The sequence below is a fragment of the Haematobia irritans genome, chromosome 3 (genome assembly GCF_050003625.1).
Source record: "Haematobia irritans isolate KBUSLIRL chromosome 3, ASM5000362v1, whole genome shotgun sequence".
Classification (NCBI taxonomy): Eukaryota; Metazoa; Arthropoda; class Insecta; order Diptera; family Muscidae; genus Haematobia; species Haematobia irritans.
Window position 1 is genome coordinate 49,301,993 of NC_134399.1, and position 243,054 is coordinate 49,545,046.

At 33.2% G+C, this 243,054-nt stretch overlaps 1 protein-coding gene across 1 annotated transcript; it reads left to right on the forward strand.

Moving 5' to 3' along the window:
• The first annotated feature begins 46,234 nt into the window (after positions 1–46,234).
• LOC142228996 (uncharacterized) lies at positions 46,235–241,091 on the forward strand. The gene is made up of 2 exons (XM_075299525.1): positions 46,235–46,765; positions 239,532–241,091. Exon 2 carries the CDS (start codon positions 239,571–239,573, stop codon positions 240,981–240,983), a length of 1,413 nt encoding a protein of 470 aa, XP_075155640.1. The 5' UTR covers positions 46,235–46,765; positions 239,532–239,570; the 3' UTR covers positions 240,984–241,091.
• The last annotated feature ends 1,963 nt before the right edge of the window (positions 241,092–243,054 follow it).

Consider the following 243,054-nt stretch of genomic DNA (forward strand, 5'->3'; position numbering starts at 1 on the left):
ATCAAAATATTTCACAGTCATAGCGTTTTGGCGCCAAAACGTGAATTGGCATGCAAATTGAAAAAGAAGGGAACAACAGAATTCATTCAGGAATATGATTTATGGAGAAGGCAATCGTCGTGAACAAATTGGATGTGTTGGAGGTAGTATGGAAATTATTATCTGCACTCCTGATCGTTTAAATTGTACAAGCGAATGTTATTGACGCAACCACTAAATATTTAACTTAAACTTAAATATTTGTTCGGTATAGAACAAATATTACGAAAAAATTGCGTATAAATTGGTTCAAGAATATCTGTAAAATTTTTAATCTACCAATTTTTGAGTCACCAATTGTTCACTTTTCACTTGCAAATACGTTACTTTTTCACAGTAAATGATGTGCATTAAAACTGGACAGTAAATAATTACAAACGTTCTTGCGAACTTGTAAAATAATTTAGAGTTTACGTTTTTTTTTTAAAGAACTGCGAAAAAACGCATTTTTATGAAAATCTTCGGCGACTTTGTGAATATTCGTTCCGGAGCCGTTTCAAGCCGTCAAAATCTCGGCGGCTCGCCGAAACCGGCTTGAAATCGGCTGGTGCAAGACTCTGCTTCTGGCTGATACAATGATGTTTCCATTGTATTTGAGGCCCGTCAGAAATCCTGAAAGAAAAAAGAGAGAAATAGATTAGTAGGAAATTATAAAATAAACAGCCGGCAGGTATTCCGGGCAGCAATATCCTTTGACGTCACCCAATAAACACAGGATGAGCGTTTTTCAAATGCAACAACTTTTCAGTTTGAGGGTAAATATAATTTTCAACATAAATTCAACTTGACTTGAAATAGCTCATCTTCAATACATCTTCAAATTGTTTGCGAATTACTTCCAATTTGCCAAACTGTTGACGAAATCTTTGAAAAGGTGTTGAAGATAATATGAGAAAACTTTGACAAAACACTACCCTAAAATGCAACGAAAAAAACATGTGGTTTTCAATACTTATTTGTGCAACAAAGTTCGTGGTCAATTGCAACAAATAAAAAATGGAAAATTTAAGCAAATAACCAAATAGTTTATAAAAATAGGTAAGTGAAAATAAAAAATGAAATAAAACTTTAAGGAAGTCACTAAATGTATATCTCTTTGCAGAAAACTAAAATTATGGATTCTACGTTCTTGAAAACATTAAAAAGCTGACCAATGAAAAAATGGTGGGCAATTAACTGGAACTGCTTCAAATAGTTTATAATAATTGGTACGTCAATATGAAAAATTAAATCAACACTTTAAAGAAGTCACTAAATTTAAATCTCTTTCCAGAAAACTAAAATCTTTGGATGCTACATTCTTGCAAACAATAAGAAGCTGACCAATGAAAAATGGGTGGCTTATCGACAAGAAAAAGTTTCCAGAAACGTTACAAGTGCAACCAATTAAAATTGTTAAAAACAACAAATTGTTGAAATCAACAACTTCTGGATGAAAATGTGCATCACATCGTCAGTTTAATTCATATGCTATTATCAGTTTAAAATGGATATTTTGTGAATTCCTTCTGCTGGAAATCAATTCTAACAAGCGGTCCAGTACGTTCCTAATTTAAAATGGCCCCTAATGTTAATAAAAGGAAGGAACCAATAGGAAGGAAATCGAATTATCAATGCAAAAGTGTTTACTAATAATGTTTAAGATATTTAAAGTTTTGTTGTTTGTTTTTTTTTTTTTGTTCTTATTTGTTGATATGTTTAATAAGATTATTATATATCAATTGGTATTGTAGTGTATTATGTAGTGTAGTGTATTATTATATATTTTATTTTGATGAAAATTAATAAATTATACAAAATGCATAGACTTTTGGCTTTGACTTTCAATTTGAAGTGGGGATATCATTCATACAAATTCAGGTTGAAAAGTATTTGCAACGATGTTAATTTTGAATTTGACTCGCATCGAAAATTGTTTGACAAATTATTGAGTAGCAATTAGGGCTGTCACTCGGGATAAATCCCGTCCCGAAATCCCGGGATTTTCGGGACGGGATTTATCCCGAATCCCGGGATTTTTTATTTTGAATCCCGGGATTTTTCGGGATCCCGAAAAAATAATACCAATGTGATAAAAATGTGGTTTTTTAAGATTGTTTATTAATAAATTGGAGTCTTCACTCAGTGTAAACGGCCCTTAGATTTCATAACCGACAAATTGAGTTAATAAACATCTTGAGTAAGAATTTATTATACATGAGGTATACTAAAGAGCACAATTTCATCAAAAATCGAAATAAACGAGAAGGACCTTTGAATAATGAGTTCATGTGAAATGGAATTCGTGCCACATAAAATAAAAAGCAATGATAAAAGGTCCGTCGAAAATATGACAAGATCGCGATTATCTGACAAAAATTTGGATGCTGCGATATTTTTACTTAAATCGAAGTACAAAAGGATTATCACAAGTATACGAAAATACGCCTAATCTAACCTAATCCTTAAAATGTTTGCTGAGTAAGATTGCGATAAGAAATGGCTTTTTTCATTTATTTTTTTTTCGCTAAGTATGATAGCAATTTAAAATTGCTTTTAAATTTACTCTTATGTTCTTTTGTTGTTAATAAAATTGAATTAATTAAATAAATTGGTTTAATGTACAACAATTTTTTAGCGCTGTAAATTGTAATTAATTAAAATATTTAAAGAATCCCGGAAAAAATCTCGAAAAATCCCGGGATCCCGGGATTCAATATTTTGAAATCCCGAATCCCGGGATTTTTAAAAATCGATCCCGAACGACAGCCCTAGTAGCGATGCATTTCAATTTGAGGATAACACTTGAGATATTATTGCTAATGTGTTGAATTTCACTGTTGAGGGTAATGTCAGTTGATGTCGTTCCTTCAAGGAATAAAGATTGAAAATACAAAAAAAGTACAAAGGAATAAACAGTACAATGGTGAGATTTTATTTTATTTTTTATGTATGCATTACATTTTTATTAAATCCTTTTTTTTGTTTGGAAACCAATAAGAATACCTTTAGAAATAAACATAAAAATAAGTTACAACAAAAATAGAAATAATAGTCGAAGAAATAATAGTGAACAAAGAAGCCAAGCGGTAGGAGGCGACAAGAACAAAATGGATGATTAAGTAGAAGGCAGCTTGAGAAGCGTTTACAAGAGATGACCGAAGAGTTAAGGTTGCTAAAGCTGCAACAACACCAGCCAAGACCACATTCAAATAGTTATACTACACAATTTGTGCATTACCCATATATAAATCCAAAAAATCAATATAATCTACGCCCACCAATAGCAATTTCAAGCACCAATAACCCAGTGCCCGTTAATCCATCCATAAATCCGTCCAATAGTGCGCCTTCGGATCCACAAATGGTACCACCGCCTCCAGGAGAAATGGATAATTAATTTTTTTACTATATATTTTGTTTTTTATTTATTTTTTTATATTTTTTGGTTTTATATATTTTTTTATGTTTAGATTATTAATGAATTGTGCCTTAAATTAGTTTGAAAATAATAAATGAATTGAATTTCTAAGTACAAATAATATTGTTTTTTTATTTAAGGACTTTGAATTGATTTATTAGGAAATTTTGGCGAGTAATTTGCCTGTTTCGTACATCAAGGTAATGACTTCCACTTTGATGTTCCATAAGCAGAATTTTGAACGAAGTCTGTTCCTGGCTTCCATGGTAGAATCTATCTACTGACCCCCAGTGGAAAAAATGGAATCAGGGATATCTTCGTCCAAAAATTGTTGGAACTCATGGTATACATGCGAATGTAGGTAATGACTTCCACTTTGATGTCCCATTAGCGGAATTTTGAACGAAGTCCGTTCCTGGCTTCCATGGTAGAATCTATCTACTGACCCCCGTTGGCAAAAATGGAATCCGGGATATCTTCGTCCAAAACACTGTTGGAACACCTGGCATACATCAAAATGTAGGTAATGACTTCAACTTTGATGTTCCATTAGCGGAATTTTGAACGAAGTCCGTTCCTGGCTTCTATGGTAGAATCTATCTACTGGCCCCCAGTGGCAAAAATGGAATCCGGGATATCTTCGTCCAAAAACACTATTGGAACTCATGGCATACATCAAAATGTAGGTAATGACTTCTTTCTTTCATGTTCCTTTGTCCAAATTTTCTAGGTTTTTAATATGTTGGTTGGTTAGTATCCTGACCACCACTTTCAACATTGAAATCTAGAATTTGACTAGGAACCGAGCTGAATTTAGTGTCCTGGTCACCTAATTCCGATGGAAACCTTCAAAGGGTGAACCGCGGAACAAGTTTTTTGAAAAAATTTTTAATGAAAATTATGCCCAACATCATTTCCTAACATTTGGAGAGGTTTGTCTTTCAAAAAATGTACAGCAAGTCAGCCGTCGCTGGGGTTTTTTGTCCTGCCCTCCAGTTGATGGAATTGAAATCTGGAATTTGACAAGGAACCGAGCCGATTCTGAACATGTGTGATACCTCAAAATGTTCGCATTGATGTCAGCTTTCATGTTCCTATATTCAAATTTTCTAGGTTTTTAATATGTGGACACTAAGCTGGATTTAGTGTCCTGGTCATCTAATTCTGATGGAAACCTTCAATGGGTGAATCCCGGAACAATTTTTTTGAAAAATTTATAACTGAAAATTATGCCCAATATCATTTCCTAACATTTGGAGAGGTTTTCCTTTCAAAAAATGTACAGGAAGTCAGCCGTCGCTGGGGTTTTTTGCCCTGCCCTCCAGTAGATGGAATTAAAATCTCGAATTTGACAAGGAACCGACCTGATTTAGAACATAAGTTATACCCCAAAATGTTCGTATTGATGTTAGCTTTCATGTTCCTTTGTCCAAATTTTCTAGCTTTTAATGTGTGGACACTAGGCTGGATTTAGTGTCCTGGTCACCTGATTCCGATGGAAACCTTCAATGGGTGAATCCCGGAACAAGTTTTTTGAAAAATTTATAACTGAAAATTATGCCCAATATCATTTCCTAACATTTGGAGAGGTTTTCCTTTCAAAAAATGTCAGTAAGTCAGCCGTCGCTGGAGTTTTTGTCCTGCCCTCCAGTTGATGGAATTTAAATCTGGAATTTGACAAGGAACCGAGCTGATTCTGAACATGTGTGAGACCTCAAAATGTTCGGATTGATGTCAGTTTTCATGTGCCTTTGTCCAAATTTTCTAGGTTTTTAATGTGTGGACACCATGCGTTGGTTAGTGTACTGACCACCACTTTCAAAATTGAAATCTAGAATTTGACTACGAACCGAGCTGATTTGGAACATAAGTTATACCTGAAAATGTTCGTATTGATGTCAGCTTTCATGTTCCTTTATCCAAATGTTCTAGATGTTTAATGTGTGGACACCATGCGTTGGTTAGTGTCCTGACCACCACTTTCAACAATGAAATCTAGAATTTGACTAGGAACCGAGCTGATTTGAAACATAAGTTATACCTCAAAATGTTCGTATTGATGTCAGCTATCATATTCCTTTGTCCAATTTTTCTAGGTTTTTAATATGTGGACACTAAGCTGGATTTAGTGTTCTGGTCACCTGATTCCGATGGAAACCTTCAATGTGTGAATCCCGGAACAAGTTTTTTGAAAAATGTATTACTGAAAATTATGTCCAATATCATTTCCTAACACTTGGAGAGGTTTGCCTTTCAAAAAATGTACAGTAAGTCAGCCGTCGCTGGTGTTTTTTGTCCTGCCCTCCAGTTGATGGAATTTGAATCTGGAATTTGACAAGGAACCGAGCTGATTTTGAACATGTGTTATATCTCAAAATGTTCGTATTGATGTCAGCTTTCATGTTCCTTTATCCAAATTTTCTAGGTTTTTAATATGTGGACACTAGACTGGATTTAGTGTCCTGGTCATCTAATTCCGATGGAAACCTTCAATGGGTGAACCCCGGAACAGGTGTTTTGAATTTTTTTTTATGAAAATTATGCCCAACATGATTTTCTAACATTTGGAGAGGTTTTCTTTTCAAAAAATGTACAGCAAGTCAGCCGTCGCTGGGGTTTTTTGTCCTACACTCCACACCCAGAAAAAAGTGCCTTCGAAACTAAAGGAAAAAATTTTCATCAATATAGTTTATCCATTTTATTTCCATTAAGGTAAATTTTTGTGAAAAATAATAAAATTTACTCGTTTCAGTAAAAAATCCTAAACTGTAAGCAGTTAGGAATAGTTCATTAACTAGAATAAGGCATGGAATTTTACTCATACTATTTTCTTCGCTGGGTATAAGAATTTACTACTGAAAAAGAAAATTTTATTCATCGATAACAAAACATTCGTAAAAATAAACAAAAACCGAACTAAAACCAAGTTTCCTCAAAATTAGTAAAATTTCTTATAAAATGATAATTGCGACTTCCTTTATAATAGAAAGTTTTTCATACATACGAACAACACTTGGCATAGAAAAATATTTTAGTTCATTCGTACTAAGAAGTATGCAATCCTTTCAAAACTTAAGGAAACACACTTGTTAGAATATAGGAAATTTTCCTAAATTTCTATTGTCTACCTGTAATCGATACCTGTCATCGTAATCGATGTGTTTGCGAGTGGGTGTAATCGATATATTTGCGCGTCGGTTGTTTTTTTTAGTTGGAATCGCGTTGTTTCGGAGAGATTGTTAAAAAATAATATGGTAAAATAATATAATAAATAACAAATAATATATATAAAATATTTGTTATTTTAAATTAGTGAGAAAAATTTTCGTTTTTTAAATAAATCTATCAATGTTCGTGATAGTGTATAAAGAAAGAAAACACCAGCAGAATAACAACCCTTTCATTTGTCTTCATTTTGGAATCTTCAATTATCAGGTAATATTCAGTGACGCTAACCTTTTGCAACAAAAATGTTTTATGATTTTTTATATTTGTAGGTATTGAAATTGTAAAAGGAGGACAAAATCGTTAGTCAGCAACTTGTTAAAAGTGAAAAGTACAAGAAGAAGAAAAAGTGCGTTTTACAGTTGATAATATCACACGGAAATTGGAAATAGTGGTATAATAAACTAATATTTCAAAGAGATTCGATGCTGTTGATTCTTAATAAATATATTCAATATATTAATAAAACATGTCTTTTATTGAAGATAAAATGCTTATAGAAATAAATAAAATTGTATTTAAAAACGAAGGTAAGCAGTTCTAATTATGAAGTAAAAGTTTTACCACAAATGTGTAAGATTTGTCGAAATGAATGAAAAAATTTCAAAAAAATCATTCCATATATGAATTCAAATTAGTTAAATTTTTTCATGCTGTAGTATAGTGGTATATAAATATAGGAAAATGTTAACTAATATATGGAATGCATTATTCCTAATTTCTACGAAAATCACATCGTTCAAACAAATAAAAATGTCTTTGGCGCTATACGAAGTTCAACTTTCTTCACAATGAGTTCATTTTAACTTAAAGAAGGGGTCACTTTTTTCTGGGTGCAGTTGATGGAATTTAAATCTGGAATTTGACAAGGAACCGAGCTGATTCTGAACATGTGTGATACCTCAAATTGTTCGTATTGATGTCAGCTTTCATGTTCCTTTGTCCAAATTTTCTAGGTTTTTAATATGTGGACACCAGGCGTTGGTTAGTGTCCTGACCACCAGTTTCAACACTGAAATCTGGAATTTGACTGGGAACCGAGCTGATTCTGAACATCTGTGATACCTCAAAATGTTCGTATTGATGTAAGCTATCATGTTCCTTCGTCCAAATTTTCTAGGTTTTTAGTATGTGACCTCCTGGCTGGATTTAGTGTCCTAAACTTCGAGTTGCACATAGAAATCATTGATTTCTGAAGCAAACTAAGTGATTTGAACAATGAGTATACCTTAAATTGTAGCTAAAGAATCAGTCTACATGTTTAGAACTTCCTAAGAATTAGTAATTGGACAGTTTTCCTATATTTTTGTCCAGGAATCTCGTTCTCCATTGAAATTCTAGCCCGAACAGTTGATAAAAAAAGGTACTTTTTCAGGTTTTGCCGTCTCTGTGTCACCCTGTGAACAGACAAATTTTTTTGTTATCGAAAATTAGCGACGTTTATAATTAGAAATTCTGCCTGCAATTTTTGATCTTATTATTTCTTTTTCTGTTTCATCCTTTATTGTTTGTATCCACTGTTCAATGTCAGCTATCAGTGGTATTGGAGCGAAATTATTCTTATTTACCGGTAACGCAAATTTCTTCCCCATCGAAAGTATCCATTTGTTTTCTCTCGTAAATTTTACGTCTGTGTTATATATAAACCAATCATTCTTGTACTTAAATCCTACACCCAGAAAAAAGGGGCTCTAATGCCAACTGAACTTTATTTTAGTTCATGAAGATTAGTTGATTTTAGTTAAATTTTGCACAATATGAGTAAATGTTCCTTATTTGAATAATTTTTTGCTAACTTTAATGACGTGAACTAAAAATAAGGAAAAAACTTGTATACAAATATAGTGCACAATTTTACTACAAAATAAAATAGTTCATATTTTGCTAAAATATGAACTATTTAATTTAAGTTTGCTTAAATTGAGTTCATAAGTCTCTTAAATGAGTAAATTTTACTAAAATTGTACCTGTCTTGAACTACGTACAGCGCTAAAGACATTTTAACAATTTTTATATCCAATTTTTTCTTTCAACATATGAAATTTTCTTAAACAACAGAAAAAAAAATTAATTATTTTTAAAAAAATTTCTTCAGTTTGACAAAAAGTATTAACTTATTTATAACATGTTGCAATTAGAAAACTATTTTAGTTAACATTTTCTAAAATAAACCTACATTTTCTTCCACGGTGGATTCGCTTTTTTTTGGTGCAATTTATTGAACTAGTTGCTCCTTCCTAAATTCTTCCAAATTGCCTGAAATTGGAAATCTAAAGGTGTTGTAGGACCTCAAATACGTGTGGCGAAAATGGCGCGTCTTGGCCCATGTTTTGGTATATTTGGTATATAGAATTCGGATAGCAGAAATAGGCTGTAAGTATGCATGTCAAATTTGGTTGAAATCGGTTCAGATTTCTATATAGTTTCCATATATATGCTTTTCCGATTTGGGCAAAAATGACCAAAATACCCACATTTTCCTTACAAAATCGCCACTGCTAAGTCGAAAACTTGTAAAAGTAACTCAAATTTTCCTTTATTTCTAATACATGTCTATCGACCGAGAAATCATAAATACACTTTTGCGAAGTTGCCTCAAAATTGGTTCAGATTAAAACGTTTCCCATATTTTTTTACTAACATAGTGTACCATTCCAGGGCATTAGGCGACTTAAAATTTAAGTCTATACTTGTTTATTATTATAGTTGTTCAAACTGGGCTTTTTTGTCAGTTGGTTTTTGTATGAATTAAATAAAACTAATTTATTTCATATTTTACTCAACGTTTCGTTGGTTCTTCCCAACTTCATCAGGAGTGTTTTATTGAAAATCCTAGAGACAAAATTGCACATTTTTTTACATTCTTCTATAATGTGTATAATAAACTCTACTTACAATTAGTTTTACGTTTTCTTATTAATTAATGTAAAACTGGATATCACGACAAATATTTTAATAATACTTAATAATAATAAGCAAAATTATTGCAGCGAAACCCCTTATACTAATATCACAGAACTGTACACTTTAAAATATTGCAACTGAATAATGTAGCTTTGTGTTGTCTTTATCTTCCTTTGTGTTAATGGATGTTTTTATTCTCTCTTGTATACGTAGGCTCTCTAGTGTGTATCTCTTATTTTCGATCTTCTCTTTGTCCAATATTTTTACATTCTTCAAATCTGCAATGTGCTTAGTTTGCCTTTGTTTATGTCTGCTTCATGTTCACTCAATCTAACGGCAAGCATTCTGCGAGTGGTACCAACATAAACTTTGTTGCACTTCTCCCCTTCTTTGCCTATACATGTCACTTCATATACCACATTGTTTTGTTGTAGATTTTCTGTCTTTTTCTTTTCTCTTGAAAATATTGCACGAAGTGTTTCATTGGACTTGTAAGCTATTGTTGTTGTATTGTTTATTATGTTTTTTAGTATATTAGAATCTGTCAGTTGCGGTATGTATGGTACACTGTAAAAAGTTTTTTCTCGTTCTTGAAGACATCTTGGATTTTCTTTTTTCGTACAGGTTTTAATTATTGATTTTATTGTGACGATTGGGAAATTATTCTTCAGTAAAATATTTGTAACTTTTTGTATATTGCTTCCCATAAATGACTTGTCACTTTGTTTATTAGGTTTTTCGCCGTGTTTATTTTCATTGATTTTGGTTGAGTAGATAAATAATTTATCAATCGTCCTGATGCCGTTTTTTCGTATACCAGTCGGTTATAATTTTACTATTGTCTCTGATGATCTTTATATCTAAATAGGGCAATCTGTTATCTTCTTCTATTTCAACTGTGAATTTAACTTTGTTGTGGTATAAATTCAATAGCTTCAGTATTGTTTGTAGGTGCGGTTTTTTAATAATTACGAAAATATCATCCACATATTTTACTAGAATTTTGAAATCAATATTGCTATGTTTTAGTTCATTAATAACGTCATCTAATAATTTGTCCAGTACGATATCCGCCCATTGGCATACCATATGTTTGATGGTAAATTGTTTCATTAAATGTAAAATAGTTGTTGTCTATTAGACAAAATTGGAGTAGTTCCAGAAATTTCCTTTTTGGAATCGTCGTATGGTTCTGCAAGGTTTCCCATTTGCCAAGTATATTCTTTATTGCTAAGTGTGTAGGTATATTAGTAAATAATGATACCACGTCAAAAGAAACTAAAATATCGTCTTTATCCAACTTTATATATTCTAATTTTTCTTTTAATTGTCCGGAGTTCTTTATGTTATATATATTTCTAAAAACGCGAAATTGCGTTTTTAAGAATTTTTCCAATATGTTGCGCTAAATTGTAGCAAGAAACTTTCAGCGACGATGATATTGGCCTTAGTGGAACACCTTCTTTGTGGATCTTTGGAAGGCCATACAATTCCGGAGCTTCGGCGGCGTTTGTTGTTTATTTTATTTTCCCACTTTGATATCCAATTGTTCTTTTGTATGTCTTTTATTAAGTTGTCGTTTTTCTTTTGTAGTTTTTCAGTAGGATTTTCCTTAATTCTTCTGTAAGTAGATTTATCCTGTAGAAGTAACATAGTGTCATTTTTCTGGTGTATTCTTCCTTGTACGTGATAACCGTTTTGTTGCCTTTATCCGCTGTAGTAATCATTATGTCGTCCTTATATTTTCTGATATACTTTCGTGTTTCTTCATATATTGCTGTAATGAATTTATCTCGTTCATTATTATTTAGCCTTCGTTTATAATTAGAAATTCTGCCTGCAATTTTTGATCTTATTATTTCTTTTTCTGTTTCATCCTTTATTGTTTGTATCCACTGTTCAATGTCAGCTATCAGTGGTATTGGAGCGAAATTATTCTTATTTACCGGTAACGCAAATTTCTTCCCCATCGAAAGTATCCATTTGATTTCTCTCGTAAATTTTACGTCTGTGTTATATAAAGGGTGATTTGTTAAGAGCTTGATAACTTTAAAAAAAAAAAAAACGCATAAAATTTGCAAAATCTCATCAGTTCTTTATTTGAAACGTTAGATTGGTCCATGACATTTACTTTTTGAAGATAATTTCATTTAAATGTTGACCGCGGCTGCGTCTTAGGTGGTCCATTCGGAAAGTCCAATTTTGGGCAACTTTTTCGAGCATTTCGGCCGGAATAGCCCGAATTTCTTCGGAAATGTTGTCTTCCAAAGCTGGAATAGTTGCTGGCTTATTTCTGTAGACTTTAGACTTGACGTAGCCCCACAAAAAATAGTCTAAAGGCGTCAAATCGCATGATCTTGGTGGCCAACTTACCGGTCCATTTCTTGAGATGAATTGTTCTCCGAAGTTTTCCCTCAAAATGGCCATAGAATCGCGAGCTGTGTGGCATGTAGCGCCATCTTGTTGAAACCACATGTCAACCAAGTTCAGTTCTTCCATTTTTGGCAACAAAAAGTTTGTTAGCATCGAACGATAGCGATCGCCATTCACCGTAACGTTGCGTCCAACAGCATCTTTGAAAAAATACGGTCCAATGATTCCACCAGCGTACAAACCACACCAAACAGTGCATTTTTCGGGATGCATGGGCAGTTCTTGAACGGCTTCTGGTTGCTCTTCACTCCAAATGCGGCAATTTTGCTTATTTACGTAGCCATTCAACCAGAAATGAGCCTCATCGCTGAACAAAATTTGTCGATAAAAAAGCGGATTTTCTGCCAACTTTTCTAGGGCCCATTCACTGAAAATTCGACGTTGTGGCAGATCGTTCGGCTTCAGTTCTTGCACGAGCTGTATTTTATACGGTTTTACACCAAGATCTTTGCGTAAAATCTTCCATGTGGTCGAATAACACAAACCCAATTGCTGCGAACGGCGACGAATCGACATTTCACGGTCTTCAGCAACACTCTCAGAAACAGACGCAATATTCTCTTCTGTACGCACTGTACGCATTCGTGTGGTTGGTTTAATGTCCAATAAAGTAAACTGAGTGCGAAACTTGGTCACAATCGCATTAATTGTTTGCTCACTTGGTCGATTATGTAGACCATAAATCGGACGTAAAGCGCGAAACACATTTCGAACCGAACACTGATTTTGGTAATAAAATTCAATGATTTGCAAGCGTTGCTCGTTAGTAAGTCTATTCATGATGAAATGTCAAAGCATACTGAGCATCTTTCTCTTTGACACCATGTCTGAAATCCCACGTGATCTGTCAAATACTAATGCGTGAAAATCCTAACCTCAAAAGAATCACCCTTTATAAACCAATCATTCTTGTACTTAAATCCTACACCCAGAAAAAAGGGTTCTAATGCCAACTGAACTTTATTTTAGTTCATGAAGATTAGTTGATTTTAGTTAAATTTTGCACAATATGAGTAAATGTTCCTTATTTGAATAATTTTTTGCTAACTTTAATGACGTGAACTAAAAATAAGGAAAACAACTTGTATACAAATATAGTGCACAATTTTACTACAAAATAAAATAGTTCATATTTTGCTAAAATGGAAGAAGTTTGCTTAAGTTGAGTTCATAAGTCTCTTAAATGAGTAAATTTTACTAAAATTGTACCTGTCTTGAACTTCGTACAGCGCTAAAGACATTTTAACAATTTTTATATCCAATTTTTTCTTTCAACATATGAAATTTTCTTAAACAACAGAAAAAACAATTTTAAAAAAATTTCTTCAGTTTGACAAAAAGTATTAACTTATTTATAACATGTTGCAATTAGAAAATTGTTTTAGTTAAAATTTTCTAAAATAAACCTACATTTTCTTCCACGGTGGGTTCGCTTTTTTTTGGTGCAATTTATTGAACTGGTTGCTCCTTCCTAAATTCTTCCAATTGGCCTGAAATTGGAAATCTAAAGGTGTTGTAGGACCTCAAATACGTGTGGCGAAAATGGCGCGTCTTGGTCCATGTTTTGGTATATTCCCTATATAGACCGATCTCCCGATTTTACTTTCTAGAAACCGTAGTTTTTTATCAAATTTTATTGAAATTGGAAATCTAGAGGTTTTTTAGGACCATAAATAAGTGTGCCGGATATATTGTGTATCGGTATAGCTTTTGATATAGCCCCCTTATAAACCGGTTTCAAGAACTACAATTAGATGCCCGAAATTGTAAATATACTGGTATTTTAGACCCACAAAAACGTGTATAGGATTTAGTTTTCATCGGTCCATTTGGTAAGGCCTCCATAAAGACCGATTTCACTTCTACAGAAGGTGCACTGATCATAAAAATTGCTTGAAACTGAATGTAAAATTTTCAGATTTTAACTGACTGCTAGAGCCACATGATCTACGTATGCCACCACTCTGGGAAACGAGAAGGTTGTTTATAGCAACAGAAGAAGAGGGATTCACATCCCACGATGAAAACAGAACACTACACTGGTAGAAAAAAGACAGTACATGGCCTTTTCGAAGTTATTCTCAAGACTCGGGTATTTCCGGGCCAACATTTTTCCTTTTTTAGAATCAGCACACCAAATAACGTAACATACTTTAAATTTAAGCAGTTGCTCAAAAGATTTAATACCAATTTAATTCTAAGACTCCAATATAAGACAAAATAGAGAGGGTTGTTATTCCGATTGTTTCCTTAATACTAATACATTCCAACAATAGATGTATTCAAAAACAGTTCCACACCCCAAACATGTATTTAAACTCCGTTGTTATACGCTCTAACGAATATGCACTTCCATCAAACATGTTAGAGATGTAAACAGGGAGGTCTTCATGAGAGTTTTAGCATCTGTCATTTATACATTGCTTCCCTTTGAAACTCAAGTGGATTGTTAATTGTTTAGAGCAGCGCTTCTCAAATGGTGGCGCGATGAGTTTCCAGGGGGCGAAGCGTAAGTTTTGGTTGAGCATTTGTAAGTTCAAAGAAATATCAATAATATACTACAAAAGAACGCACCAAACATTTCGAAATGTTCGAAAGTGAGATTAAATGATATAATTTGTTGTAGGTTTTCCATTATTCGTTGTTCACTACCTTTATTTGCAATGGCTAAATTTATTGCTAAAATATTGGAACTTGTATCCACTTTTGTCTTCACTTTAAATACAGAAATAGGAAGGTTATGTAGATAAAAATCGGACCGGCTTAACAAACGCCAGGTAGGGGGTGTTCCCTTTCAACATTTTTTTTAAATGTTCTGTAATCAAATCGTTGGACAATCTTTTACATTTCCTTAGAATTTCAAGTGTGGTTTACCAAGGGGAGGTTTATTTTTCAACATACCGTCCAATAAAATTGACCATATTAACATTTGTTAAAGTGTTGGACACGGAGAACATGTCTTTCCCAAACATATACCGGAAAATGAAGCACCCTCTATGTTGCCGGTCAACTTCATGTAAATTTAAGTTTTTTATTTAAAAAAGTCGGGCAGAAGCCTGTGGAAAAACATAAAATTATGTTCGGGGTCCCCATTTAGCGACAATCCTCTACTTTCTATTTTCAAAAAATCAGGTAAAAGGGAAGTCCCTCCTTCGCTCCTATATATATATATATATATATATATATATATATATATATATATATATATATATATATATATATATATATATATATATATATATATATATATATATATATATATATATATATATATATATATATATATATATATATAATATATATATATATATATATATATATATATATATATATATATATATATATATATATATATATATATATATATATATATATCTATATATATAGATATATATATGTATATATATATATATATATATAGTTTTAAGGAATTCGCTATGTTCTTTCAATAACTTGCGACTAGCTCCCACAAAATTGCGACGATATATATATATATATATATATATATATATATATATATATATATATTATATATATATATATATATATTATATATATATATATATATATATATATATATATATATATATATATATATATATATATATATATATATATATATATATATATATATATATATATATATATATATATATATATATATATATATATATATATATATATATATATATATATATATATATATATATATATATATATATATATACAGAGTCTTACACAAGTTTACATACGGTTTAAGAAATTGTATTTTCTTTAATTATTAAAATATAATAAAATATGCATATATATGCTTTAGATTTTGTAAATTAATTTGAAAAACGAAGTATTTGTCCATTTTCAAGAAGATGTTTTTAGTCTGGATTATAAACAACAACAAGAAACATGTTTAGTTATAAGGTAAAAACCTCAAGGGTATGTAAACTTATGTGAGACTGTGTATATATATATGTATATATATATATATATATATATATATATATATATATATATATATATATATATAGGAAGGACAAATTCTTACTAAACTTTTTCATATGAGACTTCATGCTCTTGACCGAGTTTGACTCAGACCATTCTTCCGAGTCAAACTCTTTTCGGCAGTTTTAAGGAATTCGCTATGTTCTTTCAATAATTTGCGACTAGCTCCCACAAAATTGCGACTGTTGTCTGAAAACATAGTCCTTGGAAGTCCGCGACGTCCTGCGAAACGCGTGAAAGCAGCCAGGAATCCCTCGGCGGATAAGTCCGAGCACACTTCAAGGTGCACCGGTTTAGTTGAAAAACAGACAAATACTACGGCGTAGTTTTTTAACGAGTTTTGCGTTTCCCAACCTAGAAGTTTTAACATTGAAAGGCCCAGCAAACTCCACGTCAGCATATGTAAAGGGTAGTGAAAATTTCACACGTTCCGGTGGAAGCGCAGCCATGATTTGGGTCTGAAACTTTCTTCATAGCTAAGACTTGCATTCTTTAGGCTGAAATTTGGTACATGGTGTTAGTATGTTATATGGTCTCTAACAAACAAGCAAAAATTGGTCTACATCGGTCCATAATTATATATAGTCCCCATATAAACCGATCCCCAGAGAAGCAAATTTTATCCGATCGGGCTGAAATTTGGTACATGGTGTCAGCACATGATCTCTAACAACCATGCAAAAATTGGTCCACATCGGTCCATAATTATATATAGCCCCCATATAAACCGATCCCCCGATTTGGCTTGCGGAGCCTCTAAGAGAAGCAAATTTCATTCGATACGGCTGAAATTTGGTGAGTGATGTAAGTATATGGTCTCTAACAACTATGCAAAAATTGGTCCACATCGGTCAATAATTATATATAGTCCACTTTTACGTATAGGCCCCATATAAACGGACCCCCAAATTTGGCTTGCAGATCTTCTAAGAGAAGCAAATTTCATCCGATTCGGCTGAAATTTGGTATATAGTGTTAGTATATGGTCTCCAACAACCATGCCTAACTAGGTCCATATCGGTGTATAGTTATATATAGCCCTCAGATAAATCGATCCCCAATCACACAAAAATTGGTACATATTAAGTTCATAATTGTATGTAGCCCCCATATAAGCGACCCCCATATTTCAATTCTGGTTCTCTACGTACCGTGCAAAAGTCCATATAGATTCGTAATTATTTGTAGATTTACCTATACATACTTTTTTTGTCTAATATATAGACCACGTATGGACTAACTCACAATTTAGAAAACGATGTTAAGAAGTTTTAAGATACCACAACCCAATTAATTCGATTGTGGATGACAGTCTTTCGTAGAAGTTTCTACGCAATCCATGGTGGAGGCTACATAAGATTCGGCCTGGCCGAACTTACGGCCGAATATACGTGTTCATTTCTAAATTGGTTGGAGCAAACTTTCGTGGTTCTGGCCATTTGAAGTTGAAGCCAGGAAGGTCCATTCCACCAAAGATTATTCTGGACCAAATCATCCGGACTACTCCCACGTGTGCCCAAATCGGCTGGGTTGTCTTCTGTTTTTATATGTCTACAACAGGTGGATTGAAAAAGTCATAAAATTTCAGAAATACGAACGTTTTAAGGGTCTGGGGTTCCAGCTTAGGACAATGGAGGAATCTGTCCATAGATATACCTCATGTTTACAGTTGATAGTGTCGACTACAATTTTTACAAGATGAGCTAGCAGAGCAAGCAAAGAGATTTCCACTTGACCAGCAAATGTGGAGGAACTCCCTCATCCCAATTTACATGTTCAGCCCATAATTGTTGCATTAAAATTTTCGCTAAAATGACAATGGGACCCAGCCATCCTAGAGGGTCAAAAAGTGCATCCCACCGTATTCCTAATGTTTTAGTTTTGCTGGAGCCATCAAAGTTCAAGAATTTATTTTATTTATTTATTTATTTACACGGCTAATAGCAGCCGGGACAGTACAAAATATAACAATTCAATTAAATATAATTCTATATTACAATTGGGCCAGAAGGGACCCTATAGGTCAGTAAGGACCACAGCGAGTCAGAAGGGACTCCAAGTTAGTTAGTCGAGATGGGTCAGGAGGGACCCCGTTGAGCCAGTAAGGGCTCCGCGGAACTTAATAGGGTTCAACATATATCAACAAATGGGTCAGAATGGACTCCATATACTCCGTTGAGCCAAAAAGGCTAAAGTTCCAGAAGTCAGAGTATGGGACTCCAAGTTAGTTAGTCGAGATGGGTCAGGAGGGACCCCGTTGAGCCAGTAAGGGCTCCGCGGAACTCGATAGGGTTCAACATATATCAACAAAATGGGTCAGAATGGACTCCATATACTCCGTTGAGCCAAAAAGGCTTAAAGTTCCAGAAGTCAGAGTATGGGCGCATCGTGTGTTTTAGAAATGGGCCAGAAAGGACCCTCCGAGCCTTTAGGCCAGTAAGTGCCACCGTATTATAGGGACTCCCGCCGTTAGATGAATAAAGCAGGCTACAATGTATACCTGAAAATTAGAAGGCGACAACCCTTGGCTCAGCAACATTATTGTCCAACTTAAGTATAATTTCCTTTATGGCAGGAATCGACTCAGATAACGAGAACAATGTATACACCGAGTTATAGTTTCTGGACAAAACGTTAAGCGGATTAAATAATTCATAGTTGTGTCTACAAAAGTCAGTCTTTAAGAGTACAAAGTTCCTAGTTAAACGATTAGGAACATTATAGCAAATTTTCGAGGTATCTCCTTTAATTAGTTTAGTGAGAAATACAATACCATGCATGAACCTTCTACGCTCAAGAGATGGAAGATCAATTAATAAAAGACGGCTAGAATAAGGAGGCAAGTCGTATAAATTATTCCAGCCAAGCCCTCTCAAAGCAAAAATAAGAAACTGCTTCTGGACAGATTCAACACGATCAATATAATAGCGATAACTTGGCGACCAGACAACACATGCGTACTCCAATATCGGCCTAACCAGAGTCGTAAAGAGCCTTTTCGTCAAATAAGGATCAAAAAATTCCTTAGACCATCTCTTAATGAAACCCAAAACACCCATTGCCTTATTCACACATTCCTCAATATGAGGACCGAAATCAAGTCGGGAATCCAACAAAACGCCTAAATCATTAAATCTCAGCACATTCTCAAGCTTATAGTTCCCAATGCAGTACTCAGTCTGTTCACAAGCTCCGCGGGAAAAAGCCATCTTCTTACACTTTAAAAGATTAAGTACCATACAATTAGAAGCGCACCATTCGACTAGTCTGTCAATGTCATCCTGAAGAAGGGAAGTATCCCTAGCAGAATCAAGTGAAAGAAACAATTTAACGTCATCTGCGTACATCAAGATCTTCGATGATACGATAACCGACGGAAGATCGTTCAAATATAGATTAAACAGTACTGGTCCTAAGTGGCTACCTTGAGGCACGCCAGATGTCACATGAATAAGCGTAGATAAACAATCTTTAAATGCAACTCTCTGAGTTCTACCATGCAAGTAGGAATCGATCCAGCGCAGAAGGATAGGTGGGAATCCCAAAACATCCAATTTGTATAGTAATAACCTATGATTCACCATGTCAAACGCCTTGCTGAAATCCGTATAGATCACATCCAGTTGACGTCTCTGAGTGAATGATTCGAAGACATGACCAACAAATTCCAATAAATTAGTTACAGTAGACCTACCTCTCATAAAACCATGTTGGGATTCCGAAATAATATTAAGAAGGGAGTACGAAATTCTCCTAGTTACCAAAAGCTCAAACAGTTTAGGTATCACACTCAACTTAGCGATACATCTATAATTCTCAATGTTCGTTCTATTACCTTTCTTGAACAAGGGAATAACATGACTAACCTTCCACATGTCTGGGAAATTGCCAGCTCGCAAAGACAAGTTAAACAGATGTGTCAGTGGAATATATAAAAGATCCGCACATTCCTTCAGAATGGAAGAAGGTATACCATCAGGTCCAGGGCAATCATTTATAGATAAGGATCTCAATCCGTCGAGAACTTCAGATTCCGTCAATGTAATATGAGAAAATATAGGAACAGAAGGAATGAAATAGGGATACTCTGATCCAACATTCGAATTGTCAACATAGGACTCTTTAAAATAATCATATAAAAGATCCTCCCGTATATTTTCTATGTTTATTATTAGCAGTGATGTTTTCACAGGAGAAGCTGCTGTGGAAAGTGTCGATTCACTTTGCTTTGACTTTGCCTCGACCAACGTGTGTTCTCCCAGTAGCCAATTTCATATCTTCCTAGAGTTTATTGTCTTTGATTTTCATGGCCTATTGTTATTGTTGTGCGAAATCTGCCAGCTACTTGTAAGGCCGGTATGCACCTCTAGCGAAATTTTCGGTAGCAAAAATGTATTTAAGTCTACAACAAAAAAGCAGGCCTGTGTACACAAATTTTAAACCAGCTAATCGCTTTTGAAAATTGTTAATATATGTTCCAAATATTCCTCAAATAAATTGTTTATTATTTACAGACCTTTTAAAACTTTTACGCACACAATGATTGTAATAAATTAAATGTTTGCTGCCAAAATATGCTTTTGACAACCCTGTTATTTTCATTAGAGGTGCGTACCAGCTTACGAAATTGAACGCTACCGAAAATTTCGTTAGCATAAATAGCAATGCATTTATTATGGGAATGAAATTTTTCGCTAGAGGTGCATACCGGCCTGTAGATTGTTGAAGGTGGTTGTAGGCAAGACTATGAGCATAAACCGATAAATATGTGCGTATCGCCAGATAAATATGTGCGATATCTGCTTGTCAATTACTCTAGATGGTTGTAGGCCAGACTAGCCAGAATGTTCGAAATCGTCATATCTCGGTTTATAAACCCCTGGCGGAGGGAGCTGTCAAGTCAGTCGTAAACTAAAAGTCAAACAGAACACATAGTACAGCAAATAAGTGAAACCTATCAGTCAAAGGTGGGTATTGAGTTCGAGTTTAGTCGCTAAAATTTTTTCACTAAAGTGAAAACTAAATCAGTAAAAAAGGCATTAAATTATACAAATTTGTTGCAGATTTCATGATAACTTGATGGGAAATAGCCCAAAGCAAATTTTCACAAAGTTTGTAACAGGTTGGCTGATAAGTCCCCGGTCTGACACATAGATGGCGTCGCTAGTATTAAATGCATATTATTTTTATATAGTACCAATCTTCAAATGATTCGTGTCAAAATTTGACGTCTGTAAGTCAATTAGTTTGTGAGATAGAGCGTCTTTTGTGAAGCAACTTTTGTTATTGTGAAAAAATGGAAAAAATGGAATTTCGTGTTTTGATAAAATACTGTATTCTGAAGGGAAAAAATACGGTGGAAGCAAAAACTTGGCTTGATATTGAGTTTCCGGACTCTGCCCCAGGGAAATCAACAATAATTGATTGGTATGCAAAATTCAAGCGTGGTGAAATGAGCACGGAGGACGGTGAACGCAGTGGACGCCCGAAAGAGGTGGTTACCGACGAAAACATCAAAAAAATCCACAAAATGATTTTGAATGACCGTAAAGTAAAACAGGACACATAGTAGAGCAAATAAGTGAAACCTATCAGTTAAAGGTGGGTATTAAGTTCGAGTTTAGCCGCTAAAATCGTCATTTTTTCACTAAAGTGAAAACTAAATCAGTAAAAAAAGTCATTAAATTATACATATTTGTTGTAGATTTCATTATAACTTGATGGGGAATAGCCCAAAGCAAATTTTCACAAAGTTTGTATTCCTTAAAATGGATTACTAAAGAAAAGTAATCGTGTAAAAATGACGATTTTAGCGGAGAACATAAGAAAGACATCTTCAGAATGAAATTAAGAGGAAGAGTCCAGAAGTCAAATGAAAAGCACCAATCGCTCTACTTCTGTTGCAAAGTTTTGTAGAGTCTCATTTGACTTCTGGACTCTTCCTCTTAATTCCATTCTGAAGATGTCTTGCTTATGTTCTTCACCGTACTTACGTTGAAGTGCCGCTATTACTTTATTATAATTATTTCTAGAGGAAGTAGGAATGCTTTGTATTGCATCAGCGGCATTATCCTCTTGTGGACCGAATAAAGATTGAGACCTTTGAGAATGACATTCGCGACCCAGATATGAAATGTGCAACATAAGCGTCGCAAAAGGCTACATTCGCAGAAACAGTAACATTTGCACTTGCACAAGAAACTGCGAGTTTGCTGGCACGACCTCAAAGTCACAAGGTACGCAAAGTCGAGACTGAGTTTGACGAACCAAAATCCGTTATAGAGTCAATGAAAGAGGCTGTTAAGCAGGCTATGCAGGAAATAAAACAGGATGCAAATAAATCCAGGATGAAATGATATAACTGTGACAAGCCTGGACATCTAGCTCGGGAATGTAAAGCGCGACGCAAACGTTCAAGATTAACATCGCCATCCCCATCAAACAATAACCATAAGATGGTGATTCCACAGTTAAAGGCCGGTATGCACCTCTAGCGAAATTTTCGGTAGCAAAAATTCATTTAAGTCTATAACAAAAAAACAGGGCTGTGTACACAAATTTTAAACCAGCTAATCGCTTTTAAAAATTGTTAATATATGTTCCAAATATTCCTCAAATAAATTGTTTATTATTTACAGACCTTTTAAAACTTTTACGCACACAATGATTGTAATAAATTAAATGTTTGCTGCCAAAATATGCTTTTGACAACCCTGTTATTTTCATTAGAGGTGCGTACCAGCTTACGAAATTGAACGCTACCGAAAATTTCGTTAGCATAAATAGCAATGCATTTCTTATGGGAATGAAATTTTTCGCTAGAGGTGCATACCGGCCTTAAGTGAGTCACCTTTAAACTAAATCGAGCTATTTCAGCAGGGCAAGAGCTGGCTCTCACAGACGATGGCCCCACCATCTCCATAGCAACAGTTCAACAGAAAAATAACAATTTAACTATTGCGGGTGTTATTAATGTCGACAAGCGTACTTTGACATTGGATACTGGTGCATCAAAGCCTATCATCAGATCTCATTTAGTAAAAGGAAAAGTTACACCACTGATTGGAGTCGGGCTACGCACGGCTACAGGTGAACCCGCAACTGTGTATGGAAAGGTCGCCGTAAAGTTAACTATTGCTAACAAATACGTTAATTATGAGTTCATCGTGGCCGATATAGTAGACCAAGTTATAAGTGGAGCGGATTTCATGATTGCTTTTGGTCTCAATCTGGATATGAGGCGTCGTTTAATGACATGGTGCGGTATCGAAATAGCGGTAAACGTAGGATACGGCGAGGATACGCCTATCAGACGTTTGACAACGAGCCAGCCAGAGTCAATACCACCGAATACCGAAGGAATTATATGGGTTTCCATGAATGTAGATTGTGAAGTCGGCCAATGGTGGCTTGTTGAACCAGCAGAAGACAAAAACAGCAACAACTTGGAACAAAAACAACAACATCGTGTCTTGAACTTGTCTGACGATCATGAGCATATTGGAAAATTTTCTGACATTGATGAAGCGAAGAAACATCTGGAAGGTTATTTCGAAGCTTGGACACGTCATCTATCACACTCCGAGAAGAATAAAGTCAAGCAATTGTTATGGAAAACTGCCTAAGCCTTTGCCATTGATAAGAAACATCAAGGAAGAACATCTGTGGTGAAGCATGAAATAAATACCACAAAAGAAAGACCCATAAAATAGGCACCACGAAGTGTTCCTCTAGCAAAACGAGGTGAGGTTCAAAGCTCGTTAAAGAAATGACGGAAAGTTGTGTGATCGAGCCATCATTAAACCTCTAATGCCCCAAATTTTTTGCCACCTGATTAAATTTTTAATGGTAACGACACGAAAGCAAGAAAAGTAAACAAGAAAAATTTATACGGTAAAATTCAGTATATGCTGCAAAGCCTCTTGAACAGTTTCAACTAAGTTTTCTTTTTATTTTATCCATTTTTGTTATCTTGTGCTGGTCAAAAAGAAAGTTGGAAGTACTCGATTTTGCGTAGACTACAGAAAATTGAATGATGTCACCAAAAAGGACAGTTATGTTATCCGCTTCCACGCATTGAGACACGTTTGGCACACTAGCCGGAACAACATGGTTTTCCACGCTTGATTTGCAGAATGGCTATTGGCAAGTAGAGATTGCCGAGAAAGACCAAGAAAAGACGGCTTTTGGCGCTAATGGCGGTCTTTGGCAGTTCAATGCAATGCCATTCGGGCTCTGCAATGCTCCGGCGACCTTCGAGCGATTGTTGGAGCGGGTACTAAAGGTTGCATTGGAAGTCCTGCTTGATATACCTCGACGATATCATAGTTATGGGCAGGGCTGTGGAGTCGGAGTCTGAAGATTTTGCTGGAGTCGAAATAAATTTAAATCAAAAGTTAATTTTGGTTAACTTCAACTCATTGACGAAACTAGATCGTCAATGTGACGAACTACACCCAGAAAAAAGTCACCCCTTCTTTAAGTTAAAATGAACTCATTGTGAAGAAAGTTGAACTTCGTATAGCGCCAAAGACATTTTTATTTGTTTGAACCATGTGATTTTCGTATAAATTACGTAGAATGCATTCCATATATTAGTTTACATTTTCATATATTCATGTACCACTATACTACAGAATGAAAAAATTTAACTGAGTTGAATTCATATATGGAATGAATTTATTGAACTTTTTTTCATTCATTTGGACAAATCTTACATATTTGTGGTAATCCATTTACTTCAACATTAGAACTGCTTACCTTCGTTTTTAAATACAATTTTATTTATTTATGTAGTGATTTTTTCTTCAATAAAAGACATGTTATATTAATATATTAAATATATTTATTAAGTATCAACAGCATCGACTGGTCTTGAAATATTAGTTTATTATTCCACTATTTCCAATATCCACTTTTAATAAGTTGCTGCCTAACGAGTTTGTCCTTCTTTCAATACCTACAAATATAAAAAAATCATAAACCAATTTTTTCACAAAAGGATAGCGTCACTGAATATTACCTGATAATTGAACATTCCAAAATAAAAACGAATGAAGGGGTTGTTATTCTGCTGGTGTTTTTTCCTTTATACACCATCACGAAAATTGTCTTATTGTTTGTTATTTAATAATTTTCAAAAAACGAAAAATGTTCTCAATAATTTAAAATAACAAATATTTTATATATTTTATTTGTTATTAAATTATTTTACTACATTATTTTTAACAATCTCTCCGTATACCATAACAAAGCGATTCCAACTAAAAAACAACCCACGCGCAAACATATCGATACATCGATGACAGGTATCGATTACAGGTAGACAAAAGAAATATAGGAAAATTTCCTATATTCTAACAAGTGTTTTTCCTTAAGTTTTGAAAGGATTGAATACTTATTAGTACGAATGAACTAAAATATTTTTCTATGCCAAGTGTTATTCGTATGTATGATAAGCTTTCTATAATAAAGAAAGTCAGAATTGTCATTTTATAAGAAATTTTACTAAATTTGAGGAAACTAGAGTTTAGTTCGGTTTTGTTTTTACGAATGCTTTGTTATGAGTGAAAAAAAATTTTCTTGTTCAGTAGTAAATTCTTATACCCAGCGAACAAAACAGTATTAGTAAAATTCCATGCCTTATTCTAGTTAATTAACTTTTCCTAACTGCTTTCAGTTTAGGATTTTTTTACTGAAACAAGTAAATTTTATTATTTCACACAAATATTTAACTTAATGGAAATAAAATGGCTAAACTAAATTGATGAACATTTTGTCGAAGACACTTTTTTTCTGGGTGTACTATGTACTGTTTTGGATCTTTTTCCAAAGATTACGTTTCAATTTTTAAATATGAAATTAAGCGTAATCAATGTTATATATCATTTCAATGCAAGCTATGCTAAAAATATCCTCATTACCATACATATTTTTGCATGGTTATTTACGAGTTTTGGTGAAAAATCGAACATACGCAAAAAAATTTTCTGGTTATATCAGGAAATTAATTGATCCAATTAATTTTTTAATTGAAATGTCTTTAATCAAGAAAATATTAAATTCATTGTTTTAAATAAATTTTGAATTAAAAATTTAAAAAAAAATGTTCCATTACTTTTTCTTGCCAGTTTATTTTAATTTAATTGTATAAATTACCTTTTAAATTAAAAAATTAAAAATTTTCAAACAGTGGCATAATTTACTTGATGTTTCTATCTTGATTGAAAAGTTAATTGTTTCAATTAATTTATTAATTGAAATTTTAAACTTCTACTAAATTTTTATTGGACAAATTTTTGTGATATTTTTTCCTGTGTACACTCATTGGAGTCTTCACTCAGTGTAAACGGCCCTTAGATTTCACAAACGGCAAATTGAGTTAATAAACATTTATGGTACATCTTGAGTAAGAATTTATTATACATGAGGTATACTAAAGAGCACAATTTCATCAAAAATCGAAATAAACGAGAAGGGCCTTTGAATAATGAGTTCATGTGAAATGGAATTCGTGCCACATAAAATAAAAAGCAATGATAAAAGGTCCGTCGAAAATATGACAAGATCGCGATTATCTGACAAAAATTTGGATGCTGTGATATTTTTACTTAAATCGAAGTACAAAAGGATTATCACAAGTATACGAAAATACGCCTAATCTAACTTAATCCTTAAAATGTTTGCTGAGTAAGATAGCGATATAAAATGGCTTTTTTTATTTATTTTTGTCATAAAATTTTTGTTTTTCTTTTCCTCACAATGTTGAGTGGGACTATGTGTTCGTTAAGTATGACAGCAATTTAAAATTGCTTTTTAATTTACTCTTATGTTCTTTTGTTGTAAAAAAAATTGAATTAATCTAAATTGGTTTAATGTACAACAATTTTTTGGCGCTGTAGATTGTTATTACTTAAAATATTTAAAGATCCCGAAAAAAATCTCGAAAAATCCCGGGATTCAATATTTTGAAATCCCGAATCCCGGGATTTTTAAAAATCGATCCCGAATGAAAGCCCTAGTCGGTACTAAGATCGTGTTTCCAAACCTAAATTACAGGTGCAAAACAACAATAAATATTTTCTAATCGAAACATAACATCGAAGAAATTGTCCAAATTATCAAGTCCAAAACATAACATACACTAAGCGAAAAATAGTCGAGCTATTAACTATTTTTCAATTCAATTTCTATTTATTTCGTAATACAAAACCAATGAACCGATGTACAAATTCGTTAATACAACCTTTACTCTTTGAACACCAATTGTAAACATTACGACTTTTTAGCACAGTAAAGAAAAGTAACAACAAATTTTTTGATTTTCACCTGCGAAACACCAGCGTAGAAAAGTTTATTTCAATAGTCGGATTGTTTGTTCTCTTTCTGCAGTTAATTTTGGTTTTTAAAATAATTAATTCTAAACTAAATTTTACTCAATTGATGCGTGCGTTTGTGTCCAAATTTAACAAGAATACGTAAATTCTCGATAATACTATAGTATATATACAGTTTACCTGTATAATACAGAGTATACACAGAAAAAAGGTAAACTGTACTATAGGTAGAATTTAATACCCTGGAGTACTTTTTAACTACACTTCACGAAATTACATCCTCTCATAGAAGAAAAATGAACTAAAATTAACGAACAAAAATCATGACCTTTTAACCATAAAGTAATTCGTTCTTACTATTTTTGCGGGAATCATATGAAAATTTTCTTCTGAATTAGTTCATATTGAACTTATATGTACGGTCAATGAACTATATACCTAAGTTTAGTTCATAAAACTTGAGACAAAAACGGAAAATTTCATTGGGCTGTAGAAAATTTTGAAAAAAAAATAAACAATTTATTTACAAACAAATATTTTTGTGCAACAAAAATAAGTTAAATTTAGCGTTAGTTTAACTACGTAATTTAATTCTTTAATATATGTCCATACTAAACTTTTAATGTGCATTATTTCGAAGACCACCTTTTTAATATAAATTAATTAAACATGAATCACCCTGTAGTTAGATGAATTTAATTCTACTTCTTGGAAATATGTGTTAGCTTTTGTTTTTGAAACTATTCTATAAATAGAACACATGCTTGTATGGATTTGTATACAAATACACATAATTATGTATGAATGGTGAACAAAGCCATATTTGGTTAGTAATACGGATGTTGGCTATGTGGCTCAGTGCATAATACTCGCGTTTTCAAAACTGATGGTACGTGGTTCGATCCTCCGTCCGGGAGGTGCGGCGTAAATTTTTTTTGAAATTATGAATTCTAATAAATATTTCTAAATTGTTTGTATATTGAGAAGATAAAGTGCAAAATAGGTCATGCAGATACAAAATGTCTCAAATCTTCTTCCCCTCCATACGCGGTGGAAATTACTTTTCTTTTGTTACAAAACTGGTATTGGTTCATTTTTATTTTGGATCATACCAACAGCCAACGATCACATATAATAACTAATTTTCATATAGTGAGACATATTTCATCCAAAAGTACAGTTAAAATTGTATGGCTAACGAAGCCATACAATAATCTATAAGAAGCATTTTTCTAGGGAAATCATAAAATTCTCATCAAACGTACGCTCAAGAAACTCGCTTTTGTAACATATGCCCCAAACACAAAATGTGCTTCAAGCATATATATTTTCAGAATTGGTCGAAACAAAATATTGTTTGTATTGTTAAAACATATTACGTTTCACTTCAGGCATACACTGGTAAAAAATTAATGAAGTGGTCTTTGTGGATATATATTTTCAAGGCGCCAATTGGTTTCTTCCATTATTTTACTTGCTGCATACTCTCTGGGTCTCTCTTTCTAAAAACATATATGTTTATAGGTTATTTCTGAATTAATATTAATATAATTGGATGCAAATCCAAGCGTATTATATTTACAAACATTTTATGTCCCAAACATAATATGTTCCAACATATTAACATATATTTCCCAAACATGTTAAGCAAGTTTGCTTTCACTTAAAAATATTGTGTTAACAAATTAGAGTTCGAAACATATAATTTTTACACTCAGACAGTCTTTTTCGTCCATGTATAGACTGATATATCGACTGCTTCATTCAAAGTACGCTAAGTCTAAAAAGTGAATTTTACAGGAAACAAGTTCAAAGTTTTGTTTTTGAAATTTCTCAAACCCCGTATAAGATAGAAATACCCTTGTTTTCGGTCTTAAAATCATATTTATTATAGTTTTTTTAGTATTTACGATCTCAAAATAATGATAATAGAACATGGCTAAAAATTACTTAGACCACTTTAACCGAACAAAGCCTTTTGACCGTTTTACATTGAATATTTTTTAAAACTTTAGTCATAGGCTAAGTACAATATTAATCATAACTTTTGGTAGAAGTGTAGTGCATATGTTTGTAACAACTAAATGTTGGCGAGATAGACACATGGGGTATCGGTCCCTGAGTCGATGTCCCTCTGTCCGTGCGTCTGTCTGTGAACACATTTTTGTAATAAAAGTCCAGGCCGCAATTTTATTCTAATCGACTGACACAAGTTTCTGTTTTGGTTAAGAATAGGACACTATTGATCGGTTCAGATTTAAATATAGCTCCCATATATATCTTTCACCCGATATGGACTTAACATATTTATATATAAGCTAGAGTTTTACTTGAAATTTTGCACAAGGAGTACAATTAGCATTATACTCTAGGGTGCTACATTTGATTGAAATCGTTTGAGATTTAGATATAGCTCCCATATTATTGTTTTTTCCGAATTGGGTTAATATAGCCAAATACCCCCATTTCCTTATAAAATCGGCACTGCAAATGTAAAAATTAGTAAAAATCAACTTTTCCTATACCTCTAATACATATCTTTCGATTAATAAATCGTAAATTAAGTTTTTCGAAATTGCATAAAAATGTCTGTAGATTTAAAAAATTTCCAATTGGGAGCATATACCATTGGGTATATAACGCAACTAAGGATTTGAGATGGTATCGAAAATATGGATCCACAAAGTGGTGTGTATAATATAGACTTTACTTGCTTGTTATGGACTAACAAAATGCTTTTAGGTTTCTAAATTGAGGCAAATCGCATAAAAGTTGCGACGTTTATATCATCAAATCGGGAAATTTGGCTATATAAACAAAAACATATACCAATGTAAACCTATACATATATACATCAAATTTGCTGCAATTCGGATAAATATTGCTAGATTTTCTTTAGAAGTCAAATCGAGAGATCGGTTTAGTTGGGTCCTACATCGGAATATGGGCCCATACATACCATATTTGGCATATCTATTTGAAACTCTACATCTCAAGTTTCAGGCAAATGGAATAGATTTTGCGGCTTCTATGTCAAGAAGCCAAATCTGGCTAAAAGGAACCTACAGTGAAAAAATATTCATCTAATATGGAAGAGTATGCAACTTAAATTTTAGGACTCGAAATTTACGCAATGTTAAGGACATTATTTTTTAAAACAATGATATTTTAATTAAAAGAATGTTTATAATCCTTGTTTCAAAGAATTTTTCATTAAATTTAGGACGAAAATCTTGATTATTTGAGTCTGTCTGCTGAGGTTGTACATCTTTGAAGTAAGGCAAGTATTCCTTAAAATAAAGAAAAACATTTTTAATTTAAAGAAATCGTCTTTAACTCAACTGACATATTGAATTTTTAAATTTAAGATGAAAACTCTTCAAATATAGTTTTCATCTTAAATTTATTTTAAGGATGTGCATCTTTGGTTTCAAGTTTTTTTCAGCATTAACAAATCGGGAGATCGATCTATATGGAAGACTTGCCAAAGCATGGAACGCTACCAAAATTGTATTTCTCGTTTTTGATATCTTAACAAAGCTATTCATATTGAAGGAGACGAGATAGAGATATGATGGCTGTGGCAATAATGTTCGGCCCCTGAGTCGATGGCTAGATCGTTTGCCTATAAACACATTTTTGTGATCAAAGTTTTTTCCAATCGACTTAATCGACTTTTATTCCAATATACTAAAAATTTCAGCAGCATAGAACCCTATTGATTTTGAAAGAAATCGCCTCAATGTATCTCCCACACTCAAAAAAAGCATGCCCGTTTCTAAAGATTTTGTCTTTACTTTAACAATTTTGGTATTGATTCCGAACCAAAGAACCGGAGCATACAAGTAAAGATACTTTTAAGACACAATTGTCTTTTAAATTTGGGTTTTGTGTACTTGCTTCTAGGAAGCAAATTTTAATTTTTTTTTTGTTTTTTCCTTCATATGCTATCGAAGTCCTTTAAAATCGAGTTAACGACAACTTTATTTTCCACATTCAGACTCGACTTCCAGTAGAAATTAGGCTATGTTTCAAGTAAAAAACGTCTTTAAAATAAAGTGTTGAAAATCATGTCCTATTTTTGAACGATTTTTTGCTTTGTAGTGAAGATGCAAAAAGACAACAAATTTTAAGACAATTTCATTAATTTTAAAGAATTTTTATGAATTATTAAAGTCAAGTTGACGTTAGCCCTAAAATTTTTTCTTTCATGTTATGATACCCGTTTTGAAGTGAAATCACTTAATTATAAGGACAATACGACTTCAAAGAAAAGTTTATCGACTTTTGGACAAGGAAAAAAAATTTATATTAGAGAAATGCGTCTTCTAAACTAAGCAAAATTTGCATTCGTATTTTAAGGACATGAAATCTTTGACTTCACGACAATATTTTTTCAGTGCATATATCGCCCGATATGCACTTATATGGCCCTAGAATGTAGGTTTTTGTCGTGATTTTCTTTAAATTTTGCACAAGGAGTACAATTGATAGTATGTATCAAATTTGATTGAAATCAGTCCTGATTTAGACATAGCTCCAACATATAATTGAAGTGGCCGCATTCAAAGACATATGACTTAGCGGGCGTATGCGAATTCAAAAATTTCCTGTCCTAAATTTAAAGAAAAATGTTTTAAAGCAAAGATTATTTTCTGTTAGTTAAAATTTGGAGCCGAACATGTTTTTCTCGGTGTAAGATTCATATATTCTTGATTTTTGTCTACTTGGAGATCAAGGCCAAAGATGGGGTATGTCGGTTCATGTTTTGATATAGCCCCCATATAAACCTAAATTGCATGCAATTGGAAATATAGGGGTATTTATGTCCATAAATAGATGGACGAAATATGGTTTATATCGGTCCATGGTTTAGTATAGACCACATATGGATCGATCCCCCGATTTGACTTCCTTGGCTTCCAGACACCTCAATTTGTATCCGATTTGTATGAAATCTGGAGGTATGTTGGACCCTCCAATGGTCAGAATGGTGATGTGCATCGATCCATGTCGTGGTATAGCCCCCATAAAGGACCACCTCCGGATTTAACATATGGGTCTTCCAGAAAACGTAATTTTTAGGACTGTTAGAGCTGAAATATAATAATAGGATATCTCAAAGTTGATTTATATCGAAAAGGGTTTGATATAATCCTGATATTCGGCGGTCTCCCGAATTAACTACTTTAAGGGGGTAGAAGGCGCACGGATCCATAATGTCCTTTGAATAATAAGTTCATGTGAAATGGAATTAGTGCCACATAATATAAAAAGCAATATAAAAACCAATTTATTAAAACAAATCTATTTTGATCATTAAACCCAGTTTTTTTTAATCCTTAATAAATATTTTTTTTAACTTTAATGTAATTATAAACTTATTGTATTCATGAATTTATCTTCAATCTGGCTTACCATAGCTGAATAAATACGTAAATAAAAGGTCAGTCGAAAATATGGAAAGTTCGCTTTTATCTGATAAAAATTTGGAAGCCTTGATATTATTACTTAAATCAAAGAATAAAAGGATTACCACAGGTGTACGAAAATTCACCTAATCCAACCTAATCCCTAAAATGTTTTGCTGAGTAAGATAGTGATATAAAATGGCTTTTCTATTTATTGTTGTCATAATATTTTCTTCACAATGTTGAGATGAACTATAATTGAATTAAAGTAAATTGGTTAAATGGCGCTGTAGATTGTTATTACTTAAAATATTTAAAGAATCCCGAAAATTTCAGGATCCCGGGATTCAATATTTTCAAATTCCGAATCCTGGGATTTTCAAAAATCGATCCCGAATGACAGCATAATAGAAATAAAAATTTTGAATAGAAATAAAAATTTAACAAAATTTTCTATCGAAGTAATTTTTTTTCCAAATTTTTAACTATTACACTCAAAAAAAGGTTACTTGGATTTTGACCAAAGATTTTGACCTTCCCTTAAGGATTTTGGTATTGATTCCGAGCCAAAGATGCGGCTTCTTTAAAAGAAAGAAATTTTTTAGCGACCTATCTGGCTTTAAATCTAGGACCAATAAAATTTAAATTAGAATACAGATCTCACGTACAAACAAACGTCAGTTTAAAAATCCAAATCATAACGGATACTTCAAAGTAAACAATGTTTTCTTAATGCCAAAAAAAAACTTTAAATCAAAGATGTTAACCGCCAAAAAAGTCTTAGCCTATATTTGAATCGTTTTTATCATAAATCTAAAGTTTCAGTTAATTTAAGGACAATTTCTTTAAATCAAAAATGTGTTTCTTTACTTTCAGGAAAATAAACCTTAGTTCGAAGACATGTGACTTTAACGGAGGGACGCAAATTTACAAAATTTGTGTCCTAAATTCAATGGAAAAAAATTGATAATTAACATTTCATCATTTTAAAGAAATTTAAGAAATTTAATATCACGTTAAATTTTTTTCAGTGTACATAATTTAATTTGGAAAAAAGGGTCCGCTGGTACGAATTTTGGTCCAATTGTGATAAAATGTTGGTCCAAACTAAAACTTCCTTGTGGCAACGCTGTTGAGGGGTCTATAAATAATGTTGAACAGATATGAACCAATTTTTGAGCGGAATTAGAGAGCCAAATGTGAAATATGGGTGTCGGTTTATCTTGGGGATGTTTATAAATATGCACTGACATGGACCAATATTTGCTTGGTTGTTAGAGACCATATACTTACACAATGTGCACAATTTCAACCGAGATGAAATTTTGCTCCATATACGCCATATAGTAACACCACACTCAAAAACAAAGCATGTCCTGTTCCAAAGATTTTGTCTTTATTTTAAAAATTTTGGTATTGATTCCGAGCCAAAGAAGCAGAGAATACAAGTAAGGATACTTTTAAGACACAAATTTAAATTTTTCGTTTTTTTTCAACATTTTTCTTCATATGCTATCAAAGTCCTTTAAAAATGACTTAACGACAATTTTATTTTCCAAATTCAGACTCGACTTCCAGTAGAAATTATGCTGTATTTCAAGTAAAAACGTCTTTAAAATAAAGTGTTGAAAAACATGTCCTATTTTTAAACGAATTTTTGCTTTGTTGTCAAGTTGACCTTAGCCCAAAAATGTTTTCTTGCATGTTATGATAACAATTTTTAATCAAATCACTTAATTATAAGGACAATACGACTTCATTGAAAAGTTTATCGACTTTTGGACAAGAAAAAATGCTTTATATTAGAGAAATGCGTCTTCCATGCAAAGCAAAATTTGCATTCGTCTTTTAAGGACATGAAATCTTTGTCCTCACGACAATATTGTTTTCAGTGCACATGTACAACTTCAACCGGATCGGAAGAAATTTGAACCTCCAGAAAGCTCCGGAAACCAACTATTCGGAACAGAAATGTAGTCGAAAAACGAAAAAATCGGTGATTTCGGTCATTTTTTCAATATTTCTGCGAATTTGAGAATGAAGATGAAAATTTTCCGAACTAATGTATTCAGCATATTTGTTGGCCGTGTCAAGAGCTACAACTTTGCTAAACACATCAAAAACGAATTCACAGCATTTTTGGAGATATGGCCATCCAAAAATTGCAAAAAAGTGCCCAAAGAATTTGGCGACTTAATTTTAGAGGCTCATAAACGACGAACGGCAACCAATCTAGAAAAATCCAGAAATTACTTTTCTGCTCTCATCGAGTACTTTCGGCTGGTATAAGTGAATTTTTGAAAGTAGAATTTTGCGTCACAGTGTTATACAGAATCACACGAGTACTCATCTAGACAGACTTTTCTCCCATTTTGATCAAAGGGCTTTCTTATTGTCTTACACGGTTTTACTCGATTATTGTTACTGAAAACTAGACCCAAAAAAATCCAACATCAAAGAAATCGTACACTGCAAAAAATATTGTCGTGAGGTCAAAGATTTCATGTCTTTAAAATACGAATGCAAATTTAGCTTAGCATAGAAGAAGCATTTCTCGAATATAAAGTTTTTTTTCCTTGTCTAAAAGTTGATAAACTTTTCAATGAAGTCGTATTGTCCTTACAATTGACTTGACTTAAAAATGGCTATCATAACATGAAAGAAAACATTTTAGGGCTAATGTCAACTTGACTTAAATAATTCATAAAAATTCTTTAAAATTAATGAAATTGTCTTCAAATTTGTTGTCTTATTGCATCTTCACTACAAAGCAATAAATCGTTCAAAAATAGGACATGATTTTCAACACTTTATTTTAAAGACTTTTTTACTTGAAACATAGCCTAATTTCTACTGGAAGTCGAGTCTGAATGTGGAAAATAAAGTTGTCGTTAACTCGATTTTAAAGGACTTCGATAGCATATGAAGGAAAAAACAAAAAAAAAAAATTAAATTTGCAAGTGCACACAACCCAAATTTAAACGACAATTGTGTCTTAAAAGTATCCTTATTTGTATTCTCCGCTTCTTTGGCACGGAATCAATGCCAACGTTTTTAAAGTAAAGACAAAATCTTTGGAACCGGGCATGCTTTTTTCAGTGTAGGTCTATATTAGAAAAGTTTAACTAGAATATTTTAGAAACTGCACTATTATACAACTTTTGCCAAATTGAAGATAATTTAATATAAATAAAACATTTTTTCTGTTGTTCAATAAAGTTTCATTTTGGAAAACAATTGGAATTAAAGATTTGAAATACATATGTCTTTAGCGCTATATGATGTTCTAGAGAAGCCAACTTAAGTAAAATTTAATCATTTTTTAAACTTATGAAAATTATTATGAAAATATGAACTATTTTCATATTTAGTAAAATTGTGTACATCATTTGTATAAAACTTTTTTGTTCTCATTTTTAGTTCACGTCTAAAAGTAAGCAAAAAATAATTAAAACATTCTCTCACATTTGGCAATAAATATTGAACTAAAATCAACTGATTTTCCTGAACTAAAATTTAATTAAACCGGCTATAAGAAATTCCGTTGTATTTTTTCTGGGCGTACGCAAACATAACTACCCAGCAATAAGGCTTCTAAAATTTTACATGAGCTTGTCATAGAATGGAAGTACTATTTTGCGCTGCTGTTGAAGTTGTACTCTGGTAGTTCATTTGAATGAAGAAATAAAAAAATTGTCTAATTTTTACAATTTGAAAAAAGTTTTCCAACCCCACCGAGGGTCGAACCTGGATCTGGTGCACCTTAACAGAAAGCCTTAACATACTAACCCCCATTTTCAGGAAGCTCCGTTAGTGCTACGTTAGCTAACGAACTTTTAAACCGTTTTATGGACATGTCTGTCATCATGTCTATATATTTCATATGCCAGTTAGCAACTTAACTGCTAAAAATTTTTCAGTTAAAGTTAACCGGAGAGAAGATATTTCGATTTTACTTCCTGTTAACTGGGAGTTAAAGTCTAACGGAGATACATGAAAATGGCCGTAAGCCACAAAAAACATCGAATACTTCTAACCGGAACGTCAACTCAAATGCTTGTAGTACGAACATACTACAAGCATTTGAGTTGACGTTTCGTTTACGGCATCAAAGCATAATATTATAACTACTTCTCCAGTAGTTCTTTATTATTATGAACAAATATACGGTTCTTAGGACTAAATTCTGCAAAATCGGCAGAAACATTTGTTTGGGAACTACATCTAAGTATAAATCAACGATATTTTGAAGGTTTGCTGTTTACCAAATTTGCGATCAGTTAATAAAAAAGGGAGCTATATGTAAATCTGAACCGATTTCAATGAAATTTTGACCACTTGAAAAGTATTTTTGAGGTAAAATTCGCGACGATCGGTTAGAAAATAAGCGTTTGTTGAAATCGGGCAATACATATATATGTAAAAAATAAATAGCAATCAATAGAGCAAAGAAAACACCATGTACCGAATTTAATCAAAATCGATTAAAAATTGCAGTCGGAATCCTACAACATGACGGACGGATATCAACTACTAGATCGACTCAGGAGGTGATTCTGAGTCGATCGGATATATTTTCAATATCTCTGGCAGGACAGATCAAAATTATTAAACCCTGACCACTATGTGGGCTAAGGCATAAAAATTAAAGAAAGCAAAAATAACGGTATATCTGAAAAACTGTTCCATAAAAATTTTGTAAACCTTTTTTTTCGAATTCACCAGCTCAAAATACATAAGTTGATGAAAAAATGATTCTTAATTCCAAAAATCCTATATCCTCAAAAACAAGTCTTAGCCTATATTTGAAGCTTTTTTATCTTAAATCTAAAGATTCAACATTTCAGTTAATTTAAGGACGATTTCTTTAACCCTGGACAGTTATCCTTTTTTTGTACATTAACGTCATTCTTCGTCATTTTGACTGCGGCTCATTTCAAGACGCTATAATTTTCATCATGATCGAAAAAGTGAATCAAACTTGAATTTATTTTCTTATTCAATTCGGTTTTAATTAGTATAAAACAAAAATTCATAAACCGTCGAATTAGTATAACTTAAATTTACCATTTCCCAATAGACTAAAATGCTTTTTAAATCGAAAATTAAATTACGCGTCGTCATTTTGACGAAGGATGACTGTCTGGGTTAAATCAAAAATGTGTTTCTTTACTTTAAGGAAAAATTTGCCTTAGTTTAAAGACATGTAACTTTAACGAAGGGACGCAAATTTTCAAAATGTGTGTCCTACATTTAATAAAAAAAAAATTTTGAAGCAAAGATTATAAACTTTCTCTTAATAAAAATTTCATTATTTAAAAAAAAAATTACCCTTAATGTTATATAAATTGCGTGGGTTCATTGTATATCCATACCACACTTTTAATGTGCTTTATTTCGAAGCCCACTTTTAATATAAATTAAATAAGCATGAATCACCCTGTAGTTGATGAATTTAAACTTCTTGGAAATATGTTAGTTTTTGCCTTTGAAATTATTCTATAAATAGAACACATGATTGTATGTATGTATTGTATGCTTTTCTCCCATTTTGAGCAAAGGGCTTCCTTATTGTCTTACACGATCTTACTCGATGATTGTTACTGAAAACTACACCCAGAAAAAAGTAAACCCACCATGAAAGAAAATTTAGATTTATATTAAACGACTCAGGAGGATATTCTGAGTCGGTATATATTTTCAAAATCTCTGGTAGGACAGATCAAAGTAATTATACCACAATTTGCTTCAAGGTATAAAAATTACAGAACGCAGTTTCAATTCTTGGCGAAATTTATATTAGATAGATTATCGAAAGATTGTTTTTGGATTTGCATCTACCAAAAATATTGATTTTAGACCCCATAAAATATATACCGATCGACTCAGAATCACCTCCTGAATCGATCTAGCCCTTGGTGTCCGTCCGTCTGTCCATGTATTTGTTTTTCGCAGGATTCCGGTCGCAATTATTAACCGATTTTAACGAATGGATTTGATGATGATTTGGAAGAAATCGGATCAAGTTTAGATATAGCCCCCATATGTATATGTCTAAGGCTGTCGTTTGGGATCGATTTTTATAAATCCCGGGATTCGGGATTTCAAAATACAGAATCCCGGGATCCCGGGATTTTCCGAGATTTTTTTCGAGATCCCGAAATTTTCGGAATTTTTTAAATATTTTAAGTAATAACCATATACAGCGCCTAAAATAGTTGTACATTAAATCAATTTAGTTTAATTCAATTTTATAAACAAAAGAACGTAAGAGAAAATTAGTCCAACTCAACAATTGAACAAAAGAAAAACAAAACATCACAAAAATAGATTAAAATCCGATTTCATATCAATATCTTACTCAGCAAAAAATTTTAAGGATTTTGATTACACTGAAAAAAAAGCATGCCCGGTTCCAAAGATTTTGTCTTTACTTTAAAGATTTTGGTATTGATTCCGAGCCAAAGAAGCGGAGAATACAAGTAAGGATACTTTTAAGACACAATTCTCTTTTAAATTTGGGTTTTGAGTACTTGCTTCTAGGAAGCAAATTTTAAGTTTTCGCTTGTTTAGCTTTTTTTCTTCATATGCTATGAAAGTCCTTTAAAAACGAGTTAACGACAACTTTATTTTCCAAATTCAGACTTGACTTCCAGTAGAAATTATGCTATTTTTCAAGTAAAAACGTCTTTAAAATAAAGTATTGAAAAACATGTCCTATTTTTGAACGATTTTTTGCTTTGCAATTAAGATGCAAAAAGACAACAAATTTAAAGACAATTTCATTAAATTTAAAGATTTTTTCTGAATTATTAAAGTCAAGTTGACCTTAGCCCAAACATTTTTTCTTTCATATTACGATACCCATTTTTAAGTGAAATCACTTAATTATAAGGACAATACAACTTCGACTTTTGGACAAGGAAAAAAATTTGCATTCGTATTTTAAAGACATGAAATCTTTGACTTCACGACAATATTTTTTTCAGTGTAGATTAGGTATATTTTCGTACACTTGTGTTAATCCTTTTGTAGTTCATCGGTTTTAGTAACTTCTTAAAAATATCAAGGTATCCAAATTTTTGTTAGATAAACGCGATCTTGTTATATTGTCGACGGACCTTTTATAATTGCTTTTTATTTTATTTGGCAGGAATTTCATTTCACATAAGCTCATTGTTCAAAGGAGGACCGTATCGTTTACTTCGATTTTCGATGAAATTGCGTTTTTTATAGTAAACCTCAAGTAAAATAAATTCTTGCTCAAGGTGTACCATAAATGTTTATTAACTCAATATATCGGTTATGAAATCTAGGGGCCGTTTGCACTGAATGAAGATTCCAATTTATTAATAAATAATGCTAAAAAGTCACAAATTTAACAAATTGCAATTACTTTTTCGGGATCCCGAAAAATCCCGGGATTGAAAATAAAAAATCCCGGGATTCGGGATTAATCCCGTCCCGAAAATCCCGGGATTTCGGGACGGGATTTATCCCGGGTGACAGCCCTAATATGTACCGCCGATTACGACAAACGGGATCACGTTGCGCTTAATTACTTACCGATCGTTGTCAAATTTAGCACAAATTAATATTTTATAACTTTTCAAGTCTGTAAAATTTTATCGAAATCGGTTCAGATTAAGATATAGCTCTCATATGTATGTATCGCCCGATTTTCCGAAATTTGGCCATAAAGCCCTGATTTATAAACCGATTTTACTCAAACTTGGCGTACTATAATCTTTTATAACACTAGTAATATGTGCACAAAATCATCGAGATCGTTTCAGATTAACTATAGCTCCCATATATATGTATCGCCCGAATTCCCTAAATTTGAAAAACTCTTATTTATCAACCGATTGTACTAAAATTTAGCACAAGGTAACCTTTTGTGGTATCAACCAAACCTGAATAATATTATCCAAATCGGTTCAGATTTAGGTATAGCTCCAGCGTTGACAGAATTGTTTCATCAAAAACCGCTAGATTTGCCCGAAAAAATAGCTAAAAAAAAAGATTTTGTTGTATCAAAAGTAACATTTTTTATTGAAATTTAACAAACTTAAAGGCTTTATTTCACTTTAAATTATTTTAATTGTACACTCAAAAAAAATTTACTTGGATCCAAAGATTTTGACTTTTCCTTAAGGAAAATAAAGACCATTTTGACGGACCACCCTGACTTTAAATCTAGGATCAATAAAATTAAAATTGGATACAGATCTCATTCATCGAATTGTTATCCTCTTTTTGCGATATATTTTTTTGCGGTATTTTTTTCTTTATTTTAAGGAAAATTTGCCTTACTTCAAAGACCTACAACTTCAGCAGAGAGACGCAAATTTTCAAGATTTGTGTCCTAAATTTAATTAAACAAATTTTTAAAGCAAGGATTGAAAACTTTCATTAATTTAAATGTCATTATTTCAAAAAATTTTGTCCTTATGTTAACATTGGGTAAATTTCGATTCCTTAAATTTTAGTTGCATAATCTTCCATATTAGGTCAATATTTTTTCAGTGTATTCATTTTAATTCTATTGTATTCATTTAGTTCTACTTCTGTGAGACTGTAACAATATCTAAGCCATATGAGCTCTGTTTGCGTACTCGATACATTTTGATTACTATGCATCACAAATTTTTACTGGAAGTCCGCCGTTTACATTTCCCAGTAAAAACTTGCTATTATCAGCTGGTTAGTCATCAAAAATCCAATGTGCGATTTATTGCACAATTTCACATAGAAGTGCATTAGAAAATATCAATATATTTCGTTTAAATTGGTTTAAAACCGCTGAATTAATGATAAATTCGTGAACGTATCCACTTCTTCTAATTGTACCCAAGAGAATAAAACCCATTCTTACTATCTTGTAAGTTTATACTGAATAACTTTTATTGGAAGTACCTATTGTTGTCCAATTTTCGTAAATGTAAATCCACTTCATTAATAAATAACAGATTTGTTTATCGCGCGTTTAAAAATGTTTTGATCCTATGAATACGATTTTATTTATTGTAGTTTTTGATGTTATAAAAATAATACCAGATTCAAAACTTTATTTCCTTAATAACTTCTTATATACACTGAAAAAAAGCATGTCCGGTTCCAAAGATTTTGCACACTAATGATTTTGATATTGATTCCGAGTCAAATTTGAATTTATTCCTTTTTTCATTTTTTTCTTCATCAATGAAATTAAATAATGTGAACGTATGGTGTCATTTATACGTTGTTAGATTGACCCCATCTGTTCTCAGTTTGACAACACATGTATGTTGATTCACTTTCATGAACGGATCGTTTCGAAATGACCACGCCGTTTATGACTTTTTCTATGGGTGTAAGTGGTTTCACTGCAATGTGGAACGCCATTCGGACTCGGCTTTTGTCACTGAGCTTAACATAGAATCTGGCAGCACTCAGTGATAAGAGGGAAGTTCTAAGTTAGTCTAATGAGCTGATATATCGATATGTATCGACCTAACCTAACTCTGTAGGTGTAAAACCAAGTATAGCTCCTAATACTATACACCCAGAGAAGGAATATGATCACCTCAAACATGTTTTAAGAGCAAAATGTTATTTTTGAGTGGTGACCATGTAACATGGTTTTCGCAACCATGTTATTTTCTCGAAAATCATGTATCTGATTTCGGCAAGCAGGTTATATTTGACCAGAAAATAACATTTTAGTGACAAACATGTTACATGGTCACCATACAAAAATAACATTTTGCTCTTGAAACATGTTTGAGGTGATCATATTCCTTCTCTGCGTGTACTTGGTTCAGATTGTGATGAAATTACAATAAACAAGTACTCCTTAATTTTCATAATGTTTATTGATTTCCTATTATTTTGTGAGATTTAATTAAATCGAAGACCTACGATGTTAGTCGAAATATTGGAAAAAAAATTTTATAATTAATCAAAACTATATTATTTTTTAAAGAACCTTAAGCCGAAATTAGAAGTAAATAAACAAAACTATATAATTTTATTCTGCTTTTACTTATTCAGTTATGATTTTAGCTAAGCTAAGCTCGAACTTAGGAACTCAGAAAATCCCGCAGTTGGGTTTCTTATATGCGTTTTTTTTCTTATAGCCAATTATTGCATATAAGAAAAAAAGTTTCTTATATTAATATTAGTGCAGTCACCCGGGGAATTTTATTTTGAATCCAAATTGACAAATTGAGTTAAAAAACATTTATGGTACACCTTGAGTAAGAATTTATTATACGAGAGGTATATTAAATAGCGATAGGATAGCGATATAAAATGCATTTTATTTTATTAATTTTGTCATAATATTGTTGTGTTTCTTTTCTTCACAATATTGAGTTGGACAAAGTTTTTCTTAAGTATGATAGCAATTTAAAAAGCAATTTAATTTACTGTTATCTTATTTTGTTTTTGTTAATAAAATTTAATTAAACAAAATTGGTTTAATGTACAGCAATTTTTGTATAATTCATATACATTTATAAAAGAAATACAATTTTGACAAAACTTTCTATAGTAATAAAATTTTGATAAAACTTTCTATAGAAATAAAATATTGACAGAATTTCTTATAGAAATAAAACATGGACAAAATTTCATTTAGAAATAAAACTTGGAACAAAAATTTTATAGAAATAAAATTTTGACAAAATTTTCTATATAAATAACATTTTGACAAAATTTTCTATAGAACTAAAATTTTGACAAAACTTTTTGTCGAAATAAAATTTTGACAAAACTTTCCATAGTAATAAAATTTTGACAACATTTTCTATAGAAATAAAATTTTGACAACATTTTTTATAGAAATAAAATTTTGAAAACATTTTCTATAGAAATACAATTTTCACAAAATTTTCTATAGAAATACAATTTTGACAAAACTTTCTATAGTAATAACATTTTTACAAATTTTTCTATAGTAATAAAATTTTGACAAAATTTTCTATAGAAATAAAGTTTTGGTAGATTATTTTTATCGATATGGACCAATTTTTGTGTTATTGGTCCTATATGGCCATTTTCAATACCATGCGACCTACATCAATAGTAACTAATTGTGCCAAGTTTCAAGACGATAGCTTGTTTCGTTCGGAAGTTAGCGTGATTTCAACAGACGGACATGCTAAGATCGACTCAGAATTTCATCACGACCCAGAATATATATACTTTATGGGGTCTTAGAGCAATATTTCGATGTGTTAATATACCCGCATCCTATGGTGGAGGGTATAAAAATGGGGAAATAAATTTCTTTTTTTCGTAAATTTCTTCAAAGTAATCATATTATGCACACTATTTTACATGTTTTAATTTTTACAATAAATTTAAATTACAAAATAATCTTTTATTTATCTAAAATTATATTCTACGCCATGACTTGAACCCGAGTATTCTATTTTACACGTATTAACATTCGCCTTAACACACTGCACCATCTACACAGTTAGCGCAATAGCGTCTAACGATTGAAATAATCGTAATATTATGATACATCCAGTATTAAATTTTACCGCCATCTGAAAATACAAATAATTTATTATGAAGCTCCCTGTATTCAATATTTTATTGATACAATGCCACATGTACGCAACAGTAGTTTAGTATTACCAGTGCAGTGAACTCAGGCAAACTACAAAATTGTCAATGTGGTAACGCTGTCATGCACATTCAAATGGAAATGTGGAATTTTTGTCTGTTTTATTTCGTAATTTTCTCAATAATCCTTGTTTGAAATGCAAAAATGTTAACATACAAGTGAAGAGCTTGTAAAAATGTACCTAAAAACAACAATTGGTATTAAAAACTCAAAATGGCCCAAAATGCTAAATGTCGCCAAAGTATGCGGTACATATACGAAAATTATGGAACCTGGTGCCAAAGTATGCAAATGTCGCCGAAGTATACATTAAATGTAAAAAATGGCGTCAAAGTATGCGCACCACATACATATATATATATATATATATATATATATATATATATATATATATATATATATATATATATATATATATATATATATATATATATATATATATATATATATATATATATATATATATATATATATATATATATATATATATATATATATATATATATATATATATAGTAATGAAAAAAAGTAATGAAATTGTTCTTTTTGGATCCGGAAGTGGTGCAAAAACGACGCAGAAGCGATGATTTTATCATGGGCTTGTCATAGGACGGAAGTCCCTTTCAACAGCCGTTGCACTAATAGAAAAAGTTTCGTTATATTAACGAAATGTGTCGTTAAAAGTCATCCAATGAAAAAAATTCGTTAATACAACGAATTTTTCGTTAATATAACGAATTTTCTGCCAATCAACGTAACGTTTCGTACTATTAACGAATATTTTCATTGTATTAATGAAAATGTTTCGTTATATCAATGAACATTTTTCGTTGGCGGACTTTTAATGAAATTTTCTTTGTGTGTGCACTGAATTTGCATCACTTCTTTAGGTGTGATCCGAATTCAATGTTTTAAATGTAAATAAAAAAATTCTGTGATATTTTGTCGAATAAATAATTTTTATAATTTTTTTATAATTTTTAATGTATTCTAACGCTTGTCGGAAACGTTTGACCTCAAATATTTTCAAAAATTCACAATTTTTTCAGATTGGATTTAGCATTTTTTTCGACAAAACTTAAATGATTTCTACCATTTTATAAATTCTTACTCTGGTTTTACCTATTTGAAACACAAAAAGTTTAAAGAACTTCCAAATTATATATATATATATATATATATATATATATATATATATATATATATATATATATATATATATATATATATATATATATATATATATATATATATATATATATATATATATATATATATATATATATATATATATATATATATATATATATATATATATATATATATATATATATATTTACACCGAAAAATTCTATTTTTCGCCCTTCATATCTAACTGGACCACAAATAGCCGTTGGATAATACAAAGGGGCAGCATACTTTCGTTTACAGCATCATCCCTTGCATGTAATTCACGTGGCATTCAAAACTTGCTTTATTATTATTGTGAAGCACATGTTGGTTTTGTTTATTTTTGGCTTTCGTCATGTACCGTTCAACTCATTTTTGTATTGGTAGTTGGTCTTCGGCTTGTGGTTATTTGGCTACGAATCATTCGCTCAATGGAAATCCGAACAGAATGTTGCGCGCCAAAATGTTCGTAGTTACTCATCTCATCATCGTCGTGCTGCCAACGAACGGATCTTTGCTGTTTGGGGGTGGTTTCAAAGTTTGGTTTTGGTCCTTTTACCATGTGCTTCATGTGGTTCCTTTTGTTAGTTGTTGCTGTCTTCTTTGTGCCTGTGGCTGCATCTACAATTATACACGTGTGTGAGTGGGGGAGTCCATCTAGTGGTTACCAATTCGGTTTCATATTAACACTTTGCATTGGTTTTCATCGTCTCAGCCCTGTGCCTTGTTTGTTGGGTGTTTTCTTGCTCGTTGTGCCTTCTTCCTGGTAGTGTTTGTCTCGCGCAATTCTTCCTCCTGTTAAAATGAACATTTTTAATAGCTGTAGGTTGTTGCAAACGATTCATTTGATTTTCAACTGCCATCAGCATCGGTGTTCGACGCGTAACGTAATCTTTATTGTCGGATTACTAAAGTTAAATTTCGATCAACAAATTATTTTAAGATATATGGCGTTAGTGAATTTATGAAAACGATAAGAAATTATTAAATAAGTTTTTAAGAATAAAAGCAATGTATTATAACGGTTTTTCTAATTATCAGATAAGAGCACATAGATGGAAATTTATATTCAATATTTTTCCCATTAATAATAAAGTGATTGCTTGAATAAAACAAAGTTCTCATTTGAATATTTTAAAGCCGTCGGTGTTTTACAATTCAATGCAAAACGGCTACTTTTGAACAGTAGTGTCCTCTGTTGTAAAACTAAAATTCGTATCAAACTCAGGTAAGCAAAAAAGACAGAGAAGGTTTATCGCAAAAGTATTGTGCATATGTTAGATTTACCTACGTATTGTATAATTTGACCTGCATTTAAATGCATCGAACGAAGAGCTCACATTATATAACAACATATTAGTGTGTAAGCCCAACAAGGCACTGCCAAAATATCAACGAAAATAAAACAAACTATCATAAGTAAAAAGCCACTATAGCTTAAAGTTCGGCACTGCCGAATCTCTCAATTTCTTGAGGGCCATCAGGTTGCAGATATAGAAAACATATTGGTTGTACCAACCAAATTTACTGCAAAACTCCTTTTGGTAGTTTCGTCACCCGACTAAGTCGGTCGATTCAACTAATAACACATAAAGTGCTGATTGTGAATACAATTTCAGTTTATTACTTGAACTTATTTCTAACCAATTTGTTTTCTGTGCATATTAAATTTGAGCCTTTTATCGGTGATGAACTCTTCACTCTCGAGTGGAAGTTCATGAAGCTCGAAGCTGATTGGAACAAATCGAAAATGTCAAATATTTCGCTTTTAACAAGATACGGCTTCAATCGACTTTATTAACATATGTCTTCATGAAAAACGAAAAATTTAAAATTTAAAGAGACACCAGGCCATAATATGGATTCAATCCTATTTTAGGAAAATGGACAGAGATATTATCAAAAAGATTATAGTGAAATTAAATTAAGTTTATGGATAGTTCAAAGGGTATCAAAATTCAGGAACCAGGATTTCAATAGAAAGATATTTGTATCCCACAAGACAAGAAGCTGGCTAAGAAAGATAATGTTGGTTATTATTATATTAATAAAACTCGGGGTGAATAATACATGCATTAACCTCATTCCAATTTATTTGAGACCATGGAGTTGGGGCACTAATTTTAATGAGCTGTTGAATGGTTTTCTAAACAATAATATTGAAAGCCCTATAGTTTTTGGGGATTTCAGTGCGAGAATTGGCGAATTTCAACAAGATATAGATACCATCTACAACACATGTTTCAATACTGGAAGGAGGCTTAGAAAATATATGGATAAGATATATAATCGAAATGGGAAGAAATTGATTGAATTCTTTATTATTTTATTTATTTATTGTTTATTTTAATCATACAGTAAATGTATGATAAAAAGGAGAATGAAACATTGGTTGCTAAGGCCATCAGCTATGAAGTCATGCACCGTGGTGCAATGGTTAGCATGCCCGCCTTGCATACACAAGATTGTGGGTTCGATTCCTGCTACGACCGAACACCAAAAAGTTTTTCAGCGGTGGATTAGCACACCTCAGTAATGCTGGCGACATTTCTGAGGGTTTCAAAGCTTTTCTAAGTGGTTTCACTGGAATGTGGAACGCCGTTCGGACTCGGCTATAAAAAGGAGGTCCCTTGTCATTGAGCTTAACATGGAATCGGGCAGCACTCAGTGATAAGAGAGAAGTTCACCACTGTGGTATCACAATGGACTGAATAGTCTAAGTGAGCCTGATACATCAGTATGCCACATCACCTAACCTAACCTAACCATAATAATATAGTAGTTCTAAATGGTAGAATAAACGGAGATGAAGATGGAAGTCTAACATACATGAGCACTTTAGGAGAATCAGTCATGAAAAATTTACAACAGATGTCGTAACTGTTGTTACAACCATAGGCGTAGGAATGCCTCTGGGGAGGGGTCTAGACCCCCAGAAAAATTTTAGCCCCCCAGAATTTGAAAATAAAACCGTACAAAGTTCCGCTAAAAACTTTCAAGCACAATTGATTTACTTGGGTTGTGGTAGCAGTTGACGAGGCAAATATATTGTTTTATTTCTAACATTGTAAATAGTAATTGTTAGTTTTTTTTATTATAAGTGAATGATTGAACTCTGATATTTATGAAATAAAATTGTTGTTGAACTTATGATATAAGTTCCTAAATTCCCCCAGTTTCATGAAGCTCCGTTGGTCCTTCGTTAGCTAATGAACTTTTAAACCGTACTATGAACATATCTGTCATCTTGTTTATTTTATATGCCAGTTAAGAACTTAACTGTTTCAGTTAAAGTAAACCGGAGAGAAGATATATGCAATTTAATTCCTGTTAACTGGCAGTTAAAGCCTAACGGAGCTACATGAAAATGGCCGTTACGGCCTTTATTATTTTGTTGATTCTGATTTTTAGACGATTTTTTTAAAAAAATAGTAATTGATACTAAAACTATTCTTTCATAAATCAATATCTTTATAACACTGCAAAAAACAAACCTTGCCGAAAAAGTAGAGAAAATGTTCTTTTTGGTGTTTTGAATGTGAATTAAAAAATTTTATGATATTTTCCCAAATAAATAGTTTTTATCATTTTCTATGATTCTTAATGCTTGTCTGAAACGTTTTACCTCGAACATTTACAAAAATTATCGATTTTTTTAGAATGGATAGTACCATTTTATTAATTCTTACTCTTAAAAAAAAATACCCACTAAAGAAATGAAAAAACGAGTTATAAAAATTTAATTAAAAAAACAAAACTTTCAGCGTAGTCAAAATAACTAACTTCTTTGTGAGGACATTTTAGGAGTACTTTTAAAGTTGTGCATTTACTCACAAACTCCCAAATATTTTTGCTGGGAAAAAAGCGGGGAACTTTGTTTTATTATAAAATAATTATCTAGTTATGTTGAAGTCTGATTTTTTATTCATTTTTATAGATTTCAGTCTATTAATTTTAAGCTAAGGAGGCTATAGCCCCTCCACTGGGATAAGTGTCTAGCTACGCTAATGGATACAATACATTGAATATATTCCTTTAAATGAGCTGTCGTTTAAACAATCCAATAACATAATAAAACGATCAAAAAATACATTCAAGCAGAAGAATATATGGTATAAATGCAAGAGGGCAAGAAATAAAACTTTCAAACTTCAAATTTCTTAATGTATATAAAAAAAACGGGAAAACTACAAGATAGCACCAGTACATTAATAAACTTATTTCGAAAATAAATATAATAGAAAGATTGGTGGAGTTGAGGCCTTATTCAACAAAAGTAATCGACATTTATAAACGTTTATAAACGACTGATAGACTATTTCATGAAAAATAGCAGTTATAAACGAATAGTAGCTTACCAATCCAAACCCAGTTTCGACCAAACACCAAAAAGCTTTTCAGTAATGCTGGTGACATTTGTGTTTCAATGTCAAAGAGGTCCCATGTCATTGAGCACAACATAGAATCGTGCTGTCCGATTCTATGTTAAGTGATAAGAGAGAAGTTCACTACTGTGGTATCACATTCGACTGAATAGTCTAATTTTCACCAAAAAAATCATTAAAATATTGACACTTTTTTATTAAGATTCACCGGTTATAACTCATTCTTCATCACTATGATGAAAATGACAAGATATAACGACATGTGTTGCCACCTGATAACTAGCGATATTAATGATTACTGAATGCCTATTTTTATAAACAAAAGAGTGTGATAGCTATTACTGGTTTAAACTGCACTTTAATTATTTTGATGAATAATGTTGGCACTAGGCAACAGCTACAGAATTTGCGAAATTCTTCGAAATTTTATTAAAATAACCTTCCTCAAAATCGGTAGTGAACTATGCATCCCCATTTAAATATGTACCGTGCCTTGACAATCCAATATCAATATCTGAATTGAATAGCATTTTTAGAACATTCAAACTGAACAAAGCCCCCACTGTAATCAAATTAAATAAGGGGTTTGTTGAATGCCGATGATGATTCAAACACAATGCAACATATGATTCTAGATCTTGAAAAATACTGTAATAAATGGAATCTGGATGTGACTAAATCTGAAAAAATTATTTTTAGAAAAAGTGGCCGACTGGTTTTACAATGGTGAAGAAATAAGAATAACTAAGGAGTACAACTACTTAAGTGTGGTTTTCATACTGAAACTCATAGAGATTTCGATTGGTAAAAAATATGTTGCATACCCCCATAAACCGAAAAATTTTTTCTAAATAATAGCGTTGTTTAAAATACAAAAGAAAGTGTATGACGAGTGTATTATGGTTGGTTTTCAATACCTTCACCAAGTTAATTAATTTACCAAGAAGAAGCAATTCAATTATTTAGTACAGCGACAACAAATTCTACATTAAATATTTTTTAAATGAAATGTGTTTGCTTAACCCACTAACGCAATTGGACAACGTCCAGTAAGAAGACGCTGGAGGTACTATTGGACACACATTTTCCTGGAAATCAGAAATCATCAGGTTGAACCATGTTCTGGCGGTGCCACAGCGGTCATTTCCTATCGAGGAAATTGTATCGGAATCTAGAATAAAAAGGGCGTTAAATAGCTTCGGACCATTGAAATCCACCGGACCTGACGGAATTACTCCGGCGGAGTTACAGTGATTGAAAGAATTATCCCCAGGTTGTCGGCGATATATACAGGATGTATATGCTAATTCTAGGAAAGTGGAGGGAAACAAAAGTCGTTTTCATACCTAAAGCGGGAAAAGTCTCTCACTCGAGTGCGAAGGATTTCCGACCGATCATCTTAAGACTCTGGAGAAGATTATAGATACTTATCTTAGAATTAGCGTCGATTCAAGTTTGCTCTCGAAACGACAGCATGCATACTCGAAGGGCATGTCTACTGAGACCACATTGCATGAACTAGTCAGCTTTATTGAAAGCTCACTATCTGTCAATGAATACCCAATCGTGGTGTTTATAGACATCGAAGGAGCGTTCAATAACGTCCATCCGAGCTCGATATTGAATGGACTGACAACTCTGAATGTTGATCCAGGTATACTTAGGCTGTTAGACGAACTTCTAATGAAGATAAGTATTTCAGCCACACTAGGACAAGCAAACATACCAAGGTATGTGAACAGAGGCACTCCTCAAAGAGGAGTTCTATCACCTCTTCTTTGGAATGTTGCTATAAACAACCTTCTGGTTTCCCTAAAAAAAGAAAGGATAAAAGTGGTGGCATACGCAGATGGTGTGGCGCTAGCAGTCAGGGGAAAATTCCCATCCACAATCAGATATATTATGCAGAGAGCCCTCCGGATGACTGAGAAACGGGCCAAAGAGTATGGTCTTGGGGTAAATCCTGCAAATACAGAACTATTCATGTACTGCAAAGATCGCAAAACTTCCACGGTTAGGCCCATATCCTTAGGGGGTATTGAAATTCCCTTTGGTGAGTGTGCAAAATACCTTGACGTTATTTTGGACAGGAAGTTGAACTTTTAGCTTAATATTGAAGAAAGGGCGAGATTAAGCCACGGTAGCTTTGTACTCGTCCAAAAAGGCAATAGGAAAAAAGTGGGGACTAAAACCAAAAATTGTGCTATAATGCTATATGGTCTGTAATCTGGCACTTCAGCAGCCAACAAGTTTAGACAAAGTTCAGCGTAAGACGTGCTTGTGTATCTCAGGCGCATTCAGTAAGACAGGAACAAATTCCCTTAGGTTAGGTGGCAGCCCGATGTATCAGGCTGACTTAGACTATTCAGTCCATTGTGATACCACATTGGTGAACTTCTCTCTTATCACTGAGTGCTTCCCGATTCCATGTTAAGCTCAATGACAAGGGACCTCCTTTTTATAGCCGAGTCCGAACGGCGTTCCACATTACAGTGAAACCACTTAGAGAAGCTTTGAAACCCTCAGAAATGTCACCAGCATTACTGAGGTGGAATAATCCACTGCCGAAAAACTTTTTTGGTGTTCGGTCGAAGCAGGAATCGAACCCACGACCTTGTGTATGCAAGGCCGGCATGCTAACCATTGCACCACGGTGGCTCCCTTCCCTTAATGTCATGCTGCATCTATTGCCTTTAGACATTTTGGCCAAACAGTCACCTGCAACAACGGCTGCGTGGTTGCGCGAGCTATCGCTGTGGTCGAAAAAAGTTGCGGTCACAGTTTGGTCCTCAAAATAATGCCAGAATAAACGATATATAGATTTCTACACTGACGGCTCCAAATTATATGGACAAGTGGGTTTCTAAAGATCTGGAACTTCGAAAAGCGGAAAGATGACTTAATCACTGTAGTGGTTTTCAGGCTGAAATATTAGCAATAAGAGAGATGGCGAATTGGCTGAGAAGTAATGTTCCAAAAAATGCTGGCATTAATATATACTCAGACAGTTAACCTGCAAGAAAATCCTTGGTCTCTGTGTTCCTTAACTCGAAAACGGCCATCGACTGCCGCAAATCTCTCAATGAGATGGCTGAGCAGCACAATATTCACGTAATATTGATGCCTGGCCGTAGGAACATACCGGGTAACTGCGAAGCGGATGAGTTAAGCTAGGGACTACCTTACATATTCCAGGGAACTAGAATCTGGTGGTATGCCCCTGGCTACCTGCAAGAGCTGATATTGCGTGAGAAGGCTGTTATGATGGCAAATGTTCGATGGGAGAACTGCAAGGGTTGAAACGACACCAAGCAAATATGGCCACATTTAAACTTAAACCGCACACTAGATATGCTAGTGTTCTCGAGACGTTACATGTCACTCCTGATATCTGCTATAACGGGTTGCAGCCTTATAGGCGATTTTGCAAAATCTATTGGCGCGAAGTATAAGCTGTCATGATGCGAAGGAGAAGGAATCAAATAAACACCTCTTGTGTGAGTGTTCTGCCTTTTTGTGTAATTTAGGGGCATATAGCTTTAGATTTCTGGAGGACCTGGAAAACGTTAACTTAAGCAGTCTGCTAATGTTTTTGGAACAATCTGGTTGGTTCAAAGGAAGAAAATAATCGAGAAGGTTCAGCGGTTAAAACTAGAAGTGCCCATATGTAATAGGCACTTTTAGTTAATGTGGTATCACAAAGGACTGAATAGTCTAAGTGAGCCTGAGACTTAATCAGGCTGCCACTTTAACCTAACCTAACCCACTAACGCCCAAAATGAATCTTCCGGACAAACATTAATTTTATGGGTTTTTAAATAAAATAAAAAGATTTAAATAATAAACTGACTTTGTAGAAAAAAATGGTGTCCCCATATGGGGATATTGCGAAGATTAAATATGAAATTCTCCAAAAATATCGGCTACCTGGTATGTAATACAATTTTAAACTTTTTATTGCAATAAACTTTGCGGTTTTATCTACACAAAATGGAGATATTAAATGCGAAGAAGTACAGATTTTAGATCACTTGTTACACATAAAACTCTTGAATAATAACAAGAATATAACGCACTAATATGACCCTTGTTTATCTTATCAAATGCCACCAAGTGTCTTTGTTTATAGATCATATGCAGTATAAAGCTGTCATAAATGTATTTAAAATTACAAAAATTACGAGTAGCTCATAGTTGTTTGGGGACAGAGGGCGGTAATGGGTTAATAATAGTTGTTAATAACAAACGAAATATTTAAGCGAATTTTTCATTTGTTTACAAACCACTTATGTTTTGTTGTTTGGATTTTGTATCAGTGTTGCACATTTTTGTTCGTTTTCGAACGCATACGGTGTGGTCTTTGCAGAGGGTTTCGGCAACATTGTGGTAACACCATAAAATGTTGTATTATTTGTATGTAACACTTTTTCCCAAACGAAATCACCATTAGTTTCATGAAGCATTTAGAGAAAATAAATATGCAAGCCAAAAATGCCCTGAATACATCAGGGGAATCCATTATGAATAATGCAATGTATATTTAAATATGAAATGGAAAGTTTGTTTGTGCTATATAGATCGATACAAAATTATTCGGCGCAGGATTGGGGCTAGCATATTCTCTGATGCTAGAGACAGCAGCAGGGAAGAGTTACTTATACACGCTTAGACTGTATGTTAAATATATTCAAAGAATAATTGTGCGGAGGAAGAGGAATCAATTAAACACCTATTGTGTGAGTGTTCTGCATTTTGTGTAAGGCGTAAGCGAATTTTAGAGGCGTATAGCTATAGATTACTGACGGACCTGGAAAACATTAACATAAGCAGTATGCTAATGTTTTTGGAACAATCAGGTTAGTTCAACAGAAGAAAATAATCGGAAAATAAGTGTTTAAAACTAGAAGTGCCATTATGTAATAGGTACTTTTAGTTAATGTGGTATCACAATGGACTGATTAGTCTAAGTGAGCCTGAAACTGTAATGTATTTGACATACATTTACGACGTATTTTACCATACGTTTAAAACGTCGTAAACCTTCGTAAAATACTTAGTTTTTGACAATATAAGAATTTGTACAATATACTTTTTTAGAACTGTTTATTTCGTCCTTTTTTCAATTTTTGTATTTTCGAATGCCTCTTCATTATAAAAAAGTCTTTTCATTAAAAGAAAAAGCTAACATTCGTACAATACTCCGTTTTTTGAAATATACGTATTTTATACAGTATACGTTTTTTAGAACCATTTGTGTTTTAAGGCCGGTTCTATGTTAGGTTTCCGCAGCGAAATCCGATACAAACCACAAAATGCGAAAAACTAGCAAAATTTTTTCCATTTATGGTTCTTTGTTTTTTTTCGAGTTGAAAAACTGACGTAAATCGCGTAGTCGTTATTTTCATAACATGGCGCCATTTGCAATGTGAATTAAGAAATAATTTATTTATTAAACTGATTTGTGTGAATTTATAATACAAACGTGGATCGCATTATTATTTAAAAATGTAATCAGATCGATTGATAAAACAAAATATAACATAGAGTGGTATTTCCGTAATAAACTAGCAACCACTGTTATTTGAAAAAAGAAACGTAGCAAGCGCATTCGTATGTGTGGCTTCTACAAACTTTGTTCCACAAAGAAGTATTGAAACACTTCATTGCATTTCAGGGTAGTTTTTTCTCGAATTATTTGCAACTCATTTTCAAGGAATTCGTCAACATTTTGGCGAGTTGGATTGAGCTGCTTCAAGTCAAATTGAATTTATGTTGAAAATCATATTTACCCACAAACTGAAAAGATGTTGCATTTTAAAAACGTTCATCCTCTGTTTATTGGATTAAAATAAAAGTTGTAAAAATCGACATTTGAAGATGTAGATGTAGATGTTTCAAACAGAAGCCGTTTGATGCTGTGGGCTTCTAGAGTTCCCCTTGGAAAAGTCTTTAAAAATTCAGTTTTCGCCAATCGATGGAGCTTGACATTCTGTGTTCTGCGACGTTATATTAAATATGCAAAGTTCATGGACCTCGAGAGATTTGCGACAGTCAGACCAATGTTTGGATTGCAGTTTGTCTGTCAGCCAATATTTGTTGGAACATTATGTCTTATCCAATTTTCCCTGAAATTTTGCAATGAACGACGAACACACCCTCTTTATGAACTAGCATGTGGAGTTCGTGGGGTTCCAGCTGCACAAGTTATGGTCGTGTAGAGCGCAATTTGTCTACTATTAAATATATTTTTTACTACTATTTAATATATAGGATGAATACTTTTTTTATACCCTTCACTTGTACACCAAAATTTGATTCTCCTTCAAGTTTGTTATTCCTCCATGCAAATATTTAAATGTGAACCGATGTGGACAAATTTTTAAAGAGCATGCCGGAATAAGTTTTGGATAATAAAATTTCGCAAAAAAGAATAGATAATCAATAAAAAAAAGTAAAAGTTAATTAAAATACAATTAAAAATTTCGTCCCCGCTGGGATTTGAACCTGTGCCCTTTGATTTTTTCACTTCCATGGAAGTTCTTTTGAGAAGGTTTTGCAAATTATGAGAAGTTTGGAATGGAAAAAATATATTTATACAAAAATATATGCCGATAATAACAAAATAAAAACGACGTATAAAATAAAAAAAAAAATATTTTTTTAGATAAAACATTTGAAAAAAATTCACCGCTGGTGAAATTCCTTATTTTTTCAATCATACTAATAAAGAACATCTCTACACACAATTTTTTTTTTTTTTGATTTCAATCACGAAAATCATGGATTCAATCATTTTTTTAATTGAAATGTCTTCAATCACGAAAGTGATAGTATCAATCACCCATTTTGATGGAAAACCAACACGATAATCAATTAAAAATTTAATTGACTTTTATCATGAAATCAATTAATTGTGTAATTGAATCAATTAAAAACGTGATTGATTTTTAACATAAAATTCTATCAAAGTTTTAATTGAATCAATTAAAATTTTAATTAATTTCGCGACAAAAATCAATCAACTATTTGATTCATTCAATTAAATAATTAATTGAAATTGGCTATAAATTTCAATCAAAAAATTTATATATTGCGCCCCCAAAGTCGTATTTAGTTTTATTTGGAATAAAAGAAAATATGTGTTTCTTATAAAACAATTTTAATATTTTATTATTTTTTTAATTATGCAATAGACAAATAAATTTGGTTCTTGTCATTTGTGTTTTTTGTTCTAACATAACTTACACATACAATTACTATCAATAACAACTATAGGGTGAAACAAGTAAGGAAAGTCTAAAGTCGGGCGGGGCCTAGTATATTATACCCTGCACCACTTTGTAGATCTAAATTTTCGATATCATATCACATCCGTCAAATTTGTTGGGTGCTATATATAAAGGTTTGTCCCTTTTTTTAGGTTTTTAAAACTAGAAGTGCCCATACACACAAAAAAAAATTTTTGATTTCAATCACGAAAATCGCGGATTCAATCATTTTTTTTAATTGAAATGTCTTCAATCACGAAAATTATAGTATCAATCACCCATTTTGATTGAAAACCAACACGATTTTTAATTAAAAATTTAATTGACTTTTGTCACGGAATCAATTAATTGTGTGATTGAATCAATTAAAAACGTGATTGATTTTTAACATAAAATTCAATCACAGTTTTAATTGAATCAATTAAAATTTTAATTAATTTCGCGACAAAAATCAATCAACTATTTGATTCATTCAATTAAATAATTAATTGAAATTGGCTATAAATTCAAAAAATCAAAAAATTTATATATTGCGAACCCAAAATCGTATTTAGTTTTTTCTTTTGAAATAAAATAAAATATGTGTTTCTTATAAAACATATTTAATATTTTATTATTTTTTGAATTATGCAATAGACAAATAAATTTGGTTCTTGTCATTTGTGTTTTGTTCTAACATAACTTACAAATACAACTACTATCAATAACAACTATAGGGTGAAAAAAATAAATTATATAAATCATTATCTTCCTTATAATAATAACCATGTTAGCATGTTCCTTCTAATATGTAGATGCGCCTAGATTTCCAAGAATTCAGCAGCCTGTAAGCTAAATTAGTTTTTCTGAAAGTAAACAGAATAATTCGAATTTAATTTTGTTCAATTAAAAGTTAATTTTGTTAAACATTACCTGCATAGAATATCAAGTTCAATTCTTAGTTGCAGATTTATAATCTTCTTTTGCAGTTGTAGTCTTTTAGCATAAAAAGGTGTATTAAGGAGCTCGGTAATTTAATTTTAGTAACAATTCCTTTCCAAAATTTCCACACATTAATATCGTCTATTAAAATTTGAACCAATCAAAGACAAAAATAACGGGAAAGCAATGTAATATTTGGTATTATATTGATGATACTTTGCAAATTCTGGAAATAGAAAAAAATATAAATGGAAAATACATATTTTTATTATTATCGGATATTTTTCATATTTTTAAATCCAAAAGAAAGAACTTTTTTACCATTACATAATTCAGCTCATTAGTTTATATACCAGATATACCGCTCTCTACTTGGGTTCAAACTGAAAAAGACAGGTAAAACAAAAATGCAATTTAATGCCAACGCTACTTCGCAACTTCAAGGTGAATCTTCCAACAAACCCATACCACTCTTGGTTTTAATAAAACTAGGAGGGAAAAAAATTTATAATTTTAAAAGATCAATACGGTACCCACTTTTTTATTGCAAACATATTATTATATATTTGATAAAATGATGGAGTTGATGGGATTGATTGGTCAATTTCACGAAATAAAATTGGTCACTAAAAGAAATGAATAAAAAATATATGATTTTAGTCCGTTTAATGTAAACAGGCTTCAATGGAAAACGGTATTCACATTTCACCATTTTTTACCTTCAATAAACGTAGATTGTTTTCCATTTTTACAATACCACAAAACACAAACACAGGTAATTTCAAATGCGTTCTGTCATATATTTTTTTCAAACCTTTACCACGTGTCTGTTTGTTGTTGCACACTTTATTTATTTCAACCCTTTGCTATGATTTGTTGTTGCGTTCAAAATATTTATGCACACATTTTGAATGCAGCAGACAGAATGTCGCCAATCATGTTTTTCAATTTACGCGAAAAACAAAAACCCAACCGCTCGTTACGAGTTACTTCCACAGACTGATCTCTCCATCATATATTGTTGAATAAATACCCATTCTCTTGTTCTCTTTTCGCTCTTTCCATTGCTCAAAATTATTCAGTTTCAATCACAAAGGTGATTGGATCAATCACATGTGTAATTGGAAACGGAAAAAATTTCAATCACGTTTGTAATTGAAAATTATTTCCTAATTGATTGAATCAATTAATATTTTAATTGGAAACGTCACAAATATCAATCATTTTTTTATTGGTTTCTATTCGGATTTGATTAAAAAATTAATTGAATCAATTAACATATTAATTGAATCCGTTTCCAAATTCAATTTAGTGTTTAATTGAAAACAATTTGGTGATAATTTTTTGTGTGTAGGAGCAGTTAGAATATTATGCTTTGGTGTCATATTACGATAATATCACAAATATTTGAATTTACGTTTCGAAGCTTTGTGTTTAATGGAGTTTGTGGCTGAGTTTGCTAAGGGTTATGGTCATGATAAAACTACTAAAGGTACTACATCACAGTCAGCTGTTCACAGCTGAGTACATCCAACTGTCAAAAACATGTTTTGTTACTATTGGATTCATTTTACATTCAACAGGTTACTATTGGTTACATAGGTTACTATTAGTTACGTACGTTCTATTGATTACATTTGACATGCCACAGGTTATTATTGTCAAAAACTTGTCTGGTTACTATTGGTTACGTAGGTAACTATTGGTAACTAACATTAAAATGTAAACAAAAATTTAAAATATTAATTATCTTTTGTTTACTAACATTAAATTTGTAAACAAAACTGACATCTGGCTGTACATGAATTTTGTTGTTTTTAATTTTTTTTTGTAATACTGCAACTACCCGGGAATTATTTTACCATTGTTATGGTGCCAGCAAACCCAGGTTAAATTTTCTTTAAAGTAAAGAAAAACATTTTTAATGTAAAGAAATGATTTTTAAATCAACTGATATAATGAATCTTTATATGTAAAATAAAAACGCATCAAATAAAGGTTAAGACTTATTTTAAGGATTTGGATCTTTAGTTTAAAGTTTTTTAGGAATTAAGAAATCCCTTTTTACTTTGAATTGTCTGCTATAATTTGGATTTCTAAACTGGCATTTTTTTATACATGAATAGCTTTATGAATATATCATGAATATATTAATTTTATTGACCCTAGATTTAAGGCCAGAAAGGTCCTCAAAAATGTTTTCATTTTAAAGAAGCCGAATCTTTGACTCGGAATCAACAACAAAAACCTTAATTGAAGGCTACAATTTTTGGAATCAAGGAAGCCTGTTTTAGTATACACACCTCTGTAATAATAAAGAATATCGTATCCATATCTTTGTTTAACCCTTTCGACCCTAAAGTTGCCTGTGGGCAACTTTGAGACTCACTATCAGTGTTGTTTTTGTTCATAAAACTGTAACAATATCGAAAGCTGCACACTGAAAAAAATTTTCATGTCTTTAAAATACGAATGCAAATTTTGCTTAGCATAGAAGACGCATTTCTCTAATATAAAGTTTTTTTCCTTGTCCAAAAGTCGACAAACTTTTCAATGAAGTCGTATTATCCTTATAATTAAGTGATTTCACTTAAAAATGGGTATCATAACATGAAAGAAAAAACGTTAGGGCTAAGGTCAACTTGACTTTAATAATTCAGAAAAATTCTTTAAATTTAATGAAATTGTCTTTAAATTTGTTGTCTTTTTGCATCTTGACTACAAAGCATAAAATCGTTCAAATATAGGACATGTTTTTCAACACTTCATTTTAAAGACGCTTTTTACTTGAAACATAGCATAATTACTACTGGAAGTCGAGTCTTAATTTTGAAAATAAAGTTGTCGTTAACTAGTTTTTAAAGGACTTTGATAGCATATGAAGAAAAAAAGCTGAAAAAGCCAAAAATTAAAATTTGCTTCCTAGAAGCAAATACACAAAACCCAAATTTAAAAGAGAATTGTGTCTTAAAAGTATCCTTACTTGTATTCTCCGCTTCTTTGGCTCGGAATCAATACCAAAATTTTTAAAGTAAAGACAAAATCTTTGGAACCGGGCATGCTTTTTTTCAGTGCAAGTGTTGTCTTTGAGTTGAATGAAAAATCAGCTAATTTGGTAGTCAATTAGCAAAAAAATTTCATTAATACGCACGCGTCTCAAGAAAAAAATATTTGCGAATTTAAAAAGAGGTTTTTATACATGTGCCTTTTTTCAAAAATTACAACTAAAATGTTGAAAGTTTTTATTAAATCTGTTGTAGTACATGTCAAACAAAATATTTCTGGAAGTAAAATCTTAGAAGTGCAATAAAACAACAGATGAGAAATTTTTAAAATTGAAAAGTTGCTTGTGGGCAATTGAGGTTGTTTAAGTTCAAATGCCGTTTTATTAGCTTTGTTCAATCATATAGTCATTTTCAAGTGTAATCCCGCCGTTAGGATTTGTCAATACCTTTTCTGCCTTTTGGTACGAAAATGAGGACATTTTCTAACGTCAAATGTCATCAACCCCCGCCTTTCGGCATCCAAGCTTTTTGACATTTTTACTTTTGAGACTCTCTCGCTTCTACGAAGGTAAATATTGTTTGACGAACAATAATTAATTCAATAAAGCCCAATATTTTGGTTCAAATTCTAAACCAGTGCCTTTTTATTTCTTCTACTTTTATGCCACGCATTCAGAGGTAGTAAAATTACATATTTTTGGACATAAGACCTAGAGAAAAAAGGTTTGCAAAAGAATGATTTTGAAAAAATTTTGAACTTCGATTGGGATGTCCCAGTAACGAGAAATGCGGCGATGATGTGGAAAACATATCTGCAGTGCAGGGCGGAATTTGGAAGCAATCGTAAAAAGGGAGAAATCCATAGATATCGACCTTCTTGGCAACATATTAGTGGATTAGTACGAATATTGGCGCATTAGAATACTTTGGTTTTTTACACCGCCAGTTAAATTGACATGGGTTAAAAACAAAAAAAAAAAAAAAAACATTTTCGTGAGTCACGCGTGATTCATGCGAAACCGTGAATGAAATTTAAACGAAATCTCGTGAATGTGCGTGAACGGGACTAAACAAAAATGTGTGGCGCGTGAGCGTTAGTACATATCAAATTGTGTTCGTGATTGTGAGTGAGTAAAATTTCTCCGAAATCAAGCTCCCGATAAAAATTCACTTTCACAACCCAACTCACGCTCAAGATAAAATTCGCGTTCGCGATAAAATTCATGTTCACGATAAAATGCACACTCACGGTAAAACAGAGACACAAAAAGTCACAATCACGAGTAAATTCACGTTCGCGATTAAATTCAAGCTCACCGATTTCAATCATCTTTACTTATTTAATCACGCTTAGGTTTTCAATAGCGAGAGTCACAAGAAATTTCGTGAATTACGAGAATTTTATTGAGCCACGAAAATTGTCGTTTTCCGAAAATATTCGTGAATCACGAGATTTGTCGTGAATTACGAAAATTGTCGTGAATCGTGCGAGAGCGTGAGGCATAAACGTTGTTCATGTGTGAGCGTGCGCGAGTATGACTTTTCATTTTGTGAATTGGCGTGAGCGTGAATTCCTACCCAGTACAAATATTTCTTCGTGAATGTGTTTGAGTGTGAGTGAAATTCCACTCACGCGCATCTAAGTATATATTTACAAAACAAAATCAAATAAAACGTAATACGTTTATCATTAGAAAACAAACTATTTTGTGGTCACAATTGCCGAATGTTGCCCACAGGCAACATTCTCTACCGCTTTAACGAATGGGCGTGGCGACCCGAAATTTTGACTAGACGCTTCTTAAATGACTTCAACGTGATTAAAAGTAAAAAAAAATTCTAGCGATACCTAAAGAAATTCGGGGTCGAAAGGGTTAAAATTTCAACTGAGTACTTATTATTGCGGAGAAATATGTTAAATAAAATGTTAAAAAAAATTGTTTTTAACATCAGAAAAAGTGCTAAGTCATAAAACAACTGTAACGAAGACAATAATGTTCTTTTTGATATGTTTTAGAGTGTTGATATTGACAAAATTATGATAACTACTTATTTTAATAAATATTGCAAAGCAGACATGACATCTATAATAATTATCGAATATTCACTCTAGCTGACTTCGTTTTTCAAGCGCGTATCAGTAATAAACATCTTTTATTTTAATACATTTTTTTTTCTGTAAAAAAAGCAAAGATCAATGTAAAATTTGTATTTTTTTTTCAATTGCCTAAAATTTATAGCACATCAAAGGAATTTTTTTTGAACAGCATCCCGGGAAATTAAAAAAAAACATCTCGTTTCCCGGTAATGAGAAAGTACGAGAAAAAAAACTGTAATTCCATTTCACTTAGCCCTGTAATGCCCTATCTCGCCTTTGGATGCCCTTTTATAAAAGAAAGCATACTAACAATTATACAAGAGACTATCCAGCATGTACTGTATAGATTTTTCTTGTTTTTATTTAATACAGCTTTAGATTACTGGCGTACCTGGAAAATGTTAACTTAAGCAGTCTGCTAATGTTTTTGGAACAATCTGGTTGGTTCAGCAGAAGAAAATAATGGAGTAGGTTCGGCGGTTAAAACTAGAAGTGTCCATACACACAAAAAAAAATTTCTGGTTCAATCACGAAATTAATTGATCCAATTAATGTTTTAATTGAAATGTCTTCAATCACAGAAATGATAGTATCAATTAAAAAATTAATTGAAGGTCAATTAAAAAATTAATTGATCCAATTAAAAAATTAATTGATACTATTAATTTTTGTGATTGATTTTTGTTCAATTATAAAATTTGTTGAATCAATTAAATTTTTAATTGAATATTTTTTAAAACTCAATTAAAATTTTAATTGGAAAATTTTTCGTGAAATTTTTTTCTGTGTGTGTAATACACCAAAAGAAAACTAGATTTCTAAAATTAAATTTCAAATTCTCATTTTTAGCCTGAATTCGTACTTAAAATTTTAAGTACGCAATTACTAAGTTATTCTCATATTAACATAAGTACAGAGTGTACTTATTTGTGCAATTCAAGTACTTAAAGTTTGATTTAAGCTTGTTTTGAGTTAAAACAAGAAAATTCTTACTTAATTCGTCTGTGAGAGTTAGGTACTGAGAGCCCAATATAGAGTTTTTCTCCTCGATGCTCCCATCGATTTTTAACCCCCGAAAACTTTTGTTTTGATTGCTATCATAAGCTGACTATGACTTAAAATAAAAATAAAGAAAACTTTAGATTAATATTCCTTTAAGAGTCATAGCAAATGAGAAAGCAAAATAAAGATTTGTTCTCATAGATACTCTCACAGAAAACTGAGATTTGGTATTTGTATAGTTACCAGGGTTGATAAAGTTGACACTTTTGTGCTTTTCTTGATACATTTCGATTGTCAAAAGCACCGTGGCACGACCGCGAGTCCTTTGGTACTTTTTCATCACAATTAATCTATATAAAGTTATTCTGCCCTAAATGTGAACGTTTCTCACATATCAACTCAACTCTAAAAATTATAAAAAGCCGACATTGATGAAATATACATATTCTCAAATTAGGATATTTTAATTTTTATTACAGGATTTCAACATTTTTGAGAGGAAATTTCTATAGCAATAATATGTTATTTTAACAAAATTTTCCATAGAAATTAAATTTTTAAAAAATTTTCTATAGAAATAAAATTTTGACATAATTTTCTATAGAAATAAAATTTTGACAAAATTTTCTATAGAAATAACATTTTCACAAAATTTTCGCTGAAATAAAATATTTTGCAGAAATAAATTTTTGACAAAATTGTCTACAGAAATAAAATTTTGTAAAATAAGATTTTTTTTTAGAAAAACTAAAAAAAAATGTCCAAATCGGACTAGATTTTAATATACGTATACCTTTACAATAGTCTTTAAATTTGATATTATGTAATTTTAGCACCTTTTGGCTTCGAAAAGTACATTTTTAATACATTTTTAGTACTTTTTCGTCAACATAATTTATCATTCCTGATAGTTACACGTACAGAGCATCGTGTGTGTATGAGCTTAATGTTTGGCTTTGTTGATTGGCTGGCATTTGATTTGCTATCTTAAGCCGACTTTGGCTTAAAATAAGAAAACTATTACTTAATATTAATTTATGAGTAAATTGGAATCCAAAATAAAGTTTTGCTCTCCTTGTTACTCTCACAGACGTTTAACTACCAAAAACTGTTTTTTCGCATGACTTCGCTCGCATTTTGTTTGTCAATTTTTTTTAGTATTATTGTGTTCTTAGACCCTAAGGGACAGTGAAGTAGCTTTGTCTCCTCTCATAAAAGTGAGGAGAACGATAAATTATGAATATAAAAAAAGTGGATGCAGCATACAAATATTTAAAAGGTGAGTAAAAATTAAGTTTATTATTTTAAAATGAGTATTTGCCAATAAATATACATTTCATCCAATTTAAAGTGATAGTCCATATATAAGCAAAAGTAGTCCATCTATAAGCAAAAGTAACGCCTACATACATAACAGGAAAATATTTGTCGTTGATGTAACAAGAATAGTGTCGGCTATATTTAAGTCATGCTGTGGATTCAAAAGTTCAATCAAACGAATCATCGGAAGTCATCAAATTAAAAATTCCGTTCGCTCAGCTTTAAAGGAGTGCTTGAACAGGGCGTCATTGGATTTGGCCACCATATGTGATAAGTGGAACAAAATTTACTATTTAAGGAGACAAGGCCTACAAAAGTTGAATTCCGCTGAGTTTCTTGCTTCCTGGTCCACATTTTCTCCATTCAAGAACTTCCGATTTGGTAAATAAAAATAAATATATATCTACATATTTTATATATATTTTTTAATTTTATTAATAAAATGTATATTGTACACAGATAAAAATAATTTTGAAAACCAATAACTTTTGTTGGAAAACCAATAACAAAATTTGTTAATTTTCCTGCGACAAACTAATTTGTGCTTTTAATAACCATTATTACAAAAAAGTTGTTAGCATTCGTTACCATCAGAAGGCAACAAATAATTTGTGTTCTCAATAACATCATTTGTAAGTAATTTGTTGAACATCCAACAGTACAAAATATTTGTTGTTGAACGTTACGTTTAATCCTCAAAAAATATTTTTGAATTTGAACGAAAAAATTTGTATGTGGTTTGTTCAATGACCTGTAACATTTATTGGTGTATTGACAAAAAATTAAATTGAAATTAAAATTGACAGAATTATGCTATGAATTGCACAAAAAGTGCAAAATTGCCGGAACAATTTTGGAGATATTTTGTTAAGTACACACAGAGAAGGAATATGACCAAAATGTTATTTTTGGACGGGGAACATGTAACATTTTTGGATCGAAAATCCTAGTTTTGTAAATGTATGACGATTTTAAATTTGAGCAGCCCAGGGTCTAGCAAGCATTTTGACAACTTTTTGCCCAGTGTTATATATTCTAGTTAATTAGAATTTAATAACTCTAATCCCGATATTAATATGGTTTTATTAATTATCTCATACAACAAACACATTTAAGAAACTTCCAAATGAAAAATATAAATTTTTCACAGACATTTATAAATGCTTTTCTGTATTCTCTGATGAGTGAGCTCTTTGCTTGCTATCATATACATGCATGTGCTCATCCTCATTTTGTTCTAACGGTGTTCTTCGCATACTTCTTTTAGCATTCGTACATATTCTCAGCGATGTGCGCGTAACCAGTCTTGTATTGTTTTCATAGCAGTCAAATAATTTCGCAACAAAACAATTTGTTGAAAATTCAGGATATTTCTATTATTTCCTCTGTCAAGCATCTACAAACACATTTCAACAACAAATGTCTCATATTCAATAGACAAATTCGTTGAGCATCAGCAGATTTTACATACAAATAAAGTTGTTAATATTTATTTGCAGTTATTTTTTTGTGTATACTTGAATCAATTACAAATATTATAAATAAATGTAACTACTTCTTTATCTAGGTGTATAATGCATTTTCTTATTTTACGTCTATTTCTTTTCATTACAAATTTATGTATCGAAATAAATAAAGTATATTAAAAAATTTTTTTTAAATATATAAACCAATTTTTATTTTATGGGAATTAAGCGCACATTTAGATTAGAACAAATACAAATTACGGTTCGGGATTAAATCATGTACAGATCGTTCTTGAAACAAGCATGGTAGGATTATAATCAAGATTAAAAAAGATTGCTCCAAGCCTTAATTCCGCTTAAAACAAGTTTATTTTGGCTCTAGTTAAGCGCTAATTGGGTTTAATATAAGCTTAAATGCGGATTGAATCAAGTACAGATTAGGATTAAATAGAGTTTCACTACACACAAAAAAAAAAATTTTCTGATTCAATCACGAAATTAATTGATCCAATTAATTTTTAATTGAAATGTCTTCAATCACAGAAATTATAGTATCAATTAAAAAATTAATTGAAGGTCAATTAAAAAATTAATTGATCCAATAAAAAAATTAATTGATACTATTAATTTTCGTGATTGATTTTTGTTTCAATTAAAAAATTTGTTGATTCAATTAAATTTTTAATTGAATATTTTTTAAAACTCAATTAAAATTTTAATTGGAAAATTTTTCGTGAAATTTTTTTCTGTGTAGGCTTGAATCAAGCACTTTACGTACTTAAAGGAAGCACAAACACGATTGAAAATTTGTAAAATTAAGAAATCTTTACTTAATATTTTCGGGATTAAATTAAGAATTTTCTTCTTGGATTTAGAAAATCCGTACTTACCGTACTTTTGACACCGCTATGGCTTGAATCAAGTAAACTTCTCTCTATTAATTTTTTGGGTGTATGAACTTTTTGTTAATGTGGTATTACAATAGACTGAATAGTGTAATGGTGTTTTCTTTTCTGAAAAAAGTGCTTTGCCTTCATCTTGTCTTGCCCGCAATTTGCCTCTATTATTATCACAATAGTATTCGAATATTTTCGCACTTTTGCCTGTTTTTTTTTTTAGAAAATAACCCAAAAAGGTCACATTCAGGACAAAATGCAAAACAAGTGCGCATTTTTTACAAGAAAAGAAAACACCATAAGTGAGCCTGAAAATAAATCGGGCTGCCACTTTAACCTAACCTAACTTAGGAAACTAATCGGTTTTAAACGGGCCCTCTACAACATGTCTCTCTTCTAGACCTTTGGGATGCTGATGCATCAATCATTTTGAATGTGCTCTATGCTATAACCATTTAGGGTGGATATCAAACAGTAACTCTCATACGTGAATCACATCGCCACAAGGCCAAAGGTTTAAATACGAAATGATTAACTAGCACCATGCTCAATGGTGTGTGTTACCCAAACTCAGAATATATTTTGCTGTGTCATCAGAACGAACTCACTTAGATGTTAATCAACATATTTGCACATGTTCAAATGAAAGGGGTTCACATAATCTCAAATTTGATTTAAGGGTAAATGAAAAATTTCTGTTACTTCACAGAATATGTTACTATTGCACAGTATTAAAATCTGTCAGCTTTTTATTTTATGATTTACATTGAAATATGATACATTGAGAATCAATACACAATTTATATAGTTTTTTTTTTATGCAAATTAACCGATATCTGAACTTTATTTATACTGATTGACTCAGATTGATCTGTTGGATGAATCTATCCATTGCTCTCTGTCTTGCCATTTATTCATAAATTCATTCAATCCATAACGACAAAATTCTTTCATCTTTAGTACAATAAATAAAATGTTACAATTTTACAGCAAAAAACTTTAATATACTAATAATAATAGTTAAAATTGTAATAATTTACGTGCGTAAAATTTTATTTCATTCAAATATTCTCCTTTCGCCAAATATTTTAAGATATCTATGAAACTCAGTTTCCATAAATAACGCCAGATTGTTTATTTCTGAAATGAAATTTAAGTAAACAAAACAGTAGAATCAGTTTTTTGTGGCAAATTTACGAAAATTAATTTTTTGATTTGTATTTAAAAAAAATTAATTTAAATTTAAATCATAGTGGTGTTGAGTTGTATATTTGTTATTTTATTAAAATTAGTATAAATTTTGTAGAATAGTAATTATTCGCCTATTAATTACTTTTTTAATACAAGCAATCAAAAAAGCAAAATATTTGTGACTTAATTTGACCGATTTTGATATTTTAAACTTAAACCTTACTATTCTTTGGTCCATTTTGATTTATATTATAAAGAAAATCTACAAACACCCAAAACAGACAAATATTGTAGCACCCAAAACAAATATCTACTTCTTTCCTAATACTGTTGATTTTGATCAACTTACCATCTCGATACACAAAACATTCTGTTATTGGTTCAGCCTGCGGAGGAAACAATTTATAGATGTTAGCAAATGTTACTTTTCCTTTTTAATTTTTTGTTCATTCAATTCGTCGCTTTTCGAAAAATATTGCGGCAGTTATCTGTAAATTTAGAAATACTTCAATAAACATATAACATATTTACTTGTTTCGTAAAGCAATAAATTGTCTGAAATTAATTTAAAATTACTCCATTGTGTTGTGTAAAATAGTAACGAATTAATTTTTTATTTGCTCTAGTATCATAGGCGCTTTTTATTATTAGATAAATGTTTTGTTCGAACATACCTCTTAAAAGAAGAAGTATCTTCGTATAATGACACACAAAACCGTCAAATGTCTATGCTCGCAAAAAACAGTAAACCCCCTATTGCACTAAAGCCAATTTAACATTATTTTAGTTCATGAATTATTATGTTTGGAGAAAGCTTCCTTTACTCCGGTAATTCTTTGCGTACGTTAGTTAAATGAATTAAAAAAGGGGAAAATATACACAAATGAAGCATAATGATGTAATAAATTCGTACTCACAAAATAGTTCATTATTTCTTTAAATTTGTAAATTTTACTACAAATGCGAACTTCATATGACACTAAAGACATTCTTGCAATTTTGAACTCCAATTTTTTTCTTCAAACTAACAACCAACTAACAAAAAAACATTTTAAAAAATAAATAACCGGCATAACCGGTCCAATCGTTTTTTCCCAAAAGTAGCAAAAACACTTAATTATAATTATAAATATACATATACAGTGGCGTGCAGGAATGAGTACATAATTAATTTTTTTCAATTCTACACGAATAATAAACGAATAAAAAAAACAGCAATAAAGAAGTAATTTTATTTTTCCTCAAAACGAAAAGTAAAGAATTCAGGGAGATAAATAAACATAAAAAAACTCGCATGTACTCTGGTCAGATGAATCAAAATTTAACCGTTTCCAATCGGATGGTAATACCATGGTTGAATGGTGATACCATTCAACGCCACCATGTTAAACCAACTTTGAGGCATGGTGGTGGAAGCATCATGGTTTGGGGCTGCTTCGCTTGGTGGCACATTGGGCCATTGCAGAAAATTGATGGTATAATGAAGAAGGAAGACTACCTCGCCATTTTGCAGACTTCTCTTCACGAGTTTGTTGACAAGAGTGCCTATCCTGAAGATGAAGCCGTATTTCAACAAGATGGTGATCCGAAGTATAGTGAAAAAATTGCTTAGTGAGCAAAAATTTCAAGTGATGAATTGGCCAGCGCAAAGCCCCGACCTCAACCCGGTTGAGCATTTATGGTCAATCGTGGGAAGACGGCTGGAATTTTACAAATCAGCTCCATCAAAACTAGAAGACCTGTGGGAACGAGTACAGCTTGATTGGAAGAATATACCAGATGAAATTATACAAGAATTGGTTGAAAGTATGCCAAAACGTATAAATATGGTATTAAAAAGTAAAGGGTTATGGACCAAGTACTAGAAAATATTCCAACTGGTACCGGTATAGAAAAGTTCAAAATTGAGTACATACGAGTATGTTTTGTAATATTTATTTATTTCCTTGAATTCTTTACGTTTTGTTTTGATTTTTTTTTGTTTTATTTAGAATTGAAGAAGGAATAAAGGAAAAGTAAAATTATTTTGAGTTTCTTTATTACTTCTTATTTTATTCGTTTAGAAATGAAAAAAAAATATAGTTATGTACTCATGTACTCATTTCTGCACGCCACTGCAAATGAAGGAAAAAATAATTCAATGTTTTAATGTAAAAATTAAATTCCTTGGCTGTAATTGCGGTAACAATACCGTAGATAAACATTAAAATGTTGGATTTTTTTTATTTCGTGCACCCTCAAAAAAAATCGCTTCTTTAACATATGTTCCAAACATATTTTGCAGGAAGCACATATATTATTGGATACTGCCGAAACATTAATATGTTTGTTTTATGTGAACATATTATATGTTTGGAAGCATTTTGAGCCCAAAAATATTATATGCTTGGAAGAATTTTTCCCAAAGACGATTGTGCTCATTCCCTAACATATCCGTTATTTTCACTTCCACGAAATATATTTGATCTTGGCACCTTTTTCTGTAATACAAATTATGTTGAAGAAATTATTCACTTTTATAAATTTTTTAAATTTTACCTTTCGCCTACACGGAGAATCGAACCGAGGACCATACAGTTTGTAAGCCAACACGCTATCCACTGGGCTACGTAGCTGTTATGGTCACCAGCAGATAATTATCGTTATAAGTTACATTTATATAGCATAGTTTGCAGCGCCCACGAGCCCATGCAAACATAACATTATTTAAAAGAAACATACATTTGTTTGCCACGTGGAGCAGTGGTTAGCATGTCTGCCTTGCATGCAAAGGGTCAAGGGTTCAATCCCTGCTCCGACCGAACACTTTTTTTTTTAATTTACATTAAATTTTTAATTTATATTAAATTTAATTTATATTAAATTTTTATAATGTATCTTCGAAATGTGGGTTATTAAAGATTTATAGTCAGTAACAGTGCTTGATATAAACGAAATTGACTGATTTTTGGATAAAATATTATTTTTTTATTACAAAAATAACAATTTTGTAACAAAAAACTGTTTTTGGTACAAAACTTTAAAATTTGGAAAACTTAGATTTACAAAACTTTTTCTTTAATAATTCATTTTAAAGAAAATAAACTTTTTAAATTGTTTTAGCTGCAAAACTCGAACTTATTGCCCGCTTTTATATTTGAAGGTGTCCGTCAACTCCTCGTGGACTACTTATTAATAAAGAGGAACTAAACTTTGTTTTTATACATTTTACTGTGTAATTTTTCACTATTTCCTCCTTATTTCATTTTACTGTCCCAACTCTAAAAAGAGTATAGTGTCCTTTCGTTATTTTTATGAAGACCCCTGATTTCTTTTAACGATCCAAGAAAAAAATTGTGCCCATAATGCCAAAATGATAAACAAAACACATGTCCACACATACATAAAATGCTGCTCTCAAGGCGAAAACATATGCTGTTTGTTTTTCAAATGTCTATTCTTTTGGTTCCGAATGTCCATTCTCTTTATTCAAATTAAATAATATTTAGACTTAAGCATATCAAATGTTTGGCCTTATCATAAAACAGTTTTCCGAAACAACATACAAGCGGTTTGACAGAAATTGTTCTCTTTTGATTCTTTCGCTGTGTTATGTTGATATCTTTTGTCAACTCCCCCGATTTCCATTTCTATTTCTTTCATACTCTCTCTATTTCTCTCTGTCGCTTTGAATAAAATATCACAACATATGTATGTTTAGTCGAAATTTGTAAATTTATATATGTTTGCATTCACACATATGATTTTTATGAAACATTCATGCCCCAAACATAATATATTCTAACATATTAACATAGATGTCCCAAACATTTAGTATTAGTATAGGAACATTACATGTTTGCACTTAAATATATTGTGTTTTAAAATTGTGCCCGAAACACATTTTGTTTATACAGGAACATATGAAAAACATATTTTTCTAAGAGTGTGGTTCCATTTGCTTTTTGCGAATATTTCGGAAATGTTATATTATAGACGGTGTTGAAGATTCTCGATAACTAAAAATTTTCTTGCACATACTGCATTTGTCTTTCGAAGAATCATTTTGTTGTTTTTCAAAACATCCACAAACAGAGCTCATTTTCTACAGAAAGGTACACCAAATTAAGTCGAATAATAATAATGTAAGAAATATCATAGATTTTGTTGACAAAATATACGCTCCTAATTGAACAGGCACGATTTGTTTATATTCCATTGAAATGTCTCTTGACAAGTGATGACGTAATCTAATCGTTACAATTTGACATTTTAAATTAACGGAAACCAATTTAAATAAACTTAAATGTAGAAATATCAAATTTGTAACACTACCCCCCGGTTAAGCCTGTTCGTCCCGAATAGGCACAGAATCCGTTCCGTAAGGATCCAAACTTTCCTCTTTGACCTTGGGCTGTCATCCATCTGAATGCTATATACCACATCATTTATCTTATTGATGGCTTTATATGGGCCTTCCCACTGTGTTTGTAGTTTAGCACACAATCCTTTCTTTCGTTGCGGGCAGAACCAGTTGTCCTTCTTTGAAGCTCTCAGTGTTCGCTGCACGATCATATCTCGCCTTCATCCTGTTGCTGACCATTTTTATTTTGTTGCGCACTGATTCGTGAACTTCACCAAAGGTGTTTGGTATGTCGTTACTGTTTTCTCCCATGGCGAGCTCATTAGGTGTAGCGCCGAAGATCAAATCTCCAGGCAACTTCAATTCAGTTCCGAATAGAACCTTGGCTGGGGTTCGAGAGGTGGAGTCATGAACGGCAGATCTATAGGATAGCAAAAACTTTGTGTATGCTGGTCCCATTACCTTTGGCCGTTGTCCACCACTTTTCGAAGATGTTCTTCCAGAGTGCGATTAAACCTTTCTACCATACCATCAGACTGTGGATGCAATGGCGTAGTCATTGTTTTCTTGATACCAAGGGAGTCACACATCTCTTTGAATATGGCCGATTCAAAATTTCTTCCTTGGTCTGAGTGTATCTCAGATGGCAAACCGTAGCGACATATCCAGTTCTTGTCGACTACATGCACAATCGTCCTCGCCTCTTGGTTTGGAATGGCATAAACTTCTGGCCACTTTCTGAAGTCCATGACCACACGGACATATCGGTTTCCAGAATCACTTACTGGGAAAGGGCTTGCAACGTCCATTGCTATTCTTTCAAATGGAGATCCTGGCCTATACTCTTGCATATGACCTCTACTTTTTCGTATTAGACCATTCTCCATCATGCACTTCTCGCAGTTTGCCACCCATTCATAAATTGATTTCTGCCATCCAACCCAGTAAAATCGTTGCTTCACTTTCTCGCCAGTTTTATTTATTCCCAGATGACTTCCACTGGGACCATTGTGGAATTCCGTCAAAACATCATTTACCTTGGAATCTGACATGTTTATCAAGATTCGGCTATTCTTGCCATCTTCTCTTTCCCACTTAAGTTGCAGGTTTCCATTGAATAGACATAGACTGTCCCATTGAGCCCAGTATGATTTCATAAGTGGACTTTCGGCTGCGATGTCTTTCTTGCTGGGTTTCTTATCTTCTTCCTTTGCCGAAATAATTTTCTTCAAGATTGGATCTTTGCGTTGTTCTGTTGGCCAGTCCACTCCAGATTCTATGTGTAACAGCCGGACATCAACGATTTCTTCCTTATGTTCAGCTATCGAGCAGTGTGTGCACTCGACATTACAAGGTTGACGTGGCAAGGCGTCAGCGTTACCATGTTTGCCACCTTTTCTATGCTCGATACTGAAATCGTAGCTTTGGAGTCTTTCTATCCAACGTGCCAGTTGAGCTTCCGGATTCTTGAATTGGAAGAACCATCGTAGGGTTGAGTGATCAGTTCTGAGCAAGAAATGCTGTCCGTACAAGTATTTATGGTAATGTTTTACGTTCTCTACGACGCAATAGTTCTTTTCGGGTATGGACAACGTTCGGCTGATGTATCCAATTACCTTCTCTTCACCATCTATCTGTTGGGACAACACACCTCCAATTCCGAACGCGCTAGCATCTGTATTCAAAATAAATGTTTCGCCCTGAATTGGATACGCCAGAATAGGAGCTGAACATAAAAGTTCTTTCAGGTGATGGAATGACTCCTCCTGTTCCTGGTTTCACTGGAACTTCGTACCTTTTTGCGTTAATTTACGGAGGCTTGCGGCGATGCTGGCGAAGTTTGGTACGAAACGCCTCTAGTATGTGCCGGAGCATTGCAGAGCCCGAATGGCATTACATTGAATTACCAAATATCACCATTAACGCCAAAAGATCGCCATTAACGCCAAAAGCTCCAGAATAGTCTTCAACACCCTTAAAGCTAATAGAATCAATTAAAATTTTGTAAAAACTATGCCCCAGCAATGATTTTTAGCTGTTAGAAAATACATTAATGTCCCCCCTTTTATCTCGTTAACTAGATGACCTACGCCTCTGGCGTTTGGGGGAGAGGATTCTCCTAGCTCGGGGCTAATATGCTATACCCACTTTTGCCTTTTAACTCTTCCTAGAAATGCCCGAAAATCGACCCACAAAATTGGCCTAAATATAATTGACCCCCCTCAGACTTTAAGCCCAGCTACGCTCATGGAATCTCCAGAATGGTCTTCTACGCCCTTAAAGCGAATAGATTCAATTGAATTTTTTTTAAAAACTGCGACCCATCAATGTTTTTAGCTCTTAGAAAATACATTAATGTCCCCCCTTTTATCTCGTTAACTAAATGACATACGCCTCTGGCGTTTGGGGGAGAGGATTCTCCTAGCTCGGGGCTAATATGCTATACCCACTTTTGCCTTTTAACTCTTCCTAGAAATGCCCGAAAATTGACCCACAAAATTGGCCTAAATATAATTTACCCCCCTCAGACTTAAAGCCCAGCTACGCTCATGGAATCTCCAGAATAGTCTTCTACACCCTTAAAGCTAATAGAATCAATTAAAATTTTGTAAAAACTGTGCCCCATCAATGTTTTTAGCTCTTAGAAAATACATTAATGTCCCCCCTTCTATCTCGTTAACTAGATGACCTACGCCTCTGGTGTTTAGGAGAGAGGTTTCTCCTAGCTTGGGGCTAATATGCTATACCCTCTTTTGCCTTTTAACTCTTCCTAGAAATGCCCGAAAATCGACCCAGAAAATTGGCCTAAATATAATTGACCCCCCCCCTCAGACTTAAAGCCCAGCTACGCTCATGGAATCTCCAGAATAGTCTTCTACGCCCTTAAAGCTAATAGATTCAATTGAATTTTTTTTTTTTAAACTGCGACCCATCAATGTTTTTAACTCTTAGAAAATACATTAATGTCCCCCTTTTTATCTCGTTAACTAGAGGACCTACGCCCCTGGCGTTTGGGGGAGAGGTTTCTCCTAGCTTGGGGCTAATATGCTATACCCACTTTTGCCTTTTAACTCTTCCTAGAAATGCCCGAAAATCGACCCAGAAAATTTGCCTAAATATAATTGACCCCCCCCCCCCCTCAGACCTAAAGCCCAGCTATGCTCATGGAATCTCCAGAATAGTCTTCTACGCCCTTAAAGCTAATAGATTCAATTGATTTTTTTTTAAAAACTGCGACCCATCAATGTTTTTAGCTCTTAGAAAATACATTAATGTCCCCCCTTTTATCTCGTTAACTAGATGATCTACGCATCTGGCGTTTGAGGGAGAGGTTTCTCCTAGCTTGGGGCTAATATGCTATACCCACTTTTACCTTTTAACTCTTCCTAGAAATGCCCGAAAATCGACCTACAAAATTGGCCTCAATATAATTGACCCCCCTCTGACTTAAAGCCCAGCTACGCACATGGAATCTCCAGAATAGTCTTCTACGCCCTTAAAGCTAATAGAATCAGTTAAATTTGTTTAAAAACTATGTCCCAGAAAGGTTTTATAGTTATTAGAACTTACATGAATTTGCCCCCCTTTATCTCATTAACTAGATGACCTACGCCTCTGCCCTCTTTGCGGGGGAGTTCTCCTATCTCCGAGCTAATGCCCTATACCCACTTTTGCTTTTTAACTCTTCCTAGAAATGCCCGAAAAAGTGCAATGAGTGTAAAATACATCTTTCCATATTTTTTTGAATTGCATTTATATTACTCTAAATAACTTTTTGCTCAAAATTATGTTAAGTATACTCGCGTTTTCGTTCAGAAAATGTGTCATGAAGCAAACTATATTTAATTTGTTGCAAAAAAGTCTTAAATTCGCAACTAAAAAGAAAATTAAAAAAAAATTAAAGTGGTTTGTGTCTTCGCTAAAACAACTTTAGAAAACAACTTTAACTTCACACCCTTGTAATCTTTTAGCTATTCGAAGTTCCAGATCTTTAGAATATACTCCGAAACCCACTTGTCCATCCAATTTGGAGCCATCGGTGTAGAAATCTATAATCTTTTGTCGAAAAGTGGTCTCGCCAAACTGTAACCCACTACGTTAGGCACATCTGGCATTATTTTGAGGACCGAACTGTGACCGTAACTTTTTTCCGACCACATCGATAGCTCGCGCAACCGCACAGCCCTTGTTGCAGCTGACTGTTTGGCCAAAATGTCTAAAGGCAATAGATGCAGTATGACATTAATTTATAGCCAATGCACAATCTTTGGTTTTAGGCCCCACTTTTTCCCTATTGCCTTTTTGCACGAGTATAAAGCTACCGTGGCTTTCCTCGCTCTTTCTTCAATATTAAGCTTAAAGTTCAGCTTCCTGTCCAAAATAACGCCAAGGTATTTTGCACACTCGCCAAAGGGAATTTCAATACCCCCTAAGGAAATGAGCCTAACCGTGGGAGTTTTGCGATCCTTGCAGTACATGACTAGCATTAGCGTAGCTAGACAATTTTCCTAGGGGGGGCTATAGCCCCCCTAGCTAAAACTTTATAGACTGAACTTATAGGTTCAACTAATGTTTTATTTCATAAAATTTAATAAAAAATAGACATCAAAATAACTCGAGAATCAATTTATAATAAAGCAACTAAAAGTACCCTACGGGAAATTGGTGCAAATTGTGAAATAAAATTTAGTGAAATAAAATTATCAGAATAACCTTTTGTTCGATATATTTCAAATTTTTTTTTTCATTTCGGGTTCGATTAGGAGCCCAAATTGAAAGAGATTTCTAAGAGTTTGTCCGAGACTGGTTCCTGAGGACCTGTTTATGGGTTGCTCCTGCTAAATTGTCCCAGGACTTGTCCTTTGGGGTGAGTCCAAGACGCTTCCTAAAATGTAAGTTTACTCCGTCAATGACAAACCCATGTAAAGGTGGACGGTCCCTTCCATACGTTTTGATCAGAACTGGGACTGGTCCATACACACCAGGGACTAGTCCTGTACCAGTTCTGTGGTTGATCCATTTCCCGTAGGGTAGTTCCACACTTTTCCCAGCAAAAAATTGGGAGTTGTTCTAAAGACACAACTTTAAAAGCACTTCCAAAAATGTCCTCACAAAGAAGTTAACTATTTTAACTACACCCTCAAAAAAAAAATCGCTTCTTTAACATATGTTCCAAACATATTTTGCAGGAAGCACATATATTATTGGATACTGCCGAAACATTAATATGTTTGTTTTATGTGAACATATTATATATTTGGAAGCATTTTGAGCCCAAAAATATTATATGCTTGGAAGAATTTTTCCCAAAGACGATTGTGCTCATTCTCTAACATACTCGTAATTTTCACTTCCACGAAATATTTTAGTTCTTGGCACCTTTTTCTGTAATACAAATAATGTTGAAGAAATTATTCACTATTATAAATTTTTTAAATTTTACCTTTCGAACCGAGGACCATACAGTTTGTAAGCCAACACACTATCCACTGGGCTACGTAGCTGTTAGATAATTATCGTTATAAGTTACATTTATATAGCATAGTTTGCAGCGCCCACGAGCCCATGCAAACATAACATTATTTAACAGAAACATACATTTGTTTGCCACGTGGAGCAGTGGTTAGCATGTCTGCCTTGCATGCAAAGGGTCGTGGGTTCAATCCCTGCTCGGACCGAACACTTTTTTTTTTAATTTACACATTTATATTTATTAAATATAAATGTGTAAATTTTTATAATGAAACTTCGAAATGTTGGTTATTAAAGATTTATAGTCAGTGCTTGATATAAACGAAATTGACTGATTTTTGGATAAAATATTATTTTTTTTTTATTGCAGAAATAACAATTTTGTAACAAAAAACTGTTTTTGGTACAAAACTTTAAAATTTGGAAGGAATGCAAAAACTCTAACAAAAGAAGAACGTGGAGTCGAGTATAAACATACATAAATAATTTTATAATATAAACATAAATTTATTTAGGCGTGAACAATTTTTTACTAGCATTTAACACCATCGCTCTAAAATGCCTTTTATTTTTCTTTAAAAATTCATTTTAAAGAAAATAAACTTTTTAAATTGTTTTAATTGCAAAACTCGAACTTAATGCCTGCTTTTATATTTGAAGGTGTCCGTCAACTCCTCGTGGACTACTTATTAATAAAGAGGAACTAAACTTTGTTTTTATACATTATACTGTGTAATTTTTCACTATTTCCTCCCTATTTCATTTTACTGTCCCAAATATAAAAAGAGTATAGTGCCCTTTCGTTATTTTTATGAAGACCCCTGATTTCTTTTAACGAACCAAGAAAAAAATTGTGCCCATAATGCCAAAATGATAAACAAAACACATGTCCACACATACATAAAATGCTGCTCTCAAGGCGAAAACATATGCTGTTTGGTTTTCAAATGTCTATTCTCTTGGTTCCGAATGTCTATTCTCTTTATTCAAATTAAATAATATTTAGACTTAAGCATATCAAATTTTTGGCCTTATCATAAAACAGTTTTCCGAAACAACATACAAGCGGTTTCACAGAAATTGTTCTCTTTTGATTCTTTCGCTGTGTTATGTTGATATCTTTTGTCAACTCTCCCGGTTTCCATCTCTATTTCTTTCTCTATATGTTACTCTCTCTGTCGCAACATATGTATGTTTAGTCGAAATTTGTAAATTTATATATGTTTGCATTCACACATATGATTTTTATGAAATATTCATGCACCAAACATAATATATTCTAACATATTAACATAGATGTCCCAAACATTTAGTGTTAGTTTAGGAACATTACATGTTTACACTTAAATATATTGTGTTTTAAAATTGTGCCCGAAACACATTTTGTTTACATCAGAACATATGAAAAACATATTTTTCTAACAGTGTACACAGGAAGTTTTTTTACTTCATTTTTTTTTTATTTTAATGCGTAATTTTTTGTTTTCTTTTTTCAAATAGTTTAAAAAAAGAGTAAGTAAGAGTGTACCACTTCCAGACCCAAAAAGAACATTTTCATTTCTTTTTGGCGACGCTTTTTTGCAGCATTATTAAGATATTAATTTATGAAAGAATAGTTCTAATATCAATTACTATTTTTTATTCAACTAAATCATAAGTTCAATCACAGCTTTATTTCATAAATATCAGACTTCTACCACAACCCAAGTAATTCGATTGTGCATGAAAGTCTTTAGTGGAACTTTGTGCGTTGTACGAGTATATACTTGTTTAATTTTTATAAAAATTTAAAATCGTAAATAGGTTTTCAAATTCTGGGGGGCGCTAAAATTTTTCTGGGGGGTCTAAGCCCCCTCCCCAGAGGCCTTCCTACGCTTATGATGACTAGTTCTGTCTTTGCAGGATTTACCCCAAGACCATTATCTTTTCCCATTTCTCAGTCATCCGGAGGGCTCTCTGTATAATATATCTAACTGTTGATGGGAATTTTCCCCTGACTGCTAGCGCCACATCATCTGCGTATGCCACCACTTTTATCCTTTCTTTTTCTAGGGAAACCAGCAGATTGTTTATAGCAACATTCCAAAGAAGATGTGATTGAACTCCTCCTTGAGGATTGTCTCTGTTCATATACCTTTGTATGTTTGCTTGTCCTAGTGTGGCTGAAATGCGTCTCTTCCTTAGAAGTTCGTCTAACAGCCTTAGTATACCTGGATCAACATTCAGAGTTGTCAGTTCATTTAATATCGAGCTCGGATGGATATTATTGAACGCCCCTTCGATTTCTAGAAACGCCACGATTGTGTATTCATTGACAGATAGTGAACTTTCAATAAAGCTGACTAGTTCATGTAATGCGGTCTCAGTAGACCTGCCCTTCGTGTATGCATGCTGTCGTTTCGAGAGCAAACTTGAATCGACGCTAGTTCTAAGATAAATGTCTATCATCCTCTCCAGAGTCTTAAGTAGGAATGATGATAAGCTGATTGGTTGGAAATCCTTGGCATTCGAGTGAGAGGCTTTTCCCGCTTTAGGTACGAAAACGACTTTTGTTTCCCTCCACTTTCCTGGAATATATGCTAAGTTGATACATCCTACATATATCGCCGACAATCAGGGGATAATTCTGTCAGCCACCGCTTGTAACTCTGCCGGAGTAATTCCATCAGGTCCGGGGGATTTGAATGGTCCAAAGCTATTTAACGCCCATTTTATTTTAGATTCCGATACAATTTCCACGATAGGAAACGACCGCTGAGCCACTGTGCCACCTCCAGTACATGGTTCAACCGTCTGATTTCCAGGAAAATGTGTGTCCAATAGTACCTCCATCGTCGTTATCCAATTGCCCTCCGATGTTTTAATGAAACCTGGAGCAGAGTTCGTGGATGCTAGCACGTTCCGTAGACCGGAAGCCTCGGACGTATTCTCAATGCTGCTGCAGTAATCATTCCAAGAGTTATGCTGAGCCTTTCTCAGTTCTCGCTTGTATCCTCTGAGATTCTTCTTGTAAGCGTCCCAATCCACAGGAGCTCTGGTGGACTTTGCTTTGTTAAAGAGCTTCCTGCACGATATCCTCATATTACCTAACTCCGTAGACTACCATGGTGGTCGATTTTTCCTCCTTATCTTCCCTATAGGGCATGCAGCTTTCAGTGAAATGTTGAAGGCCTTAGTAATCCTCTCCACTGCGTTTTCGATATCTTGCACAGTGCTCATATTTTTCTCTGGTATTTCCGGTATCATCATATTGAACGATATATACCCTATACCTATTCCAATCAGCTTTCCTAACATTTGGCGGAAATATGGTCTTGGTGGTATGAACATCAAATTTGAAACTGATGTAGCGATGATCTGAGATGATGTTCACTTAAAACCTGCCAATCAAATATCATTTCATTCAGTTCTTGCGAGGCCAAGGTGACTTCTAAAACCTCTTGCCTGTTTTTAGAGACAAAGATTGGGGCATCTCCCTTATTGCAAACTACCAAATTAGTACGCAAAATAAACTCTAGGAGTGACTCTCTCTTGTATTAATGTCACCACTTCCCCATATACTATGATGGGCATTTGCATCGCATCCCATAATGAGTTTTGTCTTTGTTTTCAATGACTCCTCAACTAAGGTGTTAACGGCACATGGAGGCATCTCCCTATCATGTCCCATGTAGACCGAAGATACCCAATATTTGCATTTGGCTATTTCTAAACTGGCAACGACAGTGTCTGTATTGCACATTGAAGGAAGCAGAAACAAGTTGAGCTCCTTTTTTAGCAATTATACAGGCTGGATTTACATCATTACCAGTATACTGCAATACTTTGAACCCCGGAGTACTTAATTCACATATTTTGTTTCTATAAACATATGGTTCTTGAATAAGAACTATATCTATGTCCCCTTTCATCAGGAGAGCTTTTAAGGCAGCACCCTTACAATGGTGAAGATTTATCTGGAGGATCCGTAGGACCATCGAGATTTTCAACAAACGTCGCATCAGCCGTTTCAATCGAGTCATCAAGAATGTCTTCTTCAGAGATCTTGGTGACTCTCGCAATAAGCATAGGTTCAACTTTGGTGAGTTTTGAGGCTGTAGAAACCTCCTCTCGCATACGGTGTCTATCCATGTCTGCATCTTTGGTATCTCCCTCAACTTCGCAAGAGGATCCGCTTACTTCTGATTCAGACAGAGGTTTGTCCATATACCTTTATTTGGATATAATGAAAGCCATAACATACGCGGCCCTGAGACTTTGCTAGATGTGGCAAAGACTGAGTGTTCAATATAAACACTGCATGCCGTCTTGGTCCATCCACTTCATCCTAACGGCCAACCTTCCAATCAGCTGTTGGAAGATCTGGATTGCATCAGTCTATTTAAAATAGATTCAGGATCAGGAGGGTTTGCAGGTATCCACGCATGTGCTCTAGGTCTAGCCGGTATGTCGACTAAGTCTAGAGCAGCTCCTTCCCAAGCTCTTAAAACATGTTTGAGGTGATCATATTCCTTCTCTGGGTGCATGGAACGTTGATGGAAAAGATATAGAACTTTGGCCCTCAGGAAAGATCGATCGAGTAGGAAACAAGCAAATGGCATGATAAGGAAAGCAAAGATAAAATACCACCGACATTGTTTTGGTAAACGGACCAACACAATGTCTAAACTGACATGAAAAACTATACGTGTTATTGGCATTGGAAAGAAGGCAGATAATAGATTTATTGATGTTGATGATCTAAACTCTCAATTCTCAAACGCTCCAGTGGTTCCTATTGACACAAATTGTTATGTTTTTAATGTAGATAGAGCCGACCTTCAGGAAAGTAAATTTGAGTATTCATGCGTTGACCAAAGGGATGTTCTCGAGAAAAATTGTATTTTTATTTGTTTGGATACAAAAACAAGATGTTTCAAAAAAATTTAACTCAATATGTGTGGGTACAAGAATATAATATGTTTACGTGAATAAAATTTTTAATACAAAAATGTTTGCACCAGGGATCCGGAGCGGAGCGGAGCGTGGAGCGGAGCAAGCCCTTTTTTTGCCGGAGCGGGAGCGGCATTTCTAAAATCCGGAGCGGAGCGGAGCGGTTTCCAAATGAAAAACCGCTCCGCTCCGAATAAAAAAATACTTGAATGAAATGTGTAACTTTGAAATTACACTGTGTAGGTAATTTCAAATATAGCTAGTACTTAGAGTAGTGTGAGTAAATGTTTAAAACGTACGATATGTATTTTTGTACGTACGTACATTGGGGAAAACACAACGTGTTTTTTTAGTATTTGTTTTCAAAAACGGCAAATGTCAAAATATATCTGTAGTATGTGTTGTAAAAGTAACAACAGTACTTTCGATCAATTTCATCCCGTATTACTACAAAGATGTTTGTAATGAACGTCAAAATATTGCAATTAAACGATCTTATTTATATTTAATTTTTTAGTTTTCTACACTGAAAAAAATATTGTCGTGAAGTCAAAGATTTCATGTCCTTAAAATAAGAATGCAAATTTTGCTTAACATGGAAGACTCATTTCTCTAAAATAAAGTTTTTTTCCTTGTCAAAAAGTCAAGTTGTAATTGTCCTTATAATTAAGTGATTTTACTTAAAAATGTGTATCATAACATGAAAGATAAAATTTTTGAGGTAAGGTCAACGTGACTTTAATAATTAAGAAAAATTCTTTAAAATTAATAAAATTGTCTTTTAATTTGTTTCCTTTTTGCATCTTGCCTACAAAGCAAAAAATCGTTAAAAAATAAGACATGTTTTTCAACACTTTATTTTAAAGACGCTTTTTACTTGAAACATAGCATAATTCCTACTGGAAGTCGAGTCTTAATATGGAAAATAAAATTGTCGTTAACTCGTTTTTAAAGGATTTTGATAACAACTGACGAAAAAAATCTAAAAAAATGAAAAATTAACATTTGCATCCTAGAAGCAAGTACATAACCCCCAAATTTAAAAGATAATTGCGTCTTTAAAGTATCCTTACTTGTATTCTCCGCTTCTTTGGCTCGGAATTAATACCCAAACTGTTAGAGTAAAGACAAAATCTTTGGAACCGGGCATGCTTTTTTTCAGAGTAAGGACATTCATATTTGCTTTACTATTGTACTATATCCTAGCATTCTCTTATTTCTGATATTAGTTATCGAAAATTTAATTAAAATTATGGATAGTTTCAATTTTGGTTGAAAAATGTGCGCATATACATTTATTTTAATATTTTCTCACATTGAAAACTAATGACTTCATTTGTATTATTGCATGTTATCTACTTTTTTGAGAACGAACATTTCTTAAAAACGCTGTTCGAAAATGTATTTTTACAATAAAGGGGAAAAAAGCGAAATTAAGTAACACTAGATCTGAGTAAGAATATTCGTAGGTATACCACGGACTGATTTCGATGGAGGTTGTTGCAAACATAAACATACACACACACATTACAAATATAACAAAACCTCTTCTCTACGTCTGTTGCAAAACAAAAAAAAAAAAACTTTCGGAGAGTAGTTACTTCTACTCTGTGTATAGACTTTCAATTCCAATCAGCGTTGCCGTTTTGGTCCGATCGGACCAAAATTGGTCCAAAAGATTTCTAATTTTTAAATTTGGTCCGATGGTCGGACCAAACAGAATTTGGTCCATTTTGGTCCATTTTCATAAATTTGGTTTCTATCACATATTAAATAGTACATGGTGCACCGCAAAGAATATATTGTCGGGAGGCCAAATATTTCACATGCTTAAATAGAATACGAATTTTGCTTAGATTAGAAGACGTATTTCTCTGAAATAAAGTTTTTTCCTTGTCTAAAAGTCTCTAAACTTTTCAAATAAGGCTGTTTGTCCTTATAGCTAAGTGATTCGACATAAAAATGTGTATCCTAACATGAATGAAAATTTCGTTTTAATGAAGTCAAAATGGATTTAATATTTCTGAAAAAATCTTCAAAATTAATAAAATGTTTCAACACATTGTTTTAAAGTCATTATACCCTAAACCACATAATGGTTAGTGTATAATAAGTTTGATCTGCCAAAAAATGTGCCTACCAGAAATATTGATTTTAGACCCCATAAAATATATACCGATCGACTTAGAATCACCTCCTGAGTCGATCTAGCGCTTGGTGTCCGTCCGTCTGTCCATGTATTTGTTGTTCACATGATTCCGGTCGCAATTATTAATCGATTTCGATGAAATTTGGTACAGGGAGTTTTTTGGGCAAAAGGACGAACGCTATTGAATTTGGAAGAAATAGGATCAAATTTAGATATAGCTCCCATATATATGTATCGCCCGATTTCGACAAATGGGGTCACGCTGTGCCCCCATAAAATAAAACTCAATTGAACAAATAATACAATGTTTGTACTATAATTTTCTCGAAGAGGAGCGGAGCGATTTTTTTTTTTCTCGGAGCGGGAGCGGAGCGGAGCGAAAAAAATGGACCGCTCCGGATCCCTGGTTTGCACTGAAGCACATAATTCCTACAACGAACGACCAAACACGATATTTTTGGAAAAGTTACACTAAATAGAGAAACAATACTTGCCGCGGAAAAATATAATTTTACGACATTTAAAACATATATTTTATGTTTTCTGTAAAATTAACCTTAATACCCTACTCGAATTAGTAATTATTATTTCCAATTTAGTGGTTGTGGTTGTCACCAATACTTTTTGTTTAATTGGCACAGAAAACTATTATTTTTCATTTCGAAGATAATAAGCTACAATATGCATTATTCCCCTATTTTTATTATTAAAGTCGTCTTTGCATCTAACCTGGAAATTACGTACAAAATCTAGAAGTGATTGGAAAAATAATGTGTGTGAATATAAAAAATATAAATTTACAAATTTAGAGTAAACATATATATGTTGTGATATAAGACATCGCCAAAAATTTGATATGCTTAAGTGAAAATATTATTTAATTTGAATATTAAAATGAGGATTCGGAACCAAGAGAAAAGACATTTGAAAAAAAATGCATGAGTTTTGTTTATCATTTTCGCGTTATGGGCACATTTTTTTTTTGTTTGGCGTCAAAACAAATCGGAACGTAGGACGAGTAAGTCAAAATATTCAAACAACGAAAAACAAGTGGAAAATATAAAAATTACAAAGGTTCCAAAGATTTTGTCTCTACTTTAAAAATATTGGTATTGATTACGAGCCAAAGAAGCGGAGAATTCAAGTAAGGATACTTTTAAGACACAATTCTCTTTTAAATTTGGGTTTTGTGTACTTGACTCTACGAAGCAAATTTTAGTTTTTCGCTTTTTTTCTTCGTATGCTGTCAAAGTCCGTTAAAAAAACAAGTTAACGACAACTTAATTTTCCAAATTCAGACACGACTTCCAGTAGAAATTATGCTATGTTTCAAGTAAAAAACGTCTTTAAAATAAAGTGTTGAAAAACATGTCCTATTTTTGAACGATTTTTTGTTTGTAGTCAAGATGCAAAAATGCAACAAATTTAACCCTGCTACTATGTTAGAAAAAACTTACAGATTTTATGTTGGGGTCATATCATGACCCACACTTAATTTTGTAAAATAAAATGAAATGTGTATCTAATTAAAAGGTTTTTTATAGTTTGGGATCATCGGAATAGATTGTTGTTACTGGAATTTTCTGTCGTTGAGACGAACATACCGTTTATTTTGCCAGTTATGCTTTATTGGAAGTTTTTCTTTAATGAAAAAATTTACATTTTTTAATTTACTCGCGCCTTTTGGTTGTAAAAAAGTTGTATGTAGGTGGTAATGGGAGCTACCGTGGCGCAATGGTTAGCATGCCCGTTTTACAAAGGGTCATGGGTTCAACCCCAGTTTCGACCAAACACCAAAGTATTTTTTCAGCGGGTGGAATAATATATCTTCTGCTGGTGACATTTCTGAGTTTCAAAGCTTCTCTATGTGGTTTCACCGAAATGTGGAACCACGTGCAGATTTGGATTCATCGTCCCAAATAACTATAAAAACAATATTCAGTTCTTCATCAACAGAACCATAAAAAAAAACTAACTTATTACATACAAACATTCACCCATTAGAAAATGTAATTTTTATACGGAAATCGCGATTTATATCAATTCAGTAAATCGTGAACAATATTAAAAGTCGTGCACCGATTGTAATGAAATAAAGCTCATTTTATTCGAAATATATTAAACTAACTATTTCTGAACCAAAACTGTGATTTTCGACCCATTTTTATTTTGTAGGAATTTTTAAAGAACAAATTTTTTTTTGTTAAAAATTTCAAATTTTTTTTTCAAAACTTAAACGATATCTCAAAAACTACTTAGAAAATTGAAAAGCAATGTAAAGACGGCTTAAAGATAATATTCTTTGGGATTTTCGGTTTGTTTTTATTTAAAATGGTGAACCGTTTTCAAATTTTTCCAATATATGTAGTGAAGTGCCTTAATTATGAAAATAACGGTATATCTCGAAAAGTCAAACTGATGGATAAAAACCAAGTGTATATTTGGATTCAGCGACCTCAAATTACTAAAATTTGCTATAAATTTCAAATCAACACAAAAAAGTTCGTGTTTGTTCCCCTGTGTAATATATGGGGTCATAAAATGACCCCAACCTGTTATGTGTATACACCAAGAATAAAAAGCCCTACGAACATAAAATTTTAACAAACCCTATTGAATTAAGTACATTTCACCAATTCATGCACTGAGTAGTAAGATCTTTTAATTATATTCCACCACAAAGAAATGTCGTAGTAATAAATTCGATTTGGGTCATCAAATGACCCCAACATAATAGCAGGGTTAAAGACAATTTCATTAATTTTAAAGAATTTTTCTGAATTATTAAAGCCAAGTTGACCTCAGCCCAAAAAATTTTTCTTTCATGTTATGATACCCATTTTTAAGTCAAATCACTTAAGGACAATACGACTTCATTGAAAAGTTTATCGACGTTTGAACAAGGAAAAAACTTTATATTGGAGAAATGCGTCTTCTAAGCTAAGCAAAATTTGTATTCTTAATTTAAGGGCATGAAATATTTGGCCTCACGACAATATTTATTTCAGTATACTCTTTTTAGAGCTGTGACAGTAAAATGAAAAAAGGGGGAAACAGTGAGAAATTAAACAGTAATATCAATAAAAACAAAGTTTAGTTCCTCTTTATTAATAAGTAGTCCAAGAGGACTACTACGGTAAAACCAGAATAACATTATAACTTTTTCCGGCAAATTGTATTATTCATTGGTGGGGAATGATCCAAAGCAACAATTGACTAAGTTTATTTTCTTTAAAATAAATTATTAAAGAAAAGTATCGTGAAAACATGGCCATTTTAACGCGATAATGCCAACTTTATACCGGCGTTAAAGGTAAAAAATTATGCACAAAAAAAAACAATATTCGTTAATAAAATTCATATTTATTGTATTTCGAAATACGATATATTTTGAATGCAATTAAAATTGTGTAAAATGTTAAAATTGTTACAACTAACTAAATTTATGTGTTGGTTGTAAAATTATGTGCTTTTACGAGTAAATGCTTATCGTTAACTTTAGGATTCGAAAGAGTTTTTTTTAAAGTAAACGGACCAACACAATGTCTAAACTGACATGAAAAACTATACGTGTTATTGGCATTGGAAAGAAGGCAGATAATAGATTTATTGATGTTGATGATCTAAACTCTCAATTCTCAAACGCTCCAGTGGTTCCTATTGACACAAATTGTTATGCTTTTAATGTAGATAGAGCCGACCTTCAGGAAAGTAAATTTGAGTATTCATGCGTTGACCAAAGGGAAGTTCTCGAGAAAAATTGTATTTTTATTTGTTTGGATACAAAAACAAGATGTTTCAAAAAAATTTAACTCAATATGTGTGGGTACAAGAATATAATATGTTTACGTGAATAAAATTTTTAATACAAAAATGTTTGCACCAGGGATCCGGAGCGGAGCGGAGCGTGGAGCGGAGCAAGCCCTTTTTTTGCCGGAGCGGGAGCGGCATTTCTAAAATCCGGAGCGGAGCGGTTTCCAAATGAAAAACCGCTCCGCTCCGAATAAAAAATTACTTGAATGAAATGTGTAACTTTGAAATTACACTGTGTAGGTAATTTCAAATATAGCTAGTATTTAGAGTAGTGTGAGTAAATGTTTACGATATGTATTTTTGTACGTACTTACATTGGGGAAAACACAACGTGTTTTTTTAGTATTTGTTTTCAAAAACGGCAAATGTCAAAATATATCTCTAGTATGTGTTGTAAAAGTAACAACAGTACTTTCGATCAATTTCATCCCGTATTACTACAAAGATGTTTGTAATGAACGTCAAATAAATGCAATTAAACGATCTTATTTATATTTAATTTTTTAGTTTTCTACACTGAAAAAAATATTGTCGTGAAGTCAAAGATTTCATGTCCTTAAAATAAGAATGCAAATTTTGCTTAACATGGAAGACTCATTTCTCTAAAATAAAGTTTTTTTCCTTGTCCAAAAGTCAATAAACTTTTGAATGAAGTTGTAATTGTCCTTATAATTAAGTGATTTTACTTAAAAATGTGTATCATAACATGAAAGATAAAATTTTTGAGGTAAGGTCAACGTGACTTTAATAATTAAGAAAAATTCTTTAAAATTAATAAAATTGTCTTTTAATTTGTTTCCTTTTTGCATCTTGCCTACAAAGCAAAAAATCGTTAAAAAATAAGACATGTTTTTCAACACTTTATTTTAAAGACGCTTTTTACTTGAAACATAGCATAATTCCTTCTGGAAGTCGAGTCTTAATATGGAAAATAAAATTGTCGTTAACTCGTTTTTAAAGGATTTTGATAACAACTGACGAAAAAAATCTAAAAAAATGAAAAATTAACATTTGCATCCTAGAAGCAAGTACATAACCCCCAAATTTAAAAGATAATTGCGTCTTTAAAGTATCCTTACTTGTATTCTCCGCTTCTTTGGCTCGGAATTAATACCCAAACTGTTAGAGTAAAGACAAAATCTTTGGAACCGGGCATGCTTTTTTTCAGAGTAAGGACATTCATATTTGCTTTACTATTGTACTATATCCTAGCATTCTCTTATTTCTGATATTAGTTATCGAAAATTTAATTAAAATTATGGATAGTTTCAATTTTGGTTGAAAAATGTGCGCATATACATTTATTTTAATATTTTCTCACATTGAAAACTAATGACTTCATTTGTATTATTGCATGTTATCTACTTTTTTGAGAACGAACATTTCTTAAAAACGCTGTTCGAAAATGTATTTTTACAATAAAGGGGAAAAAAGCGAAATTAAGTAACACTAGATCTGAGTAAGAATATTCGTAGGTATACCACGGACTGATTTCGATGGAGGTTGTTGCAAACATAAACATACACACACACATTACAAATATAACAAAACCTCTTCTCTACGTCTGTTGCAAAACAAAAAAAAAAGAAACTTTCGGAGAGTAGTTACTTCTACTCTGTGTATAGACTTTCAATTCCAATCAGCGTTGCCGTTTTGGTCCGATCGGACCAAAATTGGTCCAAAAGATTTCTAATTTTTAAATTTGGTCCGATGGTCGGACCAAACAGAATTTGGTCCATTTTCATAAATTTGGTTTCTATCACATATTAAATAGTACATGGTGCACCGCAAAGAATATATTGTCGGGAGGCCAAATATTTCACATGCTTAAATAAAATACGAATACGAATTTTGCTTAGAATAGAAGACGTATTTCTCTGAAATAAAGTTTTTTCCTTGTCTAAAAGTCTCTAAACTTTTCAAATAAGGCTGTTTGTCCTTATAGCTAAGTGATTCGACATAAAAATGTGTATCCTAACATGAATGAAAATTTCGTTTTAATGAAGTCAAAATGGATTTAATATTTCTGAAAAAATCTTCAAAATTAATAAAACAACACATTGTTTTTTTTTTTTTTTTTAATTCATTTTATTTCATATTTTAAATTTACAATATGTACATTTTGAGGTCTCAGCGCCTTAAGGCTTTAAAGAGACCAAACCATGGCAACTTTAACTAATATTTAACGATTCCATAAAAAGAAATTCTATATAATTTACATAATATTTGGATTACAAAAGCATTGTCAAATTATCTAATAAATATGACTTTAGTTTATTTTTAAATGAAGATATAATACAAATGTTTTTTAATCTGCCTGGCAAGTTATTGTATTCAGTAGGACCGGCAAATGATATTCTTTGCTTGGTTAAATATATCCGACAACGTGCTACATTCAAATTACTGGATTGTCTAGTTACTCTCCCTGTTCTGGTAAAATTTTGATCAAATTGTAACGATCTTGTGTTTAATCTATGTACAGATTTGAACATATATAACAATAACTGCTGCTTATATAAACCACGAATTGGCAATATATTTTTAGCATGATTTTTATATAAAAGTGTTGTTGGATAACGCAGTGGCAAATTGTAGACAACTTTTAAGGCTTTGTTCTGGGCGGACTGTAGCTCCTTTAAAGTTCTCGTTGAACGATGTGCATAAATTATAGGTAAATATGTCAAGTGGGAATGGATAAGTGAGTGATATATCATCAGTTTTGTATCAGTAGTTAAAATATTTCTAAACTTATGCAAAATTCCAGTGGCTGATGATACTTTTGCCTTTACACTTTTTATGTGTTCATCCCAAAGAAGATTGCTACACAAATTCACTCCTAAATATTTGACCGTCTTAGACTCTTGAATAGTTTCTCCATTAATTGGAACAGTCATCTCTCCAATTTCTCTTACATTTGTGGTAAACCTAATGAACTTAGTTTTTGATGAGTTCAAAATAAGTTTATTTAATCGAGCATACTCCGACAATATTGATGCGTCGTATTGTATCTCCGTCTGCAATACTGTTTCATGTTTGTATTTGTAAAACAGACACAAGTCATCAGCAAACATTACTAACTTCCCATTAAAGTTTATATTTTTTAAATCATTTATATATATCTTGAAGAGTAGTGGTCCTAGTACACTTCCTTGCGGAACACCATAATTTACTGGCAATTTATTGCTCTTGGATTCGCCTACTTGGACATATTGAAATCGATTACTCAAATAATCTTTTAGAAGCTCCACTGTACGGCCAGATACTCCAATGTAACGTAGCTTTTCTAGCAATATGTCGTGCTGTACTAAGTCGAAAGCCTTTGAATAGTCGAAAAATACTCCAGCGACTCCTTTATATCCAGAGTCTAGTCCAGCACAAATATATTCTATAACATACACCAAAGCTGCATCCGTTCCACAACCTTTAGTGAACCCAAACTGATTTTCATATAAAATATTATTCTCATTTAGAAACTGAGAAAACTGATTACATATGATTTTTTCAAAAATTTTGTCGATAATTGGCAACACTGCTACAGGTCGAAAATCTGTAACTCGTCTCGAACCTGGAACTTTAGGTATAGGAATAATTTTATGAATTTTCAGCACGTCAGGATACTTCCTATTTTCTATCATTTCATTGAATATTTTTGCCAATATTTCACCAACCAATTCCTTTCTCATACAAATCATTCTCACTGTTATGTTGTCATAACCGGAACTTTTGTTCATGTTTAGAGCTTCGATAACATTTATTATATCCGATCCACAAATCTCAACTAAGTCCCATGAAGTAAACTGCTGTACTAATGTACCAAACATATTTATGTCATCATATTGGTAATGTTGAATGCCATTTTTTAGATCAAGAATCGATTTACCAAAATATTCATTTAAGGTTATAGCTTTCTCTACATCATCACTAATTAATCTTCCATTTTCATTAAAAAGTTCCAACGTTTGAGTTTTCTGTCTCCCCAACTCATTATTTAAAAACCGCCATGTTCGTCTTGCATCTGTGCCACAAAATCCTAAATTTTGCTGGTAGTAATCATCCATCAGTTTTTTATTACATAACTTGATTATTTTGCTTATTCTTTTCAGTTGCTCATTCAAACTATAATTAGTTCCTTTTCTTCTTCTCTTTTTTAACAAATTTTGCTTAAGACATATCAAGTTATATAACGCTTCATTAATCCAGGGGGCCATTTTCATTCTCATATTTATTCGCTTCGTGGATGTTTCGGTACTGCGACTTGCAGCAGTTGATAGTAACTGGACAAGTTTTTGACATAAATCAGGAGAAGGAGTCCGATTGAGTAATGAGGATAAAGTAGGATCTATAAGTTGACCAAATTTCGTATAATTTATTTTCTCTTGATATTCCGTAAGATACTCATTCTTATCCGAATGTAATGCCACATCACAAAAAACAAAATTATGATCAGAGAGTGTGTTTTCAACACTGCAAACCAAAAATTTCGAAGGGTTGTTGCTGAAAACCCAATCTATACATGTTCCACTGGATGGTCTAGTTATATTTTCATGACAAGAGTGCAAGTTGTAATCATACATCAGATTTTCCAACAAATTTAGTGACCGATTAGGTACCAACAAGTCAACATTAACATCACCAACAACCAAAATATTACTAGATCGAAATTCCTTCAAGGCCAACTCCAACTGTGCAATAAAATTACTGACAACACATCGTTGTGATCTATATATTGATAGTATCGTAATTTTCAAATTATTTAATTTGATCTCAGGTAATTCAATCGCAACAATATCCAAATTATTTTCGCTATTATTTATAACAGTATTGTGTGTTAAAGTCATTATACCCTAAACCACATAATGGTTAGTGTATAATAAGTTTGATCTGCCAAAAAATGTGCCTACCAGAAATATTGATTTTAGACCCCATAAAATATATACCGATCGACTCAGAATCACCTCCTGAGTCGATCTAGCGCTTGGTGTCCGTCCGTCTGTCCATGTATTTGTTGTTCACATGATTCCGGTCGCAATTATTAATCGATTTCGATGAAATTTGGTACAGGGAGTTTTTTGGGCAAAAGGACGAACGCTATTGAATTTGGAAGAAATAGGATCAAATTTAGATATAGCTCCCATATATATGTATCGCCCGATTTCGACAAATGGGGTCACTCAATTGAACAAATAATACAATGTTTGTACTATAATTTTCTCGAAGAGGAGCGGAGCGATTTTTTTTCTCGGAGCGGAGCGTGGAGCGGAGCGATTTATTTTTCTCCGGAGCGGGAGCGGAGCGAAAAAAATGGACCGCTCCGGATCCCTGGTTTGCACTGAAGCACATAATTCCTACAACGAACGACCAAACACGATATTTTTGGAAAAGTTACACTAAATAGAGAAACAATACTTGCCGCGGAAAAATATAATTTTACGACATTTAAAACATATATTTTATGTTTTCTGTAAAATTAACCTTAATACCCTACTCGAATTAGTAATTATTATTTCCAATTTAGTGGTTGTGGTTGTCACCAATACTTTTTGTTTAATTGGCACAGAAAACTATTATTTTTCATTTCGAAGATAATAAGCTACAATATGCATTATTCCCCTATTTTTATTATTAAAGTCGTCTTTGCATCTAACCTGGAAATTACGTACAAAATCTAGAAGTGATTGGAAAAATAATGTGTGTGAATATAAAAAATATAAATTTACAAATTTAGAGTAAACATATATATGTTGTGATATAAGACATCGCCAAAAATTTGATATGCTTAAGTGAAAATATTATTTAATTTGAATATTAAAATGAGGATTCGGAACCAAGAGAAAAGACATTTGAAAAAAAATGCATGAGTTTTGTTTATCATTTTCGCGTTATGGGCACATTTTTTTTTTGTTTGGCGTCAAAACAAATCGGAACGTAGGACGAGTAAGTCAAAATATTCAAACAACGAAAAACAAGTGGAAAATATAAAAATTACAAAGGTTCCAAAGATTTTGTCTCTACTTTAAAAATATTGGTATTGATTACGAGCCAAAGAAGCGGAGAATTCAAGTAAGGATACTTTTAAGACACAATTCTCTTTTAAATTTGGGTTTTGTGTACTTGACTCTACGAAGCAAATTTTAGTTTTTCGCTTTTTTTCTTCGTATGCTGTCAAAGTCCGTTAAAAAAACAAGTTAACGACAACTTAATTTTCCAAATTCAGACACGACTTCCAGTAGAAATTATGCTATGTTTCAAGTAAAAAACGTCTTTAAAATAAAGTGTTGAAAAACATGTCCTATTTTTGAACGATTTTTTGTTTGTAGTCAAGATGCAAAAATGCAACAAATTTAACCCTGCTACTATGTTAGAAAAAACTTACAGATTTTATGTTGGGGTCATATCATGACCCACACTTAATTTTGTAAAATAAAATGAAATGTGTATCTAATTAAAAGGTTTTTTATAGTTTGGAATCATCGGAATAGATTGTTGTTACTGGAATTTTCTGTCGTTGAGACGAACATACCGTTTATTTTGCCAGTTATGCTTTATTGGAAGTTTTTCTTTAATGAAAAAATTTACACTTTTTTAATTTACTCGCGCCTTTTGGTTGTAAAAAAGTTGTATGTAGGTGGTAATGGGAGCTACCGTGGCGCAATGGTTAGCATGCCCGTTTTACAAAGGGTCATGGGTTCAACCCCAGTTTCGACCAAACACCAAAGTATTTTTTCAGCGGGTGGAATAATATATCTTCTGCTGGTGACATTTCTGAGTTTCAAAGCTTCTCTATGTGGTTTCACCGAAATGTGGAACCACGTGCAGATTTGGATTCATCGTCCCAAATAACTATAAAAACAATATTCAGTTCTTCATCAACAGAACTATAAAAAAAACTAACTTATTACATACAAACATTCACCCATTAGAAAATGTAATTTTTATACGGAAATCGCGATTTATATCAATTCAGTAAATCGTGAACAATATTAAAAGTCGTGCACCGATTGTAATGAAATAAAGCTCATTTTATTCGAAATATATTAAACTAACTATTTCTGAACCAAAACTGTGATTTTCGACCCATTTTTATTTTGTAGGAATTTTTAAAGAACAAATTTTTTTTGTTAAAAATTTCAATTTTTTTTTTCAAAACTTAAACGATATCTCAAAAACTACTTAGAAAATTGAAAAGCAATGTAAAGACGGCTTAAAGATAATATTCTTTGGGATTTTCGGTTTGTTTTTATTTAAAATGGTGAACCGTTTTCAAATTTTTCCAATATATGTAGTGAAGTGCCTTAATTATGAAAATAACGGTATATCTCGAAAAGTCAAACTGATGGATAAAAACCAAGTGTATATTTGGATTCAGCGACCTCAAATTACTAAAATTTGCTATAAATTTCAAATCAACACAAAAAAGTTCGTGTTTGTTCCCCTGTGTAATATATGGGGTCATAAAATGACCCCAACCTGTTATGTGTATACACCAAGAATAAAAAGCCCTACGAACATAAAATTTTAACAAACCCTATTGAATTAAGTACATTTCACCAATTCATGCACTGAGTAGTAAGATCTTTTAATTATATTCCACCACAAAGAAATGGCGTAGTAATAAATTCGATTTGGGTCATCAAATGACCCCAACATAATAGCAGGGTTAAAGACAATTTCATTAATTTTAAAGAATTTTTCTGAATTATTAAAGCCAAGTTGACCTCAGCCCAAAAAATTTTTCTTTCATGTTATGATACCCATTTTTAAGTCAAATCACTTAAGGACAATACGACTTCATTGAAAAGTTTATCGACGTTTGAACAAGGAAAAAACTTTATATTGGAGAAATGCGTCTTCTAAGCTAAGCAAAATTTGTATTCTTATTTTAAGGGCATGAAATATTTGGCCTCACGACAATATTTATTTCAGTATACTCTTTTTAGAGCTGTGACAGTAAAATGAAAAAAGGGGGAAACAGTGAGAAATTAAACAGTAATATCAATAAAAACAAAGTTTAGTTCCTCTTTATTAATAAGTAGTCCAAGAGGACTACTACGGTAAAACCAGAATAACATTATAACTTTTTCCGGCAAAATGTATTATTCATTGGTGGGGAATGATCCAAAGCAACAATTGACTAAGTTTATTTTCTTTAAAATAAATTATTAAAGAAAAGTATCGTGAAAACATGGCCATTTTAACGCGATAATGCCAACTTTAAAAAATTATGCACAAAAAAAAAACAATATTCGTTAATAAAATTCATATTTATTGTATTTCGAAATACGATATATTTTGAATGCAATTAAAATTGTGTAAAATGTTAAAATTGTTACAACTAAATAAATTTATGTGTTGGTTGTAAAATTATGTGCTTTTACGAGTAAATGCTTATTGTTAACTTTAGGATTCGAAAGAGTTTTTTTTTAAGTTTTTTTTTTCGAAAATTTTATACCAAAAACGTTTTTTTGTTACAAAATTTTTATCATTGCAATAAAAAAATAATATTTGATCCAAAAACTCAGTCCATTTCACTTATATCAAACACTGTTATTTTCTGACTGTAAATCTTTAATAACCCACATTTCGAAGTTTCATTGTAAAAATTTAATATAGTAATATGTAATGTCGAACAACTTTTCTGAATTTTTGGTATATATGTAAAAATATAAGTAAAAAATAAGTTTGGTGTTCGGTCGGAGCAGGATTTGAACCCACGACCCTCTGCATGCAAGGCGGATTGTTCCACGTGGCCAACAAATGTATGTTTCTGTTAAGCAATGTTATGTTTGCATCGTCTCGTGGGCGACACAAACTATGCTATATAAATGTAACTTATAACGATAATTATCTATTGATGGCAATAACATTCACTACATTGTTGTTTTTATGGTGATTTTGTTTTTTTATTACACCCTCAAAAAAAATCGCCTCTGTAACATATACTCCCAAAAACATTATGCTTCAAGTATATTTATTTTCAGAATTGGTCCAGACAAAATATTGTTTGTATTGTTCAAACATATTATGTTCCACCTTATGCATACACTGGTAGCGTAACGGAGTAGTTAGAGTAAGAAAAAGCGTGTAACATGTTATGCTAGTTTATGAACATTATATGTTTGCACTTAAAAATTATGTGATAAAAATTTGAGTTCCAAACATATAATTTTTTATTTTATTTTTTATATTTGTAGGTATTGAAATTGTAAAAGGATGACAAAATCGTTAGGCAGCAACTTATTAAAAGTAAAAAGTACAAGAAGAAGAAAAATTCGTTTTACAGTGGAATAATAAACTAATATTTCAAGGCCAGTCGGTGCTGTTGATTCTTAATAAATGTATTCAATATATTAACAACGCATGTCTTTTATTGAAAAAAAAATGTTTATATAAATAAATAAAATTGTATTTAAAAACGAAGATAAGCAGTTCTAATTTTGAAGTAAAGGGTTTACCACAAATATGTAAGATTTGTCCAAATGAATGAAAAAAGTTCAATAAAATCATTCCATATATGAATTCAATTCAGTTAAATTTATTCATTCTCTAGTAGTACACAGAAAAAAGTGAATACTTGAATCAAATACAAAAATTGTGATTTCAATTTTTTTTTGTATTTGATTTTCAGCTTATTACGAAAATCATAAATCCAATTACCCAAATTGTAAGGTTGTCGTAAAATTATTTTTAAATGAAGGGATATTTGTGTTGAATATAAAGGTAATTGGAATTTGTCAAAATTTCCAAATGATTCAGCACTCAATTCAAATACATTGGTATTTAAAATATATAAAGTTTTCAATTACAGTCGTAATTGAACTGAGTACAATGTTTATAAAATTTTGTAACCTATACAATTACTATCGTAATTATGTTTATTACGATGATAATCAATATAATCTTTGTACTAAAGGGTGATTCTTTTGAGGTTAGGATTTTCATGCATTAGTATTTGACAGATCACGTGGGATTTCAGACATGGTGTCAAAGAGAAAGATGCTCAGTATGCTTTGACATTTCATCATGAATAGACTTACGATCTGCCACAACGTCGAATTTTCAGTGAATGGGCCCTAGAAAAGTTGGCAGAAAATCCGCTTTTTTATCGACAAATTTTGTTCAGCGATGAGGCTCATTTCTGGTTGAATGGCTACGTAAATAAGCAAAATTGCCGCATTTGGAGTGAAGAGCAACCAGAAGCCGTTCAAGAACTGCCCATGCATCCCGAAAAATGCACTGTTTGGTGTGGTTTGTACGCTGGTGGAATCATTGGACCGTATTTTTTCAAAGATGCTGTTGGACGCAACGTTACGGTGAATGGCGATCGCTATCGTTCGATGCTAACAAACTTTTTGTTGCCAAAAATGGAAGAACTGAACTTGGTTGACATGTGGTTTCAACAAGATGGCGCTACATGCCACACAGCTCGCGATTCTATGGCCATTTTGAGGGAAAACTTCGGAGAACAATTCATCTCAAGAAATGGACCGGTAAGTTGGCCACCAAGATCATGCGATTTGACGCCTTTAGACTATTTTTTGTGGGGCTACGTCAAGTCTAAAGTCTACAGAAATAAGCCAGCAACTATTCCAGCTTTGGAAGACAACATTTCCGAAGAAATTCGGGCTATTCCGGCCGAAATGCTCGAAAAAGTTGCCCAAAATTGGACTTTCCGAATGGACCACCTAAGACGCAGCCGCGGTCAACATTTAAATGAAATTATCTTCAAAAAGTAAATGTCATGGACCAATCTAACGTTTCAAATAAAGAACCGATGAGATTTTGCAAATTTTATGCGTTTTTTTTTAAAAAAAGTTATCAAGCTCTTAACAAATCACCCTTTATATCTTATTCATTCATTCATTCATTTTATTGTTTCATTGGTATTAAACGGTTTTTGTCATACATATAATCCATACAAATTTAAAGAGCTTAAAGATAATTTACTTTTTTCTACTTAAATATAATAAATGAAGCTTAAAATTCTATTATATACATAATGTAGAACGGGAGGAAAAAATTTACAAAAAACCTATATGAATTTTGGTTAAGATAAAATAGGGGAAAGGTGATGTGGGAGGGGTTTGTTATAACTACAGCTTAAACCTAGTTGAGAAATTAATCTGAAACCAGTTCAGATATGTGATTGTGCTCGGAATACGAACATTTGGTAATGAATTTTTCTAGCATTTTGCTTATTTTATCCTCCACCAGATCAACATTAGCGATTTGGTGAAGCCTGTATGTTGAGTACATTCTTGGTAAATTAAATATTAATTTCAAAACTTTATTTTGCATAATTTGTATTTTTTTCAGATGGCATTTTGCAATTTTAGCCCAAACTGGTGCAGCATAACAGATCACAGATTGAAAAAATGATTTAAATATTAACATCTTGTTCTCGATATTTAGGTTAGATGATCTATTGATAAAAGGATAGAGGGATTTAATTAGTATATTACATTTATTTACAATGTAGCCAATATGATTCTTGAATGTTAACTTAGAGTCTAAAGTTACTCCAAGATATTTCACAGAATTTTCCCATTTAATTTCTTTACTGTCAAAATCAATATCGGTTTGGGGAATGAAACAAGCCTTTCGTTTCCTGGTGAAATATATTGTTTGAGTTTTGTCGCAATTTACCGAAATCTTCCACTTCCTAAAGTATTTCAGTAGCTCTTCCAATGTAAGCTGCAGATTCGAAATAATATCAGAAGCATATTTGCCTGAGCATAGTATAGCCGTATCGTCTGCGAAAATTGACAATACACAGTTTTCCTGTATTGGGATATCAGATGTATAAATATTGTATAAAACTGGGGAAAGGCAAGAACCCTGAGGACACCCAGAGTTTATTTGAAAAACATCTGAATGTTTGGAGTCGATATGAACTCTAAAAGCCCTAGAACTTAGAAAACTTTGAATAATTTTGATAATACCGTGAGGGAAGCGTAATTTTATCAACTTAAAAATTAGGCCATCATGCCACACTGTGTCGAACGCAGCTTTTATATCCAATAGTACCATATCAGTTGACTCTTGTCTGTCAAACCTTGATCTAATAATTCTCTTTATTCTTATTAAGGGATGTATAGTATTGTGCTCCCTACGGAAACCAAATTGCTGTGGAGGTAAGATACTTTTATGATCAATAAATTCATTAATTTCGTCCTTAATAACCTTTTCTAATATCTTACTAATGGATGATAACAGGCTTATAGGCCGATAAGATGTAGGTGAGTTTGCAGGTTTGGGGGGTTTCTTGATAGCAATCACCTTTGCCTCCTTGAACCGATCGGGGAAATAGCCAAGTTTCAGACAACTATTTATCAAAATCGTTAGGAAATCTATACCGGTCCTTGGAAGAGCTTTTAAACAGCTATTATTTATCCCGTCAATACCAGGGGACTTTCTATTTCTTAGATTTCTGATTATATTCAGAATTCTGCCAGCATCAGCGGAAATATGATTCCGTTCAGGATCGAATACGAATTTATTTAATAGATTTCTAACATGTCCTTCTGTTGCCTCATCCAAGATAGCGGTAGAGTTCCTGTAATTCTTGCAAAAAGTTTCACCGAGAATTGTACATTTATCCCTCGTGGTACTGAAACGGAGGCCATTATCCTCCAATATGGGTATGTTCCTATTCCTTTTCCTAATGATTTTCCAAATTCCAAAAGGGAGGCGCACCTTTATCCAATGTCGACAGCAAGTTATTCCATGACGAATTCCTAAAACCATCAATACGCCATTTGATTGCAGAATTCAGTGCTTTGAATTCATAGTAATCGTTAACATTCCTATATCGGACCCAGTTTCTCCGAAAGTGGATTCGTCTTCTAATCAAAGATTTTATTTCATTTGGCAGAGGTCTGTTGAAATTTTTTCTCGTTCTGTATGGCACACTATATGCAATTGCATCACTAAGGACACCTATGAAGTGGTCAAGATTATAATCGATCAGCTCAACGCAAGGTATTATTTGAACTGATGGTAGAGTAAGATGTCTCTCTATAAATTGCCTGAAAGCTCGCCAGTTAGCATTTCTAAAGTCACGAAATCTCAAATTTGTGTTTTCATACTGTTGTCTAACAGTCAGCTTAACCGGAAGATGGTCCGAACTCAATGCATTAATAACTTCCACGTGGTATATATTGCTCATACAGTTAGTTATAAAGATGTCCAGAACTGACCCTTGACGATTTAACTGGGTAGGAATGTGTGTGTTCTCCGAAGGACTCATCACACTATAATTATAGGAATGTTGCTTTTCATACAAAATATTTCCCCAGCAGTTTGCCCGTATACAACCCCAAGATTGATGGCGACTGTTAAAGTCCCCACCTACAATATACCTATCAGTCCGAGTTAGCTTATGAATATCTGAGGCAAACATTTTTTTCCGACAACCATCATTTCCAATTCTTCCACCAGGAAAATAACACGAGTATATATTAACATGTCCGATATTAGTCGGTATTGTGATTCCAATGTTTTCAATTAGGAATGTAGGAACAATTGGTAATACTTCATGTGAAATATCATTTTTTATAATAATATCTACACCACCTCCTTTCCCAGATGCTCTATCGTTTCTATATATACAAAAACTTTGGTGGCTTATACAAATATTTGAAGTTAACCATGTTTCGGATACTAAGCTTATATGAACATTATTCGCTAAAAGGAATTGAAACATTTCAATACTTTTGTTTTTTATACCTCTCGCATTACATGTAATAATGTTAATACTAGATTCCATTATGATAAAAACTTACAAGCTAAATTAGTTATCACCTCAAATTGATCAAACTTATTACGACAGTTTCTTAAATTTGTTATGAGCTCAAGAGTTAGTGCTTGAATCACTTGCATGGAGAAAAGTGCCTCATTATTTGATGCATTATATGAAGGATTTGCATTATTGTTGTTATTGTTGACTGCATTTGATGGGTACTGCCAAACCGCTGGTGAAGATGGGATGTTTTGCTAGAGGGCATTGGGAAAGTTGTTGATATTATTAGCAATATTTTGCCTGTTTCTAGGTTGTTGCTTTGTAATGGGTTTATTACGTTGTTTTAATCGTAGGTAGTGAGATTTGCTGGGACAGCTATCGTCTGTAGACTTATGTGGTCCTTGACAATTTGCACATTTAATCAAATTTTCGTTACATTCAGAAGTGTAGTGATTGCTTGCGCAGTTTGCACAAAATGTCTTAACTTTACACCGACTTGAGCCATGACCAAACATTTGGCAGTTATGACATTGTGTTATACGAGTTTGCTTAGCCGTCTGAAAGTCCCACTTAACTTTAACGTAGTCTATTACAGAGTGGTTTTGTCGTAATTCTTTCATCGTAATCGTTTTACGTTTAAAGTATACTACATATATAACAAACGTAGCATATTGAGTTTTCTTATGAACAATTTTAACATCTAGACATTGTAGATTCTGTGATATTAACTTATTTTTAACTCTGGTTGGATCTTGAGTTTCCAATCCGAATAACAAGGCTTTATAAGGCTTTTCGTCTTTAGATGCGTAAGTGAAAAATTCATATTTTCCATTAAGTGTATTACACATGGAATCGAAGTCATTTTACTATAATAGAAGAGCTTGAGTCCAATTGATATTTTTCGGATAGCATAATTTTCAATTTTTACAATCTTACACAATTCGTGAACTTCTTCAATTTTGCACTTCAAAATTGTTATTGGTGGAATGTACAATTTGTTTTCACTGGTTATTTGACCACCTTCAATGTCATCTTCGTCTACAGTTTGTAGTGGAGCAAAGTAATTATTGTCCGAACTAATTTCGGTAGTATTGTTTTTGTTTTTTACAAGAGAACGTTTAATGTTTTTGTTTTTTTTTTCCTGACGAAAACTGTTATTTGTCTAACAGGGAATTGTCGTTTTAAAGCAAAGAATAAATAAATATTGTAGCAGTAAGAGCAACCACGTCTGTCGATGGCGAGAGCTAAACACTGACTATATGTTATAATCTATATTGGTTTAAGAAAATTATGAAAATACACTCTGAAAAGAGGTTTTATGCTTTTTATTGTAAAAAATGTTTAAAATATATATAAATGAAAATATGGCAGAGTACATGTTTGGAAAAAATACAGAATATTCCTTATAAACGACATATTTAACAGGCTTACTCACAAAGAATAAACAGTTTTTGAATTATCTGTACCACCTGTAGGAATTGGGCTTCCCAAATCTCATTTCTATGTGATTCGTCGTCTTGCTCTTCTGTAATGCAATCAATGTAGAAGCCTCTATTCATTTCAAAATTTTAAAAAGATTTTAAAAAATTTTATATAATTTTACCTTCTGTTGAAGAATTCTGGGAAGAATTGAAGCACGAACTTCCCGTTTTCAAACTAAACACATTTTCCTCTAGGCCACATAGTTTTGGCAGTCGTCTCTTATCCATTCATAGAACAGTTTGACGCGTACACATCCTAAATGTAAAAACAAAATACAGTAGAATTCGGTTATAGCGACCGCCAAGGGACCGAAATTATACGTCGTTATAACCGAACGTCGTTGTATCCAAATAAGTGTACACAATATTTTTAAGTTTTTTTTTTATCATGTATATTCATATTTATTGAGATTGGAAATAGTTTAGAATTGTGGTTTGTTTTATATTTACAAGAATTTCTTTTAATAATTTACTTTCAATAATTTCAACTGAACTATATAAACTTTCTGATATATTAGAACCCCCAAATCGTAAATACTGTTTTAATGTGTGCACCGCACTCAAGGTTTCTGTCCTAGTTGGAATTTTGATTGGCTCATCTTCTTCATCTTTTGTGTTTTCTTTTGTGTTCTCTACTATTTCTCTCAATGAAGGCTCTTCTGATGTCACGACGTTGTCATCGACATTTACGAACTCATCCCAGTCCTGGTTTGAACTCGAACTCATCCCAAACTGGTTTGAATATTTCTTGGGATAGTCGAAAACAAATTCTGTGATTCCCCGCAGTATATGTTTATTTAGTATTGGCTGACGACAAAAAATGGAATGAAAAAAATAAAAATTAGTACACAGAACTTACATCGTCGTTATAACCGAATGTCCATTCCAAAGCAGACGTGCAAATTGGTCGTTAAAAGCAGATGGTCGCTAAAACCGGAGTCGTTCTAAGCGAATGCTTGCGCATGTACAAACTATTAAGAACCAAACTTGCTTTGAAAATCCGTCGTTATAAACGGATGGTCGTTATAACCGATGTCGCTATAAATGAATTCTACTGTATAAAGAGTGAATATATCAAAGCATTTTCGCAAGTTTTTGAATGGCCCAATTCAGGATGTGTGTATACAACGAAAGAATTCATTTACTAATTTTATTAAAGTTTTCAACGAATTTTGTAAATTTTACGAACAACTTTTTACGAATATACGAAATATATACTAAATTATTATATTAACTTTCCATTCTAAAAAGTTCGTGCTGTGAAACATTCGTGATTCGTCGTGATCCCGACTAATAGTCGAAGTCATGAAAAATTATTGTGAATCTTTAATCGTATTTGCGAAAACATACATGAGTATTTCGTGAATGTGCTTGAGAGAGTTCTTCACACACGATACACTCACAACGAAACTGTTAATTTTTAGGAAGAGAATTCTTTCAGAGTAGTTTCCACAAAAGTTCGCTTGTCGAAAAAAAAAACTCGGATTTAGATAAAAGTATATAACATACTTACCTACGATAAAAATATGATGCGTTATTAATATTTAAACATTTGGAATCGCGATACCGATAGCAATTTTTATTTGCGCGACCATGTACTTAGAAAGTTTCCTAATAATAACAATAAATGATATTTTATTGTTTGTATTTATTTATTTTTCATTACTTAGCAACGTCATAATCAGTTTTGTCTGGCAATTACGCATTATAATTAAATCAATAACTTTTACACTTGGTCCAATTGAACATAGTAATTGATGTGTTGTAAATTCAATTATCGGGGAATTTGGATATTTTTCCAGTTTTCCATTCAACCAATTATTTTTGTATTTGACTTAATAAAAATCGTACTTGATATAATATTTTCATTCAATTATGCCAGTAATTGATTTTTATTCTGTTTCATTTTTTCTGTGTAGTAGTAGTATTCTTTATTTGATATTACTTTTTTTTTCATTAAACATACAAAATATATAAATCCATTAAGATAAGTATAGATTTGTATAAATTTCAACAATTATTATTTAGAATTACAATACAATTATTGCGGCAATGTATTTCACGTCTACCGCTTAATCTACTTTAACATGTGCAAGTTAATTGAGTTTACTGAAAATGCGCTAGTAAAAAAGCTCTATATTTTTAGGCTGTTTTTAAATATGTAACCAGATTCCTCCAATCTTCTTCATTTTTTCCATTCAAAACTTCTTAGTTCATTGTTGACTTTCCGAAGGCTGCTCTTCTAAATTCATTTAAAATTGGACATCTACCGATGAAGTGTTGATTTGTTTCTTCTTCTTGCATATTGCACAATTTACATTCTCTCTCCGATTCATTGGTTGTGAAGCTGTTATAATTTAAATGTAGCATTCCACTTCTTGCTTTAAAAATCCAGGTAATTTCCTCCGGTGTATAATTTTCATTCAAATATAACTGCGCTCTTGATGGATTCAAAAATTTGTACGACTTTCTGATTTACATTGTATTCTTTTATGTTTCAGAGCAAGCTTTAATGAACACAAGAGCTCTGTTGAAAAAATATTCCACGATTCCATGCTATTTAGTGCTTCTGGCCATTGTACACTAATATCCTGCGAAATTGATCTTATTTCTTTCACCCAAAATACATTTTTACGTATCAGTAGAGTAGTTAGCTGCGTAGGGAGTCTATCGCGGTGATACTGGAACATAGCTCTACAAATATACTTAAGGTGTAATCCTAACGAGTATATTTGACTGTCTTCCACATCCGTTTCCAGCAATAGAATATATGTTGGAGTAAAGCTCGGAAGTCGCAATAACTTCTTTATGAAATGTATTTGCAGTGAATTCACATCACTGAAATGTATAGCCCCAGACTTGAGCCGCATAGGTTTGCACTGTCCTACAAACAGAGAGGACTAACTTCCATTTGGCATTCATATTTATATCATTGCGGCCGAGAAAACTCTCCCAGGTTGAATTGATTGCATGTTTTGCCATATTGTTGGATATGTTTTCCAAATTTCAGGTTGGTGTCAGTATAACTCCCAGGTATTTAAACTCGTTTGAAATTTTTACTTTACTTCCATTAAACGTCCATGTTTCATTTGTGCTCAATCTTCCTCCATTTCGAAAAACCATTATTTCAGATTTTTACAGATTTACATCCAGATTCCACATTTTACAATAATATTCGAGTTTGTGTATCATATCTTTTTTATATAATCTTTCTTTTTTATCTAATCTTTTTTATATAATCAGTTGGTATAACTATATCATCGGCATATAATAACAACCGAATGTTTAGATCGTCTATATTTAATCCGTCTGCTAGATGTTCATGTAAATCATTTACATACACGGATGAAAAAGACTGTTTTTCATATGTTTGGCTATAAACATTATATGTTTGGAACACAAATTTTTAAACAAAATATTTTTGAGTGCAAGCATATAATGTTCATAAACTAGCATATCATGTTTGGGAAATATATGTTAATATGTTAGAACATATTATGTTTGGGACATAAAATGTTTGTAAATATAATATGCTTGGATGCAAACATATATTAATTTAGAAATAGCCTATAAACATATATGTGTTTAGTAGCTTGGAGTGCTATTTAACAGGGAGCGATATTGAATTAAGTTGGTGGTTGTTGCTTGTTATTACAAAATTAACATTTTATTTTTCCTTGGGCAATTGATCAGCTACTTCTTTGATCCTTACAAACTGTGTGGTCCGCTGTTCGAATCCCCGTCCAGCAAAAGGTAAAATTAAAACAAAAAAATCATACAATTGAATAATTTCTTCTACAATGTTTGTATTACAGAAAAAGGTGCCACACGCTCACAAAAAATCGCTTCTGTAACATATACTCCCAAACATATTTTGCTTCAAGCATATACATTTTTGGCTATTGCCCAAACATTTATATGTTTGATCTCTTCCAATATATAATATGTTTGAAAGCATATTGGTCTAAAGAATATATGTTTGGGTAGTCAATTTCCAAACATTTTGTATTTTTGCATCCAAATTCAATAATGTTGTCTTCCAAAAAACAATATGTTATTATGTGAACATATAATATGTTTGGAAGCATTTTGCACCCAAAAATATTATATGCTTAAAAAAATTCTCCCAAACAATATTGTGCTCAAAATTTTATTTATTTATTTATATATTTACAATCATAATGAATTATGAAAATAAACAGGTAATATAGGTGTTAACAACATAGGTTTTCGACCTGAATGCTCAAATTTTTGTTTCTGCCCAATTGTATATTCCCCCACATCTTTCTCACTTCCACGAGATTTTTTAGTTCTTAGCACCTTTTTCTGTAATACAAACATTGTAGAAGAAATTATTCAATTGTATGTTTTTTTATTTTAATTTTACCTTTTGCCGGACGGGGATTCGAACAGCGGACCACACAGTTTGTACACGGATGAAAAAGACTGTTTTTCATATGTTTGGCTATTAACATTATATGTTTGGAACACAAATTTTTAAACACAATATTTTTGAGTGCAAGCATATAATGTTCATAAACTAGCATAACATGTTTGGGACATATATGTTAATATGTTAGAACATATTATGTTTGGGACATAAAATGTTTGTAAATATAATATGCTTGGATGCAAACATATATTAATTTAGAAATAGCCTATAAACATATATGTGTTTAGTAGCTTGGAGCGCTATTTAACAGGGAGCGATATTGAATTAAGTTGGTGGTTGTTGCTTGTTATTACAAAATTAACATTTTATTTTTCCTTAGGCAATTGATCAGCTACTTCTTTGATCCTTACAAACTGTGTGGTCCGCTGTTCGAATCCCCGTCCGGCAAAAGGTAAAATTAAAATAAAAAAATCATACAATTGAATAATTTCTTCTACAATGTTTGTATTACAGAAAAAGGTGCTAAGAACTAAAAAATCTCGTGGAAGTGAGAAAGATGTGGGGGAATATACAATTGGGCAGAAACAAAATTTTGAGCATTCAGGTCGAAAACCTATGTTGTTAGCACCTATATTACCTGTTTATTTTCATAATTCATTATGATTGTAAATATATAAATAAATAAATAAATAAAATTTTGAGCACAATATTGTTTGGGAGATTTTTTTTTAAGCATATAATATTTTTGGGTGCAAAATGCTTCCAAACATATTATATGTTCACATAATATCATATTGTTTTTTGGAAGACAACATTATTGAATTTGGATGCAAAAATACAAAATGTTTGGAACTTAGACTACCCAAACATATATTGTTTAGACCAATATGCTTTCAAACATATTATATATTGGAAGAGATCAAACATATAAATGTTTGGGCAATAGCCAAAAATGTATATGCTTGAAGCAAAATATGTTTGGGAGTATATGTTACAGAAGCGATTTTTTGTGAGCGTGTAAGGATCGCTCCCTGTTAAATAGCGCTCCAAGCTACTAAACATATATATGTTTATAGGCTATTTCTAAATTAATATATGTTTGCATCCAAGCATATTTTATTTACAAACATTTTATGTCCCAAACATAATATGTTCTAACATATTAACATATATGTCCCAAACATGTTATGCTAGTTTATGAACATTATATGCTTGCACTCAAAAATATTGTGTTTAAAAATTTGTGTTCCAAACATATAATGTTTATAGCCAAACATATGAAAAACAGTCTTTTTCATCCGTGTAAGAACTAAAAAATCTCGTGGAAGTGAGAAAAATGTGGGGGAATATACAATTGGGCAGAAACAAAATTTTGAGCATTCAGGTCGAAAACCTATGTTGTTAGCACCTATATTACCTGTTTATTTTCATAATTCATTATGATTGTAAATATATAAATAAATAAATAAAATTTTGAGCACAATATTGTTTGGGAGAATTTTTTTTAAGCATATAATATTTTTGGGTGCAAAATGCTTCCAAACATATTATATGTTCACATAATAACATATTGTTTTTTGGAAGACAACATTATTGAATTTGGATGCAAAAATACAAAATGTTTGGAACTTAGACTACCCAAACATATATTGTTTAGACCAATATGCTTTCAAACATATTATATATTGGAAGAGATCAAACATATAAATGTTTGGGCAATACCCAAAAATGTATATGCTTGAAGCAAACTATATTTGGGAGTATATGTTATAGAAGCGATTTTTTGTGAGCGTGTAGAGGGCAAATAGTGTGAGTGACAATAAGCACCCCTGCTTTACTCTTCTAGTTGTTGCGAAGTATTCAGACATTCCTTGCCGCGTCCAAACTGCTGAAACAGTGTTTTCGTATATCTTTTCTATTAACCGTACCATTTTAGTTGATAGTCCCATTTGGTGTAACTTGTAAATTAAGGCTTGTCGTGATATATTATGGAAGGCTGCTTTAAAATCGATGAAAAATGCATACACTTTCTTTTTTCAGCTAATTTCAAGCTTACTGTGGCTGCCAGGTTATAAATGTTATCAGTGGTAGAATAATACCTCAGAAATCCTGCTTGATATTCCGTTAGTACACCCTCAAAAAAATCGCTTCTCTAACATATGTTCCAAACATATTTTGCAGGAAGCACATATATTATTGGATACTGCCGAAACATTAATATGTTCGTTTTATGTGAGCATATTATATGTTTGGAAGCATTTTGAGTCCAAAAATAGTATATGCTTGGGAGAAGTCCCCAAAGAAGATTGTGCTCATTCCCTCACATAATTTTCACTTCCACGAAATTTTTGAGTTCTTCGCATCTTTTTCTGTAATACAAATATGCTGTTTTTTTTCAAATGTCTATTCTCTTGGTTCCGAATATTCATTCTAATATTCAAATTAAATAATATTTAGACTTAAGCATATTAAATTTTTGGCCTTATCATGAAACAGTTTTCCGAAACAACATACAAGCGGTTTCACAGAAATTGCTCTCATTTCATTCTCTCGCTGTGTTATGTTGATATCTTTTTATTCAACCCTCCCGGTTTCCATCTCTATTTCTTTCTCTATACTAACTCTCTCTCGCTCTGTCGCTCTCTGAATAAAGTATCCCAACATATATATGTTTACTTGAAATTTGTAAATTTATATATGTTTACATTCACACATATTATTTTTATGAAATATTCATGCCCCAAACATAATATATTCTAACATATTAACATATGTGTCCCAAACATTTTGTGTTAGTTTAGGAACATTACATGTTTGTACTTAAATGTATTGTGTTTAAAAATTGTGCCCGAAACACATTTTGTTTATATCGGAACAAATGAAAAACATATTTTTCTAACAGTGTATATTGTAACGTTCTACCCAGTTATAAAGTCGATTGTTCAAAATGCCCATAAATATTTTGGCTGCACAATTCATGATTGATATGCCTCTATAATTTGATGGGTCGTCTAAAGCGCCTTTTTTATGAATTGGATAGATGATTGTCCTTTTGAATGTATCATCAATAGTGCAATTATTGTATATTTCATTATAACTTCTTAAAAGTTGGAGGTGGAATTGCTCGGTTGCGTTTATGAAAAATTCATATGGTATCCCGTCTTCACCCGGAGTCTTGTTTAATTTGACGCTCTGAAGCATAGTGGTACATAAATATAGGAAAGTGTTAACTAATATATGGAATGAATTGTACCTAATTTCTACGAAAATCACATCGTTCAAACAAATAAAAATATCTTTGGCGCTATACGAAGCTCATCTTTCTTCACAATGAATTCATTTTAACTTAAAGAAGGGGTCACGTTTTTCTGGGTGTATAGTGCGTTTTTGTTGGAATGTTTTGCATTGCGATATATGGACACAAACCTACCTTTAAATATTCAAAATCTCTGATTGTTCTACGTTTTTTCACAACCCTCTAAAAATTCTTTGTGAAAAAATTCTGTAATAATACAATAATTTAATTTAACAAACAGCATATTTAGGATATCCAAATTCTAGTCTTCGTTCGCATACAAAATGAAAATCAACGGATTTCGGTTTTTCTAACAGTGTTGCCATTTTGGTCCCATAATTCTTTAATTTCATATTCAAAGGTTTTACCTAAACTAAGTTACACAGAAAAAAGTAAACTACATTATGGTTCAGTTTTCGTCTATATCGAAAACTTAACTAAATTGTATTTCAAATTTTGAGATTCTTTAAATTGACGAAAATTTTCCGACTTTTTTGGATTTTTAATTACCATTTACGAAATGCATCTTTCTCGAAAAGAAAAAAATAACTAAAAATAAAGAAAACATCTTAAGCGCCAGATCATTCCCATTTTAACAACGCTGTAGTTCATTCTTACTATTTTTGAGAAATGTGCGAAAAACTTCGTCTGTTTTAGTTAGAAATGAACTAATTTATATGTCATTTAAATTTTATTGATAATTAGTTCATACAATTTTTGAGACATACTTGGAATAAAGAAAAAATCGTTGGGCTGGGGAAAATTTCTTACAAAATTTTAAAAATAAACTAAAACAAAATAAAATTTTTGCAATAAATACTAGTCCATTTAAGCATCAGTTTTGAAACAGAATTTTTTTTTAATTTTCAATCATCCTCTAACTGATATGGTTGAGTTCTCATCGCATTCACATTTATCAAACGTTTCTTTTCATACGGCGCACAGTGGTTACAAATCGTTTTTTTTTGCCAAATGTGAATTTTTTTAACATAATTTTTGTTATTTTTGAAAATTTTAGGATAAGAAGAACTCATACACTACATGAAAAAAATTACCGATAAAAGCTTATCCTTATTTGGTGTTCTATAAGAAAGAAGTGGAAAGAGATAGGGAGAAATCTATAAAAAAAAATGTTACGACAGAAAAAATGTAGGTGCATTATTCGAAAAACTTTTTGAAATTCTAATTTGTGGAGTTTACAGCTTTTAATCACATTTAATCAAAGCACAAACTAACGGAACTTCTAGGTTCGAAGTAATGACCCCACTTTGTCAAAATTTTGCACAAAAAAAAATATTGTTGTTTTTTTTTTATCTCAGCTTAAAGCCATGCATTGACTAAACTACAAGTGTAGCTTAACCAACAGAGGAAAAGTATGCTTGTCAAATTTATTTGGGCAAAGCCCTATAGACTGCAAGATGGTTGGATGTACAGCTGTTTCGGAATTACCACATTCCTCATCAGCATCCTCTACTTGCAGCAAAACTATCAACCAATTATCAGAATAAATTCGGGTAATTCACTCAACCCAACGTGAACTACACTTGAACCTCCCGAAAAAGGGTTTGATAGTCGGCTCTGCCTAAACAAATTTGCCAGCATATCTCTTTTCTTTTGCCCAACTCAAATCATCGATTTGTATGTATTTGGCTGGGTTTGTTTTTGAGCGTGCTTCCTCTATCTTCATTCGTTTTGTTTGTTATTGTTGGCTTCTCTTCAATCGTTATTGTTGTTTTTTTTTTTGATCTCAGCTTAAAGCCATGCATTGACTAAACTACAAGTGTAGCTTAACCAACAGAGGAAAAGTATGCTTGTCAGTCGGCTACTGCCTAAACAAATTTGCCAGCATATCTCTTTTCCTTTGCCAAACTCAAAGGAAAGGCAAAGGAAAAGAGATATGCTGGCAAATTTGTTTAGGCAGTAGCCGACTATCAAACCCTTTTTCGGGAGGTTCAAGTGTAGTTCGCGTTGGGTTGAGTGAATTACCCGAATTTATTCTGATAATTGGTTGATAGTTTTGCTGCAAGTAGAGGATGCTGATGAGGAATGTGGTAATTCCGAAACAGCTGTAAATCCAACCATCTTGCAGTCTATAGGGCTTTGCCAAAATAAATTTGACAAGCATACTTTTCCTCTGTTGGTTAAGCTACACTTGTAGTTTAGTCAATGCATGGCTTTAAGCTGAGATCAAAAAAAAAAACAACAATAACGATTGAAGAGAAGCCAACAATAACAAACAAAACGAAAGAAAAAATAAATTGAGGGGTAAATCTCACCACAGACGACTTTTGGGATACAGTGCCTGTGACGGAACACAATTTAGAATAAACCCCTTGCATGGAAACGATGTGTATGTATTTTAAGGTCGGTACTCTGTTTGTTGGTGCGAAAAAAGTTCCCCTCAATCATTGTTTCGCGTTGAAAAATGATAGTGTTGACAATATATTTTGAAGGAAAAAAAAACAGCCATTTTGGAACTTCTTCACGTTTATTTCATCGAAATGTATTGACAACATCGCATAATGTCACGAAATGATTACATATACATAGGCAACTAGTGGCTCGATCTACACACACACGCGTACATAATAATTAAATTGAAAAAGAAGGAGCAGAAGTTATTTTACAAATAACTTTGGATTTAAAAAATCTAATTTTTCAATGCTGCATTTTATTTTTTGGAACATAGCAATTAATTCTTGTAATTCCATGCATTGCTACCCCGGTACTACACATGTTGGTTGAAATTCTAATGCTTGTTTTGCAACATCAATTTCTGTGCTCCTTTTGTTAACATTTTGTTTTGTGTTTATTATCCCGATGCCCAGTACAAATGAAACGATTGTAAACTATAATTCACCAAATAAAGCTTTTATTTTGTTAACATTTGTGTTTAAATTTCATGTTTTATACATTATTTATGTTCTACATTATAGTAGCGAGCGTCTCGATGTTGGTTGCTAGTTTATTACGGAAATACAACTCCATGTTATAAAGGGTGATTCTTTTGAGGTTAGGATTTTCATGCATTAGTATTTGACAGATCACGTGGGATTTCAGACATGGTGTCAAAGAGAAAGATGCTCAGTATGCTTTGACATTTCATCATGAATAGACTTACTAACGAGCAACGCTTGCAAATCATTGAATTTTATTACCAAAATCAGTGTTCGGTTCGAAATGTGTTTCGCGCTTTACGTCCGATTTATGGTCTACATAATCGACCAAGTGAGCAAACAATTAATGCGATTGTGACCAAGTTTCGCACTCAGTTTACTTTATTGGACATTAAACCAACCACACGAATGCGTACAGTGCGTACAGAAGAGAATATTGCGTCTGTTTCTGAGAGTGTTGCTGAAGACCGTGAAATGTCGATTCGTCGCCGTTCGCAGCAATTGGGTTTGTGTTATTCGACCACATGGAAGATTTTACGCAAAGATCTTGGTGTAAAACCGTATAAAATACAGCTCGTGCAAGAACTGAAGCCGAACGATCTGCCACAACGTCGAATTTTCAGTGAATGGGCCCTAGAAAAGTTGGCAGAAAATCCGCTTTTTTATCGACAAATTTTGTTCAGCGATGAGGCTCATTTCTGGTTGAATGGCTACGTAAATAAGAAAAATTGCCGCATTTGGAGTGAAGAGCAACCAGAAGCCGTTCAAGAACTGCCCATGCATCCCGAAAAATGCACTGTTTGGTGTGGTTTGTACGCTGGTGGAATCATTGGACCGTATTTTTTCAAAGATGCTGTTGGACGCAACGTTACGGTGAATGGCGATCGCTATCGTTCGATGCTAACAAACTTTTTGTTGCCAAAAATGGAAGAACTGAACTTGGTTGACATGTGGTTTCAACAAGATGGCGCTACATGCCACACAGCTCGCGATTCTATGGCCATTTTGAGGGAAAACTTCGGAGAACAATTCATCTCAAGAAATGGACCGGTAAGTTGGCCACCAAGATCATGCGATTTGACGCCTTTAGACTATTTTTTGTGGGGCTACGTCAAGTCTAAAGTCTACAGAAATAAGCCAGCAACTATTCCAGCTTTGGAAGACAACATTTCCGAAGAAATTCGGGCTATTCCGGCCGAAATGCTCGAAAAAGTTGCCCAAAATTGGACTTTCCGAATGGACCACCTAAGACGCAGCCGCGGTCAACATTTAAATGAAATTATCTTCAAAAAGTAAATGTCATGGACCAATCTAACGTTTCAAATAAAGAACCGATGAGATTTTGCAAATTTTATGCGTTTTTTAAAAAAAAAAAGTTATCAAGCTCTTAACAAATCACCCTTTACTTTGTTTTATCAATGGATCAGATTAAATTTTTAAATAATAATCCGATCCACTTTTGCATTATAAATTCACAAAAATCAGTTTAATAAATAAATTATTTCTTAATTCAGATTGCAAATGGCGCCATGTTATGACAATACTGACTGATCGATTTACGTCAGTTTTTCAATTCGAAAAAAAAGCAAAGTATCACAAATGGAAAAAATTTCGCTAGTTTTTCGCATTTTTTGGCTTTGTATGGAGTTTCAACGCGAAAACCGAACAGAGTACCGGCCTTTAGATGCATTCAAGAAAACGTTGTTGTTACGCGTGTTTTATTTATGTATTACCACAATTAATACCTGGTTGGTATTAAACACATTACCTTTAACCATACTTTCATACGGTATTATGTATGGTATTTTCATGCTTTGCGTACCGCCTATACCGTCCGGTATTATTATTATGGCTAACTATCAATAACGTATTGTATCGTATGGTAATAATTTTTCTATGGGTGTATTTATAAAATGTACTGTCTTCAACGACTGTTTTTATAACTAATAATAATAATTTTCCATTTTTTTGTGCGTAATAAATAAAGACTAGTTGAATAAAAGATTGAAAATTTCGTCTGTATGATACAAGGCATACATGCAAAAAAATTGAAGTTCTTCTAAAGGCATGGGTTTAAAAGCACTTCCAAAACATATCCTTCCAAAGATGTTCTTCGGTGTGTGTTTTGATGGCACGTATTATCAATAGCAATGATGATTCCTTCCTGAATATTACATGAAATTGTTCAGTTATATTGATTGACGGACTAGTTGAATGAAAGATTGAAACTTTCGTCTGTATGAAAAGCATCAAGGCATACATGCAATGAAGAAAATTTCCTTCATATATAATCATATCATTTTGTAAACATCCATTCCCAGCAAAAAAAATGGAAGTTCTTCTAAGGTTAGGTTAGGTTATGTGGCAGATGTATCAGGCTCACTTAGACTATTCAGTCCATTGTGATACCAAAGTGGTGAACTTCTCTCTTATCACTGAGTGCTGCCCGATTCCATGTTAAGCTCAATGACAAGGGACCTCCTTTTTCTAGCCGAGTCCGAACGGCGCTCCACATTCCAATGAAACCACTTAGAGAAGCTTTGAAACCCTCAGAAATGTCACCAGCATTACTGAGATGGGATAATCCAACGCTGAAAAACTTTTTGGTGTTCGGTCGTAGGCGGGCACGCCTACCATTGCACCACGGTTCTTTTAAAGGCATGGCTTTAAAAGCACTTCCAAAACATATCCTCCCAAAGATGTTCTTCATTTTAACTACACAGGAAGTTCTTTTAATTCAATATTTTATAACTCGCTCTTTTCATAGATTAAATGGGAAATTTTAACTTTTTTGTTTCAAATAGGGTAAAAACGTACTAATAAATAATAATAACGTAACATTATTGAAATTTTGTTGTAAAAATGCTAAATCCATTCTAGAAACATTGCGAATTTTTGAAAATGTTTGTTTGTTTGTTTGGTCAAGAGTTTCGAACAAGCGTTAGGATGCATTAAAAATCATAAACATTTTTACAAATTATTAGTGCAACAGCTGTTAAAATGGTGAACATCCGTTCTATGAAAAGTCCATGTTTTGCACCACTTCCGGATCCAAAAGAACATTTTCACTACTTTTTTGGCGACGTTTTTTGCTGGTTTGTTCAGTTTTCCCAATGAAACTCTATACTACACGGAGGAAAGAGTGAGTTTTTTATATGTTTGGATACAAAAGTAATATGTTTGGGACAAACATTTTCACACAATATATTGTGTTTGAAAACTATTATATTATGTTTGCAATCGATATGTTAATATGTTACAACATAATATGTTTACTTGAATAATTTTTTTAATACAAAAAAATGTTTGCACAGAAGCATATAATTCTTACAACGAACGTCCAAACATGATATTTATGGGAAAGTTACACTAAAAATAGAAATAATACTTGCCGCGGAAAACTGTATTTTTTCGATATTTAAAACACTAACAGAAAAAATTGCATTCCACAATCGTCCGTTCACGATTGAAACGGACAAAATGAAACGGAAACGTTGACAAAAATGAAAACGGAATGTTCACGATTTCGTGAACGGCATTCGAGTTTCTTTGGCCGGTGGTGCAAATGCGCTAAGGCGACTGTTAACGCGTATGGTGCAGATGACACAGGTTCGAGTCACGGTAGCGGAAATCATTCGGAACCAAGAGAAAAGACATTTGAAAAAATGAGCATGTGTTTTGTGTTTTATTTCTCATTATGGGCTCAATTTGTTTTCTTGGTTCCAAAACAAATCTGAATGTAGGACGAGTAAATCAAAATATTCAAACAGGGGAAATTAAAAAAAAAAATAACAGTGGAAAATATAAAAATTACAAAGGAATCTTATAAAAAATAACGAAAAGGCACTATACTCTTTTTAAAGTTGGAACAGTAAAATGAAAAAAGGGGAAACAGTGAAAAATTAAACAGTAAGATCTATAAAAACAAAGTTTAGTTCCTCTTTATTAATAAGTAGTCCAAAAGGAGTTGAAGGATACTTTCAAAAACAAGTTAGTAAAGTTATTAGCATTTGCGGACCAGAGGTCTATGGATTGCTTTAAAGCTGATTTGATGCTAATTGGTGAAGTTTGGGAAGGAGCCGCTTTGGAGTTAGTCGATAAAAAGACATATCGGCTAAACATAGAACACATGCATGGATACTTGCAAACCCGAGATTTGTGAAGAGGAAGCCCTTAATGACTCAATTGAAGCGGCTGATGTTACTGTGGTTGAATATTTGGATGGTTCTACGGTTCCTCCAGATAAATCTTCACCATTGTAAGGCCGCTTGTGCTGCCTTAAAAGTTCTCCTGATGAAAGGAGACATAGATATAGTTCTTATTCAAGAACCATACATATATAAAAATAAGATCTGTGAATTAAGCACTTCGGGTTTCAAACTTTTGCATAATACCGGTAAAGATAAAAATCGAGCCTGTATAATTGCTAAGAACGAACTAAACTTATTTATGCTTCCTTCATTGTACAATACAGACACTGTCGTAGCCAGTCTAGAGATATCCAAATGCAAATACTGGGTAACTTCGGTCTACATGGGACATGATAGGGAGATGCCTCTATATGCCATTAAGACCTTAGTGGAGGAGTCACTGAAAACAAAGACAAAACTCATTATGGGATGCGATTCAAATTCACATCATAGTATTTGGGGAAGTAGTGATACTAATACAAGGGAAGAGTCGCTAATAGAGTTTATTTGGCGTACTAACCTGGTAGTTTGCAATAAGGGTGATGCACCAACCTTCGTCACCAAGAGGTTTTGGACGTCACATTGGCCTCTCCGGAACTGAATGATAAGATATCCGAGTGGCAAGTTTTGAGGGAACATAGCTTCTCAGATCATCGCTACATCAGTTTCGGCTGTTCGTACTTCAAAGACCATATTTCCGCCAAATGTTAGGAAAGCTGATTGGAGTATATATAGGGAATCGTTCAATATGATGATACCGGAAATACCAGAGACAAATATGGGCACTGTGCAAGATATTGAACATGCAGTGGAGCGGATTACTAAGGCCTTCAACATCTCACTGAAAGCTGCATGCTCTAGAGTGAAAAAGGGAGAAAATCGACCACCATTGTGGTGTACGGAGTAAAGTAATATGAGGAAGATCTCTAACAAAGCAAAGTCCACCAGAGCTCCTGAGGATTGGAACGCTTACAAGAAGAATCTGATTGGATACAAGCGAGAACTGAGAAAGGCTCAGGATAACTCTTGGAATGTTTACTGCAGCAGAATTGAGAATACGTCCGAGGCTTCCACACAACGTAAGGTGCTAGCATCCACTAACTCCGCTCCAGGTTTAATTAAAACATCGGAGGGCAATTGGACAACTTCCAGTGAGGAGACGCTGGAGGTACTATTGCACACACTTTTTCCTGCAAATCAGACGGTTGAACCATGTTTTGGCGGTGTCACAGTGGCTCAGCGGTCATTTCCTATCGAGGAAATTGTATCGGAATCTAGAATAAAATGGGCGTTAAATAGATTTGGGTCATTCAAATCCCTCTGACCTGATGGAATTACTCCGGCGGAGTTACAAGCAGTGACTGAAAGAATTATCCCCCGGTTGACTGTAATATATAAAGGATGTATAAACTTAGCATATATTCCAGAAAAGTGGAGGGAAACAAAAGTCGTTTTCATACCTAACGCGGGAAAAGTCTCTCACTCGAGTGTGAAGGATTTCCGACCAAGCTTATCCTCATTCCTACTTAAGACTCTGGAGAGGATGATAGATATTTATCTTAGAACTAGCGTCGATTCAAGTTTGCTCTCGAAACGACAGCATGCATACTCGAAGGGCAGGTCTACTGAGACCGCTTTGCATGAACTAGTCAGCTTTATTGAAAGCTCACTATCTGTCAATGAATACACAATCGTGGCGTTTCTAGACATCGAGGGGGCATTCAATAACGTCCATCCGAGCTCGATATTAAATTGTTTCACCAAAAACCGCTAAATTTGTCTAAAAAACTAGCCAAAAAAAACTAAAAATATGTTAAAAAATAGCTAGAAAAATGCTAAATTTTTTTGTATCAAAAGTCACATTTTTGATTGAAATTTAACACACTAACGGCCATTTTCATGTAGCTCCGTTAGGCATTAACTGCCAGTTAACAGACAGTAAATTGCAAATATCTTCTCTCCGGTTAACTTTAACTGAATTTTTTTTCGTCAGTTAAGTTCCTAACTGGCCTATGGAATATAAAGGCAAGATGACAGCTTCGTCTATAATACGGTTTAAAAGTTGGTTAGTTAACGGAACACTAACGGAGCTTTATGAAAATGGGGGTAAAAGGCTTTATTTCACTTAAAATTTATATTATTTTAATTGTATTCATTTTATTTCAATTTCTGTGAGACTGTAAGAAAATCTAAGTCATGTTAGCTCTGTTTGCGTACCCGATACATTTTGATTACTATCACAAATTTTTACTGGAAGTCCTTCATTTATATTTCCTAGTAAAAACTTTTTTCCCGGTAAACTTGCAATTATCAGCTGATTAATCATCAACAAATCCAATGTCACATTGAACTGCATTAGAAAATATCAATATATTTCGTTTTAACTGAATTAATGATAAATTCGTGAACGTGTACACTTCTCCTAATATTACCCAAGACAATAAAACCCATTCTAACTGTATTGCAAGTTTATACTGAATAACTTTTATTCGAAAATTTCCCATACAAATCTATTGTTGTTCAATTTTCGTAAATGTAAATCCATTCCATTAATAAATAGCAGATTTGTTTTGATCCTATCGCTACGAATTTTTTTATTGCATTTATTTGATGTTAAAAAAATAATACCACATTCAAAACTTTATATCCTTAATTATTTCTATGTTCGGTTCCAAAGATTTTGTACACTAATGATTTAGGTATTGATTCCGAGTCAAATTTGAATTTATTAGTTTTTTCAGCTTTTTCTTCATGAGCTATCACAGTGCTCTAAAAAGCGTGCTAACGACAGCTTAAATTTCCAAATTCAGACTCGACTTTAAGTAGAAATTATTCTGTGTATACGTTTTTAAAATAAAATGTTGAAACCCGTCTTCTATTTTTGAACGCTATTTTGATTTGTGGTCAAGATACAAAAACTCCATAAATTTAAAGACTATTTAATTAATGTTCAGAATTTTTTAGAATTGACCCTAGCCTTCTTTCATGAAAAGATACCCATTTTTAAGTTGAATCACTTAAATATAAGGACAAAACGATTTTATCGGCTTTTGGACAAGGAAAACAATTTATATAAGAGAAATTCACAAATGCTATTATAGCCAAAATTCGCGTTCGTATTTTAAAGACATGAAATCTTTGGCCTCACGACAATATTTTTTCAAAGAAAGAAAAAAAAAACGTTTAGAACACGTGTACCGAAAACGTTTTTCTTTTGTTAGAGTTTTTTGAATTGCTTCGAAAATTTTAAACTTTTATCACCAAAAAATTCGTTTGTTACAAAATTTTTATTTTTTCAATAAAAAAAGTTATTTTTGAAACAACAACACAGTCCATTTCGTTTATATCAAACACTGTTCTTTTCTGACTTTAGGCCCTTAATAAGACACATTTTACAGTTCAAAATTTAATATAGTACAATGTAATGTTGAACATTTTTTCGGAATCTTCCGAATATATCTGGAATATATGTAAAAAAAAAACAAAAGCAAAAAAAACTTTGGCCGAAGCAGGGATCGAACCCATGACCCTTGGCATGAGAGTCGGACGTAGCTACCACTGCTCCACGGTGCCAAACTAAATGTTTGTTTCTGTTAAATAAACAAGCGAAAAGCAAATGAGAAACGAACTTTGTTTGTCTAAAATTTCGTTTGGGAGGAAAGAATTATTTTTTTGCGTGTATTTATAGAACAGCACACGAGCACATGTTTCGGAGACAAACTATTGTCTAGAAATAGATTCACTTAACCGTAGTTAGAATTGACATTCATCGTTAGTTTATTTATACTAAAAATGGAAAATATGCTTAAGTAAAATATTAAAATGAGTATTCGGAGAGAAAATTCATTCGGAACCAAGATAAAATATATTTGAAAAAAGAGCATGAGTTTTGTTTATCATTTTCGTATTACGGGCACAATTTTTTTGTTTTTTTGTCAAAACAAATCGGAACGTAGGACGAGTAAGTCAAAATATTCAAACAAAGGTAATTAAAGGGATCTTCATAAAAACTAACGAAAGGGCACTATACACTGAACAAAAAGCATGTCCCGTTCCAAAGATTGTGTCTCCACTTTAACAATTTTGATATTGATTCCGAACCAAAGAAGCGGAGAATACAAGTAAGGATGCTTTTAAGACACAATTCTCTTTTAAATGGGATTTTGTGTACTTAACTCTACGAAGCACATTTCAATTTTTCGCTTTTTCAGCTTTTTTTCATATGCTATAAAATGTCCGTTAAAAACAAGACTTCCAGTAGAAATTATGCTATGTTTCAAGTAAAAAATGTCTTTAAAATAAAGTATTGAAAAACATATCATATTTTTGAATGATTTTTGCCTTGTAGTCAAGATGCAAAAATGCAACAAATTTAAAGACAGTTTCATTAATTTTAAAGAATTTTTCTGAATTATTAAAGTCAAGTTGACCTTAGTCCAAAATTTGTTCTTTCATGTTATGATACCCATTTTTAAGTCAAATCACTTAATTATAACGACAACACGACTTCATTGAAAGTATCGACCTTTGAAGATCTATAAAAACAAAGATTAGTTCCTCTTTATTAATGAGTAGTCCAAGAGGAGTTGACGGATTTTTTCGAAAATAAAAGTGGGCATTGAGTTCGAGAACCAGAATAACATTACAATTGTTTCCGGTAAATTGTATTATAACATGGTGGGGAAAGATCCAAAACAACAATTGAATAAGTTTATTTTCTTTAAAACAAATTATTAAAGAAAAGTAAAAGGGTAAACATGGCAATTTTAACGTGATAATGCCAATTTATACCGGCCTTAAGAATTAAATTAAGTACAAAATTATTCGTTAATAAAAATTCATATTTATTTGTATTTCTAAATTAATGGTGTAACATGCTAGGAAACAATTGTTCACACCGAAATAAATTTATGTGCTGTTTTAAAATTACTGTTTAGAATTTAAATATAATGTGCTTTTGAATGGTTATCGTTAACCTTAGGATTCGATGGAAAAATATTTATATATACTCGACTTCACGTTCTTCTTTTGTAAGAGTTTTTGAATTTCTTCGAAAATTTTAAACTTGTATACAAAAACCTTTATTTGTTACACAATTTTTATTGTTGCAATAAAAAAATAATATTTGATTTGAACTCAGTCCATTTCGTTTATATCAAGCACTTTTCTTTTCTGACTTTAAGTCTTTTATAAAACACACTTTACAATTTCGTAGTACAAATTTAATATAATAGTATGTAATGCTAAACACCTTTTCGGGAACTTCCGACCGTATCTGGAATATATGTTAAAAAATATATTTAAAAAAAAATGGTGATGGTCGAAGCAGGGATTGAACCCAGGTCCCCTGTCACGCAAGGCGGACGACCAACCACTGGTCCACGCTGCCGACAAATGTATGTTTAACAATGTTATGTTGTTAAACAATGTTATGTTTGCATCGGCTCGTGGGCGCCGCAAGCTATGCCATATAAATATAACTTATAACGATAATTATCTCTTGATGTCCATAACAGCTACGTAGGCCAGTGGTTAGTGTGCTGGCTTACAAACTGTGTGGTCCGCTGTTCGAATCCCCGTCCGGCAAAAGGTAAAATTATAAAAAAATTATAAAATATAATAATTTCTTCTAAAATGTTTGTATTACAGAAAAAGTGAGAAAAATGTGAGGGAATATACAATTAGGCAGAAAAAAATTTGAGCACAATCTTCTTTGGGAGAAAATTCTTCTAAGCATATAATATTTTTGGGTTCAAAATGTTTCCAAACATATTATATGTTCACATAAGAACATATAGTTTTTTGGAAGACACCATTATTGAATTTGGATGGAAAAATACAAAATGTTTGGAACTTAGACTACCCAAACATATTATAATGTTTAGACCAATATGCTTTCAAACATATTATATATTGGAAGAAATCAAACATATAAATGTTTGGGCAATACCCAAAAATTTATATGCTTGAAGCAAAATATGTTTGGGAGTATATGTTACAGAAGTGATTTTTTGAGGGTGTACAATGTAATGTTGAACATTTTTTCGGAATCTTCCGAACATATCTGGAATATATGTAAAAAAAAAACTTTGGTCGAAGCAGGGATCGAACCCAAGACCCTTGGCATGCAAGTCGGACGTAGCAACCACTGCTCCACGGTGCCAAACTAAATGTTTGTTTCTGTTAAATAAACTTTGTTTATTCGGTTCGTGGGCGCCGCAAGCTATACTATATAAATATCACTTATATGGATAATTATCTATTGATCACCATAACAGGTACATAGCTCAGTGGTTAGTGTGTTGGCTTACAAAGCGCATGGTCCGCGGTTCGATTCTCCGTCCAGGCGAAAGGTAAACAAATTTTAAAAATTTACAAAATCGTATAATTTCTTCTACATTGTTGGTATTACAGGAAAAGGTGTTAAGAACTAAAAAAACTCGTGGATGTGAGAAAGATAAGAGGAAAAATGTAATTAGCAAGAAAACAATGTTTTTTTTTTGAGTTTATGAAATTGTTTTTACATCCTGGAAAAGAATAAACGTTTATCACAAAAAGTATATACTTTTCTTCCAAATACACTTCTTTACAGCGAAAAGCAAATTAGAAACGAACTTTGTTTGTCTAAAATTTCGTTTGGGAGGAAAGAATTATTTTTTTGCGTGTACTATTTTAATTTATTAATATCATAATAACTTTAGAATACGTATTATAATAACATAAAACCGATAAACGAGTCAAATGCTATTATTCCTAATAATTTACTGACAATTTATACAGGGTGGCCCAAAAAGGACTGAAGGATTAAAAATAACTGTATTTTTTTATTTTGCTGTATGCGCAGTTGCTCCATCTTGCTGGGCCCATATGTTTTGATTATTCTCAACATGTGGACGCAAAAAATTGTCTATCGTAGTCCTATACAGAGCCCCGTTAACCGTTTCTGGGTGACCCTCCACATCTTCGAAAAAATATGGACCGATAATTTTATCAGCCATAACACCGCACCGGAGCCACCGTGGTGCAATGGTTAGCATGCCCGCCTTGCATACACAAGGTCGTGGGTTCGATTCCTGCTACGACCGAACACCAAAAGTTTTTCAGCGGTGGATTATCCCACCTCAGTAATGCTGGTGACATTTCTGAGGGTTTCAAAGCTTCTCTAAGTGGTTTCACTGGAATGTGGAACGCCGTTCGGACTCGGCTATAAAAAGGAGGTCCCTTGTCATTGAGCTTAACATGGAATCGGGCAGCACTCAGTGATAAGAGAGAAGTTCACCACTGTGGTATCACAATGGACTGAATAGTCTAAGTGAGCCTGATACATCGGGCTGCCACATAACCTAACCTAACCTAACACCGCACCAAACAGTACATCTGGCGGGGTGTAATTCACGCTGATGTAATGCCCTACGATTGTGAGTGCCCCAAAATCTACAATTTTGTTTGTTTACATAGCCATTTAAGTGGAAATGAGCTTAATCGCGCATTATAAGATTGTTTAAAAAGTTATCATTTTCTCTGGCTTCCAGAGAATAAAAAAATTGAATGATTTTGACGCGTTGCTGCACATCATATGTAGCCATGATTTATCTCCAAAAATCAGTAAATAACCTTCAAAAGACCAAAAAATTATTAAAAACAAAAAAGATATAACATTTTTCCTTCCTTCAGTCTTTTTTGGGCCACCCTGTATAAGGAATTTGTATGGTAATAGTAGATTTAAAGTTTACGATAACTTTTATGAATACGAGGAAAAACTTTACAACAAGGTGCATTTGCTGCAAAAATGCCCGCATAATGGCTGGAATAATTATTAAGGCTTCAATTGAGCTTTGAAATATGTGGAAACCCTTATTCTGGCAGCAAGACATAGATAAAAACGAAGTTTTATCCATATTTCAATAGGAACGTGTCGAAAATAAAAAAAGCCAAAAATAGCTAAAAGGGTCATGAAAAAAGCCAGAAAAAAGCGAAAAGTTAAATGCATTTTTTCCCGCTAAACGTCTTCAAAAAAAGCTAGCGGGAAAAAAGCTAAATTGGCAACGCTGATTCAGGTATACTTAGGCTGCTAGACGAACTGCTAATGAGGAGACGCATTTCAGCCACACTAGGACAAGCAAACATACAAAGGTATGTGAACAGAGGCACTCCCCAAAGAGGAGTTCTATCACCTCTTCTTTGGAATGTTGCTATAAACAACCTTCTGGTTTCCCTAGAAAAAGAAAGGATAAAAGTGGTGGCATACGCAGACGATGTGGCTCTAGCAGTCAGGGCAAAATTCCCATCCACAATCAGAGCTGTTATACAGAGAGCCCTCCGGATGACTGAGAAATGGGCGAAAGATAATGGTCTTGGGGTAAATCCTGCAAAGACGGAATTAGTCATGTACTGCAAAGATCGCAAAACTTCCACGGTTAAGCCCATACCCTTGGGGGATATTGAAATTCCTTTTGCAAAATACCTTGGCGTTATTCTGGACAGGAAGCTGAACTTTAGGCTTAATATTAAGAAAAGGGCGAGAAAAGCCACGGTAGCTTTGTAACATACTCGTTCAAAAAGGCATTAGGAAAAAAGTGGGGACTAAAACCAAAAATTGTGCATTGGGTATACACGGAAGTGGTTAGACCTATAATGCTATATGGTGTTGTAGTCTGGCACTTCAGCAGCCGACAAGTTTAGACAAAGTTCAACATATTGCGTGCTTGTGTATCTCAGGCGCATTCAGTAAGACAGGAACAAATTCCCTTAACATAATGTCATGCTGCATCTATTGCCTTTAGACATTTTGGCCAAACAGTCAGCTGCAACAACGGCTGTGCGGTTGCGCGAGCTATCGATGTGGTCGGAAAAAAGTTACGGTCACAGTTCGGTCCTCAAAATAATGCCAGATGTGCCTAACGTAGTGGATTACACTTTGGCGAGATCACTTTTCGACAAAAGGTTTGAGACTCTAATTCCCAACAGTGAGGTGTGGGGTACACCGACCCCGGGGAATAAAAGAGATATAGATTTATACACTGATGGCTTGCATGGACAAGTTTGTTTCGGAGTATATTCTAAAGATCTGGAACTCGAAAAGCGAAAAGATTACTTAATCACTGTAGTGTTTTTCAGGCTGAAATATTGGCAAATTGGCTGAGAAGTAATGTTCCAAAAAATGTTGGCATTAATATATACTCAGACAGTCAACCTGCAATGAAATCCTTGGACTCTATGTTCCTTAACTCGAAAACGGCCATCGACTGCCGCAAATCTCTCAACGAGATGGCTGAGCAGTACAATATTCACCTAATATGGGTGTCTGGCCATAGGAACATACCGGGGAACTGCGAAGCAGATGAGTTAGCAAGGCTAGGGGAACTAGAATCTGTTGGTACGTCTCTGGCTATCTGCAAACTCTTATACTACGTTCGCACTAGACACGAAATCCTCCTAGATCTCAGTAGATTTGCAATGGGCAAATATCAGTTGGCTCGAGGATTTCAACAAAATCTCTTTCAAAATCCCCATATACTGTCATGTACAACTGTGTTTTAGTACTAAAAATGTGTTTTAGTACTAAACCCTGCCCCAATTTTCCTTTTAGATGAATGTGTGTGTGCGTGTGCACATACGGGTTTGTATATTTACAAACAGCTGTTAAATCCTCAAATCAACGAAATCTCGTTATTTTGCCAGCCCGAACACTTGAGATTTGTAAAGAGATTTGAGTTCTAAATAGCGAGATTTCGTGCCTAGTGCCATGATGGCAGAAGTTCGATGGGAGAATTGCAAGAGTTGTAACGACACCAAGCAAATATGGCCCCATTTAAACTTGAAGCGCCTATCAGGCAGCGATCCGTTATAGCAGATAGCTTTAGATTACTGGCGGACCTGGAAAACGTTAACTTTAGCAGTCTGTTAATGTTTTTGGAACAATCTGGTTGGTTCAACAAAAGAAAACAATAGAGAAGTGCCCATATGTAATAGGTACTTTTAGTTAAATGTGGTATCACAATGGACTGAATAGTCTAAGTGAGCCACTTTAAAGTGGCAGCCCGATTAAGTTTCTAAAGTCGGGCGGGACCGACTATATTATACCCTTTATCACTATGTAGACCACCATTTTTGATGCCATTTCAACTCCTTCAAATTTATTGGGAGCTATATAGGTTTAGATTCCCATATACAAATATTTAAATCAGAACCGATTTGGAGAAGCATATTTAAACTTCTACAAAATCTCTTGGCTCTAAATTTAAATATGGGAAATATAAATCTATTTTATTGCACAAAAGTGCGTTTATGAGTTACCCGACGATACACATGTATTAGATGTACACTGAAAAAACAGTGAACCCACCAGGAAGAAAACTTTCGGTTAATTTTAGAAAATTTTAACTAAACAGTATTACAAACGTTGGCATTACGCCGATGTCATAAAAATAAGTAAATATTTTTCGACAAATTCAAGAAAATTTATTAGACATAACTAAGTTTTCCCACTTGTTAAAGAACATTTTGTAGTTTGAAGGAAAAACTTGGAGTTCAAAATTGCAGGAATGTCTTTAGTGGCATACGAAGTTCATGATGGAAGCATTTTTGGTAAAATTTACAAATTTAAAGAAATTCTGAACTATTTTGTTGAAGACACGAATTTAGTTAACCTTTATGCTTCATTTGAGTATTTTTTTTTCTCGGTTCTAGTTAATTTAACTAACATACACAAAAAATTATAAGAGTAAAGGAAACTTTCTTCAAACATAATAATTCCATGAACTAAAATAAAGTTAAATTGGCTTTAGTGAAATAGAGAGTTCACTTTTTTTAGTGTATTGGACAATTTGAGGAATTTTTAGTTTTGCTCTTTAGCAGTGGTTGGTTCACAAGGATATTGGCTAAATTTCATATAACAGGTTGGCTGATAAGTCCCCGGTCTAACAAAGAAAAACACATTTTTTGGTCAAAATTCGTTTTTATTATGCAACATAGTTCCCTTCAAGAGCGATACAACGATTATAACGAACTTCCAATTTTTTGATACCATTTTGGTAGTACTCCTTCGGTTTTGCCTAAAATAGGCCTCAGTTTCAGCGATCACCTCTTCATTGTAGCCAAATGTTTTCCCTGCGAGCATCCTTTTGAGGTCTGAGAACAAGAAAAAGTCGCTGGGGGCCAGATCTGGAGAATACGGTGGGTGGGGAAGCACTTCGAAGCCCAATTCATGAATTTTTGCCATCGTTCTCAATGACTTGTGGCACGGTGCGATGTCTTGGTGGAACAACACTTTTTTCTTCTATATATGGGGCCGTTTTGCCACGATTTCGACCTTCAAACGCTCCAATAACGCCATATAATAGTCGCTGTTGATGGTTTTTCCATTACTTTGCCAGCGGACTTTTGAGTCTTTCCACGCTTCGGAGACGGTTCACCGGTCGCTGTCCACTCAGCCGACTGTCGATTAGACTCAGGAGTGTAGTGATGGAGCCATGTTTCATCCATTGTCACATATCGACGGAAAAACTCGGGTGTATTACGAGTTAACAGCTGCAAACACCGCTCAGAATCATCAATACGTTGTTGTTTTTGGTCAAATGTGAGCTCGCGCGGCACCCATTTTGCACAGAGCTGCCGCATATCCAAATATTGATGAATGATATGACCAACACGTTCCTTTGATATCTTTAAGGCCTCTGCTATCTCGATCAACTTCATTTTACGGTCATTCAAAATCATTTTGTAGATTTTTTTTATGTTTTCGTCGGTAACCACCTCTTTCGGGCGTCCACTGCGTTCACCGTCCTCCGTGCTAATTTCACCACGCTTGAATTTTGCATACCAATCAATTATTGTTGATTTCCCTGGGGCAGAGTCCGGAAACTCATTATCAAGCCAAGTTTTTGCTTCCACCGTATTTTTTCCCTTCAGAAAACAGTATTTTATCAAAAAACGAAATTCCTTTTTTTCCATTTTTTTCACAATAAGAAAAGTTGCTTCACAAAAGACGCTCTATCTCACAAACTAATTGACTTACATACGTCAAAGTTTGACACGAATCATTTGAAGGTTGGTACTATATAAAAATAATATGCATTTAATACTAGCGACGCCATCTATGTGTCAGACCGGGGACTTATCAGCCAACCTGTTATATAAGGATATTGGCTAAACGATGCTGATGGGTTCACTGATAAACCAGTGAACCCACCAGGAAGAAAAATTTTGGCTAATTTTAGAAAATTTCTATTATTTTTAGAAAATTTTAACTAACCTGTATTACATACGCTGGCATCGCGCCGATATAAAATGAAGTAAATATTTTTCGACAAATTCAAGAAAATTTTGTAGTCATATTTAATTTTTTTCACTTGTTAAAGAAAATTTTGTAGTTGCAGGAAAAACATGGGGTACAAAATTGCAAGAATGTCTTTAGTGCCATACGAAGTTCAAAATTGGCACATTTATAGTAAAATTTACAAATTTAAAGAAATAATGAGCTATTTTGTGAGAAGTACGAATTTAGTAAATCTTTATGCTTAATTTGTGTATAATTCCCCCCACCCCCCAACCGTTTTTTAGTTCATTTAACTAAAGTACGCAAGAAATATTAATGTAAATGAAGCTTTTTCTAAACATAATAATTCCATGAACTAAAATAAAGTTAAATTCGCGTTAGTGAAATAGAGGGTTCACTATTTTTTTAGTACAGTAGTGGTGAAGGGTACAATAAAAGCGGGCATTAAGTTCGAGTTGTGCCGCTAAAATTATTTTTCATTTTTGCGGCAAAACTCGAATCGGTAAAACCAGAATAAATTTATAACTTGTTTGGGCAAATTGTATTACACATTAGTTGGGAATGATCCAAAGCAACAACTGAATAGGATTATTTTCCTTAAAATAAACTATTAAATAAAAGTAACCGTGAAACATGGCTATATTACAAAAAACGTATTTGTTTGTTACAAAATTTTTATTTTTACAATAAAAAAATAATATTTGATCCAAAAGCTCAGTCCATTTCATTTATATCAAGCACTGTTCTTTTCTGACTGTAAATCTTTAATAACATTTCGAAGTTTCATTGTAAAAATTTAATATAGTAACATGTAATGTCGACCATCTTTTCGGAATTTTTGATATATATGTAAAAATAAAGGGTGGTTAAAATTTCAAGGGCCGATGTTGATTTTTAATAAAACACAAACTATTTAGGAAATTATTGTAATTTTATTTTATTATGATATATTGGTATTACTCAATTATGTATGGAACAAAATATCGGCCAAATGGGCGCCGCGACCTCGTTGGCACACCTTCATCCGATGGTCCAAATTTTCGATGACGCTGAGGCATAATGGGGGTTCTATGCCGTTAATGTGCCGAATGATCTCATCCTTTAGCTCTTGAATTGTTGCTGGCTTATCGACGTACACCTTTTTTTTCAAATAACCCCAAAGAAAAAAGTCCAACGGTGTCAAATCACATGATCTTGGCGGACAATTGACATCGCTATTACGTGAGATAACACGGCCATTGAATTTGTTGCACAAAAGGGCCATTGTTTCGTTAGCTGTGTGGAAAGTGGCACCGTCCTGCTGAAACCACATATCGTCCACATCCATATCTTCCAATTCGGGCCATAAAAATTCGTTATCATCTCACGACAGCGAACACCATTCACAGTAACTGCCTGACCGGCCTCATTTTGGAAAAAATACGGCCCGATGATGCCGCCAGCCCATAAACCGGACCAAACAGTCACTCTTTGTGGGTGCATTGGTTTTTCGATAATCACTCTTGGATTCTCATTCGCCCAAATGCGGCAATTCTGTTTATTGGCGAATCCACTGAGGTGAAAATGTGCCTCATCACTGAAGATGATTTTCTTCGAAAATTTATTATCCGCTGTTGCCATTTCTTGGAACCATTTAACACGTTGTTGGATTGCGTATCTCTCCATGGTTCAAATGGAGTAAGTCTGAAATAGAGAAATGTCAAATAAAATTCTGAAAAAAAACTTGGCGTTTAGGTGTGGTTCACATTCAACATCGGCCCTTACAATTTAACCACCCTCTATAAGTAAACAAAAATGTTTTTGGTGTTCGGTCGGAGCAGGGATTGAACCCACGACCCTTTGCATGCAAGGCAGACATGCTAACCATTGCTCCACGTGGCCAACAAATGTATGTTTCTGTTAAATAATGTTTTGTTTGCATCGGCTCGTGGGCGCCGCAAACTATGCTATATAAATATAACTTATAACGATAATTGTCTATTGATGACAATAACAGCGACGTAGCCCAGTGGATAGTGTGTTGGCTTACAAACTGTATGGACCTGGGATCGATTCTCCGTCCAGGCGAAAGGTAAAATTTAACAAATGTATACAATTGAATAATTTCTTCAACATTGTTTGTATTACAGAAAAAGGTGCTAACAACTAAAAAAACTCATGGAAGAGAGAGATGTGAGGGAATGAAAAAAATCTTTGGCGCCAAATCATGATTATTCATTTTTCGTAAACAATAGTTCACTTTTTTCCGTGCATAAGATGAATTGGAAATAAATAAAACATTATATATGTACTTTATATTAGTACAATAATTTGCAATGGTAACTGCGAAAACACAAGCATATTTGTCTGTGGACTTGAATTTTTTTTCGAACTTCTAATCTACCCCAAGATTCATCTCTGACATTTAAATCACTGTGTTGTCTCCATACAGAGGACAAAATTTGTATAAATAAATTTTAATTGAGTTTACAAAATTGTGGTTGAGATTTGTTGGCTTAGTGTGAGAAATCAACCCGAATGTGGTATGAGTTTATACAACCTCTAGAAAGATTTGGCCTTCTTATCCTTTTAGAGAAATGGCCCGCAAGATAATACACTCAAAAAAGTTTGCTTGAATCCAAATATTTATATTGACCTTTCCTTAAGGAGTTTCGTATTTATTCAAAGCAAATAAAATAAAGACAATTTTATTCAATGCTCATTCTCTTTTTGCGACATATTAACAAAGCTATATAACATATATTAGCCTATATTTGATTTTTTTTTATATTTAATCCAAATATTCAATAAGGATTCTTAAAAAACATTCGCCTTACTTTATCGGAGCGACGCATAATTCAAATAAAATATTTTTGTCAGCGTAGTACTCACATGTGATGATGAGTTAGATGCTGTACTTTACAATTTAAAATGCCCATTGCACGTGAAATCGACGCTTAAATGGGGTGGATTGCTCTAGTGATTGTAATTAGATTTACGAATTGTTTATATGCCAAGTGTTGAAATAAAGTTTAATGAGGAATCAGGGTTGAACTGTCATTCCAAATCAATCAACTGATGGGTGGTTTTAAACAACCCTTATTTTTGGCAGTTTTAAAAATTTACATAACGTGGGTTACCATATGTTCAGGATACAATAACATTGAAAACTGTTTGGTTGGAGTTGATAGTTGATTACTTGGAAGCGAATCTAATAATTTTTGGTTTTCCTAGAGATTGTCGATAGTCTTAATATTCAACCTCTGACTTTAAACTTAGCATAAGCGTGAACTCAGATTGAGATAGGGACTATATGCACTCAGAAAATTGAACGTCGTAACTATAAGTAAATTCCATAATATTGAGTGGTTCAAAATTTTACTTAGTTAGTTAAATTTAACTATTGATGAACAAAATTAACTCAGTGGAAGTAAATTGAACATACGGCCATTACCAACAAAATGGTTAAGAACTCCCAATGAGTTCGTAAATGAACTGAAGCAAATACAATAATAGGGAATACATATATTCTCGAACGTACGAGGAAGTTTCTCAGCGTTACTGAATTTTTACTGTGCAATATTACAAAGTCTAGTTGGATACGAAATTTCCATTTTTAGTATAAATAAACTAACGATGAATGTCAATTCTAACTACGGTTAAGTGAATCTATTTCTAGACAATAGTTTGTCTCCGAAACATGTGCTCGTGTGCTGTTCTATAAATACACGCAAAAAAATAATTCTTTCCTCCCAAACGAAATTTTAGACAAACAAAGTTCGTTTCTCATTTGCTTTTCGCTTGTTTATTTAACAGAAACAAACATTTAGTTTGGCACCGTGGAGCAGTGGTAGCTACGTCCGACTCTCATGCCAAGGGTCATGGGTTCGATCCCTGCTTCGGCCAAAGTTTTTTTTGCTTTTGTTTTTTTTTACATATATTCCAGATATATTCGGAAGATTCCGAAAAAATGTTCAACATTACATTGTACTATATTAAATTTTGAACTGTAAAATGTGTCTTATTAAGGGCCTAAAGTCAGAAAAGAACAGTGTTTGATATAAACGAAATGGACTGTGTTGTTATTTCAAAAATAACTTTTTTTTATTGAAAAAATAAAAATTTTGTAACAAACGAATTTTTTGGTGATAAAAGTTTAAAATTTTCGAAGCAATTCAAAAAACTCTAACAAAAGAAAAACGTTTTCGGTACACGTTTTCCAAACGTTTTCGGTACACGTTTTCCAAACGTTTTTTTTCTTTGCGTGTAGACACCCTTGACTGTATGTGTTAATGAATACATGCAGCCAAGCAAGAAAAGAATAAACAAAGTAGCATTTGGCTCTTAACGAGTACACCGAAAAAAGTTTACTATTTTTTATGAAAAATGAACTAACCCATAGTAAGAATGCCCACGATTTGGCGCCAAAGATTTTTTTCATCTAGATAAGTTCATGATTTTCTTAGTTCATGTATTGCATCGTATTTTAGTTCATTATTACTATGCTGTGGGAAGAATATACTTAAACTCATTCAAAATATTCCTGCTATCCGGAAAAATGAACAATTTTTTGGGAAACCTGTATTAAGAAATTGGTTTGAAATAAACTGTTTGTCAGTATAATTTTCAAAAAAGTTGAGAAATTGAGGAATCAAAGGTACAAGAAGTATATAACTAAGAAATTTTTCGTACAAAACAAGTCAATTTTCTATAACCACCAGTATTTTATTTCAAAAAATTATTATTATATTACACAAAACTATGGCTTATGATATACAATAAAGGATATAAATATTTTTATTCGTACGTTGGATGCAGTTACTTGTCGGTAGTTAGTAATTGCTTCTTCAAAAGAGTAATATTCTATGTTATTAGGACTAAACTAATTAATTTAAATTTCCATGTTTTATATCAATATGAAAGATATATGTGGCATAAGTTGCTATATTCATTGAATTGTTGTCCAATTTCATCGATTTTGGCTAACTTTTGTTGAGCGGATTTGTCTTATAAGCATCTGAAATTGCAAAGTTATACAAAATATAAGAAAAATATTATCAAATTCTATCGTTCATATTGATTTTTAACTTACGGTTTTCAAGAGTATTTCCTAGAGCCAATAAGGATATCAGCTTAGTTAGCATTAAACAGTAAGAATATTCACAAAAATTACCATTACAAGACCTGTCTACCTGCAAGAGAAAATAATTATTTTTAATAAATTGAAATTTTGGTTTTATTAGGTTAGGTTAGGTTATGTGGCAGCCCGATGTATCAGGCTCACTTAGACTATTCAGTCCATTGTGATACCGCAGTGGTGAACTTCTCTCTTATCACTGAGTGCTGCCCGATTCCATGTTAAGCTCAATGACAAGGGACCTACTTTTTATAGCCGAGTCCGAACGGCGTTCCACATTCCAGTGAAACCACTTAGAGAAGCTTTGAAACCCTCAGAAATGTCACCAGCATTACTGAAGTGGGATAATCCACCGCTGAAAAACTTTTTGGTGTTCGGTCGTAGCAGGAATCGAACCCACGACCTTGTGTATGCAAGGCGGGCATGCTAACCATTGCACCAAGGTGGCTCCCTTGGTTTTATTAAAAACGGACAAAATACCGTTTATAGAAAAACTTACCACATTGAAAAATTCATGCAGTAGGTACATTATTGGAATCACATCCATGGACTAATGGGACGTTATTGAAATTATTCTCAGAATATATTTGAAATAAAAAATATTTTAAAATTAGACATAATTTCCACTTGTTAGTATAGGATTTAGTATTTAAGGTTGATATTAAGTTCGAGTTTAGCGGCTAAAATCGCAATTTTCATGATAAGTTTTCTTTAATAATCCATTATAATAATAATCCATTATATCTTTATAAAAAACTTGGTTTGGGCTATTCTCCACCAAGTTATATTTAAATTTGTATCGAAGACCTATAATTTTATACTTTTCTTAGTGATTTATTTTTAATTTTAGCGGCTAAACTCGAACTTAGTACTCACCTGTAGGAATTGCTGTAACATAAAAAATATAGATTCAAAAAACTGGTTGCATCTCCAACCTGTGAGATGTAGAATAATCCTATTAGCACTCATGTTGTATATTTTTTTATGTAAATCAATTAAAAATCCGCACTAATTTTAAACTGTTAACAGAAATATACAGTTCTTTAATCTGTTATTTGTTTATCAATAAAAAGCGTTTTTGATTTCTCTAACATCACTCACTTCTCAGTTTCTAAAATGTTTCGATATAAATGTATTTTCATTAATAAACACCAATACCGCACGCACAATTTTGCAAAATTAAATCCACGTGTGCACTTCATAAATGCATAAACAGAACTGAATGCAGCAATAAAACTCAAAGACACAAATAATCATAAAGGATACATACCAAAGGCCTGCATAAGCCTATTCGAAGTAATCGATGTTCTAGTGAAAAATTGAGTGAAGTAGATTTTGGAAAAAAGTGGAGTAGATTGAATAAAATTGAAGTAGCATACATTTTTGAAAAGAAAACAATAGCGTCGGTGAGCGTATTCCTTTGCTAAAGATATTAAAGAATTTATAATTAATAATATATTTATATTTTTCATGGAAATTATTGCACTACTTACCGATTCATCTTGCACATCACATGTCCCCACGTTATTTACTCACAACAATTTGACAGTTCACGCATTGACACTTGTACAAAGCAAAAATAAAGGTTTGCCATTCCAGCGATGACAAATAGGGTTTGCATATGTTCAATGATTAAAACCACTATGTTCATCGTAATTAAAGGAATAGGAAAAACAATTAGGTAATATGGGGAAAAACATAAAAAAATTTGAAGCAGAACAAAAAGTGAAGCAGATTTTTGGAAGGAGGGACGAAGTAAATTTTGTGAAAATGAAGCAAAATACTTCGATTGAAGTAGTAGCGGCAGCACTGCCACGAATACGTCGAATACTTCGATTAATGAATAAAACAAAACCACTGTAAAGCGATTACAGTGTCAAGCATTGCAGAGCCATCACATTCAAAAGGAATCGTTTTACAGTTCTTTTCAATATTTTGGTTTTGAAGTAATCGTCACGATACGAGTAAATCAAAACATTTTTAGTGAAGATAGAATACTTTGCTTTAGCAAAGACGAAACTTCGTATGAGACACGAAGTAACTATCAAACAAAAGACAAACACAATCGTCGATCAGTTGATTGGCAGAAGTCAATGAATGCAGGCTGTGAGCGGGTCTCTGTTTTTTATTGTATGTGCCAACAATAAACAAAATAGGACTGGTGTGTGTAGCATACTATTATAGTTGAGAAAACGAAATAACTTCATCTACACAGAAATGGAAATTATAAAACGAATGGATTTGGAATTCCGATTACATTCGAATATTTCAAAACATTGTTGGGTGCTTGCTTTACTGGGTTCTATTTGTTTTGGTTCACAACGTGCAAGGTTTCTATTTCACTCGTTTGAGAAATGGACACTGAAGTTACTACTCGAATCAAAAACAATGGATGATGAAGACGGGAGAATGGGCGACGTCATACCAAAAGTTGCATTTACGGTGTTCGATACATACACGTTCGTTCATTTTTAATTTGCAATATTTTTTGTTAAAAACTCACAAATGATGTTAAATTTTGTGTAAATAATAATGAGAAACTTTTGACCGATTGTTCTACGTCATTCCCTGATATAAATTTCTTTTTATTCTTAGTTTAATTTGTGGAACAAAAAATCATAAACGACACGTTTGCATCGAACGCCGTCAATGGTTTGATACCCTCTGCTGCCATTTTCCCATCTTCATCTTCCATTGTTTTTGACTCGAATTGTGTGGCGTGTGCTTGAAGTATTCGTTTGTGTATTCGTTGCAGAGGTTTGATACATACCTGCCGCAAAGAAAAACAACACTCACACACGCGATGCCTTTCCGATCCAAAGACCATTAATAAAGAAGACGTGAATTGGGCTTTGATAGTGTTAGTAATATAAAACGGAGATTAATCTCATACTTGTTGGAAAAGCGCTCCGAACTTACTGGTTTGATGCAGACAATTTTTATTTAGCTATTTTTTGCAAAATTTCAAGCAAATTTCTGTGTCGGTTGCACTAAATTATTAATAAAATGTTTCACGAAGTGTTTTTGTTCGTTTAAGAGTTAAAAAAATTGCTAAAATAAGCGAATTAAGTTTTGTTACGAATGCAAAATGAAAAGAGAAACCGAAAAAAAGTTGCAATGTCTCATGGAACATGTATGATATTAATCTCTGTTTCTTCAAGAAAAAGACGAAGAACAAGCTTATCTCACGTCTTCTTTATTAATGGTCTTTGTTCCGATCTCGCTATTGCAAGAAAACAACTCTCACCACAAAAGATACCAACAAAACACAAGGAACATTCCATTGTCTCTAGAATCAAAACAACCAACAATAGCATAAATGACACAATAACAAACACAAACAATCATACGAGATATACACAAGATGTCTCTAAAAACTCCCTCACATGATGCAATGATTTCATTACACTCTTCTCACTTCATTTTCCAGTACCACGTTTATTGATTATTTTGAATTCTGGCAAGGATTATATTAACTACTTTTTATTCTACTTTATCTAAAATTTTCAATGTGAGGAAAAACACTCCAACTTATAATAAAAAGGGAAATAATCTGTAGGTAGCCATCATACGAATCGGTAATGTCGTTAAGTTAATTTTGACTACAAATTTTTATACACTAAACCACATAGTGGTCAGGGTATAATAAGTTTGATCGGCCAAAAAATGTGCCTACCAGAAATATTGATTTTAGACCCCATAAAATATATACCGATCGACTCAGAATAACCTTCTCCTCCTAGCGCTTGGTGTCCGTCCGTCTGTCCATGTATTTGTTGTTCACAGGATTCCGGTCGCAATTATGAACCGATTTTGATGAAATTTGGTACAGGGAGTTGTTTGGGCACAAAGATTTTGGCTATTGAAAGAAATCGGATCAAATTTAGATATAGCTCCCATATATATGTATCGCCCGATTTCGACAAATTGGGTCACGTTGCGCGTTTTTTCAAACGGATCGTCACCAAATTTGGCAAAAGGTAATCTTTTCCATCGCCCTTCAAGTCTGCAAAATTTCATCCAAATCGGTTCAGATTTAGATATAGCTCCCATATATATGTATCGCCCGATTTTCCCAAATTTGGCCACAAACCCCTTATTTATCAACCGATCTGACCCAAATTTGGCAAATGTCGTCTTCTATAGCACTTACTATATGTGCAAAAAATCATCGAAATTGGTTCAGATTTAGATATAGCTCCCATATATATGTACCGCCCGATTTTTCCAAATTTGGCCATAAAACCCTTATTTATCAACCGATCTTACTAAAAGTTTGCTAGATTCAGTCCTCTATAGTACTAACTATATGTGCAAAATTTCATCGAAATCGGTTCAGATGTAGATATAGCTCCCATATATGTATCACCCGATTTTGAAAAATTCGCCCCTAATAACCTTATGTTTGACCATACAGGCCTCATTTCTTAACTGATCTTACTCAAATCTTGCACAAGGTAACCTTTTCTGGTATTAATCAAACCCGCAAAATATTATGCAATTTGGTTCAGATTTAGATATAGCTTCCATATATATGCATCGCTCTATTTTCCCAAATTTGGCTAATATTCTTATATATTTACCAATGTTACTCAAATTTAAAATTTTGATGTACTAGCCGATCGTATTTATACGTACTTATAGCTTTTACATAAGAATATTGCTCGATTTTTACAAATTTTGATTTATTACCCACACTAATTTAAGGATTTTCTCTTTTTTAATAATGGGCTCAATATTAGTGGCATACTAACTCCGTAGGTGCAATATCAACACAGCCAGTGTTGCTAGAAGTAGGGGAAATTCCCTATATGTAGGGTTTTTCTAATATTTAGCGTCTTGTAGGGACGTAGGGCCACAATGTAGGACATTTTCACTCAACACAATTTGTAATAATTTTTACATTTTGGTGACTCTAGAGGAGGAAATTAGAAGCCGGCAAGGCTTGATCTTTAATAATGTGTGGTAAACTTTATTCCTGTAGAGAATTTTGTCAACATTTTATTTCTATAGATCATTTTGTCAAAATTGTATTTCTATAGAAATTTTTTTCAAAATATTATTTCTATAAAAAAATTTTATTTCTGTGGAATTTTTTCTCAAAATTTTATTTCTATAGAAGTTATTGTCAAAAATTGGGAGCCACCGTGGTGCAATGGTTAGCATGCCCGCCTTGCATACACAAGGTCGTGGGTTCGATTCCTGCTTCGACCGAACACCAAAAAGTTTTTCAGCGGTGGATTATCCCACCTCAGTAATGCTGGTGACATTTCTGAGGGTTTCAAGCTTCTCTAAGTGGTTTTACTGCAATGTGGAACGCCGTTCGGACTCGGCTATAAAAAGGAGGTCCCTTGTCATTGAGCTTAACATGGAATCGGGCAGCACTCAGTGATAAGAGAGAAGTTCACCAATGTGGTATCACAATGGACTGAATAGTCTAAGTGAGCCTGATACATCGGGCTGCCACCTAACCTAACCTAACGTATTGTCAAAAATTTATTTCTATAGAAAAATTTCTCACAAAAATTTGTTTATAGAAACTTTTTCCAAAATATTATTTTTATAGAAATGTAACAAAAAAGATTACTAATTTGGGTAGAATTTTACCAACTGTGGCAACCGTGGTGGCAATACAAATTTATATTCATATATACGTTGCATATTCATGTTTTAAGATAATAAAGTACTTAGAACCATTTTTGTTTTGTATTTTTTTTTTAAATTTAACGAAAAATATAGTAGGGAAAATTGTTTGTGAATGTATGGGAAAGTAGGGAACTTTTTTGTCCTTGTAGGGTAAACCGAACATTTTCCCTGGCAACATTGACTATGAGCAATAGACAGATTGACACAAAGCACCCATAGACATGTTCCCCTTAATTTTCTTAAATATGCAATGCGGTTTATCTCCCAGACCTATATGTTACCCCACAAATGGTTATGATTACTAATTCTGTAATGGTGGTTTAGGGTATGATATAGTCGGCCCGCCCGACTTTCTACTTTACTTACTTGTTTTTCCATATAAAATTTTTCCTTGGTAAATTGTCCACATTTCGTAGTAAGATTTTTATATTGCCCATGTATTTTTTGTAATAGAATCAACGATGCTACGATTAACTACTGTGTTGGAAATTTATTTAAGGAAAAATCCTTCCCATTTCGTAGTTAGTGAACTAAAAAACATTTACTGAATTTGTATAAGTTTTCCTTTAGCTAAGTTAATTTTCGTTGTGGTTACGAAAAATGAACTATATTACAGTAAATTTTTTGAACTATGTGGAAGTTAAAATGATCCTTAAATTTACAAGACACATTTATAAATGACAATTTTATAAAATGATAAAAATAAAATCTAATAAATGATTATAAAGGATTTGTATTACAGGAGAGTAAGTGCTTTGGGCTAAATATAATATGACATGTAGAAATGGCAGTCTAGGAAATCCAGAACATTTTTAAAAAATGTATTATTTAGTTAATTTTTTACTTCTGAACAGTTAAATTTGAACTTGATAAAAGTTAAAACAAATTACTAACCCATAGGAAAATGTTGAACTTACTATGAGTACATGCTTCTTTAGCGACATACGAAGTTCAATATTAACGCTGGTTAGTTAAAAATAACTCGCTAATGGGTTCACTCTTCTCTGAGTGTGGGCTCTGATCTATCTATCCCGGAATCATTGTATTTATTTTGTATGTACTCCACTTTATTAGGCTCGCATATATGTTTACGATCGTACGAGGCCATTTATCTTCGTTTCACTAGCAACTAGCACTGATTTCTATTCCAAAAACGGTATTAAAACAATATGCGCCTTTGAAAACCAAAGAATCACTCGTTGACTGTTTCTACAATTTTGATTGTGATGAATTGCCACCATAACACAATATAGGCCATTTGGAGCCACCGTAGTACAATAGTTAGCATGCCCGTCTTGGTTTCCACCTAACCTAACCCTTCGGCCAGTCGTCTACCGCACTACATCCGATAGTTCAAACTTTCGGCATAATGGTTACATGATCTTACTAACAATTGACATCGCCACCACATGAATTGCCCCCTTGAAAGATCTATTGTTAACAAACAGGTAATAAAAACCAAATAATTACAGAAACCGGCAGAAAACTCCAATAAAAATAAATAAATAAAAAGCCAATCGACGGTTATAAACAACTGATAGATTATTTCACGAAAAATATCATTCATAAACGATTAATAGATTTCCAATCATCTAATAAGTAAATTGCAAAATGCTGTTGTTGGGACAATATGAATTAAATGTTCACAGTTTTATGCTATTCCGTATACCATTATATGTCAATACATATAAAATGTGGAATCTTTTCCCATAAAATAGCTGTTTTGTTGCAATTTTTCGACTTACTGAACCAAATAAGAAAACAGCAGAAATAGACCTGCAGAATTCATTCAAACGAGTGTCATCTAAATTTATCACCATATCAAACTTTCTTTCGTTACTTTAATTCAAAAAGCATCAAAATTAGCTCGAGAATTAAAAATAAATACCAGGGATAGAAAATGCAGTACTATCGTATTTTTTCAATACTTTTTCACCATATTTTAATAAATATATATAACTTCGAGTACACCATGGCAACATCACCTATAGCAATATGGAATTGTAACGGCTTAACATATAAACCCGTCTCCATGAAATAGAATAAGTTCTTTATAATGAGAAAATTTACACACTCCTATTATCTGAAACATGTTTTAAAAGCAGGATAATGACCATGTAACATGTTTGTCGCAAGGCTAAACAAAAGTGTAATACTACACTGAAAAAAATATTTACGTGGTATTAAAGATTACGCAACCAAAAGGATGCCAAATTTACAAAATATTAAGGACAAATGTCTTTAAAATAATGAAATTTTAATTAAAATAAAGTTTATAATCTTTCAAAAAAATTTTCATTACATTTAGGACACAAATTTTGTAAATTTGCGTCCCTTCCAGTGTTGCCAGAATATTTTTGAACCTTACCCCCCAAATCCTAAGAACAACCCCCAAATCGGTCTAGAATTTTTTCAAAAGGAGGATTTAGCGTCTTTTGTTTAAAGTTTTGTTTGGATTTAGGAAAATATTTTTTACTTTGAAGTATACGTTACAATGTGGAGTTTTAAACTGGCGAAAATTTGATAAATGAGATCTGTATCCTACACTCAGAGAAGAGTGAACCCATTAGCGAGTTATTTTTAACTAACCAGTGTTAATATTGAACTTCGTATGTCGCTAATGAAGCATGTACCCATAGTACGTTCAACATTTTCCTATACACTGAAAAAAAAAAGCATACTCGGTTCCAAAGATTTTGTCTTTACTTTAGAAAATTTGGTATTGATTCCGAGCCAAAGAAGCGGAGAATACAAGTAAGGATACTTTTAAGACACAATTCTCTTTTAAATTTAGGTTTTGTGTACTTGCTTCTAGGAAGCAAATTTTAATGTTTCGCTTTCTCAGCTTTTTTTCTTCATATGCTATCAAAGTCCTTTAAAAACGAGTTAACGGCAACTTTACTTTCCAAATTAGGACTCGACTTCCAGTAGAAATTATGCTATGTTTGAAGTAAAAAACTTCTTTAAAATAAAGTTTTGAAAAACATGTCATATATTTGAACGATTTTTTGCTTTGTAGTCAAGATGCAAAAACACAACAAATTTAAAGACAATTTCATTAAATTTAACGAATTTTTCTGAATTATTAAAGTCAAGTTGACCTTAGCCGTGTCCGTGTCCGTCAACTTCTCGTGGACTACCTATTCATAAAGAGGAACTAAACTTGGTTTTTATACATTTTACTGTGTAATTTTTCACTATTTCCTACTTATTTCATTTTACTGTCCCAACTCTAAAAAGAGTATAGTGTCCTTTCGTTATTTTTAGGAAGACCCCTGATTTCTTTTAACGAACCAAGAAAAAAATTGTGCCCATAATGCCAAAATGATAAACAAAACACATGTCCACACATACATAAAATGCTGCTCTCAAGGCGAAAACATATGCTGTTTGTTTTTCAAATGTCTATTCTCTTGGTTCCGAATGTCTATTTAAATAATATTTAGACTTAAGCATATCAAATTTTTGGCCTTATCATAAAACAGTTTTCCGAAACAACATACAAGCGGTTTCACAGAAATTTTTCTCTTTTGATTCTTTCGCTGTGTTATGTTGATATCTTTTGTCAACTCTCCCGGTTTCCATCTCTATTTCTTTCTCTATACTCTCTCTGTCGCTTTGAATAAAATATCACAATATATGTATGTTTAGTCGAAATTTGTAAATTTATACATGTTTGCATTCACACATATGATTTTTATGAAACACTCATGCCCCAAACATAATATATTCTAACATATTAACATAGATGTCCCAAACATTTAGTGTTAGTTTAGGAACATTACATGTTTGCACTTAAATATATTGTGTTTTAAAATTGTGCCCGAAACACATTTTGTTTATATCGGAACATATGAAAAACATATTTTTCTAAGAGTGTAGATTTAAAGCCAGATAGGTCGCTAAAAAATCTTTATTTTAAAGAAGTCTCGTCTTTGGCTCGGAATCAATACCAAAATCCTTAAGGGAAGGTCAAAATCTTTGATTTTATCGGACAAGCTTTGGTCAAACCTCGACAGCGCTATTGATCGCTATTTGGATAACATGATATTTTTTTAATAATATTTTTTTAATTATTATTTCTTTAATTACTAATTTCACAAAAATTGTTTCCTGCATATAAATAGTATTAAATTATTCAATTAAATGATAACTACACCCTCAAAAAAATAGCTTCTGTAACATATGTCCCAAAACACATTTTGCATCAAGCATATATATTTTCAGGATTGGTCCAAACAAAATATTGTTTGTGTTGGTAAAACATATTATGTTTCACCTCAGCACACACTGGTAGGAAAAAATTTTCTTTGTGTATATATATTTTTAAGTCGCTAATTGGTTACTTCCATTATTTTACTTGCAGCATACTCTCTAGGTCTCTCTTTCTAAACACATATATGTTTATAGGCTATTTCTAAATTAATATATGTTTGCAACCAAGCATATTATATTTACAAACATTTTATGTCCCAAACATAATATGTTCTAACATATTAACATATATTTCCCAAACATGTTATGCTAGTTTATGAACATTATATGCTTGCACTTAAAAATATTGTATTAAAAAATTTGAGTTCCAAACATATAATTTTTACACCCAAACATATGAAAAACAGTCAGTGTACGATTTTACTTAATTTTACATTAATAACAAAACAAAAACAATCCCAAAATGCGAACAAAATAAAAAACACTACCTTTTTTTAGTCAAAATATTTTTATAGTAGTCATTTCAGTCGTTTAATTAACCGTTCATTTTATTGCCAATAAATTTGCTGCGAATATTTCAGTCGTTAGTCGTTTTCGTATGTTTGTGGCTGTCGACTACACCCACACTCAGAGAAGAGTGAACCCATTAGCGAGTTATTTTTAACTAACCAGTGTTAATAATGAACTTCGTATGTCGCTAAAGATGCATGTACCCATAGTATGTTCAACATTTTCCTATACGTTAGTAATTTGTTTTAATTTTTGTCAAGTTCAAATTTAACTGTTCAGAAGTAAAAAAATTAACTAAATAATACATTTTTTTAAAACGAAAAAAATGTTCTGGATTTCCTAAATATCATATTATTATTTATATATAAATATAATATGATATTTCTAAATATCATATTATATTTAGTACAAACCACTCACTCTTCTGTAGTACAAATCCTTTAGAATCATTTATTAGATTTTACTTTTATCATTTTATAAAATTTTACCTTTTGTCCGGACGGAGGATCGAACCGCGTACCATCAGTTTTCTAACTAAACACACCATAGACATTATAATACATAGATGATCCACTATTCTCTTTAAAAAAAATGTGTCAGTTCCAAAAATTAATTTTCTGACATTTCGTTTTGATTTTTTCGTAAAGAGTCAGTTAATTTTCTTTTGTGTTGTTCGTAAAGAGCAATGCTGCTCAAAATTAAATTTCGGATTTTCGCGGTTTTGGTCACAATGTTTTGTTCAAATATGAACTTTTAATATATTAATTTATTTATAAATCCTCTGGTGCATCATAAACGGTCTAATTTTGTGTAAAATTGGCCAACTACAAAAAGGAAACCGAAAAAGATTGTAAGCGTGCTTTTATTTTTATCGTTTATTCTTAATCTTCGGAACTGTCAAACATAGTCTGACACCCATGACTCATCTATGTATTATAATGTCTATGAAACACACTATCCCCTGGGCCACTTAGCTCTTATACTCATCAACAACCAAATTAAATGTGTGTAAAAATGGAAATTTCATGTCCAACTAGACTTCGTAATATTGTACAGTAAAAATTCAGTAACGCTGAGAAACTTCTTCGCTTCAGTCCATTTACGAACTCATTAGGAGTTCTTAATCATTTTGCTGGTAATGGCCGTAAGTTCAGTTTACTTCCACTGAGTTAATTTTGTTCATCAATAGTTAAATTTAATTAACTGTGAGTAAAATTGTTATAATTATGGAATTTACTTGTAAAGGGTGATTCTTTTGAGGTTAGGATTTTCATGCATTAGTATTTGACAGATCACGTGGGATTTCAGACATGGTGTCAAAGAGAAAGATGCTCAGTATGCTTTGACATTTCATCATGAATAGACTTACTAACGAGCCACAACGTCGAATTTTCAGAGAATGGGCCCTAGACAAGTTAGCAGAAAATCCGCTTTTTTATCGACAAATTTTGTTCAGCGATGAGGCTCATTTCTGGTTGAATGGCTACGTAAATAAGCAAAATTGCCGCATTTGGAGTGAAGAGCAACCAGAAGCCGTTCAAGAACTGCCCATGCATCCCGAAAAATGCACTGTTTGGTGTGGTTTGTACGCTGGTGGAATCATTGGACCGTATTTTTTCAAAGATGCTGTTGGACGCAACGTTACGGTGAATGGCGATCGCTATCGTTCGATGCTAACAAACTTTTTGTTGCCAAAAATGGAAGAACTGAACTTGGTTGACATGTGGTTTCAACAAGATGGCGCTACATGCCACACAGCTCGCGAATCTATGGCCATTTTGAGGGAAAACTTCGGAGAACAATTCATCTCAAGAAATGGACCGGTAAGTTGGCCACAAAGATCATGCGATTTGACGCCTTTAGACTATTTTTTGTGGGGCTACGTCAAGTCTAAAGTCTACAGAAATAAGCCAGCAACTATTCCAGCTTTGGAAGACAACATTTCCGAAGAAATTCGGGCTATTCCGGCCGAAATGCTCGAAAAAGTTGCCCTTTCCGAATGGACCACCTAAGACGCAGCCGCGGTCAACATTTAAATGAAATTATCTTCAAAAAGTAAATGTCATGGACCAATCTAACGTTTCAAATAAAGAACCGATGAGATTTTGCAAATTTTATGCGTTTTTTTAAAAAAAAAAGTTATCAAGCTCTTAACAAATCACCCTTTAGTTATGACAGTCAATTTTCTGAGTGTTGGTTGGACTTCGAGTAGGATAACAGAATCATAGTCGAGATACATTATTATTAGTTATGTGGAAAATATGTCAGTTATTTCTTTCGTTTGGTGGTTGATATAACCAATAAAATATCAATGTTTAAATGTTTCGGTTTAAATATATATACGAATAAAATCTGGGTTCGTCTTACAAAAATGTTGTCTAAATTTTTATTATGTATGTCCTAAAATCATTAAACAATGAAAATATTAAAAAATAATTAATTGTTTGCATAATTTAGCTCGAAATCGTGCTTCAAATAGGGTATCGATAGCAAAAATATTGGTTGTCCTTATACACTGCCCGCCACATGATTAGGACACCCCAAGGTGCTTCATTACTAATGCTGTATCTCCTATAAAAACAACAAAAATATTTTGTTTTTATTTCAAAGGTTATTAATTGCAGTAGTATTCTGAAAAATATTAGACAAATTCGCCCGATGGTTGCTTTTTCAAAATTATTTTTGTGAAATTTGTCCCAAATTTTGCTCCTTATTTTGCGACACTTGAATAGGACCCCCTCCCTAAAAAAAGTGTATGGAACTGTGTTAACCAAAAAATTGATATTTATTCAGGTGTAGTACATATTTTACAGAGTATAACGATAATAGGGTGTTGAACCTCCTTTTTTAAGGATTGTTTCAAAAATCTTGTCAGCAATTGTTGTACTGTTTGCCAGAAGCGTACACTTTTCGAGCAATCCCCATCCCCAAACATTTTCTATTATATTAAAATCTGGCGAGTAGGGAGGCTAATCCACCAGTACCGCCACATTTTGAGCTCGAATGCACGACTTAACCACTCTGGAATTGTGTATTGGTGCGTTGTCCTATTGGAACGTCCACTGTAAACCTCCAAACAGGTTGTCGAAGTAAGGAAAAGCTTCCTCGAGCACATCCTTATAACTAAAGGGTGATTTGTTAAGAGCTTGATAACTTTAAAAAAAAAAAAAAACGCATAAAATTTGCAAAATCTCATCGGTTCTTTATTTGAAACGTTAGATTGGTCCATGACATTTACTTTTTGAAGATAATTTCATTTAAATGTTGACCGCGGCTGCGTCTTAGGTGGTCCATTCGGAAAGTCCAATTTTGGGCAACTTTTTCGAGCATTTCGGCCGGAATAGCCCGAATTTCTTCGGAAATGTTGTCTTCCAAAGCTGGAATAGTTACTGGCTTATTTCTGTAGACTTTAGACTTGACGTAGCCCCACAAAAAATAGTCTAAAGGCGTCAAATCGCATGATCTTGGTGGCCAACTTACCGGTCCATTTCTTGAGATGAATTGTTCTCCGAAGTTTTCCCTCAAAATGGCCATAGAATCGCGAGCTGTGTGGCATGTAGCGCCATCTTGTTGAAACCAGATGTCAACCAAGTTCAGTTCTTCCATTTTTGGCAACAAAAAGTTTGTTAGCATCGAACGATAGCGATCGCCATTCACCGTAACGTTGCGTCCAACAGCATCTTTGAAAAAATACGGTCCAATGATTCCACCAGCGTACAAACCACACCAAACAGTGCATTTTTCGGGATGCATGGGCAGTTCTTGAACGGCTTCTGGTTGCTCTTCACTCCAAATGCGGCAATTTTGCTTATTTACGTAGCCATTCAACCAGAAATGAGCCTCATCGCTGAACAAAATTTGTCGATAAAAAAGCGGATTTTCTGCCAACTTTTCTAGGGCCCATTCACTGAAAATTCGACGTTGTGGCAGATCGTTCGGCTTCAGTTCTTGCACGAGCTGTATTTTATACGGTTTTACACCAAGATCTTTGCGTAAAATCTTCCATGTGGTCGAATAACACAAACCCAATTGCTGCGAACGGCGACGAATCGACATTTCACGGTCTTCAGCAACACTCTCAGAAACAGACGCAATATTCTCTTCTGTACGCACTGTACGCATTCGTGTGGTTGGTTTAATGTCCAATAAAGTAAACTGAGTGCGAAACTTGGTCACAATCGCATTAATTGTTTGCTCACTTGGTCGATTATGTAGACCATAAATCGGACGTAAAGCGCGAAACACATTTCGAACCGAACACTGATTTTGGTAATAAAATTCAATGATTTACAAGCGTTGCTCGTTAGTAAGTCTATTCATGATGAAATGTCAAAGCATACTGAGCATCTTTCTCTTTGACACCATGTCTGAAATCCCACGTGATCTGTCAAATACTAATGCATGAAAATCCTAACCTCAAAAGAATCACCCTTTATTTGCGTTCATGGTGGTAGATGAAAATTGCACTTCATAGGTGCCATAATAACTAATGGCACCCCACATCATTACACCACCCACACGGCTATTCAGACGATTCAAATGTATTTCCTCCTTCCGAATATCGTGAAAATAATAATTAAAGCCATTCATTCACAAAATGAGTATGAGCACCACGTGCTCGTACTCATTTTGTTCTAACGGTATCCTACGCATACTCCTTTTAGCTTTCGTACATATTCTCAGCGATGTGCGCGTAACCAGTCTTGTATTTTTGTTATCGATAGCAGTCAACTATTTTCGCAAAACAATTTGTTGAAAATTCAGAATATTTCTATTGTTTCCTCTGTCAAGCATCTACAAACGCATTTCAACAACAAATGCCTCATATTCAATAGACAAATTTGTTGAGCATCGCCAGATTTTACATACAAATAAAGTTGTTAATATTTATTTGCACACGATAAAAAGTTTACTATTGTTTACGAAAAATGAACTAACCCATAGCAAGAATAACCATGATTTGGCCAAAGATTTTTTTCATCTAGATAAGTTCATGATTTTCTTATAAATTAGTTCATGTATTGCATCGTATTTTAGTTCATTATTACTACGCTGTGGGAAGAATGTAAAATATTCCTGCTATCCGGAAAAATTAACAATTTTTTGGGAAAACTATATTAGGAAATTGGTTTCAAATAAACTGTTTGTCAGTATAATTTTCAGAAAAGTAGAGAATTTGAGGAATAAAAGGTACAACAAGCCTGTATACAGCTAAAAAATTTTTCGTTCAAAACAAGTCAATTTTCTAAAGGGTGATTCTTTTGAGGTTAGGATTTTCATGCATTAGTATTTGACAGATCACGTGGGATTTCAGACATGTTGTCAAAGAGAAAGATGCTCAGTATGCTTTGACATTTCATCATGAATAGACTTACTAACGAGCAACGCTTGCAAATCATTGAATTTTATTACCAAAATCAGTGTTCGGTTCGAAATGTGTTTATCGACAAATTTTGTTCAGCGATGAGGCTCATTTCTGGTTGAATGGCTACGTAAATAAGCAAAATTGCCGCATTTGGAGTGAAGAGCAACCAGAAGCCGTTCAAGAACTGCCCATGCATCCCGAAAAATGCACTGTTTGGTGTGGTTTGTACGCTGGTGGAATCATTGGACCGTATTTTTTCAAAGATGCTGTTGGACGCAACGTTACGGTGAATGGCGATCGCTATCGTTCGATGCTAACAAACTTTTTGTTGCCAAAAATGGAAGAACTGAACTTGGTTGACATGTGGTTTCAACAAGATGGCGCTACATGCCACACAGCTCGCGATTCTATGGCCATTTTGAGGGAAAACTTCGGAGAACAATTCATCTCAAGAAATGGACCGGTAAGTTGGCCACCAAGATCATGCGATTTGACGCCTTTAGACTATTTTTTGTGGGGCTACGTCAAGTCTAAAGTCTACAGAAATAAGCCAGCAACTATTCCAGCTTTGGAAGACAACATTTCCGAAGAAATTCGGGCTATTCCGGCCGAAATGCTCGAAAAAGTTGCCCAAACTTGGACTTTCCGAATGGACCACCTAAGACGCAGCCGCGGTCAACATTTAAATGAAATTATCTTCAAAAAGTAAATGTCATGGACCAATCTAACGTTTCAAATAAAGAACCGATGAGATTTTGCAAATTTTATGCGTTTTTTTTTAAAAAAAAGTTATCAAGCTCTTAACAAATCACCCTTTATAACCACCAGTACTTTATTTCAAAAAATTATTATTATATTACAAAAAGACTATGGCTTATGATATACAATAAAGGAAAAATTTTTATTCGCACGTTGGATGCTACTAACTAAAGCTCGACCGAAGCGGGTGTTTTTGGCCGAAGCCGATGTTCGGCAAAAAAGCAATAATCGGCCGAAGCAGAAGCCGATTATTTTCCTCAAATTTGTACTTAAAGAAATTTGGTGTGTTTTAGTTCAATATTAGAATATTGTTTCAACAAATGCATAAATACAACAATAAAAGGTAATTCAATCCAGTAGTTTGATATTATAATGACAAAAAATGATTTTTTTATCATTTTTTTACGTTTTATTTGTACTGGGTGTTTTGACTAAGTCAAATTAAACACTTGGACAAATCAATATCAAATAAATTATTCAAAAAGCTTCGGCTTCGGTTTATCGGCCTCTTGACGCCGAAGGCCAATTATCGATTTTTGGCCGAATGCCGAAGCCGATGCTTCGGTCGAGCTCTAGACTAAACTAGTTAATTTCAATTTCCATGTTTTCTATCATATGAAAGATATATGTGACATAAGTTGCTATATTCACTGAATTGTTGATTTGGCTAATTTTTGTTGTGCGGATTTGCCTTCTAAGCAGCTGAAATTGCAAAGTTATACAGAATGTAAGAAAAATATTATCAAATTCTATCCTACATATTGATTTTTAACTTACAGTTTTCAAGATTATTTTCTAGAGCCAATAAGTTTATCAGCTTAGTTAGCATTAAACAGTAAGAATATTCCAAAAAAATACCATTAGAAGGCCTGTTTAACTGTAAGTGAAATAATTGTTTTTAATAAATTGAAATTTTGGTTTTATTTAAAACGGGAAAAATATATTTTATAGAAAAACTTACCACATTGAAAAATCCATCCAGTAGGTACATTATTGGAATCATATCCATGGACTAATGGGAGATTTTTTTAAATTATTCTCGGAATATATTAAAAATAAAAAAATATTATAAAATTATACATAATTTACACTTGCCAGTATACCATTTTGTATGTAAGGTGGGTATTAGGTTCGATTTGAGCCGCTAAAATCTCCATTTTTCCCAATTACTTTTCTTTGATAATCCATTTTAAAGCATTTACAATTTATGAAAAACTTACTTTGGGCTATTCTCCATCAAGTTATATTAAAATTTGTATCGAAGACTTATAATTTTATAGTTTTCGTACTGCTTTTTTATTTAACCGCCTAAGCTCGAACTTAGTACTCACCTTTAGGAATTGCTGTAACATAAAAAAATATAGAAAAAAATGGTTTCATCTCCATCCTGTGATCCAGATGTAGTGTAAATATAGATCATCCTATTACCACTCATGATGTCGCATATTTTTCATGTAAATGAGTTTAAAATCAACAATAATTTTAAGCGATTAACAAAAATATACTGTTCCTTAATCGGTGATTTGTTTTTTAGTTCTATATTTTTTTATCAACATAAAGTTTTTTTTTACATCACAACCTTCAGTGCTCATTTTCCAAAAATTTTCGAAATAAATGTACTTCACTAACGAACACCAATAAAAACCACTTGCAACTGCATCAAAAGAACTGAATGCAGCTATAAAACTCGAAGACACAAATAACACAAAGAACATTCCAGAAATTCATCCACACTGTCTCTAGAATAAAAACAACCAACAACAGCATAAAACGTGTAATAACAAACACAATCATTCATATGAGATATACACAAAATGTCTCTAAAAACCCACTCTCGTGATGCAATTTTCCTGTAGCACATTTATTGATTAGTTAGAATTCCATCTACAGGATAAGGTAAAATATATTCCAAATTTCCGAGGAATCTATAAAAAACCATATACACCCGTCAAGGATTATGCACAGAAAAAAATTGTCTTGTAAATTTAAGGACCATCTTAACTTTCACATAGTTCAACAAATTTACTGTAATATAGTTCATTTTTCGTAACCACAACGAAAATTAACTTAGCTAAAGGAAAACTTATACAAATTCAGTAAATGTTTTTTAGTTCACAAACTACGAAATGGGAAGGATTTTTCCTTAAATAAATTTCCAACACAGTAGTTAATCGTAGCATCGTTGACTCTATTATAAAAATACATGGGCAATACAAAAATCTTACTATGAAATCTGGACAATTTACTAAGAAAAAATTTTGTATGGAAAAAAATTTTTGTAGTAAAAATTAACTTAACGACATTACCGATTCGTATAATGGCTACCTACAGATTATTTCCCTTTTTATTATAAGTTGGAGTGTTTTTCCTCACATTGCAATTTTTGGATAAAGTAGAGTAACAAGTAGTTAATATAATCCTTGACGGGTGTATATCATTTTAACCTTAACTTAAATCATTGCATCATGTGAGGGAGTTTTTTGAGACATTTTGTGTATGTCTCGTATGATTGTTTGTGTTTGTTAGTGCGTCATTTATGCTGTTGTTGGTGGTTTGGTTCTAGAGACAATGGAATGTTCCTTGTGTGTTATTTTTTTTATTTTTTTTATTTTTATTATTTTCATCTATGGATTAAACCCTTACAGACTAACAGTAATATATTACATTATATACATATTGTTTGTTAATATATCAAGTATTTAATAATAATGTTATCTTTTTCTTTACATTGTATTTCTCTTCTGACAAATCAAGATAATAATAAAATTTATTGAATTCTTTACAAAGACGGCGAAGTGGATCGTTGTTTTCAAAGTTCGTTCGAAAGTATTCAATGTGGAGCAGTTCAAAGTTGCGGGTAGGTCTAAAGGGTACATTGAATGATATGCTGTTAACAAGGAAGTCAGATTTAAATCTTCCGTTAATTAAATCAACCATAAAACAGATATTCAGCATGGTACGTCTACTTTTCAGTGTAGGTAATTTGATGAGCGATAGTCTTTCTTTGTAAGACGGCAAGGTTTGAGGTGTCCAGTTATTCCGACGTAAACAAAACAGTAAAAATTGTTTCTGAACAGATTCAATACGATTGCAATGAATTTGGTACTGTGGGTCCCAAATTACAGATCCATATTCCAGGATAGGACGCACAAGTGAAGTATATAAGTTTCTTGTAACAAATGGGTCAGAAAATTCCTTACTCCAGCGCTTGACAAATCCAAATGATCCATAGGCCTTATTTACAGTCATAGAAATGTGAGATCTAAAATTTAGCATGCGATCCAAAAGTATTCCAAGATCTTTAAAGGATTCAACAGTTTCAAGCATTGTGCCATTCAAGTTATAATTCGTGTCGATATAATTTAATCTATAAAAAGAGATATGCTTGCATTTCCTTATGTTCAGTTCCATCATATTTGATGAGCACCATCTGTACATGCTATTCAGATCAGATTGGAGTAAGGATTGGTCATCACTATTCCGAATAACCTTTATAATTTTAACATCGTCAGCATACATGAGAGTGTAACCATATTTAATGGCTGATGGAAGGTCATTTATAAATAAGCAGAACAATAGAGGGCCAAGATGACTGCCTTGTGGAACACCAGAAGGCACATGTATTGATTTTGAAATAATGTTATCAAATACTACAAATTGTGTACGATTCTTTAGATAACTTTCAAACCAGGATACCATTAATTCACTGAAGCCCATGCGATGCAGTTTGTACAGTATCTTTTGTAGTGAGAGTTGTTCTCTTGCAATAGCGAGATCAGAAAGGGATCGTGTGTGTGTGTTGTTTTTCTTTACGGCAGGTATGTATCGTTTATGACTATTTGTGTCTGAGCTTTATTGCTGCATTCAGTTCTGTTGATTAATTTATGAAGTGCACACGTGGTTTTAATTTTGCAAAATTGTACGTGCGGTATTGGTGTTTATTAATGAAAATACATTTATTTCGAAACATTTTAGAAACTGAGAAGTGAATGATGTGATGTCAGAGAAATCACAAACGCTTTTTATTGATAAAAAAAAAAACAAATAACAGATTAAGGGACTGTATATTTATGTTAATAATTTAAAATTAGTGCGGATTTTTAATTGATATACACAAAAAATATACAACATGGATCACAGGTTGGAGATGCAACCATTTTTTTAATCTATTTTTTTTATGTTACAGCAATTCCTACAGGTGAGTACTATGTTCGAGTTTAGCCGCTAAAATTAAATATAAGTCACTAAAAAGTATAAAATTATACGTCTTCGATACAAATTTAAATATAACCTGATGGAGAATAGCCCAAACCAAGTTTTTTATAAAGATTATAATGGATTATTAAAGAATACTTATAATGAAAATTGCGATTTTAGCCTCTAAACTCGAACTTATTATCCACCTTAAATACTAAATGCTATACTGACAAGTGGAATTTATGTCTAATTTTATAATATTTTTTATTTCAAATATATTCTGAGAATAATTTCAAAAACGTCCCATTAGTCCATGGATATGATTCCAATAATATACCTACTGGATGGATTTTTCAATGTGGTAAGTTTTTCTATAAACAGTATTTTGTCCGTTTTTAATAAAACAAAAATTTCAATTTATTAAAAATAATTATTTTCTCTTGCAGGTAGACAGGTCTTGTAATGGTAATTTTTGTGAATATTCTTACTGTTTAATGCTAACTAAGCTGATATCCTTATTGGCTCTAGGAAATACTCTTAAAAAAAAGTTAAAAATCAATATGAACGATAGAATTTGATAATATTTTTCTTATATTTTGTATAACTTTGCAATTTCAGATGCTTATAAGACAAATACGCCCAACAAAAGTTAACCAAAATCGATGAAATTGGACAACAATTCAATGAATATAGCAACTTATGCCACATATATCTTTCATATAGATACACTCTTAGAAAAATATGTTTTTCATATGTTCCGATATAAACAAAATGTGTTTCGGGCACAATTTTAAAACACAATATATTTAAGTGCAAACATGTAATGTTCCTAAACTAACACTAAATGTTTGGGACATCTATATTAATATGTTAGAATATATTATGTTTGGGGCATGAATGTTTCATAAAACTCAAATGTGTGAATGCAAACATATATAAATTTACAAATTTCGACTAAACATACATATGTTGTGATATTTTATTCAAAGCGACAGAGAGAGTATAGAGAAAGAAATAGAGATGGAAACCGGGAGAGTTGACAAAAGATATCAACATAACACAGCGAAAGAATCAAAAGAGAACAATTTCTGTGAAACCGCTTGTATGTTGTTTCGGAAAACTGTTTTATGATAAGGCCAAAAATTTGATATGCTTAAGTCCAAATACTATTTAAATAGACATTCGGAACCAAGAGAATAGACATTTGAAAAACAAACAGCATATGTTTTCGCCTTGAGAGCAGCATTTTATGTATGTGTGGACATGTGTTTTGTATTATATTTTGGCATTATGGGCACAATTTTTTTCTTGGTTCGTTAAAAGAAATCAGGGGTCATCATAAAAATAACGACAGGGCACTATACTCTTTTTAGAGTTGGGACAGTAAAATGAAATAAGGAGGAAATAGTGAAAAATTACACAGTAAAATGTATAAAAACAAAGTTAGGTTAGGTTAGGTTAAAGTGGCAGCCCGATTAAGATTCAGGCTCACTTAGACTATTCAGTCCATTGTGATACCACACTAACTAAAAGTACCTATTACATATGGGCACTTCTAGTTTTAACCGTTGAACCTTCTCGATTATTTTCTTCTGTTGAACCAACCAGATTGTTCCAAACACATTAGCAGACTGCTTAAGTTAACGTTTTCCAGGTCCGCAAGTAATCTGAAGCTATATGCCCCTAAAATTTGCTTACGCCTTACACAAAATGCAGGACACTCACACAAGAGGTGTTTTATTGATTCCTTTTCTTCCGCATCATGACAGCTCATGCAATAGTCATTATACTTCGCACCAATAGTTTTTGCAAAATCGCTTATCTGGCAGCGACCCGTTATAGCAGATATAAGGAGTGATATCTGGCGTCTCGAGAACACTAGCATATCTAGTGTGCGGTTTAAGTTTAAATGGGACCATATTTGCTTGGTGTCGTTACAACCCTTACAATTCTCCCATCGAACATTTGCCATCATGACAGCCTTCTCACGCAGTAAGAGCTTGCAGGTAGCCACAGGCATACCAACAGATTCTAGTTCCCCTGGAATATGTAAGGTAGTTCCTAGCCTTGCTAGCTCATCTGCTTCGCAGTTCCCCGGTATGTTCCTATGGCCAGGCACCCATATTAGGTGAATATTGTGCTGCTCAGTCATCTCGTTGAGAGATTTGCGGCAGTCGATGGCCGTTTTCGAGTAAAGGAACACAGAGTCCAAGGATTTTATTGCAGGTTGACTGTCTGAGTATATATTAATGCCAACGATTTTTGGAACATTACTTCTCAGCCAATTCGCCACCTCTTTTATTGCTAATATTTCAGCCTGAAAAACACTACAGTGATTAGGTAATCTTTTCGCTATGCGAAGTTCCAGATCTTTAGAATATACTCCGAAACCCACTTGGCATCCAATTTGGAGCCATCAGTGTAGAAATCTATATATCCTTTATTCCCCGGGGTCCGTGTACACCACGCCTCACTGTTGGGTATTAGAGTCTCGAACTTTTTGTCGAAAAGTGGACTCGCCAAAGTGTAATTTTATTTTGAGGACCGAACTGTGACCGTAAATTTTTTCCGACCACAGCGATAGCTCACGCAACCGCACAGCCGTTGTTGCAGCTGACTGTTTGGCCAAAATGTCTAAAGGCAATAGATGCAGTATGACATTAAGTGAGTTTGTTCCTGTCTTCCTGAATGCACCTGAGATACACAAGCACGCCATACGCTGAACTTTGTCTAATGTTCTTGAATAAGAACTATGTCTATGTCCCCTTTCACCAGGAGAACTTTTAAGGCAGCACATGCAGCCTTACAATGATGAAGATTTATCTGGAGGATCCGTAGGACCATCGAGATTTTCAACAACCGTCACATCAGCCGCTTCAATCGAGTCATCAAGAATGTCCTCTTCAGAGATCTCGGTGACTCTCGCAATAACCATAGGTTCATCTTTGGTGAGTTCTGAGGCAGTAGAAGCCTCCTCACGCATACGGTATCTATCCATGTCTTCAACTTTGGTATCTCCCTCGACTTCGCAAGAGGATCAGCTTACTTCTGATTCAGACAGAGGCTTGTCCATTTCTGAATCCTTTAGCTGATCATTTGGATATAATGAAAGCCATAACATACACGGCCCTGAGACTTTGCTAGATGTGGCAAAGACTGAGTGTTAAATATAAACACTGCATGCCGTCTTGGTCCATCCACTTCATCCAAACGGCCAACCTTCCAATCAGCTGTTGGAAGATCTGGATTGCATCGTTTCAGTCTATTTAAAATAGATTCAGGGTCAGGAGGGTTTGCATGTGCATGTGCTCTAGGTCTAGCCGGTATGTCTTTCTTCTCGACTAACTCTAGAGCAGCTCCTTCCCAAACTTCACCAATTAGTATCAGAGCAGCTTTAAAACATTCTATAGACCTCTGGTCCTCAAATGCGACTAACTTAAATCGTTCTTGGTACCAACCAGCCTCTTGGTGTCGAGGATCTGAGCCGGGAAATTTTTCCAGCACCTGTGAGTAGACGCCAGACAAAGCATTTTCAATTTCCCCCCATTTTTGCTTTGGAACTATACCGTCCAATGCTCCTTTATTTATGATAGCCATCACAAGGCTGTATTTAGCAACTGAGGCAAACGATCGTTGATCCCTTTTGGAGGATGGCAGCTCATCCGGTGATCGTTTCCTTTTTCCAGCCTCATGAATTCCTTGAGCCCATTTTAAGGAATCGCTTTGTTTATCCGACAACGTGCTTGGGTCGACTGATCCTAATTTCTTTAGGATAAACAAAGCATTTCTGAGGGATTACCTCCCTCTCTTTCGTGAGGGATTACCTCCTTTTGATGCCGCTACCTTGGAAAAGGTTCGACTTGTCAGAGTGTCGCCACCTGTCGACCCGCCTACAGGTCGACTAATTGGGCCTAACTCTTGGTCATTGCCAAAATTTATAACTCCAGTCGATACCCGCCCACTGGGCCTTGAAGTTAGCAACCCAGTGGATGTCTTTGAATTTCTCTGCATGGTGGCCTAATATCCCACCACACTTGAAATTCGTAGTAGGTACTTATTACGATGATTTTATCCGCTATTAAAAAACACGTCCGTTCCGTTCGACGGTTGAATAGAGGACAGTGTTGCCAGGTTGGGGGTTTTCCCCCCAAATTTAGGGGTTTTTTACACGTTTAGGGGGATTTTTAGGGGTAACATTTATTTGGAGGGATTTTTGGGGATAAAAAAAATATCTTAGATCTTATAAAGTTAAGCTGAATGTAAAGGGACCACCTTTTTATAGCCGAGTCCGAACGGCGTTCCACATTGAAGTGCAACCACTTAGAGAAGCTTTGAAACCCTCAGAAATATCACCAGCATTACTGAGGTGGGATAATCCACCGCTGAAAAATTTTTGGTGTTCGGTCGAAGCAGAAATCGAACCCGAATTTGTGACAAGTGGTGTAATGATTTTTATATACTTCAAAAAAAAATTTTAGCATTAAAAAAAACTTATTTTGTCTAAAATTTTGTTCCTCAGAAAAAATCTTCTTTCAGTTCATATATTTGTTTTAAATTTAATTTTTAATAAAAAATATGTTTGGAACATATGTTAAAGAAGCTATTTTTTTTGAGGGTGTAGAAAACATGGAAATTTAAATTAATTAGGTTAGTCCTAATAACATAGAATATTACTCTTTTGAAGAAGCAATTACCGACAACTACCGACAAGTAACTGCATCCAATGTACGAATAAAAATATTTCCTTTATTGCACTGTTAGAAAAATATGTTTTTCATATGTTCCGATATAAACAAAATGTGTTTCGGGCACAATTTTAAAACACAATATATGTAAGTGCAAACATGTAATGTTTCTAAACTAACACTAAATGTTTGGGACACATATATTAATATGTTAGAATATATTATGTTTGGGGCATGAATGTTTCATAAAAATCATAAGTGTGAATGCAAACATATATAAATTTACAAATTTCGACTAAACATACATATGTTGTGATATTTTATTCAAAGCGACAAAGAGAGTATAGAGAAAGAAATAGAGATGGAAACCGGGAGAGTTGACGAAAGATATCAACATAACACAGCGAAAGAATCAAAAGAGAACAATTTCTGTGAAACCGCTTGTATGTTGCTTCGGAAAACTGTTTTATGATAAGGCCAACAATTTGACATGCTTAAGTCTAAATATTATTTAATTTGAATAAAGAGAATAGACATTCGGAACCAAGAGAATAGACATTTGAAAAATAAACAGCGTATGTTTGCACCTTGAGAGCAGCATTTTATGTATGTGTGGACATGTGTTTTGTTTATCATTTTGGCATTATGGGCACAATTTTTTTCTTGGTTCGTTAAAAGAAATCAGGGGTCTTCATAAAAATAACGAAAGGGCACTATTTATGCTCTTTTTAGAGTTGGGACAGTAAAATGAAATAAGGAGGAAATAGTGAAAAATTACACAGTAAAATGTATAAAAACAAAGGTTAGTTCCTCTTTATTAATAAGTAGTCCACGAGGAGTTGACGGACACCTTCAAATATAAAAGTGGGCATTAAGTTCGAGTTTTGCAGCTAAAACAATTTAAAAATTTTTTTTCTTTAAAATTAATTATTAAAGAAAAATAAAAGGCATTTTAGAGGGATGGTGTTAAATGCTAGTAAAAAACTGTTCACGCCTAACTAAATTTATGTTTATAGTATAAATCTATTTATGTATGTTTATAGTCGACTCCACGTTCTTCTTTTGTTAGAGTTTTTAAATTTTAAAGTTTTGTACCAAAAATAGTTTTTCGTTACAAAATTGTTATTTTTGCAATAAAAAAATAATAATTTATTCAAAAATCAGTCAATTTCGTTTATATCAAGCACTGTTACTGACTACACCCTCAAAAAAAGTCGCTTCTTTAACATATGTTCCAAACATATTTTGCAGGAAGCACATATATTATTGGATACTGCCGAAACATTAATATGCTTGTTTTATGTGAACATATTATATGTTTGGAAGCATTTTGAGCCAAAAATGTTATGCGCTTGCAAGAATTTTTCCCAAACACGATTGTGCTCATTCCCTAAGTTTCGAAGTTTCATTATAAATATAAATGTGTAAATTAAAAAAAAAAAGTGTTCGGTCGGAGCAGGAATTGAACCCACGACCCTTTGCATGCAAACCACTTCTCCACGTGGCAAACAAATGTATGTTTCTGTTAAATAATGTTATGTTTGCATGGGGTCGTGGGCGCTGCAAACTATGCTATATAAATGTTACTTATAACGATAATTATCTACTGGTGACTATAACAGCTACGTAGTCCAGTGGATAGTGTGTTGGCTTACAAACTGTATAGTCCTCGGTTCGATTCTCCGTGCAGGCGAAAGGTAAAATTTCAAAAATTTATAAAAGTGAATAATTTCTTCAACATTATTTGTATTACAGAAAAAGGTGCCAAGAACTAAAATATTTCGTGGAAGTGAAAATTACGGGTATGTTAGGCAATGAGCACAATCGTCTTTGGGAAAAATTCTTCCAAGCATATAATATTTTTGGGCTCAAAATGCTTCCAAACATATAATATGTTCACATAAAACAAACATGTTAATGTGTCGGCAGTATCCAATGATATATGTGCTTCTTGCAAAATATGTTTGGAACATATGTTAAAGAAGCGATTTTTTTGAGGGTGTGTATATCATAAGCCATAGTTTTGTGTAATATAATAATCATTTTGTGAAATAAAATACTGGTGTTTATAGAAATTTACTTGTTTTGTACACTGAAAAAACAGTGAACCCTTTTCCATTGCAAAATGAACAAAACTGTAGTAATATTGACCATGATTTAGCCCTTAAGATTTTTTTCAACTTGTCTAATTAATAATTCTCTTAAATTTTAGTTCATCTGTATTTTGGTTTACTTGCTTATTTTTGGGAAACCCGATAATTAAAATTGGTCAACAGTCTCTTTAAAATGTCGACAACTAAACTATTTTTAAATCAATCCTTCCACAGTACAGAGAAATTAAATCATACATTAAAATTAAACTTTCTTTAAGCAAAAGTACTTTATTATAAAAACTTATGATGAAAGTTCTTAATACAATGTTTTTTTGTGAATAAAAATTATGACCACGTGGAATAGAGAGTTTAATTTGAACTCGCTGTTTGGACATTTTGACTTATGCTTTTTTTATTCATCGTAGGTAATTTTTTCTTGCTGGAAAAAAAGGAAGCAATAATGAAAATTGTTAAAAATTAACAACATGTAATGAAATATAATTTTTTAATTCTTTATTTTAACTTGTAACTTACCATATTTGGGGGCATTTTATCAAATGGTTTAAGGAATTTAACTTTTCTTTGGAAAACGTATCTTATAGAGGTCTGCATCGAATAACTTTTCACTACATGTATGCAATTCGCTGTCGAATATAGTACATACACTGTCTTTCTCTCAGAGCGCAAGTAGTGAAGTGAAGAGAACACTTGCATGTCAAATACCACCAAGTACTTATCCGAAACAATATGTGTTCCGAAAAAAGGAACAATAAAAATGTAAGTACTTGAGAAAAAGTACAACATGGATTCGCTTCACTTCACGTGGTACCACAAGTATTGCTCAGTTATGTGCGAAGCAAAACTTTACATTATTATTAATCATAGATATGTATGTACGTTACATATTTCATATATTTATGTATGTCACACACTTAACTTAACGTTTGCTGTTCTTTATATCAATCCGAAATCATATATTATGGAGAGTAACTGTTTTCTTGTCATTCTGAAACTGCACGTGGTACATGGAGTACTCTATGAAGTTTTGTTTTCGCAACATACTCGACGTGATCACTCAGAGTACACTTCAATAAGAGAGAAAGAGGAATATGTATTTTTTGGTAGTGAAGACATCAGAGTAGCAACAAGAAGTTACTCGTGGCTTTTGGTGTTCATTAAAATGTGTACCAATTGTTTTGCGACTCTCTCAAATAGATGTACTCATTTAGCAAGTACACGTGTACTCTGCATTTACAAATGGAATTGTGCAGACCTCTAGTATCTTATAAAATTTGTACCTGAAACAATTAGAGAAATAATGAAGTATTCTATATAAACTCGTAAAACTGTGTTGTTATCGATGTGAAGGACCTGGTGTATTTATATCGCAATTGAGTTATTCTTTTTCCGCGATTGGATCTTGAAAACTGCAATCTCTCATATACATATTTTGGTTCAGAGGTATAGATAATTTTTTGAAGAAAAACGAGACATTTATACTTGATTAGGTTGTCCAGGCTCATGTCAAAAAGCTGATAAGCGAATGCAGATATTCGATCGTAACGTCTCTTGTTGAAGACATATCGTGCAATGGAGTTGTAAACTACGTTTAGTCTTTGCATATCGGCTCTATTACAATTTGCAAATATTCCTACTCCATGTAGAAGTACAGGAATCAGGTACGTTTTTGCTAATAGCATTCTGATTTGAAGAGGTGTTGAAGATTGTTGAGTTACGAAGCATGCCATAGGTTTTCGCAATGTTGTGTTGTATATGATTAGTCCAGGTTAGACGGTCGTTGAACGTTATACCGAGGTTTGTGGCGGATGAAACAATGTTTATTGCGGTGTGTTTTATATGAATATGTAGTTCCTGCGAAAGGTTTATAGCACTCTTGTGAATTACCAGACATTTCGACTTGGAAGGATTTATTTTCAATTCATTTCGCGCGGCCCAGTTTTCTATTCTTTCCAGATCATGGTTTATATCATTGATGCACTCGGTTAAATTCCTCATATATTTTTATTTTTTTTTTTTTTATTTTTATTATTTTCATCTATGGATTAAACCCTTACAGACTAACAGTAATATATTACATTATTAACATATCGTTTGTTAATATATCAAGTATTTAATAATAATGTTATCTTTTTCTTTACATTGTATTTCTCTTCTGACAAATCAAGATAATAATAAAATTTATTGAATTCTTTACAAAGACGGCGAAGTGGATCGATGTTTTCAAAGTTCGTTCGAAAGTATTCAATGTGGAGCAGTTCAAAGTTGCGGGTAGGTCTAAAGGGTACATTGAATGATATGCTGTTAATAAGGAAGTCAGATTTAAATCTTCCGTTAATTAAATCAACCATAAAACAGATATTCAGCATGGTACGTCTACTTTTCAGTGTAGGTAATTTGATGAGCGATAGTCTTTCTTTGTAAGACAGCAAGGTTTGAGGTGTCCAGATATTCCGACGTAAACAAAACAGTAAAAATTGTTTCTGAACAGATTCAATACGATTGCAATGAATTTGGTACTGTGGGTCCCAAATTACAGATCCATATTCCAGGATAGGACGCACAAGTGAAGTATATAAGTTTCTTGTAACAAATGGGTCAGAAAATTCCTTACTCCAGCGCTTGACAAATCCAAATGATCCATAGGCCTTATTTACAGTCATAGAAATGTGAGATCTAAAATTTAGCTTGCGATCCAAGATCTTTAAAGGATTCAACAGTTTCAAGCGTTGTGCCATTCAAGTTATAATTCGTGTCTATATAATTTAATCTATAAAAAGAGATATGCTTGCATTTCCTTATGTTCAGTTCCATCATATTTGATGAGCACCATCTGTACATGCTATTCAGATCAGATTGGAGTAAGGATTGGTCATCACTATTCCGAATAATCTTTATAATTTTAACATCGTCAGCATACATGAGAGTGTAACCATATTTAATGGCTGATGGAAGGTCATTTATAAATAAGCAGATCAATAGAGGGCCAAGATGACTGCCTTGTGGAACACCAGAAGGCACATGTATTTATTTTGAAATAATGTTATCAAATACTACAAATTGTGTACGATTCTTTAGATAACTTTCAAACCAGGATACCATTAATTCACTGAAGCCCATGCGATGCAGTTTGTACAGTAAAAGTGAATGGTTTACTTTGTCAAACGCCTCACTAAAATCAGTATAAATGACATCAGTCTGTAAACGATCTCTAAAGCCTTCATTAACCATTGTAGTCAATTCCAAGATATTTGTTATGGTCGAACAAGATTTACGGAAGCCGTGTTGTTTAGGCGATAGAAGGAGGAGACTTGATGATTCAAAATATCAGAAATAATTTTCTCCAACAGTTTTGTATATTTGTATATATGCACTAGCATAAATTTGGACGTCATCGGCATAGAGATGTATATTACAAAATCTTAACACATCAGGCAGGTCATTGACGTAAATACAAAATAGAAGGGGACCTAAGATAGATCCTTGTGGAATACCTCTTTGCGTAGGCAGTATACTTGATTTTGCGTCATTTACACAGACGGATTGCTTCCTCTCACTGAGGTATGAAGTCATAAGTCGGCATGCAGATTCATCAAAGTAAAACTGTTCTCTAAGTTTGGAAATTAAAATTGTGTGATTTACTATATCAAATGCCTTACTATGGTCCAGCAAAACGAGTATTGATACCATGGATTCATCCATTTTTGATCGTAGGTACTCAACCACGTCTGTAAGAACAGTAGTACAATTCCTTTGCTTAGGCTGCCCATTACATCTCTTTTAAAGAGAACATGTTCTCTTTTTGTGTTCGTATCTTTTTGTTCACTCTCTTTTTTTTTGGTGCCGTATATTTATGTCCAACGCTGTACTCTATTTAAAAAAAAATCCTAGATTGATGGAATTTTATTTATTTAGTAGGAATTCGCCACTATTGTTCGCCACTAATTGTTTACTGGGTTAAATCTGTTGACTAAAGGCCGGAACACAATTGCGACGTTTCGACGTACTGCGTAAAAATTAGAAATAGATGTAATTGAATGTAGGACGTAAATACGCCAATACGTTGTCGTCGTCAATTGTGGGCGAGATCATAGGAACATGTGTGCTTTATTTTTGACAGCGTATTTTTGAATTTATTCTGTTTATTTTTTAAGAAAATGTGATTCTTTTTGTTTTTTATTGTTTTATTATATTTTTTTCGTTGTTTCTATCATAAGAAACTTTTATTATTTTAATTTTAAATCAATAAAATTATTAATTATTTAATAAAGATTTTTTTATTGTAAACTCTTTTTTAGTTAAAATGTTCTCTTTTTTTAAAGCGAAAGTTCTCTTTTGAAAATTATTCATATGGAAACCCTACCTTTGCTCTCTAACTCCGGATTGTCGGTCTGTAAGTAAGTTATGAGATGTTATGTAGGTGTTCATTTGATTATACATGAGTTTTTCCAAAACCTTCGAAAGATATGGAAAGATAGAAATTGGACGGAATTCGTGGTTTGCTTTTGGTATTGGAATAATTTTAATAAATTTCGATTTAAAATGCATTTTAGTCTATTGGGAAATGGTAAATTTAAGTTATACTAATTAGACTGTTTTATGAATTTATACTATATATATTTATACTAATTACAACCAAATTGAATAAGAAAATAAATTCAAGTTCGGTTCACTTTTTCGCTCACGATGAAAATTATAGCGTCTTGAAATGAGCCGTAGTCAAAGGATGACGTTAATGTACAAAAAAAAAATAAGGATGACTGTCCAGGGTTAAATAAAATTACCAATTCACTATTAAATTACAAGCAAAGGAGTACTAAATTTTTCCAAATTTTTAAGGGGTTATTCTGAAATTAAATATTTGTTTTTTTACATTAAAAATATTACTGTTTAGTGGGGGCGTAAATTCCCACTAAATTTATATGGGGTTTTGATGGGGGTATATTTTTTGGTCGGTACAGACCTTTCTATTTTTCACTAAAAGTTTTGAGGTCGACTTTGACCTCTAAAAATGTCAATTATGTCCGTCCGATTTTACCACACTTTGCCTTGAATAATTAACACTTTTATGTTTGTTTGTTTTGTATTTAAAATGTTTTATTTATAATTTCACTTCAGTTTATTTTACGTTTGTTCACAATATAAAAGTTCATTGGTTTGCAAATGTAAGTTAATTTCGTTTTGTATATAAATATGTTAATGTCTATTTGTTTTCTTGTTGTTTGATCTATTAACGATTGATGTACGCGACCGACGCAATGGTTTAACGACTACTGATCTGTTGCATGCATTAGTTCTCACTCCTATGCGTTGGAGTGGTAAACAAAGCATGCAACGAAAAACAACAACAACAAAAGGGTCATACCGTTACCCTATGATTGCAGGCAAATGATTAGTTGAGAATGCAAAAAGAAGGTGCCAAAAATGAAGAGGTCGTTGATTTGAATGTCATATGGATTATTGGAAGTATGAATTGTATATTAGGGTGGGTCGTGCTTTTGTTAGTAAAAAATTGAATATGTAAAATATTGAAAAGAAATACAATAGACATTGAAATAGAAAACAAATGAATGTTAAATAATCAAAATAAGACAAAATAAGATTTTAACTAATTCAAAACAAATTAAGGAAATAATTCTATAATTTGAAACTTTGCAATTTTCTTTGGAACAATTCATGGTTTAATGTCGTTCGACATTAAACAATTACATTGGTATTTAAATTAATTAAATAATAAGGTATTAAAAGCCTGTAGTAAGGCATTAAAAGCCTGTAATTTTGATGATAAAAAAGTCATAAAAACGTAAATATTCTTGTTGAAAGAAAGAAAACTTACCAATTCCCTATTTTTTAAATTTGTTCAAATCCATCTGGAGTTGCTCTGAAATTAAATATTGTCTTTACAATAAAGAAAAACATTAAACTGGTTTCTAAAAAAAATTAATTAACAAATAATAATATGCATACAAAATATTCTTTTTAGAAGAAAGCCATATTAAAAAAATACTTACCAATTTATGACTAAACTATACGCTGAGATATAACAAAAAATTTCCAAATTCATCTGGAATTGTATATTAATTTTTTACATAGAATAATAAAAATTTCAATACACTTTCAATTTCAACATATTTTCCTAAATATTCTTAATAACTTTTTTCTAAACTACCGATAAAATATTTATAGCTTTCATTTAAAAGGTTTAATAAACAAACACCAATATATGTCTCAAAAATCCAAAATATTCCATGCCTTTATATTCCCTTGTTGCATACCTGGTTAAAAGATGCAACAACCCACGCCAACGCCAACTATACAACTGAAGCATGCCAAACAAAACCAAGCAAAGCCAAAACATTCCTACAACAACAAAAACACATGTCCCTTTATTGAAAACAACACCTCAACCAGCCAAATAAACCATCCGCGAATAACAAACACACACAAACCACTAAATGAACAAAATAAAAAACAACCCCACGCTCATGTATACACAACAAAACTCAAGCAACATCATCTTTACATTAATCACATTTCACTATGCCGATAAAGATCTCTGTACTATGCATTAGTTCATCGCATCTGCTGACAATTTACTCTAAGAATAATATTCGTAAAGGCACACCAGTTTATGAACGATGAAACGTTTAACTTAAAATTTGCAAAAACTTCATGAAATGTTATCTACCATTTTTGACGAAAATGTGCATAAATTTAATTACATGTGAACTAAAAATATTTCATTGGGTAATTTTCTATCAACAATTATTAACTATAGGAATTGTCTCTAAGAAACTGCTATCCACTTTCAAGTTCATTTTTCGTACAAAAATATTTTCTCATACAAAAAAATCTTATAGTAAATTGCACTTATTATTTGGAAGGTACTTTACATTTCACAAGTAGTTTTATAGCATGACAAACGAATTTTTTATGGAAATTTCCATCGTATTTTGTAGGCCATGAACTAAAAGATTGCTACTTAGAATTTGTAAAATTTCCTTTCGAGTAGTTAATTTTCGTTGCAGATACGAAAAATGAACTAAAATTCTGGAAAATTCTTGTAATAAATTATTGTAAAAATCTTCTTTAATTTACGAGACACTTTTTTTTCTGTGTACGAAAAATTTCTAAGTTGTATATAGGCTTGTTGTACCTTTGATTCCTCAATTTCTCTACTTTTTTGAAAATTATACTTACAAACAGTAGTAATAATGAACTAAAATACGATGCAATACATGAACTAAGTTATAAGAAAATCATGAACTTATCTAGATGAAAAAAATCTTTGGCGCCAAATCATGGTCATTCTTACTATGGCTTAGTTAATTTTTCATAAAAAATAGTAAACTTTTTTTCGGTGTATTAACTACTTTTTATTCTGCTTTATCTAAAATTTTCAATGTGAGGAAAACTACTCCAACTTATAATAAAAAGGGAAATAAGCCATCATACGAATCGGTAGTGTGGTTAAGTTAATTTTACTACAAACATTTTTTCATACAAAAATTCTTCTTAGTAAACTGTCCACATTTCGTAGTAAGATTTTTATATTGCCTATGTATTTTTATAATACAATCAACGCTGCACTAACTACGGTGTTGGAAATTTAATTAAGGAAAAATCCTTTTCGTAGTTAGTGAATTAAAAAACATTTACTTTTTTTCTGTGCAGTTATTTTTTGTGTGTGCTTTTAAGTCGAAGTTAAGCAATATAGAACAAACACGACATAGCGGTAAATATTTAGAGTAACATTTTTTCTCAGAGAGAGCACATATGTTGATCTAAAAAAACAAAAACAACAAACTTTTGTAATGTTAATAAACATTCGAGATATTGGCCGTCAGACACAGGGTCATAGGGGTGTCCTATTCATGTGGCGGGCAGTGTAGTTCCAAAGACAGTTGCCACAGACAATAGTCGGTTGTCCTAACAAACTTCATTCAATCGTCGAACGGAACGGACGTGTTTTTTAATAGCAGATAAAATCATCGTAATAAGTACCCACTACGAATTTCAAGTGTGGTGGGATATTAGGCCACCATGCCGAAAAATTCAAAGACGTCCACTGGGTTGATAACTTCAGGGCCCAGTGGACGGGTATCGACTGGAGTTATAAATTTGGGCAATGACCAAGAGTTAGGCCCAATTAGTCGACAGGTGGCGACACTTTGACAAGTCGAACCTTTTCTAAGGTGACGACATCAAAAGGAGGCAATCCCTCTCGAAAGAGATTCAAGGAACGAAGAAATGCTTTGTTTATCCTAAAGAAATTAGGGTCAGTCGACCCAAGCACGTTGTCGGCTAAACAAAGCGATTCCTTAAAATGGGATCAAGGAATTCTTGAAGCTGGAAAAAGGGAACGATCACCGGATGAGCTGCAATCCTCTAAACGGGATCAAAGATCATTTGCCTCAGTTGCAAAAGACAGCCTTGTGATGGGTACTATTAATAAAGGAGCATTGGACGGTATGATTCCAAGGCAAAAATGGGGGGAAATTGAGAACGCGATGTCTGGTGTCTACTCAGAGGTGCGAAAAAAGTTTCCCGGACCAAGTCCTCGACGGCAAGATGCTGGATGGTATCAAGGACGATATAAGTTAATAGCTTTTGCAGACCAGAGGTCTATGGATTGCTTTAAAGCTGCATTGATGCTAATTGGTGAAGTTTGGGAAGGAGCCGCTTTGGAGTTAGTCGATAAAAAAGACATACCGGCTAAACCTAGAGCACATGCATGGATACCGGCAAACCCTCCTGATCCTGAGTCAATACTAGAGAGACTAAAAGAATGTAACCCAGATATTCCAACCGCCGATTGGAAGGTTGGTCGTTTGGATGAGGTGGATGGACCAAGACGACATGCGGTGTTTATATTAAACATAGAGTCGCTGCCACATCTAGTCCAGACCCAAGGACGCGTAAGTTATGGCTTTCATGATATCCATATGAAGGTATACAAAAGCGATCAGCCAAAGGATACCGAAACGGACAAGCCTCCGGTAGAGTCAGCAGTGAAAAAGTCTCCTAGCGAAGCCGAAGGAGACATAAAACCTGCAGACTATGGCGAAAATCATATGCGGGAAGTTTCTACAGGCTCAAGCCTCACCAAAGCTGAACCGCGGATTGTTTCGAGAGTCACCGAGATCTGTGAAGAGGAAGCCCTTGATGACTCAATTGAAGCGGCTGATGTGACGGTGGTTGAAAATTTGGATGGTTCTACGGTTCCTCCAGATAAATCTTCACCATTGTAAGGCCGCTTGTGCTGCCTTAAAAGTTCTCCTGATGAAAGGAGACATAGATATAGTTCTTATTCAAGAACCATACATATATAAGAACAAGATCTGTGAATTAAGCACTCCGGGTTTCAAACTTTTGCATAATACCGGTAACGATATAAATCGAGCATGTATAATTGCTAAAAACGAACTAAACTTGTTTCTGCTTCCTTCATTGAGCAATGCAGACACTGTCGTAGCCAGTCTAGAGATATCCACATGCAAATATTGGGTATCTTCGGTCTACATGGGACATGATAGGGATATGCCACCCTGTGCCGTTAAGACCTTAGTTGAGGAGTCACTAAAAACAAAGACAAAACTCATTATGGGATGCGATGCAAATGCACATCATAGTATTTGGGGAAGTAGTGATACTAATGCAAGAGGAGAGTCGCTAATAGAGTTTATTTTGCGTACTAACCTGGTAGTTTGCAATAAGGGAGATGCACCAACCTTCGTCACCAGGAACAGACAAGAGGTTTTGGACGTAACGTTGACCTCTCCGGAACTGAATGATAAGATATCTGAGTGGCAAGTTTTGAGGGAACATAGCTTCTCAGATCATCGCTACATCAGTTTCAGATTGGCTGTTCGTACTTCAAAGACCATATTTCCGCCAAATGTTAGGAAAGCTGATTGGAATAGGTATAGGGAATCGTTCAATTTGATGATACCGGAAGTGCCGGAGACAAATATGAGCACTGTGCAAGATATCGAACACGCAGTGGAGCGGATTACTAAGGCCTTCAACATGTCACTGAAAGCTGCATGCCCTAGAGGAAAGCCAAGGGGAAAAAATCGGCCGCCATGGTGGACTACGGAGTTAAGTAATATGAGGAAATCCTGCAGGAAGCTCTTTAACAAAGCAAAGTCCACAAGAGCTCCGGAGGATTGGGACACTTACAAGATGAATCTGAGAGAATATAAACGAGAACTGAGAAGGTCTCAACAAAACTCTTGGGATGATTACTGTAGCAGTATTGAGAATACGTCAGAGGCTTCCAGACTACGGAAGGTACTAGCATCCACTAACACCGCTCCAGGTTTCATTAAAACATCGGAGGGAAATTGGACAACGTCCAGTGAGGAGACGTTGGAGGTACTTTTGGACACACACTTCCCTGGAAATCAGACGGTTGAACCATGTTCCGGCGGTGTAACAGAGGCTCAGCGATCATTTCCTATCGAGGAAATTGTGTCGGAATCTAGAATAAAATGGGCCTTAAATAGTTTTGGACCATTCAAATCCCCCGGACCTGATGGAATTACTCCGGCGGAGTTACAGGCAGTGGCTGAAAGAATTATCCCCTGGTTGACTGTGATATATAAACAATGTGTAAACTTAGCATATATTCCAGAAAAGTGGAGGGAAACAAAAGTCGTCTTCATACCTAAAGCAGGAAAAGCCTCTCACTAGATTGCGAAGGATTTCCGACCAATCAGCTTATCCTCATTCCTACTTAAGACCCTGGAGAGGATGATAGACATGTATCTTAGAACTAGCGTGGATTCAGGTTTGCTCTCGAAACGACAGCATGCATACTCGAAGGGCAGGTCTACTGAGACCGCATTGCATGAACTGGTCAGCTTTATTGAAAGCTCACTATCTGTCAAAGAATACACAATCGTGGCGTTTCTAGACATCGAAGGGGCGTTCAATAATGTCCATCCGAGCTCGATATTAAATGGACTGAAAACTCTGAATGTTGATCCAGGTATACTTAGGCTGTTAGACGAACTTCTAATGAAGAGACGTATTTCAGCCACACTAGGGCAAGCAAACATACAAAGGTATGTGAACAGAGGCACTCCCCAAGGAGGAGTTCTATCACCTCTTCTTTGGAATGTTGCTATAAACAACCTTTTGGTTTCTCTAGAAAAAGAAAGGATAAAAGTAGTGGCATACGCAGATGATGTGGCGCTAGCAGTCAGGGGAAAATTCCCATCCACAATCAGATATATTATACAGAGAGCTCTCCGGATGACTGAGAAATGGGCGAAAGATAATGGTCTTGGTGTAAATCCAGCAAAGACAGAAATAGTCATGTACTGCAAAGATCGAAAAACTCCCACGGTTAGGCCCATTTCCTTAGGGGGTACTGAAATTCCCTTTGGTGAGTGTGCAAAATACCTTGGCGTTATTTTGGACAGGAAGCTGAATTTTAGGCATAATATTGAAGAGAGGGCGAGAAAAGCCACGGTAGCTTTGTACTCGTGCAAAAAGGCAATAGGGAAAAAGTGGGAACTAAGACCAACAATTGTGCATTGGCTATACACGGCAGTGGTTAGACCTATAATGCTATATGGTGTTGTAGTCTGGTGGCCGGCACTTCAGAAACCGACTTGTTTAGATAAAGTTCAGCGTATGGCGAGCTTATGTATCTCAGGCGCATTTAGTAAGACAGGAACAGACTCCCTTAATGTCATGCTACATCTATTGCCTTTAGACATTTTGGCCAAACAGTCAGCTGCAACAACGGCTGTGCGGTTGCGCGAGCTATCGCTATGGTCGGTAAAAATGTACGGTCATAGTTCGGTCCTCAAAGTAATGCCAGATGTGCCTAACGTAGTGGATTACACCCTGGCAAAACCACTTTTCGACAAAAAGTTTGAAACTCTAATTCCCAACAGTGAGGCGTGGTGTACACAGACCCCGGGGAATAAAAGATATATAGATTTCTATACTGATGGCTCCAAATTGAATGGACAAGTGGGGTTCGGAGTATATTCTAAAGATCTGGAAATTCGAATAGCGAAAAGATTACCTAATCACTGTAGTGTTTTTCAGGCTGAAATATTGGCAATAAGAGAGGTGGTGAATTGGCTGAGAAGTAATGTTCCAACAAATATTGGCATTAATATATACTCAGACAGTCAACCTGCAATAAAATCCTTGGACTCTGTGTTCCTTAACTCAAAAACGGCCATAGACTGCCGCATATCTCTCAACGAGATGGCTGAGCAGTACAATATTCACCTAATATGGGTACCTGGTCATAGGAACATACCGGGGAACTGTGAAGCAGATGTGTTAGCAAGGCTAGGAACTACCTTACATATTCCAGGGGAACTAGAATCTGTTGGTATGCCTCTGGCCACCTGCAAGCTCTTACTGCGTGAGAAGGCTGTTATGATGGCCAATATTCGATGGGAAAATTGCAAGGGTTGTAACGACACCGCACACTAGATATGCTAGTGTTCTCAAGGCGTCAGATAGCACTCCTAATATCTGCTATAACGGGTCGCTGCCTGATAGGCGAATTTGCAAAAACTATAGGTGCCAATTATAATGACTATTGTATAAGCTGTCATGACGTGGAGGAAAAGGAATCAATTAAACACCTCTTGTGTGAGTGTCCTGCTTTTTGTGTAAGGCGTAAGCGAATTTTAGGAGCATATAGCTTTAGATTACTGGCTGACATGGAAAACGTTAACTTAAGCAGTTTGTTAATGTTTTTGGAGCAATCTGGTTGGTTCCACAAAAGTAAATAATAGAGAAGGTTCAGTGGTTAAAACTAGAAGTGCCCATATGTAATAGGTACTTTTAGTTAAATGTGGTATCACAATGGACTGAATAGTCTAAGTGAGCCTGAAATTTAATCGGGCTGCCACTTTAACCTAACCTAACCTAACCTACGGATCCTCCAGATAAATCTTCACCATTGTAAGGCTGCTTGTGCCGCCTTAAAAGTTCTCCTGATGAAAGGGGACATAGATATAGTTCTTATTCAAGAACCATATGTTTATAGAAACAAAATATGTGAATTAAGTTCCTCGGGGTTCAAACTATTGCAGTATACTGGTAATGATGTAAATCGAGCCTGTATAATTGCTAAAAACGAGCTCAACTTGTTTCTGGTTCCTTCAATGTGCAATACAGACACTGTCGTTGCCAGTTTAGAAATAGCCAAATGCAAATATTGGGTATCTTCGGTCTACATGGGACATGATAGGGAGATGCCTCCATGTGCCGTTAACACCTTAGTTGAGGAGTCATTGAAAATAAAGACAAAACGCATTATGGGATGCGATGCAAATGCACATCATAGTATATGGGGAAGTGGTGATACTAATGCAAGGGGAGAGTCGCTAATAGAGTTTATTTTGCGTACTAATTTGGTAGTTTGCAATAAGGGAGATGCCCCAACCTTTGTTACTAAAAACAGGCAAGAGGTTTTGGACGTCACCTTGGCCTTGCCAGAACTGAATGAAATGATATCTGATTGGCAGGTTTTAAGTGAACATAGCTTCGCAGATCATCGCTACATCAGTTTCAAATTTATACACTGATGGCTCCAAATTGGATGGACAAGTGGGTTTCGGAGTATATTCTAAAGATCTGGAACTTCGAATAGCGAAAAGATTACCTGATCACTGTAGTGTTTTTCAGGCTGAAATATTAGCAATAAGAGAAGTGGTGAATTGGCTGAGATGTAATACTCCAAGCAATATTCGCATTGATATATACTCAGACAGTCAACCTGCAATAAAATCCTTGGACTCGGTGTTCCTCAACTCGAAAACGGCCATCGACTGCCGCAAATCTCTCAATGAGATGGCTGAGCAGCACAATATTCACCTAATAGGGTGCCTGGCCATAGGAACATACCGGGGAACTGCGAAGCAGATGAGCTAGCAGGGCTAGGAACTACCTTACATATACCACGGGAACTAGAATCTGTTGGTATGCCTCTGGCTACCTGCAAGCTCTTACTGCGTGAGAAGGCTGTCATGATGGCAAATGTTCGATGGGAGAATTGCAAGGGTTGTAACGACACCAAGCAAATATGGCCCCATTTAAATTTAAACCGCACACTAGATATGCAAATGCATTCATATTGTGCACATTCGTTTCGTTTCGTTTCATTTCATTTTTTTATTTAACAAACACAACATTTGTTTGCCACGTTGAGCAATGGTTAGTATATCCGCCTTGCATGCAAAGTGTCGTGGGTTCAATCCGCTCCGACCGAACACCAAAAAAATTTTTGTTTTAATTTACGCATTTATATGTATATTATATTAAATTTTTATAATGAAACTTCGAAATGTGGGTGAGTAAAGGTTTACAGTCAGAAAAGAACAGAGCTTGATTTAAACGAAATGGACTGAGTATTTGGATAAAGTATTTTTTTTTTTTCAAAAATAACAATTTTGTTACAACTGTTTTTGTTATAAAAGTTTGAAATTTTGGAAGGAATTCAAAAACTCTACCAAAAGAAGAACGTGGAGTCGAATATAAACATACATACATAATTTTATAATATACACATAAAAACAGCATCCTTTGTCACATGCTGTTTTTTTCAAATGTCTATTCTCTTTACTCCGAATAAATACTCATTCTAATATTCAAATTAAATAATATTTAGACTTAAAGGGTGATACGGTCAAAATTTGGTCAATATAAACTTGACGTATTTCTTTCAATTTTGCATTTAAAAAACCTGAACATCCCTCATATTGAAGGTGTGTGTGTGTGTAGAATGGTGCTCCATCGCGAAAATCCGAGCTACTCGCACGCAAAGCTGGCAAAATCGCTAAAAGTTGCCAAATCAACCGTTACAAATGCAATTAAAGTGTTTGGGGAACGTTTGTCGACAGCTAGGAAGTCTGGATCGGGGGGAAATCGAAAACCGGAAGCCGCTGAGACGACAAAGAGAGTTGCCGGTAGTTTCAAGTGAAACCCTAACCTCTCTCTCCGAGATGCCGCAAATAAGATGGGTGTATCGTCTACAACCGTGCATCGAGCCAAAAAACGAGCCGGACTATCGACTTACAAGAAGGTAGTGACTCCAAATCGCGATGATAAACAAAATACGACGGCTAAAGCGCGATCCCGGAGGCTGTACACGACGATGCTGACGAAGTTTGACTGCGTGGTAATGGACGACGAAACCTACGTAAAAGCCGACTACAAGCAACTTCCGAGACAGGAGTTTTATACGGCAAAAGGAAGGGGAAAGGTAGCAGATATTTTCAAGCACATAAAACTGTCAAAGTTCGCAAAGAAATATCTGGTTTGGCAAGCCATCTGTACCTGTGGCTTGAAAAGCAGCATTTTCATAGCTTCCGGGACTGTCAACCAAGAAATTTACGTGAAAGAGTGGTTGAATAAACGTCTGCTGCCTTTCCTGAAGAAACACGGTTGTTCCGTACTGTTTTGGCCGGATTTGGCATCTTGCCATTACGGTAAAAAGGCCATGGAGTGGTACGCCGCCAACAACGTGCAGGTGGTTCCCAAGGACAAGAACCCTCCCACCAGGCCAGAGCTCCGCCCAATTGAGAAATACTGGGCTATTGTCAAGCGGAACCTAAAGAAGACCAAAAAAACAGCTAAGGACGAGCAGCAGTTCAAGGCAAACTGGCTTTCTGCGGCGAAGAAGGTGGACAAGGTACAAAATCTGATGGTAGGTGTCAAGCGCGAGGCCCAGCAATTCGGATTTGGAAAAGCGAAAGCCTAACTGAATATTTTTCCTGAATTTTATACTAATTGAACTTGAAACAGAAATTTAATTTGATTTTTTAAATAAACGATTTCACCGATTTACACGCGTTTTCCCTTGACCAAATTTTGACCGCATCACCCTTTAAGCATATCAAATTTTTGGCCTTATTAACATGCCAAGTGCATAGCCAAAACAAATGAACTCACAGTTTTCCGAAACAACATACAAGCAGTTTCACAGAAATTGCTCTCTTTTGATTTTCTCGCTGTGTTATGTTGATATCTTTCGTCAACCCTCCCGTTTTCCATCTCTATTTCTTTCTCTATAATCTCTCTCTATCGCTCTCTGAATAAAATATCACAACATATATATGTTTACTCGAAATTTGTAAATTTATATATGTTTACATTCACACATATTATTTTTATGAATCATTCACATATGTGTCACAAACATTTAGTAGTAGTTTAGGAACATTACATGTTTGCACTTAAATATATTGTGTTTAAAAATTTTGCCCGAAACACATTTTGTTTATATCGGAACATATGAAAAACATATTTTTCTAACGGCGTACAAAGCGTGCAAGCTTGCAAGCTGGCATTTAATAAACTTGTTTATACTAAAGCCATCTCAAAAACTTTATTACAATACAGAACACCATTGCACTTTCTTCATCTGATCACTATGAGATCATTAAGACCATCAGCGATATACACGGACGAAAAAGGCTGTTTTTCATACGTTTGGGTGTAAAAATTATATGTTTGGAACTCAAATTTTTTTAACACAGCATATAATGTTCATAAGCATGTTTGGGACATATATGTTATTATGTTAGAACATATTATGTTAGAAATAGCCTATAAACATATGTGTGATACCTAGAGAGTAGAGGTGTGCGCGTGAAATTGACGTGACATACGAAATCACGTGAGTCGAGAATAAAATCTGAAAGAACTCTCGTGAATGTGCGTGAGTGGGACTAAAACAAATATGTCGTGTGCAGAGAATGAAGCCGCCGAGTCGCGCCGCCTAATTTAGCCTCCGCCGACCAGTTTTTGCCAGTCGAAGCCTCCGCCGAATATGTAGACTCATCCCGACTCAAAATGAACCGCCAATTGATCAAAATATTGATTTAAATAAAAAAAATATTAGTAATTGTTTTATTTTTTATCAAAATGTTTGACTTTCCACCCAAAATCCGTCAGTATAAGTTGCTATAATAATTTTGCAAAAATTTAGCTCCGAAAATTTGAATGAAATGTAAGTTAGATTGTAAGATTGGTTGTACAACTATCTCATTACCATACGAATAACTTTAGATAGATTTTATAATGGATAATTGGATAATAGACAAATTTATATTGGCTTAGCCATCAAGCCGGAGGCAAAAAATTAGTGTCAGCCGCCGCCGACAAAAATGGGTCGTCTTCATTCTCTGGTCGTGTGTGAGTAATAAAATCGGTTCGTGAATGTGCGTGAATCAAATTTCTGCAAAATTACGTTCACGAAAAAAAGATTTAATTCTTACTTACGTGTATATGTTATCTGAAATTAACTATATTTTATATATGCATTTTGTTACCTTTACTCATTTCCGGTTGGAAAATTTCGTGAGTCTCGTGAATTTGTCGTGAGTCAGGTGAATAGTCGTGAATCTTGCGTGAGCGTAAATATGTAAAAGTAGTTCGTGCGTGAGTACTGCTTTTCATTTCGTGAATGTGCGTGAGTGACTACGACACTTATCGTGCGTGAATAAATATTTGGCTTCGTGAGTGAAATTTCACTGACGCGCACACCTCTACTAGAGAGTATGCTGCAAGTAAAAGAATGGAAGTAACCAATTGGTGCCTTAAAAACATATAAACACAAAGAAAATTTCATTACAATTTTTTCTATCAGTGTATGCCTAAGGTGAAACATAATACGTTTGAACTAGAGGTGGGCACGTGAGTAATAGTTTACTCACGCTCACGCACACTCACGACTGAAAAATCATACTCACGCACGATATTTTTTAGTAGGACTCACGCTCACGCACACTCACGAAAATAAAATTTGTACTCACGCACACTCACGCACGAAAACGTCGCGACTCACGAAAAATATCGTGACTCACGAATAATTTTATGATTAATTTACCTTTCCGAAGTGTCTGAAAACATGAGCATTATGAAAATCGAGAGTGTTATTAAACTTTTAACATCACGAAAATTTTCGTGATTCACGACAATTTCATGTCACGTGCACACCTCTAGTTTGAACAGTACAAACAATATTTTGTTTGGTCCAAACCTGAAAATATATATGCATGAAGCAGAATGTGTTTGGGGTATATGTTACAGAAGCGATGTTTTTTGAGGGTGCAGTAACTGAAAAAAAACAACAACCATTTGATTAAGGGGAAGACTAACTTGCGTTACTTCAATTCCTATCCCAATGAGATTAAAGAAATGTTCCAAAGGTCAAAGCCAGAAAAAATGGTAAAACCATAGAACAAAACAAACAAGAAGAAAACTATAAAGTGATAACTACCGAGCTCCAAAACAACAAAATGTCACAAAATTTAATGAATTTAGCGCCAACCAAATACTCTAGTTATAGATTATAGAAAACTTCTAAACATTTTTAAGAATCTCGATGACAAAATTGCTCCGAACATTTCCCAAATATTTTCACACCATTAGAAAGTTCCACTAACTGGGCTTTAAATAGAATCAATAAAATATACAGATTCTCAATTTTGGGAAAACTACTGTTAAAAGGACTGCAACCGTTCATTAAATTAATGTCTGAACATCAATTTAGCTGCAGGAGCCAGCGTTCGTACTTAATATGTACTAGATTTGCAGATGATACTGCGTTACTCTGCAAAAAAAAAAAAAACAACTATGACGGACACCATTTTGATTGCATTCAAAATTTATAGTATTTCGAATTTTATTTTACTAACGAATATTTTTTAACTTAATTTCATATTTGCCATTAGGCCGGTATTAAGTTGGCATTATCTCGCTAAAAAAGGCATCACGGTTACTTTTCTTTCATAATTAATTTTAAAGAAAACAAACTTTTTCAAATGTTGTTTGGATCATTCACCACTAAGTTATAATACCATTTACCAAAAAAGTTATATTGTTAATCTGCTTTTAGCGGAAAAAATCGAACTTAATACCCACTTTTCTTTTTGAAAATGTCCGTCAACTCCTCTTGGTCTACTTATTAATAAAGAGGAACTAAACTTTTTTTATGAAGATCCTTTTGTAATTTTTATGTATTTTTCACTGTTTTATTTTTTAATTTCCTCTGTCTAAATATTTTGACTTACTACGTTTTCCGATTTGTCTTCTAAGTTTGTTCCGATTTGACGAACTTAGAAGAAACCCAGCAAAAACTATCATTACACGGTAATCTTTTAGGTAAGCCTATTTAAAAATTAATAATCACTTATTAATTATCATCGCTCCAGATTACATTTACATACGCATGTCCTAGGAGGAAAGTACTTCTCCACAGGCATACCTTCGGGCGTGAAATAAGAAATGCTTTTAAAACATATAATCACCTAATATGTATTCACTTATTCGTAGATATACTAAAGTTTGCAAAATAGCCACTTATTGTCTCAGGCAACCAAATCTCGAAAAAATTGACTTCTATGGCCGATTACAATGGATCAAAATATGGCGAGTAATGCTGTAATATGAATATTACTTGAATAGAAACGAATATTGTAGAAATAAACAAAAATGTAACAAATCATCTAAATAAGATTACACGCAAATTAATTTCACACTTTAAATATAAATAAATGTAGGTTGTTTAAGGGAGTTGGATTCGTCAATAACCTTATAATATACAGAGAACCCACCAGGAAGAACATTTTTCGCTAATTTTAGAAAATGTAAATTATTTCTAGAAAATTTTAACTAAACAGTATTACAAACGCTGGCATCACCCCGATATCACAAAAATAAGTAAAAGTTTTTCGACAAATTCAAGAAAATTTATCAGACATTATTAATTGTTTTCACTTGTTGAATAAAATTTTGTTGTTTGAAGGAAAAAATTGTAGTTCAAAATTATAAGAATGTCTTTAGTGCCATACTAAGTTCAAGATGGGCACATTTGTAGTAAAATTTAGAAATTTAAAGAAATAACGAACTATTTTGTGAGAAGTACGAATTTAGTAAATCTTTATGCTTCATTTGTGTAGTTTTTTCCGTTTTTTAGTTCATTTAACTAACGTACGCTAAATATTATAAAACTCAAGGAAACTTTCTCCAAACATAATAATTCCACGAACTAAAATAATGTTAAATTGGCTTTAGTGAAATAAAGGGTTCACTTTTGAGTGTATCTAATAGCCCATTACAATTGTCATTACAACCCAGCAAAAAATTTGGAAGTTCTTCTTAAGGCACAACTTTAAAAGAACTTCCAAAAATGGCCTCCCAAAGATGTTCTTTATTTTAACTGCACAGGAAAAAGACTGTTTTTCATATGTTTGGCTATAAACATTATATGTTTGGAACACAAATTTTTAAACACAATATTTTTGAGAGCAAGCATATCATGTTCATAAACTAGCATAACATGTTTGGGACATATATGTTAATATGTTAGAACATATTATGTTTGGGACATAAAATGTTTGTAAATATAATATGCTTGGATGCAAACATATATTAATTTAGAAATAGCCTATAAGCATATATGTGTTTAGTAGCTTGGAGCGCTATTTAACAGGGAGCGATATTGAATTAAGTTGGTGGTTGTTGCTTGTTATTACAAAATTAACATTTTATTTTTCCTTGGGCAATTGATCAGCTACTTCTTTGATCCTTACAAACTGTGTGGTCCGCTGTTCGAATCCCTGTCCGGCAAAAGGTAAAATTAAAATAAAAAAAATCATAAAATTGAATAATTTCTTCTACAATGTTTGTATTACAGAAAAAGGTGCTAAGAACTAAAAAATCTCGTGGAAGTGAGAAAGATGTGGGGGAATATACAATTAGGCAGAAACAAAATTTTGAGCATTCAGGTCGAAAACATATGTTGTTAGCACCTATATTACCTGTTTATTTCCATACTTCATTATGATTGTAAATATATAAATAAATAAATAAAATTTTGAGCACAATATTGTTTGGGAGAATTTTTTTAAGCATATAATATTTTTGGGAGCAAAATGCTTCCAAACATATTATATGTTCACATAATAACATATTGTTTTTTGGAAGACAACATTATTGAATTTGGATGCAAAAATACAAAATGTTTGGAACTTAGACTACCCAAACATATATTGTTTAGACCAATATGCTTTCAAACATATTATATATTGGAAGAGATCAAACATATAAATGTTTGGGCAATACCCAAAAATGTATATGCTTGAAGCAAAATATGTTTGGGAGTATATGTTACAGAAGCGATTTTTTGTGAGGGTGTGGTTCTTTTCATATTTTTAATGAAAAATTTAAATTTTTTTTTGTTTCAAATAGGTTAAAAACAGATTAAGAATTAATAAAATGGTACAAATTATTTAAATTTAGCCGAAAAAATGCTAAGTCCTTTCTAGAAAAATTGCGAATTTTTGAAAATATTTGATGGCAAACGTTCCAGACAAGCGTTATAATGCATGAAAAATCATAAAAAATGTAAAAATTGTTTATTTGTCAAAATATCACAAAATTTCTTAATTCACATCCAAAACATTGAATTCGCCTCACACCTTAAGAAGTGATGCAAATTCAGTGCAGCGGCTGTTGAAATGGTGGACATCCGTCCTATGACAAGCCCATGTTAAATTCATCGCTTCTGCGTCAATTTGGCACCACTTCCGGATCCAAAAAGAACTCTTTCACTACTTTTTTTGGCAACGTTTTTTTTGCTGGGAAGTTAGCCGTTATAGCTCACCGCAATGTAATGCAACGCGTAATGACAACTTTATTCCTGGTAATGCCAATTGCAATGAGATGTGGTTACATTGTTTTTGCTGGCAAAATTGTTTTTGTTTAGCTTCCACTTATAAAATAATATTTATGCAGGGTATTTCCAAATTTTTATTGGATAAATGAATGGGCTGTTAAAAAATATTGATATTTCCCAAAAGGTAAAGAATCCTATGATTCGCCCTGTTCAAAACATTTGCAAGTACCTAGCACCCTGAACCTATTTTGAAAATGATAATATTTTGCAGTTTTGGTTGATACCACGGAAGGCTACCTTATGCTATACTTTAGTGAGATTTACAGTCGGAAAAGAACAGTGCTCGATATAAATAAATGGACTGAGCTTTTGGATAAAATATTATTTTTTTTTAATTACAAAAATAAAAATTTTGTAACAAAAAATGGTTTTGGTATAAAAGTTTGAAATTTTCGAAAAAATTGAAAAACTCTACCAAAAGAAGAACGTGAAGTAGAGTATAAACATACATAATTTTACAATATACACATATATTTATTTAGGCTATTTTTTACTAGCATTTAACACCATTTTAAATGCATTTAAAATTTCTCGTATTTTGAAATACAAATAAATATGAATAGTTATTAACGAATAATTTTGTACTTAATTTAATTTTTACCTTTAGGGCCGTGATTAAGTTGGCATTACCGCTCTAAAATGGCAATGTTATCACGTTTTCTTTTATAATTCATTTTAAAGCAAATAAACTTTTTCAATTGTTGCTTTGGATCGAGTTTTGTCGCTAAAATGAAAAATAATTTTAGCGGCAAAACTGAAACTTAATGCCCGCTTTTATTTTTGAAAGTGTACGTCAGCTCATCTTGGCCTACTTATTAATAAAGGGGAACTAAAATTATTTTTTTTTTTTCTGAAGATCCGTTCGTAATTTTTATATGTTTCCACTGTTTTTGTTTTAATTTCCTTTCTTGCTAAATATTTTGACTAACTCGTTGTGCGTTCCAATTTCTTTTGACGAACCAACAAAAAATGTGCCCATAATGCCAAAATGATGAGCAAAACACATGTCCGTCCACACATACTTAAATTGCTGCTCTCAAGGCAAAAACACATGCAGTTTTTTTAATGTATATTCTCCTGTTTCCGAATGTTTCTTCTTTTTACTCCGACTACGCAATTTTATGTTCAAATTAAATAATATTTAGAATTAAGCATATCCAATTTTTGTGCGAAGTCTTATTAACATGTTTTAAAGCTGCTCTGATATTAATTGGTGAAGTTTGGGAAGGAGCTGCTCTAGAGTTAGTCGAGAAGAAAGACATACCGGCTAGACCAAGAGCACATGCGTGGATACCTGCAAACCCTCCTGACCCTGAATCTATTTTAAATAGACTGAAACAATGCAATCCAGATCTTCCAACAGCTGATTGGAAGGTTGGCCGTTTGGATGAAGTGGATGGGCCAAGACGGCATGCAGTGTTTATATTGAACACTCAGTCTTTGCCACATCTAGCAAAGTCCCAGGGCCGTGTATGTTATGGCTTTCATTATATCCAAATGAAGGTGTATAAAAACGATCAGCTAAAGGATTCAGAAATGGACAAGCCTCTGTCTGAATCAGAAGTAAGCGGATCCTCTTGCGAAGTCGAGGGGGATACCAAGACATTTAAAGACATGGATAGATACCGTATGCGTGAGGAGGCTTCTACTGCCTCAGAACTCACCAAAGTTGAACCTATGGTTATTGCGAGAGTCACCGATATCTCTGAAGAGGACATTCTTGATGACTCGATTGAAGCGGCTGATGTGACGGTTGTTGAAAATCTCGATGGTCCTACGGATCCTCCAGATAAATCTTCATCATTTTAAGGCTGCATGTGCTGCCTTAAAAGTTCTCCTGATGAAAGGGGACATAGATATAGTTCTTATTCAAGAACCATATGTTTATAAAAACAAAATATGTGAATTAAGTACTCCGGGGTTCAAACTATTGCAGTATACTGGTAATGATGTAAATCGAGCCTGTATAATTGCTAAAAACGAGCTCAATTTGTTTCTGCTTCCTTCAATGTGCAATACAGACACTGTCGTTGCAAGTTTAGAAATAGCCAAATGCAAATATTGGGTATCTTCGGTCTACATGGGACATGACAGGGAGATGCCTCCATATGCCGTTAAGACCTTAGTGGAGGAGTCACTGAAAACAAAGACGAAACTCATTATGGGATGCGATGCGAATGCACATCATAGTATATGGGGAAGTAGTGATACTAATGCAAGGGGAGAGTCGCTAATAGAGTTTATTTTGCGTACTAATCTGGTAGTTTGCAACAAGGGAGATGTCCCAACCTTTGTCACTAAAAACAGGCAAGAGGTTTTGGACATCACCTTGGCCTCGCAAGAACTGAATGAAATGATATCTGAGTGGCAGGTTTTAAGTGAACACAGCTTCTCAGATCATCGCTACATCAGTTTCAAATTTGATGTTCATATCACCAAGATCATATTTCCGCCAAATGTTAGGAAAGCTGACTGGAATAGGTATAGGGAATCGTTCAATATGATGATACCGGAAATAACAGAGACAAATATGAGAAATGTGCAAGATATCGAACACGCAGTGGAGCGGATTACTAAGGCCTTCAACATCTCACTGAAAGCTGCATGCCCTAGAGGAAAGCCAAGGGGGAAACATCGACCCCCATGGTGGTCTACGGAATTAAGTAATATGAGGAAATCCTGCAGGAAGCTCTTTAACAAGGCAAAGTCCACCAGAGCCCCTGAGGACTGGGACGCTTACAAGAAGAATCTGAGAGGATACAAGCGAGAACTGAGAAAGGCTCAGCATAACTCTTGGAATGCTTACTGCAGCAGTATTGAGAATACGTCCGAGGCTTCCAGACTACGGAAGGTTCTAGCATCCACCAACTCCGCTCCAGGTTTCATTAAAACATCGGAGGGCAATTGGACAACGTCCAGTGAGGAGACGCTGGAGGTACTATTGGACACACATTTTCCTGGAAATCAGACGGTTGAACCATGTACTGGCGGTGCCACAGTTGCTCAGCGGTCGTTTCCTGTCGAGGAAATTGTATCGGAAACTAGAATAAGATGGGCGCTAAATAGCTTTGGACCATTCAAATCCCCTGGACCTGATGGAATTACTCCGGCGGAGTTACAAGCTGTAACTGACAAAAATATCCCCTGGTTGTCGGTGATATATAAAGGATGTATCAACTTATCATATATCCCAGGAAAGTGGAGGGAAACAAAAGTCGTTTTCATACCTAAAGCGGGAAAAGCCTCTCACTCGAGGGCGAAGGATTTCCGACCAATCAGCTTATCCTCATTCCTACTTAAGACTCTGGAGAGGATGATAGATATTTATCTTAGAACTAGCATCGATTCAAGTTTGTTCTCGAAACGACAGCATGCATACTCGAAGGGCAGGTCTACTGAGACCGCACTACATGAACTAGTCAGCTTTATTGAAAGCTCACTATCTGTCAAAGAATACACAATCGTGGCGTTTCTAGACATCGAAGGGGCGTTCAATAATGTCCATCCGAGCTCGATATTAAATGGACTGACAACTCTGAATGTTGATCCATGTATACTCAGGCTGTTAGACGAACTGCTAATGAAGAGACGTATTTCAGCCACACTAGGACAAGCAAACATACAAAAGTATGTGAACAGAGGCACTCCTCAAGGAGGAGTTCTATCACCTCTTCTTTGGAATGTTGCTATAAACGACCTTCTGGTTTCCCTAGAAAAAGAAAGGATACAAGTGGTGGCATACGCAGATGATGTGGCGCTAGCAGTCAGGGGAAAATTCCCATCAACAATTAGAGATATTATACAGAGAGCCCTCCGGATGACTGAGAAATGGGCGAAAGATAATGGTCTTGGGGTAAATCCTGCAAAGACAGAAATAGTCATGTACTGCAAAGATCGCAAAACTCCCACGGTTAGGCCCATTTCCTTAGGGGGTATTGAAATTCCCTTTAGGGAGTGTGCAAAATACCTTGGCGTTATTTTGGACAGGAAGCTGAACTTTAAGCTTAATATTGAAGAAAGGGCGAGGAAAGCAACGGTAGCTTTATACTCGTGCAAAAAGGCAATAGGGAAAAAGTGGGGACTAAAACCAAAAATTGTACATTGGCTATACACGGCAGTGGTTAGACCTATAATGCTATATGGTGTTGTAGTCTGGTGGCCGGCACTTCACCAGCCGACAAGTTTAGACAAAGTTCAGCGTATGGCGTGCTTGTGTATCTCAGGTGCATTCAGCAAGACAGGAACAAACTCCCTTAATGTCATACTGCATCTATTGCCTTTAGACATTTTGGCCAAACAGTCAGCTGCAACAACGGCTGTGCGGTTGCGCGAGCTATCGCTGTGGTCGGAAAAAAGTTACGGTCACAGTTCGGTCCTCAAAATAATGCCAGATGTGCCTAACGTAGTGGATTACACTTTGGCGAGTCCACTTTTCGACAAAAAGTTTGAGACTCTAATTCCCAACAGTGAGGCGTGGTGTACACGGACCCCGGGGAATAAAATATATATAGATTTCTACACTGATGGCTCCAAATTGGATGGCCAAGTGGGTTTCGGAGTATATTCTAAAGATCTGGAACTTCGAATAGGGAAAAGATTACCTGATCACTGTAGTGTTTTTCAGGCTGAAATATTAGCAATAAGAGAGGTGGCGAATTGGCTGAGAAGTAATGTTCCAAAAAATGTGGGCATTAATATATACTCAGACGGTCAACCTGCAATAAAATCCTTGGACTCTGTGTTGCTCAACTCGAAAACGGCCATCGATTGCCGCAAATCTCTCAATGAGATGGCTGAGCAGTACAATATTCACCTAATATGGGTGCCTGGCCATAGGAACATACCGGGGAACTGCGAAGCGGATGAGTTGGCAAGGCTAGGGACTACCTTACATATTCCAGGGGAACTAGAATTTGTTGGTATGCCCCTAGCTACCTGCAAGCTCATGCTGCGTGAGAAGGCTGTTATGATGGCAAATGTTCGATGGGAGAATTGCAAGGGTTGTAACGACACCAAGCAAATATGGCCCCATTTCAACTTAAACCGCACACTGGATATGCTAATGTTCTCGAGACGTCAGATATCACTCCTGATATCTGTTATAACGGGTCGCTGCCTGATAGGAGATTTTGCAAAAACTATTGGCGCGAAGTATAATGACTATTGTATGAGCTGTCATGATGCGGAGGAAAAAGAATCAATTAAACACCTCTTGTGTGAGTGTCCTGCATTTTGTGTAAAGCGCAAGCAACTTTTAGGAGCATATAGCTTCAGATTACTGGCGGATCTGGAAAACGTTAACTTAAGCAGTCTGCTAATATTTTTGGAACAATCTGCTTGGTTCAACAAAGAAAAATAATCAAGAAGGTTCAGCGGTTAAAACTAGAAGTGCCCATATGTAATAGGTACTTTTAGTTAATGTGGTATCACAATGGACTGAATAGTCTAAGTGAGCCTGAATCTTAATCGGGCTGCCACTTTAACCTAACCTAACCTAACCTTATTAACATGCCAAGCGCATAGCCAAAACAAATGAACACGTAAAACAGTTTTCCGAAACAACATACAAGCAGTTTCAAAAAAATGCTCTCTTTTTATTCTCTCGCTGTGTTATGTTGATATATTTCGTCAACCCTCCCGGATTTCATCTCTATACTCTCTCTGTCTCCGTCGCTCCCTGAATAAAATATCGCAACAAATATAGTTTACTCAAAATTTGTAAATTTATATATGTTTACATTTACACATATTATTTTTATGAAACATTCTAGTTTAGGAACATAAAATTTTTGCACTTAAATATATTGTGTTTAAAAATTGTGCCCGAAACACATTTTGTTTATACCGGAACATATGAAAAACATATCTTTCTAACAGTGTACGTATATGAGACCAAAATCCGAAAAAAATCTTGCTGACTTTTTGAAGTTGCCGTAGGTTTGCGTCAAAGATCAGTACATACATATATATGTGAGCTATATCTAAATCTGTAGTGATTTGACTAATTATTTCCAAGAAATAAATTCATTAATGACGACTATTCTTTCAACACAAGAACACTTGGGTATACAGACGGACATCATTAAATTCACTTCTGAAATGATTGATATACTAAAATTACAAGCCGCTGCATTCTGAATGTTACATAAAATGAATGAACTTTACTTTAACAATTATTAATACATTTGAAATGTTATGGCTCAAATAATGCTATAAATACTAAATTAATAATTGAAAAAAGCTAAAAATAATGCTAAATTTTGCTAAATGGCCACACTGTTCGTCAACCCTCCAGGCAGGGCTGCCAATAAAATTCCAAGAAAAATCGTCACTTTTTTCGATAAAAATCGTCATAATCGGCACTTGCATTTTAAAATCGTCAAAAAAACGGAAATGTAAATAATATTAAAATCAAAAATTTTTTTGGGTAAACACAAGACAAACAAGAAAATTAATGTACACAACAATGCATAACAATAAGATTAACATAAAATTCATTTTCTAAAACAAACAAAATATTTCGTAATTTTTGTATAAAAAACACTATTTTTCTAAAATATTGTTGTTAATTCAGTAACATTTTTATTTAAAAATAAAATATTGTGAAACTCAAGAAAAAGTCGTGTGTTTTCCAAAGCAGGTGATTTTTTATGATGTATCCGATAGATATGTCTATATGTGGTTATTTATTTTTTTGTACTGTACTAGATAGTAAAAGTTTCTATTGCACATTCTGAGTAAATTATTGTGGAGGAATCATGATTATTTTTACCAATTTTGACAAAACTCGCAAAGCCAAAGTAGTTTTATTTTCGAATTTTTTTTTGTCAAAAATGTTCAAATTTATTTTAATATTTTCAAAAGTTTCTTCAAAATGTAAAAAGTTTAACTTCTTAAACTATGTGAGTAAAGAACGAAGCTAATATTGTCAAAATCGGAAAAAAATCGGTGTTGTCCATTTTTTGAGTAAAAAATCGTCAAAATGCCGATAAATCGTCAAAATTGGCAGCCCTGCCTCCAGGTTTGCTCTCTATTTCTTTTCCATTCTCTCTCTCTTTCGCTCTCCGAATAAGATATCGCAACATATCGATGTCTCCATTCCAAAGTACGCTAAGTCTAAAAAGTGAATTTTACTGGAAACAAGTTCAAAGTTTTTTTTTTTAATTTCTCAAACACCGTATAAAGGCCGGTACTCTGTTCGGTTTTCGCGTTGAAACTCCATACAAAACCAAATAATGCAAAAAACTAGATAGCATGGCGCCATTTGCAATGTGAATTAAGAAATAATTTTTTATTAAAACTATTTGTGTGGTTTTTGTTCCGAAAATATATAAAGGGTCAAAGGAGTAGCAGATCAATTGCGCAAGGAAAAATAAAATGTTAATTTTGTAATAGCAAGCAGCAAGTTTTTTTTAGTATGTACGAATTCAAAATAGTGACAATAGAACATGGCTAAAAATTACTTACACCACTTTAGACCGAACAGAGCTTTTTGACCTTTTCGGATAAGAAATTTTTAAAACTTACTTCACAGGCTACGTACAATATTAACCATAACTTTTGAAAGAAGTGTCCAATAAATTCGAACTTTTGACAGGATGCAATTCACATCAATCCGAATAAAAAGCAACGAACTCCATCAAAAACGCTAAGTCGACTTAGCGTACTCTGCAATGAGGACATCGATATATGTCGAAATTTCTAAATTGGACTTAAATATATTGTGTGTGGAACATTTGTAAAACATATTTTTTTATCCGTGTGGAATTTTGCCGGCGCCACATCAAATGTTGCATTTACAGCGTTCTGCTGATACTTGTTTGTTTATTCTTTTCAGCAATTTTTTGATGAAGAACTCGCAAATATTGTTAATATTTGAGTAAGCATAGTCAAATTCATTCCGATTTAAGTAGGGTATCACAAAGCCGTTCCTCTTTTTGTTTGGTTTTGATTTAGCAGTGGAACGAAGGTGCTTATTTCATTCTAGCTCCTACACTACAATCACTGCATTGAAAGAGTCCTGAAGTTAGTAAAGCCATTGCCTTCATAAATTCAAAAGGAATATTTTCTTGCGCAAAGTTTTGCATCTTCTTCGTTTAAGTTTTTTATACCCAGCCATCGAAAACTTAAGTCATATTTATCCTTGTACCAGAAATGAAATAAATATTTGTTGACAGCAATAAAAACTTTTGTGGACCATCTGAATTAACAAACAAAAAACAAATCGCCCTGATGTGTCCGATTTACGTACACAGAAAAAATTAAAATAAAGAGAAATTTTCCCCAAAATTAAATTCGGTATTTTCGCGGTTTTGGTCACATTTTTGTATGCAAATATAAAATTTTGAATAATTAGTTTAATAATAAATCATCTGGTGTATAAATCTAAATAATCTAAACGAGAATTTGGAATTCACCCTATTTTTTCGTTTAATCTTCTTTTTGGGAACTTTCAGACTGCGTTTGACACCGATGGGAAATCTTTACACTAAAAAAGACACTAAAGCCATGGAATTATTACGTTTCGAGAAACTTTTCTAGACTTTAATAATTTTTTGTGTACGTTAGTTAGAATAACTAAAAAAGGGATAAAATTATACACACCCTCAAAAAAATCGTTTTTCTAACATATGTTCCAAACATATTTTGCAGGAAGCACATATATTATTGGATAATATATTTGTTCTATGTGAACAGATTATATGTTTGGAAGCATTTTGAGCCCAAAATTATTATATGCTTGGAAGAATTTTCCCCAAAGAAGATTGCGCTTATTCCCTCACATAATTTGCACTTCCACGATTTTTTTTCTGTAATACAAATAATGTTGAAGAAGTTATTCAATTTTATAATTTTTTTAAAATTTTACCTTTCGCCTGGACGGAGAATCGAACCGAGGACAGTTGGTAAGCCAACACACTATCCACTGTGCTACGTCGCTGTTATAGTCACCAGTAGACAAGGCCGGTATTAAGTTGGCATTATCGCTCTAAAATAACCCTGTTTTGCCTTTTACTTTTCTTTAATAATTCATTTTAAAGAAAATAAACTTTTTCAATTGTTTTAGCTGCAAAACTCAAACCCGCTTATTATTACCAAGATCCCTTTTTTGTATATTTTGCACCGTTTTTTTTTTTTTAAATTTCCTTTGCCTGAATATTTTGACTTACTCCTCGTACGTTCCGATTCCTGTTAACGAACCAAAAAAAAAATTGTGCCCATAATGCCAAAATGATAAACAAAACACATACATAAAATGCTGCTCTCAAGGCGAAAATACATGCTGTTTTTTTTTTCAAATGTCTATTCTCTTTGTTCCGAATGTCTATTCTCTTTACTCCGAATACACGCAGAGAAGGAATATGATCACCTCAAACATGTTTCAAGAGCAAAATGTTATTTTTGTATGGTGACCATGTAACATGTTTGTCACTAAAATGTTATTTTCTCGTCAAATATAACCTGCTTGCCGAAATCAGATACATGATTTCCGAGAAAATAACATGGTTGCGAAAACCATGTTACATGGTCACCACCCAAAAATAACATTTTGCTCTTAAAACATGTTTGAGGTGATCATATTCCTTCTCTGGGTGTACTCATTCTAATATTCAAATTAAATAATATTTAGACTTAAGAATATCAATTTTGGCCTTATCTTAAAACAGTTTTCCGAAACAACATACAAGCGGTTTCACTGAAATTGCTCTGTTTTGATTCTCTCGATGTGTTATGTTGATATCTTTCGTCAACCGTCCCGGTTTCCATCTCTATTTCATTCTCTATACTATCTCTCTGTCGCTCTCTGAATAAAATATCACAATTCATATATGTTTACTCGAAATTTTTAAATTTATATATGTTTACAATCACAAATATTATTTTTATGAAACATTCATGCCCCAAACATAATACATTCTAACATATTAACATATGTGTCCCAAACATTTAGTGTTAGTTTAGGAACATTACATGTTTGCACTTTAATATGTTGATCTTGAACTTCGCAATTTTGAACTCCAATTTTTTCCTTCATACAAGGGAACAATCGATCTATTGATTAAGAACTGAACGTTGTTTTTAAGGTTATTTGGGACGCTGAATCCAAATCTGCACATGGTTTTTTTTTTCCTATCAGCACGACTTTTTCAGATATACCGTTATTTTCAAAATTAAGGCACTTCCGCCACATATATTGGAATAACTTGATGTAAGCCGTGCTTAAGTTGTTTTTAAATTTTCCAAGTAGTTTTAGAGATATCGTTCAAGATTTGAAAAAAATTAAAAAAATTTTTTTGTTTTTAAAAAATTCTTAAAAAATAAAAATTGGACAAAAATCACATTCTTGTCTAGAAACACTTTGTTAAATATATTTCAAATAAAATGAGCTTTTTTTCATTACAATCGGTGCATAACTTTTAATTTTGTTCACGATTTACTGAATTGATATAAATCGCGCCTATAAATTTTATTGTTCCTCTATGAAAAACTTACTTCCATTCTTCTCCGAAGACGATGAATTTGTTTATTGTTCAGATGTTTCTGGTTTAGTGACAGCGATGGGATTAGAGGAGTATGATCCAAATGACAACATCTCTAAAACGACTTGGAAATTTTAAAAACAATATAAGCACGACTTAAAGAGAATATTGTTTGGGAGTTTCGGATTTTTATAAATTTAATATGGTGAACCGTTTTCAAGTTATTCCAATATATGTAGCGGAAGTAACTTAATTTTTAACATAACGTTATATCTCGAAAAGTCGAGCTAATAGAAAGAAACCAAATGCAGATTTAGATTCAGCGACCTCAAATTAGTAAAAATTTGCTATAAATTTCAAATCAACACAAAAAGTTCAATTTTGTTCTCTTGTGTAATATCTAATAAATAATAAATTTTCAGCCTGCCAGGATAGTCAATGTAATGGTGGTGCAAAGATGCAAAAATAAAATTCAGAATATTACTGCAAATATTCACTTAATTTTGTTGTTAACCACATAATTAAAATCGTGATAGAAAGATTATTTCCGTGACTCGCGTTCACGCATCGCATTTATAAAATCTATAGAATTCACTCTCACTCACACGACTGATTTCTAAAGTGACTCAGGAGTGAGCGAGGACTTTGAGTTTCATCACTTTATCGTACTATAAGAAATACGCATTAACGAAAAAACACATATGTTGTGTAATATGTTCTACACGTAGTAACCAATTAACTTTATAAGTGTCAAATCGGTAAGCACAACCAATTATTTGCTAGACTGACTTTAAATCGATTTTGGTGACAGATTGTAAAAATAAATCAGTTATCACAACTGAATTGTATAAAATGAAAAAGTAGCTTGCTTCAATATATTTTTAATAGTCAATATTTGCTCATGTATACAATTGTATTGGTTATATACTATCAAACAACAGAAGGAACTAACAATTAGTTCATACAGTTAAAAATAGTGCATCTCTACTATAAATTTGTTGTCGTACTCGAATGGCAACCAACCATTTTCCTGGGTGTACTTTATAGAGTTGATACAAATAGTTCGATACATTAAATCTCCTATATAATAAATGTTGGTTATTTCGACATTATAGTGGAAACACAAAAAAAAAAATTCATATATAATCGTAATTTATAATCAGTGGTAAACACAATCGTTATATTCTGGCAAGAAATAGATATTTTGAATATAGCAAAAATATCGGAAGCAATCTCCTAAATTTTACAACACCAAATTAGCTACATCTAGCTATAAAATAGATAATTTGGCATAGGAGACAAGAAAAACAAGTATATACAGCAGTAAGTTCGTCCGGGCCGAATCTTAAATACCCACCACCATGAATCAAATATTATAGTTTCCTTTGAAATGTCAGGGGGGGGGGGGGGTTGATAACAGATAATCTCCCAAACAGAGCAGATCAACTAATACACTTCTCGAAGATAAATTTTAAGATTTTACCTATGAAGACTATATCAGATTCTGGATTTATAAGAACCATTTGTGATTGAGTTTTAGAGGAATCATTAACATCCCTTGTAAGTGTGCACACCCAGAACAATATGATTTTCGTAGAAATTAAGTAGAATGCATTCCATATACTAGTTAACATTTTCCTATATTTATGTATCACTAAACTACAGAATTGAATTCATATATGGAATGATTTTATTGAACTTTTTTCATTCATTTGGACAAATCTTACATATCTGTGGTAAACCTTTTACTTCAAAATTAGAACTGCTTACCTTCGTTTTTAAATACAGTTTTATTTATTTATATAGGCATTTTTTCTTCAATAAAAGACATGTTTTATTAATATATTAAATATATTTATTAAGAATTAACAGCATCGACTGGTCTTGAAATATTAGCTTATTATTCCACACGCAGAGAAGGAATATGATCACCCCCTTGTCATTGAGCTTAACATGGAATCGGGCAGCACTCAGTGATAAGAGAGAAGTTCACCACTGTGGTATCACAATGGACTGAATAGTCTAAGTGAGCCTGATACATCGGGCTGCCACATAACCTAACCTAACCTAACCATCACCTCAAACATGTTTCAAGAGCAAAATGTTATTTTTGTATGGTGACCATGTAACATGTTTGTCACTAAAATGTTGTTTTCTCGTAAAATATAACCTGCTTGCCGAAATCAGATACATGATTTCCGAGAAAATACCATGGTTGCGAAAACCATGTTACATGGTCACCACCCAAAAATAACATAACTCTTAAAACATGTTTGAGGTGATCATATTCCTTCTCTGGGTGCACTATTTCCAATTTCCATGTAAAGTTACCAACTGTAAAACGTAATGCTTTTCTTCTTGTTGTTCCTTTCACTTTTAATAAGATGCTGCGTAACGATTTTTTTCCTCCTTTTACAATTTCAATACCTACAAATATAAAAAAATCATAAACCAATTTTTTCACAAAAGGTTAGCGTCACTGTATATTCATACACCTGATAATTGAAGATTCCAAAATGAAGACGATTGAAGGGGTTGTTATTCTGTTGCTGTTTTCTTTCTTTATACACCATCACGAACATTGTTAGACTTATTGTATGTTATTTGTGTTCAATAATTTTGAAAAAACGAAAAATGTTCTCACTAATTTAAAATAATAAATATTTTATTTGTTATTTATTATATTATTTTACTATACTATTTTTTTAACAATCTCTCCGTATACCATAACAACGCGATTTAAACTAAAAACTCACGCGCAAACATATCGATTACATCGATGACAGGTATCGAATACAGGTAGATAAAAGAAATATAGGAAAATTTCCTATATTCTTCTAACAAGTGTGTTTCCTTAAGTTTTGAAAGGATTGAATACTTCTTAGTACGAATGAACTAAAATATTTTTCTATGCCAAGTGTTATTCGTATGTATGATAAGCTTTCTATAATAAAGAAATTCAGTGTTATCGTTTTATAAGAAATTTTTCTAAATTTGAGGAAACTTGGTTTTAGTTCGGTTTTTGTTTATTTTTACGAATGCTTTGTTATCAGTGAATAAAATTTTCTTGTTCAGTAGTAAATTCTTACACCCAGCTAAGAAAACAGTATTAGTAAAATTCCATGCCTTATTCTAGTTAATGAACTATTCCTAACTGCTTTCAGTTTAGGAGTTTTTTACTGAAACAAGTAAATTTTATTATTTCACGCAAAAATTTAACTTAATGGAAATAAAATGGAAAAACTTAATTTATAAACATTTTTTCCTTTAGTTTCGAAGGCACTTTTTTCTGGATGCAAGAAAGTGATGAAATAATGCCTTGATTTGAAATTTAGAATCTGTAGATTTTCACCCCCATTATTTAAATGATTACGAGAAGTAAAATCTGGAAATTTAACATTCAGTTTCAGGCAATTTTCATGATCAGTGCGCCTTCTATACCCTCAATAAGTGAAATCGGTCTATATGGTGACCTTATCAACAGTGTTGGGGATTTCCCCCAATATATTTTTTCGTGAATGGGGACTTGGGTGGGGAATTTCCATCAATTTGGGGATTTTTGATTTCTATAGAAAATTTTGCCAGAATTTTATGCAAAAATTTTTGGCATATTTTTTGGCATTTCTCAAAATTTTATTTTTTTAGAAAATCTTGTCAAGATGTTATTTCTACAGAAAATTTTGTCAAAATTTTATTTCTATAGAAAATTTTTAAAAATTTTATTTCCATAAAAAATTTGTCAAAATTTTATTTCTATAGAAAATTTTGTCAAAATATTATTTCTATAGAAAATTTTGTCAAAATATTATTTCTATAGAAAATGTTCTCAAAATTTTATTTCTATAGAAAATTTTCTCAAAATTTTATTTCTATAGAAAATTTTCTCAAAATTTTATTTCTGTATAGAAAATGGGCTCAAAATCATCAACAATTTTACCACTCTACCAAACAATAAAAAAAAACTACAATTTCTTGTAAATTTTAACAACTTTGGTAACGTGCCTTCCACCTGTCAAAAATGTATTGGGGATTTTTGTGAGGAATTTAAGTTTAAATTGGTGATTTTTGGGGACGAAAACATCATAATTTAGGAAAAAGCCAGAAAAATACTGGCAACACTGCTCACCAAAAAGATCGATAAAAACTACATCCGATACATGTTTTTGTGAATCTAAAATACCAGTATCTTTACAATTTCAGGCAAATCGGATAAAAACTATGGTTTCTAGAAACCCAAGGAGTTAAATCAAGAGATCGGTCTATATGGGGGCTGTACTAAATCATTGACCGATACTCACCATTTTAGGCGCACATCTTTGTTTCAAATTTTCATGCAAATTGGATAAAAACTACGGTTTCTATAAGCCCAAGAAGTAAACTCGGGAGATCGGTCTATATGGGGGACGTACCAAAACATGGACCAATACACGTTATTTTCGGTACATGTATTTGTGGTCCTACAATACCTCTAGATTTCCAATTTTAGGCAAATTGGATAAAAACTACTGTTTCCATAAGCCCAAGAAGTAAAATCGGGAGATCGTTTTATATGGGGGCTATGCCAAAACATGGACCGATACTCACCATTTTTGGCACACCTCTTTATGTTCTTAAAATATCTCTAGATTTCGCGAATTTAATAAAAACTACTGTTTCTATAAGCCCAATGCCCCAAATCGATATAGCCCATCTTCGAACTTGACCTGCCTGCAGACAAAAGAGTTTGTGCAAAATTTCAGCACGATTGCTTCATTAATGAAGACTCTAGCGTGATTACAACAGACAGCCAGATAGACGGACATGGTTATATCGTCTTAGAATTTCTGCCTGATCAAGAATATACGGAATGACAAACTTATTATACCTCTGGTGGAGGGTAGAGGTGTGCACGTGACACAAAATTGTCGTGAATCACGAAAAATTTCGTGGGTATGCGTGAGGAACGAAATTCGGATAAATACGCTCACAAAAAAAATCCCGCCCTCGGACATTAAACGCTTACGCGATGATTTCATTTAAAATTTTAGTGACAACTTGGATGTTAAGAGTTTAATATCTCTCGATTTTAATCATGCTCATGTTTTCAATTTTTCGTGAGTTACGATATTTTTGATATTATCACAATGGACTGAATAGTCTAAGTGAGCCTGAGTCACGGTATTTTTCATGAGTCACGACATTTCGCGCATGAGTGTGCGTGAGTACAAATTTTCTTTTCGTGAGTGTGCGTGAGCGTGATCCTACCAAACAATATTGTGCGTGTGCGTGAGTAAGATATTTCCGTCCTGAGTGTGCGTGAGTAAAATATCACTCACGTGCACACCTTTAGTGGAGGGTACATGCTGCGAAGAAGCATGATTGTCACGATTATATTCGAAGAGCAAAATAATATGATAGGAGCTATTTTTGCGGCGACCATGTAACATTTTCACCTACAACCATGTTGGCTCAGTGAACATGGTTCTAAGAAAAATAAAATTGTCCTCATCTAAAATGTTATTACATTGATAAAAAGAATATTGTTTCAATCAAAAGACAATGGTCAGGATAAAATTAACTTTATTTATTTATATTTGTTTAATTCGGCTTAAGGTCATGTCATAAAAACAGATGTTGTGGTTTTGTTGAATTGTTTTTTTTTTTTTATTTAAAAATATCCTCCAATATTTCGAAACATCTCCGATGTTCGTCTTCAGGGAAATTTCTTTAAGCAAATAACAGAAAAACATATTACACATTAATTAACAAAAATATATATCAAACTCGTAAAATACTGATTATTACATTTAGAAGTAAAGAACCATGAACTGATTCGCAAACAAGTAAATTCACAACTAAAGGCTAATTTGGTTTTCTATATTTTTGCACAATATTCTATATTTTGTGCACAATGGTCCGTATCAGTTAAAAATTCATCCGTCTTTCTGTAGGTGCATTTCTAATATGTAGCATCTCCAGTGTAAATCTCCTTTTATACACGCAGAGAAGAAACATGATTGTCACAATCATATTCGAAGAGCAAAATAATATGATAGGAGCTATTTTTGCGGCGACCATGTAACATTTTAACCTGCAACCATGTTGGCTCAGTGAACATGGTTCTAAGAAAAATGTGATTGTCCTCATCTAAAATGTTATTATATTGATAAAAAGAATTTTGTTTGAATGAAAAGACAATGGTCACGATTTAAAATGTTATGGTATTCATTAAAAATGTTTTTCTCCTAGTTAAAAGAACATGGTCCCAACCTAAAATGTTTTGATCTTTATGAAATAACTTTTTTCATCGTCGAAAAAATGACGCCACTTGAGAATAGAAAACACAAAATTAACTTTATTTGTTTGTTTTTGTTTATTTATAAACTAATTAATTGTTTATTTGTATTTATAATGCCGTTCAAGCAAACATCATATATTTTTACACACTATTTTATTTCACTTTCAACAATAAGTAATTATTCCATATTCACATCGTGCCCATCAAATGTACAAACGCAGACATCATGTAACTGCAAATAAAAATAAATTATAACATATAGAAAAAGGCAGAACAAAAACAGGTACATCTTTTCAATTACACTTTCCTTTTTTGTGTTCACATAAAACCACGTGCCACTTCTGAATAAATAAATTAACACAAAACACAGTAAATCCGTATTCTCCGTCCATTTCAAGAAACAATCAACACACGACTGACGCGCAAAATGAAAATCGTGTGTACCTGCTCAAAGTTTTTATAAAATTCTTTTCGCTGCAAATAAGTTAAAAAATTAAATGGTCACGAAAAAAAAGGTAAATGGTCTTTATGGCCATGTAATGGTTCTAGACATGTCTATATTTAACCTATAGAAATACTTTTTTCCCTGTAAAAAAGTAAAAAAAAATTGAATGGTCAGATACATGATTTTCCCGACCATTTAATGGTCTCAAATTCTATCATTTAAATGATAGAACATGTTTGCGGTATTTGAGAACCATTCAAATGCTTATTGCCACCACACATTTTTCTCCGCTCGAAAACTATTTTTACAAAGACAAAATACATGGTTTTCGCGGCAATTACATGCTCTAGATAAGAATAAAATGGATGCGGCAACCATGTCCAAACATGGTTTTTCTGTGCGTGTAGTTGTTTTCTTGCATCAAAATATCTACGTCCTTAAGATTTGGCTTGTGTTCTGTTAGAGTGCAATGTGCAGCAAGAGCCGTATTTTGCTCCAAGGGCTTGTCAGTGGCTTTCTGATCAGATTTATGCCCTGAGAATCTAGTTTTTAATTTGGTTTTTGTTGTACCAACGTATACTTTTTGGCAAGTATCCGATTCTTTTCCAGCGCACTTTATCTGATGTACTACGTTCGACATATCATCTTTCTTGGTTTTGGATTTTGTCTTACTGAAGAATTTATTTACATTATTGTGAGTCCTTTGTGCAATTTTAAATTTGTCCTTATTAAACATATTTGATTTTTTATTTATTTATAAACTAATTCATTGTTTATTTGTATGTAGTGCAAGCAAACATCACATATTTTTATACATTCTATTTTGGTTCAATTTCAACAATAAATAATCATTCCATATTTACTTCGTGCCCACCAAATGTACAAAAGCAGATATCATGTAACTGCAAATAAAAATAAATGATACCATATAACAATTTTTTAATTACACTTTCCTTTTTTTATTACACTTTCCTTTTTTATGTTCACATAAAACCACGTGCCACTTCTGAATAAACAAATTAACACAAAACACAGTAATTCCGTATTCTCCGTCCATTCCGAGCAACAACAACACACAACTGACGCGCAAAATTAAAATCTTGTGTACCTGCTCAATGTTTTTATAAAGTTCTTTTCGCTACAAAAAAGTTAAAAAAAATGGTCACGAATAAAATGTATATGGTCTTTACGGCCACGTAATGGTTCTAGACATACGTAACCTATAAAAAAAACTTTTTTCTCTGCAAAAAAGTAAAAAATTGAATGGTCAGGTACATGATTTTCCCGACCATGTAATTTTCTATAGAAATAAAATTTTGACAAAATTTTCTATAGAAAGAAAATTTTGAAAAAATTTTCTATAGAAATAAAATTTTGACAAAACTTTCTACATAAATAAAATAAAATTTTCAGAAAATTTCCTGTAGAAATAAATTTTTGACAAAACGAAAATTTTTAAAAAATATTTTCTATAGAAATAAAATTTTGACAAGACTTTCTATAGAAATAAAATTTTGACAAAATTTTCTATAGAAATAAAATTTTGAGAAAATATTCTATAGAAATAAAATTTTGACAAAACTTTCTATAGAAATAAAATAAAATTTTCAGAAAATTTTCTGTAGAAATAAAATTTTGACAAAACATTCTGAAGAAATAAATTTTTGAAAAAAAATTGTAGTTTTTGGTTTAAGATTTTCTCCAAATATTGATAGATTTCTTTTTGTCGCAAGTTTCGACCGTGACTGTAATGGTTCGTATTATTTTAATACGCGATCGAAAACGTTTTATCTAGAAAGTGTTCGTGTGGAAATGTAATATAAAAGCACTTGATTTTTTGACTAAAACATTCTTGAAATTGAAGAAAATCGTGTTTTTTACTAAGGCTTTTAAAAAAGCAAAAAATTAAAATTTGCTTCCTAGAGTCAAGTACACAAAACCCAAATTTATAAGAGAGTTGCATCTTAAAAGTATCCTCACTTCAATTCTCCGTTTCTTTGGCTCGGAATCAATACCAAAATTGTTAAAGTAAAGACAAAATCTTTGGAACCGGGCATGCTTTTTTTCGGTATACAAAACCGAGATTTTCGTCCCGTATGAACTTGTTAAATTTGTTAAAGACTTTCTCAAAATATTAAAATATTTTGTCAAAACTTTTGTACCATAAAAATGAACAGACAAAAAATTGTCTTTTAAGTATAAGGAAATTTAAGGACAATTTTAACTTCCACATAGTTCAAAAAATTTACTGTAATATAGTTCATTTTTCGTAACCACAACGAACATTTACTTAGCTAAAGGAAAACTTATAAAATTGCAGTAAATGTTTCTTAGTTCACTAACTACGAAATGGGAAAGTGTTTTTCTTAAATAAATTTCCAACACAGTAGTACACGCATCGTTGATTGTATTATAAAAATACATAGGCAATACAAAAATCTTACTATGAATGTGGACAATTTATTTATTTTATTTCTGAATAATACCCGCACAACAATAATACAAAATTCTTATAATTATAGTACGGGGAGAAAATCCTACATGTTTTTTAAAATCTTATAACAATTATATAAAACAAGTTCAAATATAGAGTTGAGACAACAAATTACAAATCACAAGGAAAAACCAAGACAAATTTAAAACAAAGCTTACAATTTAACAAAAAGAAATGTGTTAAATGAAATAAAAAATATCCTATAATTTTTAATTAATTTTAAGAAATCAAACAAAAAAGAATATAATAAATTAATAATGACATACAAAAAAAATTAATAATAATAATAAATAATAAAAAGAAAAAAATATAAATAAATATACATAATAAATCCGTGTTCATTCACTATTCAGGACGTTTAATCCACAGATTCCTTGTAAAATTCCCAAAGTTTACGTTTGAAAATTACCGAATTGCAGAGAGTTTGTAATTCATTTGGTGGAGAGTTCCAAAGACGTATGGTGAAAATGAAAAACTGCCATTGTGATATTAACTTCCGATGCAGCATAGGTATAAGTTTCCTACCTCTATTGGATCGGGCAAAGCATATTCTCCGATACAAATACGGTGGTGTGCGCGTATAAATTATCTTATGTAAGTAGATAAGCGACCTTATATCCAACAACTCATTAATACCAACCCCGTACAGAGCCACGTCGTAACGAGATACAGAATTCCGTCGCTTCAAGCCGTACACATATCGCGTCACACTATTAAAAAAGGTATTCAGTTTGCGTTTGCTCACTGAGTCACAGTTTGCAAACAGCTCACATCCATAGAGAATACCCGGTACTATATACGTCTTAGCCAGAAGAGACCTTATCCTAACTGGTGTGAGCGATTGCGTGGCCCATAATGACCGTAATTTATAATAACCCTGTCCTATGACTGTATTAATGTGATCCCTCCATGAAAGAGAACTATTAAACATCACGCCTAGATTCTTCGCACGGTCGACAATCTCAAGTCTCCTCCCATCCAACCGTATATCAATATCGTGAGAAAAACGCGTGAACCTATTTCTTATAATCAATGCGCTTTTAAGTTCAATTAAATGAGTATATGTTTATTATCACCGGGCTTTTAGGAGTTATCTTAATTTCAATTTGTTTCTTTAACATCAATTGATATCGATTAATTTGACATTTAACAAACAAGTTATTCTCGCAGTGCTCTCCCGTGTTTTGTTTACTCAAAATTGCTATTGTATTTCGTGTATTACTTTGTATAAACATAAAAAGTTTTTGTAATTATTGAAATACAAAGCTTCGCACAAAGTTTTTTCAGTTTTTTTTTTTGACACAGGGTGTTTAAATTAGCAACTTTTTCACTTCACACTATGTAAAGGGTGATTCTTTTGAGGTTAGGATTTTCATGCATTAGTATTTGACAGATCACGTGGGATTTCAGACATGGTGTCAAAGAGAAAGATGCTCAGTATGCTTTGACATTTCATCATGAATAGACTTACTAACGAGCAACGCTTGCAAATCATTGAATTTTATTACCAAAATCAGTGGCAGAAAATCCGCTTTTTTATCGACAAATTTTGTTCAGCGATGAGGCTCATTTCTGGTTGAATGGCTACGTAAATAAGCAAAATTGCCGCATTTGGAGTGAAGAGCAACCAGAAGCCGTTCAAGAACTGCCCATGCATCCCGAAAAATGCACTGTTTGGTGTGGTTTGTACGCTGGTGGAATCATTGGACCGTATTTTTTCAAAGATGCTGTTGGACGCAACGTTACGGTGAATGGCGATCGCTATCGTTCGATGCTAACAAACTTTTTGTTTCCAAAAATGGAAGAACTGAACTTGGTTGACATGTGGTTTCAACAAGATGGCGCTACATGCCACACAGCTCGCGATTCTATGGCCATTTTGAGGGAAAACTTCGGAGAACAATTCATCTCAAGAAATGGACCGGTAAATTGGCCACCAAGATCATGCGATTTGACGCCTTTAGACTATTTTTTGTGGGGCTACGTCAAGTCTAAAGTCTACAGAAATAAGCCAGCAACTATTCCAGCTTTGGAAGACAACATTTCCGAAGAAATTCGGGCTATTCCGGCCGAAATGCTCGAAAAAGTTGCCCAAAATTGGACTTTCCGAATGGACCACCTAAGACGCAGCCGCGGTCAACATTTAAATGAAATTATCTTCAAAAAGTAAATGTCATGGACCAATCTAACGTTTCAAATAAAGAACCGATGAGATTTTGCAAATTTTATGCGTTTTTTTTTTTTTTAAAAAAGTTATCAAGCTCTTAACAAATCACCCTTTAGGACAGTCTTTCAATACCAAAAAAAGTTTGTTTTACTGGAGCTTAATGCAAACATTTTTGTATAAAAAAAAGGTTTGTAGTAAAATTAACGTAACCACACTACCGATTCGTATGATGGCTTCCTACAGCTTATTTCCCTTTTTATTATAAGTTGGAGTAGTTTTCCTCACATTGAAAATTTTAGATAAAGCAGAATAAAAAGTAGTTAATATAATCCTGGACAGGTGTATATAATTTTTTATACATTCCTCGTAAATTTGGAATATATTCCATAGAATTCCAACTAATCAATAAATGTGCTACTGGAAAATTATTACATCATATGAGGGGATGTGTAGAGACATTTTGTGTATATCTCATATGATTGTTTGTGTTTGTTATTGCGTGTTTTATGCTGTTGTTGGTTGCTTTGATTCTAGAGACAGTGTGGATGAATTTCTGGAATGTTCCTTGTGTTGATAGGTTAGGTTAAAGTGGCAGCCCGATTAAATTTCAGGCTCACTTAGACTATTCAGTCCATTGTGATACCACATTTAACTGAAAGTACCTATTACATATGGGCACTTCTAGTCTTAACCACTGAACCTTCTCTATTATTTACTTTTGTGGAACCAACCAGATTGCACCAAAAACATTAACAAACTGCTTAAGTTAACGTTGCTCCTAAATTCGCTTACGCCTTACACAAAAAGCAGGACACTCACACAAGAGGTGTTTAATTGATTCCTTTTCCTCCACATCATGACAGCTTATACAATAGTCGTTATACTTCGCACCTATAGTTTTTGCAAATTCGCCTATCAGGCAGCGACCCGCTATAGCAGATATCAGGAGTGCTATCTGACGCCTTGAGAACACTAGCATATCTAGTGTGCGGTTTAAGTTTAAATGGGGCCATATTTGCTTGGTGTCGTTACAGCCCTTGCAATTCTCCCATCGAACATTTGCCATCATAACAGCCTTCTTACGCAGCATGAGCTTGCAGGTAGCCAGGGGCATACCAACAGATTCTAGCTCCCCTGGAATATGTAAGGTAGTCCCTAGCCTTGCCAACTCATCCGCTTCGCAGTTCCCCGGTATGATCCTATGGCCAGGCACCCATATTAGGTGAATATTGTACTGCTCAGCCATCTCGTTGAGAGATTTGCGGCAGTCTATGGCCGTTTTCGAGTTAAGGAACACAGAGTCCAAGGATTTTATTGCAGGTTGACTGTCTGAGTATATATTAATGCCAATATTTGTTGGAACATTACTTCTCAGCCAATTCACCACCTCTCCTATTGCTAATATTTCAGCCTGAAAAACACTACAGTGATTAGGTAATCTTTTCGCTATTCGAATTTCCAGATCTTTAGAATATACTACGGACCCCACTTGTCCATTCAATTTGGAGCCATCAGTATAAAAATCTATATATCTTGTCTGTGTACACCACGCCTCACTGTTGGGAATTAGAGTTTCAAACTTTTTGTCGAAAAGTGGTTTTGCCAGGGTGTAGTCCACTACGTTAGGCACATCGGGCATTACTTTGAGGACCGAACTATGACCGTACATTTTTTCCGACCACAGCGATAGCTCGCGCAACCGCACAGGCGTTGTTGCAGCTGACTCTTTGGCCAAAATGTCTAAAGGCAATAGTAGCATGACATTAAGGGAGTCTGTTCCTGTCTTACTAAATGCGCCTGAGATACATAAGCTCGCCATACGCTGAACTTTATCTAAATAAGATGGTTTCTGAAGTGCCGGCCACCAGACTACAACACCATATAGCATTATAGGTCTAACTACTGCCGTATATAGCCAATGCACAATTTTTGGTCTTAGTCCCCACTTTTTCCCTATAGCCTTTTTGCACGAGTACAAAGCTACCGTGGCTTTTCTCGCCCTCTCTTCAATATTATGCCTAAAATTCAGCTTCCTGTCCAAAATAACGCCAAGGTATTTTGCACACTCACCAAAGGGAATTTCAGTACCCCCTAAGGAAATGGGCCTAACCGTGGGAGTTTTGCGATCTTTGCAGTACATGACTAGTTCTGTATTTGCTGGATTTACCCCCAGACCATTATCTTTCGCCCATTTCTCAGTCATCCTGAGAGCTCTCTGTATAATATCTCTGATTGTGGATGGGAATTTTCCCCTGACTGCTAGCGCCACATCATCTGTGGCATACGCAGATCCTTTTATCCTTTCTTTTCCTAGGGAAACCAGAAGGTTGTTTATAGCAACATTCTAAAGAAGAGGTGATAGAACTCCTTCTTGGGGAGTGCCTCTGTTCACATACCTTTGTATGTTTGCCTGCCCTAGTGTGGCTGAAATACGCTTCTTTATTAGAAGTTCGTCTAACAGACTAAGTATACCTGGATCAACATTCAGAGTTGTCAGTCCATTTAATATCGAGCTCGGTTGGACATTATTGAATGCCCCTTCGATGTCTAGAAACGCCACGATTGTATATTTTTTGACAGATAGTGAGCTTTCAATAAAGCTGACTAGTTCATGCAATGCGGTCTCAGTAGACCTGCCCTTCGAGTATGCATGCTGTCGTTTCGAGAGCAAACTTGAATCCACGCTAGTTCTAAGATACATGTCTATCATCCTCTCCAGGGTCTTAAGTAGGCACAGGGTGGCATCTCCCTATCATGTCCCATGTAGACCGAAGATACCCAATATTTGCATGTGGATATCTCTAGACTGGCTACGACAGTGTCTGCATTGCTCAATGAAGGAAGCAGAAACAAGTTTAGTTCGTTTTTAGCAATTATACATGCTCGATTTATATCGTTACCGGTATTATGCAAAAGTTTGAAACCCGGAGTGCTTAATTCACAGATCTTGTTCTTAAATACCCAGCAAAAAAAATTGGAAGTTCTTCCAAAGGCACAACTTTAAAAGCACTTCCAGAAGATGCACTCCCAATGATGTTCTTTATTTTAACTACCTTGGAAGTTCTTTTAATTCAATTTTTATAACTTGTTTTTTTTTTTCATACTTTTATGGGTAGTTTGAACCTTTTTTTTTGTTTCAGAGTAAGAATCCATAATCATTTAAATTTTGTCGAAAAAAATGTTAAATCCAATCTGAAAAAATTGTGAATTTTTGAAAATATTTGAAGTCAAATGTTTCCGACAAGCGTTAGAATCCATTAAAAATTATAAAACTTTATAAAAAATATTTATTTGACAACATATCACAGATTTTTTTTAATTTACATCCAAAACATTGAATTCGGATCACACCGAAAGAAGTGATGCAAATTCATTGCAACGGCTGTTGAAATGGATGACTTCCCTCCTAAGACAAGTCAATGTTAAATTCATCGCTTCTGCGTCAGTTTTGCACCACTTCCGGATCCAAAGAGAACAATTTCATTACTTTTTTGGCGACGCTTTTTTTGCTGGGTATGTATGGTTCTTGAATAAGAACTATATCTATGTCTCCTTTCATCAGGAGAACTTTTAAGGCAGCACAAGCGGCCTTACAATGGTGAAGATTTATCTGGAGGAACCGTAGAACCATCCAAATTTTCACCCACGGTCACATCAGCCGCTTCAATTGAGTCATCAAGGGCTTCCTCTTCACAGATCTCGGTGGCTCTCGCAACAATCCGCTGTTCAGCTGATTTGATTTTCGCCATAGTCTGCAGGTTTTATGTCTCCTTCGGCTTCGCTAGAAGATTTTTTCACTGCTGACTCTACCGGAGGCTTGTCCGTTTCGGAACACTTTGGCTGATCGCTTTTGTATACCTTCATATGGATATCATGAAAGCCATAACTTACGCGTCCTTGGGTCTGGGCTAGATGTGGCAGCGACTCTATGTTTAATATAAACACCGCATGTCGTCTTGGTCCATCCACCTCATCCAAACGACCAACCTTCCAATCGGCGGTTGGAAAATCTGGGTTACATTCTTTTAGTCTCTCTAGTATAGACTCAGGATCAGGAGGGTTTGCCGGTATCCATGCATGTGCTCTAGGTTTAGCCGGTATGTCTTTTTTATCGACTAACTCCAAAGCGGCTCCTTCCCAAACTTCACCAATTAGCATCAATGCAGCTTTAAAGCAATCCATAGACCTCTGGTCCGCAAAAGCTATTAACTTATATCGTCCTTGATATCATCCAGCATCTTGCCGTCGAGGACTTGGTCCGGGAAACTTTTTTCGCACCTCTGAGTAGACACCAGACATCGCGTTCTCAATTTCCCCCCATTTTTGCCTTGGAATCATACCGTCCAATGCTCCTTTATTAATAATAGCCATCACAAGGCTGTCTTTCGCAACTGAGGCAAACGATCTTTGATCCCGTTTAGAGGATGGCAGCTCATCCGGTGATCGTTCCCTTTTTCCAGCCTCAAGAATTCCTTGTGCCCATTTTAAGGAATCGCTTTGCTTAGCCGACACGTGCTTGGGTCGACTGATCCTAATTTCTTTAGGATAAACAAAGCATTTCTTCGTTCCTTGAATCTCTTTCGAGAGGGATTGCCTCCTTTTGATGTCGTCACCTTAGAAAAGGTTCGACTTGCCAAAGTGTCACCGCCAGTCGACCCGTCTACAGGTCGACTAATTGGGCCTGACTCTTGGTCGCTGCCCAAATTTATATCCTTGTGTTGTTGGTATCTTTTGTGGTGATAGTTGTTTTGCTGCAATAACGAGATCAAAAAAGGACCGTGTGTATGGAGTTGTTATTTTTCTTGCTGCTTTTGTTTTACTTTACGTCCTTTTATGACTATTTGTGTCTTCGAGTTTTATTGCTGCATTTATGGAGTGCACATGTGATTTTTATTGAAAACAAAAAATTGTATTGGTGTTCGTTAATGAAATACATTTATTTCGAAAAGTTTTAGAAACTGAGCAGTGAATGTTGTTATGTAGAGAACAAAAACACTTTATGTTGATAAGAAAATATAGAACTAAAAAACAAATCATCGATTAAAGAACAGTATATTTTTGTTAATCGTTTAAAATGATTTTAAACTCAATTACATGAAAAATATGCGACAACATGAGTGGTAATAGGATGATCCATATTTATTATGTTACAGCAATTTAATCTATATTTTTTATGTTACAGCAATTCCTAAAGGTGAGTACTAAGTTCGAGCTTAGCCGGTAAAATAAAAAAAATCAGTACGAAAAGTATTAAATTATACGTCTTCGGTGCAAATTTTAATATAACTTGATGGAGAATATCCCAAAGCAAGTTTTTTTATAAAGTTTTTATTCTTTAAAATGGATTATTAAAGAGAATCAATCGTGCAAAATGGAGATTTTAGCGGCTAAAATCGAACTTAATACCCACCTTTAATACTAAATGGTATACTGGCAAGTGTAAATAATGTCTAATTTTATAATATTTTTATTCCAAATATATTCTGAGAATCATTTCAAAAATGTCCCATTAGTCCATGGATATGATTCCAATAATGTACCTACTGGATGGATTTTTCAATGTGGTAAGTTTTTCTATAAACAGTATTTCGTCCTTTTTTAATAAAACCAAAATTTCAATTTATTAAAAATAATTATTTTCACTTGCAGGTAATTCACTAATGGTAATTTTTTGGAATATTCTACTGTTTAATGCTAACTAAGCTTATATCCTTATTGGCTCTAGGAATAACTCTTGAAAAACGTAAGTTAAAAATCAATATATACGATAGAATTTGATCATATTTTCCTTATAATTTGTATAATTTTGCACTTTCAGATGCTTATAAGGCAAATCCGCACAACAAAAATTAGCCAAATCGATGAAATTGGACAACAATTCAATGAATATTGCAACTTATATCTTTCATATGGATTGAAAACAGGGAAATTGAAATGAATTAGTTTAGTCCTAATAACATAGAATATTGCTCTTTTGAAGAAGCAACCGACAAGTAACTGCATCCAACGTACGAATAAAAATATTTCCTTTACTGTACAGCACAAGCCATAGTTTTGTGTAATATAATAATAATTTTTTGAAATAAAGTACTGGTGGTTATAGAAAATTGACTTGTTTTGTACGAAAATTTTCTTAGTTGTATACAGGCTTGTTGTACCTTTTATTCCTCAAATTCTCTACTTTTTTGAAAATTATACTGACAAACCAATTTCTTAATATAGGTTTCCCAAAAAATTGTTCATTTTTGCGCATAGCAGGAATATTTTGAATGAGTGTAAGTACATTATTCCACAACTAATTTATAAGAATATCATGAACTTATCTAGATGAAGAATCTTTGGCGCCAACTCATGGTCATTCTTACTATGGCTTAGTTCATTTTTCGTAAACAATAGTAAACTTTTTTTCGGTGTGTCTACACATAAGGTACTTAATCATTCACGGGGGTACTACGGTACTAACCAGGGTGAAAAAGTATTGAAAAAAGTACTATAGTACTACATTTTCCATGGACGGAGAATGCGGAATTAGTGTGTTTTGTGTTAATTTATTTATTCAGAAGTGTAATTGAAAAAATGTGCCTGTTGTTTGTTCTACATTTTGATATATGGTAGATAATATTTTTATTTGCAGATACATGATGTCTGCGTTGGTACATTTGATGCGCACGAAGTAAATATGGAAATATTACTTATTGTTGAAATTGAACCAAAATAGAGTGTGTAAAACTATATGATGGTTGCTTGCACGAATAAACAATGATTTAATTTATAAATAAATAAAAATCAATAAATAAAGTTAATTTTGTGTTTTCTTTTCTCTTTTCTTCGACGACGAAGAACGATTTTTCATAAAGATCAAAATATTTAAGGTTGTGACCAGGGCTGTGGAGTCGAGTCAATTTTGCTCGACTCCGGCTCCGACTCCAGCATTTCTTAATAGCCTCGACTCCGTAGTCGACTCCAGGTGGTGTACCTAAATCTCATTTTAATAGTTTCCAATTGTAATTTTAAGGTGTAGTGTTCCAAAAATAGACCGATATAAGTACTCTATTTTGCCATATGTGTTTATATGTCCAAAAGAACTCTAATTTTAAATTTTGACACGACTCGACGACAAACATCAGCATTTTAGGGATGTAAAGAACTCTACACCCTCAAAAAAAAATCGCTTCTCTAACATATGTCCCAAACATATTTTGCAGGAAGCATATATATTATTGGATACTGCCGAAAAATTAATATGTTTGTGTTATGTGAACATATTGTATGTTTGGAAGCATTTTGAGCCCACAAATAGTATATGATTGGAAGAATTTTCCTCAAAGAAGATTGTGCTCATTCCCTCACATAATTTTCATTTCCATGAAATTTTTAGTTCTTGGAACCAAGAAAAAAATTTTGCCCATAATGCCAAAATGATAAACAAAACACATGTCCACACATACATAAAATGCTGTTCTCAAGGCGAAAACACGTGTTGTTTTTTCCAAATGTCTATTCCCTTGGTTCCGAATGTTTATTCTCTTTACTCTACTCAACTAATATTCAAATTAAATAATATTTAGACCCAAGCATATCAAATATTTTGCCTTATCATAAAACAGTTTTCCGAAACAACATACAAGCGGTTTCACAGAAGTTGCTCTCTTTTGAGTCTCGCTGTGTTATGTTGATATCTTTCGTCAACCCTCCCGGTTTCCATCTCTATTTCTTTCTCTATACTCTCTCTCTCTCTCTCTCTCTCTCTCTCTCTGTCGCTCTCTGAATAAAATATCACAACATATATATGTTTACTCGAAATTTGTAAATGTATATATGTTTACATTCACACATATTATTTTTATGAAACATTCATGCCCCAAACATAATATGTTCTAACATACAACATATGTGTCCCAATCATTTAGAGTTAGTTAAGGAACATTACATGTTTGCACTTAAATATATTGTGTTTAAAAATTGTGCCCGAAACACTTTTTGTTTATATCGGAACATATGAAAACATATTTTTCTAACAGTGTACATTTTAATTTTAGGCCAATAAATTAAAATACGACACAAGACTATATAGAGACCACATCAAAATATGGGTATAAAAACAATCTCCAGGATATATATTTATAAAACCACAAATTTCAAAAAAATAATTAGGCTTCCAGAAGATTAAAAAGTAAAATCCTGGTATTGGTCTATATACGCATTTTATAAAAAATAAATCTATATAAAATAGAAACACAAACAAAAAGATACACAAAAATCAAAATGTTGGGCTAGTCAGATAGAAAGTAGAGATGTGCACGTGAGTAATGTTTTACTCACATTCACGCACACTCACGACGGAAAAATCTTACTCACGGACTCACGAAAAGAAAATTTGTACGCACACTCACGCACGAAAATACCGTGACTCACGAAAATATCGTGACTCACGAACTATTTTTATGAGTAATTTACCTTAGAGACGTGTCTGAAAATATGAGCATGATTAAAATCGGGAGCATTATTAAACCCTTAACATCCCAGGTGCCACTAAACGCGCACAGAAAAAACATGTTTGGACATGGTTGCCGCATCCATTTAATGCTTATCTAGAGTACACAAAAAAATTTTTTTTATTTCAATCACGTAAATCGCGGATTCAATCATTGTTTTAATTGAAATGTCTTCAATCACGAAAATGATAGTATCAATCACCCATTTTGATTGAAAACCAACACGATTTTCAATTAAAAATTTTATTGACTTTTGTCACGGAATCAATTAATTGTGTGATTGAATCAATTAAAAAGGTGATTGATTTTTAACATAAAATTCAATCACAGTTTTAATTGAATCAATTAAAATTTTAATTGATTTCGAGACAAAAATCAATCAACTATTTGATTCATTCAATTAAATAATTAATTGAAGTTGGCTATAAATTTCGATCAAAAAATTTATATAAGGCGACCCCAACATCGTATTTAGTTTTTTTTTCTATTCTTTTGAAATAAAAGAAAATATGTGTTTCTTATAAAACATTTTTAATATTTTATTATTTTTTGAATTATGCAATAGACAAATAAATTTGGTTCTTGTCATTTGTGTTTTGTTCTAACATAACTTACAAATACAATAACTATCCATAACAACTATAGGGTGAAAAAATAAATTATATAAATCATTATCTTCCTTATAATAATAACCGTGTTAGCATGTTCCTTCTTATATGTAGATGCGCCTACACACAAAAAAAATTTTTTCTGATTCAATCACGAAATTAATTGATCCAATTAATTTTTAATTGAAATGTCTTCAATCACAGAAATGATAGTATCAATTAAAAAATTAATTGAAGGTCAATTAAAAAGTTAATTGATCCAATTAAAAAATTAATTGATACTATTATTTTTGTGATTGATTTTTGTTTCAATTAAAAAATTTGTTGAATCAATTAAATTTTTAATTGAATATTTTTTAAAACTCAATTAAAATTTTAATTGGAAAAATTTTCGTGAAATTTTTTTGTGTGTAGATTTCCAATAAATCAGCAGCCTGTAAGCTAAATTTGTTTTTCTGAAAGTAAACAGAATAATTCGAATTTAATTTTGTTCAATTAAAAGTTAATTTTGTTAAACATAACCTGCATAGAATATCAAGTTCAATTCTTAGTTCCAGGTTGCAGATTTATAATCTTCTTATGCAGTTTAGTCGTTTAGCATAAAAAGGTGTATTAAAGAGCTCGGTAATTTAATTTTAGTAACAATTCCTTTCCAAAATTTCCACACATTAAAATCGTCTATTAAAATTTGAACCAATCAAAGACAAAAATAATGGGAAAGCAATGCAATATTTGGTATTATATTGATGATACTTTGCAAATTCTGGAAATACAAAAAAATATAAATGGAAAATAAATATTTTTATTATTTTCGGATATTTTTCATATTTTTAAATCCAAAAGAAAGGACTTTTTAACCGTTACATAATTCAGCTCATTAGTTTATATATCAGATATACTGCTCTCTACTTGGGTTCAAACTGAAAAAGGCAGGTAAAACAAAAATGCAATTTAATGCCAACGCCACTTCGCAACTTCAAGGTGAATCTTCCAACAAACCCATACCGCTCTTGGTTTTAAGAAAACTATGAGTGAAAAAAATTATAATTTTAAAAGATCACAAACATATTCTTATATATTTGATAAAATGATGGAGTTGATGGGATTGATTGGTCAATTTCACGAAATAAAATTGGTCACTAAAAGAAATGAATAAAAAATATATTATGTTAGTCCGTTTAATGTAAACAGGCTTCAATGGAGAACGGTATTCACATTTCACAATTTCTTACCTTCAATAAACGTAGATTGTTTTCCATTTTTACAATACCACAAAACACAAACACAGGTAATTTCAAATGCGTTCTCTCATATATTTTTTCAAACCTTTACCACGCGGCCGTTTGTTGTTGCACACTTTATTTATTTCAACCCTTTGCTATGATTTGTTGTTGCGTTCAAAATATTTATGCACACATTTTGAATGCAGCAGACTAAATGTCGCCAATCATGTTTTTCAATTTACGCGAAAAACAAAAACCCAACCGTTCGTTACGAGTTACTTCCACAGACTGATCTCTCCATCATACATTGTTGAATAAATACCCAATCTCTTGTTCTCTTTTCGCTCTTTCCATTGCTCCAAATTATTCAGTTTCAATCACAAAGGTGATTGGATCAATCACATGTGTAATTGGAAACGGAAAAAATGTCGATCACGTTTGTAATTGAAAATTATTTCCGAATTGATTAACAAATTGATTGAATCAATTAATATTTTAATTGGAAACGTAACAAATATCAATTTTAACTGGTTTTTATTCGGATTTAATTAAATAATTAATTGAATCAATTAACATATTAATTGAATCCGTTTCCAAATTCAATTAAGTGTTTAATTGAAAAAATTTAGGTGATAATTTTTTGTGTGTAGGTAATTGTCGCGAAAACTATATATTTATTTTGTCTTTGTAAAAATAACTTTCGAGCGGAGAAAAATATATGTTAGCAATAAGCATTTAAATGGTTCTCAAATGCCGCAAACATGTCCTATTATTTAAATTATAGAATTTGAGACCATTACGTGGTCGGGAAAATCATATACCTGACCATTCAATTTGTTTACTTTTTTGCAAAGAAAAAAGTATTTTTATAGGTTACGTATAGACATGTAGAACCATTACATGGCCATATAGACCATGTACATTGTTTTCGTTTAATTTCTTAATTTTGTTGCAGCGAAAAGGATTTTATAAAAAACATTGACCACGATTTTAATTTTGCGCGTCAGTCGTGTGTTGATTGTTTCTTGGAATGGATGGAGAATACGGAATTACTGTGTTTTGTGTTAATTTATTTATTCAGAAGCGGCACGTGGTTTTATGTGAGCACAAAAAAGGAAAGTGTAATTGAAAAATTGTACCTGTTTTTTGTTCTGCATTTTGATATATGGTATAATTTATTTTTATTTGCAGTTATATGATGTCTGCGTTGGTACATTTGATGGTAAATATGGAATGATTACTTATTGTTGAAACTGAACCAAAATAGAGTGTGTAAAGTATATAAGTTTGCTTGCACGACATTATAAATACAAATAAACAATGAATTAGTTTATAAATAAATAAAGACAAATAAATAAAGTTAATTTTGTGTTTTCTTTTCTCAAGTGGCATCCTTTTTTCGACGGCGAAAAAAGTTTTTTCATAAAGATCAAAACATTTTAGGTTGTGGCCATGTTCTTTTAACTGGAAGGAAAACATTTTTGAGGAATACCATAAAATTTCAGATCGTGACCATTGTTTTTTAATGGAAACAAAATTCTTTTTATCAATATAATAATATTTTAGATGAGGACAATTTTATTTTTCTTAGAACCATGTTCATTGAGCCAACATGGTCGCCGCAAAAATAGCTCCTATCATATTATTTTGCTCTTCGAATGTGATTGCGACAATCATGTTTCTTCTCTGCGTGAAGTTGTAAATGAATTCAACTCGTAAGCGTTTTATGTCCGTTTCGTGAGTGTATTTTTCCGAAATTCGTTACTCACGCACACACACGTATAAATTATTTTCGTGACTCACGCTCACGCACGACATTTGGTTTGTTAAACACGCACACTCACGCTGTTGCCATCAGCGTGACTTACCATTCACGCTTGAGTCACGAAAAATTTTCTTGAGTCACGACAATTTCTTGTCACGTGCATACCTCTATAATGTGTCGGATATATAAAACAGATTTAAACTGCCAAAAATTAGGACGGGCGGAATTTTAAATAACCACTACCATACAACAGATGACAGCAATAGCTGTACACTTCGAGTATTGTTTTTATAGAAGTAAAATGGTGAAACATCGATTTATAAATGGTCTATCAGTTATGGACATTATAGGCCATTAATTTAATGTAAATAATTTCAAGTGGCTTTCAAGACCGGCTAAGATGGCACGTTGGCAGAGGTTTAATTTAAAATTACAGCTTCCAAGGACATCGGGTGTATAAGAAGATTTCTCAAGTAATTATGTAGGGCTATATCAAAATCTGGGAAATTTCCGCATTTATTTATGGATCTCAAAAACTCTAAATTCGAAATTTCTGACAAATCTTATGAAAATTTTAGACTGGGAAAAACTTTTTAAAACAAATCGGAAGATGGGTTTATATGTAGGTGCTATATCACAAAATTGTACGGTATGACCCATCTTCGCACTCGACATGCCTGCCAAATATTCAGAACTTTAGTTTCTACTGCTATATTGCCTTAAAATTTTACGTTTATCAAGGGTATATACAGGGTCAAAAATCTATATTTTAATATGTTAAAAATGGACAATACAATTGATCAATTAAGGCCATATTCTAGTAAAACCTACTTTTTATATCACCGTGAAATTTCACCCATCTAAATACACTTTGAATGGACTGTACATCGTTTTTCGTTGTTCGATTAAAAATTTTTTTGTCGAAATATTTCTTTAGTTACAAAGATATGAAGTGATTTTCAAATTTTGTTACGCCGGAGTCGGAGTCGAGCAAAATTTCTACGACTCCGACTCCGACAAAATCTTCAGACTCCGACTCCAAGACTCCGGCTCCGACTCCACAGCCCTGGTTGTGACCATGTTCTTTTAACTGGAAGAAAGCCATTTTTGACGAATACCATAACATTTTAGATCGTGACCATTGTCTTTTGATTGAAACGAAATTATTGTTATGAATATAATAACATTTTAGATGAGGACAATTTTATTTGTCTTAAAGCCATGTTCTTCTCTGCGTGCGCATGCTAGTGATTTAGTTTTACTACAAGTTTTAATAGTAATTAATTAATTATTAATTACTATTAAATAATAATAATTAATTATTTGAATATAACGTTTTAACAGATATTAATACAAGGGCTTAATTGTGAACAAGTATGACCCCTAGCGGAAAAGTCGTGTTTGATTTCTATCAGTATTTTGTGTGACCTCCTCGTATTTTCCTAACTGCTTTCATTCTTTTTTGGCATACTTCTTACGAGTTTATTTAGCACTTCTGGATCAATATTTATCCAGGCTTTAATAGAATGGTCCCAAAGTTCATCAACAGTCTTAGTTGGATGCTTTTTAGCAAAAATCCCAAGTTGGTTTCCACGAAAACAGCCCCAAGCCATTACCGAGCCACCTCCAAATTTTAATGTTTGGCAAATATTTCGCTCTTTAACTCCAAAGCTTTTATCCACCCATGCCCATTGCCGTCCATCAGAGCCAATTCGATTGATTTTTGTCTCGTCTTACCAAGCTACCCGCATCCAATCGTCTATTGTGAAGTTTTTGTATTTTTTTGCAAAGTCCAGGCGTTTTTCAGTTTTTGTCGGTCAAAAGCGGCTTTTTTGGCTTTGCCCTAGCTACTAATCCACTGGCTTTCAAGATTCTACGAACGTTTTTGTACTCACGTTTCAGATATGTTCCTCATTTAATATTTGCTTGACCTCAACAGCTGTATTTACTGCACCAGTAACTATGAATCGCTTAGCTTTGCGTCTATCAGCCGACGAGAGTTTTTTGGGCGACCTGCTGGATTACCAATAATTTCCAAATTATTCTGATTGTTTATTTTCTTTACAAATCCAATTGATATGTTATATTTTTTAGCGATCTCTTGATATGGGGCTCCTTCTTTTAAATCTTTTACGACATTCTGTTTCAAAAGAGGTCCCGTGGCTTTTCCCATCGCAAAAATAAACCAAATAGATAAGAAATCCAAAATATTGATGAAAAATCTGTAAGAAGATATCGTCTAATAATTATTTTACTTACTTTCTTAATCAAATACACAAACAACAATTTAAGTTCATTGAAATTGTTAGAGAATATTAACACAGGGTCAATATTGTTCACACATGTGTATTTACCGTTACATGAATATAAAACTAGAAGAAACAAAATATGCCATATTATCACTAACTAGTCCCGGTATGGTCACACTGGGCAAATATTTGACATAAATCAAAAAAGAATTCGCCACCACAGCCAAAAGAGCAAACGTTTTTAGCTCGTATTGGGTATATTATGTTATGATAAGAGTATTTTCTTAAAACTGTATCCAAATATATCGAAAGTGATCCTGGAAAAAGGTTTGACCATCAGTTTGGGCAAATATTTGCCTATTGTGACCATACCCTTAGGTTAGGTTTCTTTTAAATTTGAAAATAGTAGCGTAGAATCCGATACAGCTCTTGCCAAATTATCAAAATTTACAAATTTTGAATAAGATCTTTTACGTGCAATATATCAGTCAAATTCAAATCATCAGCCGTATCGCGTGGGACTTAAATGCAACTGCCATACATGTGTGCCATAAGTATTTACTCCATATTTCAATATATCCATTAATAATTCAGGTTACCTGTAATAGGCTCTGAACAACTTTATCTCTTTCCAAACTCTCAAAATTTCAAATTGTCTGAAAAAGGAAAATTAGCATAATCTAATTTAGATTCCATTGCCTTGATTGCATCCACCCTTGTTTTTCATTTATTCCAAACCCTCTAAAACGTTATTTTTCCAAGGAAATGAAAAAATAACAGAAAAGTAAAACATTTGATTACATTAACGCTCTGCGGAGGAATGATGCGTTGACAAATTTTCGTGTGTAGGATGTTGGAACAAATAAGAATCAACTTTTTTATGCGAATATAAAAGAGCGTCACATTCCAAAGTGTGGCCACAGATTGTCTGCAAATTAAAACATGTGTTTTTTATACGATGATATTTTGGCTCTGACGGTAGTTTGCGTTTCCATTGAGTTAGATATTGTAATAGCTGGCAACGGATTGGATTGGTTTGGGGTTGTTGGTATATTGGAGTTCTTCCTTCGCCATATTCCGGGTATAACAAAAATTTAATAAATGTCTGCGCTGCCGGCTTATTAAAATATTTAGACTGTTTGGTGTCGTTGTTCTGCTACTCATTTTTTTTCTCCAACGCTAATGCCTGTCAAAACGTGTGCTTGGACGCTATCTCTTATTTGTTATTCGGAAAAAAGTTTTTCAAACTGACTCTCCCAAACGGAAATGGAAATAACTAACGTTGGCAATCAACTTTTACCGTATACCATAACATACTGGTAATGGAATAATAGACCTGTTTTTTTGTATTGGATAGTTGAACTTGTATATGCATTTTTATAGTGACTTGTACAATCAACGTCAGTACACTGTTAGAAAAATATGTTTTTCATATGTTCCGATATAAACAAAATGTGTTTCGGGCACAATTTTTAAACACAATATATTTAAGTGCAAACATGTAATGTTCCTAAACTAAAACTAAATGTTTGGGGTACATATGGTAATATGTTAAAATATATTATGTTTGGGGCATGAATGTTTCATAAAAATAATATGTGTGAATGTAAACATATATAAATTTACCAATTTCGAGTAAACATATATATGTTGTGATATTTTATTCAGAGAGCGACAGAGAGAGAGAGAGAGAGAAAAATAGAGATGGAAACCTCCCGGTTGACGAAAGTTATCAACATAACACAGCGAGAGAATCAAAAGAGACCAATTTCTGTGAAACCGCTTGTATGTTGTTTCGGAAAACTGTTTTATGATAAGGCCAAAAATTTGATATGCTTAAGTCTAAATATTATTTAATTTGAATATTAGAATGAGTATTCGGAGTAAAGAGAATAGACAGTAGGAACCAAGAGAATAGACATTTGAAAAAAAACATCATGTGTTTTCGCCTTGAGAGCAGCATTTTATGTATGTGTGGTCATGTGTTTTGTTTATCATTTTGGCATTATGAGCACAATTTTTTTCTTGGTTCGTTAAAAGAAATCGGAACGTACGAAGAGTAAGTCAAAATATTCAGGCAAAGGAAATTAAAAAAAAAAACGGTGGAAAATATACACAAATTACAAAGGGAATCATAAAAAGTATACACAGCACTAAGTTCGGCCGGGCCGAATCTCATGAATCATGAACCAAATATTAGGGTTTCCTTTGAAATTTCAAGTGTTCAAGAATTATAAAATAACGTCTTGATTTGAAATCTTAAATCTGTAGAAGTAAAATCTGGAAATTTTACATTGAGTTTCAAGCAATTTTCATGATCAGTGCGCCTTCTACACCCTGAAGAAGTGAAGTCGGTCTATATGGAGGCATTACCAAATGGACCGATAAAAACTTAATCCGATACACGTTTTTGTGAGCCTAAAATACCAGAATATTTACAATTTCAGGCAAATCAGACAAAAACTACGGTTTCTAGAAACGCAAGGAGTTAAATCGTGAGATCGTTCTTATGGGGGCTATACTAAAATATGGACCGATACTCACCGTTTTCGGCACACCTCTTTATGGTCCTAAAATACCTCTAGATTTCCAATTTCAGACAAATTGGATAAAAACTACGGTTTCTATAAGCTCAAAACCCCAAATCGGGAGGTCGTTTTATATGGGGACCATACCAAAACATGGACCAATACTCACAATTTTTGGCACACGTATTTGTGGCCCTACAATACCTCTAGATTTCCAATTTCTGGTAAATTGAATAAAAACTGCGGTTTCTATAAGCCCAAGAAGTAAAATCGGGAGATCGGTCTATATGGGGGCAATACCAAAATATGGACCGATACTCACAATTTTTGGCACACGTATTTGTGGTCCTACAATACCTCTAGATTTCCAATTTCAGGTAAATTGAATAAAAACTGCGATTTCTATAAGCCCAAGAAGTAAAATCGGGAGATCGGTCTATATGGGGGCTATACCAAAACATGGACCGATACTCACCATTTTTGGCACGCCTCTTTATGGTCATAAAATTCCTCTAGATTTCAAATTTCAGACAAATTGGATAAAAATTACGATTCCTATAAGCCCAAGACCCCAAATCGGGAGGTCGGTTTATATGGGGACTATATCAAAACCTGGACCGATAAAGCCCATCTTGACCTGCCTGCAGACAAAAATTCAGCACGATTATATATATATATATATATATATATATATATATATATATATATATATATATATATATATATATATATATATATATATATATATATATATATATATATATTTTAAGGAAACTTCGCAAAATTTATTTATGATTTATCGCTCGATATATATATTAGAAGTTTAGGAAAATTAGAGCCATTTTTACAACTTTTCGACTAAGCAGTGGCGATTTTACAAGGAAAATGTTGGTCGAAATCAGAAAAACATATATATGGGAGCTAAATCTAAATCTGAACCGATGTCAACCAAATTTGGCACGCATAGCTACAATGCTAATTCTACTCCCTGTGCAAAATATCAACTAAATCGGAGTTAAAAATTGGCCTCTGTGGTCATATGAGTGTAAATCGGGCGAAAGCTATATATGGGAGATATATCTAAATCTGAACCGATTTCAACCAGATTTGGTACGTATAGCTACAATGCTAATTCTACTCCCTGTGCAAAATTTCAACTAAATCGGAAAAAATTGGCCTCTGTGGTCATATGAGTGTAAATCGGGCGAAAGCTATATATGGGAGCTATATCTAAATCTGAACCGATTTCAACCAAATTTGGTACGCATAGCTACAATGCTAATTATACTCCCTGTGCAAACTTTCAACTAAATCGGAGCAAAAAATTGGCCTCTGTGGTCATTTGAGTGTAAATCCGGCGAAAGCTATATATGGGAGCTATATCTAAATCTGAACCGATTTCAACCAAATTTGGCACGCATATCTACAATGCTAATTCTACTCCCTGTGCAAAATTTCAACTAAATCGGAGCAAAAAATTGGCCTCTGTGGGCAAATGAGTGTAAATCGGGCGGAAGCTATATATGGGAGCTATATCTAAATCTGAGCCGATTTGGCTGATATTTTGCAAGTTTTTCGAGACACATAAAATATTCGGATGTACGGAATTTGAGGAAGATCGGTTGATATACACGCCAATTATGACCAGATCGGTGAAAAATATATATGCCAGCTATATCTAAATTTGAACCGATTTTTTCCAAAATCAATAGGGATCGTCTTTGAGACGAAACAGGACCCTATACCAAATTTTAGGAAAATCGAACTAAAACTGCGAGCTGTACTTTGCACACAAAAATACATCAACAGACAGACAGACGGACATCGCTAAATCGACTCAGAATTTAATTCTATGACGATCGGTATACTAAACGATGGGTCTCAGACTTTTCCTTCTTGGCGTTACATACAAATGCACAAACTTGTTATACCCTGTACCACAGTAGTGGTGAAGGGTATAAAAACAAAGTTTAGTTCCTCTTTATTAATAATAAGTAGTCCAAGAGAAGTTGACGGACACCTTCAAATATAACAACGGGCATTAAGTTCGAGTTTTGCAGCTAAAACAATTGAAAAGTTTTATTTTCTTTAAAATGATTTCTTAAAGAAAAGTAAAAGGCAAAACAGGGAATTTTAGAGCGATAATGCCAACTTAATACTGGCCTTAAAGGTAAAAATGAAATTAAGTACACAACATTATAAGTTTTAAATGCATTCAAAATGGCGTTAAATGCTAGTAAAAAACTGTTCACGCCTAAATAAATGTATGTGTACATTATAAAATTATTTATGTATGTTATAAACATACTCAACTCCACAGGTTTTTGTTACAAAATTGTTATTTTTGTTATAATATTTTATCCAAAAGCTCAGTCCTTTTCGTTTATATCAAGCACTGTTTCTGACTGTAAATCATTAATAACCCACATTTCGAAGTTTAATTATATATTATATATAGTATATATATATATATATATATAAATGTGTAAATTAAAAAAAAAATTGTGTTCGGTCGGAACAGGGATTGAACCCACGACACTTTGCATGCAAGGCGGACATGCTAACCATTGCTCCACGTGGCAAACAAATGTATGTTTCTGTTAAATAATGTTTTGTTTGCATCGGCTCGTGGTATGCTATATAAATATAACATATAACGATAATTGTCTATTGATGATCATAACAGCTACATAGCCCAGTGGATAGTGTGTTGGCTTACAAACTGTAAGGTCCTCGGTTCCATTCTCCGTCCAGGCGAAAGGTAAAATTTAAAAAAATTATAAAATAGAATAATTTCTTCAACATTATTTGTATGTTATTACAGAAAAAGGGGCCAAGAACTAAAAAATTTCGTGGGAGTGAAAATTATGTGAGGGAATGAGCACAATCTTCTTAGAGGAAAATTCTTCCAAACATATAATATTTTTGGGCTCAAAATGCTTCCAAACATATAATATGTTAACATAAAACAAACATATTTATGTTTCGGCAGTATCCAATAATATATGTGCTTCCTGCAAAATATGTTTGGAACATATGTTAGAGACGCGATTTTTTGAGGGTGTACTATATTAAGTTTTCGCCGGTACTATATTTTGAATAATTACTGCACTTAAACAAATATTGAAACAAAAAGTGAAGCCAAAAATTGTCCTTCAAATACGAATCCGAATTGTGCTTAGCATACACTGTTAGAAAAATATGTTTTTCATATGTTCCGATATAAACAAAATGTGTTTCGGGCACAATTTTAAAACACAATATATTTAAGTGTAAACATGTAATGTTCCTAAACTAACACAAAATGTTTGGGACATCTATGTTAATATGTTAGAATATATTATGTTTAGGCATGAATGTTTCATAAAAATCATATGTGTGAATGCAAACATATATAAATTTACAAATTTCGACTAAACATCCATATGTTGTGATATTTTATTCAAAGCGACAGAGAGAGTATAGAGAAAGAAATAGAGATGGAAACCGGGAGAGTTGACGAAAGATATCAACATAACACAGAAAGAAAGAACACGAAAGAATCAAAAGAGAACAATTTCTGTGAAACCGCTTGTATGTTGTTTCGGAAAACTGTTTTATGATAAGGCCAAAAATTTGATATGCTTAAGTCTAAATATTATTTAAATAGACATTCGGAACCAAGAGACATTTGAAAAACAAACAGCATATGTTTTCGCCTTGAGAGCAGCATTTTATGTATGTGTGGACATTTGTTTTGTTTATCATTTTGGCATTATGGGCACAATTTTTATCTTGGTTCGTTAAAAGAAATCAGGGGTCTTCATAAAAATAATGAAAGGGCACTATACTCTTTTTAGAGTTGGGACAGTAAAATGAAATAAGGAGGAAATAGTGAAAAATTACACAGTAAAATGTATAAAAACAAAGTTTAGTTCCTCTTTATTAATAAGTAGTCCCCGTGGAGTTGACGGACACCTTCAAATATAAAAGCGGGCATTAAGTTCGAGTTTTGCAGCTAAAACAATTTAAAAAGTTTTTTTCTTTAAAATGAATTATTAAAGAAAAATAAAAGGCATTTTACAGCGAGGGTGTTAAATGCTAGTAAAAAACTGTTCACGCCTAACTAAATTTATGTTTATATTATAAAATTATTTATGTATGTTTATACTCGACTCCACGTACTGCTTTTGTTAGAGTTTTTGAATTCCTTCCAAATTTTAAAGTTTTGTACCAAAAGTTTTTTGTTACAAAATTGTTATTTTTGCAATAAAAAAATAATATTTTATCCAAAAATCAGTCAATTTCGTTTATATCAAGCACTGTTACTGACTATAAATCTTTAATAACCCACATTTCGAAGTTTCATTATAAAAATTTAATATAGTATAAACATAAATGTGTAAATTAAAAAAAATAAAAAAAAGTATATACGGCCGTAAGTTCGGCCAGGCCGAAGCTTATGTACCCTCCATCATGGATTGCGTAGAAACTTCTTCTAAACACTGCCATCCACAATCGAATTACTTAAGTTGCGGTAACGCTTGCCGATGGCAAGGTATCTTAAAACCACCTAACACCATCTTCTAAATTGTATGTAAGTCCATACGTGGTATATATTAAATCAAAAAAGATCGATACAATACGTATATAATCCAGTTTGACAAAGTAGACATAAAATTTTGACAAAATTTTCTAGAGAAATAAAATTTTAACAAAATTTTCTATAGAAATAAAATTTTCACAAAATTTTCTATAGAAATAAAATCTTGGTATATTATTTTTGGCTCGAGTGGCAACCATGATTATGAACCGAATAAAATTTGAACAAAATTTTCTATAGAAATAAAATATTGACAATGATGAAAATTTTATTATGAACCGAATAAAATTTTAACAAAATTTTCTCTAGAAATAAAATTTTGACAAAATTTTCTATAGAAATAAAATTTTGACAAAATTTTCTATAGAAATAAAATTTTGGTAGACTATTTTTGGCTTTAGTGGCAACCATGATTATGAACCGATATGGACCAATTTTTGTGTGATTGGACCAATTTTGGTATGGTTGTTAGCGACCATATACTAACACCACGTTCTTAATTTGAACCGGATCGGATGAATTTTGCTCCTCCAAGAGGCTCTGGAGAACGTTTTATATGGGGGCTATATATAATTATGGACCGATATGGACCAATTCTGGCACGCTTGTTAAAGATCATATACTAACACCATGTTCCAAATTACAACCGGATTGGATGAAATTTGCTTCTCTTGGAGACTTCGCAGGCCAAATCTGGGCATCGGTTTATATGGGGGCTATATATAATTATGAACCGATGTGGACCAATTTTTGCGTGGTTGTTAGAGACCATATACCAATATCATGTACCAAATTTCAGCCGGATAGGATGAAATTTTCTTCTCTTTGAGGCTCCGCAAGCCAAATCTGGGGATCGGTTTATATGGGGGCTATATATAATTATGGACCGATGTGGACCAATGTTTGCATGGTTGTTAGAGACCATATACCAACACCATGTATCAAATTTCAGCCGGATCGGATGAAATATGCTTCTGTTAGAGGCTCCACAAGCCTAATCTAAGGGTCCCTTTATATGGGGGCTATACGTAAAAGTGGACCGATATGACCCATTTTCAATACCATCCGACCTACATCGATAACAACTACTTGTGCCAAGTTTCAAGTCGATAGCTTGTTTCGTTCGGAAGTTAGCGTGATTTCAACAGACGGACGGACAGGCTTAGATCGACTCAGAATTTCACCACGACCCAGAATATATATACTTTATGGGGTCTTAGAGCAATGTGTTACAAACGGAATGACAAAGTTAATATACCCCCATCCTATGATAGAGGGTATAAAAAAAACAGTGTTCGGTCGGAGTGAACCCACGAGCCTTTGCATGCAAGGCAGACATGCTAACCACTGCTCCACGTGGCAAACAACTGTATGTTTCCGTTAAATAATGTTATGTTTGCATGGGCTCGTGGGCGCTGCAAACTATGCTATATAAATGTAACTTATACCGATAATTATCTACTGGTGACTATAACAGCTACGTAGTCCAGTGGATAGTGTGTTGGCTTACAAACTGTATGGTCCTCGGTTCGATTCTCCGTGCAGGCGAAAGGTAAAATTTAAAAAAATTATAAAATAGAATAATTTCTTCAACATTATTTGTATTACAGAAAATTGTGCCAAGAACTAAAATATTTCGTGGAAGTGAAAAGTACGAGTATGTTAGGCAATGAGCACAATCGTCTTTGGGAAAAATTCTTCCAAGCATATAATATTTTTGGGCTCAAAATGCTTCCAAGCATATAATATGTTCACACAAAACAAACATATTAATTTTCGGCAGTGTCCAATAATATATGTACTTCCAGCAAAATATGTTTGGAACATATGTTAAAGAAGCGATTTTTTTGAGTGTGTTGAAGACGCATTTCTCTGATATAAAGTTTTTTCCTTGTCCAAAAGTCGATAAACTTTTCAATTAAGTCGTTTTGTCTTTAAAGTCAAGTGATTCGAAAAAATGTTGAGTGACTAAGGTCAACTTGGCTTTAATAATTTTGAAAAATTGTTCAAAATTAATGAAATCGTCTTCAGATTTGTTGAGTTTTTGCATCTTGACTGAAAGTAAAAACGCATTACAAAATAGGAAATTTTTAGCGCTTTACTTTATAGACTATTCCACTCAAAGAAAGCATAATTTCTACATGTAAACGTATCCGAATTTGGAAATTTAGACAATCATCCATCGTCAATATGACGACGCGTAATTCCATTTACGATCTATACTGAATTTTAATCGATTGAGAAATGATAAATTTAAGTTATACGATTTTATGAATTTTGGTTTTACACTAATTAAAAACAAAAAAACATGATTTTAAAGGACTCTGATAGCACATGAAGAAAAAAGCAGACAAAACGTATAAATTAAAATTTGTTTCTTAGAATCAAGTACGCAAAGCTTAAACTTAAAAGAAAGTCAAAAACTAATGGAAAATGTACCAAACGTCTATTAAGTAATTCTTTAAATGTAACCGCGAAAGTAATCTGCTATGACACAGACGAAAAATACTGTTTTTTATGTGTTTGGGTGTAAAAATTATATGTTTGGAAATCAAATTTTTAGCACAGTATGTTTAAGAGCAAGCATACTTCTTCTTTATTTTGCGTATCCGATATTCGAATATAAAGCGATCATACAATATTACATATTTGTTTTTAATTCTTATATTAATTGTGTCAGCTCTCGATTTTTAGCAGCATGTATTGTATTTATCTCGTCCCTGTATCCTGTCCAATCTTGAATGTTTTTAAGCCAGTACATTTCTTCTGCCTCTGCTTCGGCGTCCCTCAATAGTACATTTTAATATAGATTGTACAAATTTGTATTTGTCATTTCTCGTTAGATGGCCCACATATGCGACTTTCCTTTTTTTGCAAGCATACAATGTTTATAAACTCTCATAACATGTTTGCGACATATATATTAATATGTTAGAACGTAGTATGTTTGGAACATAAAATTTTTTAAATGTAATATGTGTGGATGCAAACATATATTAATTTAGAAATGGCCTATAAACAGATATGTGTTTCGAAGGGAAGCCCGAGCGAGTATACACCGAAAAAAAGTGAACTGTTTTATGGGAAGAATGAACTACCTCGCACGAAAATTGAACTAAATTTTACTCCACATTTTGAGATTTCCTCAAAGCGTTATTAAAACCAGGAAATTTTAATGCCCTATTGAACTTTTTAACTGCAGTTCACGAAATTACATCATCCCATAGAAGAAAAAATTAACTAAAAGTAAAGAAGAAAATCATTGGCGCCAAATCATGACCATTTTAACCATACAGTAGTTCATTCTTACTATTTTTGGGAATCGTACGAAAATCTTCTTTTGCTTTAGTTCATATTGAACTTATGTGTACGGTCATTGAACTTTATACTCACATTTAGTTCATCAAATTTTTAGACATACTTAAAAAAGTAAGATTTCATTAAGCTGTGGAAAATTTCGATAAAAATAATAAAATTTAACTACAACCAAATAATTTTTTTCCAATAAAAATAAGTTACATTTAGCTACGAAAATGTTTTCTGTGTAGTGGAGTAAAATTTAGTTAAATTTTCGTGCGTGGTAGTTCATTCTTCCTATAAAACAGTTCAATTTTTTTCGGTGTAGTAAAAAATGGAAGTAACAATTTGCGCTTTAAAAATATATACACACAAAGAAACTTTCATTAAAAGTTTTTTCTACCATTGTATGCCTAAGGTGAAACATTATATGTTTAAATAAAACAAACACTAGAGTGATATCTTGCTATCCAGCACTAAAAGCATGCCTAATGTTTAAAACCACTATGTTTGTTTGGAACATTGTCCGAAACTTTGCATACGGGGGATTTGGAATCTAAGCATTTCACATATGTATAACAGAGGATACTGTTTACTTTACTTTAATTACGCATGTTTTCAAGTGTTATTCAAATTTTCAAACTTTACACTCCTGTCTTTATTTGACTCAATTTGCTGCTACTGCATATTGCCTGAGCCATTGGTGGATTAAATGTGTCAAAAAATGTGGTGATGTATTAGCAAAACTTACAAAAGAAATAGATTCCACAGTTTATACATATGTGGATCTGCATGGACTACACGTAGTGAAGCAACCATTTTGGAATTTAACACAAAGGATATGTATTGGGTATATATTTGTGAAATGATTACCTAAATTAAATTGTACACACAAAAAAGTATTTTTGTGTTCAATCACGAAAATAATTGATCCAATTAATATTTAAGTAAGTAAATAAATTAATTGATACTATTACTTTTTGTGATGGATTTTGTCTTCAATTAAAAACCTTTTTGAATCAATTAAATTTTGCAATTACGTTTAAAAATCAATAAAGTTTTAAATTGGAAAAATTTTCATGAATTTCATGAATACCCAGACCTCAACAGAATTATTTACCAAACGAAAGCGGGTGGTTCCATCAACTATCAATGATATCTGTCAGCACAACTACCATTTGGCAATTTTATCTGCATGGTAGTACGTTAGACCAACTTTGCATTGGTTTTCGCAATCTCATATTAATTGTTTGGTTTGTTGGTGCAACCGCCCTTGATGCTAGCAACAAAGATTTTTGACCTATATGTGAGATCAATTTATAGAGGGATGAAATAATGTTTGTCTATTTTTATAGGTGTATTTGCGTACATCAATGGCAGATGGTTATTACGTGGTCAAACTACAAAAATTAATGCAATACATACTTACCAGAGATTAGCTCTACAATTTGATGAAACATAAAACCATATTGATAGGCATTGGTTATTATAACCAATTGAATGGTTATAGGAACTCTTTATTTGATTTTGTGAACTTTATTACAGTTGTGTTGGATATATAATGGGGGAAATAATCAAAACATTGTTCTTGTAACAAAAAATAAGTTACTGTTATTATCTCCTTATTGTAATGATCGAATTGCAACCAACCATTTCTCTGGGTGTATATAAAAACTGACAATATTTACAAAATTGTTTGGTACATTTGTATCAAAATAATGGTCTGTTCCTCTATTTCATATGGAAGCTATAGTAGGATGGATTAAAAGTACAAAAAGGGCGCTGTAAGAATATAGTTTAGGTTATTGCGTAATTTGGTAATAAATTGGTCGCCACACGCCTTTATGCTCTATTTTTAGAATAATTCGATCAAATGACCCGTAATAAATATATAATCAACACACTAAAAAGCAAAATAACGATGATTTTAAGGTTGGGGTATTACAAACTGGATTTCGGAAGAGTAAAATGTCCACAAATCAACTGCGTCTCGAGTTATAAACAGAGGATACAGCAAAACTGTGCACTGAAGTAGAAGAAACGCTAAGACCCCTATTGAAGATCATATATTCAAATAAACTATGCAACAAATCACTCAAATATCATCACAAATAAAATTCAACTGGATATATCAAACATAGCGATCAGATGTAGAGCCTTAGAAGTCCGAGTGCGATTATACAAAAATGCTAAAAACCACTTATTTCTATGAAAAATAGGTTAATGCGCCTTTATCCAAGAATTACAAAAAGTTCCCCCAATCATAGTGGGGACAATATTATGGTCTGAGGTTGTTTTTCTGGACAAGTTATTGGCCCGATTCATAGAGTCGGGAAAATTATTATGGTGTTGGAAGTCTACAAAAACATTTTGCCCCATGGGGCATGTGATATTGTCGTAAGGAAATGTCGTCTGCTTAGATTATTCAGCGCGATCATGCACTCAAAAAAGAGAACTCCCTATTTCACTAAAGCCAAATTAACGTTATTTTAGTTCATGGAATTATTATAATAAAACATATATGTTTGGAGAAAGTTTCCTTTACTCCAATATTTTTTTGCGTACGTTAGTTAAATGAAATACAATGGGAAAAAATTATACACAAATTAAGCATAAAGATTTACTAAATTCGTATTTCTCACAAAATAGTTCATTATTTCTTTACATTTATAAATTTTACTACAAATGCGTTCATCATGAACTTCTTACGTCACTAAAGACATTCTTTCAATTTTGAACTCCAATTTCTCCTTCAAACTACAAAATTTTCTTTAACAAGTGAAAAAAATTATTTATGTCTAATAAATTTTCTTGAACACAGAAAAATATCCGTAGTTAAACTAACGCTAAATTAAACTTATTTTTATTGCCAAAAAATTATTTGTTTGTAGTTAAATTTTATTATTTTTTTCGAAATTTTCCGCAGCCCAATGAACATTTCGTTTTTTTTTTAAGTATGTCTCAAACATTTTAAGAACTAAACGTGAGTATAAAGTTCAATGACCGTACCCATAAGTTCAATATGAACTAAAGCAAATGAAAATTTTCGTACGATTCCCAAAAATAGTAAGAATGAACTACTGTATGGTTAAAATGGTTTGGCGCCAATGATTTTCTTCTTTAGTTTTAGTTAATTTCTTCTTCTATGAGAGGGTGTAATTTCGAGAACTGCAGTTAAGTACAACAGGGCTTTAAAATTTCCTGGTTTTAACAACGCTTTGTGGAAATCTCAAAATGTGGAGTAAAATTTAGTTCAATTTTCGTAGGAGTTAATTTATTCTTCCTATAAAACAGTTTACTTTTTTCGGTGAATGTGTCAAAAAATATTGACTTATTTTTGTGACATCGGCGTGATGCCAGAGTTTGTAATACTATTGAGTCAAAATTTTCTAAAAATATTCAAAATTTTCTAAACTTAACCAAAAGTTTTCTTCCTGGTGGGTTCACTGTTTTTTCAGTGTAACCTCCAGCACACGTCTATGGTACAGTAGGTAGCGGATATAAGCAACATGTCGTTTTGCTTTGTTTTGGTGCGAAAAATAGTTCATGTAAGAACAGTGTAATATAAAACAGATAAGAGAACAATTTGGCAATCACACAAGACCAAAATGCCATTGTAAAAAATCCCTTTAAGAAACTTTTTTATGTGTCGATTATTTGGGTTTGTTTATTTTATTAAATTGAAGTTATTTATTATCTTTTTGTAAATTAATTAACATATTATTAGTGCTTTATGAACAAAGAAGATTAAGGAACTTGATTAATAGAGTCATTGAAAAGAAATCGCCAGATACAAATCTATACACGTCTGACTGTACATGTTTCAGGCGAATGAAACTTTCCACAGCCTTTAGTACAGATCTTGCTGGGATAGATAACTCAATTTTGCATTTGTGCATCATCTCTTCATATAGCTCAAAAGTCCTTAATCTTGTTTTTATTTCGTTTTGTTACTGCAGTAATAAAATTGTAATTGCAATAATTGTCTATAGAAAAAATCACATAAGAAAAAAAAATTGTGAGATTTTCTGAGTTTCTTATATCCGTCACCCACTGTAATTAAATTAAATGATTTCAGGACGCTTCCAAGTTTGCATAATAATATTCTTTGAGAATGAGTTAGATTACGATCCATTGATAATAGTATTGTCGTGCAATTTTAATGCAAAAGTTAGAATCAGTATTGATTTCCTTTTCTTTTGGGTATCATGATGACATCCATTTTTTTCGTTTCCTTATATGTTACAGAAAGCTCGAATTATTTAAAATACCTTGCCAATTACAGGAAGTGGTAAATTATGCTCTAAGCTTGGCATAAAAGTGAATATAGCTTATGATAGTTTTGTTCCAGGTGCTAAAGTCTCTGTTCTTTGTGGGGAGCAATCTACAAACTAGAGCATATTCATCTGCGTTGTATATTTGATCTTAACTAACATAAGACCCAATTCCTTGACATGACTGTTTCGAAAGTTTTGCCTAAAATTCTCGATAGTTGAAAGATGACTTGGTAACTTTTCACCGCGTATATTTGAGCATTTAAATTCCTGCAATCATTTCTGGCAGAAAACTTATCATTTCAATCAATTTTTCTGTGAAAGTGCCTAGTTTTTTTTTGTTTTAATATTGTACGAACTTCGACAACCGCACCATTATTCTTTTAGTTTATGAACACACGATAAAGTAACGAACAATTGCTGCGACACATACAAAAAAGTGTCCGAAAAATTAAACTTTTCGGACTACTGGATAGTCCGGAGTAGCGAGTGTCCGGATTAGAGAGGTTATACTGTATATGCAAAATCGGCCTATACACGCAAAGAAAAAAAACGTTTGGAAAACGTGTACCGAAAACGTTTTTCTTTTGTTAGAGTTTTTTGAATTGCTTCGAAAATTTTAAACTTTTATCACCAACAAAATTCGTTTGTTACAACATTTTTATTTTTTCAATAAAAAAAAGTTATTTTTGAAATAACAACACAGTCCATTTCGTTTATATCAAACACTGTTCTTTTCTGACTTTAGGTCTTTAATAAGACACATTTTACAGTTCAAAATTTAATATAGTACAATGTAATGTTGAACATTTTTTCGGAATCTTCCGAATATATCTGGAATATATGTAAAAAAAAAAAAACAAAAGCAAAAAAAAACTTTGGCCGAAGCAGGGATCGAACCCATGACCCTTGGCATGAGAGTCGGACGTAGCTACCACTGCTCCACGGTGCCAAACTAAATGTTTGTTTCTGTTAAATAAACTTTGTTTATTCGGTTCGTGGGCGCCGCAAGCTATGCTATATAAATATAACTTATATGGATATTTATCTATTGATGACCATAACAGGTACATAGCTCAGTGGTTAGTGTGTTGGCTTACAATGTGCATGGTCCGCGGTTCGATTCTCCGTCCAGGCGAAAGGTAAAAAAAATTTTAAAAATTTATAAAATCGTATAATTTCTTCTACATTGTTGGTATTACAGGAAAAGGTGTTAAGAACTAAAAATCCTCGTGGATGTGAGGGACAATGCAATTAGCAAGAAAATAATGTTTTTTTTTTTTGAGCTAGTCTTTATGAAATTGTTTTTACATCCTGGAAAAGAATAAACGTTTATCACAAAAAGTATATACTTTTCTTCCAAAGACACTTCCTTACAGCGAAAAGCAAATGAGAAACGAACTTTGTTTGTCTAAAATTTCGTTTGGGAGGAAAGAATTATTTTTTTGCGTGTAAGTGAAATGAATTATTCAGCAAACTACTTATATGTGCGATATTTATGTCCTAATGATACCAGAAAAACGATTTTTGGGCTATATGTGAAAATCTCCTATATGTGCCATGGACTGTAAGCGAAACCTACTGTAACTGTTTCAGATTTATTAATGCCAGAAATACAAGATTACTTATTGTCCACCATAATCTCTTCATATCAGAGAAATGTGGCTTCTATTTCGAAAATATATCTTCCAAATAAACTTTTTGAGAGCAATCAATCAGATATGTACTTCATATACATAAATTCTTTAAGCACTTATTTTATCAATCCTTTCAAGGCAAACATTAAATGTAGAATACATCAAACGGGGAATTACTTCTATTCCCAAATCCATTAAGAAGTACTAAGTACAAATTCCACTTCACTTCAACTTTGGGGATACAAACTGAATAGCAGCAGTACAAGATGCTGAGTTGTTCATTAACTGTGTGACAGTTGTTCAAGTTATTCTCTTTATTAAGAACATGAATATATGAAAGGAAGTGGGCCATCATATAATTCGAGACCACCTCATTCATGTAAAAAGTGGAAAACATTTCAAGCATACAATAAAAGATGAAATTTGTCTAATGGATTCAAATTTTCTTTTGTTTGAATTTCAAATGTCTGCATTACCCTTCGCTACTTAAAGAACCCTCCCACCACTTTCGGCACAACAGAAAAACATAAAATTTGCATTTAAGAAAATTCATTTGAAACCCATTTAAACCATTTATTAATATTTTTTGCACATCTTTTCATTATAATTCCAGATACTAAGCAAACAATACACGAAGCTGCAGCCAAGAAATATGTCTGAAGAACAGCAGCAGTTGCAGCATCAACAACAAACGCACCAGATTAAATCCCCCAAGGATGCAAATATAAATAGTGCACACCCCAATACAGCAGCCTGTAAATCCAACATGCACGACATGCGAAATCAGGAGTTTGTTAGTCGTCTCATGGCAGCCACCCCACCATATTTGTACTCAGCCCCATTGGGTCCTAATAACTTCTTCTTCAGTGACATGCTACGTTCTCTGGTCGCAAATCGTAACCAGGAAAGTGTACGAAATCTGCAAATGCAGCAAACTGCTGCTTTTGCCAGGCGTCCTCGCAAACGGACATGGTCACAGCACCGTTCCTATTTCAAGGAGAATGAAACTATATTGGAAAAAGCTCAGCAAGAACATCAGACTATTGCCACTACTGAAAAACCTCTAGAATTGACCACACACAAACCATATTTACAAAATTTGGCTAACAAATACCGAAAGTTGGAAGCGGAAAAAGTTAAAGACCGCAACGATTTTAAACTCATTTTAGAACCTTTAAAGGCGCGCGATAGGGAAGTAGAGCAAACTTCTACACCTACAAGCTCTTCGGCTATAGGTGGGGATGCCAGTATGGCTGATCCTGCAATGGAAAGCACCCCACCTGCGGCTTCATTGCCACCCCAAGATTTAGTGCTTCCACCACCACCTCCAGTATGGTATCCACCATTGTATTCACCCTATGGTATAGATCCATTGCATTTCTTTATAGATTTGCGAGTTTCTGGCCATATATACGATCGTAAAAAGGAGAATGTATCACCTCTAGCGAATGCCGAGAGTAATGGGAATACAACAGAATTGAATGAAAATAACAAATCCCCACAATCTTCAAATGCCATCGCAATTCCCAATAAGTACAGACACGGATCAGCATTTACTGTGCCAACTCCGAGGGCCAATGATCTGAAAGCCATGACAGTCCTACAGGCCACTTCTGATGCCATTAACTTAAGTTCCACATCTGGTACTTCCATGAATAAATTTGAAAATTATTCCAAATATTATGACTTCGGAGAGACCAAGGAGAACCAGCCGGATATAACGAAATGTAGCGCCAATTATATGTTGCAACACCTTCCTCGCATCTATAGTCAATTCGCTGCACGCGACCTCATTGTACAATCCCAAAATGATAATGCTTTAAATAATTCCAGCGCCAATGGAAGTGATCATGTGGAGTCGGATAATAAATCAGATGTTGAATGTGACGCAGATTCAGATGGCAACCAATCCGTGGGAAATTATGGTGACAATGATATAGAGGAAAGCTCTAATCGAGAACGCGATATCGATGTGGAAATTATCGACGCGATTAAATTTCGCAATGATGAAAATGGAAGTATATGTTCAACTCCCGACAACTCTTCTATTACACAAATTGATTAAACAAAAACATACATATTTATTAGTAAATTTGATTTTGAATGAAACACTACGAATTTAACTGTTTCAAAATAAAAACATTGTGATGTTGACGTACATACAAATATTAAACCTATTCTTTTCTTTGATAAGGCTAATCACTAGAGAGTGCACCAAAAACCCTCAGGATAAAAAAGTGTGTTTCAGGGTATCTATATAAATACATAAATGTCGTGTGATCCATAAATTCGAACACTAATGGACCGATTTGGACCAAAATGTTATATGCATGTTTTATGGGCCGTGAGGCGTTTTAAGAGCTCCATGGAATAAATCCTCAAAATATTTTATAAAATTATACCCCAAAAATTAAATAAATCCCTAAAACACAATATATCCCCAATATTTTGGAGACTTATTTCGTAAAAACAATAATAACCAATGTTTGAATTAAATTCATTATTTCTAAATTCTTGTTCATAACAATTTCTACTTCTAACAGAGGTAGTAGTATATATTTATTGAGGTACATATTTGTAAAGAATCTTCAACTGAAGTACGACAATATGAGCAATAGTTCCGCCCAATCCCTTTATAAGATAGATATTTTCGATTTGAAAAACTTTTTTGCTTAATTTCTAGAATGGGACTTAAATTTCTACCTAAACGTTCAAGAAAATGGAATGAATATATTGCCTTTCAGTTAGTCAGACGGACATCATTAGATCGCCTTACAATTTCTTCTTGATCAATAATGCATATACTTTTCAAAGTCGACATTTCAATGTGTTACAAACAATATGGCAAACTTATAATATAACTGACCTATGGTTGTTAGTATAAAGAACATAAACTGTGTGTGTTATTTTTTTTTGTTTCCCTCCACTTTCCTGAGTGATTCCAAGGACAAATTGAGGAATCACTCATTATACCCGATGTCTGGAAGATGGGAAGAGTGATTCCACTACTGAAGCCAAAGATTTGAAGCAAAGATTTGAGTAATTGAGTAAAGGTGAATCGTACAGACCGATATCCTTCTCTCGCCAGTAACCAAGACACTTGAGGCACTACTCCTCCCCAGCCTTGTGGAGAATTTTCCAGCTGCCCACCATCAACATGGATTCCGTAAGGTACACAGTACGACGACAGCCTTAGATGCCATTTCGACACATATCAATAGGGGACTTAATCAGCCCAAGCCGTGTCATAGGACGGTCCTCGTGGCGCTTGACCTATCGAAAGCATTCGTTACGTTCAATCATGCCACATTATTCGAGGACATCAAGAATCCGTCCCTACCGGCAGGAACGAAGCGTTGGGTTCTGAATATGTGTGTGGAGTTCCCAGGGCGGGGTGATATCTCCGGCACTGTTTAACTTCTACCTGTCCTCGATTCCACCCCCTCCTGACGGCGTTGCTGGCCCAACTTTTTCTATATTTTGAACTGGTTTTCGAAGAAAATAAAAATCAATGTATTAACCCATTACCCCCCTCTGTTCACTATGAACTACCGGCTATTTTTGTAATTTTAAATACACGTAAGACAGCTTTATACTGCATCTGATCTATAAACAAAGGCACTTGATCGCATTTTGATAAACAAGTGAACTATTCAGAGCGTTATATTCTTGTTATTATTCGGATAACTTTCGTAAAATACTTTCAATAGTTTTTCGGGTACCAAGTGATCTAAAATCTATAATTCTTCTCATATAATACCTCGATTGAGTGTAGATAAAACTGTTTATTGTAATAAACAGTTTAAAATTGTACTATATATATATATATATATATATATATATATATATATATATATATATATATATATATATATATATATATATATATATATATATATATATATATATATATATATATATATATATATACATATATATATATATATATATATATATATATAATATATATATATATATATATATATATATATATATATATAATATATATATATATATATATATATATATATATATATATATATATATATATATATATATAATATATATATATATATATATATATATAATATATATATATATATATATATATATATATATATATATATATCATATAT

What these genes read in the sequence shown, in the direction of transcription:
- LOC142228996 (XM_075299525.1), top strand. Translation starts at nt 239,571, where the DNA reads ATGTCTGAAGAACAGCAGCAGTTGCAGCATCAACAACAAACGCACCAG.